Raw genomic sequence first — 281,010 nt, 5'->3', positions numbered from 1 at the left:
AGATGGGGCTTGGAGATTCTCCTTTTTCTCTTTTTGGAATAGCATTACGATAAGTAGGTTGACAGTATCTTTTTAAACATCTCTTCCAGTTCTGACATCCCACCATCTGAGGGGATGGGTCTTTGAGGCTTCCCTTCTGACATCTGCTATGTTGTTTACCCTAAGAAAATGCCCATAAAAAAGCTTTTCTGGAATTCTTTTTTCTGGCAAAGAGTCATCTTTTCCTCTTGAAAAAGCCTCTGCCCAGCCACAGTGCAGAGATTGAAGGGGGCTTTAGGTTCTGTCCTTGGAGAGCTCTCACTACAGGGGTAGAAAGAAGGGAAGGAGAGAAAATCCAGGTCCCGTCTTGAGGAGCTCACAGCCTGGGAAACAGAACTGGAAGAAACAGAACCTGGGCTCAGACTGGGGGAGGAGGGATCTAAGCACAGAACTCTTGCAGGATAAAAGAGAGCATAGGAGACCTCTGGCATGCTTTCGAGTCTGATTTATTCAACACACATTTATTACATATCTGCTAGGTGTGCTGGATGTACCATTAGTGAACCAGACAGATATAGTTCCTGCTCTCTTGGACTTTATAGTCTTTTTCTTTTTTTTTTTCAAGATTTTATTTTTTTTTAGGTAATCTACACCCAATGTGGGGCTTGAACCCCGATACCAAGAGTCCTATGCTCTACTGACTGAGCCAACCAGGTGCCCCTGCATTTATAGTCTTGTGGACATTTATAAATCTCTAAATTTGAAACTCACTAAGACTTGTCTCTCCTTTAATCTGTAATATGAATAAAAATGAAATATGTAACCATACTCTATTAGTGATTGGTTTTTTTTTTAATCATGTGCATATATTCTCATCAAAAGTTGATGTCTTTTTCAACTCTTATTAAAGCTTTACCTTTCAATTGATAAGCAGATTTTTTTTCCTGGCTGTCCTCTAGCCAGAATGTCTAACAATCTCAACAAATTTTTTGTTTCCCTTTGGCAGAAAATCCTAATCAGGATCTATGGTATATGAACTAGTACTATTCTCCCCCATAGCAGTGAGCACAGGCGTGGACATATGGATGGTAATAGCAAATATTAATTGGTTAATTTCCAAACTGGCATGTATAACTGGAACAAAAGTGTTACAGTATATTGTTTATCTTCACTGCACCAGATATTTTCTGTTGTGCTCTGATATTTTCTATTCTGGTTTTCGTTGATGCTGATCATGAGCCAGTCATTTGAACTATCAAAAGATCCATCCAAGTCCACCAAAGGGTCATGACTCTCATTTTAAAAGCACTATCCAAGATAGTTCTTGGTTTTTGGACTAGTCTATTCTTGCCTTGCTGTGACCTTGGGCACTCTTATGCCCCTTTTTGAACTTGAATATAGGAAACATTTGGAGATGACCTGGAAGATCTCACATTCCATAGCAATTTGTGGTCTATAGTTGTTAACTCCCATAGAGTAGACAAACCACCGTGATAATTGTATTTTGGGGTAGGCGCTCTTCTGTCATGTTCCTATACTACTTGAATATTGTCATGTTATATTGTGATACTGAGTTAAATATTTCATGTTATTGCGGTTTTATTCACTCTACCCCCAACTTTAAGATTCTAGACGACTGGGACTAGGTCTTGCTAATCCATGGCATATGAAGTTTGCTCAATAAAAGTTTGTTAAACGAGGTTGAATAAACAATTGTCTGTGTGTGAGGAAATAAAGACTGGCACAGAGAACACAGGATTTGAGGTAGATTACCCAAGTTGGAGAAGAAGGGGAAGCACAGGAAACAGAATGAACCAAAGCATGGAAGATAAAATACGGCTTGTTCAAGAAACAGTGAATGGTTCAGTGTGCCTGGAAGGTAGCGATGGGTGAGGGAAGATAATGTGTTTGGAAAGGTTGTTTAGGGCTGGGCTATGCCCGAGAATTACTGTGTCATGGAGGCAGCGGAAAGCCCTTGAAAGCTTTTAGAGAAGTAGCACGATCAGATTCATGATTTGGAAGAATCCTTAGAGCAACGTGGAGGACAGATGAGAGGCAGAACACAGACTGGAGCGGCTGGAAGTAAGAGTCCAGGGGAGAGATGACAAGGGCTGTAGTGAGAGCAGGCTGTACAGTAATGGGATACTGGCCGTTTGTGTGTGGCTTAATACAATAAGTGAGTAATTTGATCCTTTAATGTAGTTGTCTACTTTCTCCTGCTCTCCCCAAGCTTTATTTATGGATGCCTCATTATAACTACCTGAATTTCTTTGTAATTTTTATTTTAGTTGTGGGAATCCCCGGACCACCTTGGGTACTGGACAGTGTGTGAACTGCTCCATCTTGTAGGAGGCACTATCTTACCGTCCGAAACTTTCAGCCGGGATTGTACTAAAGCTGGGAAAATACTGCTTGGTAGTGAAAAAAAGCTGGCAAGTGAATCTCCCCTCTCTTCATGGATTTCAACTCTGCCACCTGATGCCACTTTAAACTGTTTGCTCTATAATTCTGCATACGAGGCCTCATTTCCACGGATGGAAGGAACATTATTTCTCCCTGTTGAAGGTAAGCAAATACTCCTTTGGGGGGCTTTATGGTCTCAGGTACATAGATTTCTTCAAGGCAAGCCCATGCTTTTCACTTCTTTAGAGTCTCCAACAGCCTGGGCACTCGATTAATGCTTGTAATTAAAAGGTGTCTGTGCAGAATCAGGTACCACAGGAAAGTGTCGAACACGGGCACAGTATAACTGCCAGCCCATCTACAAAAAGAACTAGTGAGTGATTTTTAAAGAATTTCCCAGCTGTTGAAAAGAAGGATAATACTGTTCAGGTGCCCAAGCAAAGGGGTGGTATGATTTCCTGCCTCATAGAAGAGACTGATAAATGGAAGACCATAGAGAAGCAATGAGTGATTAAGAGAAGAAATAACAATCAGCAGCCTCTGAAAATGGTGCTTGTTACCAGGGAGAGCCAACATGTTAGACTCTTCATAAGTTTACTATATGATCTGCTGTATAGTGAATCTCATTTCTGAATCCCATATCCACACAGGTGTCTACTCTGTAGAGATGTATACATAAAATCATGTTATATACATTGTGTGCAGTTTAAGGAAATTTAAGAGTGGTTTTGTTTAAGCAGTTTTATCATATATATTCTTTAGAATTTGATGTGGTATGCTGTATTTTACGGGTTTAAGCAGTGTTGTCTTTTTTGTAAGTCACGAGTATTGCCTGAATACTTATTTCTAAGGCATAATTATTGAGAAGTTCTGACCTTTAGTTAGACCCTTGTGATCCCGTTCATATGTAACTCTTCCTATAGAACGAAGTGCACTTGCTCTGCTAGCCCGTTGGCGGTGGGATGAGGGTTGAAGTGTGAATGACAATACTAGTATCACACTGACAGTCTCATTTTTTTCTTCTATTAAATCTGTTTTTAGTAACGATTACATTAGAATTTTAATATTCCTTATTTTTTTTTAAAGATTTTATTTATTTATTTAACAGTGATAGAGACAGCCAGCGAGAGAGGGAACACAAGCAGGGGGAGTGGGAGAGGAAGAAGCAGGCTCCTAGCAGAGGAGCCTGATGTGGGGCTCGATCCCATAACGCCGGGATCACGCCCTGAGCCGAAGGCAGACGCCTAATGACTGCGCCACCCAGGTGCCCCAATATTCCTTATTTCTAACAGGCAAAGAGGCTCCAGAAACATGGACGGTCACCCTAGAGCCCTTGGCCATGCATCAGAGACATTTTCAGAAACCAGTCAGAATTTTTCTAAAAGGCACAGCAAGCCAGTGGTCTCTCCCAGCAAGTAGCACTTTGGGCACTGAGAGCTGGATGCTGCAAAGTCCAGAGGAGAACACATCAGCTCAGCGGATGTTGTTTCAGCAGCTGGTAAGCAGGCTGACTGCCGAAGAGTTACACCTGGTAAGTACCGGCGCCTGCGAAATTATTCTTGTCTCAAAGCACACTGGTGAGGTGAAATGAGTGTGTTTATGAAGTGCCAAGGATTGTTCTCCATGATGTAGTTTCAGTGACACGTGTCGCATATGATAGTGCTCCTTAGTGAAGAAACAGTTTATAAAATTGCATGTACCTTGATCCCAATGAAGTTAAATTATATTCACATGGGGAAAAAAAAAAGCAGTGGGCCGAATGGAATGCAAGCATTAGTTTAGGGTGGTGAACAAATGCCTGGTTTCTCATTATTTTGTAGATGTTCTATTATATATTTATTAACTTTATATATTAAATATCATTTTTTAAAAGCCCTACACTGTAAAATTAGATGCAGTAGTGTTCAGTAGTTACACAAACTTAGAAATGTCTTCTGAAAAATACATATATACCCAGATTTGATTGAAAGGTCATGGTTATTTTTAAACAACCAGCAAATTTCTTATCTTACTTTGTCTTTTGCCTTTATTACCTCAGAAGGCTTCTATCTTTTGGATCCCATTGTGAGACACTTAGAGAAAAGCTGTATAATCCCTGAACCGTTATTATTCTAAGAGTTGCGTGTTCTAATAGAGCCCTGGGTCGGGAGTCAGGTGGTCTGGATTGGGTCTCAGCTCTGCTGCCCAACCCTGTGATCTGAGTAAATCCCTTAAGTAGTAGTGTTGCCTCATGGATAAGAGTATGGGTTTCAAATTCATATGTGCTTAGTTTCTGCATCTTACTAACTGGGTGACTTTAAACAGGTTATTTATTTCTCAGCCTTAATTCCTCCTCTGTAAAATGGGGGTAATAATCATTTTTACCTCAGAGTGAGGTTGTGAGATCCTCAGTTGTGAGGACTCAGTGAGTTATAATCACATAATAAGTGCTTAGTAAATATTCCTGGTAACCTTAGGTTTTTCTTATTTGTACATTGAGAGGTTAGGATTATATAGTCACTAAATTTAATTCTAGCACTAATACCCATCCAGCCTGTCTTTTCCACAGTTTTCTCTTTTATAATAATAATCATTGGGGGAAACTGTCACCTGTCTTTTACTAAGCTACATTCTTCTTTAGCCATAGGACGACAGTCTTCTCAACTAATTAGAACTTCTGATGTAGGTTGCCAGTGTGGACCCTGGTGAAGGCTGGCCCCCCATCACGGGAGTTATTTCTCCCCTCTCTACCAATGCTACAATTCTCACCGTGTTCCGCACTGAGGAGGCTGAATTTCAAAGACAACATTTTTTCCAAGCAGCTGTGGCAGAGAGCCCCCAGGATACAGCTTCCCTTCTTTCTGATGTCGTGGATATTGTATTGAATCAGATTCACAATTCACTCGGAGATCCTGCTACCTGCAGTAAGTTTCTGAACCAATAACTAACATACTCCAGGGCAGTGGCTTATAGTTTTTTCCACCATCAGAAATTTTTTTCACTGTGCTCTTAGTAGAACCCCAATATCTATTATAAAACAGATAAAAGCAAGCTACAATACTTCAGGCAATTTAAATCATCATTATTTATAGAAATTCTAAAGCACTTCTGAGGAGTCCAAAGGCTCTGTGAACCTGGTTTGAAATCAAAGGTATAAGATGAAACTTGTATTACTATATTTAATGAAGACTGCATATGAAACTATTGTGATTCTGTCTACCTCCAATTTGTTGCACTGTTACTAATACAACACAAACCTTATTTATGCTAGCTAGATAGAAATAACAATTGGATACTTATTCCATTCATTTATTCGACAGATTTATTGAGTGGCTGCTATGGCAGGCACTGTTTAATGGGAATGTATCAGAGAACAAAATAGACAAAAGTCTCTGTTCTTAGAGAGTGTACCATCTAGTCAGGGGAAACAAGACAATAAATAAGGAGATTGCATAGTATGTTTGAAAGAGATAAGTGCCATCGTAATAAAGCAGGAAAAAAGGAATGGGGAGTGTAAGTGGTGGGAGGGTTGCAGTTTTAAACAGGCTTTGTTGAAAAAGTAATATTTGAGCAAAGGCTTGAAGGCAGTGATACGGTGAGAACATTGCTGATAGAGGCAACCGCAAGCATGAAGACTCTGAGGAGGGCGTGTGTCTGGAATGTTAGAGGAACCGTGTGCAAGCCTGTGTTTGTACATTGTTGGGGTAGCATTTTTCATGGACCACATGGGCCCGTTGGAATTGGTGGTCTGGATGAAGGAATGTTGTTAGTGATGTGGCTTTGTGTGTCGTTTGTAAGAATGCCGCCTATCCAAGGGAGGAGCAAGTGCTTGAATTTTCCGCTTTGGTCCTAATGCCTCTTTTTCTCTCCTTCCTCTCCCGTCTTTGCTCCTGTCCCTGTAGCTGCTCCTGTTCCAGAGTGGGCCCAGCAGGAGCTTGGCCGCACCATTCCCTGGAGTGCAGCTGTTGTGGAAAAGTGGTTTCCTTGCTCTAACCTTAGTGGTGCCAGTTCAAGTTTGATGGAGTCGTTTTGGTAAAACTTTTTTATTTCTCTGGATATTGATGGATGAAATCAGCTCTCACTTATCTGCATATGGGTTTGTTTGTTTAGCATACCACATTTTCTTAGTATAGTCCAATAATATTAAAAACTAATTGAACATGGAGAATGTTGTTTAATGGTTATAGAGTTTCAGTTTTACAAGATGCAGAGAGTTCTGGAGACGCATGGAGGTGATGGTAGCACAACATTATGAATCTACTTAACACCCCTGAACTGTGTACTTAAAAGTGGTTAGGATGTTACATTCATGGTATGTATATTTTACCCCAATAAAAAAAAAATTGGAAAAATTTAATTACAAAAGTAAAATGCACTCATGGAAGTCAGAAAATACTTAGTATTAAATCTCAGTAAAAAAGAAAAATAACATTTGTGTAATGCAGCTGAGTTTATGCTTCAAGGAAGATTTATAGAACTTAAACTATCTTTTAAGGAAGAAAAGTTAAAAACCAATTAACTAAGTCTCCAGTACAGGAAATAACACAAAGGAGTAAACCCAAAAAATAAGACCGTAATCAAGATAAGAACAAACATGAATCACAGAAAGTAAACAATAGAAATCAAACGTAAAGTGATTCTTTGAGAAGCCAAATAAAATAGAATTATCGATAGCAAAATCAAGCAGTGTTTTTGTTTTTGCTTGGTTTTTTTGTTTTTGTTTTTTTAAGATTTTATTTATTTGACAGCACACAAAAGCAGGGGAAGTGGCAGGGAGAGGGAGAGGCAGAGAGCAGGAAGCCTGATGTGGGGCCCGATCCCAAAGGCAGACGCCTAACCGACTGAGCCACCTGGGCACAAACCATATTAGGAATGTAAAAGAGTGTTGCCCAGGGCTCAGTTAGTTTAGAGTCTGATTCTTGGTTTTGGCTCAGGTCATGATCTCAGGGTTGTGGGATCGAGCCCTGCATCAGGCTCTGTGCTCAGCAGGGAGTCTGCTTGAGAGTCTCTCTCTGCCCCTGCCAGCTCCACTCCCCACCCCCCGACAGTAAATAAATCTTAAAAAAAAAAGGAAAAGAAAAGAAAAAGAAATGTAAGAGATATAGAAGAAATTCAAAATAATATTAAGAGGTAAAGTTAAGGTTTGTTTTTGCCACAGAGATAACCAGTTGTTCCAACACCATTTGTTAAACGATAGTCTTTTAATCATTGAATTACTGTGGCACCTTTGTCGAAATCAGTTCACCACCATCATGTAGGTCTAGTTCTGAAAAGAATCTAGTCCAGACAGTGTGTTAATACCACATTGTCTTGAGTACTGAAGTCAGGTAGTCTTAGTCCTCTCAACTTTGTTTTATTTTCAGAATTGCTTTGACTATTGTAGATCCTTTGCATTTCCATGTAAATTATAAAATCAGTCTATTTCCACCAGAAAAGCCTCCTGGGATTTTTGACCAAGAGTGCACTGAGTCTGCAGGTCAATTTGGGAAGAATTGACTTAATAACGAGTCTTCTGATTCATGAACATATGTCAGCTTAAAAGGGCTAAGACAGAACAGGTGCACTTTCCCCTATAAGATAGCAATGTTTACCATAAAGCTCTAATGAGTAAGGCAGTGTGGTATTGGTGCAATCATCGACAGACCCATGCAACAGTATGGTGCCCCCAGAATGACCCACACCTGTATGGGAGCTCAGCATATGACCGAGGCAAAGTTATAAATCTGGGAAAGAATAGACTGTTCAATAAATGGTGGTGTGACAATTGGCTCTCTAGAAGAAAAAAGATAAAAATTAGATTTCTACTTCACAGCATACACAATGATAAATTCCATATAGATTTTTTAAAACAAATGTAAAAAGTAAAACTTGAAAATCGTAAGAAGGGAAAACACAGGAGTAGTTCAGGCTGGGAATGGATTTCTTACATAAAACCTCAAGCATTCAAACCATGAAGGAAAATAGATGACCGTAATTTAAAGTTTTTTGTATGATGAAAAGGACTCGTCATTGGCCTGGGTGGCTATAATCCATATAACAAAGGATTAGTATCTTAATTAGTACAGAGCTCCTAAAAATCAACAAGGAAAAGATAAGTGATTGGGCAAAGAATGTGAACAAGCAGTTCATAAATGAGATCCGACAGAGCAGTAATTTGAAAAGCTGAGATACTCCGTTTTGGGGCACCTGGCTGGCTCAGTCCGAAGGACATGTGGCTCTTGCTCTCAGGGTCCTGAGTTCAAGCTCCATATTGGGCATAGAGCTTACTTAAAAAAAAAAGTGATGCTCAGTTTAGGCAAATGGAAATGAAACCCACAATAAGAAAAACCCCGCGAGATTCTATTTTATACCCATTCAGTTGTCCCAGGTCAGCAAATCCGATCTAGCACACAGGGAAACGAGAACACCTTAGACGACGGAAGTGTAAATGGTCACAACCATTTCAGAGAGCAGGTTGTATTCCTAGTAAAGCAGAAACTTCATGTATAGCCAGCAACTCCACTTGTATGGGTCTGCATTAGAGAAGGTTTTGCACAAACTCGAGCAGAGCTACACTAGATTGTTCATTCCCAGTTGTTGAAAGTGAAAAAGTGGAAAGAACCAACTGTCTCTCGGTGGTGAAATGGATAAACAAAACTATGGTCTAGTTATATGATAGAGTATTATAGATAGATTAGTAAAACTGAACAAACTAGAGCTATTTATGTGCTCATGAAAAATATGCTGAATACAGAAAAGTGCAAAAGGATGATGTAGGATAGTTTTAAAAACTTAGAATGTATATAATAGCAGTTTATTTGGTTTTGGTACATATGTATGTCTCTATGAATAAACACAGGTCTAGGAATACCTCTGGAGAGAAGGGATGGGAAATGATGGAGTGGGGCTTTTTTGTGTCTATAATGTTTAATTTCATTAAAAATCTGAAGTACATAGGATAAACCATTAGTAAGTATTTAATCTTGCTGGGAGGTACATATCTAGTGATGCTTTCTCTACTCTATATTTGAAAGGTTCATAAGTTCTAAAAAATTAACAGAAAAACCGTCCCCTCAGAGAAAGGCGATCCCAGCACACTTAGGGAGAATCAAGTCGGCTTCAGACCTGCTGCATGTGTGAAGCTGAGAGTCCCAGCAGGTTCAACTCCTGTCGCCATAACTTTTCCTGCTTTAAATCAAATAATATCACATAATGGATGATAGTGAAATACAAGTAATAAATTTTGAAAGTCGTGCCATTCTCTTAGTTTGCTTAGTGACTGATATGTAGTCGTAGGCAGAAAAGGGTTTGGTAACTAATCACCCCCTCTGCCCCACTTCATCCCCTCCTCATCAATTCCAAATTAGTTACTACGATGTGAAAGAATTACTTAGAAGTCACTGTGACACTTAATATACTGTGTCATCTCATACTTCAATGTATTGACACTGAGTGAAAAATAACCATGGAATAGTTGCCTGCGTTAGGCATGTACCCAGGACATTAAGAATCTTATTAATAAAGAAATCAATACTATATGTCATGATTAATGGTTTTGTGAACAGGTAGCTTCCATTTCTGAGTGTTTAAATCATAAGCGAGAAGAAAGGGACATTTTTCCTTCTGAGAAAAAAATATTTTTGAAGGCTTCTTGTGCGGACATCTTTTGATTAGCTTTTAAAAGGGTAATGAATTTTGTTGTTAAAGCACTTTGGAAAAACCAGAATTTCAGCTTTATATTAGACCTCTTGCCTTGTTCACAGGTTACTACAGTCTGCCTCATCTAATAAGGAAGAGTCTTCCAAAACTGAAAGTGAATTAACATATTGCCTGTCTGAACTCTACCAGAGAAAGTCTCGGGAAGAATCCGCTGTGTCCCATCAGGAAGACAGCAGAAAGAAACGTATGCACATAGACTGTTTCTTGAGGCAGTCTTTTTTGAGTGTGTATGTTTTAAAAGATTGGCATTCCCTAAAATGAGGTTGAAATGGTAACTGAATAAGAAAAGGACTAGTTGTTATATTTCAAATTTGAAAATGATTACATTAGTACAAAAGTGATGCTAAAAAATCGCCCACCATCCTATTTAATAAACCATTTCCATTTTTAGTTACGACAGAAGTATAAATCCAACTTCGTGTACTGCTTAGACATATTCATCTGCTACTTTGCCTTTTTTGTTACTATTCCACCCTCATTGCTTCACCAAATTTACAAAATTCTTATGTTGTCGAGCAGATTTTCAGTTGTTATCATTATAAATAATACTAGAGTGTACATCATGTGTATGATTTATTCGTTGAGTGCCTGGCTTAGAATAAGTTGTCAGAAACAAGTTACTGTATCAAAAAGTGGGAGAAAGTAGCTTTGGATGCAGATTGCTCGGTTGCCTTTTCAGAAGAGTTCCGTCACAACTCCGACCATCGGGAAACACCAAAATAGGCCTGTTTGGCATTCGCCTTACCTGAAATCATCGGGTCCCGTTGTGACGTTTAGTTCCGCAATTTTGGTTTAAAGAAGAGCTCTCTTTCTACTCCGTGTTATAGGTACAAAGAGATGCAGGAACCACCCAACTGAGATCCTCCTGAAGGGATATACTTTATTTCAGTATTCTTTCACAGAATGTGTGATCTGAATTAAAATGGTTTCTAAACCAGCAGAAGCAAAAGCTGTTTTCCTTTTCTCTGCGCAATGTTGCTTTGGTAGGAGGGGTCCCTCGTACTCCGGTGCGGCAGAAGATGAAAACCATGTGCCGCTCCCTGAAGATGCTGAACGTTGCGAGGCTGAACGTGAAGGCTCAGAAGCTGTGTCCGGATGGCAGTCCCGATGCACCCGGGGACAAAGGGATCCAAAAGACAGCTGGTGGGAGAACAGCAGATAAATTGGAAAACCGAGGAAGGACACTAAGAAGCTCTAAACCGAAAGGTATTCCTCAAGTCCATAGCTTTTTGGTGTCTAAGGCCATGTTTCCTCTTTCATACCCTCAGATTTTTATAAGTTTTAATCCTGTTCCTCAATTAATGAACATTTATCAAACATCTGCATTCCTCAACGTGTGTTATGGGGAATACAAGAAAAATAAGATTGTGTCCTGTTTCAGATTTATGATCCAACCGCAGAGATGATAATAATTCATATATGCAGATACACACACACACACACACACACACATATATATATAAAATACATAATGAATTAATGCAACCTAATACATAAGAGAGCCAAGAATCTACAACAGGAAAGACTTGCTTGTTGGCAAAGTGAAGACACACCAGGAGTGGAGGATGGGAAGGGGAGTCCTGGGCCGGAACAGGCTGAGGAGGCTTCTAAGGAGCCAGGGGATGTTGAGGAGCAAGCAGAGTCGAGATGGCAGCAAGGTAAGAGAGAGCGTGCTAGATGGGGATTGGCATAAGCCACAGAGAAGCCGCTAAGTCACAAGGGCCGTGGCATGGCCATACGACAGGTGGTTAAAGAAGCTTTATAGATTGGGGAATAAAGGGAGAGGGGAAAGCTTTGGGAGTGATCTAGGATATTGAGGTCTTTCAGATTTGGGCAGAAGACTTTTGTCCAGTAACATTAATTTTACCATTCTTTGTTTCTTTTCTAAAAAAGGGATAGAATTGCAGTAGTTTCTCATTTCTCAGGGCACGTTCAGAGCCCATCCTGTGGGAGGAGCGTAAAGATAGCTTATGGACTTCGGGTAGTAACTGCATGATGTCACCTTTGATTTCTTTTGAGAATTCTGGAATAAATACATAAATTCTGCTCTTTGAAGGGTTTTGTTTGTTTGCCTCTGGAATGTTAGATTCATAGATGATCATCGGTCTGAATGAGCCAGAACGTCTTTAATGAGTCGGTAAAAGTATTCGAGAATGCGGTTCATTCAAGGGAGAGCAAAATTTACAGCATTCAAGACCGTGTGCTATTAACACAGTTTCTGGACTAGATTCTGAGCAGAAATAGACCTACTTGACAGTGGCACGTGGCTTTTTGACAAATGTGCCGCAGTAATTCAGTGGGCAAAGGATAATCTTTTCAACAAATGGTGCTGGAACAAATGGGTGTCTTTATGGAGAAAATGAACTTCAACCTTACCTCTTAATAGTATTTCAAATCTCTGCTCTATTTTTTCATTCTAATGTTGCTTATCTATGCTTTCTTGCATTTAAAATGGTTCAGTCTTACTATAGGTTTCTGTATTTGGGTTTTCAGAGAATCATTGTTTTGTTTCTGTTGACCTCTCGTTTCTTTTTTTGTTTGTTTCCCTATTCATTTTTGTTCCTGTCTTTATTATTGCCTTTATTTTGGGGGTTTACTCTCATGTCATTTCTTGTGTTGGACCCTTAGCTGATTGGTTTTTATTTTTTATTTTATTTTTTAAAATATTTTATTTGCGGGGGGAGGGGGAGAGAGAGAGAGAAAGAGAAAGCATAGCAGGGGGAGGGGCAGAGGGAGAAGCAGGCTCCCTGCTGAGCAGGGAGCCCGATGTGGGGCTTGATCCCAGGACTCCAGGATCATGACCTGAGCTGAAGGCAGACACTTAACCATCTGAGCCACCCAGGTGCCTCTATTTTTTTTTGTTATTTCTTTAAAAGATTAAGTCTATGAATTCTTTTTTAAGTATAAGTTTAACTGCATTATACAAGTTTGCCATATTCTGTTTTCATTGATACTTAATTCTAAATATTTTCCAACATCCATAATGTAAGGGAATTTTTTAATCCAATCTGATAGCTTCTTTTACCCAACAAGTGTATTTGTAAAATAAATGTTTATAATTACTGATAAGCTTGGATGTTTTTTAGTTTCTTATTTTGTGCTTTCTATAGTTTTTATTTTTTTCCTTTCTAGCAGACTATGGGATTAATCAAGTTTTGTTTATTCCTCTTTTTCCTTTCTGCTAGGTTTGGAGGTTATATAGTTTTGTTTTGCCTTTTTAAGATTTTATTTATTTATTTATTTTTAAAAGATTTTATTTGTTTGGTAGAGAGAGACACAGGGGGAGAGGGAACACAACGGGGGAGTGGCAGAGGGAGAAGCAGGCTTCTTGCTGAGCAAGGAGCGCAATGCGGGGCTCAATCCCAGGACCCTGGGATCATGACCTGAGTCAAAGGCAGATACTTAACGACAGAGCCACCCAGGTGCCCCTAAGATTTTATTTTCAAGTAGTCTCTGTACCCTACGTGGGGCTCAAACTCACAACCCTGAGATCAAGAGTTACGTGCTCCCCTGACTGAGCCAGCCAGGTACCCCTATAGCTTGTCTATCTACCATTAATTGTTATCCTTAAATAGATAACATGCACACTTGATTTGCAAAGCCTTAAAATTACCATCTCTGCAATTTCTCAGCCTCCACACTATTGACGTTTTGGGTGGGATAATCTGCTGTGGGGGCTCCTTGGTGCTATAGGCAGTTTAGCAGCATTCCTGGCCTTTGCCCACTAGGTGCCAGGAGCATCTTCCTCATCCCCACCAGTCTGGCAACCCAAACACAGTCAGATGTCCCCGGGGACGCAAAAATTCCCAGTGACAACCACTGGCTTAAACCACACAGTGACTTCAGCTGGATGTGATGATCAATTTGATTTTTTTTTTTTTTCACAGATTTTAAAACAGAAGAGGAGCTCCTATCTTACATACATGAAAATTACCAAAAGACTGTGGCCGCAGGTGAAACCATGTTGCATTCGTGTGCTCAGAATATGATCTCAACCATTAAAGCATTCCTAAAGTCCAAAGGCACCAAGGAATTAGAAGTAAGAGTATGGAGTGGTTAGTTGCTCGTTGGAGGGTTTGGTTCATATGTCTTGGGAAATGACTGTTATGTGGTATGTGATTCACAAGTAAGATAAGCAAGGTGGTGAATGTAATTCCAGACCTTGGAAGGTGGACATGGTGAACTGGTAAGGCAGAAATCCAGGAAATAGGCCAAATGAGGGTAGTGGTAATTACATGTACTTCTTTTCTAATGAAATCTCTGTCCTCACCCACATGTTAGCTGCATGAATTAAGCTGATGGTTCTTACCCAGAGTCACCTAGAACATTTTTTTTAAATGCTGATGCCTGGCTTCCTCAAGACCACTGAAGCAGATCTTTGGGGCTTCAGTCCTGGGCATATGTACTTATAAAAAGCTTGCTAGATGATTCTTATGCACAGGAAATGTTGCCAACCACTGGTTTAGACCATGCTCTCATTGTTTTTATTCATGGTTAGTGGTGAAAGCCAGGATTCTCTAAAGTGGACAGGAGTTGTTTACAGTCCTTATCTATCAAGTAGGCTTCACGCCCAATGCAGGGCTTGAACTCACAACCCTGAGATCAAGAGTCAGGCGCTTTACCAACTGAGCCACCCAGGCACCTCTACAGGCCTTAGATTTCTCAGTCACCACTTTATGGAATCTTTTTTTTTTTTTTTTTTTTTAAAGAAAGGTCAGATATGCAGGCTTGTTGTATCCATGGAGCCCTCTTGCTCTCACTTTACCATGTTCCTTTTGAAGATATGAAGGAAGAACATTCTTTTTTTTTTTTTTTAAAGAGAGTGCTTGAGTGGGGGGAGGGGCAGAGGGAGAGGGAGAGAGAATTTCAAGCAGACTGTGTCAGGCACAGAGCCCAATGGGGGGCTTGATCCCATGACCCCAAGATCATGACTTGAGCTGAAACCAAGAGTCTGACACTCAGCCGACTGAGCCACCCAGGCAGTCTGCACATTCCTTTCACTACTTTTCATTCAAATGAAATAAGGGGACAATTCGTAAGGGAATGTACTTCCCTTCTTAGGACATTAATCAGCTGTGAAATAAATTAGAAATAATAAGTAATTCCTTATTCTCCTATGTAATATTGTATTTTCAGATGAACTGCCTGAATCAAGTAAAAAATAGCCTCTTAAAAACTAGCAAAAGTCTTCGACAGAATCTAGGGGAAAAACTGGATGAAGATAAAGTCAGAGAGTGAGTAACTACCTCGATTTATTTACTTGTTTTTTACCATCACTCCAAAACAGGTCCAAGATTTGCATGGATCCATTTAAAATTGATTGATTGATAAATAAACACATACAAACTAGATTGCCGGTTGCTCATAGAGGCTTTTTGTGGCTGATTCTTTGTGCTGTTCTCACGTGCAGTTTGAGTTACCTATTTACCTGATAACCATATTGTAATTTGGAGAAAGCAATGGCTCTTCTCCTTTTTGGTTGTCGGTTCTTTTGTAAACAGATCTTTGCTGAAAATGAGGGGACTTTTAGTTAAATGGCACTCAAGATAGATATGACCCAACTGTGTTACTCTGTCAAGGTGCCAGCTTCAGGTATTTCTTCGTTTGGAGCTGTGTCTGCAGTGCCCTTCCGCCCACGACAGCACCGTTGAGATGGAGCAGGTGGTGAAGGAGGCAAGTACCTAGCTGCTGGAAATAAGGCTGAGCGGCTCTCGGCTTCCCTGCACGAGGCATGTGGTCATTTTTGAATATCTCCTTCAGGTGACAGACCTGCTGCGCACGGTGTGTCTAACTGAGGATTCGGCGTACCTAGCGAAGTTCCTGGAAGAAATTTTGGAATTGTGAGTTGGAGGACTACTAGCTTTTTTTTTTTTTAAGATTTTATTTATTTATTCGATAGAGATAGAGACAGCCAGCGAGAGAGGGAACACAAGCAGGGGGAGTGGGAGAGGAAGAAGCAGGCTCACAGTGGAGTAGCCCGATGTGGGGCTCGATCCCCTAACGCTGGGATCACGCCCTGAGCTGAAAGCAGACGCTTAACCGCTGTGCCACCCAGGCGCCCCAGGAGGACTACTAACTTTTGAACTATTTTACCTGGAACCACGTGTGGTGTTATGTGATTATGGAATTCTAAGGACTGTTTCTCCTGCTGGATGAGGGATGGAACAGAGAGGGCGGAATGGTGACTGTGGCATCTTTAACCGATCTATTCTGCAGGTATATTGACTCCATCCCGAAGACACTTGGAAATCTTTATGACAGCCTAGGGTTTATGATTCCTCAGAAGCTGGCTGGTGTCCTTCCTCTAGATTTTTTCAGCGATGACTCCATGACACAAGAGAACATATCACCCCTTCTTTCTGTGCCTCTTCCGTCAAGTGCTCATCGAGCAGTCTCGGGCGGCACTGAGTCTGACCAGCTGGAGGAGCTTCGCACCCGATCAGCTAAGAAGAGAAGGTAGGAGCTCAAGGAATTGAAGGAAATACTTGTTCTTTTGTCGTTCTGACAGAGGGCAGTTGTCTTGGTACAGTTTGTTGAATTACTAGTTGTCCTTCTGTCTGAATCCCAGAAGCCATGTGTTGGCACCTAGCATGCAGCATCTGGCAACCTTTTTATTATCCAGGGAGTATACAGGGTTGATAACGTAGTCCACAGTGCTCTTGCCTGTCCACGCGGGGTCTCCAGGAGCTAGAAGCCTTTTGTGAGATAAGTTTCGGGCTTCGGTGTACTTTGTTTTCTTTGGTGCTCTTCGTTGTTCATAACTAGTTGAACTGATAGTAGTTAACTTTTGGAAATTGTGAGGTTGGCATGTTTTGCTACAAATTCAGACCAATGCCAAGATAACTGACTTTTATTTAATTACTGTTTTATTTTCAACTCTGATTCTTTTCTAACTTACTTGTAACTTCTGTTGAATGTATAATGGCTGTTTGTTTCTATTTTTAAAAGGAAAAATGCATTAATAAGACATAAAAGCATTGCAGAGGTTTCGCAGACCCTTCGACAAATTGAGATCCCCAAAATGTCCAAGAGAGCTACAAAAAATGTAAGTTATTTCCAAGAGACAGGAATAGTACTACTGGATCTGTTCCTTCCAGCAAGAGTTGATGCAGTAAATAAGCTTGAAGGGCAGTGTCTCTACTTGGAGGAAGTGGACACTGGAGGATACAGAAATAAAATGAGATGTTTTTATAAATGAGTATTCAATTGGAATCCAACAACTAAAGAACTATAAATTTAAGATAAACCATCTTACCCAAAAGTATGACAGTTAGAGGTGATAACAAGAAAAACAAAAAAATGAGTAAGTTAATTAAAAATCTTTAGATAAGCAAACTCAAAATAATAACCTAAGCAAAGAGACCATTAAAAATGTGCATCATAATAGGACTTTGGTTGCAGACCAGAAGGTACTTTTCAGTACACTTTACTGCAGTAAGGTGGGGTGGGGGCAGCTGTCATGGAGCCAGGTGATTGCTGTTTTGTTTTGTTTTTTTTGTTTGGTGGCAGATGTGAGAACTTGAGGCTTTGTTGGTGGCAAAAAAAAAAAAAGAAAGAAACCCAGCTGGAGTCTATTTATTAAGTAGAATTGATATCTTGTTAGGGAAAGGAGGGAAACAAACAGGGCATTGAAACTTTTTGAACTGCATGAACTGAGAAGAGTTAAAATTCTGTAACAACTAGCTTTAACTAGCATTAATCATCGCAATAGTGGTTTTGTTTCTAGAGATATATAGCTGTCTTTTGGAATTGGAGGTGGGATTATTGTTTTAAGAGTTAGTGGTGTTCACTTCCTTAATATCCTTAATAATTATAATAAGGGAAAAAGATGCAATCTTGTGTATCTTGGAATCCTGAGTGGAGAGCGGGAAATCCAGAAGTGGAGGGCCACAAAGCAGCAAGAAGTGGATGGCCACAAAGGTGTCAGGCCTCCTTTCTCTCTAGATGTTGTAATGATTTGCAGTCCTTTCTAGCACTCCCTAAGTCAGCCTCCATGTGGTAGTTCATTCTTCAAGAAATATATTGGCATAATTGGAAAGAAACAAAAGCCTTAAAAACAATTCCATTTTTTAGAGGCTTCTAGATGTTTAGACTATTGAATAGTAAATAGATTAATGCAGAGAAGTCCTTAAGAGTATAGTCATCCTCTAATTTATATGGGTTTTCCCTTATTTTTTACTTATAAATGGTATACATGATCATCGTCAAAAAAATGGAAAATCCTATAAAGTTAAAATTTAAGAGTGTCTGTTCTCCATTCATTCTTTTTTTTTTAAAGATTTTATTTATTTATTTGAGAGAGAGGGAGAGGAGTGGGGGAGAGGGAGAGAATCTCAAGCAGACTCCCTGCTGAGCGTGGCGCCTGCCACAGGGGCCCGATCTCACAACCCTGAGAATCTCTCAACCCTGAGATTGTGACCTGAGCCCAAATCAAGAGTCTGATGCTCAACTGATTGAGCCACTCAGTTGCCCCTCGTTCATTCACTCTTCAGAAGTAATCCTTGGTGACTGTTTGTTGTGTCTGTTCCAGGCCCTCTTCTATATATACCAATAGCACACATCAAAGGTGTCTTCATATCTGTTATACACACACATACACATTACAAATGGTTGTACAAACCTGCTGTACCCCTGGGTTGTTTTTCCTTTTTCCCCCATCATGGACTAGTTTCTGTGTACGTACAGATAGGTCTTCCTTCCTTCAGTGTTTCTAGAGGTCTTCTTGGTGTTTTAATGTCTGTGTTGGATGGATGGATCAAAATTCGTCACTCTGGGTATCGAGGGTGTTTCTTATTTTGTATTACAGAGCAGGCTTCAGTTGTCCTTAGAACATATCTCTGTTTCTGTGCATTTTACAAGTATTCCTACAAGTGGAAGTGCAAGGGTCAGAGGATTTCATGTGGGATTTTTATTCTTTTAAATGAATGCCGATTTCCTCCTCTTCCAGGAGAGCTCTCGTCCTCCTCCTCCGCAGCTTCCACTTCCTGTGAAGGATTCAGTACAAGGTATACTGTGCTTTCGCATTGCACACATTTATTGACTAGTGTGACAAACTTAGTTTAATTGCGTGTATTTTAGCAGCCGCATACAGTTATAAATTAGAATTTTGCATAATCATTGGTTAATGAAATAGGCCCAGACACCATGTGCTAGGAGAATGAGGTATTCACATGGTCTCAAAATACTGCATTCTGCAAAATCACTGGCCAGAAATCTTTTTTAAAAACACCATTATTATGAAAGCCACGAAAAGGAAAAGAAGTGATAAACTGGTTTAGATGAAAGCACTTTAAGGGTGACCGCCGAACACACCACATGATCCTTGCTTGCGTCTTAACTTCTATGGAACGGGGCGGAGGGAGGGGAGCGGTAAGGGAGATCACTGACCAGGAGAGAAATGGGAAGATGGGAAGTATGCTGGGTGCCATGCCCCTGTCCTTGGGGGATGTGCACTGAAGTGCAGGGAACTGAGGCGTTCGGACGACCCCACCTTACCGTGCAGCATTTGGGGGTGGGAAAAACTGTGTAAACGTAGAGAGAGGTGCAGGGAGAAAACAATGCTGACGGCTGGTGAATTTTAGTGTTGATTCTACGTGTAATGTGTTATTCTTTGAAGCTTTCTGTCAATATTCAACTTTTAAAAACTTGGGAAAACAAAGGAAAAAATCAAATTTGGCTGTCAGGTCCTAAATCCCGTTTCAGGCATTTTTTTGGAACGTGGGTGTTATTGGTATCCTTAACAGTAATGTTGGTCATCAGTGGGTAAATATAAGGGCTTCTCCCAGCTTGTGGATCATGGTTAATTTGGTTTGTTTTTAAATGACCTGCTCTTAGAAGAGTTTATCCTTAGTGAGATTTTGCGTAGCCTCCACTCGGCCATCTTCTTTCAGGTTAAGGTGCCATCCTGCTAGCTTTGTCAAGTCGTTTTTGACTCTCAAGCTGTTTCTTCTAACTTTGAGTCTAACTGGTCATACAGTTCTCATGCTCTGGAGTCAGGAAGAGCATTTAAAGTAACCCAGCAAATTCGTAAAATAGAAGAAGAAGAAGAATGAGATTGTGGAATTGAAAGGAACAGTTCCTCTCCTTGGAGCTGAGCTGAATACAAAGCAGTCAAAAAGTCAAAAGTGAGGAAAATCATCACAACAGTGGCGTATAGTTAAAAGCCCCTGACCTACAGTAGCCAGCCTCTTAAGGATTGTGTCCATTTTACAATGAGGACAGCCTCTAATTTAAGTGATGTGGGCCTTCCTCGTGTTCCTGAAAAGTTGGGTTTAAACTGAATTTGTAAGAGTAAATAGTTTGAATGTATCATGTGAGTATAATATTTAAGGAAATACTGTTAGTAAATATGAATATTTGTAAATGTTGCTTTTTTTTTTTTTTTCACTTTCTTTTCAGAAGTGACCAAAGTTCGAAGAAATCTCTTCAACCACGAAATGATTTCTCCTTCAAAGAGATCGGCAAAGCGGGGGTTGCCTAGAAGCCACTCCGTGTCCGCAGTGGAAGGTCTGGAGTGTAAACCTGACAACTTCAAGAGGACCAAAGGTACAATCTTTTAGGGTAGCCAAGAGAAGGGGGCTCTTGGATCCAAAGCAGCCTCCAGACTCTGTTAGTTGCAGAAGCTCATTGATCCTCTGTTTTCCTCTCTTTGGTTACCATCAGTTTTCCCCTTGGGGTCTCTCTCCCTCCACGCCCCCACAGACAAGCATCTATTTTACAAAACCAATGAAAAAGAAAGGACAGTGACCAGTTGTCTTCAAGTCTTTTGGGGTTTTGTTTTTTTGTTGTTGTTTTCTTTTTTGTTCTTTTAGTAATTGAGTAAAGTATTATTCACCTGTCTCTGTTATATTTACAAAGTTATGCTGCCATCATCGTGAATTTTGGCTTTTTTTTTTTTTTAAGATTTTATTTATTTATTTGACAGAGCGAGAGAGGAAACATAAGCAGGGGCAGTGGGCGAGGGAGAAGCAGGCTCTCTGCTGAGCAGGGAGACTTACGTGGGGCTCAGTCCCAGGACCCCAGAATCATGACCTGAGCTGAAGGCAGATGCTTAACGACTGAGCCGCCCAGGCGCCCCTGTGGATCGTTTTTATCTCTCTGGAGAGAAACCATATTTCCGTTAGCAGTCACTCCATTCCCCTGACTTTCCCAGTTGGAGGCAACTCCTAGTCAACCTACTTGCTGTTTCTGTGGATTCGCCTCCTGTGGGTCTTATCTTGTCTTTTTTTTTAAGATTTTTTTATTTTGAGAGAGAGAGAGAGAGAGCATGAGCAGAGGGGAGAGGGAGAAGCAGACTCCCCGCTGAGCAGGTAGCCCAATGCTGTGCTCTATCCTAGGACCCTGGGATCATGACCTGAGCTGAAGGTGGGTGCTTAACCAACTGAGCCCCCCAAGCGCCTTCTTGTGGGTATTTCTTATAAGTGGAATCATACACTATACACCAGCTTTTATCACTTAGCATAATGTTTTCAAGCTTTATATATGTGCGGTAGCACGTCTCAGCACCTCACTTCTGTTTATTGCCCATGATATACCATTGTATGGCTAAACTGTCTTTCATTTACCCCTTCATCAGTTTGTGGGCGTTTGAGCTGTTTCCACTTCTTGGTTTTTACGAATAATGCTTCTGTAAACATTCATGTACAAGATTTTGGGTAGACATGTTTTTCATTCTCAGGCACATGCCTTGGAATGAAATTTCAGGGCCATGTGATGACTCTGTTTAACTGTTTGAGGAACACTGAATTGTTTTTCAAAGTGGCTATACCATTTTACATTCCCACTAGCAATGTATGAGGGTTCATTTCTCCACACCTACCTTCTCTTGTCCCTCTCTCTCTCTCTCTTTTTTTTTTTTTAAACTAGGCTGGGGATGCCTGGGTGGGTCAGTTGATTGCACATCTGACTCTTGGTTTCGGCTCAGGTCATGATCTCAGGCTCATGAGATCGAGCCCTGGGTTAGGCTCTGCGCTCAGCATGGAGCCGGCTTGAGTTTCTCTCACCCTCTCTCTTTGCCCTTTCCCCCTTCTCTTTCTCTCTCTCTCTCTCAAATAAATAAATCTTTAAAAATAAATAAATAAAATCTTAAAATAGGCTCTACACCCAGCATGGAGGCCAGCCGAGGCTTGAACTCACGACCCTGAGATCAAGACCTGAGCTGAGATCAAGAGTCAGTTGCTTAAGTGACTGAGCCACCCAGGGGCCCCTGTTGTCTCTCTTTTTGATTCTAAGTGTCCTCCTGGGTGTGTGTGTAGTGGGATCTCATTGTGGTTCTCAGTTGTACTTCACTGATGACTAATGTTGAGTGTCTTTTCACGTGCCTGCTGGCCATCTGTATGTCTACGTTAGAGAATGTCTATTCAAATTTTTGCCCATTTTTTAATTGAAATGTCAGTTAAAAATTGTAATTGTTGGGGCGCCTGGGTGGCACAGCAGTTAAAGCATCTGCCTTCAGCTCAGGGCGTGATCCCGGTGTTCTGGGATCGAGCCCCACATCAGGCTCCTCCACTATGGGCCTGCTTCTTCCTTTCCCACTCCTCCTGCTTGTGTTCCCTCTCTCGCTGGCTATCTCTGTCAAATAAATAAATAAACTCTTAAAAAAAAAAAAAAAAGAAAATCAAATTCTTAAAAAAAAAAAAAAAATTGTAATTGTTGAATTGCAAGAATTCTTTATATATTGTAGATATTAGTCCCTCATCAGATATATTATTTGTAGATATCCAATCTGTGGGTTGTCTTTTCACTTTGATAGTGCCCTACACTACACAAAAAGTGCATAATTTTGATGAAGTCCATTTTAAAGCAATTTATGAATTTTTATCATTGCTTATGCTTTTGGTGTCATAGCTAAAAAACCACTACTTAATCCAATTTTAGAGTTTAAGCTGTTCCGTTTCAGTCTTTGGTCCATTTTGAGTTAACTTTTGTGCATTATTTTGTGTGAGATAGGAGCCCAATGTCATTCTCTTGTATGTGGCTATCCTGTTGTCCCAGTCCCATTTGTTGAAAAGACTTCTTTCCTCATTCAGTTGTCGTGGCATCTTGGTCAAAAGTAAACTGACCATATATTTTAAGATGTTAATTCTTTTTAAAATGTTAGGTAGAATTCAACATTAAAGCCAGTCCTGAGTATTTCTTTGTGGGGAGTTTTTTTGATAACTAATTCCATCCTTTACTTCTTATAGGTTTCTTTAGATTATCTGTTTCTTTTTGAGTCTGTTTTCAGTGTTTGTGTCTTTCTAGGAATTTGTCTGTTTCTTCTTGGTCATCGACTTTGCTGTTAAACAGTTGCTCATAGCATTCCCTAATAGTCCTTTGAATTTCTGTGAGGTCAGTATCTATGATCCCTCTTTCATAGTAGTTTGGGTTTTCCCTCTTCTTGGTCAGTCTAGTTTAAGGTTTGTCAATTTAATGATCTTTTCGAAGAACCAACTTTTGGTTTCGTTGATTTTTTTTTTTTCCTGTTGTTTTTAATTCTTGATTTCATTGATTTCCTATGCACTCATTATCATTTCCTTCCTTCTACTTACTTTGGTGTTAGTTTGATCTTTTTGAGCTTTAATTTTAGGTTATTGATTTGAGATCTTTCTTTTTTAATACAGGCATTACAGGTACAAATTCCCTTCTAAGCACTGCTTTAACTGTATCCTGTAAGTCTGGGTATGGTGTGTTTTCATTATATCAAAATATTTTCTAACTTCCCTTGTGATTTCTTCTTTGACCCATTGGTTATTTAAGAGTGTGTTGGCCTCTGTGTATTTGTGAGTTTCCTGAATTTCCTGCTGTTGTTAATTTCTACTTTCATTCCATTGTGGTTGGAGAACAAACCTTGTATTTTAGTCTTATTTACTGAGACTTATTTTATGCTCTACCATTTGTCCTGTTAATGGAGAATGTTCTGTGTACGTGTGAGAATAATGTACATTCTGCTCTTGCTGGGTGGAGTGCATTACTGTTCATCTGTTTGACCTATTTATATTTGAAAATTAATTCCTTTATCTGTTTTACCCATCCCTCACCCACTTCCCCTCAGGCAACTCCCAGTTCTACGTATTTAAGAGTCTGGGGGTTTTTTTGTTTTGTTTTTTAGATTCCACATGTAAGTGAAACCATACTGTATTTGTCTTTCTCTGACTCACTTCCCTTAGCAAAATACCCTCTAGGACCATTCATGTTGTCACAGATACCAAGATCTCGTTCTTTTTTATGACTGAGTCCTTCTCCATTGTGTATGTACCACATCTTTATCCATCCATCAATCAGCGGCCACCTGGGTTGCTTCCAGATCTTGGCTATTGCAAAGCTGCCATAAACATAGGGGTGCTTATATCTTTTCTTTGAATTAGTGGTTTCATTTTCTTTGGGTAAATACCCAGTAGTGGAATTACTAAATCATATGGTAATTCTATTTCTAATTTTTTTTAAGGACCCTTCATACTGTTTTCCCCAGTGGTTGCATCAGCTTGTGCCCCACCAGCCAGTGCACGGGGATACCCTTTTTTCCACATCCTCGCCAACTTGTTTGTGTTGTTGATTTTAGCCATTCTGACAGGTGCGATGCAATATGTCATTGTAGTTTTGATTTGAATTTCCCTGATGATGAGTGATGTTAAACATCTTTTCATGTGTCTGTTGGCTATCTGGGTGTCTTTGGAGCAATGTCTGTTTTAGGTCTTCTGCGCATTTTTAAATTGAATTCTTTTTTGGTGTTGACTTGCCTGAGTTCGTATTTTGGACAGTAACCCCTGATTGGATATGTCATTTGCAAATATCTTCTCCCACTCAGTAGGTTGCCTTGTCGTTTTGTTGGTTTCCTCTGCTGTGCAGAAGCTTTTTATATTTCGGTGTAGTCCCAATAGTTTATGTTTGCTTTTGTTTCCCTTGCCTGAGGAGACATATTTAGAAAGAAGTTGCTAAGGCTGATGTCAAAGAAGTTACTGCCTGTGTTCTCTTCTAGGATTTTCATGGTTTCAGGTCTCAACTTAGGTCTTTAATCCATTTTATTTTTGGGTATGGTGTAAGAAAGTGGTCCAGTTTCGTTCTTTTGCATGTAGCTATCCAATTTTCCCAATACCATTTATTGAAGAGACTGTCTTTTTGCCATTGTATATGCTTACCTCCTTTGTTGTAGATTGACCATATAAGTGTGGCTTATTTCTGGGCTTTCTGTTCTGTTCTGTTGATCTGTGAGTCGGTTTTTGTGCCAGTACCATACTGTTTTGATGACTACAGCTTTGTAGTAGATCTTGAAATCTGGGATTGAGAAGATTGCTCTGGTTAATTGGGGTCTTTTGTGGTTTCATACAAATTTTAGTATTATTCTAGTTCTGTGAAAAATGCTGTTGGTATTTTGATAGAGATTGTATTGAATCTGTAGACTGCTTTGGGTGGCATGGACATTTTAACAATATTAAATCTTCCAATACATGAGCATGGTATATCTTTCCATTTATTTGTGCCATCTTCTATCTTTTTCATCAGTGTTTTATACTACTCATAATACAGGTCTTTCACCTCCTTGGTTAAGTTGATTCCTAGGTATTTTATTCTTTTTGGTGCAATTATAAATGGGATTGTCTTCTTTTTCTTTTTTTAATTTTTTAAAACTTTTTAAAAAAGATTTTCTGTATTTATTTGAGAGATAGAGTGAGCGAGAGAAAGAGCCCATGAGCAGAGGGAGAGGGAAAAGGAGGCTTCCCTCTGAGCAGAGAGCTCAGTGTGGGGCTTGATCCCAGGACCCTGGGATCATGACCTGAGCTGAAGGAAGATGCTTAACAAACTGAGTCACCCAGGCGCCCCTTTTTTCTTTTTCTTTCTGCTACTTCATTACTAGTGTGTAGAAATGTAACAGATATCTGTATATTAATTTCATATCCTGCAACTTTACTGAATTCACTTATCAGTCTAGTAGCTTTTTGATGGAATCTTTAGGGTTTTCTATATATAGTGTTGTGTCATCTGCAAATAGTGACAGTTTTACTTATTCCTTATCAATTTGGATGCCTTTTATTTCTTGTCTGATTGCTGCAGCTAGGACTTGTAGCACTGTGTTGAATAAAAGTGGTTGAGAGTAGACACTCTTGTCCTTGATCTTGAGGAAAAGCTCTGTTTTTCACCATTGAGTATGATGTTAGCTGTGGGGGTTTTTCATCTATGGCCTTATTATGTTGAGGGTATATTCGCTCTAAGCCTATTTTGTTGTGAGTTTTTATTGTGAGTGGATGTCGTATTTTGTTAAATGCTTTTTCTGTATCTATTGGGATGATCATATGGTTTGTATTTTCTCTTGTTCGTGTGAAGTATCCTGCTGATTTGCAAATATTGAATCACACTTCCATCTTTGGAATAAATCCTACGTGATTGTGGTGAATGATTTTTTTTTTTTTAAAGATTTTATTTATTTATTCGACAGCGATAGAGACTCCAGCGAGAGAGGGAACACAAGCAGGGGGAGTGGGAGAGGAAGAAACAGGCTCATAGTGGAAGAGCCTGATGTGGGGCTCAATCCCATAACGCCGGGATCACGCCCTGAGCCGAAGGCAGACGCTTAACCGCTGTGCCACCCAGGTGCCCCGTGGTGAATGATTTTTTAATGTATTTTTGGATTCAGTTTGCTAATATTTTGTTGTGGATTTTTGCATCTACGTTCATCAGAAATACTGGCCTATAGTTTTCTATAGTGTCTTTGGTTTTGGTATCAGGGTAATGCTGGCCTTGTTGAATGAATTTGGAAGTTTTCTGCCTCTTTTATTTTTTGGAATAGTTTGAGAATTTGGTTTCTTTTAACAATTTTTTAAAAAGATTTTGCCAGAGAGCAAGCGAGCATAAGCAGGGGGAGCAGCAGGCAGTGGGAGAAGCAGGCTCCTGCTGAGCAAGGAGCCCATTGTGGAACTTGATCCCAGGACCCTGGGATCATGACCTTAGCCACTCAGGCATCCCTCTTTTAATAATTTTTATCACTTTATTGATACCCTCATTTTGTTCATACATTGTTTTCCTGATTTTCTTTAGTTCTTCATGATTTTCTTGAACTCATTGAGCATATTTAGAAAACTTGATTTGGGGACACTTGGGTGGCTCAGTTCGTTAAGAGACTGCCTTCAGCTCAGGTCATGATCCCAGGACCCTGGGATCAAGTCCTGCATTGGGCTCCTTGCTCAGCAGGGAGTCTGCTTCTCCCTCTGCCTGCCATTCCCTCTGCTTGTGCATGCTCTCTGTGTCTCTTTCTCTGACAAATAAATAAATAAAATCTTAAAAAAAAAAAAACGATTTGATGTCCTTGACCAGTGACTTTGTGTGTGTGTGTATTGAAACATCTGCTCTGTTTTCCAGACTTTTTGTAAAGCATGTATTCTGTGTTGTGTGTGGTCACTGGAGTTTCTGTTCTGTTATTTCTGTGGTTAACTAGTGACCTGACAAAGATTTCCTTAAACATCTGACTCCAAAAAGGGAAAAACAAGAAGGTATTCTTGTCCCTTTAAATCTTCCCAGGGATGGAGCACCTGGGTGCCTCAGTTGGTTAAACGTCTGACTCTTGATTTCAGCTCAGGTCATGATCTTGGGGTTGTGAGATTGAGCCCCAAGTCGGGCTCTGAGTTGGGCTCTGTGCTCCATGTGAAGTCCACTTGAGTGTCTCTCCCTCTGTCCCTCCCCGTTTGCATGTGTGCTCTCTGTCTTACTCGCTCAAAATAAAAAAAAATCTTTAAAAAAAAAATAGTCTTCCCAGGGGTGCACTAAGGGAAAGCCAGTGCATCCCGAGAGGTCCAAAACCAAGGCAAGTGTGTGCACCAGCCCCTCAGGGGTCCACCACATTTACCAAAGCACACAGCCCCAGGTTTGGAGGACAGGGTCCTCACTGTCTGTCTGCTCTACCACCAGCCAGCTGCTCCCAGAATTTGGGCCTCTCCCCACAGCTGCAGCGGGGCTGAGGAAAGGAGATCATAGCTGTTCATGCATGGTGTTCCCTTATCAAAAATCAGCATCTCCTTTTCATATAAAGCATTTCCCTTATTGTTACAAGTGTCCAGTTGGGTCCCATAGTTCCAAAATACTTGATTCTGATCATGTTCCCCCCTAGCTTACTAGTTGTTTTTGGTGGAGAGACCAACCCCGAGAGCTGATTATGGCACTATTTTATGTGACATCACCCGCTCCGCCGGGATTTTGATTAATATAACAGCCTCATTCAGATTAATGCCAGTTTAATTTCAATAGTATTCTAAGACTTTGCTCCTATAAATTCAGTTCTGTTTCCTACTCCGTCCTTCGTGCTGTATTTTCATACACATTACGTCTTTGTACATTGTATGCCCATCAACACCAATTTATTTTTTATTATTTAATTATTTTTTAAAGTATGCTTCATGACCTAGTGTGGAACCCCAGCCCGGGGCTCAAACTCAGGACCCTGAGATTGAGAGCCAAGCTGGGATCAAGAGTCGGACACCTAACTGACCGAGCCACCCAAGCACCCCCATCAACAGCAATTTATAATTATCACTTTGTCTTTTAACTCCTAGGAGAAAAAGAGTTACAGACAAAAAGTGCTTTTGTGCCATACGTTATATTTACTTAGGCAGTTCCTTCACTGGTGCTCTTTAGTTCTTCCTGTGCATTCGTCTCACCCTTGAGTGCCCTTTCAGCCTGAGGGGCTCCCTCTAGTGGGGCAGGTCTGCTACTTGAAAATTCTGTTTTGTTTTTGGGGGGGAGTTTGTTTTTGATCTGGGAACATGCTAATTTCCTTCATTTTGAGCAATAATTTTGCTGGATATAGAATACTTGGTCGAGTCTTTTCTCTTTCAGCCCTTTGAGTACATCGTCGCAGTGTCTTTTGTCCTTCCTTCCTGATGAGAGATCAGCTGTTACACTTCTAGAGGATCCTTTGTACTTGACGATTCCCTGATCTCTGGCTCCTTTCGAGATTCTCTCTGACTTCTGACAGTTTGGTTATGGTTTGTGGAAGTGTGGGTCTCCGACTTTATCCTTCTCGGGTTATTGAGGTTCTTGGATGTGTAATGTCTTTCATCAAAGTTGGGAAGTTTTCAGCCCACATTTCTTCAGATGTTCTTCGGGCTTCTCTCTCCTCTCCTGGGGTTCCCGTATGTGAATGTTGTGCTTGACAGTGTCTGAGGCGGTCTCTCATCACCCTTTTTCTGTCCCTCAGGCCGGGTAATCTAAATGAGCCCATCTTCAAATTCGTTGACTCCTCTGCCAAAGCCGTTCTCATACATTTTTCATCTTTCAACTTTAGAATTTGTTTCGTTCTTTTTTTAGGATTTCTGTCTTTTTATTGATGTTCTCTTTGGGGCAAGTCCTCAGTCTCCTACTTCCCTTTGGTTCTTTGGATGTGGTGTTTTTAGGCCTTTGAACATATTTCAAATAGCTAATTAGAGTCTTGGTCTAACAAATCCAGTGTTTGGAATCCCTCGGGGACTGCTTCTGATGACTGGTTTGGTTTTTTTTTTCTCTTTCTCTGCACCTGGGCCAAACTCTCTTGCTTCTTTGCATGTCTCGTGTTTTATTGACGACATAACAAGGCAGTTCGGACAGACCTGTACCCTCCCAGCCAGGGTTGATTATCATTCGTGCCATTCTTTGCTTGGTGACTTTCCTGAACTAATTCTTCAAAGCCTGTGTTCTGTCATGTGTGGTCACTGATGTCGGCTCAGTTAGCTCGGTGATTCTGTTCGTGATCGGACAGATTTCCTTAAATGCCTGGAACCACTAAGCTTCTCAGCCTTTGCCGAGGGCCCGAGGTGTACTGGCTCATTTCCTCAGAAAGGTAAGCTGCCTGGCTGAGTACTGAAGACTCCGGGTTAGCCACGGTGACAGCTTAGGCCTTAGAGGCTTCTCCGAGGCAGGCACACACCCTTACATTGCATGGAGTTTTAGGTTCCCAGGAATATGTTGGAGGTTTACAGAGGCCCCCGTAGACGCCTCCTTCCCCAGTGTTCCCTTTTAAACTTTCGGTTAGTGTGGCGTTTGCCCCAGCTGTCCACTCCCTCTGGCAGCTGTGATGTTTACAATTGCTGCCGACCGGTTTCAGTACGTGCTCCCTGGAAAGAGGTTGTTTGCACTGGGTGAGTGCTGAGGTCAAACAGGGACCACCCTGGAGCGTGGGGTTTTGCAGGAAGCGGCCAGACGGGTCAGATAATGACAGCTGGGAGGGGCGCTTTGGAGGCTCCTCAGTCCTGTTTGGCCCATTCACAGGCCCCTGGGCTGTTGGTTTGCACAGTGGTTGGTTCTCACGGCTACAGGGCTGGGGAGAGGGGGTCAGGACACAGGCAAGATGAAGTTCTGTGAAGCTCGCTGTTACTAGGATTCACTGTCTTTCTTGGATAAATACTCCATGGATTGTTATAAACTGGTTAATTTCCAGAGTTCTAAAGAAGCTGATTTTGCCCATTTTTGCCCAGTGTTCTCATTCCTTTTATGGAGGAGAGTTATTTCAGAGGTCCTTATGCCACATTCCTGCTGATATCCCTTCTCTTCCTTGTCACTTTTTTTTTTTTTAAGATTTTATTTATTTGATGAGAGGGCTCAAGCGGGGGGAGCGGCAGGCAGAGGGAGGGAGAGAAGCAGGCTCCCCGCTGAGCAGGGAGCCTGATGCGGGGCTCGATCCCAGGACCCCAGGACCATGACCTGAGCCGAAGGCAGACAATCAACCAACTGAGCCACCCAGGCGCCCTCTTCCTAGTCACTTTTAAGTCCCTTTAAACTAGTTCTTCCATGAGTAGCTCAGTTATATAATCTGCAAAAATTCATGCCAGCTGGCTGGATCTTATTAAATACCTTGAAGCTGCGTGGCATATCAGCATTTTGCATACTTTATTTCATTTAATCATAAAAACCACTGATGAGTGAATGTATTCGTTCTAATAAGTATTTTTTTTTTCCAGGACTGCTTATTAGAGAATAATTTTACAGTATTTTACATTGGCTGATTACTCAGTCTCTAATGCTGATAAACTGTTGTTATCATGTTCAATTGAATCCTACGGTTAGACATTAGTGCAAAAACCATTAAGTGAAAACAAGCAAGAACCACTCTGGCATGAGTAGCAAGCCACACATAAGTTTAAACTGCCCCCTTTGGCTTGCTGCCACTTCTTGATAAGGTTAAATGAAATTTACGCTGTTTACATTTTAGGTTATCACAGACTGCTGACTAGGAGTGTGGCTGAGACTCCAGTACATAAGCAAGTGTCCAGAAGGCTTCTTCATAGACAAATCAAGGGCAGGTGAGTAACATCCTTGTCTAGCTGCTTCGTGCACCCACACAGCCTTGCTAATGGTCTTGTGGGCTGCTGTCCATCTCCGAAGCCTCTGGTGACTCACACCTCCATGGTCTCGTTTATAACCAAAGAGCGTTCTGCATTCTGTAAATTCTATGAAAGCTAGAGGACCATACAGAATGTACTTTTTTGTCTCCCTTGTTACACTTGGCATAATTATTTTGAGATTTATCCATGGCGTTGCATGTGTCCATAGTTCGTGTGTGTGTGTGTGTATGTATGTATGTGTGCTGAGAAGCATTCCATCAAATGGATATTCAGCATTTTTAAAAATCATTCATCATTGGATGGAGTCGTCGTGGCTGCTAGGCAAGGCTGGAAGTCTAGGATCTGAACTTGGCCTATGGGTGTGGTGGGGCCACAGTTTTCCATGGCAATTAGCATCTGAAAGTTTGTCATGCTAGGCAGCCCCTTTCCTGGTTCTTTAGAGAGAACGGGCTTTCCTTAGGGCAGTTTTTGTACCTGTTGATGTATTCGGGTTGTCCCTTCTCCCAGCACCCAGTCTGGGATCTGTGAAGCAAAAAGGTAACTCCGGGGGCTCACTGTCCTGTCTCTCCTGGGATCTTGGGGTCCCCAGCCAGTCTGCCTCTTCTTGCCACCTTTTAGTCTGTAGTTCATTTTACATATAACATCCAGGTTGTTTTTTTTTTGTTTTTTTTTTTAAGATTTTATTTATCTGACAGAGAGATAGACAGCCAGCGAGAGAGGGAACACAAGCAGGGGGAGCGGGAGAGGAAGAAGCAGGCTCCCAGTGGAGGAGCCCGATGTGGGGCTCGATCCCGTAATGCCGGGACCTCACCCTGAGCCGAAGGCAGATGCTTAACGACTGAGCCACGCAGGCGCCCCGACATCCAGGGTTTTTAGCTGCACTTCACGGGAGCAGTAGGGAGACTTGTCAAGGTTTCACCTAGACATTACTTGTGTACGGGTTTTACACCCTTGTGTAAGAATCTTCAGGACAAACGGCAAGAAGTGAAATTGGGGGATTAGAAGGCATACATATTTCTAAATTTTATGTTGTAAAACTGCTTTCCAAAAAAAAGCATTCTAACCGTTTTACTTTGGACAGTAAATTGGGTGAGCGTGCGTGCAAACGCTGGTGTCATCAAACCCTGTGCTCTCTATTGCTCCGTGAGGTGAGAGGCTGGATCTCTAATGTGCATGAAGTAGGGGTTAATAGTGAGTGACACTGAATAATCCTTATGCTTATTGTTCCTTAAGGTCCTCTGATCCTGGTCCTGATATCGATATTGTCGAAGAGTCCCCAGAAAAAGGAGCAGACGGTATTACCTACATTTGTTTTGCATTGCACACAGGGTTTGAATTCACGACTCTGAGATCAAGACCCAGGCTGAGATCAAGAGTCAGATGCCTAACCAACTGAGCCACCCAGGAGCCCCTCTTTTGTGTTGCATTGTAACTAGTTTCTGTGAAAACCTTTCTGTACTTGTGTTGTCGCTCAGCATATCCTAAGATTAAAATTTTAGAGATGTGATAGCTCTGGGCCCACAGTATAATTCAGTAGATATTAGAAAATGGCCTCTTACACAGAATTTGCCAAGGGGATTTCTGCAGAAAACTTTCTGCACAGTAGTATTGGAATTCAGGGCACAGGCTAACCACAGTGTAATACAGAGGTTTGTGGCTTATTGTAAAAGTCCACCTGGGGGCACCTGGCTGGCTCCATCCATAGAGTACGAGGCTCTGGATCTCAGGGTAGTGAGTGTGAGCCCCATGTTGGGTGTAGAGGTTACTTAGAAATAAAATCTTAAAAAAAAAAAAAAATTGTGATGCAGGAGTTTCCCCCAAAAAACCTTTTTTTAATGATTCAAGTAATTTTATTGTAGAAAAATCAGAAAATAAAAGCCAAATTTTTAATAGTCGCTTGGTAATCCCATAATTCTGAAATACTGTTAACATTTTAGTTTTAATATACTCTTACAGGTACTTATTTCTATACAGATGTGTGTAACATAAACAAGAAAACTGCAATCTTTAAAAATCTTTTATAGAAGTTACTTTATACAAACCTTTTTTTCACCCAACATCGTGGTTAAACGCTGACAGTTTGAGACTTCTGAGGGTGACAGTCTAGTGGGTCAGTGGTTTTTCTGGATTTGGTTTGGGGCCATAGATCATACCCTTCGTAGCTCTGTTACAACACTTCGGAAGTCTCAAAGTTAGTAATTTGTCCAATTTCCATCTTGTGTGTGGTATTAAGTTTTACCCGTTTCATACATGGGAAAATGTAAAAAGCTTACATTTCTTCATGGTTACTAACTGGGATTCTGGTTTTGCAGAAGTAAGCTTGAGACGAAGTCCTCGAATCAAGCAACTGTCACTCAGCAGGACAAATTCTGGTTCCTTCTATTCTGGGTCTCAGCCGAAGTCTCGAAGTGTGCAAAGAGTTCACTCATTCCAGCAAGACAAGTCAGGTAACGTGCTTGCCCACCTGCCTTCAGGAGTCTGGGCCTACTTGGTGGGATGTGTTTTTGGGAAAAGTACAAAATTTGACATTTCGTTTCTTGACACTGGAGCAGAACAGGTATGTCCGTTAGAGGTTCAGGGTAATGAACAATCCATGACCATCAGTAACAGTGTCCTCCCTCTGGATTCCTACAACCGGTCATCCACGCTGTCCTGAGAGGCAGTGTATCCACTCAACAGGAATCACCCGTTATTTTCAGCTTGTGTTCATGTTCTGCACCCAGGTGTCCGAGGTAGAAGGTAATACTGGTTTGTCCCTGGTGCTTGTATCCATCATCAGTCTGGATCCTCAGATACGTGTTTTTATATTTACAAATAGTTTTACTTGCCTGACATATAAGGGCTAAAGTTATATGCTGGCTTATTAAAATTCAAGATGGCAGCAATAATTGTAGTTGCTGGCATAATTAGGTAGGATCCCTCCCCACTCCCACTTGCTCTAAAAAATTGTCAAATTGTCATCTTGTATGGACTGGCTGTTCTATTAGTATTGGGAGGGCAGGAGCTGAGAAAGAATCACTGTTTTTTGACTTGCAGGCCAAAGAGAAAGTTCTTCAAACCAAAGTATTCGTTCTCCCAAGAGGCTGCTTTTTGGGGCATTGTCTGAGATGGTCAGTCCCTCAGAGAAGGGTTCAGCACGAATTCAAAGGCCTTTGAGAAACCCACTGGGCTCTGAGATACCCACAGCATATCAGGTATGACATTTCTATAATGTTTAAAATAGTGTGGTCTCGAGAGGAAAACAGAGTCGTGGCCAAGAAAACCCACTGAGTTACATGAGGGAAGAGAAAGCAGGCGATCTAATAGCTACTCGGTGGTGACTGGGTTGATCCAGATGAATGATTATCGGGTACGTGGGGACGTAAGGCAGCAGTCTGGGTGAGGCCTTTGGGGTGGGGAGAAAACAGAAATGATCTCCTCTAATCTGTTGGTTTCATCCACTATTTTTATCATACACTATGTACATATCGTTCTGAAATGTGTAGGGATCAGTCCTGTTTCCCTTACATTGCCCACCTGATCTAGTCACCCACGTTAGAAAGCTGCGAGTCACACGGGACCTCTCCCTCTTCCCGGACACAGCCAATCACTCAATCCTGCCACTTTCATTTACAGACCACATTTGATACCCACTCCCTCCTCCCCAGCCCCTGCAGTTCCTGCCTGCCTTCAATTCTGCCTGCAACATTTCAACTGCCTTTTCCCCTCTCACGTCCATCCTGCCCCCCAGAGGCCAGAGTGATCTTTCACACTGCATCACTTTGCTTAAAGCTCTACGACTCTTTCTTAAAGCAGGGTTTTCTAGGTTTTCCTAAAACGGAACCCTTGTGTTAAAAAATAATCATCTTTGTTTGGAAACCCGATATACGGCTTAGAGGCTGGGGGAAGACACAGAGCTCTGGGGATGGGTTTGAAGACCACCGATCTCCAAGACCAGGTTCAGTCCTACCCAGACAGGCATGGGCCTCTGTGGGCTGGCTGCCGGCCTTGCCCCTCAACCTTCCCCCCCCCTTCATAATCCCCTTTCCCGGCAACATCAGGCTGCACTCTGGCCTGCACACGGCTACTGTTCATTTTAGGCACAGAAAACCATAGAGCAAAGGCCCAAGAATTTCCTCTTCCCCACTTCCCCACCTTTGGCCTTTATCTGCTGACACCCATTCTTAAAGACCTGACTCACTGTTCCTGTCCCCCTTTCCTCTGAGCTGGGTTAGACAGCCGCCCGCTCTTGTGCTCCCACGTTGTCCCCTGCACTGGCGACACTGCTATCATCTGGCTGTGCCCCATTGAACGTGAAATGCCCACTAGACCAGGATTCCCTTGAGATAATCAAATAAGGTTGTAGAAACGGTGGGTGTCCAATCTCCTTTACCTGTTGGGAGTGCGTAACTGCGTTTTGCAGAAAGGGAGGGAGATTTTTGGCTGGGGAGTCTCCTTCCTGAGCGGTCGGCTGTGTTGCTGTACCTTACGTATCCGTATATTCCACACTGCACCTCCCCTCTCATCCGCACACACAGGGCCCGGCACATAGTGGGGGCATCGCAAGCACAGGTTGGATGCAGGTGAACAGCAGAGGACATGACACCTGGGGGCCGCGTTAGGCAGAGATGGGCAGGAGCTGTCTCCTTGAAGAGAACGGTGGCTGTGACTGGTGGAGTGATACATCGTTAGAGGCAAAGCCTGGTTTAGCTGCCGTATGCACATTATGAGAATTTTTTTGTCTTAGACCCAAGATTAGATTCAGCGTTTGGTGCTAGAAAAAGTAGACAAGTGAAATCTGGGTCATGGCTGGAAGTGGAAACGTGTCACTACTGTAAATCCAGCTTCTGGCCGTTCCATCGGCTGCCCAGGAATCTCCCATCTGCCTTTCTCATTGTCTTAGAGGGGCCAAAACTGCTCGGTAGAGAAGATGGGTTATGATATTTCGGTACTGAAAGAAGCATCTCTTTCCAGACTCCTAAGAAGAGTAACCGGAAATCTCCAAGCTCTTCTAAAGCTACACCAGGAAGGTTCCCTCGTACGCCACAAACGCCACTGCGCACCCCTGAAAGGCAGCAGAAACCCCCTACAGAAGTGACTCCTGCCAAACAGGTCATTTTCAAGGGCTCCTTAAAAGACGCCTCACAGAGCTGGGATTCACCATCTCAACCCAAAGTCACTCCTCGGAAAGGACACTCCCTGGCAAAAGGAGGAACCTCTCCTCTTGCAAAGAAGATTCCAAGAACTCCCAAAAGGCCGGGTGGTCAGCCACCTGGATTTCTGAATTCTACTTGGCCACCTTCAGTGACTTCCAGTCCCGAAAGCACCTCCTGCCCGGCAGCCCTGACCGGGAGTGACGGTCTGACTCCTGTGGGGTCCGCGCTGAGAACGCCTCCGAGAGCAGCAGCCTCCAGGGGGCGAGGAGAAACCCCTCCAGGTCAAACGCACCACCGTCACTGTGTCCCCAGGGCGGCTCAGGCAGAGGACCTCATGCGGAAACGGAAGGATAAAGCGGTCTCAGTCCCCAAGACAGTGGGGAGCACGACTCTGACTTCTCCCCATCTTTCTCCAGAAAAACCTTTGGCCTCTCCCTTAGGTGAGCTTTCCAAGAGTCCATTTCAGAAATTTTCAAGAGACTGTCCTCCTGCTGAAGAACTGGATTGGAAAGGGCCCCAGAAAGCACCCCTTGAAGCCTCGTCTCTCTCCCGTCCTGTTCCCTCCACTCCCCCCCGAATCTCGGAGATGGCCCGGTCTGACCCGGTGCCCCCTCGGACCCCTAAAATTGGAAAAAGGCAGAGAGAGACCTCGAACCCGGAAAGCAGCTCCCTCGAGTGCCAGCCGAGCACCTCTGCTGCTGCTAGCCCAGCCACCCTCACAGACGCTAGAAAGGACTGGAAGGAAGTGATCCTCTCTCCTCAGCCTTCTCCTGGAAGACACAGTTACCCTGGGCCTGGCTGCGGGCGTGACTGGCCTATGTCCTCTCCTCTGCTTCCTGGGAGCGGCACAGACTATCTCGCTCTCCTGGACGAAGCGGAGCACCACGACAGCGATGGCTCACGCACTCACGTCACACCCGCAGAGGAAGGTGCGGTGTCGAGGACGGCGGTGGCCCAGGAGAAGCCTTCTCCGTCCAACCCCGGGAGTCCTCCCTCCCCGCCTCCCCGCGAGCCTGGCTCTCCCCCCACGCCGTCCTACGCCCTGCGCCGCACCGCAGACAGAAGGCAGCGCCAGGCCGCCACGCAGCTGGGGCGCCCGCCGGCGTCGACGCGGCCTCCTAAAGGCTCTGGCAGCCCCCAGACCTACGAGGTGGAGCTGGAGATGCAAGCTTCCGGCCTTCCCAAGCTTCGGATTAAGAAGATCGACCCCAGCTGCCTGGCTGAAGCTGAGCCCCTGAGAAGGGAGGAAAGGTCCCTGGGAGAGGAGAGCTCCCTCCCCGGCCTCGGCATGCCCGGGGCCAGCAAGTCCTCGGGGAGACCTGAAGCCACCTACCTGTCGCCCCCCTGCCTCCGCGCCTCGCACAGCACCCCCGGCAAGAGCGGGGGCCAGACCTACATCTGCCAGTCCTGTACCCCCACCCACTGCCCCTCTAGCACCCCCTCTCCGTTTCAGACAGACGGTGTTCCCTGGACCCCGTCTCCCAAGCACAGCGGGAAGACCACCCCCGACACCATTAAAGACTGGCCGCGGAGGAAGAGGGCGGTGGGCGGCAGCTCCACCGGCAGGGGCGACATCGGCACTGACCTTCCTGCAGGTGGGTCGCTGCTCGAGCTGGAGCGAAGGGAGCGAGGCGGCCTTGAACTCAGCAGCAGGACTCCCCACTTGGGGGACTTTGAGCTTGAGGGGGTGTGCCAGCTGCCAGACCAGTCGCCTCCCAGGGACAGTGCGTCTCAGGCTGAGGAAGCCTCCTCCTGGGGACAGTTTGGGTTGGGTTCCAGGAAGAGGCTCCTTCCTGCTGAGGATGAAGCGGAGTGTCAAGCCAAGAGAGTGTGTGAGGAGCAGCGAGGAGACGCAGAGCTTGGCAGGAGCGAGGAGCCGTCTCCAGGTGCCGGTGGGCGGCACCTCCCCTCCATGGGGGACGACGACGTGTTCGTTCCAGGTGAGTCTGGCTGGCAGTGTGGGGCAAGGAGGCATCAGGAGGCTGCTTTGTCGGGGGCACCACGGGACCGTGCTCACCTTGTACCCTGGCCGTAGGTTCCACGCCCCCGCCTGGCTGTGCGCTGCGGAGCTGCCTCTCGGCCAGCGGCCTGCAGGCCCTCACCCAGTCCCCGCTGCTGTTCCCAGGGAGGACACCTTCCTCGCAGGATCCCGATGCCAGAGGTGACTTGTTCAGCAAAGGTCTTGGAGGCTTATGCGGACCAAACTTGGGTCCTTTGGGGGACTCCCGAGAGTGAGCTCAGGGTTGCCAGGCAGCAGGATTGTGGAGGAGTCGGAAGGAGTGCCCGAGTATGGGACAGAGAGCTTTGTCCCTGTGGTGTCCTGTGCTCTTCCCAGAGAAACTCCACACTAGCACTCCACTGTGTGGTTAAACAGCTTCTGGAAGCAGTGACGGGGACCTACCGCATACTGTGTGTCACTGGAACCCGAGGAGCATGTGTCGGGCAGCATGGGTGGCAGGTGGCACGCTGGCAGCCCGCTGCTCCCCCCTGGTGGGGGTGACACCCCTGCGCTTCTGTACACGTGCTCTGATTAAGGACTGGCTGTTGTGATCCACCTTCAGACTCCAGGATTCCCTTTCCTCGACTCCACCTGGGAAAGGACCGGCTTGAGGGTGCTCAGTGCACTGGGTTAGAAACATCTAGATCGGAAGGGGAATGCAGGAGGCCGAGGCCTCCGCGGATGCCCTTCCCCCAAGACCAGGATGTAAATCACGTAGAACAGCAGAACGTACGGTCCAGCTGAGGGAACTCAGACCGCAGTACTTTGCTTTCTCAAACTGCCACCAGCCCCGTGCTGACGGAGGGGTGGCGAGCCTGGTAGAAGGCGCAGGGGGCGCTTCTGCACACGAGAACGGGCAGGCAGTGCTGGGGTTAAGTCCACGCGCATGTGGACCTCTGTCCAGTTCAAGCCCATTTTCTTCTGTTCCGTCCTCACGTCCTGCGTGCCCTCTCTGCCTTTTCCTAGATGAGGATATGGGGGTGCTCCCCTCCACGGCCGAAGAATCTCCTTTCAGCCGAGCGTTCTCCAGGAGACGCCCCGTCAGCAGAACTTACACTCGGAAGAAGCTGATGAGCTAGTTGCGCCGGAAGTGCTGGAGGGGCTTAAACCTACGCGCACTACTGAGCCTGGCCAGAGCCGCTGCCTTCGGGGGCGGACAAAGCGCTCCGAGAGCCATTTTCTCTGGCTGTGTTGGGAATTCCAGGCTCCAAGCCTAGAGGAATTCTTACCCCAGAAAGTCCGTGCATCTGAGCCAGGGCCTGACTCATCTGGCCTGCGTCCCCCTGGGCTCGCTGCATAGAAACAGGAATAGGCAGGGCTCCCTGGAACGGAGGAAGCTCAAGACGAAGCCAGCCCGCTCCCCGTGGGCCTGCAGGTACTAGGGCCCGGGCCGCTCTTCTGTGTCAGCTCCGGTTCCCACAGGAGTCCCTTAGGGGTTTTAATCCCCCTCCTGGGCTGCATTCCTCCCAGCCCTGCCCCCGGTTAGGGAGGGGGTAAGGCGGGTGCTCTAACAGCCTGGGAGGCAGACGGAATTCTAAGAGCAGGCTCCCATTCCAGCCCCCGCCTCTGAGAGACCAAGGTCAGTCCAACAACCCCTCCCCTCACTTGTGAAGTGGGAGAAAGGGCTCCTCACGGGTCCCTCACAAAGCTGAAGCCTGTGTCCGACAGCAGAATAAATTTCTTACCTTCCCCACGTCATAATAAAATCTTCTCTGGCTACGCAGCATTCCGTGCCTTTCTGCTGAAACCTTGAGGCCTCAGGTTGACTCACCTTGGCCGAGCTCCCGCAATTCCTGGTTCCGCGTCTCCAAGTCAGCCCTGAAACCCCGCCCGGCCCCAGCCCCGTCCTCACCGTGCGCGGGGAGCCGCAGCAGGGAGGGGCCGGCGGAGCGGCTTGCTGGGAGCCTGGGCTAGGGGCCCGGAAAAGCTTTCCGGCCTGTCGTGTCCTCAGATCGGATTCTCGAGTCTTGTAGATAAAACCAAGTCAAAACTCCTATTTCTCCCTTCAGAGATTCTCATTTATTATAAAAATGGTTTTACAAAGTTCTAAAAATATGCCCAGCTTCCCCCTCCCACCATAAACATAAGACCATTTAAAACCCGACCCTGTTGCCACTGAGTGTTCTGGGTCCGGCACTGGCTGCGCCCCAGAACGACGGGCACGCACACACAGGCTCAAGACCAGAAGTGCCTTTTGCAAACTCTCAAGCCAAAAGGTGGCAATCTGGTACCGTAGCTCAAAGGAAATGAGGGCCAGGAGTTTGCATATTTAAAAAAGGATGAGTCCAATTCATTTGGGCTGTAGCCGAATTTGCTGACTCCAATTGGGTAAAGATCAGGACCCGACTGTGCGGTGGGAAGTAAAGACCGTCCTTCACAGAAGCGAAGGCAGGCAGCCGGACCTCGCAGCAGGCTCCGAGGGTCCCTCCAAGGAGGGCTCGGCCCGCGAGCCTACACAGGGTTTTTCCTGACGTCAATCATCCCCGGACTGGCTCTGCGCAGGTCCCTCCGGGGCTTGGCCGGGGGCCCGAAGTTCCAGGGCAGACCCGCCTCGCCCACAGGTAGCACCCGCCCTACCAGGGGCTCAGCGGCCTCCCGAGGCCGCGCCTCCTCGGCCGAGCTCTGCTCCTCACCGCACAGGCTTGAGCGTTTCCAGGTCAGCGGGAGCGGGGCCCGGACCAAGTCCCGCACCTCGTCCCGGGCGCGGGGGGCACCGTCGGGGAGGGGCTGCTGCCAGAGAAGCTCGGGCGCGGCGGGGAGCTCCTCTTCGTTTCCCGGGGGCGGTCTGTTCTCCAGACACAGGGTCCTCTTCTCCGCACCTGCCACTGGGAGTAAGGGACGCTCATTAGACGCAGGCCGGAGGGCCCCGCCGCCCAGTGTCCCTGCACAGTGAGCAACGTGTGAACCGCCCCGGAAAGAGCTGAAGTTAGCCTGGTTTCCAGGCTTCCCCCAACGGCCGAAGCCTGACTGCATGGTGGGGAAACGGGGGCCAGCTCGCTGGTTCGGGGAGAAGTACCCCTGCTCGGGCCGGCCGTGCTCCAACTACCGAGTTTCTGCTTCAGTTCCTGGTTCATCCACATGTGGCGGCCCAGCTCCTTCTCCAGAGCTTGAATCCTGCTCTCGTATTGCCTCTTGCTGTCTGCGAACCCCTCACCGAGGTGATCTGGGGGGCACAGAGCCAGGGGGTGAGGGGCCGGGGTGGGCAGGAGCGGGCGGGTGGACAGGAGCGGGCCGAGGCGGGCGGGTGGGCAGGAGCAGGCCGGGCCGGGGGCGGGTGGACAGGAGCAGGCCGGGCCGGGGGCGGGTGGACAGGAGCAGGCCGGGCCGGGGGGCAGGCGGGTGGACAGGAGCAGGGGCCGGGCCCGGGCGCTCACCTCGGCTCTGCTGCAGCAGCAGCTGCACGTTCTGCTCGTGCTCCTTCTGCTGCACGGTCAGCTGGCGGTCCATCTCCAGCCGCTGCCGCTCCAGCGCCACCTCCAGCCAGTAGACCAGCCTCTGCTGCTCCTCCAGCTGCATCTCCAGCTCGGAGAAGGCGATCTGCTGCTGGTGCTGCTCTTCTCGGAGCGTCACTACCTGTCCCGAAGCCAGACGCACTCAGCCCCCAGCGCTGGCTCCCTTCACCAGGTCGTCCCCGACCGGGGACAGCTGTCCAGCCGTCTTGCCACCACGGCCCCACCGCAGATATCACTAGAACATCACCGGGGGGTCCCGCTGAGCCAAGACGGCCTCAGACACCGCGACAGTGTTCGAGGCAGTGATTTCCCAATGACGAGAGTCCGCTCTCAAGATGAGGCTCGCGTTCTCTCCCCACCTCAGGCTCCTCCCTCGTCACAAGCTCCTCTGCTCCCAGGCGGAGCCTCGAGCTGCGGGGTCTCACTGCTGCCAGCACTTCTCAGCTTGGCACTACTGACACTGCAGGCAGAGAGCCTGCGGCTGTGGGGGCCTGTCCCGTGTGCTGTAGGGTTTAGCAGCGTCCCTGCCTCCACCCCCGCTCGGTGAGGACCAGAAGCATCTCCAGACATGGCCAGATGTCGCCTGGGGGCAAACCCTCCCTGTTCAGAACCCCTGATCCGGGTACACCGAAGGGGCCAATCGACCAGGGGCAAATACAGGGGGGAGGACTGGGTCTCACTCTAAGAAAGGTCTTAACAAGAGTCTGAGGCAGCCCTGGAGACTGGAGTTCGCCGTGACTCCGTCCCCGCAGCGGGGAGGAAACAGCGCCCTCTCCGCAGCTGCCATCAGACACCCCCACCCCCCACAAGCACCAGAAGGTGGCGGCCGGGAGCCAGTGACCCACCTTGTCAAAGTACTTGCAGAGTAGGGCTCTGGTCTCCGAGGACGAGAGGTAGCTGAGCTTGGCCATGAGGTTCATCTCGCACTGGGACAGCAAGGAGGCCGAGGCGCGCAGCACCCGCTGGCGGCACGTGATGGCCTCGTTCTTGTACTCGATGGCTGCGTCCAGGGCCTCGATGGCCTCGTCCAGCTGGAACAGCGTCCGCTCCTCCTGCGGGACACGGCCACGTGTGGAGGGGAGGCCCAGCTTCTCGCATCGCACACAGCCACTCCCGGAACGACAGCCCCGGGCAGACAATGCCAGCGCCTGGCCACGAGGCAGACATTGTGTTCCCCCATCCTGAGCAGGCCGTCAGCACGTCAGGAGCAGTGTCCCTGCCCAGTATGGCAGGGACAGGCAGTTTCCATTACAGCCCCGACCCCAGGGGGCGGCCAGGGCTCTGAGAGGCTCCTTTCTGCAGCACACCGCCTCTCCCATCATCTATAGCAGGGAGCCCAGAACACTCTATGCCCAAGGGACAGCCAGGCGGGACTGCCACGGAGGCACCAGAGGGTCTGTGGGGTGACATGACCACAGCAGGGCTCTCCCTGCTGCTCAGGGACTGGCCACGAGGTGCGGGGATGTGCTGCTGACACTCATTCCCACAGGCGGAGCCCAGGCATGGGACACGCAGGCTGACACCGCGCAGAACGTGGGGTGCACCCAGGGTCCCGCTGGGCAGAAACCTCAAGGACCCAGCCCGGGTGTCCCAGCCGAGGGGGCCAGAGTCGGCGGCGGGGCCAGGCCAGCATGCCCCGGGCCGCCACCCCCCTCTCTGGAACTCACCAGCGGGAAAAGCACATTCGGGAAGCAGCAGGGCCCAGCGCCGGGCCAGGCTGAGGAGAGCGAACAGAGGAGGGGACGGGGAAGCCCGGCGGCGGGTCTCACCTCTGGCGACAGCAGGCTGCCCCGCCTCAGCTTGCCGTCGATGTCCAGGCGCTGCTTCAGCAGTGCGTCCTTCTCCTGGCGCAGGGCGTCGATCTCCCCGCGGAGCCGCTGCTGGCTCTGGGCACTGCCCTGCCGCAGCTGCCCGCTCTTCTCCGACAGCTCCTTCTCCAGGTGCTCCAGCCGGCTGGACACGCGCACGATGTCCTCACTGAGCGCCTAGGGGCGGCACCGCCGGCTGTCACGGAGGGAGCAGGCCCCGTCCTCACAGGGGTGACACAAGCGGCCCCGCCCCTTCCCTCAAGAGGCCCGCGATCCAGGAGCGCTGCTCTGTGCGGAGGCCTGGCTCTCGGTCCTGCGGGAGCTCAGGGAGTGGGGCCCCCGGGAATGGCCCAGGACACGGACAAGCACGGGAAAAGGCACTGGCGAAAAGGGGAAGGCACGGACGAAAGCCGAGCAGACCCTTCCAGGGGCCCGATGTGGGAGGAAGAGGGGGTTCTGAGGGTGACAACCCGGCAGCGCCCTCCCTGCCCGCTCCTGGCCTCCAAAGTGCTCTGTGACAGCAACAGCGGGTCCGGACCCCGGTGGGGACCCAGCCGGAGCACCGGCTCCTGGCCCAGGCTCTGGTTTTGTGTTTGACACACCCCCTTCCCATCTGCACCGCAACACTGTGATTCCACTGGACTGAGGCGGAAACTGGCTCAGAAGCTCCTTATTCGGCAGGGTGGAGAGAGGCAGGCCGGCCATGCGCCCAGGTCTCTCCGCCTCCCGCGCCAGTGAGGGCTGGTCCTCCTCGGCCGGCCCCCGTTTCCACACCTGCGAGTCCTTGTGCTGCCCGCACAGCCCAGAGCAGCGTCATAAACATCGGAGCCTGATCATGAACACCCGGATGTCCTGGAGGCCGGAGGCGTCCACAGGCTACCGTCCTGTAGGACCGAGCTTCCCATGGCTGGACCTGACCTGGCAGGGACATCGCCCAGAAGAACCTCACCTGTCTAGACCTCACCTGGCAGGGTTACCGTCTGGAGGGACCTCAACTGGAAGGACCCCAGCTGGCAGGACCTCACCTGGCTGGACCGGAGGCGCTTGCTCTCCAGCCCCGTCTTCTCCTGCATCAGGGCCTCCTTCTTGGCCAGGATGGCCTCCCGCTTGTGGAGCTCCTCCCCCAGCTCCTCCAGTGCCCGCCGCTGCTGCAGAACCTTCTCCATCTCCTGATCCAGCCACTTCTTCTGCTCCTCGATCTTCTAGAGGAGGGTGGGGGAGGCAGGGAGGGAACTCAGCTCTTGCCCCGGGCCGGACAGGCCTCCACCCAGGGTGGGAGGGGAGAACGCGCCCCTGGCAACCCTGCGGGCCGCGGGCGCTCCCGGGGACCTGGCCCGGCGCCGGCTGCACCTGCTGCTGCTCCAGGCTGACCACGGAGCCGTTGCTGCCGCTGCGCCGCTTTCTCTGGAACGCCGCGATCTCTTCCGTCTTGATCTTCAGAATCTTCTGCTGCTGCTCGTGTCTCCGCTCCAGCTCCTGCGGACACGGCAGGTGAGCAGCTCAGCGGCGGGGCCGTGGGGGGTGCCGAGTCTCTCCAGGAGCTGCCTGTGCGCCCCAAAACCCCTCTGGAGCTGGGCTCGCCGCCCCGCATCTCGCGGGGACCAGCAGCAGCATGGGCGGCCCGGTGCCTGCGCACAGCTCACCTCCTGAGCCTCGCGGTGCCCTTGGCCCCCCTCCTTTTCAGGTCAACCACGCTCAGGGAGCCCAAGCAACCCGCGGAGGAGGTCACACTGCCAGAAGTGGGGGGCCCCGAGACGTGCCTGCTGGCCTCCCTGGCACCCGTGCCCCTCCCCCGCCGTCCGACCTTGACACGGTGCTGCCGCTTGTTCATCTCCGTCTCCAGGCGCCGCTTCTGCTCCGTCTCCTCGCGAAGCCGCCTCTGCAGCTGCCCCTGCTGCTGTCGCATGAGCTGCACGTGCCGCTCGAGCTCCTGCAGCCGCTTCTCGCTCTGGGCCGACAGCGACGCCAGCCGCTCGGTCGCCTGCTTCTTCTCCCGCAGCACCTGCACCGACACAGCGTCTGCTGGGCCCCACCACACCCAACCCGCAACCCGCGGGGCAGGACCAAAGGGCGAGCAATGGATAGAGGGGCGGACGGAGGGGGACACAGGCCAGCTGGTCATGGACGAATGACAGCAGAAGACTCATGACAGTGGCCACTCTGACATTTGCTGCGTACCAGGCACCCAGCAAGTGCTCTGTACCAAGTGATCCTGACCTTCCTAGGGCACAACGGGATTATCATTATCCCCCTACTTTACAGATGAGGAAACTGAGGCACCAGCAGGTCAGGAAACCTGAGCGAGGACACACAGCTAGTCAACGGCAGAGCTGGGATTCCAACCCAACCAGTCGGGTTCCAGAGCCCACGCTCTCGAACATTCTACTGAAGTGTCTCTCGGACACCTGAACTGAGAAAAGGAAGGAAGGAGGGATGGACAGCTGTAAGGATGGATGGATGGAAGGGTGGACAGACAGATGGATGGGATCATAGAAGGGCAGAAAAACAGGCTGAGCAGATAATGCACGGGTCAACAAAAGGCAGTAGAAGGACAAACGGACAGATGGATAAACGGACAGTGGGTCACATCAACTGTGACCAAATGTGTTGGGGAAGGTCGTCGGAAGATGTGCTCACTGGTTCACCTGTGAGCTGGACCCGGATGGTCAGGGACGCCTCACCCCGTCCCCCGTCCTTGGAGTGTGGGTTCTGCTTGCCTTTCCCGCTCCCAGAGGACATGGCCTTGAGACAGTGACGTGGAGCTGAGAACACTGCACGGTTCACATTACACTGAACCCGGTTAAGGCCCCTTGATAAACTTTTAAGATGTAGCAGGTGAGCCCAAGGCAAGTCTCATCAATAAATTCCCTTTGCTTATTAAACCAGCCACCTTCGAACCTGGAGCGGCTGCCTCTTTGGCCTCTCCCTACCCTCCACATGCGGGGACCGATTTCAGATTACATCCGGGAAGCTCCCAAGGAGACTGCCACTGAAGAAATGGGCCTCGGGAAACAAGCATCAGGGGAAATCCCGAGCTGGCCATCGACCTCTGAGTGTGGAGGGGCAGCCCCTATTGTCAGATGCTTATAGATGGCATGACTGGGGGACACCTTGAAAATGCGGGCTGATTTGGGGGATTGTGGGCTGGGGCAGAGAAGCAAACGGCAAGGCTGCGTAGTGGGCCAGCCTCGACTGTGGCCAGTACATGTGGCCGCCGAGGCCCAGCTAGAGGCTGAGCTTGAGTTAGATTTAGAAGAGCTGAGATTAGAGACACACGTGGGAATGCCCCCCAGTCTGCTGCCTTCCGGGCTGGCAGGCAAGGTGGGAAGGCAGAGTATTAAGCTGGAGACCTTGTAAAGCTACAGGGACGAGGGCACAAGGCACCTCCGATCGACATCTGGGCTTGTGACAAAGCCTGGTTCAGACACTACGAGATGGAATCTCTAGGAAGGCGATCAGAACAAAGAGGAGGATGTGGTGGTAACTGATGAGGAAGCAGCCAAAGTGGGCCACGGCTCTGACCCGACACAAAGGAAAATTCTTTTTTTTTTTAAAGATTTTATTTATTTGATGGTGGGGGGGGGAGAGAGAGAGAGCATGCACAAGCAGGGGGAGCTGCAGGGAGCCCGATGTGGGGCTTGATCCCAGGACCCTGAGATCATGACCTGAGCCAAAGGCAGACACTGAACCGATTGAGCCACCAGGCGCCCCCACGAAGGAAAACTTTAAAGAGCAATTACCCCAAAACTCCTAGAAGAAAACTTGCATGCTTTCTCTGTCCCTTAAGTGTATAAATCTCATCAAGTCTTCCAAATATAAACACCCCGGGAGATAACCAAAACACTGCCCACGGAGACTACAGAAAAAAGTGGGGGGGAGACCTTTTGCAAACTGCTCTAGCAGTTTCCTTGCCCCAAGTCCAGTCCACAGCCTCCGGAAGACGGAGAGTATCTATCAGTAAAAGCTTCAGCCACGTGAGCGGGCACTGATTCACAGCTAGAGCGTTGCAGTGAAAGCTGAATGGGTATGGGAAATTGCAGGAGGGATGGAGGAAGACGGGAAGTAGGAGGACCCGAGGCTCTCCTCATCCCAGGGCAAAACTAGATAACGCTCGCCTCGGTACAAACGATCCAGAAAACGACCCGAGAATGGCAGAACAGACTTCACAACTGAATGTAGAGAAGAGGCACATCGAAGACGGCGGGAAGGGTGGAGCCGTGGATGCTAACTGGACCACAGGACTGTCCGCAGGAGGGATGGGACGGATGCCAAGGAAGTGGAGAAGGGAGAGAAACAGACCTCACACCAGGGAGCCCGCATGGGAGCCAATCACCAGAGCATTTGGCTTTGAAAACCAGAGGGGCCAAATTTCCAGAGTTCTTACAACTAGCACGTAGCGGGATTTCAAGCCTGGAACTACAAACCTCAGCCGGCTCAGCTCAGGGAGGGCCCTGAGGCCACAGGAAGTGAGTCCCCGCTGTTAAAGAGACAGCACAACACAGGAGCCATGGAGATACAGCACAGAAGCAGGAGTCTGAAAAATGCCGGTGCACAGGGGAGGGAGAGTAATTCACTAACCTCAGGGATGTTCTGGAGGGACAGAGGACACTGGGAGACTCCCCCAGGAACAAAGGAGCTGGAATGAACCCTCACCCTCTTCTGCCCCCCCCCCACCCCAGCATCAATGCTCGGCCATTTGCAGGAATCCGGCAGCACCAATACCCGCTAATTAACTCACGTACACGGAGCCCCGTCCCGTCCCACCATGCTCCAGCGGATCTGCTCCCTGCAGCCCGGCCCGCCTGAGTCCCAGTGAGATAGGGGTGCTCTCCCAGAAGGAAGGAGCAAACCTTGCAAACTCTCTCTGCCCCATTCCTTACAGATCCGCCTCCTCCAATGCCACGGTCAGTCCTGGTCATGGCGGCAGGTTCCCTCGCACAAGAGCACCGGCCCTCGAACCTTGCTGAGGCTGATGCCCCGCCCCTGTGCACGTTGCAGCTCCGCCCCCACCAACACGCTCTTGGCGGGAGCCCATCCAAAGCCAGGCCACAAGCGCGGCGGTGTGCCAACGGCCCTGACAGAAGCCAGCACCACTCCAAAGCGACTCTTGCCCCAGGGAGAGGGACGTAGAACCACACACACCAGTCAGACTGCGGCCCCAGCAGTGGGCTGGGGGCAGACGTCTGGTCTGACCACAGGCTGTGCCCACCAATAAAAGCTGCTGGGAGGAAAACACAGGAAAAGGGCCCTGCAGTTCGGAGCTGCCACAGCTCTGGCCAATGCCTAGTCTGACTCAAGTCAAGCCCAGGGTGGTCCCAGAATGGCCCACTACCAGCACAAGCACCAAACCCTGGCCACGACAGGCAAAGAGAGCCACTGCAGACGACCAGACTGATGGCAAAAGTGCCTCAGCCACACGCTAGGGTGCCTACCACACACATACGAGACATTTCGGAAACGCCAGGTTCTGGGGAACAGGGGACACCGCACTGCAGGGCTCTATAGGACCTCTTCCTCATGAGGCCGCTACTTTCAAGAGCGGGAGCTGTAGCTGACTCTCTGAACACAGAGAAACAGACAGAGTTAGACAAAATGAGGAGACAGAGGAATATGTCCCAAATGTAAAAACAGAACAGAAATCACAGCAAAAGACCAAAGTGAAACAGAGATAAGGAATATGCCTGATAGAGAATTTAAAGTAACAGTCATAAAGACACTCACTGGACTTGAGAAAAGACTGAAGGACATCAGGGAGGCCCTTAACAAAGAGATTAAAAGAGAACCAGATAAGAACAGAATAAATGAAACTGAAAAGACACTACAGAGAATAAATAGACTAGAAGAAGAATGGATGAGGACAGAATAATGGAAAGTAATCAAGGTGAGCATGTGAGAGAAAAAAATATAAGCAAAATGAGAATGGACTTAGGGAACTCAGCGACTCTATCCAGTGTAATAACATTTGCATTATAAGGATCCCAGAAGGAGAAGATGGAGAAAAGAGCGCAGAAAGTCTATTTCAAGAAATAACAGCTGAAAACTTCCTTAATCTGGGGAAGGAAACATATCCAGATCCAGGAGGCACAGAAACTCCCCCAACAAAATCAACCCAAGAAAGCCCACAACAAAACATTTAGTAATTAAAATGGCAAAAAGTAGTGATAAAGAGAGAATTTTAATAGCAGTTAAGAGGGGTACCTGGTGGCTCAGTCAGTTAAGCATCTGCCTTCGGCTCAGGTCTTGGTCCCTGAGTCCCAGGATCGAGCCCCACATCTGGCTGCCTGCTCAGTAGAGAGCCTGCTTCTCCCTCTCCCTCTGCCTCTCCCCCGACTCATGTTCTCTCTCATTCTCACTTGCTTGCTCTCTCTCGCAAATAAATAAAATCTTTAAAACATAAATAAAATAAAATAAAAACAGTTAAGAGAAAACAGTTACATACAAGGAAAACCCCTAAGGCTATCAACGGATTTTTCAGCAGAAACTTTGCAGGTCAGAAGAAAGTGGCCTCCTAAAATAGAAGGAGAGATAAACAATTTCCCAGGCAAACAAAAGCTAAAGGAGTTCATGACCACTAAACCAGCCCTGCAAGAAATGTTTCAGGTGACTCTGAGTGGAAAGGAAAGACCATGAGTAAGAGTAAGAAAAGTAGCAAGTATAGGGGCGCCTGGGTGGCACAGCAGTTAAGCGTCTGCCTTCAGCTCAGCGCGTGATCCCGGCGTTGTGGGATCGAGCCCCACATCAGGCTCCTCCGCTATGAGCCTGCTTCTTCCTCTCCCTCTCCCCCTGCTTGTGTTCCCTCTCTCGCTGGCTGTCTCTATCTCTGTCGAATAAATAAAAATTAAAAAAACTTAAAAAAAAAAGAAAAGTAGCAAGTATGAAAGCAGTAAAAAATAAGTCGATCTGTAAAAATCAATGAAGGGACACCATATACCTAAAACATGGAAGGGAGAAGAGTAAAGAATGCGTTCAAACTCAACCCACCATCAACTGAAGATAGACTGCTCCATGCAGAAAATATTATACACAAATGTATTGGTAATGATGAATCAAAAACCCATGATATATATATATGTATATATCTGACATATAAAACATATATATATTTTTTTATATATAGATATATAAAAAAATGAAGAGAAAGAAATCTATCATTAAAGCCAGCAAACCAAGACAGAAGTGAGCAAGAGAATAAAGGAACCAAGAGGAACTACAAAAAATAACTCAAACAAGGAACAAAATGGCACTAAGTACACGCCTGTCAAGAATTACTTTGAACCTAAATGGACTAACTGCTCCAATCAAAAGACATACAGTGACAAGATGGATTAAAAAAACAAGACCCATCTATACGCTGCCTATAAGAGACTCATTTCAGACCAAAAGACACTTGCAGATTGAAAGTGAGGGGATGGAGAACATTTATCATGCAAATGGATGTGAAAAGACAGCCAGGGTAGCAATACTGATACAGGACAAAATAGACTTTAAAACAAAGACTGTAACAAGAACAAGGAAGGACACTATATAATAATGAGGGGGACAATTCAACAAGAAGATATAACAATTGTAAATATTTATGCAGCCAATATGGGAGCACCCAAATCTATAAAGCTGCTAATAACCAACAAAAGTAATCGATAGTAATACGATAATAGTAGGGGACTTTACCACCCCATTTACAGCAATGGACAGATCATCCAAACAGAAATCAACAAGGAAACAGTGGCTCTGAATGACACACTGGACCAGAAGAGCTTCAACTGACGTATTCGGAACATTCCATCCTAAAACAGCAGGACACATATTCAAGTGCACATGGAACATTCTCCAGGATAGACCACATATTAGGACACAAAATAAATCTCAACAAATTCAAAGAGATCGAAGTCATACACTGTGCACCCTGACCACAGCGCTATGAAACCAGAAATCAACCACAAGAAAAAAATCTGGAAAGAGCACAAATATGTGGAGGGTAAATATGCTACCAGACAACGGACAGGTCAGCCAAGAAACCAAAGAGGAATCAAAACATACACAGAGACAAATGAAAATGAAAAACAACGGTCCAAAATCTTTGGGAAGCAGCAAAAGCAGTTCTAAGAGGGAAGTTTGTAGCAATACAGGCCAACCTCAAGGAGCAAAAAAATCTCAAACAACTAACCTTACACCTAAAGGAGCTGGAAAAAGAACAAACAAAACCCAAATCCAGCAGAAGGAAGGAAACAATAAAGATTAGAGCAGAAATAAGTGATATAGAAACTAAGGAAACAGAACAGATCAATGAAACCAGGAGCTTGTTCCTTGAAAAGATCAACAAAATTGATAAACCTTTAGTCAAACCTATCCTAGCCAAAAAAAAAAAAAAAAAGAAAAGAAAGAAAAAGAGAGACAGAGAGGACTCAAAATCAGAAATTAAAGTGAAATAACCAACAGCACAGAAATACAAAGGACTGTAAGAGAATATTATGAAAAATGATATGCCAACAAATTGAACAACCTAGAAGAAATGGATAAATTCCTAGAAACATAACTTCCTGAAACTGAACCTGGAATAGAAAATTTGAACAGACCGATTATCAGCAATGAAATTGACTTGGTAATTAAAAAACTCCCAACTAACAGAAGTCCAGGACAGATGAATGCTACCAAATGTTTATTTATTTTTAAAGATTTTATTTTAGAGAGAGAGAGAGAGCACGAGCAGGGGGAGGGGCAGAGGGAGAGGAAGATAAGAAGATGACCTGCTGAGCAGGGAGCCTGACACAGGGCCTGATCCCAGGACCCCGAGATCATGACCTGAGCCAAAATCAAGAGTTGAACACTTAACCAACTGAGCCACCCAGGTGCTCTTCTACCAAACATTTAAAGAGAGTTAATAAAGAGAGTTCTCAAACAATTCAAAAAAATAGAAGTACGGAATCTTCTAAATCCATTCTATGAAGCCAGCACTACCATGATACTAAAACCAGATAAAGACACTACCAAAAAAGAGAATTACAGGCCAATATCTCTGATGAACATAGATGCAAAAATCCTCAACAAAGTACTAACAAACTGAATCCAACAACACATTAAAAAAATCATTTACCACGATCAAGTGGGATTTATTCCCAGGATGCAGGGGTGGTTCAATATCTGCAAATCAATGTGCTGCATCACATCAATAAGAGAAAGGATAAAAACCACATGATCATTTTAATAGATGCAGAAAACACATTTGACAAACTACGACATCCATCCATGATAAAAACCCTCAATAAAAGTAGGTTCAGAGGAAACAAACGTCCACATAAGAAAGGCCATATATGATAAACCCACAGCTAACATCATACTCAATGCTGAAAAACTGAGAACTTTTCGGGAACAAGACAAGGGTGTCCACTCTCATCACTTTTATTCAACACAGTACTAGAAGTTCTAGCCATAGCAATCAGACAAGAAATAAAAAGTATCCAAATTGGTAAGCAGGAAGTAAAACTGTCACTATACGCAGATGACATACTATATACAGAAAACCCTAAAGACTCCACCAAAAAAACTATTAGAACTGATAAATGAATTCAATAAACTTGCAGGATACAAAATCAATGTACAGAAATCTGTTGCATTTCTTCACATTAATAATGAAGCAGCAGAAAGAGAAATTAAGAAAACAATTCCATCTACAATTGCACCAAAAATAATAAAATATCTAGGAATAAACCTACCCAAAGAGGTGAAAGGTGTGTACTCTGAAAACTACAAAACACTGATGAAAAAAACTGAAGAGGACATAAATGGAAAGACAGTCCGTGCTCACGGACTAGATGAACAAATATCGTTAAAACGTCTACACCGCCCAAAGCAATCTATAGATTCAATGCAATCCCTATCAAAATACCAACTGCATTTTTCACAGAGTTAGAATAAACAATTCTAAAATGTGTATGGAACCCCAAAAGACCCCCAAATAGCCAAAGCAATTTTGAAAAAGAAAAAGCTGGAGGTATCACAATCCTGGATTTTGTGTTTTGTTACAAAGCTGTAGGAATCAAAACGGTATGGTACTGGCACAGAAACAGACACACAGGGGCGCCTGGGAGGCTCAGTGGGTTGAGCATCCTACTCTTGCTTTTGGCTCAAGTCATGATCTTAGGGTCCTGGGATCAAGCCCCATGAGGGGCTCCACACTCAGTGGGGAGTCTGCTTGAGGATTTCTCTCTCTCCCTCTGTCCCTCCCACTTGTGCATGCATGCACGCTCTCGCAAATAAATCTTAAAAAAAAAAAAAAGACACACAGATCAACAAAACAGAATAGAAAGCCCAGAAATAAACCATGCTTATGGGGTTAATTATTTTTGACAAAGGAGGCAAGAACATCCAATGGGAAAAAGCCTCTTCAACAACTGGTGCTGGGTAGACTGGACAGCCACGTGCAAAAGAATGAAACAGGACCACTTTCTTATATCACACACAAAAATAAACTCAAAATGGAGTAAGGACCTAAATGTGAGACCCAAAACCATAAAAATCCTAGAAGGAAGCACGGACAGTAACTTTTCTGACAACGGCTGTAGCAACTTTTTTCTAGATCTGTCTCCTGCGGCAAGGGAAATAGAAGCAAAAATTAACTGTTGGGACTACATCCAAATAAAGAGCTTCTGCACAGCAAATGAAACACCCAACAAAACTAAAAGGCGACCTGGGGAACGGGAGAAGATATTTGCACATGACACATCCAATAAGGGGTTAGTATCCAGAATATATGAAGAACTTATACAACTCAACACCAAAAAGACAAATAATCCAATTAAAAATGGGCAGAAGACATGAACAGACATTCCTCCAAAGAAGACATGCAGACGGCCAACACACACATGAAAAGATGCTCAGCGTCGCTCATCCTCGGGGAAATGCAGGTCAAAACCACAATGAGGTATCACCTCACAGCCGTCAGAATGGCTAGAATTAAAAAGACAAGAAATAAGTCTAAATAAGGAGGGGGGAGGAAGAACACTCGTGAATCCTTGCTGGGAATGCAAAGCAGTGCAGCCACTAAGGAAGACAGCACGAGGGTCCGCAAAAAATTAAAAACAGAAATACCATAGAATCCAGAAATCGGTATTTACTCAAAGAAAACGGAAACACTAATTTGAAAGAATATAAGCATCCCCATGTTTATTGCAGTGTTATTTTTTTAAAGATTGTATTTGAGAGAGAGTGAGCAAGAGAGCACAAGCAGAGGGGAGAGGCAGAGGGAGAGGGAGAAGCAGGCTCCCCGCTGAGCAGAGAGCCAGACATGGGGCTCAATCCCAGGACGCCAGGACCATGACCTGAGCCGAAGGCAGACGCTTCGCTGACTGGGCCCCCCGGGCGCCCCCTATTGCAGCATTACTTACAACAGCCAGATACGGAAGCAGCCCAAGTGTCCACTGATAAACGAATGGATAAAGACATGGTATAAACACACAACGACTATCACTCAGCCCTTAAAAACGAACGCGAGCTTGCCATCTGCAACGACATGGATGGACCCAGAGAGTATTATGCTCAGTGAAATAAGGGAAAGACAAACACTGTATGATTTTGCCTGTACGTGGAATCCAAAGAACAGATGAACAAACAGCACAAACAGACCCATAAATACAGGGAACAAACTCACGGCTGGGGGGGGATGGGAGGTCCAGGCTTCCAGCTATGGAATGAATAAATCATGGGGGTGAAAGGCACAGCACACGGAATATACTCAATGGTACTGAAGCAGCGTTGTGTGGGGACAATGGTAGCTGCACTGGTGCCGAGCCCAGCATAATGTATCAGCTTGTCGAATCACTATGTCCCACACCTGAAACGAATGTAACCCTGTGTGTCAACGAGACTTCAATTCAACAACAAAACCACCAGATTAAATTATTAACAGATGAATCCAGTCTGGCTGATTGGACTAAAGGATTGCCCCAGGCTTTAAGACATTTGAATGATCAACCAGCAGGGCCTGTTGCCCCGCATGCCAGACTGCGGACCCCCGGCAAGGCACCCAATTCCGTAAAGATACGGAAGTCGTGGGAAACAGCCATTGTCCCAGCTCTTACCGGGGAGCAATGGGCTATGCTGCTGGGAACACCAAGCCCCATCGTGTCTGGGAAAGGGATTATCTACCAGAACTTGCCACAGGACGTCCCATCAGGACGGGGAAGTTACGTCACACCCCCAGGTGCGAGGGAACTATCCAATCCCCACTGGGACTCTGTTGTCCTGCTACGAGCTGGAGCTGCCGAAGTGCACTATATGCAGAATGGAATGTGCACCACTGAGCGAGGGCAGAAGCTGGGGGCCGGGCATATCCCACCCCAGTCCATCTTTACACGCGTGACAGTGCCGCCTCCCCCAGCCAACATGGATGGTATGCACAACCATCAGTTTCCTAAAGGTGCCCACCTGCCTCTTCTCAAGGTGGATACCGTTTTCCAAAAATACACTGCGGCTGCCATCTGGGTTCCCTTCGCTGGCCTGGAGGTTACAGCACACGTGGAAGCCCTTACTGAATTCAACCAGCCAGGCTTAGATGATAACCAACAGAGCCTTTATCCAAACAGGATGCGGGGCGTTCACAGCTGATGAGCCTAATGTATGATCTTTATTAAACTACACAAGGACATAAGTGAACGCCCTGAGTGATCCAACCCCCAGTCTCGGGGACTTAGTAAACCAGTGGCTCGGCTCACGGGGCTCTTAGAAAAAGCTGTCACTGATTTGGGGATCAATGTTTCATTCTGCATTCTCTCTCACATGTGCCTATGTTGTTGCTGGGGCATCTGCCTCCCAGGTAGCCAGACGGCCGCCAGAGGAGCCACCTCCAAGTCAATCGGACCCCTTGCTGAGGGCTCAGAGCCCACTGCGGAAAGAGGGGCACCCAAGACAAGTTCCCTTGCTTGGTACACCCGCCACTGTCCCACTTGGAGTGGCCGGCTCTTTCTTCCATTTCTCCCTGCCCTCCGAGTATGGGGACCCATTGCAAGTTATACCTGGGAAGCTCCAGAGGGGGTTACAAACCAACAAAATGATAAACAGGTGTATGGATGAGACAGACATATGGACGGATGCGTAGAAAAACAGAGGGAAGGGGGAATGGAGAGGTTAAGAGACTAGGGAACTGGGGGGGAGGGGAGGACTGCATGAGGAAGGGGTACCTTGCTTTCAATGCCCACCCTTCCTCCTCTCACTGGTTTCCAGGCAGGACTGGCCTCCCTGCCTCTGCTGTGTTTAAAGCTGAGCCGACCCCCCAGAGCCACGGACTTCTGTGTTAACACCAGCCTCACCCCGGGAGGCCGGGAGTGTGTTCGCCAAACCAGTCAGCAGCTGGGGGCACGAGGGCCTGAACAGCCACAGGTTCCAGCGAACTGAGGCCCGCGTGTCTCGATCCCCGGACTCCAGCCGCCACCCCAGGGTCCCAGCACTGACCTGCACCTGGCTCTGGGCTGCAGCCACCCTCTTGCGGAACTCCTGGAGCTGGGACCGCTCGCCTGCGTCCCGAGGCTCCTTGCCCTCAAGCTCCCGCAGCTGTCTCTGGCTTTCGCTCAGCTCGGCCCGCACCTGCTCTGCCTCCTGCTCCAGCTCCCGGATGTGCTGGCTGTGCTGGCGGTTCAGGGCCTGGGCCGCCTTCCCTGGAAGAAGGGGGGGCTCATCAGCATAGGCCGGCCCCCAGGAGGGCCATCCCTTCCCTCCCCTGGGCGGGGTTCCAGACATCCATCAGCCATGGGCACCTGCATGGGTTTTGCCAGCCTTGGGACCACCGATACCCTGAGTTACTTACTCTCCTTTCGACTACTCGCTTTTTAAATGAGCCTTATTGACAGCAGCGATCCAGGGATATTAGGGGCTAGACCGGCTTTAGTTTTACCTAATACATGCTAACAAATATAGAGCTTGGGCCTACATATAATCAAGCCTCTAGAACTAACTTCCATTTGCAGGAAAGCTGAGGACAGAGGAACAAGTGAAATAACACCACACGGAAGCAAACAGGCAAACCCAGAACATGGGGTTGCGGGGAGGGGGTTGAGCCATTCTACAGGACTGTGAGAAAGAACTAGAAGGGAGACGTCAGAGGCCGAGCAAGCACACACAGCACGTGGGACACGTGTGGAGCTGGGTTCCAGCAAACCAGATGCCCACAGGCCCTGCCAAGGAATTGAGGGGACGGGCCTGTGCTCCGGGCATCCAGGTGACAGTATGTTTTGTTAGCTATGCTCACAGCATTTTGGTTAAAATGTCCAAAAAGAGGCATACCGAAAGGTGTGGGGGCCAAATGACAGCATGTTGGGGATCTGCTTCAAAACACTTCAGCAAAGAGAAAGGGAGCGATGACTGTGGGGGAAACCTCGTCACGCTAAATTTGGGTGATGGGGTAGGGGCCCCACCGGTCCAGTCTCTCCTCATGTGTTTGAAATTTTTCATCAGGCATTTTGTAACAAACATGTAACTCTGAAAATAAAAAGGCTCAGCTGGTCACTACGTCAAACCGTTCCCAGCCCCTCTACACGCGTCACCGGTGGTAAACAGGGCATGATTTGGGGACGTTGTTTACTCCCTAAGACCAAGAGAGTCTGCGTGCACCACGGTGCCTCACACAGCAGGCGACTGATAAATAACTACCACTACCGGGGAAAGCTCCCTGAGAACCAGTCTGACTACTTCAGCTGAATTAACTCACTTCCACAACCCATAAAACAGGCGCAATTACTGTCCCCACGTTAGAGATGAGAAAACTTGAGTCACAGAAGAGCGATCTCCCCTCCTCAAGGTCACACAGCTGGAAAAGGCCGAGCTCGTTACCAAACCTAAACCATCTGACCCCTGCTCCTGCCCAGCATCAGGTGGGAGGCCCACCCGAGCGCCCACCACCTCACCTGTGCGGACCAGCTCGCCAATGAGCTCCTCCTTCATGCGGATGTTGATGGCCAGTTCTCGGATCTTCTGTTGGGCTTGGGCCAGCCGCCACTCAGAGGCCATGGCAGCTGGGGTCTGACGGGCTCGAGCCGGGGCCTTGCTCCCACCGACGACTGTAACAAGCCCACTGTCAAGGCCAACTGGGGGAGGTGGGGGAGGGAAGAGGCACGCGGTGGGCAGGGGCAGCCAGGGATGAGGTGTGGACGGTCCAGGATGGCCAGTGCAGGACCACGGCGGGGAGGGGCAGAGTCCTCTCCGCACCGGACCCAGCTCACCTCTGGGCCCCGGGATGGCTGCACCCAGTTCCTCAAGGTGAAGCTCTGGGCCCTTCCTGTCGTGTGGACTCCCCGGCTGGGCCCCCACCCTCTGGCTCCACTTGTCAATCCCGTTTCTGGAAGACAGAGGCAGGAGTCCGTGCCCTTCCCCGCCAGAGGAAGGAAGAGAAGCCACTGGGCCTTCTAGCCCCTCAGGGTCAGTGGAACCCCAGGGTGTCAGCCTGGCAGAACTGAGGCCAGGGCGCTGAGCGTAGGGGGCCCTGGGCTGTTGGGGGCACTAAGGGCTGCTGTGAAGCCTGAGAACCGGGAAGCCTCGCCCCCCACCCCCAGCATATCCACCCCAGTGAGAACTCTGGGTTCCGAGCCCCCCGCCCCCATCTGTTCTTCCCAGCTGGACGGGGGTACAGAGGTGAGGGCACCCTGAGACCACAGCGGGATCTTTCTCCAGCCCAGCCTGGGCCCTGAGCTGGTTTCCGTCAGGCAGGCGGCCGGTCCCACCCACCTGCGCAGGTGCAGGGACCGCTGGGATGGCCGCTCCTCCTGCTCCTCCTCCCGCTCCTCCTCTTCCTCGGACGCCCCTGAAGAGCCGCTTCCGGGCCCGTCTACCCCCGCTGGTAGCTTCGCTCCAGCCTCTCTGCCATTTGTCACCTGCTAGGGGAGGGCCAGGGGCTTCAGGACAGGGAGCCTCCAGGGCGCCTTCCATCCGTCATGCCCATCACCAGTCTTGGCAACCCCCCCATGCCCCCCTGCCCAGCCTAAGTTGGAGCCGGAGCTTCCTCCCTCCCCCCACTCTGGCACCCACAACACCTGGGACTCCTCAAGTGACAGCCTGCCCTGTTGTATACAGGCCATCTGCACCCAAGTCGTATCTCACCACCAACAACACTCAGTCCGAGTGATGGGTGTACAACAGACGCCTGCCAAACTCACGCCCTCCCTCTCCTCTGTGCCTCGGGCTTTTACAGCTGAGACGACCCAGAGCTTTCTGGAAGATGCAGGAGCAGTCTTTGTCCAAAAGGTCCCAAACAGGAGGCCAAGCTCAGTGAGATTAGGGCATGGAAAAGTAAACTTGCAAACGCAGAAGGGGCGACCTCAGAGGTGAAGAGCTCCCCATCTCGGGAGGTATGCAAGCTTCCCATCCAGTGCCGGAAGCCAGAACCCCCTCTGTAACCTCACTCCACCATGTGCAACCAGTCCAGGGATGCCCAATGGCAGCAGAGCCTTCTGAGCAGCCCTACAAAATCACCCAGATTTTGGCCCTTCCTCTAGGGGCACTGGAAAGGGGCATCTCACAGCTGGTCCCAGGAAAGCCTGGGGTGAAGGGCACATTCCCCGGCACCGCCCTCCCCCTGCCCCGGCCCGTCCCGTTCAGCAGACACCCAGCCTCGCCACCTCCTCACCTCTCCCCAGTCCTCGGGGCCAACTGCATCTCCAGGAAGGCAGGCAGGGGGCACCATGCCCAGCGCGTGGCTGTGGGCACCCCCCAGGGGGGCTGTGTGAGGCCGGGGCACAAAGGCGCCGGGAGGCAGGCCCTGCAGCCCCGGGGCCCCCCAGCCGGGACGCACCAGCTCCAGCCGCAGCCGCAGCTCCGCCATTTCCTGCTGCTGCTCCCGCAGCCGGTCGCTCTGGAAGAAAAGTGCCAGGTGCTGATGGGGGATGCGGCTGCGGAGGGTGCAGGGATGAAGAGCGGGTCTGCGGCCACCCCGCCCTCTCTAGGCTAAAACTGAGAACCGGCGCACACACGGCCCTAGTTCAGGGTTAAGGTCTCACCCCATCCTGTTAGGTCCTATCCCTCCCTTCCTGTCCGTCCTCCAAGTTCTTGCCAACTACTGCCGCCAGAGGGCGCCAGGAGCAACGCGGACCCAGTTAGCTTGGGACAAAAGGGCCTGACTCCAGGGACCCGACCCACTGCCCCTCAGGTCCCACCGCTCATCCCCGCACCATTCAGCTCCTCACCTCCACACGATTGCTCACTTGTGCCTCCCCCATCTCTTCCCACCCGTCAGGAGCCCGCCCTGGCTAACTCCCTCTTCTCCCGGGAAACTTCGCTCAATTCCACCTCAAGCCTGCCGCGCACCTGCAGTTTGTACTGCTCCATGGCGTCCTCCAGCGCAGCCAGAAAGTCGCGGTTCTCCTCCTCCAGCCGGGCCACCTGGCTCTGCAGGGCAAGCAGCTGCACTGCCCCTTCCTCGTCCTGCCGGGCAAGGAGAGAGGCTTCAGGGGCAGGAGCTGGCAGGACCAGCCTGCCTGTCTCGGGGACACCCCAGTCCTCCCTCTGCCCTGCCAGGGGTTCCCCTAGCCCAGCCTGCAATCGGGGGGCTCAGAGCCCACCCTGCCAGCGGTCCTCTCTGCAAGCTATTTGGGCCATCTCTTGTCATTATTAATCATACTTTTGTTAACAATAATAACATCACCGCTATTACTAGGAACAACCTACATAGGCTCCATAGCATGCTGGGCTAGGCAGCATAGCATGCTGGGCTGGGCTGGCAGCCCCTACAACATCTCCAGGAGGTAGATACCAATGTTATCCCCATTTCACAGCTAAAGACCATGAGGCTTGGGGAGGGTAAGGAATGTGATCGAGGTCGTCAGCATAAGTGCCTCTGAATTGGGAATGTGCTCTGATGATGGACAAGGGGCAGGAGCACGGCGGACTGTAGGAAGACCTCTTCCTTCCCCGTTCCCTCCCTCCCCGGGGCCACACCTGGCCCTTGGCCACCTTTGGCCCGCTGGATCCCTGCGTGGCCTGCTCCTCGGCGGAAGCGCTCTCGATGCCGCTGTCGGGCCCGGAAGCGGAGCTCAGAGCGCTGCGCTCGCCCTCGACGGCGCACAGCCAGTCGCGCACCTTGCGGGCCGCGGCACCGGGCAGCCCGGGCTCGGCCTGCAGCTCGCGCAGGAGGCTGTAGGCGGCGTCGGTGCGGGCCCGGTAGCGCGCGCACTCGGCGCCCAGGCGGGCGGCTGCAGCTGCAGCCGCGGGGGCGTTGGCCGGGCCGGGGGCGCGCCGGCCACGGTGGATGATGCGCGTCTCCGAGCGATGGCGCGGGGGTCCGCGCGCGCCGGCCGCTCCCTCCTCGGGCGCGCGCTCCGTTTCGGGCCGCCAGTTGACGGTGGCGCGGTTGCGGATGTTCTGGGCGCGGCTGGCGTAGTTGAGGGTGTTGAGGGTCTCGTCGAAGTCGGAGGAGGACGGGCTGACGCAGGCGATCATCACCGTCTTGGCGTTCCCGCCCAGCGAGTCTTTGAGGATCCTGAGGACGCCAGGTGGGGCGCGTCAGGGGCCCCCTCGAGCCCGGACCTCGAATCGTACCCCGCGGGCAGGCACCTCGGACTGGTGGGCGGCGTGCCCCCCAGAAGCCAGACGGGTCCCAGCCCCCCTCCCTCACCAGCGGCCCAAGGGGGGGCCCCTGATCCCGTGGGCCGCCGGCTGCAGGGCCCTCACCGGGTGATCTTGGAGTCCCGGTAGGGGATGTGGCTGCCGCGGCGCTGGGGGTCGCCCAGGGCGCTGATGACGTTGCCCAGCGCCAGGAGGCTGCTGTTGATCTGGATGCTCTCCTTGAGCCGCTCGCCCGTGCTGCCCGTCTTGAGCACCCTCTCCGAGCCCGCCAGGTCCACGAAATGGAACTTGGAGACCAGCAGCTGGCCCGCGGCGGGTCGGGGCAGACGGCTGGGGGCGCGCCCGCGCTGTTCCAGGGTCACGGTGAAGACGGTGTGCGAGCGGCTGGACAGGCGATTGAAGTGTGTGGCCCCCGTGTGCCGCGCCGCGTTGCCCATCTCCAGGAGGCTCAGCACCTCGTCCAGGCCCTCCACGTCCACTTCCTTCACGCCACACAGCACTGCGGGCACAGAAGGCGGTGAGCCGGGGGCAGGAACTGCCGGGGACTGACCCGCCAGGAGGACTGGCCCAGAGAGCAGGGCTGGCCCTCTACGGCTCTTCCTGACCCAGGCGCCCCTTCCCCATGCCCCGGACACCGGAGGGATAGGGAGTGGGGTGTCCTGCTTATCCTGGCTCCGGCGGAGGGGCTCCAGCTAGTCGCCTGCCCACCTCAATGCCTTGCACTCTGGATACAGAAGTATATACAGAACTCAGTGGCGACAGGAGACGGGAAGGCACAACCTTCCAGAGCTTGGGTTCCCCAGTTAGGAGGTACCCCTCCCAGATAGGTGATCCACCCCTCAGCAGGTGAAGCCCCACTCCCAGCCAGTAGAGGCCCGAGTTCCTCACCAACATTTCCCCGATCATCCTCCCGAAGCTGGATGTCACGGCTGGCAGTGCCCACCTCCAGCAGGTCTCGGAACTCCTCCTTATACACTTCCAGGTAGGACACGTGCACCAGACAGTCCAGCAGGTCATTCTCATCGATAAGCTTGAAGGCTTCAGCCATGGCCCGTGGGATGATGCCCTGCTCGTCCTCGTGAAGGGAAGCTGGGGACACACCACAGAGCCTCCTGCCACCATGTCTTCAGCCGGACAGGGCTCAAGGCCCCGAGGCCCCTGCCAGCCACTGGAGGCCGGGGCTCTAGCATGAAAGTAGCAGCTGGGGCCAGGATAGCTGGGTAGCCTGACACAGCCCATGCTCCAGGGTGGTCAGGCAGAATTATAGAATTTCAGAGTTGGAAGCAACCTCTCAAGGTCCCACCAACCCCTTTCATGATGTAAGCATCCCCTCTACTACATCCCTGCTAGATCATCAGATACCCCTGGCTTGATTACTCCCCGGGACAGGGAGCTCATTACTATAGTCTATGCTCTAAATCTAAAGGACCTCCTAAATTTATCCCAAGGAAGTAATAAAAGGATGTTCAGAGCGGCACTCTTCATAACTTCAAAAAAATGCAAACATCCTAAGATCCAATAGGGGATCTGGTTAAGTAAATTATCTTATATACACAATGGAATGCCAAGCCACCATTAAAAAATTGGCTTGAAGAGTACTTAATGATATAGAGAAATGTTTATGATACACTGTTAAGAAAAGAAAAGCAGGATATAAAGGAATGGTGGGTATAATCGAATCTTATTTTTTAAAGGTAAAATAATTTCCTCAGAGAAAGAAACTAGAATGCTAACAGGGTGGGTGATTGCTGAAAAGCAATTATCAGGTAAGTTTTCTTTTGTGCTTGTGTTTTTCTGTATTTTCCTAATTTTCCGTGACAAACACGGATACTTTTACAACCTAAGAGAAAGCTGTCTGAGCTACTTAATATGGGGGCAGTTCCTTCAACTGGCCCAAAGCATCTCTGCTCTCCCAAGAGTCCACTCCCAAGCCCCACTGCACTGCCGGCCCCCTCACCAGGCGGCAGCCAAAGCGCGGCTCTCCCAGGACCGTCCCCATTCCAACTACTCTGACTCTAACACGGATTCCCGACCCTTGGCCGGCATCCCGACAACCTCTAGAGACAAGCCAACCTCTCTTGCCTTTCCTCCCACTGAGATCAGCAGGACCACACAGTGTGACCTCATTTCTGTGGAGTTGAAAAAGCCCCCCCCACCTGTAAGGACTTTTCCTTCCTACCCTGGTCAGCCTACGGTCCTGGCTGGTCCCACCCCGGGCTGCAGATCTGAGGAGGAGACCTGCTCTCTTTCCCCCAGTGCTCCCACCTCCGACAGGGAATGGCAGGGGCAGAAGTTCAGGAGACACCAAGGGCCCTCTGCACGGGCCCGGGCCCTCAAGCAGGGTCACTCACCCACACTGGCCTCCCCCATGGTGTACGTCTTCCCGGAGCCCGTCTGACCGTAGGCAAAGACGGTGGCATTGAAGCCCTCAAAGAAAGCCTCGAGGAGGGGCTGCACACAGGCCTGGTACACGGTCTCCTGCCCAGTGTCCTCATCCAGCACCACGTGGAAGCCAAAGTGGCGGTCTCGGCCAAGGGTGACACGGCTGTGCTCGGGCTCCACCGTCAGGCAGCCCTGGTGCCCGTGGAGCAGCTCCTTGGGCAGCAGCGGGCGGACTCTCAGGGCCACCCTCACGGGGGCCTCCTCAGCGCCTGGCAGCCTCTGGGTCTCCAGCCCCATTTTGACGGAGGGTTCCTGCGGGCCCTGGAGAGAGAGGAAGAGGCCCCTACCATCAGCATCTGTACTCCAAGGGCTGGACTCACCCCGCAGGTGACCCAGAGCGAGATCCTGGGGCCCCTGACCTTGGAGACATGGAAGAGAGGGTGATTAAAGTGCAGAACGTCCTCTGCGCCAGCCTGGTGCCCCAATACTGCAAGGGCCCACACAGTCCTACACGGTAACACTTCACGGCCCCCATCACTGGCAAAATGAGGCCCTGACTCCTTCACCTGACTCCCAAGGGCTTCTGTGTTCCAGCTGTACCCTTCCCCTGGGACCCCATCTCCTAGAACACACACACACACACGCACGCCACTACCACCACCACCACCACCACATCAGGGAACTCCTTTCCCTAATACCCACTGGGGTCTTCGTAATCTCTGTCTTTGTCACCTCACACCCCCTGCCCCACCTTCTTCAAAAAAGATCTTTCAAGACCAAGTTCCCACCACCAGATCTGCCAATTCCATCTTCTAAATATCTCTCAAGTTCACCTGCTTCTCCCCATCCTATTGCCAAAGCCCAGGTCCTGGCCACTGACCTCTGGACCAGCTTCCTCACCGCTCTCAGTCTGCCTGTGCCCTCCGCCAGGACAACCAGGGGCATCTTTAAAAATTGCAAATGCAATCCTGTTACTCTCCTTAAATTCTTTAAAGAGGCTCCCCCACTGCCCTTGGTATTCAAAACTTTAACAGCCCTGCCTACCTTGTCTGCTCACCTTCTCTCTGCTTCCAACACACTCTCATCTTTCTCCGGGCTTAGGCTGGCCCCGGCTTCCTTGGGGGGCCAGGAAAGCGCCTCTGCTCTGTGTCCCCAGCACCACACACACACACACACACACACACAGCGCCCCATGGTGCTCCCACCAGCCACTGGCCGCTCTGTTGCAGAAGGAGCTGGGAGGCAGGGACCCTGCGGTCCCGCTTCGTGCTGTATCTCCAGCGCCCAGCACAAGGTCAGACGCTTAGTCGCTGCCCCGCAGTGATGATGAAACTGCATCCAGAAAACTCCCCGTCCCCATTCTCTTCTTAACGCAGTTCACACCGCCCCCTACCCACCGGGCCCACAGCCCTCGATTTGTCACTAACTTCTCTCAGCGAGTGTAACGGTTCGTTCGTTCCCTCACGCAATCATCCAGTCCCTGCTGGGTGCCGGGCCCTGGGACACAGCGCTAACTATCACGCAGTACAGCAGGAGCCTCCCCGCGCCCCACGCCCTGAGCTTTTCCAGCGCCGCGCGGTCCCGGCTTTCGGCTGCGCACCGAGGGCGCCCGGGCAACTCCACCGGTGCGCTGGAGGAGGCGGGCACGGGACAGGAGCTCCCGGAGTTTGGAAAAGTGATTACAAACGTGGACCCGACCCTCGCAGCGTCGGCGCTCGCCCCTCCCGGCCAGGCCCGGGATGCTGGCCTCAGGCCCCTACTCAGGGAAGGAGGTGCTCCTGCCAGCCCAGAAAGGGGCCTCCAGGAGGCTGGTACGCAAGGATGGGGGCTCCTCGTGCTTGGTCAGAGCTCCCCAGGTGGCTCTCCCACCGCCACCCGGCCCACGCCTGCGCGGGGAGGGGGCGAGCGCGCGCTTCCCCCCTCACCTCGTCCTCGACCTCCACCCCTCCCGGGCCCACACCCACCTGCTTGGGTGGGAGCACAGTGCCCCGCGGTGCAGTCAGGCTTCGAGCCTCCACGCGGCGCGCTCCGATGCCGTCATCGGGACCCCCGCCCCCCCAAACATCCCGCCCCTCACCCGCAACTCCGCCCGCCTGGGCGCTCGGGGGCGGAGGCGCGAGCCGGGCGGCGCCGCGGAGTCTGTCCGCAGACAGGGCGGGGCCGGACCTGGAGGGGCGGGGATTGGGCGGGGCCTCACCCGAGGGGCGGGGCCGCACGTCCCAACCGCCCCCTCCTCCCCCCGCCCCGTGCCATCCAGGGCTGCAGGCGCTGCGCTGTGATTCCAGCGCAGACTTGCGGAATTCTGGGGACACGACCACCAAGGTCGAAGCCCCGAGCTGGAGAAGCCCACCTGCTCGTGGAGCGGGGTACCTAAATCTTACAATGCAAGTTGCAACAGGTGAGAAGACGAAAACTAACCAGGAGACTTTTCTCTCCGCGAGGGGAGTTTGGATTTTCCAACCCTAGACTCTGAGTAACAGCGGAGGAAAGATCTACTGCTTGTTCATGAACTCATTCGTTCAGGTCAGGTGCAGACCTATCGCATCGCAGCACTCCTTATGCCCCCTCAAAGCTCAGCAAAGCTCTCCCTTCCCCATCCTCTGGAAGCCTCCATCCCGCTTTTCTCTCCGATTTCACTACCCCTTCTAAAGCGGAGAAGGATCCATCCCCCAGGAGGTTTTCGAGATTGGGCTGGGGGCCCACTCCACCCTGTATGAACAGGCCCTGGCTGCACCCTCTGCACTCACACCAGAAAGAGTCGTCTCTGTGCCCCTTCTCCATCAAGACCCAGCGTGACCCAGGGGGTGGATGGATGAAGCCACCAGGGACCTGGCATGCCAGAAAGAGAGCAGGACAGAGTCTGCCCCTGGGGGAGCCTCACCAGGGTGGGCCCTGACAAGGCCTGGCCCCACACCTCTGGCTTGGAAGACCCCAGTTTAGAATGAGCAAGGGAACCTCTGGTCTATTGGTAGATTGCACGGCCACCCAGCCTCAGGTTCCTGGAGGGACAAGTGCCCCAGAAAGGGGCCACTGGGAGGTGAGGCTGTAGAGTTCTCAGCCAACCACTCCAGTTAGGGAGGTTAGTCCGGGTGAACAGCTAGTGGGAACCTTGCCCAGGTATTCATCCTGCATCTACCTGGGCAGGTGCAGCCCAAGGGACTGCCCCCACATCGCCTCCAGTGTGCCCCCCACCGTCCACCCCAGCACTCCAGCCATCCTTGTCTCCTCCTCTCAGCCTGTCCGCCACTGAACCCTGACTCCCCCTCCTCTGTAGCTTCCAGTCCAGGCAAAGCACTTTGTCCTCTGCCCCCTGGCCACCCAAGTCACCATCTGGGCCACTGCAGAGCCTCTTCACTGGTTACCTCCGTCCCTGTAACACATGCCAATTAGAAGAATAATACTAGTAAAGAGCACAATGTATGAAGAAGGCAGGTAAGAACAGTCAATGTCTTGGGGGGGTGCCCTTCCAACTCTTATTCTCTAGGTGTCTTAGTCCACTCAGGCTGATATAACAAAATGTCAGATGCACAGACTGGACAGCTTATAAACAGCAAACATTTCTCAAGTTTTGGCGCCTGGGAAGTCCAAGATCATGGCCCTGGAAGATCCAATGTCCAATAAGGGTCCACTTCCTTGATGTCCCAGAGGCCCCACGTCACAGTGTGCTCCTGTGGCAGAAGAGATAAGCTAGCTCTCTGAGGTCTCTTCTGTATGGACATCAACCCCATGCACGAGGGCTCCACTCTCATGACCTAATCACCTCCCAAAGGTCCTACCTTGAGGGTTAGGATTTCAACAAATGAACTTGCAGGGGGACACAAACATTCAGACTGCAGCCCCACGATATACAAGCACCTACGTATATATTATACACACGTATAATACACATATTATCACTTGTCCATTGTGCCTACTAAACTGAGAGGTCCTTGAAAGGAGTGTGCCGTATTTACCTGTGTGTGTCTTTCCCTTGGCCCTCGGCCTGGCACTGTCGCTCCATAGAGGTTTTTAGTAGAAGTTATTGAAGAAAGGAAGGAAAACCTTTTTGCGTTAGCGGAAATATGGATATGGATCGCTCTGGCTCAGGTTTTCATATTGTAGGCACAATGCAACAGAAGGGCACTTAGGACGTATCTGGAGAATAAAGCAGCATCCCCTTGATGGCATCTTATGCTTTAGAGGTCAAGGCCCCCATCTGGATACCAGGCCATCCTGTCCTCAGCTCAGAGTCCCGTCTTCAGTCACCTCTGTTTTGTACTCTCAGTCCCACCCCCCCCCCAAAAAAAACAGTAGAAATGTCGATCTCCCCACATCAAAAAAATGCTTCCTCAGTTCTAAGATTCACATTTTGTCACACTGTAACGTTTGTGAGATGGAGCTGTGTCTTGCAGTCATTGCCAGGGGAAACTTGGCACCAGGAGAGGTGAGAGGGGATGTCCACCTGCCACCTCAAGGACATGGTGTCTTCACCTCCGTGACCTCTGACAGACTGGTTGCACTGGGAGCACCACACATGGTTGAATTTTAATTAAAATCTGGAAACATATTTGTTATGTTAAATGTCCTTAGAAAAATTGAACTCCGATGTAGTAACAAAATTTATTATGTATACACAAGACTGCCTGTCATAATGCAATTAAGGCTGTAGAAACTGCCCAGCGTCTTTGGATAGATCTATATTAGGAGGCCCTCAGCTTCAAGGAACACAAACCACAACTCGAAGTACACAAACCACAACTCGAAGTGGCTTGAACAATAAGGCTGTTCGTTATCTCAGCTGAAAGACAACAGGGAGGAGGCTCTGGGGCAGGTTGAGTCAGTGGCAGTGTGACAGAGGACCTGGCTTGTCCATTTCTCTGGCCATCACCTTCAACCATAAAACATCCAGAGGAGGAAGAGAGCACCGTATCATGGGGCCCTCTTTGGATCAAAGGAACTTTTCCCGGGAGCCCAAAGAGTGGCCTTCCCTCACATCTCTTGTACCACATGGCTTAGGGCTGCTGTCTGGGAAGTAACCACTGGCGAAAGGGTGGGAAGACTAGGACGGCTTAGAAAATGCACATGAGATGGGTCTGCATGGTGTTGGCAAATGTGACGGTCCATTTTATGTATCCACTTGACTGGACCATGGGGTGCCCAGATATGTGGTCAAACATTACCTTAGACGTCTCTGTGAGGGTGTTTTTGGTGAGAGTAACATATAAATTGGTGAACTTTGAGTAAAGTAGATCGCCCTCCCTAGTGTGGGTGGGCCTCATCCAATCAGGTGAAGATCTGAACAGAACCAAAAGGCTGACCCTGCCCCAAATAAGAGTTTTCCTGCCTGACTTTCCTTGAACTGAGACTTTGGCTTTTATCCCGCCTTCAGACTCAGAGTATCGGCTCTTCCTGGGTCTTGAGGCTGCCAGACTTTGGGCCTTCAGGCTTGCGCTCGAACCAAACCACGGGCTCTCCTGGGTCTCCACCTTGCTGCCTCAACCTGTAGCTCCGAGGACTTGCCAGCCTCCTTAACTGTGTGAGTTCATTCCTTCTAATGAATCTCTCTGTATATATACCTCTTATTGATACATATTTATGTACTTCCTGCTGGGTCTATTTCTCTGGAGAACCCTAAGACAGGAAGTCATCCGCAACCACATCCTAGAATTTTCAGAGATAAGAGAGGCTGTTCAACTATTCACATATCACGAAGGATCCTCATTCAGCTACCAGGCATCTATCTGTCAGAAGCTGCTAGAAACTGCAACACTTCCTGTGATATAGAACTCAATTAAGGAAAAAAAAATAATTAAGGAAAGACTAAAAATTCACCCATTTGTGAAAAGTCAATGCAACCCCAGTGTTGTCTGACATGCTGTACAATGACATTGTTGGTCCCGAATATTCTAAAGGAGCTGGGGTCCTGAGCTGGAATGATAATGGAGAAGGCCTATTACCATAATGGTCAAAACAATTCATTTAGACTCGTAATGTGAAAAAGCAGGGAACGAAACTTGGATCTTCATACATGTAAATGTAACAAAAGTTGGTAATAATTTGTGAAACCTCATATTTAGGAGAAGGAGGTACAATTAGAATTAGAATTATAGTTATTAAGCTTAAAGAAAATAAAATTAAAACTTTTTTGTTGTAATACAATTTTGAGAGAATTTTGTGATGTTAGTTCACTGATGTGAATTCATGACTTTGGAAAGAAATACCTTTTTTCTCGCTCTTACTAGTGGTTGTGCAATGCCTTTTTGTCTATCACCGATACACACATGGTATGTAATCAGGTATGCAATCAGGTATGCACCCCTTAGCGTTCAAACTCTAGGTTCTATCACCATCCCCTATTAAAAGTAGCTGATTCCAGGGGCATCTGGGTAGCTCAGTCAGTTGAGCAACCAACTTTTGATTTTTTTTTTTTTTTTAAGATTTTAGTTATCTATTTGAGAGAGAAAGAAGAGAGTGCCTGAGAGAGCTAGTGGAGGGGGCGGGGAGTGAAGGGCAGAGGGAGAGGGAGAAGCACACTTCCAATGAGCAGGGAGCCCGATGCGGGGCTCAATTCCAGGACCCTGGGATCATGACCCGAGCCAAAGGCAGATGCTTAACCAACTGAGCCACCCAGGCGCGACCTCCCCCCCCATTTTAGCTCAGCTCATGATCTGAGTCATGGGATGGAGCCCCACGGTGAGAATGTAAATCAGAACAACCATGCTGGAGGATAATTTGGCAATATCTAGTGAACAATACACACACTGTGTGACTTAGGAATCCCATTCGGTCATAGTCCCCAAGAATCTCATAAGATTGTTCACTGCCAAAATTATGGAATAATAGAAATATGGAGGGGTGCCTGGCTGGCTCAGTCATTAGAGCATGTGACTCTTGACCTCAGAGTCATGAGTTCAAGCCCCACATTGGACATAGAGCCTACTTTTAAAAAATATGGAAACAATCCAAATGTCTGTTGACAGGAGAGTGGTGTGGCAGAGATTGCAAGTTGCCCCCTACCCCCAGGATCCACTTCCCATCCTTTTAAGACCTCCGATTTTAGTTAAATGCATAGCCACTCTGAATAAAGACCGTATTTCTCAGCCTCCTCTTTAGCTACATGTGGCCATGTGACTAAATTTTGTCCAGTTAGTTATAAGCAAAGTAATGTGTATAATTTTTCCTTCCCCCATGTCTCTTCTCTGTGGCTGGAAAATGGAGTTGAAGGCCAGGGCTGGAGCAGCCATCTTGGCCTGTGAGGCGACCTGAGGAAAGAAAATCTCTCCAAAATAATTCAATTCTAATGCAAATGACTAAATTAATACACTTGTTATTAATATACTAATTTTACATGCTTATTAAATATAAAACTTATTTGTCTTCATCCATTTGGTCCGCTATCACCAAATACCACAGACTGGGTAGCTTATAAGCAATGGAATTTATTTCTTACAGTTCTGAAGGCTGCGAAGTCCAAGGTCATAGCGCCAGCATGCTCACATTCCAGTGATGGCCCTCTTCTTGGTTCATAGCTGGTGCCTCTTGCCGGGTCCTCACATGGTGGAAGAGGCAAGGGAGCTCTCTATGGCCTCTTTTATAAAGACTCTAATCCCGTGGAGCCCTCATGACCTCATCACCTCCCCAAAGCCCCACCTCCTCATCCTATCATCTTTGGGGGTAGGATTTCAACATATGAATCTGGGGTGGGGATACAATCAGATCACAGCAAAATTTGTATAATAAAAAAATCTCTAGTGAAAATGAGTGACTCTCAGAAACTTCCTTTTGAGTAAAAAAAAAAAAAAAGCAAGTCTCAGAAGAATACACATAATTCCACTTAAAGTTCAAAGCCTGCAAAACAAAATAGTATCGGAATGAGGTATATGCATAGGAAAGGAATTTATAAAGAAAAGCAAAGGTACGGTAAACACAAAATTCTGGATTATGGATCCTGGGGGCAAGGCCAGGGTGGGAAAGGAGAAGCCAGACAGGACGTTCTAATGGTGCCGCTCACGTTCTGTCTCTTACGTTGAGCAGTAGGTAGGAGAAGGGTCCACCAGTAGGACATGCGAGCTTAGTCCCCTCTCTGCAGACAGAGGAACCGCTGGATGCCTGCTAACTGTAGCGAGATGCCGATGAGACATGCAGAAGTTTCCACTGACTCAGGTTTATAGAAATGTGTAAGAGAATTTGCCTTTTTCGTTTGTAACCCACATTTCAAGATTTAAAATAATTTGATTTATGCATCTTATAAGTTTTGATGAAGTATGAAGTGTTTAAATGTTTAGGAAAATTCTGCTTCAAACAATGAGCATGATAGCCCAAGTCTATCTGTCTCCAGACACAGAAGTCCTTTGGATAGTAAGATCCTAAATAGTTATGGAAGAAAAAAGTGGTAAATGCGTGGATAAATGTATTTTGTGGTCGGTAATGGCTCTTTTTCCATCTTCAAAAGCTGCGATTGAGTAGGAGGTGTGTTTCGTGAGCTGGACTAGAAGAGAGGGGATAAGGTGTTTCTCTGAAGGGGGCCCTGGCACCCCAGTGCGAAGCGGAGGGCTCCCCGAGGTCGTGAGCGCCCAAAGATGAGCGTGGATGAGCCTTCAGATCCACATGAGCAAGGAGACTTGCCCAAGTGAGGTCTCTCAGAACAGTGAAAAGTCCCACACCAGCCAATGAAGCACATTTCTGTCATTTAGAGGAGATATTTTGCCCTCATTTCTCTCCAAAAAGTGTTCAGAAGCCCCAAGGGCCAGGCTCAGAGCACTTTGCTACCTAATCAAGAGGTTTTTAATGATAAAAAGAATCTTTTGCAACTTAAACTGTTTGTTTCCTGGGCTGTGCTATTCCATACGCTGGCCCCCAGCACTCTGAGGGGTGAGGGGTACGGGCCAGGGCCTGGCCGGCAGGTGTGTTGACTGCTACAGCCCTGTTAAGGCCCCAGCTCTTCTGGGTTGCTGAGAGGGCAGTTTTTGTGCCAACTGGGGTATGGCCTAGAAGGAAGAGCCACAGGACTATGGAGGAGTGGATGGTCAGGAAAGCAGCGTGGGCAGGTGAGTCCAGAACAGCTGGGTGTTTCTTTCTGCATACCCAGGCTTGCGGTCACTGCACCAGCACCTGCCCACGGGAGCCCTGCCAGGGCTAGGCTGACCCTATCTTTGTAGCCCCTGTCATATCAGATCACACTCGCTCCCCAGGAAACTGCTGGGAGTGGTGTGGATTGTAGAGCTGGGGTAGGGTGCCCAAGGCTAGCTCTGAGTCCTGGCCATGTCCACACGGGCATGTCCATCCTCAGATTCCAAACCCGAGCATCAAGGCCAAGGACTCATTACACCAAAGATCGGCCAGGACCTAAAGTCAGTTTCAGAAAGCTGGGCTTTTGGGTATGGAACAGAGTGGGGGGCCTAGAGGGTGCTCACAGGTCAAAGGGGGGGCCTATGGGGAATGTATATATGGACCTCTAAAAGGACTGACAGAGAGGTGGTAATTATCTGTGCAGCTGATGACAATAACAAGAAAAACTGAGTTTGGGTTGGAAGGCTACTTGGCGTTATCTAACAATATTTAAAATACACATCCTCTTTCACCCAGCATGTCATGGTTCCAAGTTATCAGTTTCTCCTGTAGATGTACCTACACGTCTGCACAAAATATTTCGTATACAGATGTTTATTGTAGCTCTGTTTGCAGGAGCAAAAAAAAAAAAAAAGGAAACAACCTGAAAGTCCATCATTAGGGAACCAGGTAAATCAAAGATAGCACATCTACATTATGAAGTGCTTACTACATGGCCGTTAAAAAGAGCAAGGAAGATTTATGGCTCTGATACAGAAAGATCTCTAAGATGTATTGTTAAGTGAGGAAAGCAGGATCACATCCCACAGCTGTGTGAACAAAGTGGGCTTGCACATGCACAGCCTGTACCTGGAAGGATATCCGAGAGACTGCCAGCACCCAGCACGGTGGTTTCTGTGAAGGGCAACTGGGGAACTCAGTGAGGAAGACACACACCCTTTTGCAATATTTGAATTTTTAAATTATAGGTATGCGTTCCCTAGATTTCCAAATATTGACGTTTTCAGAAATAGGACCTGGAATGAATTGTGGCTACTACAGAGTCCGTACATATAGTCTGTGTAGTTTGGACTTTATAAGGTGAACGGTCACCGTTGTCGTCCCCCGGCACTGGGGGCGCCAGCATTCGAAAGGCGGTAGAAGAGGGAACATACAATTGGAAAGCAGGAAGGATGCACATGGCAGTGCGGCTGTGAGCCAGGAGGTGGCGCTACAGAGCGCAGGCCGGGACTCACCCTGCGAAGAGTATGCGTACTCGGAAAGGGAGGCTAATATTTACAGAAACATACAACAGCTTTTGCACCTAATTGTCGCTCCCTTCAAGGTAGTCTGCTGAGAGCCTGGATACTCGGAGGAATCTCTGAGCTCAGGCCTTAAACATATGTCAGAGACTTCTGCATAATCTTTGTCTACAGAGGATGGATCTAACTTTTGGAAACCGTCAAATGTCATTTGGCCACAAGTTTGGTTAAAGAAGTGAGAGATCAAGTCAAACAATTAATCTTTTGGTTAAAAAACAAAACAAAACAAAAACAAGGCATAGAATCAAGGCAAGCTGCTGCTCTGACGCTTCTTAAAAATAGGTTCTGACAGCTAAGCCCAAAACGGTGATGAAAAGATAACGCGTGCCTCGGCAGCGCCGCGGAATGAAGCTCGGTTCCCAGGGGGCTACTTGGAAGAGGTCACCGCGCACTCGGAAGTGCAGGTTCTGTTTCTGGGCGGACAGCCCGCCCGGGCCTCGCCCTCGGGGCGGCGGAGGGGCGGCCAGGCGGAGGCGCGGGGCTCAGCTCTTCTTGCGCAACTGGCTGTACTGCGCGCGGCCCAGGATGGGCTCCATGACGCTGGGCCGGAAGAAGCTGTCGCTGACCCTGCGCCTCGGCTTCTCGCGGGCCACGGTCGGGAAGGACGAGCGCGGCGCGGCGGGCGCGTCCGCCCTGTCCTCCGGCCCCTGGCCGGGGGGCGCCCCGGGGCTGCGCGCGGGCCGAAGGCTGCCGCGGGGCTGCGGGGGACGCGGCGCGGGCTCTGGGCCCGCGGGCGGCGCCCCAGACGCCCTGCGCTCGGCCTCCCGGCGCTCGGCCTCCTCGATGTCCCGGAATTCGCTCTCGGGCTCCATCAGCGACAGCCTGGGGAGCTGAGGGCCCCGGCAGCCCTGTTAGGGCGCCGGCCTGGCCCTCGTCCCTGAGCCTCCCCCCTCGCATGCACCCCTCCCAGGAGGCCTTCCAGAGGGCACAGCCTGGGGTGTGGGACCGGGTGTGGGACCGGGGCGGGGGAGCAGGGGAGACCACTGACGTCTTGCTCTCTCCAATGGTCTCCTCGGTCCAGACCCCCCAGGCAAGGCAGGCAGCCCCCTCCCAAAGTGCCTGGACCCCTGGGGTCTCCCTCAGAGGTGGCTCCGTGGAAAGTCAGCGGCTTTCCCACCGTTCCTTGGGCCTGAGTTGTGCGCGAAGCACAGCCCCCTCGCTGTCCCTGCCAGGGTCAAGGGACGCATGCCTGGCCCTGTTTGGAGCCCAAGGTGAACAGGCTGGCAGCCAAGACCCTGCATGCCTCTCGGAAGTGGGTGACTGAGTGACCCCTGCCCCCAACCCTTGCTCACTCTAAAGGGTGGACGACCTGACTGGGCCTTCTGGGGCCCGCACAGCCTGTCACTTGCTCTAAGAAGAGGCCCAGGGACTGCCAAAGAGGCAGTGCTGGCGTCTCTCCGGTTTCTCCTGTTAATAGGTGATAGGATTGGGATGGGGCAGCGGCTGTGCCCTGGAATAGAGCCCACCCCCCAGGGTGCCCTGGAAGCCTCCCTCTGGCCCCTTCCCAGGGAACAGCATGCAAACCCCCTGAGGTGAGGGCTGGGCCAACCGGGGACCCCCAGACTGATGGTCGGAAGTGGGGCTGTGGGAAAGGTCTCAGGCCAGGGCCACCGTCTCTATACTCTTGGGGCTGGCAAGGGCTCCCCATCAAGGCCATAGTTTGTCAAAATGTTTCTGGGGTGCTGAGGATCAGGAGGATTGACAAGAAGGATGGGGAAAGGGGGGGCACTGGTCACATCTGCTTTACCTGTCCTTCACAGGCCCCTGGGGTGGGACTCACCGGCACGTAGTGGACCACCGTGTCTACCACGTTGTCAGTGACGCCCTTCAGGGCGTCTGACAGGGACATGGCCCTCCCCTTGCTGGAGGAGACCGCGCGGGCCGGGGTGAGGCGCAGCATCCTGGCTGCCGAGCCCAGCACAGCCGCGGGCGCCCACGTCACGGCGGAGACGGTGCTCTGCACGGCCTTCTGCAGCGTGCGGGCCACACCGCCCAGGAGGCCTTGCGGGCTGGGCAGGGCTGCCACCTGCGGGCCAGAGCTAGGTCAGCACCTCCTGGGTGTGTCCCTTGGCCCCTCTCCTCCCCACTGCCCCCAGAGCTGGAGGGAAAGTACATGGACACCGAATGGGAAAAACTGTCCGCCGGTGTCTTCTAGCTCTGCGGCCTTGGGCAGGTCCCTTCCCCTCTCTGGACCTGCTTCTTCATCTGCACTGTGGGGATGACAGTCTCCCCCCTGCCTACTTTCTGGGGCTGTCATGAGAATCAGCTGAGAGAAGGGCATGGAAGTACTTTGTTAGCCAGCTCTCTGGGGGTGCAGTGAACAGCAGAGCGTGCACGTGCTGTCTCTGGGTCTGGGGGCCGAGACCCTCGTTTCATCCCATGACTCTGCTTCATGTCCCCTTGGTGGGCTGTGGGACTCTGAGGTCCCCACTCAGCTTCTGCTCGCCCCCTTACCTCTTTGAGCTTGCTCTCCTCAGTGTCCGATTCCTCCTCCTCCTCCGTCTCCTCTCCCTCCGTGTCTGTCTGGTCGTCGTGGTCCTCGTCCTGGGCGGCCGCGAGGTTGTGCAGCCAGGGCACCCGCACCTCACTCCGCCGCCGGGACACCACCTGCATGGCGGCCGATGCACCCCACTGGGCCAGACTGCTCTGAGTTGGGGGGAGGGGAGCCGTGAGCTGCTGGCCTCACATACCTGCAGAGGCCCGGGCAGCCCCAGCGGGCAAAACCCCTCACTGCCAGGGCCAGGTCCCCAGACTTGTCACTGAGTGGTCACTCACACACCTGGAGCGCGCGCATCGGTAGTGTGCAGCTCTGTGAAGTTTTATAAGCACACACGGGTGTAACTACCACAGATCAAGATAGAGGCCATTTTCAACCCCCCAGAAGTCTCCTGTGGGGGTGCCCCCCGCCCTGTCAGTAACCCCCCCCAGGGGACATGTTCACCTCTGCCAACAGAGGGTTGGTTTTGCCCATTTTTGAACTTTGTATAAATGGACTCATGCAATGTGTCTTCTTTCATGAATAGCCGCTCCTGTTCATCGTGCGACTCGTCCGTGCTACTGCACGTCAGGAGAGCTCCTTCTCTGTCCCTTCTGTGTCATATTCCATGTATATCTAGCACAGTTCACCCACTCTGCTGGGGGTGGACGTCTGTGTTGTCTCCAGTTCTTGGCTAAGGATAAAGCCTGGTAGGAACATTTGGACGTGTCTTTGGGGGACATAAGCTCTCATTTCTGTTCGGTTGAATTGCCGGGTCTTTGTGGGGAGGTGTGTTTAGCTTTAGTAGACACTCCTTGGAGATCTTTAAAGAGTAAGAAATCAAGAGGACCACAGTGTCCCATGGACGGCAAGAGACCCGGGCAGGTGGGCTGGTGTCCCTTTGAGGCACAGCCTGGCTCATTCCTAGCCCTAGGGAGCTCCCCAGACAGGGCCTCCTTACCATACGGCTCATTCCTAGCCCTAGGGAGCTCCCCAGACAGGGCCTCCTTACCATACGGCTTCAGGGGACAGCATTATGTTCCGTGTGAGCAGGGTGCCCGAGTAGGCCCTCCCTACTACACATAAGGCTGGGACACGGGTCAGTCGCAGCCCCCACGGGTAAATGATCCCCCAGTGCAGGGAAAGAAGGGAACCACTACTCCCATATCCCTACTCGAGCCACAGAACCTGGTGCATAGTAGGTTCTTGGCAAACATTTGTTTGGAATGAGTCAGGCCTGATGATGCTTTTAAAATTGTTATCCAAATGATGGCTGAGAAGGGGTTGTTTTGTTTGCTGACCTTTAGGCTTTAATTTTTATTTCCTTTATTTTCCTTTATTTGGCCTTAGTTTCTTACTAAAGGTCCTTATGAAAAAAATCAGTCTATATCTGTTAAAATACACAGTGCGGGGGGGTGGGGTATGGTGGGGATTTAGCCCCGCCTGGGCCTAGAAAAGGCAGCTTTACCTTAGGTGCAAGTAGGGTGCAAATTAGAAGCCTCTAGAAGGGAGATTTTAAAACCTGGGGGCAGTCAGGGTCAGGGATGCAGCCCGGCCAGCGCTCTCTCCCCAACAGAAGGGGTTTGGCGCCTTGCTTACTTACAGGTGACACTCCCTGGTTCCTGGATAGCAGCTAGGGGTCTCTGCTTCCTCATGGGTGGAAGGGCCCACCACGAGAAGCCCCCTTGTGAGGATGAATGCTGGGAGGTGGGACTCAGAGGGAGAGGGAGAGAGACAGAGGTGCCCTCGGCTCACATTCTGTCCTTTCTCTTTCTTTGAAGCCCAGAGGACTGGCCCTCTGCCCCCTTAAGGTCTCTTGTCCTTAGACCAAAAGTTCCAGCCCAAGCTGGAGGAGAGAATGTTCCTAGTACCAGAGGTGGAGTGGGGTGGGGACGGGAGGGACCCAGGCTGGGGGTCAGCCAGAGCTCAGGGCAGACACTCACCAGGGGAGCCACACCTGGGATCCACATGGCCAGGGCGTGGCCCTGCTTCAGCGCCCGGGCTGTGGTCTGGAAGGTGTGTCGAGAGAGGGTGTTGGCCAGGGCCCCAACCCTGTGCACAAGGCTCGGCTTGGCTTTGGGGGGCTCCTGGTCATGCTGCTGTCCTGGAGCAGGGGCTGGGTAGGATTTGGGGGGAAAGAAAGGAAAGCTGATCAGAGAGAGAGGGGGTCTGGAGAAGCTGGGGCTGTGTCTAGGGTTGGAAAGTGGTTACCCAAGCTTCACCACAAGTTTGCTGGTGACTCGGGCCACTCACTTTCCCCACTTACAAATGGGGAAAGGAGGCTAAATTACGATGGATCCCTCTGGAAATCTTGCTGGGCCTTCCCTGTTCCAGAACTGTGGCTGGCTGAACTCTGGCTGCCTCTTGCTAATTCCCAGGCAGCATGGGTAGCCAACCTACTTCCCAGGGAGGGTCTGCCAGCCCCCCTAATGGTAGATACCTGACTCTTCCTTGGCCGAAGGGAGTAGGAACTCTACCATCTTCTCAACACCACCCAGGGCCAAGTCGGCCCCTCCAGAGGCCAGCCGGCCGGCTCGCGTGTTGGCGGCATACTCAGCAGTATCTTTGGCTACCCCCCAGGCGAGCTCACAGCTGGCCAGAGCGGCCCCCAGGACCTTGTCCGAAGTGCTGGCGATGGGCACGCTGATGCTATTCCTGGCACTGCGAAGGCGGGTAGAGATGGTGTCCTTCAGCTCAGACGCAATCTGGGGGAGAAGTGGAGGGGTGGGATAAGTGACTTTTTCAGTCTCATGATCCATAAAGGGCTGGATCTTGAGGACGTGGGACTGCCATCTTGAGATCTGATGAGTGTGGCCCATGATCGTAGGTGACTGTAGTTACCAAGTGGCCTGGTGCAGGTCCACCAGGTATCCTGGGATGGGGAAAGGGGAACGGGGGGAGCAGAAGCAGTGGGACCCAGCCCAAGGCCCTGGGCTGTGCCTGCTTTCCAGAAAGCCTGTCTTCATTTGGCACCCCATGGAGAGGAGCAAGCCCACTGTGTGGCCTTAGGGGCAGGTGGTTACCCCCAAGCTTGAAGGGCATTTGCCACAGAAATGAAAAGTTGACCGTCATGGCATCGTCAGCCTGTGCCCTCTCCTCCTGAGAGGCGAGACAACAGAGTACGGGGCACATTAGAGAAGAGGAAGGGGGCTCACCTTTTCAGGAGGGTACTGGAGGGCTGGGATCTTTTCCTCCAGGTGGTCCAGGCCGCGGCAGGCCAGCTCGTTGGCAGCTATGACTAGACGTGAAGGCCACAGAGGGGTGAGCCACGAGGACCTAGCAGTGGCCTCTGTGCAAGGAAGGCGCCTCAGAGCCCTCCAAACCCCCCAGCCCTGCTGCAGCTGAAGCATTTTGGAACCCGAGTCCCCCCACTCCCCGGCCCCTTTCACTCCCCATCCTCTGTGACTCCTTGAGGCCAGGCCGGAGTCTTCCCTCTGTGTAGGAACTCTGGGGTCAGGCAGATCTGCACTCAGACCCCAGTGCGTGCGTCTGCAGTGCGTGGCTTCCGGTGAGTCCCGGCGTGCCTGAGCCTCAGGTTCCCCGTCAGTAAAATGTGGACTGATGGTGTCTACCTTGCAGGGTTGTGGTGAGGAGGAAGTGACAACACCACCACAAACACCACCAACAAATGCTGGTCTCTCCCTCCCTGGCCTCCCTCCCCTCTCTGGATGAGGTCTGGGTGCGCATGAAGGACAGGGAGAGTGAGGGTGAGAGGAGGAGCAGCGGGGCCCTCGGCTGGGCCTGTGTGGGTAGGGCTGACACTGCTTTCATCCTAGAGGTGACCAAGTCCGAGCTGCAGCTGGTCCAGGCCCCGGACTGTCCATGTCCTTCCCTCTACCCTCTAGGAGTAAGAGGATCAATGGTGGGAAGAGGGTGGCAGGGAAGAGAAAGGAGTTGCCCCCAGAGAGGGGGTTAAGTGGCAGAGGACGCAGATGCTTCTAGGAGGTAGGGGCTGCTGAAGACAGAACTCTGCAGTCATGATCACGGAGATCGGTTCTCTGTGCTTTCATGTATTCTCTCTCCAGATATCTTACAACTCTTCACAAAATTCTCAAGCAGCAGAGAGCCCAGATGACTTGGGCCATCTTCTGACTGGGCAAAATGAGACCAGGGAAATTACTGAAGGAGTTTGCGGGCAGGGAGGCCGGCCCAGGGTGGAATCCTCAGACACCCATAATTCTCTAATCAGGATGGTGGAAGATCCTAGACTTCTTGGTGCTGCTGGAATTTCCCTCAGCCCTGTCAAGAGCCTTGCCTCGGATGCCCTTGTCGTGATGAGCACTGGGTGATGTGTGGAAATGCTGAGTCACTATATTGTATGCCTGAAACTAACATAACACTGTGTGTTAACTATACTGGAATTAGAAAAAATAAAAAGAGAGAGAGAGCAAGCCTTTCCTTGGAGACCATATTTTCAAATGGGGCAGAACAATTCGAACAGGGCTGGGTTAGGTAGTAGGCCCACATGGACGGTTTCTCTCCACCTCCAGGACCCGGGTTGCTAGCTCTCTGCTGCTGGGCCCAGAAGCCTTCCCATCCCCTGCTGCCCCCCCCCCCCCCCCCCCGCTGGGACAGACCTAGTGTCTGCTGCTCCCGCTTCTGTGTCAGCCTCTGCCAGTCCCTACTGCTGCTGCTGGATTTGGGGCCCAAGTGGGTGTCTGGTCTACCACGAGCCCCACTCCCACCACTGCTCAAACAGCTCTGCCCATCTCTTCCCCTGCCAATTCTTCGGCCCATCATTGCAATCCCAGGAAAACGCCAACTGGGCTGTAGATGGGACATCTACAGATGAGGAGAGCTGTATGTCCATATCTGTACCTGTATCTAGAGCGTCTATCACTGTATCATCTATGTCTGTAGAGAAGAAAGTCATAAAACAGGATGTGGATGGTTAGAAAGGCCACCAGACAGCCAAAAAGGCGCACAGACGTATAGGCAGACAGACAAGCAAGCTATCAGACAGACAGATAGACAGACATGGCACCTGCCAGTGCCCTGAGGACTCACACTGGGTGGACAGCCTGCGGACCACCGGCTCCATGCTCCAGGCAGCCAGGCTGCTGGCACCCTGCACGCCCTTCTCATAGGCATTGCATACAGAGGCCACCAGCGGGTGGGCTTCCTTGGTGCTGGTGTAGGTCTTCTGGAAGCACTCGCAGGTGCCGCTCACCACTGGCAGCTGCAGGACCCGCTGCAACACGTTCTCCTGCTCCTGGCGTGGAAGGAAGGCAGGCAATCAAAGCGTTCCCCTGCAAACTCCTGCCTCCCGGAAATCAACCCGGGGTCACAGAGCCTGCTGGTGAGGCTAGCCTGCTTCCCAGTGACCTAGGAGGAACCCAGGCCACAGAAGTCTCTGGATGGCCCCCAGGAAAAGCCAGAGCCTGCCTGCTATGCTCTCCTGGCTCAATCCAGGCTCTGGGGAGCTACTGGGACGCGGCCTCCCTGCCTGCGTAGGGTGGTCCCCTGCCTGTGCATACTCCCCCTTCCCTCCCAGACCCCCTTCTAGCTGGCAGAATGCCACTCCCTCAAGACACGAGCATCACTGCTTCTGGGAAGCTTCCTGACCCTCCTCCCGGACATCAGCAGACACCACTCCTTCCCCGGCTCGCCTCCCCATTCATCACACGGTGCTGTGCGTCCCGACTGTGTGTCGTCGCTGTGTCTCCAGTGCCTAGCCCAGAGCCTGTGCAGCAATGCTGGCTGAATAAATCAATGGGTCAGGGCTGCGCCTAGGAGGGGTAAGTTGAGATCTGCCCAACTGCCCAGAATCACAGCAGTTTAGGCCTCCAGGAGCCTCTGCAGCAATAGAGCTTCCCATAGTCTCTCTGGCCAGCTTGTATTTTTTTCTTTAAATTTTTTTAATTTTAAATTGTTTTCAAGTTTGTCATTTTTTAAATTTAAATTCAATTAATTAACATACAATTTATTATTAGTTTCAGAGGTAGGGGTCAGTGATTCATTAGTCTTATGTAATACCCAGGGCTCATATCACGTGTCCTCCTTAATGTCCATCACCCAGTGACCCCATCCCCCTCAATCCCCCGCCCATTCCTCCCCTCCATGGCAGGCTTGTATTGAGACACCTCCTTGGATGGACCTTGCCCCTCATAGAGTGGCCTGTGGCCCTCGTTGGACAGCTCTGCCGAGCTGCAATGTGGCTTCACCCGCTGCTCCACCCTCTGCCCCCTGGAACAACACTGAGCAAATCGATTTCATCATTCATGGGCTGGCCCTTCGCATATTTGAAGGCAATATGTCTGCCTTTAGTGGTCCTTCCTCTGTTCGAAATAGCTCGAGACCCTAACTTAGCTACCGCCCTGGTCTGGTGGTCCCTTCTAGATAGGCTACAGTTTAGTATTGTCTTTCTTAAACATATAGCACTCCAACTTGAAGACAGCATTCCAGGTGTGGTCTGAGCATGTGGGGTATAGTGAAACTGTCGCTTCCTGTTATTGGGGTGCTGTGCTCTTATTAATACAGTCATATAATTAAATTTTAGGACACCCAGGAATTCCAGTGAACAAACACTGGTCTTTGAGTAAAGAATGTGGATTCTAGTCCTGCACAAGGAATATTGACTCAGTGCCATTATGCTCCAGGCAATGATTGGGGTGCTTGGGTGACAAGACCTCACTGAATTCTAACAGTGACCCTCTGAGGTCAGGTCAGCACTTTGCCAGTGAGGACACAAAGACCCAGAGATGTGAAGTGACTTATCCAATATCACACAGCTAGTAAATGGCAGTCAGGATTCCAACTCAGGCCTGAAATGACATATCTGCAAGATTGGCTTCAAAATACCATGAGGTGGGGGAATAAATGAACACAGAGGAGGTGGGATTGGCCACAGGATTAATTGCTTTGCAGCTAGTGAAGGGTCTTCTGTCCATTCTGAGGAATGCTGAGAATTCTCCATGTGAACATTAAAAAGAGAAAGCTCCCCAGGTCCTGACTCAGATGCTGGAGCTCTCTCTGCGGTTTGAATATGTCCCTGTTACATGGTTCTGCTCTGGAGGCAAGCACCAGCCTCTTCTATTTGTAGGCTGTTAGGAGACCCATCAAGGAGACTTGTAAGGAGATTGAAATTTGAACTCGAAAAAGATTATGACTGTAAACAGAGAATATTTTCTTTAACATTTGGACAGAGCCTTCGGGGGTTTTTGTAGGCAAAGTCAAAGATGGAGAGAGAGGTCCTGGGAAGGGAATAAACCACCACCAGTTACGTTGGCTTAACTATGCACTGGTTCATTTTATGCCTCTGTGTTCTATGATTTAATATAAAACTTGGTGGTGATTCCAAGTGCAAAAGTTAGCTAAAGCCTAAACTGGGACAAGACGGGCATTATATGGGCTCACATCTGAACTGTGCCTAAATCAGAGAGGCCTTGCCTAGGGGGGGTGTCAGGTACCCCTTAAGGTGTCACACTGCTCCAAGTCAGAGTGAAAACCAGCCTAGACACAAAAGCCAGGAAACAATGTCCATCTAACCCTTTCCCATATATGGCACAGGCTGTGCGCCCTGTAACCCCAAGAGGTGCTGTTCACATGTTCTAGAACACGCACGACACCCCAGTTACAGAATGCAGTGGCTCGGCTTTCCAATCTACATCCCGCCTGGGTGTACAAAGCCTGGGCTCAACACAGTAGTTCCCTTCCTCTCCTTACCCACTCAGCCAATATTTCTGTTCTTTTCCTCCGAGGTGCTCAGTTTTCGGTAGGCACTCCCCGCCCCCACCCCCCCCGCCCCGTCCTCTAAGAGCCCCCTGCAAAAGGTACTGAGGGCAAGAATAATGGAGACATAATGGCCAATCAAAGAGGAATACAATCTAGACATAACTTGTTCTGAGTTTCCTGAACCTCTCCTCCCTGCTCCTTCCTCCCCTGCTCAGTGGTTCCCCCCAAATCTCACATAGGTCCAAGGTACTTACAGGGAGGTCTCCATCCAGCAAAGTTGGGCCCTTGTTGACCGCCATCACAGCTCTTCAAGCTGCAAAGCAGAGTCCCAGGTCCATCAGAAAGTCCTCAGCTTGAGGCCCGCAGGGTCAGTCCCCTACGTCTCATGGCCCCACAAGGCCCAGGCTGCCGGAGAGCGCCAGCTCCCTCAACAGAAGGCATCAGGTTGGAGCATGAATGTCACAGACCAGCGGCCACTCCCTCGAGCCCCATTGGGAGGAGCTGCCCACAAGCCTACTTGTCAAGACTGACGTTTCTTACAAGGGTTCAGGGTAAGAAATGACAATACGGGTAGCTTTAAGAGATAAGAGGTTTTCGATGAAGTTAAGGGGCCTCCAGATGAGGATCCAAAAGAGACTAAAAGAATAAATTTCAGGTTTAGTTTTTTTTTTTGACGAAAAAGTTCAATTCCTCTCTTGTTGAGCACGCGTCCCTGCCAGTCCTTCCCTGAATGCTCAACTAGGAAGAAAGTCATCACTTCAAACCAGCTATTTCAGCTGTGTTCTGGAACAGCTAGCGCCCCAGAACATCTACCCTACACTCTTGGTCATTCTCCTTGAATAATCTCTCCCTCAGTGGTTTCCCTGCAGGCCTCTTCATCTTCCATGAAATTCTCAGGAGACCCTTACCCTCACTTTCTTTCCTGTAACTCTCGAAAACAAACCAGGTAAGGCAGATGTTCCCGGGGCCCCCCGTACTCACGCCAGCTGATGCTGCCTCAGTCCCACAGAGCCCAGGCTGCTGAGTGGCTCCCCCAGCAGCAACAACTCAGCCGCTCCAGGGAAGCCTTGGGCAATACTACTAACACCTCCCAGTGGGAGGAGGGCAGAGGGGAAGAGAACGTTGGGTCGGTCAGTTGTCATGGTTATTTGAGCCAGGGTCCCCTGAACATATCCTAACTTCTGGAGGGCGATTTGAGCAACTAGGAGGAGGACTGCAGAGCTGACACGAGATCCAGCACCAGAAGAGTTAGTATTCCAGAGCCATGAAATATCAGTTCTGTAACATGTTTCTGGCCCTCAGTTCTCAAAAACTGTCTTCCAGAAAGAAGGTGTTGGAATATAGGTCATAAAACTCATAAATTCTAAAGTTCTGTAAACTTTGGCTCCTTTTTTAGAGTGTCCTGTGGACCGTTTTTAACCCATTTCTCTCATCCCTTATTTACTGTTAAGAGCAAATTTTGAACAGTAAGATTTAAACCCACACAGGAACAGAGTTCACCTGAATGTGCTACCCTTTGATTAAGATAAATTGCTCTTGGGGTGCCTGGGTGGCTCAGGCGGTTAAGCGTCTGCCTCTGGCTCGGGTCATGATCTCAGGGTCCTGGGATGGAGTCCTGCGCTGGGCTCCCTGCTCAGTGGGGAGACTGCTTCTCCCTCACCCTCTGCCCCCTGCCCCACTTGTGCGCACTCGCTCTCTCTCGCAAATAAATAAAATCTTAAAAAAAAAAAAAAAAAAGAGAGAGATTGCTTTCAATGAAGAAGAGGACCAGAGCTAGGGGTTGACTCCTGGACAATCTAGCCTTTGAGGAAGCAATTTCAACTGTCAATTCCTAGATTTCAAGGAAGTTTAGAGTTCTGCCTGGTCTAAGGTGCCACCAGAAAATGCCGTGGGGGAGCCAACTGGATTTTGCCGAGTCTGGAAAAGTGTGTTGACCAGGATCCTCTTACTGATCAACAGCATCCAGACAACTAAGAACTATCACCTCTCACCCCTTCCTTAGCAACAAATCCGGCAGGAACCCAAGTTCTAGTTCTTGGCTTCAAGGATGATGGAGGACTGTGGTGTAAGCCACAGTATTCAGATTATCTAAGAAGGGCCTTTTAGAATGGATCATGGGTATGAGACGCACCAGGCTGGCTCAGTCGGTAGAGCACGCAACTCCTGATCTAAGAGTTGCGAGTTCAAGCCCCATGTTGGGGCTTTATTAATAATAAAATGGATAATGAGGGGACAAAACTTATTTTTCTTCTTGTTGGTAGAATTACCTCTATTGTTGACTCTTTGCTAAGTTGTATGCTGTGAGCAATAGGAGAAAGAGGCAGAGATGGGGAGATTTCTCATGGATCCTTGGTAATCCTGTATCCGTGGTATAATAAGGAAGGAAATGAAGGGTCAGACAAGGAGAGTCAAGCAGGGAGCCTCCAAAAGGAGTTGTAAGTATGAGATATATTTAATACTTACTGATCCGACTCAGATTTTAAAATATAAGACAGTAATGGAGGGGAAAGGAAGCATCTAAAAAAGGAGCCTCTCTCCTCGCTTCAGGTTCAGGACAAATTATCCAAGAGGCTGTGTCTGGAGAGCAAACTGGGCCAAAGGGCGGTTCCAAGCCTTTGGAGTAATGGCTCTGGGCCAGAGAGTGTATAGGGCTCTGTGCCGGAAAGCTCTGCTGACAAAGCTGGTCCTTTGACAGCTTCAGCTGGGAATCCGGAATGTGGGTGAGAGGTGAGAAGCGGTGAAAGGGCCTAGGGCAGTCCCCTGGGAGCAGTCTGTCTTCCAGCCACAGCTTGAAGAACACTGTTATCTTCTTTCCTCCCCTCCCCCCCCACCTTCCCACAGGAGCACAGGGACCTTGGTCCCCCTGTGCACAAGTGGACCCCACCGCTGAGCATGGCGTTCAAATATTTGTTGCTGAGTAAACTCTCAGGGAACAATGTTCAGTTGTGAATGTGCTGACCCGTACATCTATTAGGAACGTCTCTGGTTTTTAAAATCCTTCATGAATGTGGAGGCTTGGAGGTGGGGAGGGTCTGTTAGAAATGAGAAAGATGCACAGGGAGGGAGGGACCAGGGTACCATTAAGGTTTTCACAAATTCTACAAGAGGTGGTATTCCCCAAACTCCCCATCACCCACCCGAAATTGCAGAGGACAAAAGTACCAAGATGGACGCCACCATAACACGCCACACAGATCCGAGGCCAACTTCTCCAGGCAGAAGCCAAAGCGCCACCTGACAGAGCTGACACAGAAGCCCCTGTCCTGGATGAAATCCTCTTGGAGGTCTCTTTCAACCCAGACGTTCCAATGTAAATCTTTCTTCATCCTCCTCCTCAGCTTGGGTCTTCCAGGCGAGAGCTCGTTTTACCAGAGCGTTCTCTACCAACTGTGCATACTCTGATCATCTCTGCATCGCCCTTCTTTTAGCTCTTCCTCGTTCCCAGAACACATTGCCAGACACTGGAGTCTCTTTTGTCTAGAAATTTATTAGACATAATTAATCTACGACAGTAGAGGATCTGGACAAATTAAGATTAGTTGCTTAAACTTTTTACTTGCCCTGACCTAGCAGCTTTCATTTCATGTAAAATTCCCGAGGTATTTTCTCAAATCCCGTTATCATGATTACTTTAAAAATAAGAGAGCCAAGCACCTGAGTCTGCTTTTTAAGAATCGCAATCACATTTACGGGAAATATATTTAGTGCACATTTCTTTTCTCATTTCCATTCAGGCAAGTGAAACGGCTTTACTGATAGGGCTGACATTGGCCTCCTGGCTGACGGCATCCTATTTTTCTGCTTCCTTTCCCTCAAATCAGAGGATCTGCAATCACAAATAACTCAACACCCAAGATGAGAAGCAGGACCATGAATAGATGGCCTTTTCACTGGCCCCTTATTGCTCTTTTACGCTCCCCCGACCACCCCACACGTACGAAGTCTGATTTGTCATAGAAAATGGACACTCCTCCATTCAGAGTGGTCATGAAATTTCTTAACTGCATGACTTTCGACGAAAATTAATGTAGTGGTGCCCAAAGTGTTGTATGGCTTTAAATAAAACATCTAGCTGATGAATCTAGACACAGTTTAATTTTTATATAAACCACTAAGTTCTAAAAAGGGCTTTTTTGCACAGGATTCTGGAGTCTCACACCTCCACTCAATCAGGAAGCCAACGAACTATACTCGAAAGAACACTGGATTGGGAGTCAGAGGAATGAGGAGCTGGCCTGTTTTTTTAACCTGTTTCCTCATCTGCCGCAGGCTACCCACAGGCACCTGCTGAGACCTCCCATACCCTGTACCTCAGTCCTTCCCACGTGCTTCGGATTTCTGCTTCTCACTGCGCTACCTAAAGTCACCACGTCTACCATGAAGGTGCCCAATGCGTTTCTGATTCTACTTCTGGACAGAGGAAGGACAGGACCGCCATGATGAAAGGCTGTAAGCCCAGCCCCCCTGCACCTTGGCATGGCCCTCCAGGGAGAAGCGGGGTGGGCGGGTGGTATCTGGTCGGAGGAATAAGAGGTCTCTACTAGGTCTGAGACAGGGCTGGGGATCAGACCTACAGTAGTTGTGCAAAAGCAGTGGGGCGTTCAACCCAAAGGGCGCTGTATATTAATGTTCAACTGTTTGGGCCTTTTTAAATTTTTATAACTGCAGCAACCAGTAAGCTCCCACGATGAGTGGAAGAGATGCTCAACAAATGTTAGATGAAAGGAAGATACTCAGAAATTCAGAAGTCACTCCAGCCCTCTAAAAACCACATAGAAATTTTCACGTGCCCCCACTCTCCATTCTCGGCCCCACCTCCGCTCGCACCGCTGGTCGCTAAATGCTCACGCCAACAAGTCTTTAAGCGCGGATGACGTGGTCTGTGCCTCACGCAAACGTCCATCCGAAGACACCGTCTCTAAAGTAGGCACCAGTCTCCCGCTGGAACGCACTCAGTGTATCTTCAGCTTCATCCGAGGACATGCCACAATGACGATGCCTGCCAGGGAGGACACAAGGCCTCCAAGTCCAATGATGCCAGGGTTGAACTTATAGATCCCCAACTGGTCCAAGGGGTTCAAGATATCGCAGACGTTCTTCACTGTGTCCAGGAGCAAGGGAGGATGCTTCTTCAGAGACCGGAATAAGAGAAGGAAAAAGGACTGGAGCCATTCTGTTTCCTCGTCAGCCACACTGTACCCAAGAGGCTCCTGAGACGCTGACTTCTCCCCCTTTGCCTGTTCCATCTGCAGGGAGATTTCGTACAGGTCCCTTGCCAGGCTCAGCAGGAGAGAATAGTAGTAATGGCGGGCAGCCCACACTAGCCATTTCTCTTTGTTAATGCCAGAGGCCAGCCCTACGCTCCTCACCCAGAGGACGGTATCGCAGATGAAACAAATCACACGGTTCATGTTGGCTAACGTCAGGCATAAGCGCAGCACCAGGTCAGTGGCATGAACGCTCTGCTGAGTCGCCTGCACAGCATGTACCACGTTGCCTAATCTGAACCCTGCAAGAAGAACCCAGCACAGTTAACAAATCTTTAGCTACTGTGTTATATGAAGGCAGAATCCCTGTATCAGGGTGAGAGGCCGGCACTGGTGTTTTGACAACTGATTGTCATTTGAGGCTCAGTCTTTGCTCAGGAATAAGGAACGACTTTACAGTAATATTAAGGACATTCAAAATGATCCTGGAAGGCGCAAAAGACAGTGACTCTTTAAATTCATCACCTCCATTCCAGTGAATACCTTAACACTGGCTTACAACATCCTTCAGGCAAGGTTGATCTTGAGTGTGGACTGTGACATTTGAATATTACCAGCTATACATCTTTAGAAGAAAAGTACTATAGCATGAAATCTAGGTGCAACTTTATTTATTTACTTATTTAGTTATTTTTGCACATAGGAAGCTTTGATTCACTGTGGCCATTTCTCTGACCCAGATGCCAGCGTTCTTTGGAGAGTCCGATGCCTTAGATTTTATTTACTTTCCAGACAAAAGATGGCTTTTCTTATAAAACACCATTATCTTTTTGCCATCTCTGTGGTCCAAACCCCCTTTGGCTCCCTACTGTCAGGAAGATGATAAAGTATGGATGGCAGGATTTAGTGGCTAGGAAAACTATTAATATTGTCATATGTGACTCCCAGTTGAATTAAATCAACTACTATAAGGCGTATCCTCATCTGAGCATGTAATTCAATTAACCAGGGACGTATCAATCAACAAATATTTATTGAGCACCTACTCAGAATGTGTTATAGTCCTAAACATTATGGAGAATACAAAAGAAGTACTTTCCTTAAAGGACTATATCTTAGACTCAGCAAATGCTCAAAAGTAGCTACCCTCAAGAGAATTATAATCTCAGGAGAATGTCTGGTATTATTTTATCAAAAACAACACAAAACAGGGGCGCCTGCGTGGCTCAGTCGTTAAGCGTCTGCCTTCGGCTCAGGTCATGATCCCAGGGTCCTGTTATTGAGCCCTAAATCGGGCTCCCTGCTCAGCGGGAAGCCTGCTTCTCCTTCTCCCACTCCTCCTGCTGGTGTTCCCTCCCTCGCTGTGTCTCTCTCTGTCCAATAAATAAATAAAATCTTATTAAAAAACCCCCCAAAACAAAAAACACACAAAACAGAATACGCAATGAACTATCCTAGGTTCCAGTTCTGGCTCTTGCATTGGCTGGCTGAATGACCCTGGGTAAGTCCCTCCCAGACTTCAGAGACTAGTGACCTCTAAAGGACCTGTGAGTTCTGACATACTAAAGAATATGAGAACTTCTAATCCTATCCTTCAAAGCCATCCAAAAGAGTTCACCCTATCCTCCAACATTCCTCCACTTGACAACTTAAGTCTTCTGTCAAGCTAGATTCCTCCCTGACCTTCCAATACAATGGTTTGCTCATAACAGTTCTGAGCCTTCGTGGAGGAAATCGATCTTCCAGAAGGCTCTCCTTCCCTTTCTTTCTAGCCACACTTCAAGTTCCACCTCCCCCCAAACCTTTTTGACCCCTCTATCCTAGCTCAAATATTTAGCACTAAATCTCTTATCATTAGTTATCCCATCTAATCTTACTTCTGTCATAAAGCTCAGCTCTGCATCTGAAGTGGGTGCTCGCAAACAATCGTTACGTCAGTCCCTCCGTTCCACTCTAACACCTCTGCCTACCTACCGTAACATCTGACTCGTATCCGAGAACTACGATTCAGGCACGCAACTGGTACTAGAAGTATGGGGTTTCCCAGTACCCTTATTAGCAAAGTGAACTAAATGAGTGTGAGACCCTGACTTCGCTTTTGCCTGTAACATGAAACCACCCACAAACAGGCCAAGAACCACTTCCTCAAATTCCTCTCGCAATCCCTCAAGAGAGGAAGGGGAAAAGACAAGCTATTCTGTTCTTCTAGAGAATACAAAGGCCTTCCATGAGCCAGAAGTTCATGGTAAGGATTGCCAAAACAGTGTAATTCTAAGAACTAAAGGTGAGCTAAAAACACTGTAGGTCCACTGGCTGTGATTCAGCAGAAAGATATGGTATAGCACCAAATACGCACGTAGGAGGGTGTTTGTGAACGGTCTGTAGCAAAACGTTCACTCTTCTTGGCCTGTCATTTCATGAGGGCAGGCTTACTGGTCAACTTCATCAAAAAAACTTGATGGATTAGAAATTAATGATCTAGAAAATATTTTGCGAATTACAGGGTCTGACGATTTGAAACCAGGAGCCACTGTCCCGCAAGAGACAGGGTACTTACATTTACGGCCAGTGCTCACACTGGCCTCCAGATTCTTGAGCTTCAGTGCCACCTTCTCCTTGCCGGCTTTAGGCTCTAACAAATATCTAAGCAACATGCATGTGTACTGAGTGGCTCTGAAATGGAAAAAAAAATGAGGAGAATGATTTACAAACCAAATGAACGTTGATTCATGAAGTAAGGAAAGGAGAAACACGTGCTGCTAAAAGCAAAGTTTCCAAGACAGTTTCTTATGTAACTGGCTCTTCTGACAGCGTAATTCTGCAACAGTCACTCCACAGGGCCAAAGGGTAGAACATGTGATGGAAATGTGACACAAAGTAATAGTGAACAGTCCTTCAAAAGGCCTGTTGCTGGCACAGAGACATGGGTAGAGTCCAAGTGGAAACTGCACAAAAATCTCCCTCACGTTAAGTCTGCAGCGATCCATATTCTTTATCTTCTGTATAGAACGGTTTTTCAGATTTCTAAAATGAACTTCTGACCTATCACCAACTACTTATGTGATCGGATATACACTCAAACCAGAACCAAATGAAAAGTTCAGTTGGCACATTGCCGAATCTTTTGTAAAACAATCAAATACACATCAATATATGAATATGTAGAGATAGGTTTTTATATTTGTCTTTCAAAACTAGCTAGGATTTTATAAAATACAGATTCCTGCTTAATACTAAATAGTCAAGTGATTCTTGCTGTGACTACAAATAACAAAGCCTTACTAACAGCAACGTAACCCATGAGAAGTTTTATACCACATGATCAAACATCTAAACGCACGGGGTCTATGGAACAAAGCGGGTGCCTGTTTCCCACAGGCCTGTAACCGCACCGGAATCCCTGCAGGCTACAGATATGATTCTCAATCAAAATGTGGCACATTTTCCAAAATGGTGAACCTGTTATTGGGGATGAAGTAAAAAGAATCTCTGTCTTTTAAAGCAGTTTCCTGGCTACAGGGCTCAAGCTGGTCATGCCAATAAGTCCCTCTTTTTCAGATTAGGTCTAATAACAGGAATGTGTCCAAAACCCAGGTATTATTTTTTATTTTTTTATTTTTAAAGATTTTATTTATTTATTTGACAGAGATAGAGACAGCCAGCGAGAGAGGGAACACAAGCAGGGGAAGTGGGAGAGGAAGAAGCAGGCTCCTAGCGGAGGAGCCTGATGTGGGGCTCGATCCCAGAACGCCGGGATCACGCCCTGAGCCGAAGGCAGATGCTTAACGACTGAGCCCCCCAGGCGCCCCCCCAGGTATTATTTTATGAACGCCAGTTAGTTTACAGGAGCTATAGATCACTATGGGGATTGGGAAATGAATACTAGAGATCTCAGATCTTGCTGAAAAGTATATCCCAAACAATTATTTTATTAACCAGCCTCACTGATAAACCTTGCAGGGCACATTCCGAGTGCACTGCATTGGAAGGCTTCTTTTTAATGTATATAATGCGACCATTTAAAAAATCTATCAAATTCATTACAACAGTGGTATGCGTTGGTCATTAAAATGGTGGGCACTGGAGTCAACTGCGTGGACTTAAATCTCAGCTCTGCCACTGTGTTCCTATTAACCTTCTGCTTCAGTTGCCCCACCTGTGAAATGGGAACCGTTTATAGTATCTACGTCTCAGGGTTGTGACAAAGGGTTAAATGAATTAACAGTGGTAACACACTGAGAACAAAATCTGGCATAAAGTTGGCTTCTGGAAGTCTCATGATTGAGGCTACGCGTACTGGACTGTGTATTAGCACTGGCACGTGAGAAGAGAAGGGAAAGCTGTTAAATGAAATCACAACCCTAACTATTCCTTCTTTATTATTGAGCAAGAATCAACCAAATTTCTAAAAGAAACATCGTGAACTAATTAGTATGAGAGTACAACCTCTGTTTAGTACTTTCAGTAGCACAGCGCGTACCTTGGAGGTACAGTTAGTTCTGTCTGGCGCTCTCCATATGGTACGTGGTTTTACGGTTCACAAAACTATTTCACACGCAGAATCTTGCAGGGGCCAAGAGCAGGCTGCCCCCAAATATGCCCACTGATCATTTTAATAAAAGTTAAATAAGAAACAGCGGTGCACGGACACTCAGACCTTCCTCTGTCCCCCAGAAAGTAGGAAACACGTCTCCCATATGAAAAATACCCTCCCTGTACTAAGAAGTAAAAAGACATCCTTATCACCAGAGATAGGGGCTTTAAAACAGAGAACGTTGTAGAAACAAACCTCGTTACTTTTTTTCTAATCCTACTACTCTCAGACCCTGCAGGCTCAAGGCAATTTCTGCCCCTCCCTTAACTACATAGAATCTAAATTGAGGGTCTTTCCCAAAATAAGGGTTATTAGCAGAGATAAATTTTATCTGAATGACCCATCTGTATGGTAGGGCAAGCATGTAATTACCAAACATTTGCTCTTCTTATCACTCTGTGAAGTGCTTTCCTTTCCTCTGAAATCCCAGACCTCTACTCCCTTCTCCTTAGCTCAGGATGAGGACCCCCCCCCCCCCGCCCCCGCTCCGGCCAACACACACCTCATTCTGCCAGTCTTTGGAATTTTCATGTCTATGTGGATACCCTGTGCACACCTGTTAAATTTGATTTTCTCCTTTTTTTTTTTTTTTAAGATTTTATTTATTTATTTGACAGAGATAGAGACAGCCAGCGAGAGAGGGAACACAAGCAGGGGGAGTGGGAGAGGAAGAAGCAGGCTCATAGCAGAGGAGCCTGATGTGGGGCTCGATCCCATAACGCCGGGATCACGCCCTGAGCCGAAGGCAGACACTTAACCGCTGTGCCACCCAGGCGCCCCTTGATTTTCTCCTTTTAATCTGTCTTAGGTCAATTTGATTCTTTTTTTTTTTTTTAAAGATTTTATTTATTTATTTGACAGAGAGACAGAGAGAGGGGGGAATGGGAGAGGGAGAGAGAGAAGCAGGCTTTCCACTGAGGAGGGAGCCCGATGCAAGGCTCGATCCCAGGGTCCTGGGATCACGACCTGAGCCGAAGGCAGACACTTAACGACTGAGCCACCGGTCAATTTGATTCTTAGTCTAGCTAGAAGGATCTTTGAGGGAACAGGAATTCTTGCTCCCTGACAAACTTTAATCAGATCTTTAACCATGGCCATTTTTAACTTTTTCATCGTTCTAAAACAGTTAGTACTTTACTCAGATCCTTTTACAAAAACTTCCTGCAAATGTGTTTCATCTTGAGACATTCATAAAAAGGAACTTTGACAAATACAGGTTTCTGAAAACCTTAAGATCATAAAACTGAACTGGGAAAGAATTTCTGGAACTAATGGAAGAACAGAATTTAAGCAGATCAAGAATAAGTAACATGGGATTAAATGAACTGAGGAGAATAATTATAATTGTGACACTTTTGCTTGAAACATTGATAATTTTTAATGTTTAGTTTTTCCAGATTTAAGAAAAGTTCTTCTCTTAAGCAATGATTTACAACAATTTCTTTTTCTCCCTATCTGATCCCTCCAGAATTCAAAAACTTCCATTGAATTCTTCTATATTTTTTGACAACATATTTATTTGGGTAAGTTCAGTGAGAGTTTGTTCTCCTTGTAACAGGACACAATTGGAAACATGGGTTATATTACCAAGGCTTTGACTGGAATGTCACATTTGGGAGACAGGCATTAACTCAGATATGACTAGACAGTTTTAAGGCTCTAAGGGTGAATCTATGGAGCCAGTAAAGCCCTTTGGAAAAAGAGCCTGACAGCTTGCTTACAGGGCTCCCAGCAGTCTTACCAGGTGAGTAAAGGAGGTCACTACCTGACAGGTTTAAGAACCTCAGGATATTTGGGGGCTCTCAAGAAGAGAGGAATTAACCTTAATCTCTAAGTATTACAGGTAAAGTCTAATGGCAAGTATGTGGCTTGGCTTCTGGCCTCAAGAGGCAGTTTAAAGTTCAATATGGAGATTCCTTATAAAAAGTTCCAGCAAAGCAGATTTTAAAAAGCCTATATGATTAATGACTATTTTTTTCTCCACTTATGTAATTATCAGGCCAAGTTTTTCCAAACTAGATTTATTTTGCAAAGAAATTAGTCTTAATTTGGCTATCTTTGGTAAAATGAGAGTGATTATGCAAAAAAAAATTATGTTTCAATAACACACCTTTGTGGATATTAGATTCAAATACAATTCATTATAAACTGGACTACACCCTGATTTCCTCTAGTTCCTTCCAATGCTTGGTTACAATTCTCCAAACTAATATTTTTGATATTTTTGACTTAAAATCATTTGGTAACTAAGACTGCCCTTTTTCCTAAAGCCCTGCAAACTGCATATGGATAACCTGATGTCAACTTCAGAAAAATCACAGCAGCTCACACACGAACAATCTTCATGCCTGGTGCTCTATGAGCCACTCAAAATGATCACCAGAGACACTCAAACTACAAACCAAGCCACTCTGTCAGACTGCCACCGCCTGCCCTCACTTTATGTAAAGATGCTTTAAACCTGACAGCTAGAAATCCTCGACTGGCTACATTCAGAACTCAGAAACTGGTTTATAATTTGATCTAATCATGAATCATTGTTTTTTTGTTTATTTGTTTCCACAGAAATGCCTTATTTATTACCTGATTATTTGAACCATAGGCCTAACTTTGAGAACACACTTGCATCGCCACCTCCTGAAATGAGTTTAACTAAAATGACCTATTGTCAGAACTAAGACACTGGTTCGAGAAGATGGAACACTCTGTCAGCTCAACTTTTAATGTAAGAAACTTCCAGGGAAGTTTCAGAAAAGGGAATTGTAGGGGCCAAGGGCAGGCCGCCCTAAAATGTGCCATTTGGGCATATTGAGTATTCAAAATAACAGTTACTTAAGAAACAGCGGTGCACGGACACTCAGACCCTCCTCTGTCCCCCAGAAAGTAGGAAATACATCTCCCATGTGAAAAATACCCTCCCTGTACTAAGGAAGTAAAAAGACATCCTTATCACCAGAGATATGGGCTTTAAAACAGAGAAAGTTGTAGAAACAAACCTTGTTATTTTTTTCTAATCCTGCTACCTCACCCTAAATCCTGTTTAGGATTCCCTCCTAAATAAATCTCCCAAACACCTGTTTCCTTTATCCTGTCAATTCCTCACAAATGTATTGTCTGTTTGTCTAAAATGTAGAAAAACTGCCTGCCTGGGTCATTTCTCTAGGTCTTAATTTCAGCACTGGACCTCTGTGCACGCACCTTCCCCCCCCCCCCACCTGTTCTGTGTAAATTTAATTAGTAGTCTAGTTGAAAGACCTTGAGGGTAGAGGGAGAATTTTTCCTTCCCTACAATCTCAATGAGGTAGACAGGGCAATAATAGAAAAATACAACTTCTGTCTCTCCATAAGCATTTCATGGAGTATTTGAAGCCACAACCAAGTAGCTGGCTTCCCTGGCCACAAATGCCAACCCAAAGTTCATCACAAAAAAAAAAAAAAAAAATCCCCAGGGACGCCTGGCTGGCTCAGTCGGTGGAGTAGTGGACTCCTGTTCTCGGGGTTGTCAGTTCGAGCCCCATCTTGGGTGTAGAAATTACTTAAAAAAAAACACAAAATCCTTTAAAAAAAAAAAAAAAAAAAAAAGCCAAAACACAAAAACCTCCCGGGAAGAACGCCGAGTGGAGAGAACCCGGTCTTCCCCAGGTCAGGAGGGCGCTGGTGGACTGGTCCATCACGGTCAGGGCCTGGGGGGCTGCAGGGCCCGGTCCGGCAGAGTGCCGGCGAGAAGGGCTCCGGAACCGAACCCTGTCCTGCCGCGGTCCACTGGGCGAGTCCCTCCTCCGGAAGCCGAAGGACCCGGGACCCAGCTCGAGTCGCAGCACAGGGAAGGGGTGGAGGCCGCGGGCACCTGACTCACCTGAGGAGACGGTCCCGACCCTGGGTCTGGTTGGTGAAGCGGATGAAGGCGTCCATGGCTCCTAGCCCGAGGCCACGTGTCGCTCCGACTTCAGTCGCGAGTCCTCAAGGGTGTCGCCAGGTCCCCGCGGGAGAAGCAGAATCTCCCCACCCCGCTGGGGGCGGCCGCGCCTTCGGAAGAACTACTTCGCGGGCTTCCGGTGGGCGCCGGAAGTGGCGGTTACTAAGGCGACGCCACGCTCCCGGACCAGGTGAGCGAAAACTCCGCTTCCGGGCTCGGGTTCAGCGGTTCCACGCGTGTCCCCGGACGCCCCTCGACATCTAGGGTCTCCTAGAGGGGAGCTCTGGGGAGGGGGGCTATCTCCCCAGCCTCCGGCCTTCCCGGAGATCCTGGGAACTCAGGAATCCCGTGTGGCGTCCTGAATGGAGATTCCCCTGAGGTTTGGGGGACTTTGGGGCCTAATCAGTTCCCACCTCTGTACCTCTGTTTCCCTTGAGCAACACCAGCTCCAGATTTGGGGAAGGAAATGGTTAGAGCAGAGATAAGCCAATGCGTGGCATGTATTTCCAGCATGGAGAGCTGGGCAAAGTGAGAGAATTTCTGCTCGGATCTTTGAGTACTAGATTGCTACCTGAGGAAATCCTGGAAGGGCTAATGTGGACAAAGTGGAGGCCGACATCGATTACGACGAAATTGCACCACAAAACGTTGGTTCTTTGAGGCTTGAAGACGTGGAATCCCACCCGTTCCGTAGCAGTAATATTACGAAATATACCCCCTACAATCAAAAAGTGAGGTCACCTATTTTTGTAAACTTTATTCCCTTGGTCAGCCCTGCCCTTAACATTTGCAGGTCCTGGGGTAGAACTACAAATAGGGACCCACATACCATGTGTTTATTTTTTATTATTTTTTAAAATATTTATTTTTAAAGATTTATTTTTATTTATTTGAGAGAGAGAGAGAGTGCTCAAGGGCGGGGAGGGGCGGGCAAGGGAGAGGATCCCGAGCACACTTGCACTGATTGGGGCTACCTCTCAGGACCCTAAGATCATGATCTGAGCAGAAACCAAGAGTCAGAGACTTAAGGACTGAGCCACGCAGGTGCCCGCAAAAGATTTATTTTTAAATAAACTCTACACCCAGCCTGGGGCTTGAACTCACAACCCCAAGATCAAGCATTGCATGCTCTACTGATTGAGCCAGCCAGGCGCCCCCAGAGGTCATTTTCTTTTTCATGTGTATATTGAATTTCTCCAGCATTACTTATTTTCCACTGAATTATCTTTGCACCTTTGTCAAAAATAAGCTGTGCATACATATGTGAATCTAATTCTGGACTCTTTATTCCGTTTCACTGATCTATTTGTGTATTTTGATGCCAGTACCACCCTGTCTTGATTACTGTGACTTTATAATAAGTCTTGAAATAGGTAGTATTAACCTTCCAATTCTGTCCTTTTTCTAATTTATTTTGGCTATTTTAGGTACTTTGCATTTCCATGTGAGTCATAAAATCAACTTCTTAATTTCCTTAAAAAATAAAAAAGTCCAGCTGGGACTATCATAGGGAGTGTGTTGAATTTAGAGATCAATTTGGGGAGAATTGACATCTTAACAAAATTGAGCCTTCCAACCACGAGGCAAGGTATCTCTGTCCACTTATTTAGGTCTTCTTTAATTTCTCTCAGCAATAATTTGCAGCTTCCAGTGTACAGGTCTTAACACATCCTTTGTCAGATTTATCCCTATTTCATATTTTTGACATTATTATAAAGAGTATTTTTTTATTTCAATTTTTGGTTTTTGTTGCCAGTATATAGCAATACAGTAGGTTTTTTTAATATTGAACTTGTATCCTGTATCCCTGCTAATCTCATTTATTACTGTTAGATTTTTTTGATAGATTTCATCAGATGTGGGAATAAAGACAGCCTTACATTTTCCTTTCCAATCTGGATAAAACAGCTTCATCACCCCCCCAAAACTCCCTCATGCTATCCTTTTTAGATAACATCCTCCCTCCACCCGTACTCCTGGCAATTACTGATGGGTTCCCCATTACTCGTTTTGTATTTTCTAGAACGCCATATAAAGGGAATCACTGCGCACCAATTCTGAGACTGGTTTCTTTCACTGTGCATCATGCCTTTGAGATTCACCCATGTTTTGGAGTGTATCAGTAATTTTTTACTTTTTATTACCATGTAGTATTCCATTACGTGGCTGTACCACAACTGGTTTATCCATTTAGCTGGTGAGGAATATTTGGATTGTTTTTGATTTGGGGCAATTGTAAGTAGAGCTGCTACAGACATTAGTGTACAGACTTGTGTGAATATAAGTTTTCCTAGTCCTAGAGTAGATATCTAGGCGCACAATTGCTGGGTCATATAGTAAATATATGTTTAACTTCGTAAGAAACTGGCAAATCCTTTTCCAGAGTGGTGGTATCATTTTGTATTCCCAGCAGCAATGTGTGAGTGTCTGAATCTTCATTAGTACCGTCAGTGTCCTCAGTATTTTTGTATTGTATTGTCAGTATTTTTTTTATTTCATTCTCATAGATATGTAGTAGTGATCCATAAGTTATTAAGAAGTGTGTTATTTTTGAGGTTTTGTGTATTTTTAAATATCTTTCTGATTTTGATTTCTAAAATAATTCTGTGTGGCCAGAAAACATACTTTGTATGACTTGGGTACTTTTAAATTTATTAAGACTTGGCTGATGGCTCAGAATATGATTTGTCTTGATAAATGTTTCATGTGCACTTAAAAAAGCATCTGTCTGTCCACTGCTGTTGTTGGGGGGGGGGTGTTCTAGAGCACTGCTCCACTGTTCTTCACTGGGGTTTCCTTAGGAAATCTGCTGGCCTCCTTTATTTTGTTTCTTTATTCATGTCTTTTTTTCCTCTGGCTGCTTTTCACATTTTGTCTTTATCACTAGGTCTGCTCACAATGTGCCGTGGTATAGATTTCTTCATGTTTCCTTTGCTTAGGACTTGTTTTCTTCTTGGATCTGTGAGTTTACAGTTTTCATCAAATTTATGAATATTTTGTCTATTTCTACAGATTTTTTTGGCCTCTTCTGTCCTTTGGGGATTTCGATCACACTTACATTAGGCTGCTTCAAGTTCTCCCACACCTCACTTTCTTCATTTTTTCTCTCTCTTCGTTTCAATGTTTCTATTGCTGTACCTTCCAATTCACTAATCTTCTGTCCATCTAATTTGTTTTGCTCTGAAAGCTTGTGATGAATCTAATTGAATGTATTCTTCATCTCAGACATTGTAGTTTTCATCTCTGAAAGTTCAGTTTGGGTTTCTTTGTCTCTTCCACATCTCTAGCTAACACTTCCTCTTGGTTTTTGAACATGTGATATACATTTATAACTATTTTGTCTGCTAATTCTAATAACTGTGTTGACGATGAGTCAGCTTCAGTTGACTGACTTTTCTCTTTATCATGGCCGTGTGTTCTTGCCTCTGCCTGCCAGGTCATTTTTTTTTTTATTGGATCCCAGACATTTATTCCATTGGATGCTGGATATTTCTGTAGTCCTACAAATATTCCTGAGCTTTGTTCTGGTATGTAGTGAAGTTACTTAGCAATTTTTTGATCTTGTCACTTCTAAGATTTGACTGGCAGTATGAGAGCAACATTTATTCTAGGGCTAATTTTTCCCACTACTTGGCAAGATCCTTCTGAGCACTTCACCCAGGGTTTGTGAATTATGAGGCTTTCCATTCTCCCGGGTGGAAACCGGCATTATTCCTGGCCCTGTGTGAGCTCAGCTTACTGTTCCTACCTGTAATTTCAGGTGGTTCTTTTCTCTCATCTTGAGACTCAGCTAGCTCCCCTAGTCACGCACCGGAAACATCACAGATGTCCTCTAACAGGGCAGGAAAGAGGATGGCGGCAGGTTTTTACAAGCGTGCCATGGCCCCCCGGTGCTCGGACAGTGCAAGACCTCACTCTGCTACATGTGAAGTGTCTTCAAATGGACCTCATGTGCGACATTAAATGCCTTTATTTAACTGTAATTTTGAAAGCCTTTTTATAGTTTGTATAGTTTTGAGTGTTATGAAGTTCAGATTACTTGTTCTTTTCTATGGACTGAAACATTAGGCACACACACAGCCTGGAGCAGATAAGTTGTAATATTTTTGTGAATGTTTAATTATTTTGATTTTGTGGGGATTTTGTTTTGTTTTAGTCCTTTTTTTCCCCCCTAGTCTCAAACTTTTCTGTAGGCCCTGGAAAAATCTCATAGGTCCTGGGCACTTGGTCTATGGAACTCCTGGTTGGTAGCAGTGGGCCTAGAGAGAAAGGACGAAATGAGACCGCAAGGATTAGAAGTGCTTGAACGGCATCTGGTCGGAGGCGAGGGAAAGGAAGGAGTCACTACCCTACCCAGCTGGCCTGGGTGCAGTCATTTGCAGAGATGGAAGAAGGAGGAGAAGACCCAAGTTGTAGGAGAGAGGGTGAATTCCAGTTGGGACCGAGGACAGACACTCTCTGAGCAGGAGCAGGAGCAGGAGAAAGGCAACAAGATGGCCACACAGCGTCTTGAGCTAGCCTGGAGGATGCGCTTCGTTAATACCCATTTCTGCTGGTATCTTATGTAAGAAGAGCGTACTCTAGTGATGTGGTAACAATCCTGTGATGAAGAAGGAGAGTGTCAGTTTCTAGAATAAACAGTTCCCATGGGTTTTTGTGGTAGAAAGGATGATGTGCTGTCTTCTGGTAACTTCTTTTTCTTCTCAAAGTACCTTCGCTTGCTTCCTTTATCAGCTTTTCCGAGTGTCCTAGACGTTCCCAGTGCCAGCTTCTGTGATGTCAGTCCCCAGAGGAAGTCAAGTCCAGAAGAGGCTCTCCAGTTTTATGAGAAAGAGGCTGCTGGAGGTGCCGTCCCCCACAGAGAAGGACTGGCCGAAGGATGATGAAGATGATTATGTCTTCGTAGATTTGGGTCAAGAGCCGGATTCCTTGCCTCAACCTTATCGCATGATCAACAAGATGGTGGACCTTCTGTTTGACAGGTGTTGGGAAGTTATCCAGGAGAGGCATGCACTGAAGGAAGTTGAACTCAGCCAGACCCAGCCCACCACTTACCTTCCACTTGTAGAAAGCAAGGTATGGAGCAGCTGACCAGGAGTCCCTGTTTCCCAGTTGAGTGTTAATAAATGAATATACCTGATCCAGAGAAGGAACTCCTACAGGGAACCTTCACTCATTAAGACAGGTGCATTTTTGAAAGATTATTAGGTGTGCTGTTGTTGATTAAAATGGATCTAATAATTGCCCGAGAGAAATGGGTGTTCTGATTAGTTGAAGATTATACAGAAAGTCTTTTATATTCTGTTGTTATTTAAAAATATTTCTGAATGTATTAATCACTCTCTTGCTTGGTGGTTGAGAATCTGCCAGTGTCTCAGCTATAGCTCTTTCCACAGCATTCTAGATGAAAAAGGTACAGGGAATGGGACCGCTTGTCCACTCATCACAGGGCCTGTGGTCATGGTTAGCATTGTAAATGTGTACTTATTCTCAACTTACGTGTTTTCTCTGGCTCCTTTCTCCTAGAAGTAAAATGCTATGACTTTCTTGATGTTTGGGGGATATGTAGATGAGCACTGTTTGCGAGTGATATTAAATCTAGGAAGGGCCCACATGCCTCTTTGAAAAATCAGCTCATATTCTTGTAGCTGGTGGCAGCTGAAAATCATTCCTTTTTTCTTTGTTTTTGTTTTCCCAGCTCAACAAAATGCCAAATTGTATGGCGATTTCCCAAGACTACGTCTTTATTGGAGGAGCCAAAGGATTCTCCATCTATAATCTGTACAGTGCTAAACGAATATATATTTGGGAGAAACTTAAGGTTGATGTCACTTCCATCTGGGCCACAGATTTGGGGAATGAAATACTTATTGCTCCTGTGGATGAAATGGGTACATGTTTTCCTCTTTTTTTTAGCTGAATTTATAGTTATCTGTAGACTGTTCAATTTAATCTCCTTTCCAGGTATGGGTAGGGCCAGACCTGGAGACTTCTCCCTGGTCATGTAGTATTAACTAACATCCACAGAACAGGAGGGTGTGCCAAGCACTAGTCTACATTGCACATAGGTTGGCCCATTTAAGCCTCACAGCAGCCCTAGGAGGTAAGTATGATTTCTTATTCCTATTTTTCAGAAGAAGCAACTGAGACATTGAGGTTAAAGAACTTACTTGAGGTAATATAGACGGTGAGTGGCACAGGCAGGATGCCAACCTGCCAACGTGGACCCAGAGTTCACATCCTTTGGGCACTCAGAAATCCTACTGCTCATATAAACCAGGGATTGTTTCTTTCCCTCAGCCTGAGAATGAACCAGGCCTTCGTGGGGACGATGGTACACAGAATTGTAGACCGTGTCGTGGAGGACAGTGTTTCTGCAGGAGTGTGACCTGACCAGATTGGCATTTTAGGAAGGACACCATGGTAGGAGGAAGTCAAAATGAGAGGCAGAGATGTGGTTGTGTAGTAGTTTGCTTGTCCAGGGATGCAATTCTGTACTATCCCCAAAGAAACCTGTCTTCTGGTGGGAAAGGAAGGAAGGAAGGAAGGAAGGAAGGTAGGAAGAAAAGAAAAGAAAAGAAAAGAAAAGAAAAGAAAAGAAAAGAAAAGAAAAGAAAAGAAAAGAAAAAGAAAGAAAAGAAAGAAAGAGAAAGAAAGAAAGAAAGAAAGAAAGAAAGAAAGAAAGAAAGAAAAGGAAAGAAAAGAAAGAGAGGAAGGAAGGAAGGAAAGAAGGAAGGAAGGAAAAAAGGAAGGAGGGAGTCAGACTAAGAAGAACTGTTGCTTTCATCAAAGAGAGAAATTATGAAGGTCTGAACCAAGGCACGGGTCGTTAAAGTGAAAGGAAAAATCATACTATGGTTATGTAAGATGCTATCATTGGGGAAGTGAGGTGAGGGATATATGGGAACTCTTGGTATTATTTTCGAAAGTTTTCTATGAGTTTGAGCATGCGCAGCCTTGAGGCAGCTAGAGGGGCCATGCTGATACTCAAGAGGAGTCTGGTCTGAAGACAGGACTGCATTTAGCACGCTGCGTTACATCTACTTGGTTTCACGTCTGTGACCCTCAGCGTAATGCACGTAAAGGCAGAGCCTGCCTTGGTTGTCCCTGGCACATTTGTGGTCATGGAGCAGATATCCCATGGATGTTTATTGGGTTGAGTTAGACCTTCACCCACAGTGGGCCCTTTGCCTTTCTGGATTATGGGTGTCGGGGCAAGTTAGGAGTGTCTTACAGAGGCTTCCAGGACAAGAGGATGGGCCACAGTAGGCAGAGAGGACCCACGAGGGAGAACAGCCTGAACATGTCAAGTCAGGGATGGAGGAAGCCAGGGAGACTGAGTCAGCAGGGGCCGTGGAGAGGCCAGGAGGAGACTTAAGAATCCAAGAATCCCTGAGCGCAAGATGATAATTCAGAAAGTCAGATATAAAATTCCAGGTCTTCTTTGACTCATTTGTCTGTCTTATGTTCTCTGTTTCAGGTATTGCTAGACTGTTTTATTTTTATAAGGATGGTCTTTTCCTAATCAAAGCCATCAATGAAGTGGTAAGTTCCTGTTCTTCCACCTAGAGCTGGGCCAAAAGCTGTAGCAAGTGAGTTTCCTTTTACTATGGAGGTGACGACAGCTGTCCTAGCATAGAAAGATAGAGACTCTCTGGACAGAGAGCCACCTCTAAAATAGCCAAGTTAAAGACCCCCCACCAGCTGAGGGTACATGTTGAATGCCTCGGATTTATTTACCCTGTCGTCGGGAGAAGAAAGTTACCGGAACCCCAGTCCAGACTGAGCACCAGACCAATATATTCAGCAACTATTTACAAGTCCCTGGATTTTCCAGGCTGCTTCACAGCCTGTTCCCTTGCCTGTGCTGTTCCCTCTGCTCAGAGTGCTCCCCTTGCCTCCCTACCTCCCATGTATGCCTCTTAAAGTTCCCTCATTCCCTTACATTTCCTTTAAGACCAGCTCAGATATCTCCTTCCCTGAGATAGTTTCCCTGGTATGCCCCGAAGGAGCCAATCTCCCTCCTCTGTCCACCCCCATACAGAACAGAATCTCTATCACAGTGTTTTCTCCACCCTCCATACTTATTTGTTTGTATGACTTCTTCTCTTGGACGTAACTGTCCTGAGGGCAGGGGCACGTCTTACTCACCCATGTATCCCTTGTTCCGAGCACACTGCCTGTACACCCTGGGGTCTCAGAAAGTGTTTTGTGAATTGATGAGTCAAAAAAAAAAAAAAAAGAGAGAGAGAGAGAGAGAGTGAGAGGGGATTGTTCAGAGTAGATTTTTAATTGCAGTTTGACTTGTAAAAAATACCATTGATGGGCATCAAAGCAAGTCAGTGGGGAAAAGAAAGTATTTTCAACAAATGATGCTGGAATGCTAGATTAACAAGTAAGGGGGAAATGAACCTCCACCCCACTTTGCACCATATATAAGAAATAATTTGAGATGGATTGTAGGTCTAAATGTAAAGGCTAAAAACATTATCCTTTTTGAAGAAAACATGGGAAAATATTTTAGCCACCTTGGGGAAGACAAAGATTTCTTAGGACATGGAAAGCACTAAATATAAAAGGAAAAATTCATATTGGGCTTCATCAAAGTTAAAAACTTCTTATTCTCACACCATACACAAAAATTACCTTGAAATGGGTCCTATGTCTATCTGTAAAATCGAACATCGTAAAACCTCTAGAAGAAAACACAGGAGGAAGTCTCATGACCTTGGGATTGGCAAAGAGTTTCTAGCTGCAACATCAAAAGCACAATCCATACAAGAAAAAATTGATAAGTTGGACTTCATCAAAATTAAACATTTCTTCTGTAGATGACACTGGTAAAAGAATAAAAAGACAAGCAGTGGCCTGGGAGAAAATAATTGTAAATCACCGATCTCATGAATGGCTTGTATCCAGAACATGTGATGAACTCTCAAAACGCAAACTCAAAAACAAGGCAATAAACAACCCAGTTTTCAAAATGGGTAAGGGTTTGAAAAGAAAACACCACTCACCAGGGAAGATAAATGGAAAGTAAGATGCTCAAGCCTCCTTCGTCCTCAGGGAAACGCAAGTCACAACCACAGTGAGCTACCACTACATGCATCAGAATGCCTGAAGTTGAAAAGAATAACCATACCAAGTGTTGGCAGAGACTCAGAACAGCTGGAACTCCTACTGCTGGTGGTAAAGTACAATGGTACAACCATTTTGGCAGCTTTTTTTTTTTTTAAGTTTTTTATTTATTTAAGTAATGTCTACACCCAAACTCACAACCCTGAGATTAAGAATTGCACACTCATCCAACTAAGCCAGCCAGGTACCCCTTTGGCAGTTTTTTTGAAAAGTTAAACATACAGCTACCGTACAATCCAGGCGTTCCACTCCTTGATATTTACACAGGAGAACTGAGAGCATATCTCCATACAAACACGTGTACGTGAATGTTTATAAGCAGCTCTATGTGTCATAGCCCAAAACCAGAAGCCACCCAAATGTCCATCAGCAGGTGAGTGGATAAGCAAATTGTGGTATACCCACCCAATGGAATGAACGGTTAATGCACGTAACAACCCGGATGCATCCTAAAATAATTACGCTGAGTGGAACAAGTCAGACCCAAAAAGAGTACACACTGTATGGTTCCATTTATCTAAAATTCTAAAAAATACAAACTAACATAGTGACAGACAGCATCAGTTTTTGCCTGGGGTGCGGTGGGAGAAAGGTGAAGGGGATGATTACCAAGGGCAGGAGGAAACTTTCGGGGGTGATGGATATGCTCATGGTCTTGTGGAGATGGTTTTAAGGGATACACATATGTTGAAACATCAAATCGTAGACTTGAAACGTGTAGTTGGTAGATGTTATTATATCTCTAATAAAGCTGTTTAAAAAAATTAAAACTTTTCATCAAAAGATGTTATTAGAGTTCACCCTGTAGCAGGAACTGACTGGAGCCCTGAGAGCCTTGAGCAGCCCCACTGGGTGCTGGCCAGTGACGCTCACACCCCAGGAGGAGCCACAGGTGTCGTAGCTGGCCCCGGTCAGAGTGACCACAATCCTGAGCAGTGGGGCAGAGTCCCAGCAGGGGCCTCCACGATGCCCCTGCCCACACCGCAATGCACCTGCCCACACCACCTGCTGGGGTGCAGGGAGCAGTGGCACCTGCTGGTGGGGACAAGAAGGTCATGGCAACAGAGGTTTAGGGACCAGTCAGATGGTCCTTGTGCAGAACAGACATGGTTTTATCAGCAGCAAGAACACCAAGAAAGATGTATTTGGATAGCAGACTGCCATAAAAGGTAACCCCAAGAAGGGACTTTTCGGTATAGGAGATGGAGAGATGGAAGAGTTTGACGTTGTTGGAGGAGAAAGTGTGCAGAGGCAGTAGGCGTTATAGGCCCTGGAGGAGTTCAGTGCAAGGCAGTTTTACTAACTGCAGCAGAACAGAACCACTGTGAATGCTGCCACGTCTAGGGCTAGGCCTCCATGCAGTTACCAGGGGAATTCCAGACTAGTGAGAGGAGGGAAAGGAATGAGGGGTCAGAGAGTGCCCCTGAAGGTCAGGCCCCACAACACTGGGCCTGGCGCAGCCGACAGTCCTCCACCTGGGTGGAGACCCTGCGGGAGCCCGTCACACCATGCCCACCCTCCTGTGCAGAAGGGATGGAGGGGGTTGGCAAGCAGGACACAGAAGCAGGTAGACCAGTGAGAGAATCTGTATCAGGGGATGGGTCCTCCTCACCAAAGACAGCCTGGAGAGGACAGCAGTGAAGAGAAGAAGGAAAATCAAGGAGGTGAGACCCAAGGTCAGCAGCCACTTCAACCCTGCAACTTCTATTATTGATGCGAATGCCTGGAAAACCTAAGCCATGATGGCAAAGGGACAAAAGCAGCTGAGAATTCAGGGGAGACTTCATGGCCGAGCAGGGCGGGGCTGAGCAAACACAGGCTAACCACCTGTACCATCATGCACTTCAGTCAGCGCACAAGGAGTGATCTCAAAAAAACTATCCAGACTATCCCAAAATAAAAGGTTTTTGCACAGCAAAGGAAACCAGCAACAAAATGACAAGGCAACCTACAGAATGGGGGAAGATATTTGCAAATGACATATCTGATAGTATCCAAAATATATAAAGAACTTATTCAACTCAACACCCAAAAAACAAATAATCCAATTAAAAAATGGGCAGGAGAATAAAATATGAACAGACATTTCTCGAAAGAAGACATGCAGATGGCCGACAGACACATGAAAAGATGCTCAACATCGCTCATCATCAGGGAAATACAAATTGAAACCACAATGAGATATTACCTCACACCTGTCCGAATGGCTAGAATCAAAGACAAGAAATAACAAGAATTGGCAAGGATGTGGAGAAAAGGAACCCTTGTGCACTGTTGGTGGGAATGTAAATGGGTGCAGTCACTGTGGAAAACTATGGAAATTCCTCAAAAAATTAAAAATAGAAATACCACAAGATCCAGTAATTACACTACTGGGAATTTACCCAAAGAAAATAAAACACTAATTTGAAAACACCTCTGTGTTTACTGCAGCACTGCTTACAATAGCCAAATTATGGAAGGACCCAAGTGTCTATTGATGGATGAATGGATACAGAAGATGTGGTATATACAGACACAATGGAATATTACTCGGCCATAAAAAAGAATGAGATCTTGCCATTTGCAACATGGATGGACCTAGAGGGTATAATTCTAAGTGAAATAAGTCAGAAAGAGGAAGACAAATACCATGATTTCACTCTTATGTGGAATCTAAGAAACAAAACAAACAGAGAAAAAACAGAAACAGACTCTTAAATACAGAGAACAAATTGGTGGTTGCCAGAAGGGCGGGGGGGGTGGGGGGGGTAGAGGTGGGGGGATGGGTGAAATTATGACATTCCAGCAGTAAGAGGCGAACGAAAGATTGGAGTTGAAGACCTTAAGTGCTTGTTTTTCTACTGTTGACCAGATAGCTAGAACTAGTGGCATTATCTATGCAGCATCTGGTTTTTATTTTTACTTGAAGATGTCTCTTTTTGGTAATACCAAGTGGGTTTTTCAAGAAGTCTGGTTTTTCTCTATATACCTTTAAAGGTTTTAAAATTGTTTCATATCTAGCCAAGTTGAAATTTTTGTTTTTATTTTTATTTTGGGAGAGAAAGAGATAGAGAGCAAGTCTGGGGTGGTGGGGGAGAGGCAAAGGGAGAGGGAGAGAGAGAATCCCAAGCAGGCTCCGTGCCCAGTACGGAGCCAGAAACGGGGCTTGATCTCACCACCTGAGCCAAAATCAAGAGTTGGATGCTTAACCAACTGAGCCACCCCGGTGCCCCTAGCCAAGTTGAGGTTTTTAAGCACCTCATTTTTAATTTGTAATAAAACATTACAACTTGATTTTTTTTTCAAAAAAAGTCAACAAAATGCAAGCACCTATGAATAAACGTCTTAATAATAACAATGATCTTTGTTATAAAGATTCAATTAAAATGAAAAAGCAAGCCACAGACAACCATAAACATTGAGTCTCTCACCTGGCCTGAAATTTGAGCAGATTTCATACTAGGGTTATAGTCAGTCTCTTCTTGCTATGGACTGAATGTTTGTGTCCCCACAGAATTCAGGTTGAAATCCTAATCCCCATTGTGATGGTATTAGGAGGTGGGGCCTTTGGGAAGTGTTTAGGTCATGAAGACAGAGCCTTCATAAGTGGGATTAGTGCCCTTAAATGAGGCCCAAGAGAGCTCCCTCAACCCTTCCACCATGGGAGGGCACCCCGAGGACGTGGCAGGCAGGAAGTCTATGAACCAGCACATGGGCTCTCACCAGACGTTGAATCTGCCAGATTCTTGAAATCTGGAAATCTTGGCGTTCCAGCCTCCAGGACTGTGAGAGATAAAGGTTAATTGTTTACGAGCCCTCCAGTCTGTGGTATCTTGTTATAGCAGCCTGAACAGATGAAGGCACCTGACCAGAGTTTTCGTGTCATATAGAACTTTAGTTCGACTCATTTTGAATAACTGAGTGCTGACGTAGGTCTCTAGAGTTTGCAGAGATGACCCGGAGAACAGATAGTATGCAATCACCACAAGCTTCAGGAGTATTTAAGAAACCAGGAAATATGTCCAAAACCTTTAGGCATGAAATCGAAATTCCACTTCTTTACATACGATCTTGTCCAACGGCTATAAATAAATGGGAAGTATGAGGCAGTTTGAGGCAGCTTTTCATGTCTCAAGCACCAAGAGGATTTGTGTTCCCTGGTGTGACCCACAAAACACCCCAAAACACATTCCTCTCCATCATCAGGCTGAGCTTTACTCCATCAGCCCCTCTCTTCTTTTCAGGATGATGCCAGTAAGCAGACCACCTGTATAAAGATGGAGATCTCTCACATTCCTCTCCATCATCAGGCTGAGCTTTACTCCATCAGCCCCTCTCTTCTTTTCAGGATGATGCCAGTAAGCAGACCACCTGTATAAAGATGGAGATCTCTCACATTCCTCTCCATCATCAGGCTGAGCTTTACTCCATCAGCCCCTCTCTTCTTTTCAGGATGATGCCAGTAAGCAGACCACCTGTATAAAGATGGAGATCTCTCAGGGAGGGGACTTCGCAGCCTTCCTCCTACAAGGCAAGAGTAACCGAAGGCCGATAAGAAGGTTCCGATTTGTAGTCTCTTCCAGATAACCACCCTTTTTCAAACTTTTATTTAGAAATTATTTACAGGAGAGTTGTAAAGATAGGTACAGGCTTCCCCTGGACCCTTCGCCCAGCTTTTCCAATACCGACATGTAATATGACCACAGTACATTTGTCAGAGTTAAGCAATGACATTGGTATAATACTGTTAACTAAGGGTGGTGGGTTTTTTTTTTCCAGATTTTGCCTGTTTTTCCACTAATATTTTTGTTCCAAGGCTCAATCCTATTAGTCATCATGTCTTCTTAGTCTACTCCGATCTGTGACAATTTCTCGGTCTTTCTTTGTTTTTCATGGCCTTGACACTTTTGAAGAATACCAGTTAGATATTTTGTACAATGTCCCCCAATTTGAATTTGCCTGCTGTGTTTCTCATGATTCAACCAGGGTTAAGGATTTGGGGGAGATGCCACAGAGGTGACGTGCTCTTGTCATTGTATATCAGGGGGTCTGTGCTAGCAACAACCCCTAGTTAACTGTCGTCTGCCAGGTTCCTCTACTGTTAAGATATTGCTTTTCCCTTCCCACGCTGTGTTAGAAGCGAATCACTATGTCCAGGCCACACTCAAGGGCAGAGGACTTAAGCATCTCTTCTTGGAGGTAGGAGGATCAAAGAATTTGGGGGCATATGTTGAAAGCACCATAGTAATTGATAAATATTTGGGGATAGATACTTTGAGACTATGCATATATCCCACTTCCCCTAAAAGTATAGCCCACCAATTCTATCATTCATCCTTGGATTTTACCTGCTGTAATTATTACTGTGGTGATGGAACATCTTTTATTCAAGTGGCTGTTAGCTTGATTTTTAACTTTTAAATATTTAGACAAATGGTATATAGGCCTCTATATTCTTGCCACAGGCCCCTCGAATGTTAAGTGCTTGAGGAAAGCATATACGTTACAATGCTTTATGCATTGTATTTATGCTTCAAAGGAAGCTTTTATACTCTGTCATGTTTCCTAGGCCCCAACAAAGTACCACAAGCCGGGTGGCTTAAAACAAAAGATATTTATTCTCTCCCAGGACTGGAGGCCAGAGGCCTGAGGTCCAGGTGTCCAGATGATTACTTGTTAAAGAAAACACTTAGCCAGAGCCCCACACCAAGGGGAAGCAACCCTTCCTAGGTTGACAGGTATTGAGTATAGAAGCTGAGCGTGTTTCTGTGACAAGTTAAAGCCCCACAACCACTTCTGTGGGTTGTCATTTCCAGAAACACCAGTCAGAAGAATGCTCTTGAGGGATCTCTCCCAGTTCCAGCCCTCAGCCATCCCCCTCTCAGTTATGGAGTCAGTGTAACCCCGCCTTCTTCCCCTGGAAAAGCTGTACGACAAAACGTCGGTAGAATTTACCACTTGGAACCTAGAAAACATGGGGACCGGGCAGAGCAGACAGCTTGGTTAAAAACTGTAATATCAGTGCTGTGAGGGTGAGGAGCCCGGTTTCCTTCACAGGGCGGTGGCCTGAGTGGGGGGCCCGCCAGCTCTGCGGGGGTGAGGACTGGCAGCGACCCGCTTCAGGACCACGTCTCCTTGGGGTTGCCCAAGTCTCTGTTCCGAGGGTGCCTGCTGGTCCCTGTGCTGGGAGTTCTGAGAAGACAGGCCGTTCCTCACGGGAACCTTGTCGCCTGCTCACAGTTGCTCAATGGCTCCTTGGTTTCCCAATGCAGGAGCCGGAGACATTTGGCTGGATGTGTATAAATTGCCCAAGGAGTCTTGGCTCAAGGAAGTGGAGCACCCCCAACCAGCTGTAAATCCGAAGAAAAAAGTCAGACAGCCACAAGTGGTAGGAAACATCCCTGTTTCCCATGGATATGTTTCTCCCTACCCTTGACCCACATCTAGCCTGAATCCGCCTTGGAATTCAGGACAAATGGCGCCTTATGGAGGCTGAAAGAGAGGACAGGAGGCACACTGGCCCATGACTCCAAAATCGATTTGTTTTGGTTAAAAATAAGATATTAAAAAGTAGAGGGGTCCTCAATAGTGGGAGCCTCACTCTCTGTCTCGTCTGAGTTGCCCCTTCACCAAGACCACTCCCAGGCATTTCTCTGGGAGAACGAATGCTCTTTTATCCTGATTCCTGTCTCAGTGGTAATTTTTTTCCCCATCTGGGCTGAAATAATCCTTCCATGCCTCACTGAATTTCCCAGATTATGGTATAAACAGGCTGTTCTCAATATACAGGAATACATATATTCTTCATATTATTCTTAGACAGTAGGAGCTCTACCATTTCAGTTTATTTTCTTATTCTTACATTTTTTAAAAAGTAGTCTCTGTGCCCAACACAGGGCTTGAACCACCACCCGGAGATCAAGAGTCACGCACTCCACCCACTGAGCCAGCCAGGCGCCCCCATTTCAGTTTAGTTGCATGGGATCCCTGCGCCTTGTGCTGTGTCTTTAAAATATAGCTCCTCAGTAAATTGTCTTTTGAAACTCAATTTGCTTATCTATCCACTTACTATTTTTTAGCCAACAACAATTATTAATTGGGTGTGCCTTTAAAATGCACCGTATCAGGTGCTAAGCGACTGGGAAATTATTAATGCAGGAGAGGGAGGCGGACTCCCGTTCACTGCTGAGATCACTGAGTGGCTTCGAACAAGGGCCATTTCTCCCCAGTGAGTGTCTTCGAAGCGGGGTATAGTCCTGATCACTGGAAGAGTCACCAGCCCAGAGATCTTCCTCCTCGAAACTCTTACAGAATTTATTTCTTATACCTCTTTTTTGGCACCTCCCATACACTACCTTGATTTTTAGTTATTCCTGTGTGCATGAAAGGTTTTTTTAAATTAACTAGATGATAAATTTCTGGATTGGTAAGAACATTCCTCCTGCTTCTTATGAACCAACACCACAGCATCATACTTAGTACCTAACGGATTATTTGAGGGCTTCCTGTATTATCCAGCTGGGAAAACCACCTTGGAATGGGGGTGTTTCTCACCGTAATTCACTCAGTTTCCATACACTGAGAAGCAACCAACTTACACCAGTCACAGGGGTCGTCCTGGTGACTATGAGTTACATGTAGAGTTGCCTAAATAAAATTGTCAATGTCGCCAGTATATTTTGCTGATCAGAAATATTTGCTTCGACTTAGATTTTTGGAATGAGCTCCTAACTGATCTCCTTACCTCTTTTCATTCATATTTCTTCCTATTGCTATTTCCATTTTCCTCTCCTACATTCTAAGATCCTGGACGGTAGGGATCCTGTGTTAAAATCCTGCAGGCCGGGCAATCACGCAAATGTCAGTCCTCTGACACGATGAGTTCACTACTGACGACAGTGACGGGGAGAAAGAGATTAAAGGGAGGGGGCACATACATCGAGCCTATTGCGAATTAATTTCTCACTTTTCTCCTCAGAATACTCTCGAACCCGTGACTTCAGAGAATTTAGAAATGGTAAGGAACTTTAAAGGTAAAGAACTTTAAAGAAAATCTCCAGGGAGATTTAGGTTGTGTGCCACGGGTTTCTATTTTGACTTGAAATGTACTTTAAATACCAAGTATACTAGTAAAATATTCCACTAGGGCGCAATTTTCAGATTCTCTGTGCCTTAATCTCGTGCCTCATATCCACTAAAGATGGCCCCCTATCCTTGAGGATAATTGACCCAGGTCGTTTGTCCAGACAGGGGTTTCCATGAAGATAAGGGAGATGAAATTTCAGGGCCCCTCGCTTGTATGGCCCGTTCTGAGGCCTTGCAAGGGGCCCTAACAATGTGTTCCCATGTCCATAGTTTTGTAAATTGGCAAAAGTAACATTTTAACCACAGCCACTTAATACCATTGTCTTCTTTTCACTCACACTTCCCCTGTCACCATTCACTCCATTTTGAGTGGTATTGGGATGGCCATGGGCATTTTGTGTTCAGAATTTTGTGTTCTCCTTTTTGCAGAGGCCCCTACATTATATATACTCAGGCTCCATGAGACCCAATTTGCCCCTGCCAAAGTAACAGCCCAATGCACCAAGCCGAGTGTCCTGAGGGGTTTCATCTTCGTGTTGGGATAACTTAGTGGCTTCCCTGGAGCTTCCTGGCTCTCCCTTCGAGGCATGCTTTCCAGAGCCTCCGCTCTTGGGAGGACTCAGGCTTGCCAGTAGAGTAGAGGTCGCCTCCACGTGGAAGTCTCTCAAGAGCCCTCTCTTTCTCCCCCTTTTGAATTACGTTATGTTACGGGGCACCTGAGTGGCTCAGTCAGTTAAACATCTGCCTTTGGCTCAGGTCATGATCCCAAGGTCCTAGGATCCTTCCCTGCATTGGGCTCCTTGCTCAGCAGGGAGCCTGCTTCTCCCTCTCTGTCTGCCCCTGTTTGCGTGCGCTGTCTCTCTCATGCTCATTCTATCTTTCAAATAAACAAAATCTTAAAAAAAAAAAAAAAACCAGCTAAGATCTAAAAAAGGAATAAATAAATTACGTTATGTTTCAAATTATACAAACAATATGTGAACATATTGCTCTGGGAAAAGCCAGGTAGTTCAGCGAGAGCAGCTGTCTCCACAGGCCCTCACCATGATTAGCTTGATGTGTTTTCTCGATCTTCAGTATGTATTTAGATTCTCACGTCAATTTATCTTAAAAAGTACAGTTTTGTTTTATGGGAATGTCTTTTCTATGGGATTTTTTTCTATTTTTGTTTTGTTTTATGAGAATTTCCTTTACTATTTATATTTTCTTACAACCTTGCTTTTTTTTTTTAAGATTTTATTTATTTGACAGAGATAGAGACAGCCAGCGAGAGAGGGAACACAAGCAGGGGGAGTGGGAGAGGGAGAAGCAGGCTCATAGCAGAGGAGCCTGATGTGGGGCTCGATCCCATAACGCCGGGATCATGCCCTGAGCCGAAGGCAGACGCCCAACCGCTGTGCCACCCAGGCGCCCCTGCTTTTTTTTTTTTTAACTCATCAACTTTTTGGCAAAATTTTTCAGTGTCAAATAAACCCACCTTGTTCTTTCGACCTCTTGTATTCGGTTCCGTATTATGACTATACCACAGTTTATTTGGGGTATGAGTCTATTGCTGATACTGAGGATATCCCCGATTTGTGGCTTTAACATAACACAGTGAAAATCTTTGTAAATTCGTTGTCTACCTGGGTGCTTCTGAGCATTCAGGGACGTGTGTTTTTAGTGTTAACATAGGTACTGCTAAGTTGCCCCCCGCAAAGTGGCATGACGATTTAATCAATTTCTCCACAGCCTCTCTGACCTTGATATTATCTTTTTTTTTTTTTTTTTTGCAAACTGATGGAACAAAATGGCATCTCGTGTAATTTTCATTGATCTCCATATTTTTTATTGGCCACTGATGTTTTCTTTGAATTGCCTGCCTGTATCATTTGCTTGTTATATATTTGCTCCAATTTGTTGTTTCCCTTTTTCCTTTGTTTATGTGCTTTTCTGTTCTAAAGAAGTTTTAGGTTTGGGGCACCTGGGTAGCTCAGTCAGTCGGGCGTCCAATTCGATTTTGGCTCAGGTCATGATCTCAGGGTTGTGAGATCGAGCCCCACTTAGGGCTCTTTCTCCCCCCTCCCCCACTGTGTATGTATGCACGCACTCTCTCTCTAAAAGAAAGGGGGGGAGACTTTTTTTTTTAAAGATTTTATTTATTTAACAGAGAGATAGAGAGCATAAGCACGGGGAGCAGCAGAGGGAGAAGGAGAAGCAGGCCCCCCCCATTGAACAGGGAGTCCCCAGGACCCTGGGATCATGACCCAAGCCAAAGGTACATGCTTAACCAACTGAGCCACCCAGGCACCACCCCAAAAAGACATTTTAAGTTTGAATATAGTCAGAATTTTCTATCCTTTTTTTTTTAAATACTCATTTCACTAAAGAAGGCTTTCCCTACCTCAAGGTTATAAATAAGTTCTCCTGTGGTTTCTTCTAATAATTTCAAAGTTTTGTTTTGACATTTCACTCTAATTCATAGGGGAGCATCTTTTGTGAATGGACTGAGGAAAGGGTCAACTTTTATCTGTTTTTTTCAAATAGCCAATCATCACACAAATATCTTTGAGTAATTCATCTTTTCCCATTTGTTTTGAAATGTGACCTTTTATTATTCCTATATATACTTCTATGCTCTTTATCCTGTCCCATTACAATATTCCTCTGCCTACACCAGGACCTTAATGAACTTTGGAGCAAAATTGCCAGGGTTCTAATCTCATCAGTGCCACCTGTATATGCTCTGCTCTGTTTTCCATACTTTTGCTGTTGTTTACCTTTGGGGAGAGTTCATTGGCTCAGTCTCTTCACTCTCTCACTGAGTTTTTCATTTTTGCATATTTTCATTTACAAGAGCCTCCCTTTGTTCTCTGATTGTTTGTTTATTTGGTAAATACTATGCCTTCCCTAAGAACATTTATGATCATTGTTGGTGTTTCTTCTCCATGTATGGTCTGTTTTCCCCAAGTTGCTTTTTTCTGTCTATTTGTTTTGGTCTCTGTCTTTTTGAAGAGATGCTCTCCTCCCATGTCTGGTGGTACTTGGCTCTCTACTCATAAGAGTAGGAGTCACGGGGAAACTGACAGGAAGCCAGCCTTTGGGCATGGTTGGGGCTTGGTGACTGTGGTTTTGCTAAAGAGTGCCCCAGCTGGGCTTCAGTGTTGGGAAACACTCATGTTAGTGTCTTGGAGAGTACAGGTTTCTCCTGCTATCTGAAGGGAGAACATTCCTATGAAACCCTTCCTTTGCCAAAATGGTGTAAAGTGAAGAAGAAATTCCCATTAATTTATATGGAAAAATTTTTGAGTGTTCCCAGACTCCCAAAATAACCTCTCTTAGGCTTTTCTGATAACTTAGGACATATCTTGCTAATGTATGTATAAAATAAATTGACATGAAGTACAGATGCTCAGAGACACAGCCAAAAGCGATGGTGCATGGTGCCTACACTCTGGGTGTAGCTCCCAGGGAAGGATGTGGGCAGGGCCCCTGCTCTAAGGGGGTGCTGGGTGCCTCTCTGACTGCAGCTCTCACCTGAGTTGCAGAGGCTTGTGGGGAAGACACCTTGGGGTCGGGGGTGGGGGTGGGGAACTTCAACATTCAGTATGTCAACTTTAACTTCATTCTGTTGGCTGTGTGGAGTTAGGGAGTCTAAGAGTTTATATGCTTCTTAAAGAGATTTTCAACCAATCCTGTTGCTGGTCCCACTGGCACTTCCACTCGAGACACCTGGAGCTGCCAGTTTCTTGAGTCTTAGGGTGTTCGTGGTATAAAGCAGATGACTCCCAGGCTTTCTCCCCTACTGGTTCAGATCTGACTTTCTTGCGTCTGCTAAATCATTTAGCTACCTGCTTTCCAACTTCAAAATTTTCTTGCTTTTGTCTCCTTTTATTCTCTTATTTCTTATGAGTTTATTCCTTTTTGAAAAAGCACCTTTCTGTCATTTTAATGGGATTTCAGGAAGGAGAGGTGTTAAATGTTAAATGTTCACACTACCATCTGTATTTTCCAGCTAGTTATTGCTAGTCCATGACTGTAGCAGTATTCATCAGGTCCTTAGCTGCAGCGAAGAAATTGGAAGGATATCAGGTTTCAGAAAATTGGAAGGAACCAAGGGAGGGTAGGCCGTGAAAACACTGTAGCCAGGACTGCACTCCCACCGCTTCTGAACATCACCACCCCCGAGAGACACAACCACCAAAACTGATGCTGGGCTTTCCATGATGGCTCTGTCACTAGGCTCTCGACATGGCCACCTCCACTGTGAATAATTTCTCTACTGTTTCTAGATCTCTGTGTCACTTCCTTAAGAGTCACAGTCCTAGGCAGGGACACACAGCTGGTTGAGCATAGGTCATGTGTCAACAGCCTGACCTCCAAGGGAGAGGAAGAAGAATCTAGCTCCTTCAGTTCCTTAGAGGGAGACAGATTCTTCCAGACTCACACAGTAGGGGAGCCCTCTCAAAGAAGAAAGGGTATTTAGGGCTGGATAACCAAAAAGATGACCAATGTCCACTACACTAGTGCATAGGGAAGCTATTGATTTTTGTGTCGATCTGTATTTGGGTGAGGTCAGCAAAAAGTAGATACTGTCAGGGTCATGCAAGCATAGGGTGGGCACCGAAGAGTGAGTACCTCCTTAAATTCCGTACTTCCTTTACCTGAGTCTCGGGACTCTTGGCCTCTTTATTGAAGTTCTAATGGTTTGTCAGCTGATACTGTTGGATTTTCTAGCTAGACAATCGTAGGCAATCATAATGGTAAGCAATGACAACTTCTCCTTTTTCAAGTATTTATTCTTCCTATTTATTTATTGTTCTCACCTTGTTCTATTTTCTAGGATCTCTAGTAAAATGTTGACTAGTCGTGGTGATAGTACACTATCCAGGACCTAACTGGGACACTCCAAGTGTTTCACCGTTGTGCGTGAAGCTTACTGTAGGTGTTTGACATAAATATCCTTTATTAAGTTAAGCATGTGCCCCTCTAGCCTTTGTTTGTTAAGAGTTTGTTGTTGTTGTTTTTAGGAATAGATACTGACCTTCATCAAATACTTTCTCCTCATCTTTTGAGAGGAGTTTTCTCCTTTAATCTCCTTTAATGTAGTAGATTGCATTGATAGATTTTCTAATGTTGAAACATTCTTCCTTTCATTCCTGGGTAATCCATACTTGGTAATAATTCATTTAATTGCACTGTCCTAAATAAGATATTAGCAAAGCAAACTAGTAGGTGTGTGTTCATGAATAGTACCTATGTTCCAAACATGAGATTGGCTTGTAGAGGTTTTTTCCTCTTGTGGTTTTCTTATCAGCATTTGGTATTAGTGTCAGGCTAGCCTTGTAAAGAAAGCTGGATATTTCTTTTTTTACCCTCTAGGTCTAACTAAGTCCTATATTATCTTTTCAATTTCAAAATTTAAAAAAATTGAGCCTATTTCAATCACAATTCATTTATTAGTGTAGATATATAGCTATAGATATGTGTAAATACCTTTCCCCTACAGTATCAAAATAAAAACCTGTCTCTTAAATTAGTCCCTTTTCTTGTTCTTAATGTTACTTATATGTGCCTTCTTTTTATTTTTTAAAGAAACTGTTCATAGATGCAACTCACCAATTTTAACTTGCCAATATTTTCTTAATAAATCTTACATCTATGTTCATGAAGGATATGTTTAGTTTTCTTTTCTTTTTAAGATTTTATTTTTAAGTAATCTCTAAACCCAATGTGGGGCTTGAACTCAAACCCGAGATCAAGAGTCACACATTCCACTGACTGATCCAGCCAGGCGCCCCAGTTTTATTTTCTTATAACATCTTTGGTTGTGGTTTCAGGGTGATGCTGGCCTCGTATAATAAGTCGGAGTATTCCTATTCTATTTCCTGGAAGAGTTTGTGTAGAATTGGTATTATTTCTTCCTAAAATGTTTGATAGAATTAACCAGTAAAGCCATCTAACTGTGGAGTTTTCTTTGTGGAACTACAAATTCAATGTCTTGAGTGACAAAGGGTTATCCCTTTCTTCTTAAGCAAACTTTTGTATTTTGTGTCTTTTAAGGAATTTGTCCATATTATATGTTATCAAATGTATTGGCTTAAAGTGTTTCGTAATCCCTTGTTATCCTTTCGTTATCTGTAAAATCTGTTTTTTTTAAAAGATTGACTTCCTTCCTTCCTTCCTTATTTATTTTAGAGGGGGAACGAGCAAGGGGAGGGACAGAGGGAAAGAAACTCAAGCCAACTCCATGCTGAACCCAGACACTGAGGTGGGGCTTGATCCCATGACTCCAAGATCGTGACCTGAGCCGAATCCAGACTGAGCCACGCAAGCACCCCTGTAAAATCTGTTTTGATGTCATCTTCATTTCGGATATTGGTTTGTTGGATTGATTGATTGATTAGACAGAGAGAGCTGGGGGAAGGGACAGAGAGAGAGGGAGAGACAATCCCAAGCAGACTCATTGATTGCAGAGTCCCATGGGGTTTCTACCTCACAACCCTGAGATCATGGCCTGAGCCAAAATCAAGAGTCGGACACTCAACTGACTTAGCCACCCAGGTGCCCCCATTTCTGATATCGGTAATTTGTGTTTTCTCTTTTTTCTTAATCAGCTTGCCTAGAGGTCTGTCAATTTTATTAATGTCGTCAAAGAGCCAGCTTTTGGTTTCATTTCTTTGTCTCTTTTTTTTTATGTTTTCTATCTCATCAGTTTCCAATTTGATTTTTAATATTTTCGTTCATCTGCTTACTTCAAGTTTAAGTTTTTCTGTGTCTTCTAGTTTGCTAAGGTAGAAAGCTAGGTCATTGATTTGAGATCTTCTTTTCTGATATAGGCATTTAGTGCTATAAACTTATAGCTAAGCACTGTTTTAGCTGCTTCCTTTAAATTTTGATGTTATTTTTAAAAATACTTCAGATTACTTCCTAACTTGCTTTTTGATTTATTTTTTTGACCAGTGAATTATTTAGAAGCATATTATTTAGGGTCTAAATACTGGAGATGTTCCAGATATCTTTATTTTTGTGATTTCTAATTTAATTCCGTTGTGATCAGAGAACATGCTTCATAGAATTTGAAACCTTTAAAATTTATTAAGATTTGTTTTGTGCCCAAAATATGGTTCATCTTGGTAAGTGTTCTACATGCATTTGAAAAGAATGTGTATTCAGCTATTGTTGGTCAAGTTATTTAAGTCTCCTATATCTTTACTGATTTCCTTCTGTATCTTTACTATATTCTTACTGATTTTCTGTTTATTCTATCAGTTCTTGGGAGAAGTGTGTTCAAATCTCTAAGATTACAGATGTATCTATTTCTGCTTTCACTTTTATGAGTCTTTGCTTCGTGTATTTTGAAGCTCTGTTATTAGGTGCATACACATTTGGAATGTTATTTCTCCTTGATGAATTGACATTTTATCATTATTCAGTGACTCTTTGATCCCTGGTAATATTCTTTGCTCTGAAATCTATTATGTCAGATATTAATATAGTCACCCCAGCTTTCTTTTGATTAGTTTTACAAGATGTCTCTTTTCCTATACTTTTAATGTATTGGGGGTCTTTGTATTTAAAATGAATTTCTTTTTGACAGCATGTGGCTTTGTCCTACCTTCTTATACAATTTTTATACAATTACCTCTTAATTGGGGTAGTTAGGCCATTTATATTTAACGTGATTGTTTGGATTCAAAACTATCACTCTGCTACTTACTTTCTATTTGCCCAACCTGCTTTTCTTTCTTTCCCCTCTTTTTCTGTCTTCTTTTGGATGTGTTTTTAATGATTCTGTTATATCTCCTTTGTTGGCGTATTAGCTGTGCCTTTTCCTTACCGTAGGATATGAACGTGTGTTTTAGAGTTGACATTAAGCTGAGTCTTCCGGTTCACGTAATGAAGATCAAACCACCCAAACCAGTTACAGGTTAGTATCGTTCAAATATGCCATCTTTCCTCCTGCCATTACTGTTTTTTCTTGCTTTGCCTTTCTCCACATTTCCCATCTTTTCTATTTATTAGCAGTATCTAAATTATAAATATAGTTCCTAAAGGAAAAAAAATTTTAAGTCATAAGCTCTGGGATCTAAAGACAAAAAATATAGATATTATAAGGATACAACTGACTAACAGAATTGGGACATCAGGAAAGACAGACATCTAGCTGGAGTTTATTCATTTCTATATTCCTTTGCTAGTTCATTCATTAGTATTTGCTGAGTGCCAAGAATGCACCAAGCATACAGATTAGTAAGACGCATCTTCTTGTGCTCTAAAAGCTGCAATTCTACCAAGGAAGAGGAAGAGGAAGCCAGCATTGTAGGATATGATAAGTGCAGCAATGGGGAACATCTAGGACCATGAAAACATAGAGGAAAGAGTGACTAACTCTGCCCACAGAGCAGGCAAAGGCTTTATCAAAGGACGGGACATTTGGGAAGGTTTTGAAGGATAAGCGGGAGTAGGTCATGAGGAGCGGAAAAGTCCATTATAGGCAGAGGATAGAGTATATACTTTCAATACCTGCACATGACATCGAAGATATAAGAATGTTCACTGCAGCAGTATTTATAGAGGCAAAAGACTAGTTAAATAAAATCTGGTACACCCATCCAAAACAATACTTTGCAACCACTAAAAACAAAGCAGGAAATTCGAAAGGCCGAGAATATCCAATTCACTCTCATAAAAGAACATGGTGATATGATTTGCTCCATCAAGATTTATTATAAAGCTACAGTGATTAAGAGAAGATAGAAAAATAGATGAATGAAATATCACAGAGGCCAGAACAGACCCAGGCATTAGTGGCACTTGATACCTGAAGCAGAACAGTGGAGAAAGGATGGTCATTCCAATCAATTGTGCTGCTTGTCCATATGGAAACAAAAGTGAGACTTGGCTCCTGCCTCACGCCATACACAAAAATAAATTCCAGATGAACCATAGAAGTAAATAGGAAGAGAAAACAATAAAGCTTTTAAAATTTTTTAAAATTTTTTATTTGAGAGAGAGAGAGTGAGCGAGCAAGCATGAGTGGAGGGAGGGGCGGAGGGAGAGGGAGAAGCAGATTCCCCACCGATCAGGGAGCCCGATGTGGGGCTTGATCCCAGGACCCCGAGATCATGACCTGAGCCAAAGGCAGACGCTTCACCGACTGAGCCCTTAGCTGCCCCAACAATAAAGCTTTTAAAAATTAATATAAGACAGTAATCTGTATGACTTCTGGGTAGGGAAAGACTTTTTAAACAAAACACACAAAATAAACACAAAAAGCACTTAAAATGAAAGAAAAATTTGATAAATGTGGCTCCTGAAGTTAAGGACTTCTAGTCACCCTAAGACCTCATTAAAAGCATGAAAGGGCAAGCCACATAGTGGGAGAAGATATTTGCAAAACACATAAGACTTGTGAATGGTCCATATCAAGAGTATATAAAGAATTCCTACAACTTATTAAAGGAAAGAGATAATCTAGTATAAAACAGGCAAGAGATTATTCAAATGGCCAATAAACATATGAACATATGTACTCAACAACGTTACTTATCAGGGAAATGCAAATTAAAACCACAATGGGGTACCACTCCATATCCACCGGGATGGCAACAATGGAAAGAGGCTGACGGTACCAGGTTGGTAAGGATGCAGAATAACCATACACTCTCACATACTGTACAAGTGAAAATCGGTGCAATCACTTTGGAAAACAGTGTGGTATGATCGAGTGATGTCGATGATAATTTACACCCTGGGACCCAGCGCTTACACTCTTAGGCAATGTGACCGACCATTCCAGCTTGCCTGGGACTGAGGGGTTTCCTGGGATGTGGGGCTTTCAGTGCTAACTAGGGAACTCCTGAGCAAACTGGGGCAAAGTGGTCTCCCTTCTTCTAGGTATACACCTGATAGGTTTACAAGTAAATGTGCTCCAGGCATTTACGAACGTGTACAAGAATGGTAACAGTGACATGATTTTCAACAGCCCCCAACACGGAACAACCAGAATGTCCATCAACGATAGAACAGATAAAGAAACTCTCATATATTCACTCGACGGAATACTGTCGATAAAAAGGAACAAACTACAGCTCTCCACAACAAAATGGCCAGATCTCACCAACAGTATTAAGCCAGAGAGCAGACACAGAGTTAACACTGTATATAATTCCATTTGTGTGTAGAGTTCAAAATCAGGCCAAACAAAGCTACCGGGTTTAGACGCACATTTAGACAGAAGTAAAATAAACGCGACTCGGTACTTACGTAGAAGCCAAGAGAGTGGCTGCCGCTCTTCCCAGGAGGTTGTGACTGGAGACGGGCCTTTGCGGAGCTTCTAGGGAGCGGATGATGTCCTGTCTCCGGACCTGAGTAGAGACAGATGTTTGCCTTGTAACAATTTATTAAGATATATATTTTTTTATACTTTGTTGAATGTGTGATATTTCACAATAAGAAGTTTCAGTGAATGAAAACAAGCAACGATGAGGAAGGTCTATAGTCCTATGAAGAGATCTCCAAGCTACTGTGACTGAAAAATGCAAGAGTGCTAGTGTCTGAGAGCAATTCTCAAACGTTAGCTGGCTCAGACTCACCTGGAGAACTTGGTAGAACCCAAACTGCTGCCCTCCCCCGCCAGCAGTTTCTAGTAAGAATCTGCATTTCTAGTAAGATCTGGTTGAGCCTGCCAGATCCCTGCTGATCTGGGACCACACTTCGGGGACTAAATGTATCACATATTATCATTTGTTTATACCAAAGGGTCTCTTTGTGGCAACGAATGCAAGAAACCAGGGACAATGGTTACCTCTGGGGAAGGGGACCTGGGGCACTGTGGGGCCTCCTGGGCACCCTCCGAAGACAGCAGAGTTCCAAAAGCTGGGGTGGGCACCCAGAAAATCAATCACCCAGTTTTACTGTGGATTTAGGAACAGCTGAAAAAGGAGGAAATGAAAGGGTTCAGGGAAAGCGGAGTGGTAAGAAGTGATTGGCAGAAAGGAGATTTTTGAAAGAAGGTAAGTGGATAGATGTAAACACAGGTAGGGGACAGGACTGTCTGCTTATGTGGGCCTGCAGCAGCGGCTCAGTAGTGACCATAACTGGCAGGTTTGGGGCCTTGCTGAGCTAGGGAGACAGCGGTGGTCTGAGGCCTCTAGTGACCTCGTGAGCATTTCCTTGGCCTCCTCTCTGGATCCGGTAATCCAGAAACAGGAAGTGATGGTGGCATGGGGCTGTAGGAGCAGGAGGAGGGAGGGCAGCTGCCCTTCGCCTGTTCTCCCTGAGCAGCCAGGGTAGGAAAGATGCAGGGAGAAGGCCGAACCCTGGGCTCCCAGATGGATTTCTGAGGATGAGGAATTCCATAGGAAACTGGGAAGCTCGGAGGAAGGAGGGAAAATCAGGAAGGGGGAAGTACCATGGTTTGACCAATTCTGGAATCTTTTCAACCTAGGTACCACATTTAAAAGCCCCTTGGAAGTCTTTGCAAAAGTAGAGGACTACTACGGGCTGGGCTCGGGGCAGAACCACTTCATCAAGGACAGTCAGTGGGAGCAGCAGGCGGCCATCTTCCACGCCTTGTACAAGAAGTACCTGGACGGGGAATGGGAGGAGGAGCCACTCAGGTGAGCAGGACGGAGGTCGCAGGAGCACCCTGCTCCCCGGGAGCCATGGGGGCACACGCAGGACTCAACCCAAGCCCTTGAATTCATCCGAGGTCTAAGAGCTCCTCCTGGTTTGGGGCATTTTTCTGAAAATTTCAGCAGATCTTTTGAAAAGATGTGTGGAGATTGTTCAAATACAGTTAGAACAGAGGCTGATCGCATGGATTTCAAAGAGGGGATAGACATGTATGCAGATAAGTAGAGTTCATTTTACAATTTTATGCACAGTATCTCTTAAAAATTTTTTTTCCTGATTATGTCGACAACACAGAAGATCCTGAAGACAGAAATAAAAGTCACACTGTTCAGGTTTCCTCCATTTCCGTCCAGTCTTTCTAACTGTCATATGTTAATGTATAATTACTGAAATACCTTCCTTTGTAACCACGGGCAGCAGGGAGGGCTCATGAACCCCCTGCTGTGATGGTAAAAACTGAGCCCAAGTCTTTGAACTTGGTGGAACTGGTTTTAGGAGCTAGCTGTCCTCACAGCTATGCTGGACCTCAGGAATGTTCTTGCTTCATGCAGGAAGCCTCTCATCTTGCTGTCAAGAGCATCTCGAATTTTCTCACTTCAGGACAGACTCCCAGGCTTGTGCCCTCATAGCAACTACTGGAGACCTGAACCGGGACCCAGTGAGGTTTGGGGGCACGCTGCCTAACAGGGTAGTCAGGAGCCTTGCAGGCTCGTTGTTAAACTGCCGGCAATGTCTGTAGTGGGAGTGTTTATACCACAAGAAGTCTTGTAAAAGCAAACTCTATAAAGCAGGAAATTAGTTTGCTTTTTTTTTTTTCTAAGAAGAGCAAATTTATCAGCACCCCCTGGTTGGATTGCCCCCAGCATAAGAGAGCCAAGTCTGGTCACTAAGGGATCATCCCCCTGAGGACAGAGAAAGTTCTGCTCAGAGCTGGGTGCTGTTCCCAGCCTGGGAGTGACTCCCACAGCTCAGCCTGCCCTGCCCTCCCCAACTTCCAAGGTCTGCAGCCACCGGGACCAGCACATAGAACGTGATTGACTTCCCGGCCCAGTACCCCTGGGGAAGGTCCATCCTAACCACCCATGCCTGGTTTTAGTACCAGCGCTCTGCCAGCATCTCTCCTGGCCAAGGGGTCTGCCAGGGCTCTGACTGGTGTCTCTTTATTCCCCAGCACGGCCACCTTCCATTTCCTCCTTCCTAGCAGCATAATTGCCATGCCAGCGGAAGTCAAGAGTCCCTCAGGTAAACGAACACGAAGCAGGGAGCCACTAGAGGGAATGCCCAGCAAACCCGGCCTGGTGGGAGGCAGTGAAGCGGAAGGTGGGTCGCCAGCTGCACAGCTGGAGCTTAACGGTTTCTGGTTGGACGGTGGCACCCAGATCCCCTGATGACGGAGGCGGGCACTGTCTTCAGGGAGTGACCTGCCACAGACGAGGGTGTGAGCACACAGCCCGCCGGGCTGCTTGTGGACATGAATTCATTTTGTAGAAAAGGTTATTTAAAACACCGACAGCCAAGAGGACATGAATGATTTAGAAGATGTGAAAGCAGCTGAGGGGCAGTGTGACCGTCCTCCCCACTGGGGAAGACGACCTGGCCCTAGGAACAGCCCTCCCGGGGGTGCCCCCCTCCTCCCGGGAGACGCATCCTTCTGTTGAATGCTGCCCGTTAGAACAGACCACTGTTGATTGCAAACCGACTTCCTCTTGGGCAAACAGCTTCCATACAAACCACAGGGTACCCACATTCCTGATGTGATGCCCCTCTCTCTTCTTTCCCAGGGGTAGCCTGTGTCCTTGGCATACACTGGACTGGAAGTCACAACTTCTTCCTCTATTCGCTTCACCGAACTCTGAAGGATAAAGTCGGTACTTTGAGATGGGAGTTGCCTAAGCTTGGGGCTCTCAGAACATGGCCTTCTCCAGCTTAGTTGACGGCATGTGACTGACACGTCACTTTAGGGGAGCAGAGTGTGCAGGCAGAAGCAGGTGGCTCAGTGGCTGGGGGTGTCAGTGACCGCAAGGCGCTGTCTCTGAAGGGTCACGTTTCTTAAAGAGAACAGGTCAATAGGGACAAAGCCCAGTCAGGCCCACAGGGCTCCTTTGGCAGCTCAGGTAAACAGAGGCCTGGTGCCAGAGGCCGGATCAGCCCCAGCCCAACGGTCTACAAGCCGTGTGCTGTCAGGCCAGTCACCGAGCGCCCCAGTCCCGTTTTCTCATCTGAAACACAGAGCTAATTCACGACACCATCCCTGCCCACTGCTCGTGCTTGTCGTGCATAGCAAAATCCAGAGGGTCTCTGGACGTGACCGCTCTTTGAAATTGAAGGCGCTCTGGAAATCTGGTGGTTGTTTGGTTTATACAGACTCATGGAAGCAGTTACGTAAGCAAGTTCACGTTGTGGTAATTCTTCCAGCTGTATGCTTACGTTGTAATTCAGAATTATACTTTACAAGTATAGTCGTAAAATGTAAAAATGGACAAAGGAAGACTCTCTCTCCTTCCAGCCCTCCCTCTCCCAGGCAGCGTGGCTTCCAATCTCAACCTCTGTACTGACTGGCTGGGACCTTGGGCAGGTCGCTCACATCTCTGCCTCAGTTTCCTCATCTGTGAAATAGGGATACTAACAGGACTTGCCTCATGGGACCCTTGTGAGAATTAATGGAAGGAGGCATGTCAAGTGCTTTGCACAGTGCTCGGCACCTCGTAAGCACTCATCCGGTGTTAGCTGCTGTGAAATAGTGCTATGACCCCTTCTTTTATCCTGCGGGAGGAGACAGTGTTGCTGAGAGGCGAGAGAATGAGCCCAGACAGCGGTTCCTGCCCTTGTTCTAGACAGGCGCGCTAGTCTGGGTCTCGGGCTGTGCAGGTGGAGGTGACGGGTGGGTGGGGGGCTAAGAAGCAGCCTAGCTCCTGGTGTCCTCCCCACTAGACCCGGAGGCCGTGTGGCCCTGCGCCGCTCCCATTGCGGTCTCCCAGCTCAGCTGCACCTGTGCCTACCTCGTGCTGGCCTGCGAGGATGGCGTGCTCACACTGTGGGACCTGGCCGAAGGTAAGCCCCCACCTTTGCCTAACACCTGGGGGGGGGGGGGTCTGGGGATCGAGACTCCGGGAGCTCTGGAATTCCTGTAGGCTCTGGGCCTTCTGTTTCATTACTCTGTGTTCTTAAGCCAAGTTGGGGAGCTGGTCCTGCTGTCCCCTCAGTCATTCATTCACAGGACATTTATCGAACTTCATATGTGCTGACAATTCCCATTCCCTGTGTATTTATGGAGCTCTTGCTCCATACCCGACACCAGACCAGGGCCAGGAAATCTGTCCATTACCTCGTTATCACACTCCGGTGAGGAAGTGTCTTCCAGCCCAGGATGTGGGATCATGGCAGCTTCAGCCCGCCTCCTCCTATCTCCCAAGCTCTCAAAATAAGCTAGTCTTCCTTCCTGCTATTGTACCCCCACCCTGGTCAGCAGGAACCTCACTGGTGTGGAAGCTAAGAGACCTCTAAGGTGGCCAGGGCAAGACCAGCAGCTATTCTGGGTGGGTGGCACCTTGCTAGAGTCCCGGGGTCCCAGGGACCTTCGCCTGGCTCTGCAGGTGCAGAAAATCAGTGGTGTCTAGTTGCTCTAAATTGATCAGGATCTAAGGAAATGTGTCCCTTTATTTATTCATTTATTTGAGAGAGAGAGTGGGGGGGGGAGGGGCAGAGGGAGATGGAGAGCGAGAGCCTCAAACAGACTCCTCACCGAGCACAGAGGCCAACACACAGCTCTATCCCACCACCCAAGAGATCATGACTTGAGCCCAAACCAAGAGTCGAACGCCTAACCAACTGAGCCACCCAGGCACCCCGGGAGTGTCTCCCTCTTACTAAACGTTTTTAGAAGTGATGACTGAATCACTGGTTTGTCATTTTATAATTGGATACGTGTTTCATGTGAGAGTAGAGGTGGGCCGTCTTCCTGGCAGCCCTCCCGGCCAGCGCATCAGGGAGAGCCAGGGACAGTGCCTTCCTCACTTGGCCTACTTCCATCTGCAGAATTCCATGGTGGTTTCCCATAGCGGGCACTCCGCCCACATGGTGGGAAGATAAACATGGCTACAGGCCCTCTTGAACTTGAGTTACTGCACCCACAGCGTTCTTACAATGGCTAAAGATACATCAACGGCAGAAGAATGATCCTAATTTCACATTCGCTTGCCCAATAGCTTGCTTTCATTTTTTGGGATATTGATACATTCTGGATATTGCTTGGCCACACACACACACACACACACACCCCTCGCCCCCCTGATGCACCTTGACCTGCCATGGTCAGCTGTGGTTCAGGACCTGGCTGGGTGTACCTTCCTTCCTTCCGTGCCCCCTCCACAGGCCTGGTCTTCCCCGTCCCCCACGCCTCTCCATACTCAGAAGGGGGGCTCTTCTCTCCCACTGGACATTGGGGTTTCTGGTTCCACCCTCAGAGGGCTCTCATTGCTGGGTCTTGCCTTCACGTCCCACATACACCTGCTGGTCACAGCCCCTGCGCCCAGGGCTGCTGTATCCTCCACCTACTTTTCTGACCTGCTTGTGCGATTATTTCTCCAGGTTTCCCCTTTGGGGTCGTCACTCTTCCCAAGGGATGTTCCTGCCAGAGCGTTCACTTCCTGAAGTACTTCTTAGTCCACGAAGGACAGAACATGTATCCTGAGAGTCCCTTGAAATCCCACATGAAATGCGTGGTGCTGTGCACAGATTCTTCTCTCCACCTGGTGACTGCTGAAGGGACGCAAGGACCCGCCATCAGTGTGCTTGCGGAGAGGTGGGTGGCTTGAGTTAGGGCGGGGTAAACGATCTACCAGACAGGACGCGTATTCACTGACAGGAAACTGACTGCCTCCCCGCGGGAGTCCGCCAGCTCTGGAGCCGCCGCCCGCCCTGAGCTTCTCAAGGTCCCCACTGTCTTATATGTGCGTAGCCGTGTAAAACTTGTCTTGCAAAAGTGTATGACGGCACAAATGACACCTCTCATGTCCCACATGACCAAGAAGAGCATCATTTCTTCATTCCTGCCAAAATAGCCTTTTATCCATTTCCTCAAGTGTCTCTTTCTTTTTTAAATTGTGAAATACTTTATGCGTACAAATGACCTATATAATATGTATGTGTATTTAGGGTCTATCTGTATACCATCTATGTATACACATAGATCTACACACCTTATGTATACGCTATATATGGTGTGTGTGTGTGTGTGTGTGTGTGTGTGTGTGTATCGAGAGAGAGAGAGAGAGAGACAGAGAAAGAGGGAAACTCCCCTGTACCCATCATCAAGCTTAAGAAATAGATCATCTCCAGGGCACCTGGGTGGCTCAGTTGGTTAAGTGTCTGCCTTTGGCTCAGGTCATGATCCAGGGGTCCTGGGATCGAGCCCCATGTCAGGCTCCCTGCTCAACGGTGTGTCTGCTTCTCTCTCTACCTCTGCTTGTGCTTTCTCTCTCTCTCTCTCTAATAAATAAATGAAATCTCTTAAAAAAATAAATCATCTCCAGTTCAGCTAAGGCTCTCTGTGGGCTTGTCCCTGGTCACACTCTTCTCTCTCCTCCCCAAAGGTGACCGCCTTAGTAATTATCTATTGCTGTATATAACAAACCACTCCACGACTTAATGGCTAAAGAAAACAGTCACGTTTAGCCCAGGACCCCCTGATCCTGTAGGTCAGCAATTTGCACTAGGCTCAGCTGGGTGGCTCCTCCACTGGTCTTGCTTAGGCTCTCATGTGTGCCTTAGGCAGCTGGCAGCTCGGCCAGGGGCTGGATGGTCTTAGGTGGCCTCACTCACATAGGTGGCTGTTGGCCAGGACACTTGTTTCTCCTCCTGTGGCCACTCCTGCAGGCTGTCTCAGACTCCATCACCTGGCAGCCTAAGGAGTCCCCCAGGGCCGCTGCAATGCACAAACGCTTTCCAGGCCTCTGCTCATGCCATGCTGGACAGAGAACGTCACATGGCCACACCCGCGGGCAAGCAGTGGGAAAATTGACTCCACCTTTTTTCTTTAAAGACATTTTTTTAAAAAAGATTTATTTATATTGAGAGAGAGAGAGAGTTCATGCACAAGCAGGGGATGGGGTGGAGGGACTCTTTCAAGTAGACTCCCTGCTGAGCAAGGAGCCCGAAGCAGGGCTCGATCCCACAACCCGTGAGTCCATGACCTGAGCTGAAATCAAGAGTCAGACGCTCAACTGACTGGGCCACCCAGGCGCCCCTTGACTCCACCTTCTGATGGGAGCTGCTGCCAAGTATTATGGCCAGTTTCTTTTTCAATCTATAATATCATTTTCCAAAATTCATTCCTTCGCTTTCCTATAAGAATTAACCACCTGTATCTCCAAGTAACCTATCATTTAACTGTGCATATTTGGGGGGAATTTATAAACGGAATCGTGTCCTATGTATTCTCTAGCTTGTTTCTCAGCACTGTTTCTTCTATAACTTGCCTTGTGACCTTGTTCATGGGAGTCGCACATGTTGGGGAACGAGGCTTGGGTATTTTCCCACCTGCACTGCAGCCCGTTGTATAATAGAGCACAATGAGTCATGCTCCTACCAGTGGACAATCAGATTGTCCCTGATGTTTGCTACTCCGAACAGTCTCTGACACATCTCCTGAGGCTTACATACAAGACTGTGTCTGGGACGTATGTCCAGCAGAGGATACACAGCCTGAACTCTTCCAGGATGAATGTCTGTGTGTCTGATTTCCTGCAGGCCTATAAAGCCCCTGGATGGGGCCATCTGTGCAGTGGCCCCGGTCCACGCCTTACCCGGCATGGTAGGTTCCTCAAGCCCCTCTCTTCTCTTCAGTAAATGTGTTCATGTGTCTTTCAAAAACTACGTGTTGAAGGCCTGTCAAGTGCTAGGTACTAGACTAGCTCTGGGTTACGTAGGGATGAAGGGGCAAGTCGCTGCCCTGCTGGGGTGCGCAGTTCAGCTGGGAAGACAGACGAGTCAGGGAGCAGCTGCCCTGGGAGCCCAGAGAGGCCCTGATGCATCACGCGCTGGATGCCTGAGCGAGGAGAGGGTCGCTGGCAGCCTGCAGAAGTCGGTGGGGGTGGGCGGCTGCTTTTGGGAGGCGGTGACAGGAGGGGGTGGAGAGGACAAGGACAGATGCCAGCGGTTTGAGTGTGGGGGAGGGGAAATGGTGTGGCAGCTGGAAGAGGATGACACTGGGGTACTTTTAGCATGCTCGTCTACAGGGAGGAAGGAGCCCAGGTCTGTCTTGGATCTCAGGCCAGGGGGGGGGTCCGTTGGATTGAGCGGGGGTCCCCGAGGACGGGAGGAAGGAGTTTGTACGCAGAGGCAGCCCTGAGGCCATGTGGAGGGCCAGCTCCACAGTGAGGGGTTGCTGGCAAACTTGAAGAGAAGCCAGGGCACAAGGGGGAAGCACCAGCCAGCATCAGACCCCTGCGGGAGGGCCTGTTGCTGCTGCGGCCGCCAGAGAAGTAAACACACACACTTCTCTGCTCCCCGAGCAGCTCTGCGTGTCAGAGCAAATCAGTTCTCTCTATTGCCAGTTGTTACGTCCAGCTGCTTCTCTTATTCCAAACGGAGGTGACAGAGAAGTCCCTGCCACCATCTCTTTGCTTCCCAGCTGCTGATCTTTTACAAGAATGGCTCCATACAGCTCATGGATGTGGCCAAGCCTCAGATCATCTGCGCCTTTGCTCTACCCAGAACCTACCATCTGGCGGTCGCCTGGAAGCCCTTGTTTGTCATGTCCGTTCAACACCCGTGTTTCCTTCTCCGAGGTACCAGAGGGGGACCCTGTGGGCTGCTGAGTATTTCTGTGACACTCTCCGTCCCTTCCCAAAGCATAGGGTGATGCCAGCCCGATCTCTTCCCCACTCTTCAGCCCCACGTCACAGACCAAAAGGACACAGCTGTTCAGCCCACACTAGGCACTTAGCTAAAACTCGAGGCCAGGTCTTCTCTGGAATCCTGCTGCTCCCGGTCAAGTGACCCCTCACAGCTCAGTCCCAGTGACCCAGCCTCTACAGAGAGCAGCCCCCTGTGCCCGCCCAGCCCACAGCACGCGGTGTTCTCGTTTCCTCTCAGGAGACCATCCAGACGAAATTGAATCCGACGACTCCAAGGACATCCAGAATTCTGTTTTCTATTTTAATCTTGAGGCCTACCCACTGCTGCAAAACATGTCCAGAAATCACACCATTCCTGATACTGACATCACAGGGAACACGGCCTTTGCCCAGGTGCTGCCCTTGGAGAAAAGATGCGAGAGTTTCCTCCAGAAGAGGTAGAGTCCTGGGTCTGCTTCCCATCCCTGCACCTGGGGTTGTCTCTGGATGGAGGACTAGTGGCGTCTGTTTGATGGTAAGATCCGTGCAGCATTTAGAGTCCCCCTTCAGCGGGGGACCCACCCTCTCCGAGCCCGGGAGCCGCGCTGCCATCCCCGTTCAGCTTGGTGGAAGAGGAACAGTGGATTCAGGCTGCTAAGGAAGGGCTGCTAGTTGTGGTTTTCTCCTCGTCAAGACTGTCTTTGCTTTCTGCTTTCTCAATTCTTTGATTTCTTAAAATCATGTTTGGATTATCAGACTCAGTCATCCAAGGCAGAGAGAGGCTGTGGGCCAGGTTCAGCCCATGCCTGTTTCTATGAATAAAGTGTCACTGGAAAAGTCAGGCCTGTTGGTTAGGTCTTACCGATGGCTGCTCGTGGCTACAGCAGCGGACCTGAACCTTGCCAACAGACTCCATGTGACCCGTAAAGCCCGCCTCGTTGACCGTCTGGCCGTTTATAGAAACTGCTTGCCAGCCCCTGGTTCAAGGCCCCCTGCTTTATCTGTCATCTGGACAAAAGGTTAGGTCCTGTGTCTGTGCCATTTCCGCTGGCTCGGCCCCGCCCGGACTCTGTCCGCAGTGCTTTCAGCCATGGAAGCATCGTGAGCTGTGCTCTGTATGCTCTGGAGAAGCAGGGGCCTCGTCTAACCTATCCACCACCAATTCCTGGTGGCTTGCAAATTCTTATTGACGATTTGTGTCATGATTGGACCATACCCTTTAGGTGGGACGGGGTCACCCAGGGAGCCCTGGATTCTCACCATGAAAGAGCAGGGGACTCCGGTGGCCCCTTCCCTTCCAGGGCCTTCTGTAGTGCCCGCTCTGGGACTCTGTGATCTCTCCAGGCTGCATAATATCCCTTTACGACCACCTTCCCCTTTTGCTATTTACTCTTGCCTCCAGAGGAGTGAAGTGGAGCGGCCAGGATACTCAGGTCTGAAATCCGACACCACCGCTCACTAGTCCTGAGACCTTGTTGAGGCCCTTAACCTCCGAGAGCCTCAGTATCCCCATTAATTCAAAAAAGATTTGTTGAACACCCACAGCGCACCAGGCTGTGCTGTGGACTCGTCGATGATGCCTGGCCCTTAGGTTCTGTAGGTATTCGAGAGATGGTACATGTCAAGTGCTGGACACAGGGTGGTCCCTCAGTAAATGGTAGGGCCAAGAATGATGCTGGGTTAATCCCAGTTTGTGCCCTGGAAACTCTAAACACCACCGCTAGGTGGCGCCACGGCCCCCCATGGCATTGACCGCGCACTTCATTCCTTACCTGGGCGTGATGGGCTGCCTGGTGTGTGGCTGTCAGCATCTCCGGGAGGGAAGCAGGCCCATTCTTTAGGAGAGGGGGATGGTCTGTGGGTCTTGGGGGAGGACAGCGAATAAGGGGTCAGTGGACATTTCCCCTGATTGAAGATTTACCAAGATTTACTAAGAGTGTCCGGTTGTTCCTCCCACAGACGGTTCTTATTTTAACCCTTGATGGCTTGACTTGTTCTGAGGACACGCAGCTGAAGAATTTAGGGGTGAAGCAGCATGATGCCTATAGCATACTTTCAAGCAGACCAGGAAGACATTTAGAGAGAGAAAGAGAAAATGTGAACAACCAGTGAAACCCAGGAAAATATTCGTAGAAAGACAGACACACAAAATGTTCACAGGTGGCGAATATAGGCGCAGATCCATTGTACTACTTGCAACTTTTCTGTAGGTTTGAAATTTTTCTAAATAAAAGATGGGGAGACGTTGTAAAATATTATTTACAGTATAATCCTGATTTTGAGTAAAAGAAGACTAGAAATGTGTATACCCATATTAATGGTAGTTCTATTTGGGTGATGATATATGTGTGATTTTTTTTCTTTGTATTTTCCCTATTGGCAGCTTTTCTACAAAAAAAAATACGTTATTTTGGAAAATTTAAAATAATGGTTAAAAAAAAAAAGTCAAGAGTATGAGCTTAGGTCATGACTGTAGTGAGACTGTTCTCCTCAGGAGAGGTCCTGGTGTGGAGTTTCTGGAGCCCGCCCTCCCTCCCTTCCGCTTCCTTCCTTTCTTCCTCTTCCTTCCCTCTTTCTTTCTCTCTTTTCCTCCCTCCCTTCCTCTTTTTCCCTTTCTTTCTTTCTTTCTTTCTTTCTTTCTTTCTTTCTTTCTTTCTTTCTTTCTTTTTCTTTCTTTCTCTTAGTTTCATAGGTAGAAATTAGTGATTCATCAGTTGCATATAATACCCAGTGCTCATTATATGAAGTGCCCTCCTTAATGCCCATCACCCAATTATCCCTTCCTCCCACCCCCTTCCCCTCCAGCAACCCTCAGTTTGTTTCCTAGAGTTTGTCTCTTATGGTTTGCCTCCCTCTCAATTTTCATCTTATTTTATTTTTCCTTCCCTTCCCCTATGGCCATCTGTTTTGTTTCTTAAATTCCACATACGAGTGAAATCCTATGGTATTTGTCTTTCTCTGACTTATTTCTCTTAGCATAATACCCTCTAGTTCCATCCACGTCATTGCAAATGGCAAGATTTTATTCTTTTTGACGGCTGAGTAGTATCTGGAGCTCTTTCTTGATGAGACCCAGAGAACTCCTTGTTTTAAGGAGCTTGTTTCCATTTCCATTTCTGCCTTTCAGTCTGACCCCCTCTTTTACTGGCCTAGAAAGGGTGCTCCTTCCCACTTGACCTAGAAGCTGGCTGGCTGTCCCACCTGGGGGAATGGACCCTGGCCCCACATCTCCAGCACTGGGAGGCTTACCTCCTGCCTGGCAGCAGAGGGCCTGGCCGACTCAGGCTGCCTCAGTCCCTCATCGACAAGTCCCACCCTCAACCAAGGTATAAGTGGAGGTTAGTGCTCAGACACCCACGGAAGGAACCCTACTTAGCCCCTGAAATTTGCTTCAAGTGGAACTACTACTCTAACAGTACTTCCCCGTTGTAAAAAAGTTATTCATTATTTCCAATAGAAGTTATTATATACGCACTTGTAGAAATTTGGAAAACAGGACAATGTAAAAAAAATCTTAAATAACCCACGATCCATCACAAAAACCCTAGCTTCTGTTAATACTTCAGTGCGTTTCCTTCAGGCTTTTCCTTTGGTGTTGTTACTAAGTTGATATCCTGTTTCATGTTCAGTTTTTAAATCTGGCTTTATGTCATTCCAGAATATAAATTAAATATTTTTAAAGAAATAAGAATTTCTTATACCCAGAATATAAGTTACTTATTTTCAGAGAAAAACTTCCTTGGCAAATATGTTTTTAATGCCTATGTAATTTCCATGGAAAGGATGTGTCTACAATGTATTTCTCCACTCCACTGTGGTTGGGCCTGCTCTCATAAGGACGAGGCCCTTCTGCCCTGACCTCCTCCAATCTGTGTTCCTGCGGGAATGGGACTCTTCTATATTCCCCTTTTCCAAATATCTTTCCTCCCTGTCAACACAGCTTAGCTCTTAGGTCCCACACCCCAACCTTTCCCTAGGAAGTCCCCACAGCCACTGGGAGGGGTGGAGAAGACTGCCTTCCAGGGAACCCTTTGCAGAGCAGAAGGCTGGAGGGGCTGACCAGGTGGGACATCGGGGATGAGGGGCAGGGCTTGGGAGCTGGGGAACAGAAAAGCTCAGGAAGTGCTTACTAGGTCCCGGAACCCAGCAGGAGCTGGGTGGGGTCATACTGTGTGGTTGTGGGCAGCCCAGATTGAAGGAACATTTACTTGGGCCTGATCACAGTGTTCAAATTATATCCCTTGTGGCAACCCGTTTTCCAAATTGGGTCCCAGCAATAAATTGGGAAATATTGATTTAAAGAAAGCTTTTCCTGATCTACTTGCTCTGAGGTCTGATACCTGGGGTTTTCCCAAAGAGTAGTCCCTGCTCCAACATTTTAGTTTGAAAAATTCCTCCCTTCCTTCCTCCCTCCCTCCCTTTTCTTCCTTCCTTCCTTTCTCCCTTCTTCCTTTTCTTTCGAGAGAAAGTGCACATGGAGGGAGGGGGAGGAGACAGAGAGGGAATGAGAATCTTCAGCAGGCTCCACGCGGCTCAATCTCATGACCCGGAGACCATGACCTGAGCCAAAATCAAGAGTTGGACTCAAGCGACTGAGCCACCCAGACGCCCCTTATTCTGAAAATTTTCAAACATACAGCAGCTTTGAGAAAAAAAAAAAGTCACTAAACATTCACATACTCGCAACTTAGACTCTGTCATTTAATATCTTTCTATGGCTGTTTCTCACACATACCCATGTGTGTCCCCCAAATTTTCATCTCTTCTTTTCCTCCCTTTTTATTCCTCATGTCTCAAACAGCTTCCACTGGCCCTAAAAACTAGGTGAAATTTCAAGGGAATGGGTTTATGAGGCAATCGATTCAAAGTTTCAGACATGGAATAATCTGTCCAAATTGTTTTCACAAAACCTGCACTTGGGACTTTTGTAAACAGCCAGTGTGAAAACGAGCCCGCCTTTGGGGCTTTAAAAGGAGGCCAGTCAGCACCAAATATGTGACCCCACGCCCCCACCGTGCCACCCCTTCCCCCAAGGCCTGGCTTCTGCTCTCCTCCAGCCCGAGGCTCCAGGCCCCATTTCCTGGCTCCCTGCCCTGCTGTAGAGTCTGCCGTCTCTGGCTGGGCCAAACTTGATCACAAGACAGAAATTTCTGGACACCAGGAAGCAGACAGAAACAGAGTGCCCCTTCCCCTCGATGTCTCTCTCCTGTCTCTCTCTCTCTATTCCCTGTGGAATACAAAGCCCAGCGAGATTCGGGTTCTCCAAAGCCAGCTCTCTGCCAGAAGGTGGGCTTCTGGGGTGACCCAGCAGTCTAGGTCCACAGCCAAGGGAGCCCGGCACTGGGCAGGCAGGAACCGATAGCTCATTACTATTTGCATCAGGACATGAAGGAGACTGAGCAGCTTTTTGTTACATATATTGTACGTTTCTGTCTCCCCTCCCGTGACTGGCCTTGGACCTTCTTCCCGAGCATGAGTTCATTTTCTTTGGATTTTAGGAGTTCTGTGTCCGTGTGTCAGGAGTCTTTTTTTCCTGGTGTGTCTTTGGACAGGAGCAGATGTGTTACTCATCCAGGCAAATGGAAGTTTCGAGGGTCAGGTAGCTGCAGTTTTCCATCTTCTCCCTTAGGCTTCGCTGAGGGGAGGGTGTAAAGAGCCTCAAATTCAGGGTGCAAGCCGTGCAGTAGGACTGGGGCACAGACTGGGGGGCCTCTGGCTGTGTGACGGGACAGGCCTCGGTGTCTTCGTGCATAAAATGAGTGACAGCCGTATCTCCGCATAGGACCTTATGGCACATGCAGTAAAGGCCAGTCATCACTTATCATTAGATCATAGAGAAGGGCCTTCTCCACACCAACAGTGTATTTTGAAAATCATCCACGTCGTCTTGACCACATGAACGGCTTTATTTTCGAGCTTCCTTTTAAAACTTGCCCTGGTTCCATTTATTCACAAGCCTCTTGGAGAGTCACTTTTTCTTTTCTTTTCAAGATTTAATTTTTAAGAACTCTCTATACCTAACATGGAGGCTCGAACTTACAACCCTGAGATCGAGTTGTGCACTCCATCAGCTGAGCCAGCCCGGCGCCCGGGAGGGTCGTTAATTGAATCCATGTTGTGTTGACCCCCCGACCCAGAAATTTCACTTCCACTAACTTAGCAGCAGCAGAAGGATTATAATTAACCTGCACCTACCATGTGCCAGGTACTACGCTAAGTGCTTTGCAGGCATAATCTTCTTTTTTACTGTTACTACTAACCCCACTGCACAGAGAGGAGGCACAGGCTGACAGAGGTCAAATCACCCACCCAGGGTCACCAGCTTGTCATCAAGGCCCAAGCAGTGTGGGTTCAAAACCTGAGTGTGTAACCTGCACACACTCGGCCTCCTCCCTGCCCTTGGCTCCCACACGGAGGCACGCTCACGGCAGCCTGGATGACATTCACAAAAGATTGCCAGTGCCGAGTGGCCTCGATAGGGAAAGAGAAGGTGGTGGACCTGTGAGTGCCCCCTGGAAGCAGTTTCTAGGATACATTTCCAGTGCAAACAGCAGGATATACAACAGTGTGTGGCAAAAAGCAAGATTCTATGCACGTCTATGCTTGTACGTGTGTAAACAGCTTCTAAGGATTTACGAGGAGCTGTTAATTACCGTTGCTCTGAAAACCAGGATCAGAGGTGAGAGGGAGAGAGCTTGTAATTGTATACCCACTCGGAGTCTTTGATGTTTTGAAAGCAAAGTATACATTACTTTTTCAAGTTAAAGACTGTTTTAGTGCGTCGATACCAGATACATCTCCGGGTGGCTGTCCCTTGGCAGGCGGAGCCTCAGAACAAATCCAGAGCTGCAATAGCCACCTTTCTCCCCACAAGGCGCCCTCCTCCCGCTCGCCCTGAGCGCTTTGACCCCCTCGGCGCCTGGCAGAAACCTGGCCAGCAGCCCGCACCCCTTCCCCAGAACGAAGGCGTCCTCCGCGTGCTCCCAGCGGCCACCTCCACACGCAGAATGAGGGGTGAATCCCAGGCTTCTCGGACTCTCCTGTACTGAACGTGCATTTACTTGTTAGTTTTTTAAAAATTAACCTCTTATTTTGTAAAAGACCAACTCAAATGCCTTGTCTTCCAGGAGCACTCCCGGGCAGGGTGGACCCCTTCCTCCTCCCTGCATTTGACCTCTGTGGCACTGACATGCCTCGTGTTACAAACGGTCTTTCATTCCTCTCACCCTTAGGACCTGGGGGGAATCGGGGCTGTTCTAGTAACTCTGGTCTTTGCCACACTTGCATCCATGCCTGTCACTAGTGTAGCCAAACCAACGAGTCCACTCAGACACAACCCCAGGCGAGCTGTCGCACGAAGGAAACTTGATTTGCAGCCAAGGAGAAGACCATGGGGAATAACTTCCAAAGCCGTGACTCCCCGAGCAAGGGTGAATGGGGCCCTTTACTGAGGGGTCGGATGAATATTTAGCTAGGGAAGCCCCGTCATCATACGTAGGGTCACGCGTGCGCCTTAAGGAAACATGCCTGTACAGACGTTGTATGTTATGTAAATGAGGTGAAGGTCACGGTCACTCCCTCCATGGGTCACTCCACGGTCCATGTGCGCCTGTGAGTTGAGGGTTAAGTTCAAACCGGTCTGGGTGGTCTGGGCCTCCGGGAGTCTCTGGGAAGTTGTTGTTGCTTGAGGGGTAGTTTCGGGTTCAGTCAGGGGATTGCTGTGCCCCTTGGGTCTTTTGCCTGAATTAAGATACAGGCTGGAAAGGGATTGAGCCCCACGTGGGACTCCCTGCTCAACAGGGAGCCTGCTTCTCCCTCTCCTCCCTGCTTGTGCTCTCTCTCGCTATCTCCCTCTCTCAGATAAATAAGATCTTAAAAATAAAGAAATAAAACTACTTGTTTGGAAGGAGGAGCTTAAGGAAAAATGTGGGTACAAATGGAGGCAGTCAAGGTCAGGTCTTGGGGTCCAGCTGGGGACACTAGTAGATGTTCAAGGAGTGTTTATTCACTGGACGTGTTGGGACTCTGATGTGGCTAACGGTGGTCCACGCATGGGCCGTGAGCCCCCCAGTGCACCGGCCTTCTATCAGGGCGCGCCCCCTGTTTTAGACGCCAGCCCTGTCATCAGGCAATGAAGGTGTTTCAAGGTGGGCTGTGCACCGGGCTGAGTCCTGAGGACACAGACAGGTGTCAGATGTGCCATTTGGAGAGTTTCTTAGTTTAGCACAGGGCTGGCAGGGGCTGCCCAGGGACTAGGAGCGGGAGGGGTGGGGGGCACACAGCATAAAGCGGTCTCCTCTCATCTCCACCTATGTGGCCCACAGGTTCCAGAAGCTGGAGAAGAAGGTGAACGAGCAGGAGCACTGGACCCGGCTTCGCAGGTATTCCTTGCTTCTCCAAAGAGAGAACTACAGGAAGTGACTGGGCTGCTGCCCTGGGTGCTCTGAAAAGGTTGGCTCCGGGCAGGCCTCACCCTAAGATGCCCTGAGGTCAAGAGACGGGGTGACAAAGGGCTGCAACTCAGTAGGCCCACGGGCCCAGACTGGCAGTCTGGGGCCTCAGCAAGGGAGAGGTATGATTTGGGGAGCCTTCAACCCTAAGCCGCTTGTCAGAGCCCTCAGGTGGCCAGATGTGTCACCCCAATAAACAGCGATACTGTTCCCAGACTCCGAAGTTGCTGTGGTGTCCAGACCCTAGCAGGGCCCAAGCAGTGGTTTCAGACAGAGTCCAGGGCCTTGTGAGGAACACTCGCCTTTCTAGGCCCAGGAGAGTCATTTTGCTCAAATGAGCAAGACCCCAGGCTACCCCGGCTACTATGAGGCCCCCTTTCTCCCCACCCACTTCCTTTCCCTCTCTGTGCTGGCTCATGACCTTTCTGGAATCACTTCCGAGAGGCTGAGGCTCAGAGTGGCTGGACACTGCCTGAGGTCTCAGGGGCCTGAGAGGTGAGGTGGCAGGCAGGGACTGTGCCACTACTGCCCCTTGCCGGCTAGGCTGGAACCCTAGAGGAGGGCAGGGGGCTGGAGGACAGGAGGGGGGCTGAGAGGTGCCTTTCTCTTCTGTGGAAACTGCCCTTCCCAGGAAGACAGGACTCCGCGGTGCCCCAGCTCAAGGCCCGCGCCTGCCTCTCCGAGGACACCGTGTGGCGCCTCTGAGAACTGCAGGTGGTTGGCGCGTCCCGGCCTCCCAGTGCTCCGGGCAGGCGGGCAGCGTCTGTGACAGGCAGCTCCCTTTCTGTCCCCATCTCTCTCCTCCCTTGGGTCACACACGCTCCTCCTTCACGGCGCTGGTACTGACCACAGAATGTCCCTGGACGAAGAGGTTACCGCCTGAGGGACTCCGCCCCCCGCCCCCCCACCATGGGAGCAGAGACAGCCGCCACAGCGACTTTCACAACAACCCTCTTCGGACACACAGCAGGCCACTCTCTTTTGAGATGAGGGAGGAAAACGTGGGATGATGGCCGTGGCCTTACACACCACCCGAATGCGACAGGGAGCGAATGTTTATGGGGCACCTACTGTGAGTGTGTGCCTGACCTGTGCGCCTCAAGGAACCTCGTGAAATGGAGATCTTATCATTATCCACATCTCAGAAGGGAAATTGAGGCCCAGGTTACACGGCCTGGAACAGCCTGTATCGAGTCCTAAAGGACTTTTTCAACAGCAAGTGTCAGAGACTCAACTCAAATGAACTTTCGGGTTGGTTCATGTACCATAAAAATCCAGCCATGATGCTTTCCACGTAGCCAGGTCCAGGTGTTGGAGAACATCAGGACTCTTTCCATCTCTGTTTTGATTCCCTTTTCAGGGACATGAAACTGCCAACAGCACCCACAGCGAGTATCCCTTTCTTGACAGTTTCAGCAAAGTCCAAAGCCTGTTTCTCACTGGTCTGAATGTAGTCACATTCCCGAACCACTCACGGGCCAATCGTGCAGGTCTGTGGCACGGGCCCATCCCTGGAGGGACGTGGAGGTCACGCCCACCCAAACTAAGGAGGGGAGAGCTGTGTGGAGACAGGAAAATGCCAGGTCACAGGGAAGAAGGCAGGAGGGGTGCTGAGCTGGCCCTGTCCACGCTCTCCAGGGTCATGTGCTGCCCACACCAGGCCACCTCCTCCTTGCCGTGTGTGTGTGTGTGTGTGTGTGTGTGTGTGTGTGGTGGGGGAGGTTGGGGCATTCACAAGGAGCCTCATATGCCAGGTACACAGGACGGGGAGAGGGGAGGGCGGAAGACCCAGGGCCTGGCGAAGTGCCAGGAAATGGGCAGAGGAGTCCTGAGCCGCGCTGAGCTGGGGCCTCATGGCTCCAGCCCCACTCAAGGCTGGTGTATCCCCGGGGCTGAGCGAGCGGTGCCAGAGGTCCTTGCCCACTGGGGTGACAGAACCCTTCAGAAGCACCAAGAACCTTGGGTCGCCTGGGGGCTCAGTCAGTTAAATGTCCAACTCTTGATTTCAGTTCAGGTCCCATCTCAGACTTGTGAGATGGAGTCCTGACTGTCCCCGTGCCCAGCGGGGAGTCTGCTTGAGATTCTCCCCTCTCCCACCTTGCTGGTGCACAAATGTGCTCACTCTCTCTGTCTCAAAATAAAAAGAGAACCTTGGGTCTTCTCAGGGGACTGTTGGAACTAGTGTGAGTCAAAGGAGTGCCCACAGTGCCGTATTTAGGCTCACGGTTGTGCAAACGCAGAGATGACATCTGGGGAGTGGGGTGGAAAGTGGCTCCTGGCCTCGCGCTGGGGTAAGCAGGGGCTTTGCTGTTAGGGCTCACTTCCTTCCCAGCCCTGTGCCAGCCCGGTTCCCCAGATGCAGGCTGTTTCCGAATCCTGGCGCGTCCGTGTGCCCTGGGATGGCGGCGCCGATGTAGCAACACGTAGCCAGAGGGACATCTGGGCTCAGCCTCCCCCAGGCTCACCACCCACACACACACGAGGCCCGGCCCAGCCTCAGCCCAATCCCCTCCGATCCGCCGACAGACAAACCATGACCACCACCCCTTCTTCCCCCGCCCTGGGGGTTCATAGGGTGACCCATGTAGTACGTCCTAGAATAAATGTCTCGACATAAAACCATCAGCTTAGCTGCCCCTCCTTGGGACGCAGCCCATCCAGCATCAGCACCCACACAGCGCAGCTTCTCAGCGGGAGCAACATCCCTTCTCAGCAAGAACAGCTTCCCACGAGCAGTAGTGCTGGCGGCCAAGGTGCACGAGGGGCCTCATTCCGCACCTCCCAACACACACACACACACACACACACACACACACACACACACACACACACACACACACACACACACACACCTGCCAGGACCATACTGAAGACCTGATGTGTCAACTACCCACTGTTGTCCCCGCCCCGACAGCCAGGTGCGAGCTCTGCGAACAGTTCCCAGTTCTCTGGGCCTCACGGTCCTGACCCGTAAAATAGGTCTAAGCCCACACACCTGCCCGCCTCACCTGTGACTCCCGGGCCCAAACGACAAGAGGTTAGGTGTCGACTGTAAAGCCCTTACCGCCGAGCCTGGCTGACGGGAACCGCTCCGTGCCCCTGCTCAGGGGGTTCTGCCCCGGCCCGCTGTGAAAGCAGCTCCTCAGGAAGGAGGGGCACCCGCCAACGGCCCGCGGGGCACCCCGTGCTGATGCCAGTCTCTGGCTGCTGCCTTCCCGCAGGCACGTGTCCCCTTGCCAGGGCCCCAGGTGAGGTGGGGCGCCACCCTACCAGTACCCTCAGTCCTTGTCCTCGAGACAGGCTGGTGTTCAGCTGTGGCGAAAGCCAGGGAAGCACCCAGGGGCTGCACTGCCATCGGGGCCCATCCGAGGCGGCCACGGACCATCGGCTCCGGTTAGCCTCTCCTTACTCAACTTCCGCATGCTTGACGCGGCCCCAGCAGCTGGCCGCTGTCACGGGTTGCTTAGCCGAGAACTGAGAGCTGTCGCCTACCTGGACGCTGCTGACTGTCCCAGGGCCTCGGAAAGGGTACACAGGCTGTCCTTCCGGTGCGGGGGGAGGGGGGGTTGGCCCAGCAAGCGGGCGCAGGCGCAGGAGCGGTGCGCGGAGACCCCCCCCCCCCATCCCCAATCCTCTGTCTTATTAGCAGAGACGCGTTAATGAAAATTCACACCCAGGTGCTAATAAACACTGGGCCGCTCTGGCTCCGAGAGAGAGGCAAGGCTCTCCCCAGGGGAGGGCGCAGGCAATGAGCCCCACTTATCTGTGAAAAGACTTGCTAATAACTTTAATTCCCCATCCTAAACCACAGGGCCTTTGCCATGCAAACAGATTTTCTAAATTGGCTAGGCCCCTGGAAAGGGCTTCCCACTCTGCTCTGGTTAGGGTCCTGGGAGGGGAAGGCAAGATGGGAGGGGAGGTGTGGGAAAGAGGGTGGTCAGCGGAGGTGTGAGGTCTGCCCCCCTGCAGGGCCCCTGCTTTTGGATCTCACTCTCTGCTGCCAAATGCTGGCCAGGGTGCGCCTGGCCGCCTGAAGGACAGCAGTGCCGCCCGCCTGCTCTGAATTACCGCCCCTCCCAGCCCGGCCGAGCGCTGGAAATGATCTCTGAGGCAGTTTCAAAACAAACCTATCAGTATCCATGGCTAAACAGATAAGCTCCCGGGGTATGTCCATGCAGTGGAATATCACCAGGCAGTAAGAAGTACTGATGCATGCGACCACATGGATAAACCCTGAAAATGTTACGACCCGTGAAAGAAACCGGACACCAAAGGCCTCATGTTGTGTGATTCCAATTCATTCAAAATGTCCAGAACAGGCAGATCTATGGAGACAGAAAGGAGATGAGTGTGCTGGGTGGGGGAATGGGATAATGGGGGAGTGCCTGCTAATGGGCACAGGGTTTCTTTTGGGGATGATGAAAATGTTCTCAATTTAGGGGCACCTGGGTGGCTCAGTCGCTGAAGCATCTGCCTTCGGCTCAGGTGATCCTGGGATCCTGGGATCCCGCCCTGCGTCGGGCTTCCTGCTCAATGGGGAGCCTGCTTCTCCCTCTTTCTCTGCAGCTCCCCCTGCTTGTGCTGTCAAATAAAACCTTTAAAGAAAAAATGTTCTCAATTTAGACAGCGGTGCTGGGTACATAACTCTATAAATATACTAAAACCACTGAATTATAAAGATTAATTTTTATGGTACATAAACTATATCTCAATAAAGCTCTTATAGAAAATAAATACCAAGGCCTGTATTTCAAAGATATTTGAGGGAGAGGGGAGAACTTGGTATGCATCCACAGACGGCCTTTGTGCAGAGGCTACATGCCCTAACCCCACCTCGCCTTCCCCTCAAGGCCTGACTGCTTCCCAGACAACCTTAAGCAGGCCAGACTCCTTCAGGGTCAAGGCTTTCTTCTTCCCCATACAGCACATCCCTGATCAGAACCCAGCCATGTAGACGGGTGTGTGGTTCCAGGATGCAACTCCCATGAATCTCTCCACCCTAGCTAGACCGCTGGGAGGTTACAGTTATATGAACCCGGGACTGACTCTCTGGTGTTAGTTTATGTCCCTAAACCACCTGGGTGAGAAACCAGAGTGACGGGAGATGACACGATCCCAAGGTCCAGGCCATGATGCCCTAGCAGAAGAGAAGAAGGGGCTTGAGATGCATGAAAATGAGCCCTTGGTAGCTGGCGTCCCCTCAGACCCTACCCTAGAGCTGGCAAAATCCCACTGGGGATGAGAACTCAGATTCTGAATTCAGAGCTGGGCTTGAGTGCTGATCCTTGGTTTATTCTTCTGTAAAATGGATATAAAATGTGTATAATGTACTGATGCACAATAAGTACTAATGGAAGTGTATTTTCTACAGAGATACTTAGGTTTTACCCAGCTCCCACCAGGTTCAAAGAAAAGATGGACAGACTCTACCTGCTACCACTTCCCCATATGCAGCACCTCCCCCTTCCAGGCTGACCTTCCTGGAACAGGAGATGCTAAGTCAGGGCTGGAGGAAAGGGTATGAGCCTGTGTGCTTTGAGGGCTGAAGACTGCAAGAGACCCTCTTGATTCTCCCAGGTTCTTCTTTGGAGAGGGGGAGGGCGCTTTGTGTCCACGCAGAGGAAGAAGAAACAGTCAACTGACACCAGCACAGTTTATTCACAAATAAATAAATACATACGAGGCAGGCACTCCCTGCCGGCCTCCGAGGGTCAACCTATAGGTCCCTCCGTTGCGGGAGGGGCTTGGGAGGACCGTCCAGGGTGGCGACAGGCTCTCGCTCTCAGGAGTGTGTATGCCAGTATCACAGGTGCCCCCTCCCTGGAAAGGGAGTCTCGAGAGGGGCCGTTTTGAAGGTGCCGAGGCCAGAAAGGCCTCGATGCTCACAGACAGGGCGCCAGTAGTACGTCGTCACTTCAACTATTCAGGCCGGCGGCCACTCCAGGGGCGAAAGGGGCATCCAGGTCTCCAGCAGGGTCAGCACGTCGCCAGGCAAGAGCTGCGGAGGGAGAGGGAACAGAGTTACCGCCCGCGTTGGCTGCCGAATGTTGGTGTCCGCGCTCATGGGTTCCACTCTCAGGGGACCTTTGGAGGGGAACAGGACCCTGTGCCCTGCGTGTCCTCACTCCCCTCCCTGCTTGAGCGCTCCGGGCACACCAGTTACGCAGCTCCGAACAGCATGTAGACCAGGCCAGGCTGCCGGTGGGGGTGCCGCAGGGGGAGTGGCCCCCGCAGTGGGAGTTGCGCGCTGGGGACGCGGACAACAGGTAGCAAACAGGTAGCACCACCCACGACGGCGCCGGGAGGGAGTCCCGCGCGGGAGGGGGTACTAACCGGAGACGAGGGACCCAGCTCCATTGCCTGCGATTCCGGACACGCCGTCTCGTCGTAAAGCACCGGCGGGTCTTGAGGCTCCGGCGCCGCTACGGCTGCGGGACAGGCTGGCGGGGACCCCCACGACGCAGCGGCGCCGGCGGCGGAGCCCAGGGCGCACGCCTGCACCTGCACTTGAGTCTGCGTCTGCGCGGGGCCGCCGTCGGGGCAGAGCGGGCAGCCCCGAGGCGTCGCCGCGTCGCTGCGCCGCCGTCGCCTCGGCTGCAGGCTCTCCTCGCTGAGGCCCAGCACGGCCGACAGGTGGCCGATGTAGCGGATGGCCAGGCGCAGCGTCTCGATCTTGGTGAGGCTCTGGCCGGCGGGCGCCACCGACGGCGGCAGAAAGCGGCGCAGCTCGTGCAGGGCGCGGGCGAGCGTGCGCATGCGAAGCTTCTCGCGCTCGCTGGCGCTCTGCCGCTGCCCGGAGCCCAGGCGGCTGCCGCGGGCGCCGCGCCTCCCAGCGCTCCGGGCTCGGGAGGCCGCGTGGGCGCCGGGCCGCCCGGGGCTCGGCTCGGGGCTGCCGGCCGGGACGCTGCCCCACGAGTCCGGGGACGAGGCGGGGCAGCAGCCGCAGTCCCTGTCGGAGGGCGGCGGAGGCGGAGCCGGGCCCCATCCCGAGAAGAGCCAGGACTCGGAGAGCGGCGGGCACAGGGACTGGGCCATGGCGGCAGTGGCACGTCTGGGGACCGGCGGCCGGCGACCGCTTTATCCGGAGCCCGAGGTGTGAAGTGGCCCCTTCCAGGCCGCATCAGCACTTCAAAGCGGGTTCGGGGCCTGGAGGGGGCGGGGCCTGACCCTTTGAACCAACGGGGGTGCTGAAGGTGTGGGTCGTTGACTGCCCCAGGTTGGCCCCACCTGGGCCCTCGCATGGGCACCTGACCTAGCCGCTCAGGCCTCTGGAAGTATAGGACCTGTTTGGGGCAGTCTTCACCTGTTGGGACTTTATGCACATTCTTAACGTTTTCTTGCAAGTTCGTTCCCAGTTTGTACAATGGGAGCCTTGGGGCATGCTGCAGCTAGGTCTGTAGAATCAGTAGGACAGGGACCCTAAGTGGGGCCCTGATTCCCGCTAGAGGAGAGAGGAACAGTAATCCATTTCTCCTCCTGGACGTGGCCTTACGTGGTGGTGGTGGTCCTGGGACGGAGGGGGCACTATGAGGAAGCTATCCCTGGCAAGGCCAAGCAGCTGGCCAAATCTGGTCAAGTTGCCAGACCATCTGAGCTGAAGGAGGGAAAGCCTGATGCCCTCCAGGACACCCTCAGCCTGGCAGGATCAAGGGCTTGGCCTGCTGCCACAAGCTGCCACCACTGGCCTCTAGCTGGTATTCTGCCACTTTGGGGCAGGTATAGAGGGCTTTGCCATTGAAATGTGTCGGGACATGACACAGAAAAAGCATTTAACAAAATTCATACCCCTTCATGATAAAAATCCTCAGCCAGATAGCAATAGAGGGGAACTTTCTCAACCTGACAAAAGGCATCTATCTACAAAGAACCCAGGGCTGATAGCATACTCAACAGGGAAAGACTGAATGCTTCCCCTAATACTGAGAACAGGCAAGAATGTCTGCTCCTACCCATGCCTACTCAACATTGCCTTGGAGGGCCTAGCTTGTGCAATAACAAAAGAGAAATAAAAGGCGTACGGATTGGAAAGGAAGAAATAAAACTGTCTCCATTTATAGACAATGTGATTGTCTACGTAGGAAATCTCAGAGGCCCTCTGCTGCCTGCCTGACCTCTCAGGAGTCTGAGTTCGCACTTGTCACAATAGCTACTTTGTGCACTGATGTCTGTTCTCTGCCTAGATTCTGAAGTACCTGGTGTCTAGCATCATGTCTTCAAGACAAGTGGTTTATAGAGTCTCTTTCAGTGTGAGGGGTCTAATGTTTCCCATCCCCCATGGCTTCCAGCCTGGTGAGCCTGATGGGTGAGCTGGTCTGTAGCAAAGGCGGCGAAAAGGCTTAATACCTTCTCCCTGGGTATCTCTGCCCACCACCGCCCCCTCCCCTCATCTCTTTTATCTTCTACTGCCCGTGGCTTCTTCTAGCACCTTCTGTACTCCCTTCCTCTGCAGGCTGTCCCAGCAGCCCCAGAATTCTTATGCCCATGGTCAACCCAGGAGAGGTAGTGCCAACCTGCCCTTGGGGAGAAGGAGAAGAGCCCATTCCCTGGGACCCTGCCATAGACCCATCTATTCCCAAAGAGAGCCTGATCCAGGAGGGCCCTCCTCAGCCGGAAGCTGTCAGTGAGGTCTACCCCTTTTGGACCCTCGTCAAGGGATGCCTTCCTGGGGCTCCAGATCCAAGCCAAGAACCTGGCATTGCAGCCCAGCAGCTGGGTCCCTTGGACCCCACTGGACCCGAGGGGACTAACAGTTGGCAACTGGTAGAGCGTATCATGCACTCGAGTGGGAGGGGGTGCAGAGTAAAGACTGGTCAGGCAGGAGGGGTGGGGTCTGTGAGGGCTCTGGGGTCTCTGCTGCCAACCTTCTCCATGTCAAAAAATCCCTCCAATTCTCACATGATTCGGATTTCCACTTGGCAGCTAATCATTGAGAAAACTGAGACCGCCCAAAAACGCCCAATCAGCCACCTCTTGTTTCACCGTCATCTCTTTGAAAATCCAGTAGGTGCACGTGGCTAGAAAGTCCACAGCTCAACAAGCACTGAGGGTCTAACAAAGTTCATTGCCATCCTGCCTCAGAGGCCTGCCGTTCCCTGTCCAGGGGAAACCACCAGTACTGGTTTGTCGTTGAAATGACTCCTCATTTTATTAAGTACAAAATCAACTAGATGTGTTTTGGACAACAGGCCATATGTGTGGGAGGCAGACTGTTTATCCTAAAAACACAGCTCTGGCTCCTGAGGATTGGCCCATCTGGGACCTAAGATCTGACATCCCTCGGGCCCTTGCGCAGGAGCAGCCGTGAGGCCTGGGGCAGGAGAGACACCGTGCTCAGGACAGGAGGATCTCTGGTGTCAGGCTGAGGGAGGGCGAGTGTGGAGGCAAAGAGCCCACGGAAAGGGCAGGAGAGAGGCAGGGCAGATGGCAGGTTTCCACCTCCACCCCAACCTTGGGGGCCTCAGCCCTGAGGGCTGCCGCCTGGGAGTCCCTCCCTCTCCCGCTGCCCCCCGGAGTGTCCGGCCCAGTGTGTGCAAGGGCCAATGCCAGTGGGCCTGATGGAGCCAAGCCTGGACAGAGGAGGGACCCCCCCAACCTGGAGCGCGGGCTCTACAACCTCCTGCCAGTCGCCTTTCCCTCCCCCCCCAACCCGGCCCCTCTCACCTTTGATCTCCTTATCGCCAGGCTCTCCTGTGGGCTCATTTGGGAGCTGCCCCAGTTAATGAGTTCTCCGGGCAGCAGGGCCCACATGCCCTCCCGCTGGGGTGAGGCCTTCACACCTCGGGGGCCTGTGTTTTGACAAGTGCCGGAGCCAGTGCTCCCGCTCCCCTGGCCCGAGCCCACCTTCGCCTGCCAACGTGTAAGGCTGGGAAATAAGGCCTGGGGGCGGCCCCACTGAGCAGAGGTGAGAGTTCAGTGGGGGCCTTGGCCGGGTTTGGGGGCAGGCAGGACCAGGCAGCCTCCTCTTGGGCCGAGGCCTGGGTCCCAGTCTTCCGGCTAGGAGCCAGCCAGCTCCTCGGGCCAGGCCTGGGTCCTGGATACCACCCCCCTCCCACCTCCCAGCCTCGGTGCTCTCATTTCCCGGCCAGCCCTCCTGACACGGGAGCGCTAATCAAAGGTGCTATGTCAATACTCCCCTTGTAGCCCCTAATCCCTGTCCCCGCCGGAGCCAGAGGCCCCAGGAGAAGGAAGCAGCTCTTCTGCTGCCAGCCCACTTAGCATAGCAGGCCCAGCTCCTGGGAGGCTTGTCATTCGGGTGTCCCCTGCGGCGGGATCTTCCTACCATGTCCTGGCACCAGCCCAAGACGCAGACCATTCCAGGGGAGGGATTGTTATGAACAAGGGGTCACCTCATGTGGCCAGTGTGGGTTGGAATCGAATTCCTGTCCTGCTGTGGACCACCGGTGTCACATGGGGACTCCCTCCCCATCTCTGGGCCCCAGCTTCTGCTCCTGTGCCACAGGGTAATACTGACTGTGCTGACATTATAAGAATCAGATCATCCTGTGTGGCCTGGGCTATGTGACCCGCAGCCGTGGTCACGTGTGCTACTGTCACTTGGGGCTGGCACTGTGTTGGGGTGTGGCTGGGTCACAGCTTGCTGCCCTGCCATGATATGGGTGTCACGGCCTCCCTCTGCAGATGAGGGAATGGAGGTGTCGAGAGGTTGTCCTGTGTCGCATGGCAAACAGGGGCAGAGTTGGGGCCTGTTTGCCTCTGTCTGGGTCAAAGCCTGTGTTCTGTCCTCCCCACCACCTGTCCAGTCTCCGCTGGAAGATGGGAGGGGCTCCTTTCCTCCTGAAGGCTGCCCCAAGAGTGAGGGTGCTGGTGTGGGGGAACTCCCCCAGAGTCCTCAAGCACCCACAACATCTTGTCACAAGTCACAGGGACGCGTGGAGACAGAAAAAGGTTTCCACACCCACCCTGAACCTGGTGCACCAGAGTCCCTGGGGGACGGAGCTGGAGAATTTGGGTGTGAAGAGTACAGTTGCCCCAGAATTATGAAGCTCAGCCACTTTTGAGAAGCAGTGCCTACAGAGGCCACCCCCCAATCCGGAGAGTGTAAAAAGCACTTGGAGTGCCCAGCCCCCCAGCATGGATCCTAAGCCCCCGTGGGTCACCGATGGATGAGGCAGCGGCCGCCTAGAGCCCCAGGGCAGTCAGGGGGCTCAGCGGGAAGGCCCCCCGACTTCTCCACCTCCCTCCTTCCACAGCAGCTTCCCAGCTGAGGCCCCCGAGGCTCCCAGGGAGCCCCTTCCAACTAAGATCACCCCCTTTCCTCACACCTTCAGCTCCCGGAGCCTCCGAGTTGGCAAGCCATATGGAATAGATTATTCTGGACCCAAGGTAATCTGATTAACTTAGTCCTGGATCAGCTGGAGGCGCAGCCAGTGGAAGTCACAGGAGCCGAGGGGTGATGAGCAGGGAGGGGGTGGGAAGAAAGGAGAGAGATTTGGCGGATTCCAGGAAAGGCTCCAGGGGAAATGCAGACTCTCTGCAGTTCTGGGAGCGGGGCTGAGAAGGCAGAGAGCGCCTCTCTCTTACGGGAGTCGCATTTACGCTCCTTTGCTTCATCTGGGTAAGCAGAGGAAGATCTAAGCTTTATAGTGTCATGTGCGGAAACCAAGGCATAAAGGGGTTAAGGAGCTGAACCAGCCCAAAGCTGAGATGCAGACATGTGAATGAGGGGGAACCTGTCACATGGCACCTTGGTTTCTCCGACTGTAAAATGGAGCCCAGAACTCCTGGCTGTCTGCTGAGATGTTTTGGGAGACTGCATGCCTTGGTTGGAAGGTTCCCATCTCAGGCCAGAGGGCTGACCCCTGGGTCAGCCAGTGTGGACCAATGTCCTCGAATTCCCAGCCACCACCAGCAGAGGGCACTGCCCAGCCACCTGGGGTTCGGCGATCTGAGCAGAGCACACCTACCTCCAACAGGTCCCAGGCCTTTGTTCTGGGGCCAGGGCCAGGGCGGGGTGGGGTGGTAGGTACCAGGAACCGGAGGTGCAGGGGCCAGCTTAAGAAGTGGCTGAAGCCACACAACGTCAACCCTTGCTCCCACTGACCCCATCCTCGCCTGCTGGAGGGCTATGGGAAGTCTCCTTCTGGACTCTCCCTGTTGCACGCTGCCAGGTGCGGGCTGTGGCACAGAGGCTTATGTTCAGGGAGGGGGTAAAGCCTGCCCGACCTGCCTCCCCGTGTTTTCTCATAGCTTGGGGAGTGTGGCCACCTCTTTCAGTTTACCTTTCATGCATGTAGACTGCTGCCTCTCCCTGCGCAGGCACGATTCCTGACTCACCGAGGGTTGGCCCTGTCTGGCTGCTGTGCCTGTGTAAACTCGGGGACCGCAGAGGGGGCACAGACTCACTTTTCCACATTCCCACGCTAGCCGGGCCTGCCACCCAGTAGCAAACCATGCCAAGCTCACCACCTGTTCTGAGCCCCAGGGCTGTCAGAGGGCAGGCGGGGCCTCCTCCTGGACTTGCCTTACCAGGGGCCGACCTTCGCCCCTGGGGCCCATTACCGGACTCCACTGACTCCTAAAACAACACAAAATGAGCCTCGTTTCTTTAAAAAAAAAAAAAAACAAGTGGGTGAAGCCAGTTCAGTGCCAGGGTGATGGGCTGTGACTCCCAGACGGGCTTACCCTCTCTGGAGCCCTGTGGGCTCGTCTGTCCACTGGGAAAAACACACATCTGTGTGCAGAGAGGCAGCGCAAGCTAGAGCCCAGGGAAATGAGGAGGAGGGGGCAGGAGGGCAGGGCCCAAGCAGGGCTGCCCGGTCCCCTGACCTTCCCTATACACTCCTGGGAGCCAAGGTTGAAAAAAGACCCCAAGTTGACAGAAACTTGACAGGGGATGCCTTGGGCTCTGTGCCCTTCCCAAGTCTGCGGTACGGAACTGCAGCGGCCGACTTAGGACACCAGCCCCTGCAGAAAGCACAAGATGGAGCTTCCTCCAGGCAGGATGCACGGCTTGCGAGCTCCCTGTAACACCACCCCTACCCTTGCTGACTGCTCACAACAGCACGGTGAGGTGCCAGGACAGTGACGAGGCACCTGCCAAGTCACTGGGTGGCTAGGGCCTTCAGTCAACTCCAAGGGCAGAGAAAGCAGGGGAGGGAGGGCACTCCCAGAGGTATCTGACTTCAGGCCCAATAAAAAGCAGAGTGGGGGCTCCTAGGACTGAGCTGGAATACCTGCCCCGGACGTGGGGGAGTGAGAAGCCTTTGGGAAGAGGATTCTTGGCCAGAGGCTGGGGGACAGGGATGTCCCCGGACACAATGGAGAACAGCTGGGGGAGGGGACAGAGCTTAAACTGAGCAGATACGAAATCACCCAGGGTCAGTACTGGTTATTTGTGAAAGGATGAACCCTCAGTTCTGGAGGCTCCCCCACCAAGAGAAATCCAAGATCCAGCCCCTGGCCTGAGCCGAGCGAGTTTCTTCACCCTTGGAGATCACGCCCAGCCCCCGGCCCTGGGAGTGCACACGCAGCGCCCAGCACAGTGGCAGAGGCGGCCAGGATAGCTGGGCACCCCAAACCAGGTGAGCCTCGACAGCCCACCTCCAGGGCTCCCCAAGGCCGGCCTGCAACTTCAGAACAGCCTCCGCCGCCCCCTGCCTGCAGTTCCCCTGATGGGAATTCATAATGGTTAGAAAAGATCAAAGGTCCATGTGAAGACGTACTGGGGAGTTGCAGAGCCGAGCTGCGGAAAAGCCCGTTCAACAGCACTCCACTGACAGACGCACACACGAAAGAGAACACAGATGGAAAACGCAACCCCCACACAGAAGGGCATCCAGTGGTACCACGCGTGTTAGGAGGGTCCACTGTACGAACGTGTACGTGTGCAGAAAGGGTCTCGGGGCACCCACCCCATCTCTAACAACGTCCCATGACTTACTTGGTGTGTACGTGTGGTGGGGGGGCAGGTCTGGGTTCTGGGAGGTGTCAAGGGAGACTTTTTTAAAAGATTTTATTCATTTATTTGAGAGAGAGCGAGAAAGAGAGAGAAAGCGAGAAAGACAGAGCGCACACACGAGTGAAGGGAGGGGCAGAGGGAGAGGGAGAAGCAGGCTCTCCCCTGAGTAGGGAGCCCGATGCGGGGCTCGATCCCAGGACCCCCGGATCATGACCTGAACTGAAGGCAGACGCTTAGCGACTAAGCCTCCCAGGCGCCCCCAAGGGAGACTATTAAAGTAAGCATCTCACCTGTAGTGCTTAAATTCTTCACGAGGAGTTTACATCATATATTACCTGTGCAGATTAAAAACAATTTTTAATATCTAGGTGTAAGGATGTCACTATGTGGAAAGCCAAAAGGCACCTGAGTGTGTACTAGAGAACGTGTTACCCAAACTGCCACCACATCACGGAGAACCAGACATGCCCTAAACATTGCATCGCACAAGTACAGCTACTGATGGGGCGGCCCGGGCGGCTCAGTCGGCTGAGTGTCTGACTCTTGATTTCAGCTCAGGTCGTGATCTCAGGGTTGAGAGACTGAGCCCCGCGTCAGGCTCCACGCTCAGTGGGGGTCTGCTGGAGATTCTCTCTCCCCCTCTGCTCCTCCCCCCACCTCACTCACACACACACGCTCTCTCTCAAATATATAAGTAAAATCTAAAAAAAAAAAAAAAAATACATCTACTGATATGGAGAATGTTAATACATTAGCGAGAAAAGTTGGTCACAAAACAACATGCTTTTTTCATACCCAAAGAACTTGAAAGCAGGGACGAGAACAGAGATTTGCACGCCAACTTGTGTAGGAGCATTAGGGACAACGGCCAAAAGGTGGAAACAACCCGCATGTCCGGCAACAGATGAATGGACAAGCGGAATGTGGTCTATATGTACACCGGAATATTTATCAGCCACAGAAAGGACTGAAGCCGGGACGCATGACACACCGTGGACGAACCTTGAGGACATTACGAAGTAAGCCATACACCAAGAGCGCGCACCGTATGATCCCACCGCCACGAGGCACCCAGAACAGCCAGATTCGTAGAGACAGGACACGGCTGAGAGGTTACCAGGGGCTGGGGGTAAAGGGAGTTATTGCTTAATGGATACAGCGCTTTTACTCAAGGTGATGGAAAGCTATGGAAAGAAGTGATAGCTGCAGAACACTGCGGATATAATTAACACCACTCAAAAACGGTTAAGATGGCAAATTTTGTTATATATATTTTACATTTTTTAAATGCAGTATACAAAACTAAGCCCCCTTGTGGCTTCTGGGGCCAGGAGGCTGGGTCTTCTCTCCCAGAGCCTGGGCTGCGGGAGTGCGCGCCACTCGCTCTCCCCCGCTGTCCTTCCCGAGAGCTGCAGGACCGCAGGTGGTCACTTCTCTCCAGCAGGCAGGCAGGCAGGCAGAACTTCTGGAGTCCCGCATGCCGAACCCATGACGCTCCAGCTAATCCTCCCAGCAAGGACACCCATTTCATAGATGAGGAGACTGAGGCTCACAGGATGGAGCCCAGGCATGGCTGGCCCTAGGCCTGAGCCCCCTCCACTGGGCCTTGTTGCCCTGGGAGCTGGACCAGGCAGTCCTGGGGCCTCTGCCCAGGCTCCCTGGCCCAGCCTTCTTGTTCGAGGAAGAGCAGCGGTCCGCCTCTGCAGCCCTGGCCTGCTGGGCAGCTCCCCAGATGCCTGTGCCTCTCCCAGCCCTCAGGGGCCATGGCCTTCCTGCTGTTGTCCACATTCTCAGCCATGGGCTCCTTGGCCCACGCCCAGCCCCTGCCCCGGTCAGCCCTCACCCGTGTGACTGCGGTCTTCCCGCCTCCAGCTCCTCACCTTCCCACCCTCTCCTTCCTCAGGATGTCTGTGGTTCTCATTGCCTCCCTCCCTGACAGTCCAAACTTCCCACTCAGTAGCCTTTCCAACCCCGCCTCCAACCGCTCGCTAGACCACAGCCTCTCCCACGGCTCCCGGCCCACCTGCACTGCCCAGACCGGTGCTGGGCTTCGGGCTCCCAGATGTGGGCTCCCACCTTGTCCCTCTGCCAGGACGGCCGCACCTCCGCTTGGAGAATACCCACAACTCCGGGTCCCCCCCAACCCCGGGACCAGCCCAGATCACTTGGCTGGGTAGTGCCTCTCTGTGGCCCTGGGCTCCCCGTACACCAGGTCACCGCAGACGCAGAAGCTGTCTTTCCCCTCCTCCAAGTTCTGAATTCCCAGAGGCTCGGCCCTCCCTGGAGCCTCCCCTCGGCCTGGGACAAGTTTCCCCATGGTGTGATGCCTGGCCTCCGTGGGTCTGAATCCTGACTCTGGGGAATGAAGGCCAAGGAACTGATTTCCCTGGGCCTGGCCCATCTAAGCACGGGGAGAACCACGGGCTTGAAGTCATGGGGTCTGAGCACTGACGAGGTTCCTGCAGGCACAGTGTCGGGCAACTGTGCCGTCTAGAAGTGCTCAGAAGACCGGGCGGTCGTGAGGCCCTGTCAGACTGACCTTGCCCTGTTGGCTTCAGTCTCTGGGCCTCCTGGTGACACTGATGGCACTCTGCTGGGCAGGGCCTTGTTATGCACCAGCCCCCAGAGCCAGGAGAGGGGCCTAACGGGCCGGTGGATTCGGAACTCCTGTCCTCCCTCACTCCCCCCTTCCCCACGCCAAACCCCCAGGACACAGGCCCTACCTCTTCCCTGGGCCTCCCAGGGTGGGGACCTGCAGCCTCCCACCCCCACCCCAGAGAATCTTTCTGGGGTTTCTGAGAGGACCTGCTGCTGGACTGTTTTGGAGGCCCCCGAACACCCTCGTTCCCAAGTCGACACCTTCTGCCCTGGGGGAGGTGGCCTTGTGTCAACAGGCAGAGAGGAGGTGTGAAGGCAGCCACAGTGGCCAAGGCGGAGGCTGGGCTGGCCCTTGCTGCTCCCTGGTAATGAGAATACCACACAGCTGCTGTAGCCCCCGTGTGCCCAGCCTCTCCTTCCCTCCCGTGTTCCCACAGCCTGACCACTCCCAGGGCCTGGAAGGCACCCAAGGGGGAGGGAGGCAAAGAAGACCTAGAGGGCAGAGGCCAGGCCTTCACCTGCCTCCAGGTCCTTGGGCCTGCTCCCAGGGGCCCTGCACTGCCTGCCCAGGGAGAAAGAGCGGGTGGAGGCTTCCAGGAGCGGGGCTGGGGCCTATGCTGAGTCACCAAGAGCAGGATGGGCCCCGTCACCGGCCTGCCACAGCCTCTCGCAGGGCCAGAGCTGACTGAGCACGCTCAGGGTCCAACCTGGGGCTCGGCCTTTCTCATCTGACTGCCGGCCTGGGACAAAGTCCGGGGCAGTCGCTAGGGGAGGATGAGTTTCCTCACCTGGATGAAAGGATCACCGTCAGCTGACTGGGGCCACACTGGCAAGCTGAGGCAAGGGTCGTGGTCACCTTATGGTTCCAGCCTACACACGAGGAGGCCAGTTGAGCCAGGGCTTCAGGTACAGAGAACAGGGGTGAGAGTGTCAGGGGTGCTGAGGCACCTGGGAGGCCTCGTTGTGCACCCCAGCCCAGCCCAAGACGGCCTGAAGGGGCCCCGTGGCTCCTCGCACTGACACTGCCCAGAGCCTGGAGGCGGCTGCCCCATCCTCTCCCTGATTCTTGGCCTGGCTCTGAAGGTACCTCAGGGGTCCTCACGTCCAACCCCCTCGTTTTATGGGGCCAGCTCCTGCCTGTGCCTAGTGTGTACTCGTTTGCCGCTTCTTGATCACCTCCACAAACAGACCATTCACTCCCTCATAAGACAGCCCTTCCAATATCAGGAAGTTCTTCAGTCTCCCTGGAGTATTCTCTTCTAGGCACCTGGAGACAACCATCAGATCCCGAAGTTTTTGTTTTGTGCACAAAACATCCCCGAGTCCTTTGACTATTTCTCTGGTGACCTGGCTTGAAGCCCTGTCACTTACCTTGCTCTCCTTGGCTAGGGCCTGTTTCCTTCCATCATGAATGGTGGCCCCCACATTTGACCACTTACTCTGGCAATGACCCATCCTGCAGAGGGAATAAGAGACTGTCACCTCCTTGGTGGAAGACCCCCTTTCCCCCCCATTTCTCACCAGTGGGATCACCTTTGTTTTCCACGCGTGCTGCTGGTTACCTGCCACCTGAGCCCAAACTAAAAGGGAGGACACGTGGAGCTCTGTTGATCCCACCTTATTAGATCTGGTAGGCTGTTCCAGCCCGTCAGCCTCTCTTTAGATCCTGGCTGTTACCCAATTCATTTGCTGCATTTGGACCCTACCCCAAATTGGATCAATTCATATCTCCATTCAAGATCGTAACGATGCCCCTGGTGAGGCTGGGAATAGAGCTGGAGGCACCACCATCGCAGGAGACCTTCCTGCAGGTGAACACCCATCTGGGCATCCGTGGGAACACTGATCTGTTACGAACTCACGTACCTGTCACCCAGCTCACATGGCCCTATTTGTTGACAAGGATACCCTGGCACTTCTTTATTATGTGGACAGGAATTACATGTGGCTGTTCATACACACCCAAATGTCAATGACTTAGACAAACTGGTGATTTGTTTTCTCTCACATTAAAGAAACTCAGGGACAGACAGTCCTGGGCCAGTATGGTGCTTCCTTGCTGTCGCCAATGCCACAGGCTTCTGTCTGCTCCATCATCCCTAGTGGATGACTTCTGTCCTTGGGATGGCTTCAGTGTCACCAAATGGTTGCTGAAGCTCCAGCCATCACATTTCCCGGGAAGAACATAAAAGGGGATAGAAACACGGGAGTGTACCTCTCTGCTTTAAAGAGCTTTCCTAGAAGCCCCAACCAATATTTCTGCTAACATCTCATTGGCCATTCCATGAGCAAAAGAGGCTGGGAAATGTTTTCTAGCTGGGCCTATTGCCACCCACAAAACACAGTCCTGTTATCAAAAAAGATGTAAGAATAAAGGCTGTCACAGATGCTGTGTGTGTGCGCAACTAGAAGGGTCTGCCAGACTCGTGAACATTCCACTGACCCTGTTTCCCTGACTGAACCACCACCTCCTCCCATCACAGGAAGCAGGGGGTGAACCCGGTGCCAGTGGCCTGCTGAGGCCGAGAAGTTAATCACCTTATCTAACAGCATACAGCTGTGGCTGTCCCTCCTTTTAACAGGAGAGTCAGATGAGGAAGAGAGGAGAGCCCAGCTTGTTCACCAAGCACCTGGGGCTCGTTCCCACATAGAGGGAGGAATGCTTGAGGGTCCCAGAGCAAGCTGGACAAGCACCTGGGCCAGGACCCAGCCTGCCAGGAGAAGCAGGTTCAGACCTTCCATTTCCTAGCCTTGGCTGGGCTGGTGGGCTCTGGCTCCGGCTCCAGGCATCTGGGCTCTCCTGTTCCCTCTGCGTTGTAGCTGTGGTGACCGCTGCCACAGGCCAGGGGCTGGAGCGCCCTGCTGAGGACGACCCCCATGCTGGGTCCACGGAGGAAAAGGTGGAGGAGGGGGATAGGGCGGGATGTGCCAGGCCTGCTGCTGGAGTCTCAGGAATGGAAGGAATCACCTTCTTCAAGGGCCAAGATGAAAAGATACCAGACCCTTTCCCCCCAACCTAGTCCTTTACCTACTTCATTCTGCTGCCCCTGAACTAAACAGGGGTTGCCCTGACCGACGTTGTTCAATGCCAATTATTCCTTCATCATCACGTTAGACTGGTGACTTGGGGCATATTTTCTCTGATATTTTAAAAAATAAGTACTGAGCAGAAAGTGATGTCATCTCCTCATTGAAGGTTTGTCTGCACCTCCTGCCACTTTTTTCCAGTTAACACGATCTGCTCTAATGTTTGTATAACGTTTAAACGTTCATCCATTTACATCACCTATGACCCTCTACGAGTCAGCTAAGTGTCTCCTGATGGGGCGTGCTCTAAGACACACTGCTGAATTAAAGAGACCTAGTGACAAGGCACCCAGGTGGCTCAGTCAGCTAAGCGTCCAACTCTTGACTTCGGCTCAGGTCATGATCTCAGGGTCGTGAGATCGAGCCTCTTGTCAGGCTTGGTGCTGGGCGTGGAGCCTGCTTGGGATTCTCCCTCTGCCTCCCCCCAACACCTCCATCAGGCTCCCTGCTTAGCGGGGAGTCTGCTTCTCCCTCTGCCTCTGCCCCCCTCCCGCACCGTGCGCTTTCGTGCTCTCTCACATAAATAAAACCTTAAGAAAAAAAAAGCAACTTACAAATAGGCTGCAGTGTTACCTCATTTACATACGTCCCTGTGGACGTGTGGCTAAGTCTGGAGGGGCACATGACAACCTGAGGGCTGCTACCTTTGCTGAGGGGTTTCAGGGACCCCAGGTTTACTTGAAATGCTCCCATTGCTGCCAAAGAGAATGTATTAGTTATGTAATTTGTGTAACTAAATGTTTATTTTTAGGAAGAGCCACAAGTACTACAAGGCCATTATTTATCACTTCAAGCTGATACAGGCCAATCTATCCCAGAAACATCATCATGTTGACCTTTCGTTACTGATTGCTCTTTTTTTTCCCCCCCACGTCACACTTCTGCTCCAAGGTCCATCTGGCAATCCAACTTCTTAGCCTGGCCCTTTTCAAGCTCTGCCCCAGCTTTCCACAACAGCACCCCCACACACTGTTCCGGAAGCCCCTTAGCATGTCCCACTGTCAGGCCTTTGCTTAAGCAGTTCCCACAGCCAGAATGCTCCCTACATGCCTCTCTCCTTAACCAAGTCCTACTCACGGTTCAAGGCCCAGCAGTGACCTCCCCAGCTCTGGGGCCAGAGCTCTACAGCCCGTGGCCCTCATGTGGCCCTTAGCTTCAGAGTTCAGCCCTTTCTTCGAAGATCACAAAGGACACCGATGCCTCCTTTAAACTGTAATCACTGCTGAGAAGAGCTTTACTATCTCCAAGTTTATACTATGAGACTATAATAACAGTCCCACGAATAGATATTATAATCATTATTCTTGTTTTATAGAGCACAAGCTCAGCCTCAGACAGGTTAAGGGCCCTGCCCAAGGGCACACAGCCAGTTAGTGGTGGAGCTACTAAATGTATAATGGCCTGTTTACTTGTCTCTCAGCACAAACCTGAAATGTCATGAGAGCCGAGACCACAACTAACTTGTTCTCGCTGGTGTGCCTGAACTTTACAGCCGCTAAATAAATACGAACTAAATGAGTAATGCCTACAGCATCTTGAAATGTCAGTACCTTCCTTATGAAATGATAGCAGCAACCATTTAGCTCACCTGCCAGGCCCAAACTGAATGGTTCCACGGATGGTTCCACTTAGTACCAGCAGCCATCCCAGGTGGTGGGTACTTTGGATTATTATTGCTATGAGATTGAAGGAAACTTGAGTCTCAGAGGAGTTAAGTGACTTGCCCCAGGTCACACAGCAAATAGACTCAGGCCTGCTTGGGGGCTCACCTTTCCCCATTTTCATCACCCACTGCTCCCTATCCCTCTTCTCCAGGCTGCTCTATTTTTCAGGGATGGAAACTATCTGTGGGTAGTGAGATGACTTTCCTCATGTCATTCAGCAAACCAGCAAGCATGGGTGCCAGGAGCAACCCAGGAAGGATGCACCTGTATGTCCCCCTACTTCCACCCCACCCCACAGCGCTGTGGGCAAATCCCTCAGGGCTTGTCTTGCCGACTTCTCCAGCACACCTGCAGACAGTGAGCGGAAGTTCTGGGCAAAGTTCCTCCCACCTCGGGGGGAGGGGTGCCGGTGATGAGAGAGGCGGCCACTCTTTGCATGGGTCCACTCTTCACATGAGGGAAGGCTATCCCTCAGGCGATGGCACTGCCCACCACTGTCGGGCTCCTGGGCACTCACCATGCCACGAGTCCGGGTGGGTGGGAACTCGGTGAGAAGCTTAGCAGCTCCATCCAGATGCGAATTGTCCCTCCCACACTTCCCGGGCTGCAGGGGCCTCCATTAGAGCCCCCGAGGAGTCAGAATCCACACCTCCGCAAATGGGCCCGCTTTCCCAAGGCCCCCCTGCCCAGGCCTTCCCTGGGCTCTGTGGGTTTTGACACCTCTCTGTAACCTGGCAGGGGGCCACCTCTCACCTTTGGTCCAGATAAAAGTTCAGGCCTGGAGGTGGCCAGCCCAGCCTCCCAGAGCCCGCAGCAGCCCCGGCGATGGCCCAGTCCCCTCCTCTGCACAGCCTCCTGGGCCACGACCACTGGATCTTGCCCCAGGGCTGGGGCTGGGCCAGCCACCCGGACTCCACGTCCCCGGCCTCCTCCTCATCGGACTCGTCGGGCTCTTGCCCCTGCGACGGCGCCCGCGGCCCCTCGCTGCCCGCGCTCCCGGCCCGCAGCGCCCGCGCCACAGAGGCCGTCCCGACGGCGCCGGGAAGAGGCCGCAGCGGCCCAGCCGGCGGACAGCGGCAGAGCGCCAGCGAGCGCGAGAAGTTGCGCATGCGCACGCTCGCCCGCGCCCTGCACGAGCTGCGCCGCTTTCTGCCGCCGTCCGTGGCGCCCGCCGGCCAGAGCCTCACCAAGATCGAGACGCTGCGCCTGGCCATCCGCTACATCGGCCACCTGTCGGCCGTGCTGGGCCTCAGCGAGGAGAGCCTGCAGCGGCGGCGACGGCGGCGCAGCGACGGGGCAGTGTCTCGGGGCTGCCCGCTCTGCCCCGACGGCGGGTCCGCGCAGGCGCAGACGCAGACGCAGGTGCAGGTGCGCGCCCCCGGCCTGGATTCCGCCGGGGGCGCTGCCGCGTCGTGGGGGTCTCCGCCGGCCTGTCCCGCAGCCCTAGCGGCGCCCGAGCGCCTGGGGAGCAGGGTCCCCGACATGAATCCCTGGGTTACACCCCCTTACTGCCCTGGGATGCCGTCGCCCCCGCAGCTCTCCCAAGGGAGAGCCCCCGAGACGGCCCTTTGGACACCGCCGCAGGCCTGTTCCGGAATGCGGACGTCCCCAGAACCTAGGAACCAGGCCATACCCTGGACGCCGCCCCCCGCGACCCCGGAGCTGGCTGTAGTATACCAGGTATGCACGCAGTCCTGTGCAATTCACTTCCCTCGGGGTGGTCCCCACGTTCATTCGGAAATGGAGCGAGTGGGTAGGGTCGAGTCTGCAGAGAATCTCATGCTTTTTAGATCACGGTTTATCTAATCCAACCCAGTTAGGGGTAGAGAGAAGCTGAAGGGAGTATGGAGAGGAGCCTAACCTCCTTGGGGAAAGAGGTTCGGTCCCAGGTCATTAAGGCCACCACCACCTCTACTTAGAAGTCTTCGAAGCCACGTTAAAGAGGGGGAATCCTCAGACTTGCTCCAGAGGCAAGATGAAAGGTACCAAGAGCCACTGGCAGGGAATTTGCTCCAAGTGCTCCATTAAGGTTTGGGGGGAGGGAGACTGGCCAGCCCCAAGGGTGGGGACTTCCAGAGTAGACGGGCTTGGAGCTGGTGACCTTCCTGTTTCCTTTAAACTTCATTTGTTCATGAGGCCCATGAGTGAATGAATCATGGTCCATAAGAGCATATCCGTAACCAAAATTTACTGCTTGCTCACTGTTGGCCCAACACCGTTCTTGGCACTGATCATGTATTAACTCAGCCAGTCCTCCAGCAACTCTATGGAGTAGGTACTGCTATCATCAGCCCCATTTTACAGATGAGAAAACCAAATAAAAGAGGTTGAGTTCTTAAAACTAGTTAGTAGCAGAGGTGGGATTTGAACCCCCGGAGTGTATCTCCAGAGCAAGTGTTCACCACTTAGCTTCACTGCATCCATGGCGCCCAGGACTGTCCAGAAGCTGCCAGTCATGCTCCAGGAAGCGTCCAGGTTCAAGGTCTCAGGGCATCAGGCAGTGGCCCACTAACCAGCTGCTTTTGTCTCTCTTGCAGGGAATCTCTGTGTCTCCAGAGTCCTGTCTGTTGCCAGAAACCCCACCCCTCCTGTCCCGCCCAGCATGCCAGAGACTCCAGCCTCAGACCCAGTGGGGATGCTGGAACCATAGTGCAGAGGTGCTCCCCAGCTCAGAGGACCAGGGACCAGGCCCTGCCTTCCAGCTCAGTGACGAAAGCCCCTCCCAGAGTTCAGGCCTGCAGCTTAGTGGCTGCCCTGAACTTTGGCAAGAAGATTTGGAGGCGGCCCACCTGGGCATCTTCTACTAATAGCCTTGCCTGTCCCCTTGTGAGCCAGGAATCAGGCCTCTGGTGTGGAGTGTCCTCCTCGTTTGCTACTTGCTGTGGTCTTCAAGCTATTTTTAAGCCAAGGATCTCTTTTCCAAGTGATGTCTTTCACGGAGAGGCAGTGTCGGAAACAGAGTGGGTGGCCTCCCTGGCTGGAGTCAGGGCTGGGGGAGTGGCCTCCACTCCGAGACACCCCCCAGAATGACCAGTGCTCTGCAGAGCACTGGCTGAGCTGCGGCAAGGTGATGGCTGCTTGACCACAGAGTTGGCCAGGCTGGGACTGCTGGGAGAGTGGGTTCTGGGTGGGGGGAAGGGGAGAGAAGCCTGTACGCTTCGATTTTTGTACTTCTTTAAAAAACAACAAAAACGTTGGTTTGGTCTGTTTTTCTTCTATCAACCTGGGTTTTTATTGCCTCTGGAGAAGGATGAATGTACCCTCCTGCAGGGAACCGTCCTGCTGCTCTTCCCGGCCCCGGGTCTAGGCCTCCTGAGGTTGGTGTGTGCCCTCCCGTGCCACTGTGACACGTCTTCATCTGCAGGGGCTCCACTTGGCCTGCCGTGCGAGGTGGCACAGGTGGGGGTTAACGTTTGGGCCTGCGCGCTCGCCTCCGACCCAGCACCACTACCTCGTCCTTTCCTCTGCCTGCAGTCCCGCTGACCCGCAGGGCTCTTTCACAATTACGGGAAAGTGTTCTTGAAGGATGCGTGGTGGTTCGCTTCCACAAGTGAGGCCCAGCGTTATTTGTTTCTAGGGCTACCGTAAGAAAAGAGCACACATCAGGCGGCTTGGAGAACAGAAATACAATTTTCTCACAGTTCGGGAGGCTAGAGTCCAAGATCAGTGTCAGCTGGTTTAGTTTCTGCAGCCTCTCCCCCTGGCTTGCGGAGGGCCGCCTTCTCTCTGTGTCCTCACTTCCTTACGCCGCGGTCTGTGCGCCTGGCTTACTCACTGCTGGTAAGACTCCCAGTCATACTGGATTACGGACCCCTCCCATGGGACCTTTTACGTTCATTACCTCTTTATAAGTGCCATCTCTGAACACGTTCACGTTCTGAGGTCCTGGGGGTTAGAAATTCACCATGGATGTTGGGGGAACAGAGTTCAGCCCATAATACCCATAATGCCAGAGAGAAAACCCTCCCCAGCTAGCAGGGAGAATTAGAGGAAAGTAAGTGGTTAAAGCCCGGGTAGAGGATGGGAGTTTATATAAGGTACTTAGGGACCAGAGGGGATGTGACAGCCTGGTGGGAGGTGGGGCTGACAACACTTTCTTGAGTTACCCGATCCACATTAATGCTGCTGCATTGATTTATGCTGCCTTGAGTAAGAGTAAGGTACCTCTAGAATCTGGAGGAAAGAACGCCACCCGCGATCCGTTAACAATGGCCACCATGGGCTTGGGAGCCGACGGTGGTGGTGACTTCATTCTGTATATACTGACCTGGTTAGGGGAGAACTGCAGGATGTCGGGGGTGGGTACTGAAGGATGTTTGCCAAGAGGGGCGAGTGGAGAGTGACCCAGGCAGAAGAAACAGCGTGTCCAGAGCTGACAGAGGTGATGAATAGAGTGGGAAAAGGAGCTCATAGACAAAGTTGTGGGGATCCTGTATGGCCTCTTTCTCGGGTGCTGCGGAGGCACTAAAGGCAGGGAACGCGGAATGAGTCGGTCAGAGGCACAGGTGGTCCCTTCGGCTGCTTGGCAGCAATGCCGCTGTCACAGGGCAGGAGAAGGAGGGGGAGGAAGGCCAGAGCACAAGCTGCCTGAGCACTCAGCCACACGCAGGGCCAGCCATCCGACCCGCTGCTGCGCCCGATGACATCAGGCAAGTCACTCCCTCTCTGTGCCTCAGTTTCCCCATCTCCCAAAAGAGGAACTGGCTTAGGTGCCCACTGAAGTGGCTTCTTCCCCAGCCTTCTAGGGTTTGGGATCTTACCCCAGGGCCTCCTGTCCCTAGGGGCTGCCAGCCACGCTGAAGGATGAGAAAACCTCACACAAGATTATATACAGCGAGGAGAGGGATATAGGGCATGACTGACCTGGGTGCACGTTCCACTCAGCTCTCGCTCACTGTATAGCTGGGCCAACTATGAAACCTCCTTGAACCTCAGTTTTCTTGGCTGTGAAATGGGGACAGTAACAGACCCTATCCTTCAGGGTTCTTAGGCTTGGCACTTAGTAATTGTTGAATGGGGCCACACCACCCCCCACTTCTTGCCCAACCCCAGGGCCTGCTTCCCCCCACCCCCTACCCCCGCTAGCCCCTGAGGGGTCAACCTGCCGCAGAGTGCTGGGCACGGAACGAGCAGCCCGAGTTCTAGTCCGCCCGGCTCTGTGTGCGACCTGGAGCGAGGCTCTGCCACCCGGTCTCTGGCTCTGGGTGCCCTCCCGGTATTCCCGGGGACCTGACACACAGGGCATTCCGTACGCCAGCCTTGTGAGCGTCCAGTGGTGTGAGCACGCAACGTGTGGAAGCCACACACCTTGCCCCAGCTCCAGATGGAGGAGGCCTTCCACTCTGGGGAGCCTGCATCTCGTTCTAGTCCTACTGACTTAGCCTCCCTGCGCCTCAGTTTCCTTATCTGCAAAACTGAGATAAAAACAATCCTTATCTCCTGGGACTGTTGAGACCCAATGAGATAATGCGCATCAACACTTCGCCCAGCGCCAGGCACAGAGACTAGGATCCCCGCAGACTCTTCTCCCGGGAGGCCAGCTCTCTCCCAGGGACCCTGGCGGGGCTGGCCCCTCCCCCCGCGGGACCTCCTGAGGGGGCCGGCCCTCTGATCCCCAGAAGGTTAAGTGCCAGCCAGGGCTGCTGGGCACTGGCGACAGGAAGGGCTGGCCCAGAGGGGCTGGGCTGAGGGAAGCCTCCTGATTGGTGGAGAGACCCCACCCCATCACCGGGGATGGTCTCACCCCTTGGCCCGCCCCACCTTTGATGTAGGGACTGCAGTGGCGGGCTGAGGAGCCTTCCGGCCCCACCCCCACTTCTCCCAAGGGGGAACAGAGGCTGTGAGGAGAGCAGGCAGGCCAGGAGACAGGACTAAGCTTAACAACACCCAAATCTCCTCCCGCGTGGGGGGGGGGCAGTGCACCAGATGCCCCCTACGTGAATCTCCTTAGGTCCACACCCCAACCCTGTGATCCATCACCTTGATCCTGCAGATGAGGAAGCCAAGCCCAGGGGTTTGTGTCACTTGCCAAGAAACTGGCCAAGCTGTGATCTGACACCAGCCCCCTCTGGTCTCCGGGACTCCAGACCCAGCGGCTCCCTTGGAGGAGAGCCCCAAGGAGCCCCGTGGTCTGTCACCTCCCATGTTCCCTCCACCAGCCTGGGGTGCTCAGCACGGCCTTGTGGGGGCTGAGGCTGAGGTGAGCTTCCAACAACCTGGTTCCATTTGCCAAGAAGTCTCATGTGGGCTATGGAGTCATGTGGGTCCCAGACCTTCTCAGAATAGCACTGACCCCCGGCTGCCCCAGGTGATCTGAGTGGCACCTGCCTTTTTCTGCATGCTACTCTTGAAAACAACCACTTTACAAATTGATATCCCACCTTCCACCATGGATCCTGGAGAGGAGATGGGACAGGGCCTTGGCCAGTGAGGGGTCAGACCAGGCCTGGATCCCAGGGCTTGCTGCCCTCACTCCGAGCCCCTCTCTCACTGTTCCAGGTGTGCTGAGACACAAGAAGAGGGGACCAATCAGCACCCTGTTCCCTTCCCTCGTGTTAGGGCAGGAGCTGACCCCAAGCATCTGGAACTATGGAAACTTCTGCTTTCTGCAAAAACACTCCCTCCACCATCAGGACTGCCCTGGGCCTGGCACCAAGCCCCGGCTCTCCCCACTCCACCATGAGCTGGGTCTGTGTTGCCTGGCCTCCTCGTAGCTCCCCAGCACCCGGGGTCTCCAACCGCCAGGGGAATATGGATGAAAGGGCGCTGCAGGCAGACCCCACAGGACACACAGGCATTCTGGATACTCCTCCTTTCCTGTGCTCGCTGGGGGTCCCAAACACCCCAGGTTCCCTCCCTCCCAGTCTTCCTGGCTGCTGTGCAAACCCACTCCTGCTCTAGTTTGGTAATGAATCTAGACATTGACCTAGAAATCCTTTATTTACATTTTCTCTTAGAAAAAAAAATATAGATCTTGTGCCCTGTTGATTCTTCAGGTTCAGGGTCTTTATGGGAAGGTGAGAGAGGGCACAGGGCTACCCCGCCAAGGCCATCCATCATCCATCGAGGGCTTCTGCTCATCTGGCCCTAGAGCTGGGCTTCCCTGAGATCAGCCCCAGGGCCCTGGGTGACAGGCACCATGCCAGGCCCGGGATGGGGGTGGCATGAGGGGCAGGGGCTGGGAGGTGCTTGGACAGTCTGGCCATCAGGAACCGGATTGGCCCCATGGGCACAGTGGAGAAAACGTAGGCCAGAGATTTCGTCCCTGAGGGGAGGACACCATTGCCTCAGGCTCCAGGAATGGGGTGCTGCCGTGGGCCACAGGGGCAGACACCCAGAGGCATCTCGCATGGGGGCCAGGTGACGATTAAGGCAAGGACTATGAGCTGTTTTCTGTGAACCACGTAAGCACCACCTCCTTGTTTTCATTCACCCACTTGATGTTCGCTTTGGTCTTCTCCAGGATTTGCTCCAGAGCCCGCGTGGCCGAGCCGAAGCCTACGTCCATGTTGTTGTTCTTGAATTGCTCCAGCTGCAGGGAAACGAAGATTCTCAGCCCCAGGCTGGGTCTCTAACACAGCCTCAAGCAGAGGGCTGCCCGGTCCTCTGTCCTCCCACCCACATTAGGGCTCTTGGGAACACAGCCACAGCCTATTCCCCAGGAGAGAAAGGGCCCGTCCTTCTCTCCCCCTGGGATAAAGTCTTTATCTAGGGCAGAGTCAAAAGTATGGCTCCTGTATAGATCTGAGCTTCACTGTATGGTTCTTTATTGAGTTGGCCCTCAGTTTTTCATTGAATTTTAATCTCAGCCCAATCAAGGGAGGGGGGAGGGACAAATTAAACAAAATACCACAAGGAAGCAATCAGGCAAATTCAAAATGTGGCCATTTCTATACTACAAATAACCTCGTTGTTTCAACAACTAAATGGCATTATTTAAAAAAAAAAAGATGTCACAGATTAAAAGATATATTACTAGAGGCTGTAGCCAGGGCAATTAGGCAAGAAAATGAAATAAAAGGCATCCAGAAAGGAAGAAGTAAAACTTATCACCGTTAGCAGATGACATGATTTTGGATACAGAAAATCTTAAGGAGTCTACCAAAAAAAACCTATTAGAACTAACGAATTCAGCAAGGTGGCAAGATGCCAGAGCGATATACCAAGATCATAGAGCACTTCTGCACACTAGCAATGAGAAATACAAAAATGAAATTAGAAAAATAGTTCCATTTACAATAGCATCAAAAAGAACAAAATACTGAGGAATAAATTTGACAAAAGACATGTAAGATGGGCATGTCGGAAACTATAAAACATTGTTGAAAGAAATTAAGACCTAAAGAAAAGGAAAAAAAGACCCAAATAGACCCAAATCTGTGTTAATGGACTGGAAGACTTAGCTTTATGCCATGGCAACCCTTCTCGAATTGATCTACAGACTTGATGCCATCCCTATCAAAATTCCAACTGCCTTTGGTTTTTTTCCCAGAGATGGACAAGCTGATCCTAAAATTCATAAAGCAATGCAAGGGACTCTGAATAGCCAAACAATCTTGAAAAAGAACAAAGTTGGAGGGCTTACGTTCCTAAACTCACTGCAGAGCTACAGTGACCAACAGAGTGTGGTACTGGCATAGGGACAAATAGATTAATGACAGACGACTGAGAGTTCAGAAATAAACCCTTACATTTACAGTCAACTGATTTTCAACAAGGGTGCCAAGACCGTTCAGTGGGGGAAAGAACAGTCTTTGCCACAAATGGTGGTGGCACAACTGGACAGCCACATGCAAAAGAATGAAGCTGGACCCCTGCCTTAGACCACATACAAAAATAAAGCCAAAATTGATCAAAGTCATAAATGTAAGAGCTAAAATGGTAAGATTCTTAGTAAAAAGCATGTATACATCTTTGTGACCTTGGGTTAGTCAACTGTTTCTTAGGTATGACACCTAAAGCACAAGCAATAAAAGAAAAATTTAGAAAGCTGGACTTCATCAAAATACAAAAAAGTTCAGTGCACCAAAAGACGCTATCGAGAAGAGAAAAAGACAATCTACAGACTGGAAGAAAACATTTGCAAATCAGGTACCCAGTAAGGGCCTAGTATCCAGAATATATAAAGAACTCTTACAACTCAGCAATAAAGAGACAAATATCCCAATTAAAAAATGGGCACAGGATTTGAATAGACAGTTCTCCAAAGAAGATATACGAATGGCCAGTAAGCACATGAAAAGATGCTCGACGTCATTAGTCATTAGGGAAATGCTATTCATATTACTTCATACCCACAGAGTGGCTATAATTAGAAAGAAAGAAAGAAAGAAAGAAAGAAAGAAAGAAAGAAAGAAAGAAAGAAAGAAAGAAAGAAAGAAAGAAAGAAAGAAAGAAAGAAAAGAAAAGAAAAGAAAAGAAAAGAAAAGAAAAGAAAAGAAAAGAAAAGAAAAGAAAAGAAAAGGAAGAAAGAAAGAAAGAAAGAAAGAAAGAAAGAAAGAAAGAAAGAAAGAAAGAAAGAAAGAAAGGAAGGAAGAAACAAGAGTCTACAAAGACAGAAAGACGTTGGAACCCTCCTACATGGCACTGGAATGTAAATTAGATGCAGTTACTTTGGAAAACATCTTGGCAATTTCTCAAAAAGTTAAACATAGAGTTACCAAACAACCCAGCAACTCCACTTCTAGGTGTATCCCCAAGAGAAACAAACACATATGTTCCCTCAAAAATATGTATATGAATATTCATGGCAGTGTTATTCATATAGTCAAAAAGTGGGCATGCCTGGGTGGCTTAGTCAGTAAAGCGTCTGCTTTCTGCTCAGGTCATGATCCCGGGGTCCTGGGATCGAGTCCCTCATCGGGCTCCCTGCTCAACAGAGAGTCTGCTTCTCCCTCTCCCTCTGCTCCTCCCCGGCCCTGCTCGTACTCTCTCCCACGCTCACTCTCTGTCTCTCAAATAAATAAATAAAATCTTTTTAAAAAAGTGGAAACCACCCAATGTCTATCGACTGATTGGTGGATAAACAGATGTGGTGTATCCACACAATGGAATATTATTCAGCCATAAAAAGGATGCTACACGCTACAACATGGGGGAAACTTGAAAGCTTGATGCTCAGTGAAAGCCAGACACAAAAGGCCTCATATTATATGATTCCATTTTATGAACTATCCAGATTAGCCATATCCATAGAGACAGAAAGTAGATTAGTGGTTGCCAGGGGCTGGCGACAGAGGAATGGAGAGTGACTGCCACAGTTTCTTTTTGGGGGTAATGACAATGTTCTGGAACTAGATGGTGTATCAATTACATCTCAATTAAAAAAAAAAGACACATCAACCTAATACAATGAGTTAACTTTGTTTGGCTTCTGATTTGAACATACATATCATTGCAAAAAGAATTTTAAAAGAAACCTAGGGGGTTTAAAATGGCCCCGGGTAGAATATGATAGTAAGAAATTGTTCATTTTCTTGGGTTTGCTAACGACATTGAGATTATCTTTTAAAAATTCCTTTATTTTAGATAGGACTAAACCACTTACACATGAAATTATGTAAGTGATCTCTGCTTGAAAATTATCCACCCCCAAAAAAGAATCGGCAAAATGTTGGTAATTGTTCAATCTGAGTAATGGGTACATGGAGGTTCATGTACACGATTCTCTTTACTTTTTGCCAATACAAAAATTCCAAGATGCATGTTTCTGATGGCACTGTCACTGTTTAGAAAGCCTGGATGCCCAGCCTCCCCTGGAAATGAGGAAGGCCCGACGGCATGGAGCCCAAGGTCCCTTGGGAGCACACTCAGGGGGCACTCGCTGAATGTCAGCTGCCCGTTTAGACGGGATGGGCCTCTGGGTGCCGCCCCAGGATCCAGGGCTGCTTACCTGCTGCAGCTCGAACTCCGTGGAGAACCGCTGGGTCGCTGCCCGGATGAGGTTGGAGAAGGAGAAGGAACCAGTGCCATAGCTGTGAGGAGGGGGACAGAAGAGCCGGGAGGGGCTGAGAACTAACGCTCAGTGACTGGCCGGCGACACTGTACCCTCACAGCCAGCCTGTGACTGTCCTCATCTTGTAGATGAGATGAAATGACGTGCTCCAGGACATGAACACAGGTCTGACTGCAGTGTCCCTGCTCCCATCTCTGCAGAGAACAGACTTTCTTTCCCCCAAGTGCAAAGAGAGCCGGCCCATACCCTGCCTTGTCTTTGCCCCGCACCTGACTGACCTCAAGCTGGGTTAGTTTTCCAGCATTCCTTGGCAGTGCCCACAGCCCCCCAACTTCCAGCCCGGCAGTGCCCCATGCACACAGACACACAAACCGTCCCCCCCCCAGGACACCCCAGCCTCGGTGGGCACTTCTCCTAACACGCTTCCGCAGACTCACTCCTCAAAGAGCTTCTTCCAGTTGCTCTGGACGAAGTCCCAGACCAGACTTTGCCCGACGACATTGCTGGCGATGCTGTTAAGCGTGGAGGCGACATCTTGTTTCCGGATGAGGTCAGGGTTCAGGGTGTAACTCAGGTACCTGTGAGGGCAGGATGCTGACTTAGTGACCACTTCCAAGGGCTCTAGTCAGAGGATTCGAGAGAGAACCCAGGATGGCGAAGGACCCCACCCTCCCCTCCCCCACACTTCCTCTGCAGCCTCTTAATTTCACTTCAGCCTACTGAGGGTTCAAGACCCCTTAGTCCTACCTCCCTCTGGTAGAAGGGATACTGAGTCTGCTAGGGAGGATCACTGGCTACGCCAAGTGTCCTGTGTCACATGGCCCCGGTGCCTGATAAATATCTGATGAGGGACCAGGAACAAATGAATAAAGGAAGGAATACCTGAGCCAAGAGCCGTGTACCAGGTAGGGTGGCTCCATTTGTCTTTTTTTTTTTTAAGATTTTATTTATTTATTTGACAGAGAGAGAGAGAGAGCCAGCGAGAGAGGGAACACAGGCAGGGGGAGTGGGAGAGGAAGAAGCAGGCTTCCAGCGGAGCAGGGAGCCTGATGCGGGGCTTGATCCCAGGACCCCGGGATCATGCCCTGAGCTGAAGGCAGATGCTTAATGACTGAGCCACCCAGGCGCCCCTACATCTGTCTTTGACATGGAGGGAGGCCCTTCTTTCCTGGGGTCCGGCAGTGGGAGCCAGGAGCCTTCATGCAAGGGCCTGAGGTGTGGCCAGCTGCACATCTAAAACGACTCAGGTGCAGCTGCCCCGAGTCCCTGACAGACAGGAGAACTGAACTGCAGTCAACTACAGGCTAAGAAGCCACAGCAGTTAAAAGCCTGGGACGGAGACCCAGACCTGGGTTCCGATTAAGCTTCTGGACTTTGGGCAAGCTGCTTTGCATCTCTGAGCCTCAGTGTTCTCCTCTGTGAAACAGGGAACATCCTGGCCCACCGCACGAGTTTGTGGGGATCCCGTGAACGAGAGTGTGGAGGCCTGGCTGGGTCGTTCTCTCCCAGGGGGGATCCTGGTCCCCAGTGCGGAGGGAGACTCCCTCACCTGTTCAGGATCCAGACCTGGTTGCTGCAGGCCAGGGCTGCCCGCAGTTTGTCGGCCTCGTTTACCAGCGTGGCATTTCGGAACTGCTCCCACACAAAGTTCCACTCCTCCTCACCGCCCTGGGCAACGGCGTTGCAGTAGATGGTGGAGCGCAGGTTGGGGTAGATCCTGGCGAGCGGTGGGGTGGGGGGTCAGGGGTGGAGCAGGAGCAGGAGCAGGGAGGCTGGGACGAGGGTCTGACGAGGCCATGGCTGTGGGCTTGAGGGACGGATGAAGGTTGGGGGAGGAGCGGGGGACACACTCACGGGTTATTTTGGGGGTCCTTCTTCCACTCCGCGAAGAGAGTTGAGACCAGCTGCTTACACCGAGGAACCCCATAGGTACAGGCGGTGCTGACGGCGTTAATCTCGCTGTACCTGTGCCAAGGATGACATTTGGTCAACGTGCTCATGGGTCACCTGAGCCACACTCCGGCCAAGATCCCCCTGCTAATGCACAGCTCTAGGGAGGACGGCAGGGCCCGGGCTCTGTCTCTGGCTGCGGCCCACCCGGTCCACCGGGTCCCCCTGTTTGTTTTGTGCCTTGGGCAGCCCAGGGACCTAGAGGGGTCAGCACAAGCTCCAGCCCCAATCTGAACATCTAGAATCTAAATGACCAAGGGGCGTGTGGGTGGCTCAGTCGGTTAAGCAGCCAACTCTTGGCTTCAGCTCAGGTCATGATCTCAGGGTCCTGGGTTTGAGCCCCATGTCAGGCTCTGTGCTCAATGGGGAGTCTGCGTGAGGATTCTCTCTCTCTCCCTTTCCCTCTTCCCCTCCCCAGCTCATGCACACTAGTCCTCTGTCTCTCTAAAATAAATAAACAAATCTTTAAAATAAAATGACCAAGCCAGTGAGGGACCTCAGTTTCAGCTTGGTCCCTTGTGCAAAGAGGTCAGATGGGCCCACAGGCCACAAAGAGCCTCAGGGCAGGCCTCCTCTCCTGGGAGGGGGGGGGCTGTTCCTCTTCCTGATGGTGGCCCTGGTCCAGCCAGGAGATGTCCTCCAGAGGGGTGGACACTGCAGGGCCCCGCCCTGGACTCCCCAGGTCAGGGTGGCAGGGCGCCCCTGACCCCCAGAAATGAGGAAACGAGCAGGGCTCTGAGCTTCCCAGCAGCACACTCACTGTTCCATCAGGGTCTGTGGGTGCTCAGTCCAGTTTTTGGTGATAGTCTCGAAATAATCAAAGAGAGGCGTGACCTGCTTCCTCAGGTAGTTCTGGGAAAAAGAAAACAGGAAGGGCTTCGAAGGTGAGACACACACTTGACCTTTCTGGAGCCCCTTGAAGCCTCTGAAGTGGGTGGGGCTCATGGCACAGAGGCGGAGAGGCTGGAGGCTCAGGCCTCGCCCGGGGCCGCAGGGCTCAAAGGGGTCGGCGAGGGCCCTGGTTTCAGCTCATGGGTCTGAGGTTCTCCCATCCAAAAGCCTCAGTCAGTCTAACACTCCAGGTCTCCGTGCCGCACTTTTGAATATGGTGTTGGGTCCTACCCCGTCCCACCACGCCCAATGCTAAGTTATCCCACGTGTGCTGTAAGGAGCTTAGAAAACACAGAGCAGCATCTGCAGAAATTAAAATGTACCCGGGAGCTTCCCCGAACTAGGATTTTCAAATTAGTGAGTTGTGCCCTTCTTTTTCCTTTTCTACCTAGCATCTCTGTTGTTCTGCACGCTGCTCTTTGTCTCCGGCACTGGGACGGAAGCCCTGCCTTGGGTCCAAGAACGAACTTCAAACTTCGGAGAACAAGGGAAACAGGAAGGGAAAGCAGAGTGGATGAGGGGCCCGTGCAGTCAAGGAGCTGGAAGGTGGGGACAGAGGGAGGGACGGGCAGAGTGGCTGAGCCTGCCGCACAGCACCTGACAAGGGGCGTGCGGAGCCAGAAGCAAGACTGGCTGCGACATGGCTCAGAGCCAGAGGGACAGGTCTACAGGGGACGGGGGTGAGGCGGGGGCTGGACACAGGGAGAAGGAGTCAGAGTCTATAGCAGGAGCAATTAAACCCCCGAGCTCCCGCCTCCCTCTTGGCAGCAGGCAACATCCCGCCCTCCCTCGTGGGTGAGGCTGAATGAGTGGGGGCTCAGAACTGGGGGTCGCCAGACACAGGGCAAGGACTGGTGGACTGCAGAGAGGGCCAGAGGTGGAAGTTTATATCCTGAATGGAGATATCGCCAGTTTCTCCCCCCATCCCCAATCCCAGAAAGTGAGCATCACCAGCTTCGTTCTACAAGATAGAGGATGACTCTCTGGTCTCAGGGGAGCACACTCATGGATACTATTCTTTTCTTTTTCTTTTTTTAGTAATCTCTAGACTCAGCGTGGGGCTTGAACTCAAGACCCCAAGATCAAGAGTCACATGGTCTTCTGTCTGAGCCAACCAGGAGCCCCATGGATACTAATATTTGAGGGTCCCCATGAGGAGTCACTTGGCCACCTAGTCACCCCTCAATGAGACCTGAGGGTGACAAATGTGACCTCCTCATGGAACTTCCAACTGCCTTTTATTGCCTCACTCTAATTCAAAGGGGGCGGCTCAGCCTCCCCCGTGGTCTCTCAAGAGGGGACCAAAACAAACAGAAGACCCAGGAAACCAGTCAATGGAAGAAAAAGAAAGCTTCGTAAAAGCCTGAGATGAATACCCTCTGAGCGTTCAGAGATTTGTAAAGGATGCAGGAACCAGGACCAGTACCTGGAAGTTTAAACACAGGACAGAAGAAAGGCCAACGCAAGAACAGTAGGTTGGATTTCAGGGGGCCCAGAAAGAGAATGGAACAGCAAGCGGGAAAGAACGTCATAAGGAGCAATGCCAAAATGCCCAGACGGAAAGGGCAGGAGGAGGAGAAAGACCCATACAAAGGCCAACCAAGGATTGAGAGAAGAGTCCACAGGCTTCCAGAAGGGAGAGAACAGCCACAGTCAAATAACCAGGAATGAGCAAGGCTCTGAGCTTCTCAACAGCAACACGGGAGGCTGGGCCTCAGGGGAGCGAGGCCTGAAATTCGCTGAGGAATCATTTGCAACCTAGAACCTTCTAAACCCAGGTAAATTCTGGGTCTTGTGTGGCAGTGGGACAAAGACATTGCAGACGGTATCCCTCCATGTCCTATGGACACTTTCTCAAAAACTCCTGTAGGGGGTGCTCCCCTGGGGGAGGGCCTCCGGCCCCAGAGCTGAGCAGCAGCTCACCAAATATCATGGCTTCACTGCGTCAGGAGGATGGGGTCACCCCAGGGTGGGCAGGTTACTGAGTGAAAAGCTCACTTACCCTAATACCCTAATGTGAGAATTCTGTAATTAAAAATGATCTCTTCAAGGGGCGCCTGGGTGGCTTGGTCGATTAAACGCCTGACTCTTGATTTCGGCTCAGGTCACGATCTCAGGGTTGTGAGATCGAGCCCCGCGTTGGGCTCCGTGCTGGGTGTGGAGTCTGCTTAAAATTCTCCCTCTGCCCCTTCCCACCCAATCTCATGCACGCAGTTGCTTTCTTTCTCTCAAAGAAAAAAAAAAACTCTTCGAGTATCATCTGTGGTATAATAGTCATCACAAGGATATTGTAGTTTACTTAACCAATCCCCGACTGTTCCACATGTCAGCGTTTTGGGTCCTTTTTTTTTTTTTTTTTTGGTCTGAAACTGCTGAGTTTCCCTCTGGTCTCCCTCATGGGAGCCTCAACATATCCCACCCACAAGCACCCCAACTTCAAAGCTGAAACACCTGCATCTCCCTCCCCGCCCTTGGGCTAGACAGGGATGGGCTGGCTCACTTCACAGCGGGGTTCGCTGGGGCCGAAGAGAGTGGGCCAAAGCCACACGGCTGAGAAAAGGCGGGCCTTCCCAACTCCCAGGGCAGGGTCTGCCACCGTCCAGAACAGCGCACTTCACTAGAAGTCTGTGTCCTTTCTTTGCCCTCCCAACCTGCTCACCTCGTCGGTACCTGCTCCCTTTACCCCATAGCCCTCTCGCCACCCCGCCTGCTCTGGCAAAGAACCGGTGTCGTGGCAGTCTGCAGGGTCCACCGCTCCAGCCAGTATTTCTGCGAACTCCCTAATGCTGCAAGTTCAGGCACCGGAGCAAACGGCCCTTGAACCCCACCGCGCCCCTCCGTACCGTCATGGGGCCGTAGACCTCAGAGCGGTCGAACATGAGTCTGAAGTAACTCAGGCTGCTCAGAGCGGCCTCCCAGGGCATGTACTCTCTCTCTCCGATCAGGAAGAGCGTGCTGTTCAGCGCCAGGGTGACGGGCACCTTTTGAGCACTGGGGACAAAGAGACAGGCTCAAGTAAGTCCAGCCCCTTGGACGGAACTTCAACCCCCTCATGGAACCTGAGGTCCCAGAGCCCCAGCTGAGCCGCTCAAGTGTTCACCGTGGATGGGGCGGGGGGACATGGATGCTGGATGCTGCCACAAACGAGGCCAGCTCAGGCCACGCCTCACCCACAGCCAGTCACGTACTGTGACACGCTTTACAAATAGGAAACTGAGGCTCAGAGAGGTCAAGTGACTTGCCTAAGGCCACAGAGCTGAGATTCATCAGGACGAAAAGCCTGTGCTCTTTATTCTGCCCACCTCTTCTCTGATTTGCTTGGCCCTCTGTGCCTTCCTCCCCCCTCCCTCTCAAACCCTGTGCACACGTTCGTTTCATAAATGTCCGTGTCTATGGGGGCATTACTTAAATCAGCTTAGCACCTGCAGGAAACACAGCAGGTGCTGTGTCTCTCCTGTCCTGGCCTCCCCAGATGTTTTGAGCACCTAGAGTGGCGGCCTGGCACACTGCTCATGCTCAGAGAAAGCTCGGTGCTGTGCAGTACGGTGTGGCTTTAGAGTGGACAGGCCTGTGTCTGGCTGTCAGGGGCTCCTCCCATGCGGCCTCAGGTAAAGTACTCACACTGAGTCTCGGATGCCCTATCTGGGGCCCAGGGAGGGGTGTACAGAAGCTCAGGGAGCCCGCAGCCCTGTGCCTGAGACGGTAAGGCTGAGAGGAAGAGCAGCGGCTCTCGACACGGACACGCACTTGCTAAAGTCACCAGGCCTGAGCCAGGTTGGGCCCGAGGAGGAAGAGGGCACTCACCTGGCCAGGTTGAAGGTGTCATGGATGACCTGAGCCCGGTTGATGACAGGGATGACCTAGAAAGGGCAACAGAGGCTATGACCTCAGGCTGGCGGTGGGGGTGGGCCTGGCAGTCTGGGGCACCATCTTGGGCCCGGGGCCTGGGCGGGGGGCGGGGGGCAGACACCCACCGACAGGTCCGTCTGCAGCTGAGTCTGGATCCTTCTCCAGTTGTCTTCATCATAGTTCACCAGGTAGTAGCCCGTCACATTGAGGTTCAACAGGAGCCACTCATTATTTGTGGTTTTGAACAGGTCATTCTGGACTGTGGAGAGAGACCAGAGCTGGGTGGGGCTGCTCAGAAGGCCACAGGCTGACCCTTGGCCTGCCTCTGTCCAGGCCTCAGCAGGAGCAGCCTCCCATGCAGCCTGGCACCGGCTGGCCCTCAGCCTCGGGTGATGGCAAGGAGAGAGGAGGAGAAGGGGCGCGGGACTGGGCTGCCAGGCCATACTCTGCCTTGGGCCGGCTGGTGACCTCAGAGGGACCTCGTGCCATCTCTGCCCCTCCGTGCCCACCCTGCCTTCCGCAGGCTCCGCGTGGCTGGGCCGTGACCGCGGCCTGGACATCTCCATCCGCACACCCCCAGGCCACTCAGACTCAACCCCCCAGGCTGCTGTCCTCCACCTCCCCCTCTCCGGGCCTGTAGCCAGCTCCAACAGGCCCCAGTCACCGAGCAGGGAGCCCAGGCCATGCCTCCCTGCTGGTCGACCCCCCAGTGTTGCCCCTCTCTGCCCTCCCTTCCAGCCTTTCTCCTGGCAGCCAGAGGACGTCCTTCCATAGAGGTGGTCCTTGCCCACTTCCCACCTGCCCCGGCTCCTCCGGGCCTGAGGACACAGCCGCGGTGTCCTGCAGCCTGTAGGGACCTCAGGAACCAGCCGCACCTTGGGGGCACACCTCTGGCCTAGCCACGGTCCCTACGTTCTCTCCTACCACTCCGCCTTGCACGCGCTCTTTCTTCTGCCGCCATGAGCCTGGCTAGGTCCTTCCCTTCCTCTAAGATGCCACTCACCTCCTCCAGCCTTCCCTCACCTCTCCACAAAGCTGAATCTTTCTTATTCCAGGCTCCCTGCCTTGTGCCCCAGCAGCCCAAAGGCTGTCCATGCCTGTGTTAAAAGCACTCGACAGAGCTCTGGAAAGTTCTAGCTGCTTAGCTTCCTTCTCTTCATCTGCAGTGCTGGCCGAGGCCGAGGATAAATTGCCTCAAGCTTGGTTTCCTCGGTACCTGGCAGAGCAGGGCTGTTCATACTTTCTGCCAGGTGCTGTTTAAACATTTCATATACATTCTCTTCCTTAGTCCCCACACAATTCAACGGGGTAGACATCATTCTCAGCCCCATTTTGTAGATGAGGAAAGGGAGACCAGAGAGGGATGCTAACTCGCCCAGGGTCACACAGCTGGGCAACAGCAGAGTAGAGCTTAGAACCAAAGCAGTCGGCTCCAAGGAAGCCATCACCGAGGCCTGCCGTAGCCCCGAGAGCGTGGGCCAGGAGCTGGGAGTAGGGGGTGTGCCTGCTGTCCACTAGGGCACGGCCGGGTTACCCTGTGCAGTGCCCGGAAGCCAGTAGTCTGTCTGCTGTATGCCGTTTTTCACAGAAGTGATGGGCACAATCCACAGGTAGCTGCAACAAGAAACCCCGAGACCGGCTGGTGAGAGACAGCAGCTCCTGGACACGGCCGGGGAGAGCCACCTGGCCCGGGCTCCCCGCGCCCGCCCAGCTCCGGCGCCAAACACGCCCATCCTCCCGGCCGGAGAGGGAGAGCCCGTCTCCAGCCACCAGGGCAGGGACCGTGGCAGGCCGGGACCCGCGATGGTCAAGGGGCACCACGGCCACTGCCCCTTGGAGCCCTCCCTAGGACGCCTGCCCCGGGGACCCCGTCTGCTCACTTGAACTCTGAGGGGCGGGTGACGTTGGACGTGGGATCGAGGAGGAAGTGCTGCTGGGAGAGGGTGCCTGTGGTGGTGTCCACGGTGATGACCGGGAAGCCCATCTGCAGGATCCAGCGGTCCATGATGGCACGCACGGAGTCAGGCAGACTGATGGCCCTTTGGTCGTCTACAGCCTGGGGCGCAGCAACCCGGGGCGGCCGTCAGCGCAGCGCCCCCGCCACTCTGCCCACCCGCCGCAGCCTGGGCAGACCCCCGGCCTCGCTCTGGAAGGGCCACCCTGTGGGGAGGCAGGAGCCGGGGTCCCAGCACCAGGGCTGGGCGAGCTGAGAACTTCCAGGCATTTGGTGCGCCGCACATCGGCCAAGCAAATCCATGTGGGCCCCCTGCTTCTGTGGCCCAACGTGAGGTGGATATGTGGGGGGGCGCCCAGCACAAACACCCCTGGAGGAGGAGAGGGCAGAGGAGCAGGCAGGGTGCAGAGCCAGGGAGAGGGTAAGAGTTTGGGTGGTCTGGGGAACGGGCTTCGGGTGCTCTCTATTGTTTTCCTAGGTCTTTTTTCATCTGTTTCCATGCACATGCATTGCTTTTGTAATAACGGCAAAAAACCAACAACATCTGTTAATAAGTGAGAAAATAAAGACAGGAAAGAGGAAGAAGAGCCTTAGAAGGGCAGAAGCTGAGCAGGGAGGGGGAGGTGGAGCTGCTGCAGAGAGAGGGGGCTTGGGGACAGAGGGAGTGGGAGGGAGGGAGGGAGGGGTGGAGCTGGAAGGGCACCTGGCATGGAGGAGGGCTCAGCTTTGCAGGAGAGGAAGGAGCGGGAGACTGAGGCAGGCTAGGAAGACAGTGGATGTGGAGGGCAGGGACCGAGGCAGTGAGGTGTCCCCTGTCAGCAGGTTGTGGGAGGTCCAGGGAGGGGGGATGCTGGGGAGGGGGGCCGACCAGGCTCCTGGCAGATAGAAGTTGGACTGGAGACCAGCCAGGAGGGCGCTGGAGCCCAGCTGTGACTCCCTGACAAGGCCGTGGGTCTCCCCACCCTGCTGGACTGGGCTCGGGAGTCTGGAAGGGTCAGTCAGGCTGCTGTGAGGGAGGGGAAATGATGGGGAGATGGGAGTGTGCAGTCTTCAGCCCTAGGAGAGGCAGGGGGGAGGGCGGGGTGGTCAGAGGGTCTGTCCCACAGACAGGGCTGCGTGGGGTCTGAGTGGACAGGAATGCGAGGCAGGGCTGGGCGAGAAGGTCAAAGGTGACGCTCAGGGTGCCGGAGTGTGCGGACTTATGGCCGGAGGGGCCCGTCGGGGCACAGGGCAGCCAGGAGTGCTGAGCAGGTGGAATGACCGGACCCAAAGTTCCAGGAAGAGGAGGGCTTAGGAACGTGCGGGCTGGCTGATGAGGCACCCCTCGGCTCCCATCATGGAGCTCCCTACAGCGGGGGCAGCCGCCTGCCCGGGGTCCTGACCCGTGGTCTCGTAATACCTCCTTCGAGGACCTATCGCTGCACCCATTTTACAGATGAGCAACCGAGGCTTCAAAGGACCTGCCTGGGCTGGTAAGCAGTGCAGCTGGACACATCCTCTCCCACACACGCTGCCCCCTACCCCCCCGGGGGCTTGCAGCGTCTCAGGACCCCAACAAAATGGCAGCAGACAGCTGGCCGTTACTGACCTTCTGCAGGTGGTCCCACAGGTCCAGGTAGATGGTGTTCTTGTAGGCAAAGGTGTGGAGGTAGGACTGTGGAAAGACAGGCCACAGTGAGGGCAAACCTGCTGCTCCCCAGCTTCTCCCACTGACCCCCTGCGGTAGGCAGGGGCTCGGGGACACACAGCAGGTGCTGGGGGAAGCCCACCCCCCATGGCCGGCCAAGGGTACTCACCGCCACGCCCTTCTTGAACAGGTCCTCCGTCAGGAAGCTGGAGAGCATCCTGAGGACCGAAGCTCCCTGGGGAAGGGGAGGGGTCTCAGAAAGCCGTGCCGAGCCAGCAGGACCCTGCACCCCGACTGGGCCAGGGCGGGTGCTCCGGGAGTCCTGGCTGCGGGTGGGTGGGGGCTCTGAGTCCCCACTCCCTCTGCCTGCCCCCCACTGCCTCAGTACCTTGCTGTAGGAGATGGAGTCGAACACCTCGCTGATCTGGGCCGGCGTGTTGACCTCGTCGGCAGGCGAGGACAGAGGGTGGGAGGAGACCAGCGCATCTATGGCCATCACGCTGTACACGTCGTTCAGTACTATGAGGTCTTTCTGCAAAGCCCAGTGGCCATCAGGAGACCAACCTGGCGGTGGGGCGGGGGGGCAGTGGCCACCGACCCCAGACCCGGGGGACCCCAGCCAGCTGGCTCACCAGATTCCAGGTGGGCTCTGCGTAGTCGGCGCCCAGGTATTCCACATAGGAGGCAAAGCCCTCATTCAGCCACAGGTCATTCCACCATTCCAAGGTCACCAGGTTCCCAAACCACTGTTGGGGAGGGAAGGTCAGCCTGGCTAGCCACTCCGGCCTTGTGGTCACTCACAGTACCCAGAATTCCCCTTCACCGTGTGTCTCCCACGTGCCAGGTGCTGGTCAGGACCTCAACGACATCACCGTGGCTCCCCTCCGCTATCCTGCCGGCTGGGACCCTCCCCCCTTCGCAGCTTCCTGGGGCGGAGCCAGGGCCTGTGCCCTCTCCTCCCAGAGCCCCCAGCTCACTTCTCAGCACTCCCTGGGATGTGGGGCTACCTGGTGGGCCAGCTCATGAGCAATCACAGTGACCACCCGCTCCTGGTTGCCGGTGGAGGAGGACTGCAGGTCGTACAGCAGGGCGTTCTCCCGGTAGGTCACCAGCCCCCAGTTCTCCATGGCGCCAGCGCTGAAGTCAGGTAAAGCGACCTGGTCTGGGGAGGCAAGGGCATTGGCAGGATGGGCCCTGGGTAGGGAGCCCCATCCTCTGGCCCCACCACAAGGCCCCTCACTCACCAGATTTGTTGAGTGGGTAGGGTGTGTCATAGTGTGCAGAAAAGAAGTCTAGGATGGGGCCTGTCACATTCAGGGCATAACTTCCATGGCCCTCGTCGATTGCACCAGGCCGAGCCCAGATCCGGATCTGAAAAGAGGATGGAGGTAGGTCAGAGGCCCCTGCTGGGTCTGGCAGATGGGCCGGGCCCCACAGGTCAGCAGGCTAGCGAGGGCCCCAACTAAGTTAAATTGAGAGGTGTGGGCAGCAGAGGAGAAGGCTGGGAGGTGAGGTCTCTGAAGGGCTTTGAGTCCTAAGGAGGAGCCCTTGGGAATAATAGTAGTCACGACCACCGTCTGCCTGGCACCCAGGCGTTGAGAACTCCCTTCCTAAGTAGAGACCCATTTTTCAGATGCAGAGACTGAGGGTCAGAACTTAAGACACTTGTCCAAGATCACTCAGAGCTGTGATTCGAACACTGGTTAGCAACTCAGGGGCAGAGATGGGAGGGAATTAAAACAAGAATATCCCTCGGACCAGGGCCAATCCTGGGGAAGGAGGGCGGGCCCAGCTTCTTACCAGGATGCCACTGGGCGCTCTCGTCTCCACATTCTTGAACTCGCTAACGATGTAGGCCAGCAGGTAGGTCGACATTATAGGCGTGGTTTCAAACTCGGTGATGCTCCAGTTGGGGTCTCCCGTAACAGGGACGGTGGGGCCTGGGCATGGAGAGAATTCGAACACGTGGTGACGCCTCCTCTCCCTGCTCTGCGCCCTAGCTCCGGGGTGCCTCCTTCCTAGGCTGTGCGGCCCCAGGACAGACCCACTCACCTCTGGGCAGCATGTTGGACAGGGCCACGAGGTTGGTGGGGTGGATGAGGGTGATGTTAAATGTGGCCTTCATGGCTGGCTCGTCGAAGCACGGGAAGGATTTCCGGGCACCGGTAGCCTGCATCTGTGTTGTGGCCAGCACCCTGCCCGAACCAGGATGTTAGAGGGTGTGCCGGTGGAATGCCTGCGCCCCGTGAGGGTGGGCGGGGTGGGGGGTTTCAGGGTGTTGCCAGGCATGCCGGAGAAGGGGCGCATGAAAGGCTGGTCCAGCCTCATCCCTGCCCTCCTCCACCTCCCCCAGGCAGCCTCTGGGCCCTGACAGGCCAGCTCCTTTGGGAGATCAGAGCTCCTTCAGGACTCAGGGTCAAAGTCCCGGCAGGCTCCATCCCTGTATTCACCAGGAGGCCTCAGGCAAGTGTCTCTCCCCTGAGCCCCAGTTTTCCTATCTGTCCAAGAGGCTCTTTTCCCACTCGCCCCTGAGTCCCTCATGGGGGGTACGAAAGCCCCCAGGAGAGGACTGCTTTCTAGGCAGCTGTTCCACTAGACCCGTGGTTGGAGCCATGGGCCAGCGAGAGGTTCCGGGAGGTTCAAAGGCTTGCAGTCCAAGCCCTTCCTTGGCCCCCAGGACCCAGCTCTGCCCCAGCATCTGGGACCTGCCCCCACCAAGCAGACAGACCCCCCTGCAACTTACTTTTTGACATCGTTCTCCACGTACTCGCTGCGGTAGAAGCCCACCAGGTCGTCGGCCAGCTCCCCCTGGAACTCGCTGTCCATCTCGTACTCGCTGTTGACCTGCAGCGGCTCCCGCAGGTGTACCACCAGGTACTCGGTGAGCTCCACCAGCTCGGTGCTGTCAATGGCAGGGGCCTGGGAGCCCCCCACGCCCCGCAGGGCCACCCTTTGCCCCTCGATGTTGGTGTAGTTGAGGCTCTTGCTGTGGATGATGATGACGTTGGTGGACTCATTGCACCGGAAGCGAACGGTGCTGTTGCCGCTGAAGATGTACAGGCCCTCACTGTTGGGGGTGAGGTTTGGCCTCAGCGTCACGTTGTAGGAGCTGGGAATCAGAGTCTTGGGGAGGCGGTAACGGTTCCATGGTTTGCTTTGGTCCAAGGTGGTGGCCGCGGTGGTGGTGGCAGTGGCCGTGGGGCTCTCAGTGGAGCTCCCGGTGTTCTTGTTCTTCTCCTGGGCGTACACCACGGACAGGGCGATGATGGTGCACACGGCCGCCACGCCCAGGATGATGACCAGGATGCCCAGGGGCTTGGAAATGTAGAAGCCCTTGGCCATGGTGAGGGCAGGGGGGAAGCTGGGGGAGGTTCAGGACGGCGAGGAGCAAGGCAGCCTCGGGCCAGACTTATATCCCCAGGGGGAGGGGGAGGATCCCCACAGCCCACAGCCTGGGCAAAAATTAACCAGGGCTCACACAGGCAAAGGTCAGTAGGCTGGGCAGGGCACCCTCTGCTCAGGCTCCGGAGAGGAGGAGATCCAGACGCAGTGTGCCAGCGTGCCTGCTGGGGAGCAAAAACGTCACGGGCTGCAGGGAGAGGGCTAAAGGGCGGGCAGCAGGTAGAGGGAGCAGTGGGGCTGGCTGGCACTGATCTGCCTGCGTGCTGGGACCGTGGGACAGAAGCAGGAGGATTGAGGTTAGAGTCAGGGAAGGACTTCCCAGGAGCAAGAGGTGGGAGACGCAGACGAGAGAGCTAGTTTCTGGCTTGGGTCAAGAGCGGCTTGGGTCACGCCTGTGGCTGGACCCCGGCAGGACACCCAGGGCAATTCAAGCCCTGGGGACAGGGTCCCAGCCTCCCTTGAGTTCTTCCCGAGCAGGAGTTCTTCCAGGTTCCCCTCTTATCCCTTCTTGCCAAAAATTTCTATCTCAACTATCAGCATACTGAGAGAAAGAAAGATGTTCCGCCTTTTTTTTTTTTAAGACAGGAGGCCAGTGGAGGCTTAACCTCTTCCCGTCTGTGACCTTGGGCAGATAACTACCTTGCTGAGAGTTCTCTCCTCATTGGTAGATGACAGTATTCACCTCTCAGCTTTGTTGCACAGATTGAATGAGAAAACATATTAAACACCACATAGCAGAACCAGACGTCATTCCCTTCTTCCTCACTCAGAGCTCAGCCATGGCCTCTTTTCCTATCCTTAGTAGAAACGAAGATATTATTTATCATACTTAATAAAATAATGTTCATTATCACTCTTCCCGTCGGCAGCCCAGTGGCTCAGACCTTGATACCTCCTGACCCTCACTTCCACGTCCAATACTGCCCCCACCCCCTGAGCTCACCATGTCCTTGGTCAAAGCCACTCTCCGTTTATGCAGACACCGTTATCCCCTCACAGACTCGCCACTTCCGTTCAGGCCCCCTCGAACCTGTTTGCCACAAGAACTGGATCGCTTTTCATCACGGTTTCAAACCTTCCTGGGGCACCTGTCTGGCTCAGTCAGCTGAACATGTCACTCTTGATCTCAGGGACGTGAGTTCAAGCCTCATATTGGGGGTAGAGATGACTTAAAAGTAAAATCTTAAAAACAGAACAAAACCCTTCCTTTTGCTCATAAAATCCAGACTAAATCTTCTAAAGGGACCTACAAGTTCAGATGCCATCAGCCTGCCCACTTCCCAGCCTCATTTTCACCACATTCCCTTCTGTCCCAGTGGTCCAGCCACTCTGGTCGTCAGCCAGGCCCCTCTGCCACAGGCCCTTTGCACACGCTCTTCCTGCTCACTGGATCATCTTCTCCCAATTCTTTCCCTAGTTATTTCCTTATTCCTCCTCCCAGTCTTTCTCAGAGAAGCCAAGTCAAGTCCCTATTAGTTCCATCAGTACAACAAACCTCTTCGTCGAAGCCCTATAACTCAGTGCAGTTTTCCGTTTGATCTGTGTGCTGAAGACTTGAGTCCTGTCTGTCTCTCCCAGCAACTGCAGTCCCCCTGAGAGCAGACCCTTGGCTGCTTCCTCTCATCAGCCCCTGGCATGGTGCCTGGCACACAGCAGGTGCTCAATACATACTCGTTGAGTGAACACACACATGCATGAATCACTGCTTATTGAAGTCTTTCTAGCCCCTTTCCATCTCTGTCCCTGCCCCCACTCTAGCCCTGGGAGAACCGCCTGCCCTCTTCTCGGAACCTTCCTCCAACCATGACAGACAAGCAGTGTTCTTGTTCAGGCCGAAAATATCTCAGGGCTCACCTAGGCCAGCTCCATCAGCTTGGAAGCTCCCTGAGAACCTCATTCATCTGCCACTCCCTGCCCCGGCTCGGGTCTGCCTTCCCAAGGCTGTGTGACCGCCTGGGAAGTGAATGCACACATGCCTTGAAGGGACATGTAGGTAAGTTCATTCACACATAACTGCAAGAATGACTGACTGCCACCTGTCGACGGGCCAGTGGAGGCGAGGGGCTGAGTGCAGGGTCTTCGGGGGAATCCGTAATGCCCATCCTTCAGACTGAGGGTGCTCTGAGCCCTTAGCATTTCTGTCCTTCTCTCTAGAGACCTGTCTACCGGGCCCTGGGCTGGCCAGTGTGGACTTCCCACCATGGTGGCCAGGACCCACCCTCCTCAGGCCTGGGCTGACAGAAGCCGAGTGCCCAAGAGAAGTTTCCAGCTTGGGCATGGTGACACAAGGGACAGTGGTTCCCAAGGGTGATGTGGCATGTGTTTCCAGTCTATCATCGGGCCAGGATTGGCCTAAGGAGGCCATCTTTATAGCAACCCTGTAGGCTGGTCCCCAGCGCCGAGTGTCCCCCTAAACCAAGTTTCAGTCTGTCCCTGACTGGGCCTACAGCCCCCCCACGTCTGAAGCAGAAAGACCCACAGGCCCACTTGGCCTAATCCCTGCCCCAAACAAAGAAAGAGGCCCTGCCTGCCCCACTGCGGTCTCTTCCTGTTTGTTTTGGACGCGGACCACAGGCCCAGCTGACTGGAATCTTCACTCTTTTGGAAAGAGCCTCTAGTTTTCAAAGTTGGCGCAGAGGGCGGCTTATTGCCCTGTAATAAGGGTCCCTGCTCTGGGCACCAGGCCAGCTCAGGCTGGGGGGCACGGAGAGGGGCGTGCTCTACAGCTTCCCCCCTGCCACGGCCCAAGCCTGGCCATCTTCACACCCCACTGGGTAGTGGTGGCAGTCCCCAAGCTCACCACACCTCAGCAGAAGGATCTTCCTTTCCTGCTCAAACTCCGTCTCTGGCTCCTTGTTGCCTAAGGAATGAAACCTCAGTCTTGAGTCTGAAGACTTTCTGTGAACTTGACTGTCTGGCCTCTCCTCTTTCCAATGCCTATTGTGGCTCCAGCCTCAGCCATTTCCCCAAACCCGCTGGGCCTTTTCATACCTCTGTGCCTTCACTCATCCTGTTTCTGCTACTAGGAATGCCTTTCCTCTCCCTCCTGTCAAACTCCTACTCATCCTTCAAAACCCAGCTCCAATGTCACGGCCTTCTTGTGCATGGTGACTCCTCTTCCCTCTGTGCTTCCCTGGCATCTGTTTCACATTTCTATCACAGCGCTTATGAACAGACCATCTATGTGTTCAAAAGACTGCCACTAGACCTGAGCACCTTAAAGGAAGACCCTAACTTTATAAGCCCCTCCATTACCAGCACAGGGCAGGAGCCCAGTAAATACTGGCTCAATGAATGATCATAAACACAATCCTTGCCATGGCTTTTAGGTCTGGCATGATCCAGCCCCCAAGATTCTCTGGTCTCATCTCAAGCTTTCTCCTCCTGTCACCCTCTGGGCTCTGCCCACCAGCCTCTTTCTGTTCCTCAAGCCCACCACATTCTCCCCCTTCTAGCTGCATACCACAACCCCCTCTCCACCAGCAACAAGCTGCTCCTTGGGTCTGGAAAGCTTCTGCGTTTCCCTCACCCATCGTCCTGGAGGCTCACTTCAGTGATGCTGTCCCAGGACAGCCCTCCCAGCACCCCCAAGACTCTGAGCACCATGGAGACAGTATCCCCCCCACCAGGAAAGCACCTAGTAGAGAACAGGCAGGTAACACATGCTTGGGGAATGGATGCATGAACAAGAAAATAAGCCAGTGGTTAAAGACAGAACTCACCCTAGTTCAGACACGTGATCCTGGGGACAGATATGCCCCCCCCCCCACCTCACACTCCTTCTTGGGCTCCTGGATCGTAGACCCAAATCCCCTTTGTGACTTTTGCCATATCTGTGATCCTCTTGTATATTATTCACTTAATATTTTTCTTTTTTTTTTAAGATTTTATTTATTTGAGACAGAGTACACACGAGTGCAGGGAGAAGCGGGGGCGGGGGGAGAAGGAGGGGGAAAGAATCTCAAGCAGACTCCTCACTGAGCGTGGAGCCTGACACGGGCTCAATCCCACGACCCTGAAATCATGACCTGAGTTGAAATCAAGAGTCGGATGCTTAACTGACTGAGCCATGCAGGCGCCCCAATATTTTTCTTTAAATCAATCCCCTATTTACCCTTCTTCAGAGCAGTAATTACCAAGAACTCATGGTTAGATGTGTTAAGTTAAAATTTTTCCCATATACATTTTAATTAATGATACTGATTTAAAATCTATTCATCTACGTAGCCTCTAAAATCATCTTGCATCACTGCACTCACTTTGGAAATCATCGTTCCACCCTGTCTGGGTGTGGGGCTGGGGTCCCCTGTGGGCTGTCTTTGGAGTGAGCAGAGTGTGTGTTCCTTCTACTGTTAATCTCTTGATGGGGGAGAAGCTGAGTACCTCCAGCCCCATCGCAACCAAAGCAGTCTTTCTATGGGTTTATATATTTCTGCCTGTCTATGTTTCAGCCTAGAGAACAAAAATCCTTCTAAATTAAAAAAAAAAATACTAAGGTTGACAAGTGGGAGAGTATTGAAGGCATAGATAGCCACACATGTAGAAGCCGTCAACGGAATGAGGAACAGCACCTTTGTCTCAGATATGGGGGGCACAAATTGCTTTCTATTCCAACACGGGAAAGCCAAGAGCTGGGAGGGGGTGTGGTGGGGATAGCCTAGGACCAGGAGTTGGCTGCGATCCAGGCTCCCTCATAGAACCCTGGGCTGTTACTTAAAGCTCACTCAGTTGTCCCCTGTCACCTGCAGGGCTGGGCAGGCTGGGTTCTAAGGGACAAGCTGAAGCCTGTCTGCCTGTCCTGAAGGAACAGTGAGGGGGAGGTGGGGACGAGGCTGGGGCCCCAGCATAGGACACACTCTGGCTCCTCAAGCCCCTGGCCTACTCCCAAGCTTCCGAGGCCTCCATGCACGGCTGCCCGAGGCTGGGTGTGGGCCAGCCCCCCAGGGTGCTTCCTCTGGAAGCATCAGGCATTGTCTGTCCTGTGAGAACCTCAGAAGGCCCTGATGGGAAGTTAGCTGCCGCTACGGATTTCTAACCCAGCGTAGCACACTCAGGAGGGAAGGAGCAAAGGCCCTGGCGGGGTGGGGTGGGCAGTACACGAGCCAAGGAGGGGCCATTCTGGGCTGTGGATCTTGCCTGGAAGCTCCCATCCGTGTAACTGAGTATCTACCATGGGCCCCACGAGGGTAATCACCACCAGGGAGCTGCTGAGGAAACCAAAGCCCAGAGAGATTAAGTGACTTGCCTGAGGTCACACAGTTAGTTAATGGCGGCTTTTAAAGGCTTAACGACACACGTGCAAGCTCCCAACCTCATAAACTGTTCTCCCACCCCACCCCACATTTCCTAAAACACTGTTTAGCGTAACAACACGTGATAGCAAGTTACAAAGGCAGATCTGGGCAGGATGAAAGGTCTGATCATCTTTTAGGAGGACCGTGTGTCCCTTCTGAATTTTTATTATTATTATTTTTTTTTTTGAGAGAGAGAGCATGCACATATAAGGGGAGGCGGGGGGTGGGGCAGAGGGAGAGAGAGAGAATCCCAAGCAGGCTCCATGCTCAACACAGAGCCGACGTGGGGCTCGATCTCATGACCCTGAGATCATAACTTGAACTGAAATCAAGAGTCAGATGCTTCACTGACTGAGCCACCCAGGCGCCCCACCCCTTCTGAATTTTATAGGCACATTACGGGTCCTGGAGCTGAAGCCACTGTTGCAGGAAGCAGCCAAGAGACTGAAAATCTGATGGAAGCCAGCTTGGGGGCTCTGCCAATGGGATCTGAGCTCCGTGCCTCCAGACCAGGACTGGAAAGCTGGGGGTGGTTCTAGGAAGTGGAACTTCTTGGCAGCAGGGCCGCACTGGGGACTGCTACCAGACACAGACCTGTGGAGGACCTTGGCCTTACTTCCGTGGGTGCAACTGGAGCCACCGTCGGGTCTTGGATGACAGATACTTGGGGTGGGGCCACGCAGGTGGGGATGGCTGTCGGTGTGGATGAAGGCACCCAGGGGCCTCAGCATGCGCAGCTGGCCCCCCGGCCCCGCCATCCCTCTCAGACTGTCCAACGGCACCCAGCCAGTGGTCCTGGACCTTCTACCGGAGCCACAAGCCTGGGACCTAGGCCCAGTTCCAATCCCCCAGCCCCTTCCAATGTGGGGACCCCCACTATCTCCTCAGAATGCTTAGCCATCAAACTTCAAGCAGAGGGGCTGGAGGTCCTGCCTTAGGGATGTGGCTGTGGTAAGGAGCTGGCCCCAGAGGCTGGGGCGGGGCGCTGGGAACCCAGGGTGGGGCCTGGGTGGCCTCACACAGGTGGGCCCGTTCCCCATCTGTGAAATGGAAGCAGCTTCACCTTCTTCCATGGATGGTCTAGCCTTCGACTCCAAGGCTCCATAGGGAAGGGGGCTAGTAGGCCACAAGATCACAGCGGGATGTCTGCCAGAACAATTCCTCACACTTCCGGTGGTGGGGCCTGGGGAAGGGGTCTGGGGAAGGGGCCGCAGGCACCTGTTCCTGCCACAAAGGAGCAGCCCAAGAACCTGGCCGAGGAGGTGGTCAAGATGAAGCCCTCGGCCAGGAACAGAGGGAGGAGCAGGAGAAACTCCAGGAGCTAAACACGAAGCCCCCGGGGACGGGCCCCCTGGCCACAGGTGCAATGAAGAAATCCCGCACCAGGAAGCCCTTCGTGTGCCTGGGGAGGGGGCGCTGCTTCGTTCCATTCCTGCGGAAACATGTGGGGTCCCCGCCACAACATTGGTGCTACCTAGATCTAGAACGAAGTGTTGCCTTGGAACCCGTTGTCCATTTAGGAATAAACTTTTGGAAAAAGAAGAGGAGGAGGGGCAGGAGAAAAGAACAGGAAAGAAAAAGTTTTCACTCTCCCTGGACCTCAGTGTACCCGTCTGAGAAGGGGGCGTCGGCAGCAGATGTGGGGTTCTCTGCTCGCGCTTGCGTCCGGGTCCCTCGCTCACTCCGACTGCCGCGCAGCAGCCCCTCTGCGCCCTCCGCCCGCAGCCCTGCACCCGCCCCGCAGCCCCTCCGCAGCCGCCCCGCAGCCCCTCTACCACGCTCCACTTGCCTGCGGCCGCAGGGGCGCTCGACCCAGGCCGGCTGGGAGCCTCCTCCCCGACGACGCCGCCGAGTCAGGCGGCCACCGACACTGCCCCACCAGCGCCTGACTCCTCCTTTCCCCGTCTTTTTAAAGGGAAGTAACCTGACCCGACCACTACTCCTCCCGGTTAACCCCTTTCAGGCCGCCCGCCCGCAGCTCCGCCCGGACCCGTCCCGCGCCCGTCCCCCGCGGCCTCCCCGCAGCCCCCCGCGGGTGGGGAGCCGCGCCGCCGCTGGCCGCGCCGCCTGGGAGCGCCGTCCGGTTCCCGGTCCCCTGCGCCCACCCTGCGCCTGTCCCCCGAGCGCGCCCCGCCGGGGCCCCTCCACATCTGGACCGCACGTGCCACTGAGGGAGGGGCGCAGAGCCTCGCCCTTGGAGTTGGGGGTGGGAGCTGAGCCCTACTCATCCAGAAAGACACCTAGCAACGCTTGGAGATGAGTGTTCCAGATAACTGAATCGTGCCGGGACAGAAATTAACTTTGGTAATACCTTCATCATCAAGAAGGCGGAGAAGCAGCAGGACTTAGCAAGAAAATTAAAAATTAAAAAAATAATAAAATGGAAAGACCAGAGCCAGGAGTATGCGTGCGCTTCTTGTCCGGATGCCAGGCGCTGGGCGGCCCAGCGCGGAGGCACTCTTCTTCTGCGGGGCGATACCGGAGGATAATCGTATTCCTTTCCTCTGGCCGCTGGAACAAATTAACACAAACTTAAAACAATGCACATTTATTACCCACAGTTTCATTGGTCAAATCCAAAATGGATCTGTCTAGGCTAAACTCAAGGGTGTCCACAGGGCCTCCTTCCAGAGGTTCTATGGAGTACCCACTTCTTCGCCCTTTCCAGCTCCCAGAGACCGCCCACATTCCTCGGTTTGTGGCTGCCACCATTTTTCAAAGCTGGCAGTGGCCCCATCTTTCTGACATTGTATCAATCCAACACTCACCCTTCTTCTGCCTCCTGCTTCTACTTTTAAAATCCTTGTGATTACATTGTCCACCGAGATAATCTTCCTATTTTAAGATCAGCTGATTAGCCATTTTAATTCCATCTGGGACTTTAATTCCTCTTTGCCACATAGTGTAACGTAGTCGCAGATTCTGGGGATTAGGAAGAGGACATCTTTGGGGCGCCTGGGTGGCTCAGTGGGTTAAGCGCCTGCATGATCCCAGGGTCCTGGGATGGAGCTCCCTGCTCAGCGGGGAGCCTGCTTCTCCCTCTCCAGCTCCCCCTACTTGTTCTCTCTTTCTCACTCTCTGTCAAATAAATAAATAAAATCTTTAAAAAAAGAAGAAAGAAAGAAAGAAAGAAAGAAAGAAAGAAAGAAAGAAAGAAAGAAAGAAAGAAAAAAAGAAAAGAAAAGAAAAGAAAAGAGAAAAGAAAAGAAAAGAAAAAAGAAAAGAAAAAAGAAAAGAAAAGAAGAAAAAGACGAGGATATCTTTGGGGAGGTGGGCATTATTCTGCCTACCACAATATTCAAGATGCCTGCCAGAATCTCAGGTTGGGAAGCACAGTTAGATCACCCAGTCTAATCCACTCTTCCTTACCCATTACCGGGATCTGTGGGACAGCTAAGGCTGCATGGTCCAGACTATTGCTTTCTGACTCCGTTTTATTATACTTTCACTTGCTCTTCCTTTGGAAACTGTATAGTGGACCCGAGGACCTCTAAGCAGCAGTCTTGCTTCCCTTTCTAATTTGTTGCTGTGCTCTTAAAAGCCAGGTCACAAGTTTATTGGAATATAGACGTATGTGTAAAGTAAGAGTAGGTAGGCTCTGAGTGAGACCCCAGCAGCTATTGTGGGTTTTCCTTTCTCTCTCTCTCTTCCCCCCCCCCCTGTCTCATCCTGCCTCGCCCCCTCCTCCAGCGTATTTCACACAATCCGCGCTGTGGCTGAGAAGCCAAGGGAAGGCTCGCTCAGGCCAGGAGAGCATCTGCCACCCTGGGTCCCTGCCGCTCTGCCTCGGGCTCTGAGGGCATTTTGAGAGGAGTAAACATGCCTCTGTGGCAGAAGTGTAGCCCAACTTTCTGGAGGGCAGTTTGGGGACAGGAATGAGGGTCACTTTCAGGAATCTGATGAATGAATGAAACAATATTTGAGGCGCCTAGGAGGCTCAGCCAGTTAAGCTTCTGACTTTGGCTCAGGTCATGATCTTGGGCTCAGGTCATGATCTCAGGGTCCTGGGATCGAGACCTGCGTTGGTCTCCCTGTTCAGCGGGGAGTCTGCTTGTCCCTTTCCCTCTGTGCCTCCCCCTGCTCATGCTCTCTCTGTCTCTCTCTCAAATAAATAAATAAAATATTTTTTTTTAAAAAGAATATTTATGGACAAGGCTCTTCACTGCAGTATGACTTATAATTCAGGAAAATCGGAAATAGCCTAAATGTTCAACTATAGGTGATTGGTTAAATAAATTACAGTCTTCCCATATGAAGTACTATCCCACCGTGGGAAACAAATCATGTTTTATAACTACTGAACGAACCCAGGGGAGAACTAAAAAAACAAAAAACAAAACAAAACAAAAAACCAAAAAACACAAATCCCAGAGTGGGGAAATCCTTTCTAAGTATTACACAAAACCTAAATCCTCAAAGGATTGATAAATTTGACTACATAAAAAAATAAAAATTCCTGCATCGCAAAAACTACCGCAAGCAAAGTCAAAAGAGGAACTTTAAATTGGGAGCGGGGCGCGCAGGGACAGGGTGGGGAGGGAGGGTTGTGCAACTTGTAACATAGGCAGAGAGATGATTTCTCTAATATATAAAGGGTTCCCACCAGAACCAATAATGACTCAAATAGGGAGAAATAGGCAAAGGATATGAAGAAACAGTTCATAGGAAGAGGGCAAATTCAAATGGGTTCTTAAACATGTGAAAAGATGCTCAAAACTCCCTTATAAGGATAAATGAAAACTTTACCTCCAAAGATACTATTGTTCACTTATCAGATCAGCAGAGACAGCAAGGCTTGGTAACACACTAGGTTTGCAAGGGTGGGAGAGAACAGACACCGTGCCCGCCCCCACCCCGGGCTGGCTGGGTGTGTAAACTGATTTAAACTTGATAGAAGGAATTTGGCAATATTTATCAAACATATAAACACATATCCCCTTTGACTCAGCACTTCCACTTCCAGAGATTTATCCCACAGACATCCTCACACAGAAGTGAAATGGTGAATACAGCGGGCCTTTCACGGAAGAATTGTCTGTAGTTGGAATGAACCTAAACGTCCACCAGCAGAGACAGGGTAACTGAACTCTCTGTATGTCCCTGCAATGAGGAAGGTAGGTAGCTATAAAAAAGAGCGAGGGTGCAACCTATAAAAATCTCTAAGACATGCTGTTAAGCAGTAAAAGTAATAAATAAATTTAGAAAAATAAACAGATCATTGTTCAAGTAGATTATCAATTGTATTTTAAGCAGGAAAAAGTACATAATTCACTTTGACATATGTAAATAGTGATTCTGAAGATACACAAGACACTGATAACACTGGTTGTTTTCCAGGAGGGGAATGGGACAGCTAGAGAACAGGATAGAAAGCAGATTTTTCCATGCATCCTTTTGGAATGCAGAGCCATGTGAATATGCTGCCTGTTCAAAAATATAAATAAAAGTAAAAGTGCAAGGCAAAAAGACCAGAGGATGAACAGATTTTATAATATAAAAATGGTTTAACTTTTCTATATTTGCGGATGAAACAACTTGATGTCTGGGGTTTGCTTGGAAATAATCCAGGCACAGGGGGAAGTCAGGGCTGGAGGCTCAATACAGCATGGTTTAAAATAGGGGGAAATAGATGTTTGGTAATTGGGGATTGGTTAAATAAATTATGGTCCTCCATGTGAAAAAAATACTGTCATCATTTAAAAAATAACAAACTGTATTTTAGAAGTAGTAGAAGAATCTGTTTTTGTTTTGTGAATAATCATGAACTGGAAAGACCTTTCTAAGAATTAGACAAAGCCCAAAAGGCACAAAAGGAAAGTAAGAAATTCAACTACATGAAAGTAAAAATCTCTGCATTGTTAAAACCACTACAAGCAACATCCCAAGGAGAACTTCATACTGGGGGGAGATCAGCCTAACGGGCTCAAAGGTGAGTACACCGGAAGGTCATAATACTGTTCTTACTACTTTTGAGTATGTTTTCAAATTGCTGTCATAAAAAGTTAAAAATGATTTAAGTATATGTGAATTTCCACATGGCCAAAGACAGCGAGTGCACTGGGCCATAATATTTGCAACACGTTTAACAAAGAATATCGGTAACATTCAAAAAGTTGCTACAAGGTGATTTCTAAAAATAAAGATGCCAACCAAAATTGGATGAAGCATCGGATTCAAAGCCTTGTGGAAGAGGAAATTAAAAAGACCAATTGCTACACGAGAAGATGTTCAACCTTAGTCCTAGTCAGGAAACACAATTTCAAAACGAGATGTCAGATTTTCCCCAGGATGCCAGCAAAGGTTTAGACAATTGACCACACCTAGAGTTGGCCAGGGTGTCGGGGCCGTGCTCCTGGAGCACTTGTGAATTGCTCTGACTGCTTGAGAAAGTACAACGGCAAGACCTGTTAAAAATGTAAAGATGGGGCACCTGCGTGGCTCAGTCGGTTAAGCATCAGACTCTTGGTTTCAACTCAGGTCATGATCTCAGGGTCATGGGATTGAGCCCCGCGTGGGGCTCCACGCTGAGTGGGGAGTCTGCTTGAGATTCTCTCCCTCTGCCCCTCCCCTCCTCTAAAAATAAATTAATAAATCTTTTTTTAAAAATGTAAGGATGTGTAGGAGGAGGTTTATTAAAGCATTCCTCGTCACAGGAAAAATAAAAAGCCCAAGTGTCCATAGTGTGCCGTTTAAACAAGTTACTGTAACATCTACAGGAAGCATTACACAGCAGTTAGAACGAGCTGATTCTGCCTATTTATCTTGGAGTGATGTCTGTGGATATTTTTAAGTAAAAAAAAGAAAAGGCATGTGCTAAAGGAACACATTTACGATTGTTCCATTTTCATAAGAACTTTCCTGTAGGTGGTGTCATGAGTGTTGGGATGAGTGGAAAGTCACGTGCCAAATGATTAACCTAAGTGTTTTCAGTGATCTCAACTTGACTGGGGGGAGCTGGGGGGAAGGCGGGGAGACTGCCCTTGTTTTCTTATAAACCCGTGTACTCTTGAACTTGCAGAACAGACATATGCTATTTTTGTAGCAATCACCACCCCAAACGGTAAAATACTATTTAAAAAAGTAAAGGATACAAAAACGCCAGGGGCAAGGGGGAGATGGGAGGAGCTAGGCCCTGCCCATCCCGTGTGGGGCTCCGGGGTGCTCCTGATCCCGCTGCAAGCTCTGGGGCTGCTGGGCAGAGCCCTGGCGGGGAGCACCGGATGTCATGATTGGCCAGGGACCAACTCAGGGCAGCTCAGTGAGGGCCCTCCCTCAAGTCCCCTTCTCCAAGCTGGAGTCCCCTGAGGACCAGGGCAGTCCCTTCAAGGTCTCCATCTCCCCTTGAGTTCAGAAAGAGTGTGGGAGTAGGCAGAAGAGGGGTGCAGACTCCCAGGGTCCCGGCCTCAAGGCCTCAAAGACCAGGAGCATTCAGTTTCCTCACCCCTCAGGGTCCCTTCCCTACACACTCCTCCCTCCCCCGGCAGAACAATGTGTCCTAGAACTGAACACCTATTGTGAGCAGGTAATTTAACTCAGGCCAACACAGTCCCTGCCCAGGAGCCAGAGAGTGAAGAGAGAAAGGGTTATGGTTATTCATTCACTCGTTTGGTTGGTCAGTCAATCAACAAACAAGTTTAAGGAACACACACTGCGTGTGGGCACCAAGCACAGCTCTGTGGATGCAGTGGGACCTGTTCTGGGGGACTCATGGTCTCAACGTAGTAGGGCTCATGAACTCCAAGGATGCAGGGGCTGGGTTGGTACTGTTTTCCACTGTGCCCCAGTGCCTAGCATGAGACTTGGCACTTAACAGGCGAACGAAGGAACCAAGTTCCACACCACTGTCATGACACTAGCAGGAGGTCCGCTCTGTGCCTGGGAAGGGCAGGGGAGATCCTGTGAATGGGGGGAGCTATTTGGGTTGAGTCTTGAGGATGGAGTTGAATTAGCCTAGTGGACAGGTGAAGGGAGGTGGTCCTGAGTGGAGGGACCAGGTGATGGGGCAAGTGCATGGTGGGGCATCAGGCTGGGGCAGGTGACGATGGGACAACAGGGCCTTGGATGCCATGCTGAGGATTGTAGGCGCTGCTCCGAGGGCATGCTGAGTCCCTGGTGAACTTCGAGAAACAGATGCTACTGGAAATAGATTTGCCTTTTAGAGCACGCTCCTGGGGACAGTTTGGGACCTGTTTGGAGGGGGGTCAGGTGGGAGGCAGGGAGAGCCGCTGGGAGGGGGCACGGGCTCTCCAGAGGTGGAGAAACTCAGTGCAGGAGGGGCGGTTTGGGGATACTGAGGAGGCCTGGTAACTGGGAACTGCAGGCTTGAGGAAGTTAGGTTTTCTGAGAGGGAGGGAGGGTGAACCGGAGTGGCTGCAGAGCTGGGATGCTTTTATGATTATTTGTCATTGCTGTTGTTTTCAGGAATTCAGTTTGGGTTTTATTATAAAATTGATTAAAAACATATTGTTTGGGAAAAAAAGGAGGACAAAGAGCAGCTTTGAGAGCAAACTGCCTTGGCCAAGCAGGAAGCGAGAAAGGGCTTTTGATGTGGAGCTGGGCCCAGCAGGGTCCTGGATCACAGAAAGGACAGAACAGACCCAGAGCACAGGGGGAGGGACAGAGGTCCCAAGCCCGGGTGAGAAGGGACAGGCAGGCAGGGCAGGGAAGGCAGAGTAAGCCCTGCACCCCTTGCTGGGCTCCCATTCTAGAGCTCCCTCTGCACCCCACTCCAGGGAGCCTCCCCAGGGCAGGCCAGGGTGCTCAGTAGGAGGCCAGCTTTGCCGTCAGACACATGGCTTCCTATCAGGGTCTGACACGCACAAGCGAGTTAACTGACTTTGGGTGGTTACTTCCCCTGGAGCCTTCACCTTCCTCATCTGTGAAATGAGCAAGTCCCTCATGGAGTTGTTGTGAGAACTACATGAGAAACACTGTGCACAGCGTTGACCACCGTTCGGCCCACAGGGACCCCTCAGTGATGACCCCGCCATCGAAGTGTGCATCTTTGACCAGTTTGGCAGGGTTTGTGCCCCCTCTGTTCCTGCCTCTTCCTGGGCCTCTTGCCCCCAGCGATCGTCAGCTCTGGCCCCCAGCAATCTGCCTTCTTGACCATCCCTCCCACATCCTTTCCCAGGCCCTGCCATCTCCTGAAAGTGCCCTTTCCTGAGTGCCCCTCCTGGAGCCTGGCTCTCCCATCCCTCTGGGAGCTCGGGGCCTCTGCCCACCTACCGCCCACCGTCCTGTCCATCCATCGCCCTTTGCAGGCCTTCCTGTGCCAGCCCCGCCTGAGCCCGCCTGAGGCCAGCCGGCAGCCCTACTCCTCAGCTCTCCCTCTGTTCGCCCCCCCTGCCAGTCTGTGAACCTCCTTTTCCTCCCAGGGGCGCCCTGTGCAGTGGAGGAATCTCTAACAGGCCGGGTCTCACCCCCACTGTTTCGGTTTCCTAGGGCTTTGGTAACAAATGACCACAAACTGGGTGACTTAAAACGACAGAAACGTGTTCTCTCACCGTCTGGAGGCCAGATGTCTGAAATGCATGTGTCAGCAGGGCCATGCTCCCTCCAAGTCTCCAGGCGAGGAGCCTTCCTTGTCTCTTCCAGCTTCTGGTGGCTCCGGGCGGTCCTTGGCTTGTGGCTGCGTCCCTCCCATCTCTGTGATCACATGGCCTTCTCCTCTGGGGTGTCTCTTATAAGGACACTTGTCACTGGAGTTGGGGTTTTCCTTAGTAATCCAAGATGACCTCATCTCCAGAATTTTCACTTAATTTTATCAAACATCCTTTTCCCAAATAAGGTCACATTCACATGTTCCTAATCACAGGGGATTAGGATGTGGACCTATCTTCTGGAGGGCCACCATTCAACCCAGGCCAGCCTCTGCCCACTCCCCCTGTGACTCACCTGGAACACCTCGACCCCTCATGCCACACCCCATGTCACAGCATCCCCTGCCTCCAGCATCAGAGGGAAAGTCATGACATGTCCTTCCCACCTGCCCTCAGGGCCCCAACCACCTCACCCCAGGGAGACCTCCTCCAACCCGCTCCCATCTCACCCCTGAGACCTCCTTCTCTTGCTCCGGCAGCCTGAGACCTTTCCTAGAATTCCCTTCTTTGAAACCTCAGATGTTGGACAGTCTGACCCCTTCTCAACTCAGGGACCTCTCCCCTTGCACCCTTCACTGACCTGCTGAGAGGCTCTGTCTGCGCCATTTCCGGAAGCTCTCCTCTCCAGAGCCCTCGGGGAGCCCTAGGGCCTCCACCCGCCCAGCTTCGCCCCTAGTGCTCCAGGGCTCCCAAGAATGGCCCCAAGCTGTTTTGGGAAAGATGCCTCCCCACTCTTGGCCTAGGTCTCTGGACAGGGGTCGGTCCTCTCCCTGGCACTTGGATCTCCACAGAATGTGGTCCCCAAGACTGGCTGTCCACAGGAGAGCTGAGGCCATGGGCCTGGTGATCACTGAAGCCCACTCCAGACCCCTGGGGGCTGGGGGGAGGTCTGGGGTCTGTACCTGGCTGAAGGTTTCAGGAAAGAGGCCAGACCTGTGTCCCACACTGGTACCTTTGGGGGGCAGAGTGTGGACAGTGACTGGTAAGGGTCAGGCTTCGAATCCTGGCTGTGACAGTTGAATAGAGTGACTGGGCAGGTAGCTTCTGCGTGCCTCAGTTTCCTCATCTGCCAAGAGAAACAGCACCCTGCTTCACAGGGTTGTGGGGAGGCATCAAGTGAGGGAATACAACGGGCAGCCCTGGGCCTCGGTGCTGGGCTGTACCTGCCCCTCCCGCCCTCATCCCTGCCGGTAGCCAGACCGCAGGGCTCCGTGATGGGGATAGGGAAATGTTTAACAACTGGCTGGTGGCCGGCATGAGACAGTCCCAATTTAGCGTTTTCTGATCTCCATGGGTAATTAACCGCCCCCCCCCCACATCCAAGTTCAAGCTCCCATAGGAGGTGAAGTTGGGAAAAGATGTGGGGGGGCGCACAGCATTGGAGAACCTCGAGGGCATAAATACCAGTCAGACGTGGTAACGTAATTAGGAAGCCATGAGTTTTGAGTAATACCTTTGTCTTTACTATACTTTATTGAATTGTAAGCCTGTATCACTTAATTTTTAATAATGGCTGTGCTTCACAATGGACTCACAAACGTTGTGTAATTCTAACTGTGGCCATGAGTTTTGAGTAATACCTTTGTCTTTACTATACTTTATTGAATTGTAAGCCTGTATCACTTAATTTTTAATAATGGCTGTGCTTCACAACGGACTCACAAACGTTGTATAATTCTAACTGTGGGCTCTCGCAAGCTAGGGCTCACGGGCTCCAGGCCCCAGCTGCCCCCCTGCCCACTTTTCCAGGAGATGGGGGGCTGCTCCGAAAACTGGGGCCTGGGGTCTACCCACCTCCCCTTCACCGCAGGGTGACTCTTGGGGAACCCCATGTTTAAGCAGGGGCTGGCTCTGGGGTTCCTGTATGTAGCCCACGTTCCTACCCTGTCAGCCATGCGGATTTCTGCAAGGCTGGAAGACCCGGGTTTGGGATTCAGGCACACCGGGCTCGCATTCCGTAGCTGTTCGACCTGTCAGCAAGTGCTCTAATCCCAAAGAGCCCCATCTTCCTCATCTGTGAGATAGGGACAAGAGTTTTATTAGAATTCTAGTCTAGCAGAGTTGCGTGTTTTTAAGAACAGTCTCGTTGAAATGCACTTGACATACGATAAACTGCTTACAGTCTGCAAGTCCTAACAGGTACATACTCGTGACACATTCTCCACAATGAAGATACCAAAGGTACCTGGTGACCCAAAAGTCTCCCTGTGCCCCGCCGTGACCCCTCCCTCCCACCCCATCACCAGGCAGCCACTGACTGGCTTTCTGTCATTACGGATTGATTTAGGTTTCTCAAATGTACATAAATACAACCACATGTCTGGCTGCTGTGCTCACCGAGTCGTGCGCGGATTCACCCCACAGTACCCGGGGCAGAGGAAGCGTCCCGAGCCCAGGAGCCGCTGACACAGTCAGCCGAGGTCCCGCTATGCCATAGTAACAAACAGCCCCAACTCCTCACGGCCTGTTTCTTGCTCGGGCTGCGCGTCCGTCTCCGTCGTGGGTTGGCGGTAGCTCTGTGCCAAGTCAGCCCCACACCGAGACCCAGGATGGAGGAGCTGCCCTCATCTGGGACACCCCGGTCTCCTGGCAGAGATGGAAGCCACCGTGGTAGCACCATAGCATAATTCCTGAAGTTTCTTCTTAGCAGTGGTGCACCTCACTTACGGCTGGGGCGCCAAGACTGATGGCAAACTTGTGGGAAGTGTCATGTTCCCCCAGAGCAGAGAGAGGCAATGGATCCTTTGAAGAGTAATACTGGCTACCACTGCCGCTTTCCCTAATTGTTACCATTGTTTCGGATTAACCCCTTCTACGAGAGGGAGAGCACTCAAATGCTCCTCACACGTGGTCCAGCCTGATGTCCCAGGCACCATCACCCCGCGGCTGGGCTCTCTTCTCCCATGGACAGGGTCCTCCCATTCACCAGTACCCAGTTCGCTGTTGGGGAAATGTAGAGATGAGCTAAGTCCGCCAGGCCCCACGTCTCTGTTATCCTTGGCCATAACCCACTCTGTGCACCCTCCCCACTGCGTCCCAGAAACCCTCCTTCTGTGGCCCCCACTCTTCTAATCATTCTCCAAGCACATGGCTTCCCTTCCCTTCCGTGATCCGGCCCTCTACAGACTTTGCCCACAGCATCTCATCTCTCTTCTTGCCCTGCTTCCCAAACTTACCTGCCACCCCCACTCCTGCTTCTCGCACGGTGCCTGACAAGACAGGGCCCCATTATCCACATGGCTACCCAGGGTCCTGGTCATCACCTCCTTCCATGCCACACGACGAGCTGCAAGCCCTGTCAGCTCTAACCCCACGATGTCCCGTGCATCCTCCGCATCTTTCTTCACAGTCCCACCTTGCCCTGGTCTAGGCCACCACTGAAGGCTTCCTGGGATACTTTCCCTCCCCTTCCCTCCATTCTCTGCACTAAAGCCAGGGGGCAAAACGGGACCCATAACCACCCTCCCTATGCACAACCAACACACAGTCACTCGCTGGCTTCCTGCTGTCCTGAGGAGAGCCTTGTAAGGCCCCAGCTCTGGTCCCCTCCCTGGCTTCGATGTCTCCACACTTGCTCTCGCTGCCTGAGAGCCCTTAATCTGCAAACTCTTACGCTCTCTGGCGCCCTGGCCTTTATGTGGGGCTAGCAAATCCTGTGATGAAGGAGCTGAGATGTACGATCCTGGAGGTTTTTCCCATCTCCCCGAAAATGAGCTCAGTCTCTGGATGGTGGCACCAGCTCTGTCTGCCGAGGGTCGTGGACATGTGGGTCTCTTGCAGTGAGAGAACAGGGAGGGGAGTGGTGGGGTGGGTGAGACCAACCAGTGACAAGCACAACAGTAACGACAGCAACCTAACATTTATTCAGCTCATACCATGGGCCAGACACTATCCCAAGGGCTTCCCATGGATTAATTCTTTTTTTTTCTTTCTCATATCCATGTTAATTTTTTTTGAAGTTTAACAAACCTAGAGAAAAATATGAAATCATAAGTGAAGAATAATGAAGATGCACGAAGGGGAACACACAAGCGAAACCAGCACCCAGATCAAAAGTGAGCATGCCCAGCACCTCAGGAGCCCCGCTCCTGTCCCCGTCTCTAGCCTTCCAGAAGGATACCCGATATCCCAGCTTCTAATACCATTCGTTCACACTGCCTGTGTTTGCAGAGCAAATTAATGAAATCACACAATCTACATTGTTTCGTGTCTGGCTTCTTATGCCTGGCGTTCTGTTTGCTAGATTTATCCATGATGTCGCATGTAGGTGTTGTCGGCTCTTTCTCACGGCTGAGCAGCGTTCCAGGGTACGTATGTATTCACGCTTTCCGCTTAGATGGGCATTCGGTTGTTCCTGATTCTTGGCGATTATGCACAGTGCTATTAACATTTTTGTCCACATCTTTTGGTTGGACACGTGCACTCATTTGGCACCACGGAGTCATAGAATAAGCATGTTAACTCCAGTGGATTCCACCAGTCTCCCACCAGCTGTAAAGGAGAGTTCTGCATTAAGTCTTCATCTGCACAACAGCCCGTGGCACGCGATGTGGTCGACAGCTGTCTCCACCTCGCTCGGCAAGCTCCCTGCTGTGTGATGCTGGGGCCAGCCTCCTCGACTTCCGGTCCCAGCCTCTGAGCTTCACCAATCAGAAGAACCTGCCTAGGAGTCTGTGTCTTCAAGGAAAGAGGCAGGGTCTGCAGCCCTGGGGTCCAGGGTTGGCAGTGTTGGTGATGTGTTCCGGAGGACTTTTTTTCCTTTGTGTCCTGGTCAGCTTGGTTTTGGGCTTTACACCTTTTTGAGCCTGTGAGAGCTTCCCCATAGCCCGTTAGGAAGCTTCTGGGTTGGTTCTATTGTTTGCAACCAAGAACCCCAACTGATTCAAGGGAGCTATTTAATTCCCATTTCACAGGTGAGGAAACAGAAGCACAGAGAGGTTAAGTATGTTGCCCAAGGTCACACAGCTGACCGGCTGGAGCCAGGACTCAAACCACGTTATTACTCCATTTAGGGCTTTCTGTACATATGTCTCATACACTGTTCCTTCAACTCGAAGCAGGCAGCTAAGTGACTCACTCAGGGTCACACGACGAATCACAGAGTCAGGCCCCGTGACTCCCACCCCACCGAGCTTCCTGCCCTGAAGCCTGGAGTGAGCTTCAGCCCACAGAGGGGAACGAGAACGTGCATTCGAGCAGCAAGCATCATTTACTGACTGACAGCTAACGGGGCCAGGCACTGCTGGGCCCAGCACAACAGCAGACGCACAGTGAGAAAAGTAGAGGCAACATTGCACATGCTATCATGTCAGGGGACGGGTGCCTTGAAGGACAGAGAAGCGCAAGGGAGAGGGAGTGACTGGAAGGGCAGGCAGGACAGGGAGGGCCTCTGAAGACATTTGATCAGAGGCTCTCCCGAAGTGAGGGAGACCAGAAGACCGGCCACAGGGAGGCGAGGGTGAAGGCCCGACGGCGGCAGTGAGCCCGGCCTGGTCATGGAACCATGAAGGCCAGTGTGGTTGGAGCAGAGAAGTCAGATGGGGTGGCAGGACAGGAGGACAGAAAGACAGGCAGGGGTCAGCCAGGCAGGGTCTTGTGTTTTGTTCCGAGGCTAGTGGGAAGCCTTTGGAAGGTTTTACACTTCGCAGGGCTGTGCTGCGGTCTGACGAAGGCTTCAGAAGGTTCAGTCTGGCTGCTGGGTGATCAAATGGGCCATGAGGAGGCAAAGGAGGGGCTAGGGCAACATTTGAGGGGCTGCGATGGTGTCTAGGCAGGGGATGAAGGTAGGGGGAAGTGGGGCTGACCAAGACAGTCTGTTGGGTCGTCAGACAGTAGCTGAGACTGGTGGGCAATGGGCTCCCAGGGAGGGGGCTTAACGCTGGGGGCTCTGAAGGGGAGAACATAGGGGCTGGCCGCCTGAGGCTTCAACCGGGGACAAGGCTGGGGACTGCAGGCTCAAAACACAGGCACCACCTCTGAGGACACATGGGAGCTAGAGGTCACTGGGAGGCCAGGGGAGCCCAGCCCAGCCTTGGGTCCGTGGCCATTCTGGGGCCACAGGAGCCCAGAGCAGCTCAGCAGAGCAGGGTTGGGGGCTGGGAGTGAGGCGGCTGATGGGAGTGAGGCGGCTGATGGGAGTTATGACCCCGAGCCCTGCAGCCCAGGTGGGCCTGACAGGGAGCCCCCCCCCTCACCAACTCCCCCGGGGCTGTCAACCTGAGCCAGGTGCTGCTCGAGGCCCAGCAGCATCACTGTAGCGCCTGCCTGTTTGCCATAGACTTTGCACCTTGGGATTTCCTTCCAACGTGTAACATCGTCATGCACTTGAAACAGCTGACAGGTTGGTTGGCACTTCCCAGGGCCCAGGAGGGCCTGGCTGCTGGAGAGGACTCAGAGGCTGGGAAATTCAGGAGGGGAACTTCAGCAGAAAACGCCCCGAAGCGCCCAGCCTAGCATCTGAGTGGGAGCGTCCTCCCAGGGGATGGGTGCCAGGGAAGCAGGTCTACCCGTACCTCCCAGGCACACAAAGGAAGTTCCAGGAAAGCTGGCTAAGCTCAAATCTTAGCTTGCCTCAGTTTCCCTAGCAAGGAAGGATTACTTCCCAGGCTGTACATGTCGCCATCTTTGGCTTGCAGCTACCTCATGCCAGGCTGCCAGAGCAAGGTCATGTGGCCTGAGGCCAGTTGGGGGCTACCTGGAGGCTTGGGGAGCAGTCAAAGGAAGGGCAACAGGGCCCAGTACTCGGAACCAAGAGGCTGGAGGAAAGCTTCATGCCCAGTCCGCCCAGGGCAAAAGTTGTGGTTTCTGGCCGTGGGGCATGCCCCGGGTTTGTGGCTGCCTCTTCACCTCCAGCTTCACTGCAGGCTTGCGAGGGTCCAGAGATGGGGTGTGGGAGGCCTCCTCCTGCGGCATTGCCCCATGTTGGAGGTGGCAGACTGACTCACCAAGCCACACAGGCAACACAGGGTCTTATCTTGGCTGCACCCAGGCTGATTAAGGAGTGGCTGCCTTCTGGGTTCTCTTCTGTTGCCTCCAGAGAGGCAAGGTCCTTCTTGGGGGCAGACCAACATGGACCACCAGGAACACACCCACTCCTGTCTGGTACCTCCACTCTGATTGGTCAGTGCCTGAGCCATGCTGGTGGGTAAATATTTTGAGGATCAGCTCAATCTGGAGGACCAGTGGACCCCGGTCTTCGAGAAATTGACCTGTTCTTCCTTTGTATCATTTCAGCTGTGCCTTTATGTCAGGAGTTTGCAAAGGGCACTCATTCTCAGCAATGCAGAAGACAACCTTCAACCTGCCCTCTTGGAGCTGTGGCCCAATCCTACGAGGCAGGGGAGGGCATCCCTGTCCCCCTCTCAGGTAGCTAGGCTGATGTCAGAGTTGAACAACAATGTAAGATTTGCTCTAGCGAAGGCCCAAAGATCCCAGTTCTCATGGGAAGCAGCCAGGCCTGCTTGGCCAGAGGCCTCATGCCAGCCTTGGCCAAACACAGACTCCTTCCACTGTGCCTGCGGCACCTCTCACCTTCCCTGCTGACCAGAAGGGAGGGAATTCCAGGCTGTGTCTCCCACACTTCACGTCCTACCAATCCGAGAAGTTTGCTCCTCATTGTAAGAAAAGCTTTGCTTTCCAGAGCCTCCGCCACTCTGCTACCGCTTTATCCAGTGGTGGCCTCTGGATATGAGCCTGGTCTCCCTGGTGGGGCCAGGGCAGCAGCCTGTCTTGGGAGGACCATCCTGGCTCCCCTCCTGCCTTCTGTAATCTTCCGTCCCAGCACGACCAAACCTCCTGACTTCCTGCATCTTCTGCCACTCCCCCTGCAAAACACCCCATGATGACAGCAGCCAGAGCTTAGGGGGCCCTCCATGGTCTACAGCCGTTCTCTCAGTTGACCCTCACAGGCCCCCGAGGCAGGAGTACCTGGTTCTTGCTTTTCTGGCTGAGGATGCTGACCTTTGGCAAGCTGTGTGTGTCCCAGAGCGGGGCTGTGACCCACGCTCCTACATGACCGCCTCGCCACTTGGCTAGAACCACCGTTCAAGTTCCCTAGTTGTGTTGCCTCACTTAGGGACTACTGCGAGCTTAGAGGCCGTGTCTTCTTAGCCCCTAGCCCCTTGACCTCTCCCACTGAAGGCCCCTCCCTTGTCGTGAAGTTGCTCCACTGTCTCCTCTCCCTTCCCCTGCCCACAGGCTGTGTCCTCACCCCTCCCACCATCTCTCAGCCACACTGCTTGCCCCCACAGCTTCAACTCGTTTCCTCTCCTGCCCACTCCCAGGCTCCCAGCTGGCTGGTGGACATCTGCCCCAGCTAGTCTCGGGCAACTCCAATCTAACGTGTCCACATCCAAACTCCTGGGTCTCTCTTCCTCCCAAAACACCTTCTCCTCTCTCAGGTAACACCCTCGCTGGTCCTCCCGTCACTTGGGTTCCTCGGTCATCAGCTTTGCCTTTCTCCTCTCCCTCAGTGTCCACAGGCCATCACCTGGCCCCTCCCTTCCTGCTGCTCCCAGGGCCATTGTCCTGGCTCTCCTCCCCAACGGACTGAGCACAGGGCCCCGGAGAGCACAAGCTACACGTTCTCCTAAGAAGGAACTGCTGTTTGCCTCAACCATCACTCACTCAACAGTTCCTGACTGAGCAGTATACACCAGGCCACGTCCACGCAGAACCAACCGAGGGACGAACCCTGCCCCCCCCCCCCCCGGGGAGGCATACATCCTAGCAAGGGAGACAGCAACTACAATCCAAACATACAGAACGCCAGAGTGCCATGGAAAAACAAGGTGCAGAGCAAGGACAGGGGTGCAGAAGCAGGGAGTGACTATGTGGGGTGGTCTGAAAGGCTCCTCCTCTGTCCAGAGGGTGGAATGGCTTCAACAGGCTGAGGCCAATCACCAAAGTCAAAAGGAACATAACTCTTTCAGAAAGAGAACACTCTCAGTTTTGGTAATAAAAATCCAGGGACTTTATTTCTTAATCCTTTAAACTGGAAAGACTTGTTGCTATCAGAGGTAGGGGGCTTCTCGGTTTGTGGGAACAGGGTGGGAATCTGCCTGAACAGCCTTCTGTTATCTTAAATTTGAACTACATGAATATATTTCCTTTTAAAAACACTAATTCACTGAACTAGGAAAGAATGTGCAGTCTTTTGGAAAAGATTAATCATTTCCATGGAACTATTTCCTTAAAGGGGACCTGTCTGTATACCTGCCGACCGCTGCCAGAACACAGCAGATGGGAGCCCTCCCGTGCTGCTCAGAGGGCAAAGTCTCGAGCAGGGGGACAGCCCCTTGGCAGCCTGTAAGCATGGGCCAGGTGGCACACGGGTGTGCGTGGGCACTCGACTAACCGTGCGCACAGTGAGACCGGCACCCCCAGGAGGCAGGGCAGAAGGCGTGGGAAGCTGGAGAGCAGGGCGCCCGCTGGGAACTGACAACTCCTCTGGGTCTGTCTCATACTTGAGGGGCTCTCCATCCTGGCTATCACGTTCACTCCAGTTTTTACTTTCAGGTACCACTGATGCATCCTATTTGGAAAGCCACAGACAGATGGCGACACCAAGGAAACCCCCTCTTAGAGACTGGTCCAGGGGTGCCTGGGTGGTTCAATCAGTTGAGGGTTTGACTCTTGGCTTCAGCTTGGGTTGTGATGTCGTGCCCTGTGTTGGGCTCCCTGCTGGGCGGGGAGTCTGCTTCTCTCTCCTGCTCTCTGTCCCTCCCCTAGCTTGTGCTCCCTCTCTCTATATACATCAATCTGGAAAAAAAAGATAAAAAAGGCTGGTCCAAAAGACAGGTTTAGCTAGCATGCTCCCCTGATTTTCCAGTGGAGCTGGGGCCAGAGAGCACTTCGCTAGGGTGGTTCCATGGAGGTGGGGGTGGAGGGGAAGGGGCTGGCTCTGTAAGGGGCAGAGGCCTGAATAACAGGGTCCTGAGAAGACTCAAGATATCCCAACTTAATCCTCAATGTCACAAGCACACAGCTGTGACCAGGCCAAGAGGAAAGGTAAGTAATTAGGTGCCCTGTATGGATGAACACCTGTGTCCCCCAGATTCCAATATTGAAGTCTAATCACCAATGTGACAGTATTTGGGGGGAGGCCTTTGGGAGGTCATTAGATTTGGATGAGGTCATGGGGGTGGAGCCCCATAATGGGACTGGCGTCCTTATAAGGGGATGAAGAACCCAGAGATCTCTCTCTTGGCCACGTGAGAACGTAGCAAGACGGCAGTCTACGAAACAGGAAGCAGGTGCTCGCTAGACATCAAATCTGCTGGCACCCTCATCTTGATCAGACTGCAGAACTGTGAGGAATGTTTGTTCAACCGCCCGGTCTAAGGTCTCGTTACAGCAGGTTGAACTAAGACAGGCTGTTTAGAGCATGGCCAGAAGAGCATGATGGGGGCTGCTGGTGGTGGGGAAATGGGTTCTTGTCCTTTAAATATTCCATATAACAGTCACCAATTCGAGTCACTACAAATTCAGACTGCCAGCCCCTCGGTGTGGGCACTCAGAGGTCCTCAGCAGAGACAAGATCAGGAAGCTGAGCCTGACACGTACCAGGCACTTAGAAACTGCATAACAGAAGAATTTCAGATTTTAATTAGGGACAGTGAGCACTGGAAACCCAGCATTGTCCCACTTCAGGAAACCCTTGGTGTAAACCGTCCAGGGCCAGCGGCTCCCAAATTTAGGCCCAGTCCCTATTTTCGTAACTCACGTCTCTCAAGCAGCAGAATCTGTATTCTTCTTCAAAAAAGGCATACAATTCCCTTTTAATTAAAAAAAAAAAAAAAGTTTATGGTTTTGCTGGTAGCAGGCAAGAGATCCAGCTGGATTTGCAGGCAACCTCAAGTAGTTAATGAATAATTATTGTGGTTTGTCCACATGGACGGAGTTTTCCAAACGAAACAGCAGGCTGAAGTTTTCAGCCACTTTTTGAGGCAGTTTGAGGGATGTGATTGGGATGCTGACTGGCTGGGAGTGTATGGGACCAGTCAGTGGTTTGCGGGAACAGAGCAGAAACCAATGGTCTCCGGCAACTAAGAACACTGGAAGGTTGCTCTGGGAAATGCAGGACATCCAGCTGTCCTGAGTAATACATGAAACCACAAAACAAAGAAACTCAAGAAAAACGACTAGGTTCTAGCTTTGTGACTCTCAATAACAACACTTAACACTCTGGGCTGCTGTTCCCTCATCAGTCCAACAGAGCACGTGGGGGGCCTCCAGCTCTTGCCATCTACGACATTATCACTGGCCCCGTGAGCAAACCAGGCTCAGGTTTATTAGGGTTTATGAGAAGCTACTAACCTCTCTGGGACTGGGTTTCCTCATCTATAACAAGGAGGATAAAATCAGAAGAAGCCACTGAGCAGTGAAAGAAAATGGACTTTGGACTTAGGCAAGCAGAGTCTCAATTCTTAGCCCTGTGTGACCAAAAGCAGGTTACTTGACCTGAGTCTTACTTTCTTCACCTGCAAAACGGAGACAATAATGTCTGTCATAAGAGCTGTGGAAGGATCTTGCTCACACCACCTTACAGTACGTACAAAATAAACGTCAGTCTTCTTCCTCCTTTCTTATTCCACATTCAGCAAATGTGAGAGAGGGATGTGAGTGGCTGAAATGTCTGTAAAAAAAAATTAACGCCTTCAAAGAATGCTATCAGCGGTGACATCAGAGTGGCCTCCAATCTCCCTCTTCCGACAGAAGAGGGCCTACCTTCTGATCACCACACCCATCTCTGAGGCTATCAGCGAGGGCCTGAAAGAGTGAGGACAGGAGACTGCAGCGAACAGTGGGCACCAAGCACAGAAGCACGGTGGTCCTGTGGGCGCCATCTCAGACGGGCTCTGCAGCAGCAGCAGCAGCAGGAGACTCGGGCGAACAGTCTGGGCCCCTGGCCAGCAGGCCCGAGAAACCCCCAGGCTGGGAGACTTTGCTGTGATGACGCAGTGAGCTCCTTAAGGTCCCAAGACCTGGCCCCTGAGGCAGTACAGGAAGAGGCACTACTCTAAGGTGCAGTCTGAGCTCTAAGTTAACCACAAAAAGAAAGATTCTCATCACACGTAAAAATCTACAGCTTTCCAAAGACAGCTGTGGGAGGATGTCACCTGGGGGAGGAAGAACGCGGGCCTATCAGCAGAGCTCAGGGAGGGACTCCTCCCACCCCAGGGAGAAGACGCTGCGCTGCCACTGGTCTTGGCCAGCACACTTCCGGTGTCCCCAACCTTCCCAGTGCCAGTTCTAGAACGAGTGATCCCAGCTCAGGCTCTCCTGTTCCACAAGTGGGTGCAGACGGCAGTGGCTTTCCTGTATGGAGAAAACTCATCATTCATAACACAGCAACTGACCCGTCTGCTCCTCGTGAGAAGAATGTATTTACACCTGGGAAGAGCCATAACTCTGAGATATTCCACATGTTGTCGGCGTTGCCTTCCACAGACACGGGGCCTCTGCCCTTTGCTGAGGGACCTTGTGGCTGTGCTGGAGAAATGGCTGTGGGGAAGGGGGTGCTCTCCCTACCAGCATGCACCAGGTTCATGATCTGGATCGTGTCCTGTGAGAACAGAGCTAGGACTGTGGCAGTGAGGGAAACGTACTCCATAGGCGGTGGGAACCAGAAAACTTGCCTGTACAAAAGGACTCTGGGCATGACAAGCCTAGTTGAGCCAGGGGGCAAGTCTGGTTCTCATCAAACCCTGTCCCTGTTTGCCACTCACCACATACCCTACTCTGAAGGGTCAGCCCTGTTCTAGCTATGGCACCTTGTCAGCAAGAGTGAATACTATGGGACCTCAGAAGCCTCGCGGTGCTAAGGATGAAGACTAGTCAGAGAATGTCCTAGTGGTGGGTTCTAGGAAGCAGGTGGGCCCCCAGACAGTGCCCGGTCCCTGGGAGTGGCTACATGCGGGAGGTAAAGGTACGAGTGGCTCGGGCACGTGGATCCCCACAGAGGAAGCCGGGGGGCCCCCCCACATCTGCAATGGCCACATGTATCAGAGGCCGGCAGGCGGCACATGTGAACCTGGGACGCCCCCCCACCTCCGACTCCACGGCAGCAGAGGGCAGGGCCCGGGGCCCGACCCTTCTAAGGCTCAGAGTGGGCTCTGTGGCAGCACTGGCTTGGCTTGCTTCAAGGACTGCAGTTCAGTAGCTGTGGCCCCTCAGACGAACTGGGACAGGTTGGGGACTTTGATGTTGAGATCACCAATGTTGATGTTCCGAGGAATCTCCGGCAGATTGATGTTTTTCACAGCAGACACGGCCCGGGCAGGAGCTGCCGAAAGGCCACCCTGAGGAGAAACGGGAAGGGGCATGAGACACATGCTCAGTGTCATCTGCCTAATGCTTAGAAACACAAGTGACGGAGACCTGGAAAGTGTCCCCACTGAGCACACACGACGCACGTTTTGGTTTTTCCTCCTTATTCCTCAAAGGTGGCCAACATATGACGATCTTGAGGTTGACGGGAGCCGTGGGGGAGGGACCTGCACTCTGTGCTCCCAAAGGGGCTGTGGCTTATGCAGTGTTGGGCCCCAGTACCTAAAGGTGCCCGGCACACCGCAGGTGCTTAATAAATGCTTGCTACAATAACCTGAGATGTTTCAACCAAGTCATAGTATTGGGGGCACTTTTCAGGCTCCAAGACAAAACCCTTTCCTAAAGAGACTGACTCTTAAGAGACAAGTACAATCACAGGGAAATTCTTACAAGGAAAAGGAAAGTCAAAGCTTAGGGCAACTGCTTGCCAACTAACACCAGGAGATGGGAAAGAGCTGGCTTTGGAAATGTCATGTGGCAGCAAGATGGGAGGAAGGACATGGGTCTGACGTACCCACAGTGACGGAAGGGCTGGTAACAAACACAGAGGAAGGCGTCCACAGGCGGCGCTCCCCTGTGGCTCACCCGCAGTGCGCAGAGAAGGGGAGAAGCCGACAAGACTCTCAGAACCATTTGCTCCTTACTGACTCCTTTCAGGAGACCAACTCAGTTCCACTCTCGCCCAGCACGTCTCCATTCGTCCGCTTTCCAACCCCCTTGCCTCTGACTCACTTACTATTCCTGGAAACTTCCCAGCCTGCCTCCCTAAAAAACTGTCGTGCCACTCTAGCTGCAGTCCAGAAAAGCTTCTTCAGCAGGACCGCCAGTCCTCATAGACAGAGGAATTCCTGGTTTTGCAAGATCAAGTTGTTACAAGAAGCAACGAAGCTCTTTAAGACGCTCAGCTCATTAAAGAGGTAACTTATTCTGCTATTTCTGCCACATGTGAAGGCTGATGGAGGCAATGGAGAGACCTCGGAGGGGTAGGGCAGATTTTACTGAGGGTCCTTTTTTTTTTTTTAAGTAATCTCTATGCCCAACGTGGGGCTTGAAATCACAACCCCAAGATCAAGAGTTGCACGCCCCACCGACTGAGCCAGCCAGGTGCCCCTACTGTGAGCACTATGTGGGGATGGGCTGGGGTTTGTTATTTGCAAACCCAGCCCAAACTCTACTGCAGCTGAGCAGAAGGCTAACTGGAAATAAGGCAGCTGACAACTCTGAGGTTCTGAAAGACACCATGAGAAATGGCCGCTGGGAGATGGGACCGCCGTAGTACCAGGACACCACGCTGGGACCAGAGAAGGGCATTCTGGCTCCCTCCAGGGAACGTGCAGCTTTGAAAAGAGGAATGACAACCCACAAACATGGGCCATAATCCTCCAAGCCCGGAGCTGTCTGTCTTCCTGTGCCATCTGACTTTCCCGTTCATACTCTTAGCCTTAATTTTTACATGTTTAATTTTCAGCGCTGGCCTTCAATCAATTGGTTTTGGTGGACTCAAGGAAGAAAGAGGAGCATAAACATCCTGAAGGTTCCACAGCAACATAAACCAACACATGTATCCATTTTCCTTCTGCCCCAGTCTCTTGGAACCTGCTGGTGCAAAGTACAGATGTGCACTCACCTCAGATTTCTCCAGCCTGTTTTGGGCTTCAATTTGAGCCACGATTTCATTCATGTTGGTTTCCAACACCATCCCACCCATCACCACCTCCTGAAGGATGTAGTGCACCTAAAAGGGAAGCAAAAGAAAGAAGGGTTAGAACACCCTGCGGTAGCTGGGGTGTGGCCTGGACGGAGACCTCACGGCCTTTTTGGCACCAGCCCGGCAGTCGGACCTGACACCAGCTCCTGATTCCCAGCAGATGCCTGAGCCCCTGTGTCACCCACCTCTCAAGTGAGCCCACACGGATGGCCCCCACGTCCTGGCATTCCCTAACACGAATGTCTTCCATGAGCAGTGATACCTGCCGAACTGCCTGGCCACACTCAAGGCAGGGAGGTGGTGGCTGAGGGCACAGACTCTGAAGTCAGACAGACCTTGTTTAAATTTCAGCTCTGCTCTCTGTTAGCAGGGTGATCTTGGGCAAATTATCCTTTCAGTTCTCCAGAATTGTGGTGAGGACTGAATGTCCTGTATCAAACACCTGGCTTGGGGTTGGTCCCACAACAGGTTCTAAATGAATTAGGATGGCTTTCATTACTAGTATCATCATCATCATTGTCATCATCATCACTGATGCATTCCGTCAGTCCAGCTGTGCCAGAACAATCCCTGCCCAGAGGGATGTCTCCAGGCTTCCTAAGATTAAGACCCAGTCTGGGCTCCGCTGGAGGCACAATGGGCCCGTTCCTTTGTATTTGTCCTCATCCCTTTCTTAGAGCTCAAATAAGAACCCAGGCTCAGCATGAATACTCGCCTGGGGACCAGGCTCACACCTGGGCTCGGGCTCCACCTAGCCAGTACTCCCAACAAAGGTGAATCTCGGTGTGCTTGACTGCTGTGCCAGTGGAGCCGTGGTGCTGACTCAACCACTGTGCCCCACGGTAGCGGGAAGGCTGCCATGGAAACCCCCAGAGGGTCAGGTAAGAGGTGCCCGCTGGGGTCCATAATGGGGGGGTGGGGCTTCCTCTTTCAAATCAAATCATATCAACATGGCCTTCAAGGTGCTTTCAGTCATGCTGGAAAGATCACAGATTATCACCTTACATTGTTGGGTTTTTTTTGTCTTTTTGGTTTTTTTAAAAGATTTTATTTATTTGATGGAGAGAGAGACAGCCAGTGAGAGAGAACACAGGCAGGGGGAGTAGGAGAGGAAGAAGCAGGGTCCCAGCAGGAGAGCCTGATGTGGGGCTCGATCCCAGGACTCTGGGATCACGCCCTGAGCCGAAGGCAGATGCTTAACGACTGAGCCACCCAGGCGCCCCTATCACCTTACATTGTTAATTAAGCGCCAAATTAGCAGTCTGAGAAGGAAGAGGGCAGTGGTTAGAGACCAGAGAGGTTCACTAAGATGGTGGGAGGACTGCGCTGGGCTCTGACATCGGAGAAGGATGTCAGGTGAAAGGCAGTGGAGGAAGCAATTCAACTGCTGTTGGGTATGAGGCGCACCTGGATCTGGCTGGAATGGCAGATTTATCAGGAGGCTAGAGACAATGCTGACAAGGCAGTTTGGGCCTAAAGTCTGGGCACAACTGCTATTTGGGGCTGGACAATTTTCTGTTGTGGGGGGACCGTCCTGTGCATTGTAGCATGTTTGGCAGCACTCCCGGGCTCTGCTCGCTACATTCCAGTAGCACCTCTCCAGCTGTGACAACCAAAATGCTTCCAGACATGGTCAAATGTCTCCTGGCAAAATCGTCCCCAGTTGAGACACACTGGTCTTGTGTCTAGACTGGACCGTGGAAGATCCGAGGGTCAACTGACTCTGTAGGCAACAAAGAGGCAAGACTAAAGCTGTGTCTGTGTGCTTGTGCATGTGTATTTTTGACACAACGTTCTCTGGCACATCAGTTCTCAGTATTTTGCCCACAGTTTACAAGTAGAGGGAATGCAGTAACAGATGTAACTAGAGTTATTTCTTCTGGTCTCAGAGAGGAAGTGTAATAAAAGCATATATTTTGGGGCACCTGCGTGGCTCAACTGCTTAACCATCTAATTCTCGACTTCAGCTCAGGTCATGATCTCAGGGTGGTGAGATCCAGCCCCGTCAGGCTCCACGCTCAGCAGGGAGTCTGCTTGAGATTCTCTCTCTCTCTCTCTCCCTCCCCACTGCATGCTCTCTCTCTAAATACATACATAAATAAATAAATAAATAAAATTTTTAAAAAGCCTATGTTTAAACACAAAGTATATATGCCTACACTGAGCTTTACAAATCACTTTTCTATCTACATAGACACACTCATGCAGCATTCTTAAATTTTATACAATAGGAGTTATTTTATTACTTAAATACAAATGGAGATCTAATGGCAAAATGCTCATACTCAGATAATTAACAAAATGTTGAGCAAGATCTTAAATTACTCATCGGGGAGCTACACCGTTTATGCTTCCCTATCAAGAAATCAGCCTCTGAACCCAGTATGGTGGTTCCTCAAAACATCAAAAAAAAAAAAAAAAAAAAGAATAGCCATATAATCAAACAATTCCACCACTGGGCATATACTCAGAAGAATTAAAACCAAGGACTCCGAAAGATACTTGTACACCTATCTTCATAGCAGCATTATCCACAGAATAACCAAAAGGCAGGAGCAACCCAAGTGCCTGATGGATAAAAGCATAAATGTGACGTATGCGTACAAGGAATATTATTCGGTCATAAAAAGGAAGAAAACTCAGACACCTGGTATCGGAACCCTGAAGACATTAAGCTAAGTGAAATAAGCCAGAGACAGAAGGACAGATACCGCGTGACTTCCTTATGTGAAGTACCTAGTAGCCAAAACCAGAGGCAGAGAGTAGAATGGTGGTTGTTAGGGCTGAGGGGAGGTGGGGATGGGGACTTGTTTAATGGAAACAGAGTTTCAGTTGTGCAAGATGAAGAATTCTGGAGAAGGGCTGCACAACCACGTGAATGGGCTTAACACTAATCAACCGTACACTTCAGAATGAAGACGGTAAACTTGCGTTCCATGAAATTTACCAGTACTCCTAGTATTTTATTCCTTTTGTTTAATGAGCCCCTTCTTCATGGGGGAAGTAGTACTATGATGAGCACTTCATACGTAACTTATTTTAATTTTCCAATACCGATGGTAGGTAATATAACCCCAGGGAGGTAATATAAACTTCACTTTGTATATGAGGAAAGTGAAATATGGAAAAGTCAATCAACTCTTCTGATGTCACATGTATCGGTAGCAGAACAGAGCACCGAGTGTAGGTCTGTCCGACTCCAGAGCTCATGTTCTACACCCTTCCCACCGTGACACCTCAAAATCCCAAACTGTGTCTTCCACCCTGTTCACCCCATACCCCTAGTCCATATGGAATCATTTTAAGACTTGCCTTTGGTGTGTCAGAGATCTCGTATGAATTCTTCCATGCTCTATCCCCAAGGCCTAGAACACTGGCCAGTGAGGAGGAGGCATGCTGACTAAATGAAAAGGCTTTTCTTAAGTCTGAGTAGCATTCCTGGGGCTTTAGGTGCTTAGAAGGTGGATGGCAGTGTGGTGGTGGAGGCTGGATGGATGGGAACCAGCCACTGGTTAATAGAAAAATGTCAGTTAAGATTTCTGATTTGAACACCACATCATGAAATCATCATTTTAAAATGCTAGTCAAGATGTGTTTTAAGTGCAAAAAGGAGAAATAAGTAAAAATGCAAACTCCATTTTCAACAAAACTGGAAGACAACCAAAATTCCAGGCTCTAAAACAGCTGGAAAAGCTGTCAAAAGCAGGGAGCTCAAACAAGGTTCCTTTCCTTTAGAGAAAGAAAAGAAGAAAGTATACTATGGAGAGGGGACACAGGAGCTGGAGAGAAAGACCTGCCGAAGTAGACTTCCTGTAAGTAAAGGACACGCTCTTTGGGACCAAACAGATTCCTTGTTTTGAGAGGCAGGAACTTCCGCCGACCTGGAGCTGGAACTACCTGGGAAACCACACAAACCAGCTATATTCGCCTCACAGCGTTCAACTCTGTGGCAGCGTCTGCATCGTGAAAAAGCTCACAGATGCCTATCTCTGCTGGCTGGAGATGCCTATCTCTAGGTAAGTGAACTCACCTAGAACCCTAAATCATGAGAACGGCTGCAGCCAGTGTGGAACGCAGACTTGGCACCTCTTCTACACAAGCATCCTGCAAATAGCTAGTCCCTGAAAAACTCACCTACTTACAGAGGCGTTATCAAAATGAAATCTGCACAGGATATATACAAAGATACAACAAGAAAAAAATAGGGAAGAGACTGGAAAACCAAAAGGCAGACTAAGACTATGCCCTGGGAAACGCTGCTACAGAGCAGATGAATGGCAATAAAATCTTTTGCAAAACGGAAAAAAGAAAACCGTGAAGCAAGAGCTCAGAGCAGAAGAGCAAGTGCTCATGGGAGAGGTAGGGAGACGACAGGGAGAAGAGAAGGCTTCGACTAGCACGGCTCAGGGAAGAAGTGGAAGGAAAAAACGAACCGAAATGAGGGTGAAACAAAAAAGGAACAAAACGGAGAAGAGCCGCTGCAGAAAGCATGGTAAGGAACAAAACGGAGGGACATGGAATAGCAGCACATAAAATGAAATGGGAAAGGGGTCAACGGAGTAGAGAGCGAACAGGGGTTACAGAGGACAGCCAAGGCCAGCAGCACATGCAGAAAGGAGAACTGTAACTGAGGCAAACGAACAGGCAGAGTTGCTCACAAACATTCCATGAAGATCTACTTCAAGATGTTTCTGAAACAAAACTATCCACATACTGAGAGGGCACACTGTATCCCAGGAAAAACTGGCCCAGAACAGTCGGTGCCAAGACAGACCCTGAGGGTAAGATTTCTGCATTTCTGCAACCAGGCAAGAAGATCAAATCACATAAAAGAGGGGGCAAACTCTTGAAAATTCCCACAGTAAAATTCAGGGCTAGCAGGAAAAGACGCAGTGCCTACACAATTCCCAAAGACAGGAAGTGCAAGCCAAGAGCGGTACCCAGGGGGCTGCTAACCCAGAGGGACAGCATGGGAAACACTGCTCCCATGAGTCTTTCTGCAGAAATCTACAAAAGGAAACACCTCTGCCAGCCAACAGGTGAGGGCAGTTAGACTGGACACGAGAGTCTGCTTACAGGCAGGGCCACCACTGGGGAACAGAACGACAACAGAGACCAATGCTATGTGCCTTACGATGTCGAAAAGCTACACAGCTAGCAAAAATTAGGAAGACTTGGGGCCAACAAGATCTTTCCTGCTGACCAGAGTTCTATGCCACTTTTCTTGCATCAAAGCCATATGCATTAGTTTCTCTAAGCACAGGGAGAATTCAGACCCCCGTGAAGCAGTAAATACGGACTCCTTCTAGATTTTTAGGAGCCTCCATCTCTAGTCTTCTACGGTTATCTTGCCCAAACCTGATTCAATTTCATTTCCTTTTTTACCTAACTAGCCTTTCCAAAGCATTCACCTTAGTTTTCATAGAACAATTCTCTTTGCTCATTACGGTTTATTTGTACATTATTAAGTTAGGTAATTACAATACCACTTTGACTGGCATCAACGGATCTACAAATATTACAGCTGACCTTTGGTCAGCGTAGTGACTCATGTGCTATAAATGAGCAAAGGATGAGGAACTAGGGGCCAGCTTCCCAACTGCCCAGGTTCATCTGACAAGTCAGTGAAGACCCCTTTCACCGAACGTGAAGTGCACCGTGCAAGAGGAATAACATTTCTTCGAGTGCAGACAGAGGGGACATAAGAAAGCTGGAGGCTGCTAAGCATGGGTGTGTACAGAAGGCAGCCAAAAATCAATACTCTACACACACACACAGAGGAATATTACTCAGCAATAAAATCGAATGAGATCTTGCCATTTGCAACACGGATGATAGACCTAGAGGATATTATGCTAAGTGAAAGAAGTCAAACAGAGAAAGACAAATACCATATGACTTCAATCATACGTGGAATTTAAGAAACTAAATAAACGAACAAGGAAAAAAGAGACAGACAAAAAAACCAGACTCTTGAAAACAGGGGACAGAGGGGTCACCAGTGAGGAGGTGGTGGGGGGAGGGGTGAAACAGATAAAGAGGATCAAGAGAACACTTACCATGGTGAGCACTGCGTAATGTGTAGAATTGTTGAACCACTTTATTGTACACACCTGAAACTAATGTAACACTGTATTGTTAATTATACTTGAATAAAAAAGTCAATACTCATGTACCTAAGAAACTAGATAGTCAGATCATGAGGAATGGTCCTGTTAAATGATCAGAGTTGACGGATGGCCTGACCTTGAGGACGCTGGCAGAAATGCAGGTGAGTACCTCAGAGAACACTGAGAGTTAAAAGTACCAAACTAACAAAGAGGAGGCAGGGAAAAAGAAAATCTAAAATCTGAGTCATGGAGGTGGCATTAAAAACCACAAGAACAGAAGAAAACGAAGTGCTAAAGGTCCTCAGGAGCCCTAAACCCAGCCTAACATCAAGTGCACCGAACAAACATGAATTATCAAGTAATAATAATTCACAGCTCTCTGCTATCTTGACAATCATCTAAAACAATGACAATAGTAGGGGCGCCTGGTGGCTCAGTCGTAAAGCGTCTGCCTTCGGCTCAGGGCGTGATCCCAGTGTTCTGGGATCGAGCCCCACATCAGGCTCCTCCGCTGGAAGCCTGCTTTTTCCTCTCCCACTCCCCCTGCTTGTGTTCCCTCTCTCGCTGGCTGTCTCTCTCTCTGTCAAATAAATAAAAAATCTTAAAAAAAAAATAAAATAAAATAAAACAATGACAATAGCAAAACTCATTCAGAAGTACCTGTTAAGAGAATTTAAACAAAAGCACTATTGATTTCTTAGTGCTTATTTCTCAGCAAATCCAATGGTAACCTGATCTAGGAATAATAACAGCCAGGAGGAGTTTCAGATGAACATAAGATTAAGATAACCCCAATAAACCAACAGGCCAACTTGATGTAAGAGGAAGGCAACAGAAAAGATACTTTGGGTGATGAATCCGAAATCTTAACACGTAAAATGCTGCGTGGAAACTCATATTTTACAAGATCAAAGAAATGTAAATTTATGGCCACACCTTAATAAGAAAAAAGTTAGGAGTTTATAATTTGGTCCTACTTAAATTTTTCTCTTAAAAATCCCTCAAAACTATCAAAAAGTAAAATACAGTTGATCCCTGAACAACACAGATTTGAACTTTGTGGGTCCACGTATACACAGTTTTTTTTATAAATACACTCCAGTACTGTCAATGTATTTTCTTTTCCTTACAATTTTCTTAATAACACTTTCTCTTCTCTTGTTTATTTTATGATAAGAATATTGTATAGAATACATGTAACAGGGGCGCCTGGGTGGCTCAGTCGCTAAGCGTCTGCCTTCAGCTCAGGGCGTGAGCTCAGGACAGGCTCCTCCGCTGGGAGCCTGCCTCTTCCTCTCCCACTCCCCCTGCTTGTGTTCCCTCTCTCGCTGGCTGTCTCTCTCTCTGTCAAATAAATAAATAAAATCTTAAAAAAATAAAAAAAAGAATACATGTAACATACAAAGTATGTTTTAATCAACTGTTTATGTTATTGGTAAGGCTTCCGGTCAACAGAAGGCTATTAGTAGTTAAGTTTTTGGGGACAGTCAAAAGTTATATGCAGATTTGAGCTGGGGGTAGGTGCTCCTGACCCTGCATTGTTCAAGGGTCAATTGTAACTACCAGAATCAAAATATCTATTCCTCTGGGGCGCCTGGGTGGCTTAGTTGGTTAAGCATCTGCCTTTGGCTCAGGTCATGATCCCAGGTTCCTGGGATCGAGTCCTATAGCTGGCTCCCTGCTCAGCAGGGAGTCTGCCTCTCCCTCTCCTTCTGCCCCTTTCCTTGCTCATGCTCTCTCTCTCTCTCAAATAAAATCTTTTTAAAAAATGTTTATTCCTCTAAAGGCAATCTAACCTGCTATCAAGCCTCTGTACTATCCTCCCAACATATCTGGATAATGGTCTTCGTTTTTCTGTTCTAGGAAGCTTTCACATTGTCTGCCCTCCCGTGAAGATACCTACTTCTAGAACTGGATCCTCTGGGCATCTAATTTGGCCTCACTGTTCTTTCCTATTAATATAAGTTAACTGAGACCTTCCCCATTTCATTCCCTAGAGGCAATAATGAGTGTCCTTCAGGATGGGGACCTATAAATTTGTGGCTTGTAGGGCTCCCCCAGAAGTTTTTCTGTGATCCAGTTCATGAATAGATGAAACAGGAAGAACAAATCTGGTGTGTGCTGAGGATGCGACAGTGCTTAGGTACGGTTCTGGGACTCCTAGGAAGTGTGACTCTACTGTTCTGAGGAGTCTGAGTGAGAGGTTCTCGGCCAACAAAGGCTTGGCCAGCAGTTTCACTGCAAAGGTGCACAGAAAGGGGAAAATGACACTGGGAGCCATCAGAGGAGAGTTTAGTGACTACTGAACCTGCTGGGACTCCCTGAAGCAAAGAAAGCCCTTCTCCAAATGAGAACAAGGAAGGGCTTGTACTGCCGCTGACTCTGCTGAGATTTCTAATCCTAACCTTTACTACCTTCATTCATACTACCTAACCTTTACTACCTTCATTACTACCTGATCCTGTCAAGCAGTTCTGTAAAATGGAGAGACATTCTTCCAGAATTTGAGGTGTGGAATGCCTCAGCTTGGGCCAAGTAAACTCAAGAAAGGCTAAGGGCTCTCTTGGCTGAGACAATCACCCTCTTCTCAGTGACAGATGGGGCCTGTGTGCATTTCTGAGGTACTTAATTTAGTGCAGGCATACTTTTTACTTGTCTGCCTCTTCCCCTCGACCATGATTTTCCTTGAGGGTAGATTCCTTTTTTTAAGATTTTATGTATTTATTTAATTTGAGAGAGAGAGAGCGAGCGCGCAAGCAGGGGGAGGAGCAGAGAGAGGCGGACAAGCTGACTCTGACTGAGCACGGAGCCCAATGCGGGGCTCATTCCCACAACCCTGAGATCATGTCCTCAGCCAAAACCAAGAGTCGGACACTCAACCGAATGCACTACCCAGGCACCCCCTGAGGATAGATTCTATGTCCCATTCATCCCTGGGTCTCCAGCGCTAAGCACTATGCTTGGTAACAGGGAGCCTTCGTAACTGCTGGCTGAATGGATGAAAGAAACACATCAAGTTCAGAAGTCCTGATTTTGAGGAGACACAGGCCCGGCTTCCCATTCTGGCACTGAGAAACAAGCTCTACCGCCCAGGACACAGAGTGAACTTCTACAGATAAAAGTGGGTTAAAATAAACTTGCTGGTTTCATGTCAGGATCAAGAGTCTAAGAGGGAACATAAAAGTGTTGCTTCAAGGACAGAGTTGCTCCTTAGGGACACAGCTCTGGAACTGCTGGGGAGGGAGACAAGTTGGTTTCAACAATCCTATCCAAGGACAGAGGATTCCAGGACCTGCCAGAGTTCTATCCTTGGTTATGTTTCTCACTGAAGTCAAAAAAGTTCTGAATCCAGTCCCAGGTCAACAGAGACCATCACTAAGAGCAAACTGATCTGGAGCCTAAAGACAACAAACAAGACAGTACTTTTTCCTCTAGTCAAAACAGTCTTCACACCTTAAACTGGCAATGTTCCATTAAGTTTAAGCATTAAACTTCCAGTGAATTTTTCTACAGACACAATAAGTAAGGTTCTCATGCTAGCAGCTCGCAAAGGCAGACTTAAATCCATAATGCTACCTAGAATGTAGTACCGCTGAGCAGCCCTGCATCTGTATCTAAATAGCACGAATAATACTGCTTCTTCAGCAAAATGCAGTTCTACACTGGGATGGCAGCAACCTATCTGGCAGAACTCCTCAGGCAGAGAGGGTCGGTAAGATCTTCTGAGACACCAGGGGCATATTAAGGCACACCACACTCCAAGCTTAATCACATCCACAGAAGCCTCTAGACTACATCAATCCCTCCCCAGATTCTTACATTGGAGGACAAAAGCCTGTAGTACCACAAAAGGCAAGGGCTCCATCCCCACCACCTATCCATACTTTCGTATCTTTCTAAAAACAACTGTGTTATCACACAGACGACAGTAAGACAGTAAAACACTGATCAAATACAAAAGAACATGATCACAGTGCTTGTACTGGAACAGGAGGATACCAATATTTTAATACTTTTTAAGAAAGAATCACTGATAAGATATATACTGTACTATATTAAAAGCTAAGTGCTGGGGTGCCTGGCTGGCTCAGAGAGAAGAGCATGTGGCTCTTGATCTCAGGGTTGTGAGTTCAAGCCCCACGCTGGGTGTAGAGATTACTTAAAAAAAAAAAAAAAAAAAAAAAAAAAAAAGCTAAGTGCTGATAAGTTTTTTGACCCCTTCTTGCTTGGCTGGTTTCATGAATTCCTAGAAAAGACCTCTGGAGAGTAAGGAGGGAAGACATTCTTGGTAGGATGGGGTCTACATCACCTCCGTGTCCATGCTGGAGGGTAGTGGCTCTCAACAGGCCAAAGCGTGGAAGGACACTGCAAGTGGGCTCAGTACTGACCAGGGGAAAAGAAAATCACTTGAGAGTCATCTTGGCCCGGAGTTAGCTTCTAGTTCCCATACTGTCAATTTTAGAGAGAAATGAAAAGCAGATAGGACATAAAAAGGCATTTCAGAAACCTGATACCTAAGCCTTCTTCTCTCTTCTCCCTACTTTCATTCCAAAGTCCAATGTTTTATCAGTGTTTTGAAACATGCTGAGGACTGCCCCTCCTCATCTCCATGGCCTGCCTTTCATCTCACTTGTCTACAAATGAACCATGGTAATTAGACTCAACAACCGTCGCGTGTCTATGTAGACGTAACTGCAATGAACAACACGGACCACACAGAGAAGCACCAGGCACACCTGGTTCCACTGGGAAGTTGATTCTCTAGTTAGAGACAAAACATTGCACAAAAGAGTCAAAGATTCAATCACCATATTAAACTATTTTACTGGAAACCTTCAAAAATGTAGAAGATATGAATAGATGTTTTTCCAAAGAAAACATACAGATCGCCAATACATACATGGAAAGATGCTCAGAATCCCTAATCCTCAGAGAAATGCAAATCAAAAGCACAAGGAGATCACCTCACATCAGTCAGAATGGCTAATATCAAAAAGACAAGAAATAACAAGTGTTGGCGAGGATGTGGAGAACAGGGAATCGTCATGCACTGTTGGTGAGAATGTAAACGGATGCAGCCACTATGGAGAACAGTACAGAGGTTCCTCAAAAAGTCAAAAATAGAGCTATCCTATGATCCAGTAATTCCACTTCTGGATATTTATTTGAAGAAAATGAAAACACGAACTTGAAAAGACACATGTACCGTCATGTTCACTGCAGCAGTACTTACAATAGCCAAGACATGGAAAAAATCTGTGTCCATCAGTGTATGAATGGATAAAGAAATTGTGGAATATAAATACACAATGGAATATTACTCATCCACAAAAAGGGAAATTTTGCTATTTGTGACAACATGGATGGACCTTGAGGGCCTCATACTAAATGAAGTAAGTCAGAAAGAGAAAGACAAATACTGTATGATCTCTGTTACATATGGAATCTTTTTTTTTTTTAAGATTTATTTGAGAGAGAGAGAGAGCACGCGTACACCTGTGAGAGGGAGAAAGAGGGGGAGAGGAAGGGAGAGGGAAAGAATCCCAAGCACACTCCATACTAAGTGTGGAGTCCCACGGAGGGCTCGATCTCACGACCCTGAGATCAGGACCTGAGCCAAAACCAGAGTCAGATGCTCAACCGACTGAGTCACCCAGGTGCCCCTCCTATATATATACAATCTTAAAAAAAACAAAAAAACAACCGAGCTCATAAATACAGAGAACAGATGGTGGTTGTCAGAGGCAGGGGGAAAGGGGATGATGATGAAGAGGGTGGGAGAAATGGGTCAAGGGGGTCAAAAAGTAAAAAAATTTAAAAAAAGAGAGCAATACAACATGTGCATAACTGGTATGCCACAGAAAGAAATAGAATAATAGGAGAGAGAAAATATATTCAAAGATTAATAGAAAAAATATATAACTTGGTTTTACATATTGAAAAGATCAGGTGATATCCCAGAAAAACTGATTCAGAATGATTAACACAAGACTAAGAGCTCCAGGTTTTATACTGGTTTGAGGGGTGAGAAAACTAACCTCCAGACCTGGAATTTGGAGACTGAGGTACCCAGCTAGAATAAAAAGATAAAAGGCAAGCAAGGCAAAAAAAAAAAAAAAAAAAAGAAGCAACAAGTGTTTCGCAATGCATGCTTGTGTGTATATATGTATGTTATGTATGACTGAGATAAATGACAGCAATGACACAAGGGACAGCAGTGAGGCATTGGACTATTTACTATTTTGTTACTCCAAGGTATCTGCACTGCCCCAAAAAATTATGCTGTAGAGAAATATTATGTAACAAAACTGTTGATGCTAAATTACTAGGTGGAAAATAAGCTGGGTATAGAATGGTAAGAAAAACACAAAAAAAATATACTTCACATTCCTATAACTTCTAAAACAGAATATAGTGAACACAATTTAGCTTCTTCTTCGGGGCTCGATGTTAATATCCGTCAGTGAATGCACTCTGACTCCAAGATGCCCCAGGAACACAGCCACAGAGCTGTCTGGTCCCAAGCAGCTGTTAAAGAAAGCAGGCAAAGAAACAACCTGCTTTGTAAAGTTCTATTTTTCTCTTTTCCTTGTTATGAGTGTCTCCTGAACTACACTTATGACCTCCCTTAACCTTCAGACGGAGATAAGACATTTGCACCGTTTTCTCCAGATGTCTTCTTGTTACGTAACTCCACAAACCTCAATCCCTTTCCCTTGATTTTCCTTCTTTTTTACATTCATATGATCACACGTTCTTTCAATGAAACAGGAACGAGTCCAATGGAATCTCACATCAGTTTAAGTTGTAAGGCACCAGAAGAGATGGAAACATGCATAGCCGCACATCCCTTACACCGTCTGTGGTCTTCCTCCACCGACGACAATGCTGAAGTGGCCGGCTTGGTTAGGGGACACAGCCTGAAAAGCTGTACTGCATCTTTAAGCATTAAAATCACTCCAAGCACCAGAAGATGCTTATGAGACACATGATAGGCATGAAAGAGCAGAGACAAAGGAGAGCCCATTTCACACTCACTCCAGGCACACACAAACTGAGTAAAATTGTAAGTGGAATCATTCTGTATTTGGAATTGTGATTCTCCATCTTTTTTCCAAATGGTGAAAGCTGAATCTGTATCAGCCAAATATGTACATGGGAGCCCACTGTACTCCCTACACACAACATGATGTGTTAGGTTCAAGGCATTCACTCATTTTCACCAAAAGGATGCGACCTGTAACAGTATCTGTTTTCAAATATGCTTAACATCACAGAATGGTAAGAGCTGGAAGGAGGAGGGGCACCTGGGTGGCACAGCGGTTAAGCGTCTGCCTTCAGCTCAGGGCATGAGGATCTGGCGTTATGGGATCGAGCCCCACATCAGGCTCCTCCGCTATGAGCCTGCTTCTTCCTCTCCCACTCCCCCTGCTTGTGTTCCCTCTCTCGCTGGCTGTCTCTATCTCTGTCAAATAAATAAATAAAATCTTAAAAAAAAAAAAAAAGAGCTGGAAGGAGGAAATGAAGATAAGATGTGAACCCTGTCCTCAAAGGGCTTAGAATCAAGTTAAGGAAGATAAAGCATGTACAAAATTAACTGTAATAAAAGGAAGGCTGTGATAGTACTATGACCCAAGTACAAAATGCTATGGGAGTTCCGAGGAAGGTGGGTCTCGAACTGGTAAATGGAGAAGGCATCTGGGCAGAGGGGACCGCACATCGCTCTGCAACTCATGAACTATTCTCCATGCTCTGCTAACAATTCTTTAATAAAAGGATTCCTCACTTGCTGGCTTCACGTCTGACACTGAATGTGCGCAGCTGACCGCAGCAAGGGTGCTCATTGCATATTATTCCTTACTTCTTAATTTTTTTTCTTTTTCCCAAACAATGCCTATTGTAAGTTGGAGTGTTCTGTGAAGTAAATTTTTAGAGGTCCCAGCAGGACTTTTTCTTATTCATCTATTGTTTCATCCTCCTTCATTTCCTGCCTATCTCCAGTATTTTGCAAATGCTAAGCACAGTACTGGGTAAAGAAAGTGACCCAGGCCTTGTCCTCTTGAGTTTTATCCTCTCTCTGATTGGTTATCTGCTAACAAAACATGACCCAGATATACGTCTTTCGGCACTGAGGATGCCAGAGCAGGAGTGGACACTAAGGGCAGCATGTGGAGAGCGTAGGCTCCGGAATCAGCAAGTTCACGGTCTGAATTCTGTCTCTGCTACTTATCAAAATTGTGTGGCCTTAGGGAAACTGAGGTTTCCTATCTCTAAGCTCAGTTTCTTCTGTAAAATGGGGAGAACTAGAGTTCTCTTCTGATAGGCCTAGTCTGAAGACACAATAAGATGATGCAGGAAATAAATGAGACATTGTATTTCAAGCACTTAGCTATCATGTGCCTGAAATGTAAATAAGTACTTGATGAATACTAGTTAATGGAGTAATTATAATCAAAGTCATCTTGTCCAACCTCCTTCCTGATGCAGGAATTTATTCTTTAGCTCTTGAGACAGAATAGATCTGTCACCTAAGTAGAGAGAGCTCACTGCACTCTGAAGCTGCCCAGTCTACTGTGATCAGCAGTAACTGTCAGAACGTTCTTCATTGTTCTGAGCTGCAATATGCTTGGAACCACCTCCATCCCCTGGCCTTACCTCTGCCCAGTGAAGCAGCAAAGCATAAGTCCCTGCCCTCCACTCTGGGATTCTCTCACTCTTCTTAATCTGACCAAATGGCGGGCAGTCAGGTAAGGGAATAACAATTTATTTGACCATCAAGAAAAAATTCCGAATGCCATGCTCTGATCCACAAACCTGTTTCTAACAAGATGAAATTCCCGTTCCTTCTAAAGCACTACTCCTGGGACGGCTGTGGGCCCTGCTCCACCCTCTTTATGAACTGGGTCAAAAACTTATGAAGCTATGATATCCCTAAAGACAATTTATATCAATAACTCAGTATTGCTGTAGCATAAAGTTCAAGGCAGGAAATGGTGAGAGATGAGCCTAGAGAGGCAGGCTGGGACAGATGTCAGAGGTCTTTGTAAACAATGTGAAGGGGACTCAGCGCCACTCCTTTGGCACTGGTCCCCAACTCTTTCTACACTCATGAAAATTCATTTGTATGACACACTTCCTCAACCACTCAGTTGTCATTTCATATTTGTAAGGGTTCTCAGGAGGCAGGGCAAGGAGCGAGGCATGTCCTCCTTCTCTCTAAGAATCGCTGCTGTGTAGGATACAGAGCCACTGAATAATTCAAACAAGGGAGAGAGACAGTGAAAACACATTTTTAATATCATTAGGCAAGTGTGTAAAGAATGGATTTAAGGGAGTAATATCAGAGCCAGAGAGAACAGTGGGAAAAAAAGTAAAAATAAAGACAAGATCACCATTTACTGAGCTTGGCAATTACTCCCTAACTCCAATCTGCAAAACAACCACGAGTGGTGGCTGTTACTGTACTTCACCAAAGCCAAGTTACTGCACTCCACTGATTATAAAACACCATTCATTTATGTACCACTAAAAGAGAAAAATGTTGTCAATTAAACTATGAAATGCCAGTGATGTAAGACAAATCTTGACTTGAGATGGTAAAATAAAAAATATTACCAAAAATGGGGGACTGAGAGTCAATGAAGTATGGTATCATCCCTGTTGTACAAGATGGGGCACATACCCATTTCTCTCACCCTCTAGGCAGGAAAAGGGGCAGCAGTCTTAAAGTCCAAGAGGTTGGGCCCAGTCAGGAGAGACCTTCCATTCCTCTCCTGAGGTTTCCATAACCAACATCATTAAACGTGATACATACAGGGTAAATTCAGGTATGCGGATTCTGAAAATCTAAAGGGCCGCACTTATGTAGTGACTGTGCAAAAAAGAGGGAAGTGCTCAGCTCCTGGCTTTGACAGGATGACTTTTCTTCAGCAGTCTCAGCAGGCAGACCAGCAGGGGTGGGCCCAGGCAGGCCTCTGCCACAGCTGCTGAAAATATCTTATGGTACCCATGGTACAGACCTGGCTAACGTCACAAATGGGTTCGATAATTTCTTCTCCACAGAATGTGAACCTTAATTCTTGAGGTCATAAGCAGATAAGGCCACGAAGATTTCACAACTGAGAATTAAATGTAGTATATTGTTTTCACGAAGCCTGCAGATCCATCTGCCTTCAGACTCATAAACATATCCTAAGGCACACTCTGGGCCATTACCCTTGCTCTGCACACATTCCGTTGGCCTTCCCCACTGGTGCTCTGGGCATAGTAAATGATAGTTCCTAGGCTGGGATGAAGGGCTAGTTTGCAGACCATCCATCAATTTATCTGGCTTCAAGCTCAGACTTTGCCTTAGAGCAGCAGAGAGCGATTTAACTGTTTACCGTGCTAGGCAATAAAGCTTGTAGAGAGAGAGAACTGCCTGTACTCTTCAGTGCAGTGGGCCTTAAGACCCCAAGTGATAAACAGGCATTACACGCACAGGGTACAACACTTCTCAAAAGTTAGTCCCTACACTTACATAGTTCCCCTCCCCAGAGGCAGTAACTCTTACTAATTTCTTCTGTAACAATTACCTGATCTTCTTCCCCACCACAACCTCAACTCCTATTACAGAGGACCCTTGAATGACTTGGGAGTTAGGGGCACTGACCTACCCCCCCCCACACACACACGTAGTCAAAAATCTGCATGGGACTTCTGACTTCCCCAAAACTCAACTCCTAATAGCCTACTGTTAACTGGAAGCCTTACCGATAGTACCGACAGTCAGGTAACACATATTTTGTGTGTTACATGTATTCTATAGTGTATTCTTACAGTAAAGCCAGAGAAAATAAAACATTAAGAAAATTATAAGGAAGAAAAAATACACGTATAGTACCAGACTGTATTTATTAAAAAAACAAAACTCGCATATAAGTGGGCCCACACAGTCAAAACTGTGTTGTTCAAGGGTCAACTGTACCTCCCACCTTTGTCACTTCCATCCAGCCATATTGGCCTCCAGGTCTTTGTACCTGCTATTCTATCTACCTAGAATGCTCCTGTCGAGAAAACCACATCTTGCTCACTTCTACTTCTTTCAATTATTTGCTCTCATGCCACCTTATCAGAGATGCCTTCCCAAGCCACCCGACATACCCAACCCTTACCTGCTCTATTTTCTCCCCGTACTTATCACTACCTGACGTACATTTTAGCTTACCCTACCAGATATACGGTTCATGAAGATAGGAATGTTTTATTAACTTTCCCAAGCACCTAGAATAGTGGATGGATAAATGAATTCAACAATAATTGAGTAACCAGAATGTACTAAGTATTGTGTTAACCAGATTCACAGCGGTGAATGCGACAGTCTGATCCCCACCTTAATGGTATGAGGTGGGCAAGGCGCAAACAAACAAGAGCTAGGTCGCTCATGATTCCCTGTCCACATGTAAGTTCCTAAGGCAAAAGTCATACAATTCCTATGTGGCAGAACCAGGATTCAAGCCCAGGCATGCAGGCTCTGGAGTCCATGCTCGTAATTAGGTAAATAAGCAAAAACACCACACTATGTTAAAGGCAATGGCAAACCTAGTTGAGGGGTGCTGGGGGGGAACAAGGTGAGTATACTTATTTCCATCTATGGGCAGGGAGAGGAATGTCAGGGAGGTTTTTTGAAGACTAACTTCCTTGAAGGGTGAGTCAGAATTGTCAGTCTGGAGATGCAGGGGGCTAGAGATTCAGTTTTGGACATAAGTCAGTTTGAACTGAAGTGAGTTCAGTTGGTAATTTAGAAGTCACCAGCAGACAGATGACTGTATGAGATTTCCTAAGAAGAGAGCACCTAAAAGAAAAGAGAAGAGGGACTAAACTACAAGATAAGAAGCCTAAAAGGCCAGATGGAATGGCCAGAAAGGTAGATAAAAGACCAGGTGAACGTGTGCGATGGAACTAGGAACAAAGATTGCTCTAAGGAGGAGGAAGTGTGGAAATGGCTTGGTGAGAAGGTCCCTGGAAATGTGCACTGGACTCAGCACCACAGAGGACGAGGCTCTCCACAGCACGCTCACCCTTCACTCTTTCACACTGTGCTCCCACCTCAGAGGGCATCTGCACATGGGTCAGGCAGGGGCCCTGTTGGCATTTAGTCAAGGGGGTCAGGGATGCTACATACCAGCAATTCAATGAAAAACTGTACTACCCAAAATGTTGATAACGCCTGCACTGGCTGACTCTTTGTAGCTGGAGCTGCGTTTACAGGAGGTTCCAAGTCTCCCCTAATGTTCACACATTCCCCCACACCCTCTGCCATACTTTCACTTCCTACAGCTTTGTCTCCTAGAATTCTGGTTTTGGAATTAAAAATGGAAACATTCTGTAAATGTCCACATATCTATCATAATATTCATGCTTTAAAACTCTCAAATTCTGAGATCTGAGCTTTAATGCAAAAAATGTGGGTTTTTAATGTTCCGGGCATTTCAGCGTCAGCTCGCTGATCTGTTATACAGGAATATAACCAACTCCTTTACAAAAGATGACTGGGCATAAAGTTCCTAGCGCAATGCCTGGCACCAGCAGCTGCCCAATCAATATTAATTTCTCTTTCCACGACTGCCCCTCCCCTTGATGAGTGCTCTGCTCAGGAATTTATACAGCCTTCATTGCTCCTCTCTGGCAGCACTGATCTACCGCGCACTGCTAGGGTTTTTCCCCAGTTACTTGACTTTGGGCCGCCACACCTGTGGTACTTGGCCAGCCTCACCGTGTTGTTATGACTCAGCAAGGGCCGCTGCGCTCAGTAGGCTGTCTAACATGCTCCCACGTCTAGGACCCCAGATGCCCAGCCAGAGCGCAGGTGGGCTGCCATCTACCCTGGCCACTTCCACTGCAGAGCCTCGCCTCAGAAACAGCCACCTCTTCAAAGTCCCACTTTTCTTTCTCCACCACTGATCACGTATCACTAAATCAAGGAACTCATGATTAGGTACTCTATTATTCTATAGAAATAATTCATACACACTTTGGTTTTACAAAATACAATATGCAGATATACTGTATTTATGTGACTAAATGCAGTGCTTGTGCTCACTTCTATAAACAGTAGTGCAAGACGAGAGCCCCCTCATATAACACCATGCCTACCAAGAAATCACACTCAACTTATGGCATCTTTTCCAAAAATGTTGCTTACTCCAAGGCCAAGGAACATCTCTAGGGGACCCACCCTTCTAGCTGGACTATCAGCTTCTTGAGGGCAGGGCATTTGTCTTTTCCATCTTTGTATCTCCACACCTAGCACAGGGTCCTTCTCACTAATAAATGTTTGTTACTCATCTGATAATCAGAGGGGGAAGAAGACAAAAAACATTCTCTGGGGCGCCTGGGTGGCTCAGTCGTTAAGCGTCTGCCTTCGGCTCAGGGAGTGATCCTGGCGTTATGGGATCGAGCCCCACATCAGGCTCCTCTGCTGGGAGCCTGCTTCTTCCTCTCCCACTCCCCTTGCTTGTGTTCCCTCTCTCGTTGGCTGTCTCTCTCTCTCTCTCAAATAAACAAATAAAATCTTAAAAAAAAAAAGATTATATAAAACAAACCAACATTCTCAACAGACATTAGTACTTAAGGTCAGAGAGCCAAGGTAAGGACAGATGACTTGAGGAAAGCCTCTATAAGGAAGGAGGTATCTGTCTCACAGATACGGAAGCCATTTATTCTGTTAAGGAATTTTAATTTCTTAAATCACCTTAAATTCACGTGAGAGGTACAGGATAGGAATGTCATAAATTCTGGTAGAGAAACTGAAAAGCTGCTACACAGATGCCTTTTTCTAAGAGTCAACCATGTTTCCCTCTTTAACAAGCATTCCTCTATCTCTGAATACCAAAACCTCTTGGTTCCTGCCTGTAAACTGATCCTGAAGCAAATGTCAGCTTTTCCTCTAAGAAAATAAATGAAAAAAGTATGGTAGTCATCAGTAACATTCAAAACTATTTCAGGTTCCCCCCAGTCCTCAGCACATGGCAGGAAGGCACTTCCCCAGCCACTTAGGTGTGGGCAGGTGACTTGCCCGGACCAATGAAATGTGAGTACAGTGAATACTGTGTGGCACTTCCAGAGCCAGGGCACAAGTGTCCAGCTGGAAGTACATGTCGAGGAGGACTTCATCAGCCTGAACACCGGAGTGACTATCGTGAACAGAGGCACCACGACGGCCACACAGCATGAGTGAGAAATAAACCCTGTCGCTATCTAAGCTACTAGAATTTTGGAGTTATGCATTACCTCGTCTTCCTAGATTGACATAAACATCAAGCCAGACAAAGGGTTCTCAACTAGGGATCAAGAAATTCTGGGTTTTGCCTCAGAATAGGCCAACCCTCTCTTGCATCATAAAGGATAGCAGCAAGAACAGTAGAACTGATCTCAATTCCAGCCTTGTAGGGCACCTACAAATCAACAAAGTAATATATAATGTGTTTTATCTGCAACATATCCAAGTAATATCATTAGTAATCAGCTTTACTACTGATTACAATCTTGACAAACACTGGGTTTTACTGAAAAGGCAGGGTAACAAACAGCTCTCAAGTTCAGATTTTGCTGTGTTGTATACGCTGTCATCCTAATGCCCTTAACCATTAATATGGAATGATTAAACAAAGTAAACAGGCTCTCTGCAATTTCAAGTCGCAGACAATGAGGCAGTGCAAAGTTCAAGTAAGGAACGTGAAGTAGTGTAGCAGACATTACGAGTGGTTTGGAGCAGTCTCAGCTTTTTTTTCTTTTTAAACAAAGATGTTAGAAATTTAAGAAATCATCATTGCCAGTCTCTGTCAGTCGTTCTGAAAGGATAAGACATTGGCCTCTGAAACATACTCTGCCACAAAATTCTTATCATCAAGCATCAGCAGAGACGGGCTCAGAATGCAATGGGACCAAAGGTTGGCCTAGGCTCCCCTCCTCTCTCTTAGGCATAGCCAGACAGACACAAGTAGCAAAGGGGTGGTCAGCCCCTTCCCAAGCACTAAAACTCAAACTGAATGTCTTATTCTTCTGTGCCAAAACAGCAACTTCTTCATCACTAAAAACATACAAAGTATGAGTCCCTCACTCTTTTTTCCATTCTTGGAGACCAGCAATCAGGATACCTGCTTCAACGTCACTAGGGTGTGGAGAGCCTTACGTCATCAGGGTGTGGAGAGCCTTAATGAGCTGTTATCACAAGCTCTGTTCCCAGAAGGGACATTAAATAAGCACCGTCCTTTATTAGTCCTTTATTACGTTTTATGATCCTTTCATCTTGGGCTCACCAGTTCACTCCAATTTTGAGCCCTCAGCATTTTCCCATTTCAGCAGTCTATACTTAGCAAGAGATTTTTAAATTCCACACTCTGAGGTTTCTTGGCCTCAGACTCGCCCAGAAGCATTATGTTCCAACTCTCCTGAGATAGCCCATTGCAAACTGAAGTCTATAAAAAGGCTGGATAAATTTCCTTGACACAGCCACTGAATTGTGACTCTGATGACCAAATCTTGAAAGCCCAACCCAGTGCCAAATCCAGCTTTGCTGATGAGCCGCTGGCAGATCAAAATGTTATGCTGCCCACATGGTTTTCTTTGAACAAAACTTAATTCATCATAATTAACATCAACACCCAACTTAGTCCTGACATTGAGCTATTTGGGGATTTCTGAAAGCAAAAGGGAACCAACTGCCCCAGGCAAGATAAGCTCCAAATGGCCCAGTCTGGATTGAAGACTACCCGAGAGACTGTAAAATCAGACTTTACACAGCCTGCAGCAGTTTAAATCATGGAACAACCTGATGAGTCTAATTACCTGGGAATCTTTGGAACTACTCGGGTGAAGACTACCTCACTCAGGGACCACGCTGGATTCAGTGAGGGAGACAGGGGAAACACAAAGATAAGGATGGTCTAATCAAGTATGGAAAACATACAAACTTATATAAACTAAAGTACATACTGCCAGAAACAGCACTATATATGGTCCACGGAGATCATCATAGGCCAGGGTGATGAGGGCAAGCTTTAGGGTGGTAGCATTCGAGCTGAACCTGAATGACAGGCTGGATTCAGTTATAAAAAGACGTGAAAGGCAATTCAGGCAGAGGCTCTGAGCAGGAACGACAACATGACTACGACTGGTCCAGTCTGGGTGTAGCAGAGGTATCTGGCAAGAAGTAATGGTAAGCAAGGCCAAGACAGAATAGTAACAATTGTAGACAGCCTTGAGTGCCTGGCCAGGGGGTCAAGGCTTGGTAACAGGGACCAAAACTGGGCTGTGCTCAAGGGAACCGTTAGTCTAATGGGTGATTTAGGGAAAAAGAAAAATAATTCCCACACGCAGGTCAGCAAGAAGGAAGAAATAAGGTCAGAAAACCTGACAGATACAACTGAAATTGAGAGGCACCATAGCTAAAGACAGTGCTTGACCCATAGCTGGAATCGGCATTAAAAATACAAAGGACATTACTGGGGCAAGGGAGGAAAATTTAAATATGAACTATATATTGAATAACAGTATTTTTTGGTGTTAGATTTCAAACATGTTAATTATGCTGTGGTTAATTTATTAGGTTAATTACAGAATTATGCACAACATATTATATAAGATAATGTCCTTGTTCTCAAGAGATGTCTGCTGAAGTATTTAGGGACGAGAGGTCATGACGTCTGCAACTAACCTGGATGGGTTGAGAAGAAAACTATATATGTATATGGAGAGATGTAAAAGCAAGTGTGCCAAATGTTAGCAATTGGTGAACGTAAGAACAGATATGAGGAGTCTACGCAGAGAAGCAACAGGTTTTAGCAACTGGCTATTGGTGGCAAAGAAGAGGGAGGCAAAGTTCTGAGGTGCTGAGTGTACCTGCCAGAGGATGGTGGCAGCGCCAGCGGAAAAGGGAGGCTGAAGGATGAAACGGTGTTCAGCAGACACAAGCCGAACCTGGCTCTGGATAAGAAGGGGCAGGAAGAAGTAAGATGCTGGAACGAAAGGAGGAAGAAATGCCATCCAGCAGTGGGAAACACAGAGATGGGACTCAGGCCATACTGGACTAGAAATTACAAGTTTGGGAATTACCGAAAAGGATAATTTAAGTAAGAGAAAAGGATGAGATCTAGGCTAGAAACAGGAGAGTGAGAAGAGCGAGGTGAGAGATGACTGACAACATAAGTTAGTGACAGAGGTGAGAAGAGAATAAGAGAAGACCAGGAGGGTTCTATGTAACAGAAGCAAAGGTGGAAAAAGAACTAAAACGGCAGTACTCCACGGAAGGATCGGTAGCATGGAATGCTGCAGAAACCTTCCGGAAGGTAACACTGGCAAATGGGATTAGGAAATTATCAGCGCCTTTAGGGTGAGAGTGAAAACCAGTAAACAGGGCACCTGAAAGGGAACAGATGAGGCAGAAATGCAAGACTGGATGCAAACCACTCACGCATTCAAGATGTTCACCTTAAAAATGCAAGAGTGGAGATGAGATGCCAGTTAAAAGAACGGGAGAAGCAAGGAACAGCTGGGTTCTGTGAGAGACTGCAGCCACAGCAGAAGGGACATATACAGACAGCTCCGAGACACTGTGGTATACGGCAGCGAGAGACAGGAAGTTGTTCCGGCTCTACACATGGGATGAAACACACTTTCATTTAAGCCAGGAAGAAAGGGGGAGCCAGGAGGCGAAGAGACAGGGTAGAGAGGTTTCTTCAATCCAGAAGGACCAAGTTCAAGGTGACATTCCTATTGTCTTCTGACAGGCCCTTTGCCTACTTATCAGTAGACGATAGGCCTGAATTAGCAACTGTTCTACGCTCTAAGCTCTACAAGAGGGCAAAGACAAGCCTGAGATGGAACTAAAAAAAGTCACCTGCTGAAAGACACCTTCGGACACTGTAAAGGTGAGCAGGGTGAGGTCCTGGCTCCTTGCGCCATCACTTTCCAAAGATCTCAGGAAATAGGGATGGTAATTTCCTGATGTCATATCAGCAACTAAAAATAGACAGTTTTATAAACCATAAAAGGAATCTGCAGCAGCAGCAAACTACTTTATGGAACTTATTTAAAGATAAGACACAGGAGAAAGAACAACATCTTGATGGTTTTTTATTTCCTTTTAAAGCCACACCCACTAGCTGAGAGGGACACTGGGTTTGACCTATGGCTCTCCTTAAAGGACATTACCAGACAGCGCCTTGAACAACTGACATGCTTAAAAGCAACTTTAGGGGCGCCTAGGTGGCGCAGTCGTTAAGCGTCTGCCTTCGGCTCAGGGCGTGATCCTGGCGTTTCGGGATCCAGCCCCACATCAGGCTCCTCCGCTAGTAGCCTGCTTCTTCCTCTCCCACTCCCCCTGCTTGTGTTCCCTCTCTCGCTGGCTGTCTCTATCAAATAGATAAATAAATAAATAAATATTTTAAAAAGGCAACTCTAAAGGCTTACAAAGAGGAGGTGAAGAGGTCTCTGAAGTTTCTAAGATTCTTTCATATGAAAAGGGAGAGTGACCACCTCAAAAACACCAGTGAGCTCTGGATGCCTCAAGCCTATCAGAGAGCCCCAAGGCAAGTCTCTCCGGCAAGAATGGGCTTCTGTGATTCTCTTGTACCAGGCTGCTCAGGGAGCCTCAGCGCCAAGCTAGGTGTTGAGAGAGAAAACTTCACTCATTCCAACATCCAACCTTAAGAATGCACTTACTGCATTCGCCTGGAGAGTGTCATCTGAGAATCTCAGGAGAGTTAACAGAGCTGAAGATCCTATTGGAAAATGACAAGAAGTCCTCTAGATGGCAATGCTAGCAATGATGGATCTAAAAACAACGACCTCGTTAGGATGAAAACACAGTAATGAAGGATCATGGCTTAGCAATGAGTCGTGTCCTAAACAATCACTCACTCTCTCCAAGGGCCATAGAGCATGGTGACAACAACCAGCTGAAGAAAACGAGGAGCAAGCACACCTAAGGTGAACAGCACTGGATACTGCATGAGCCCAGCTGGATAAAATTCATGCGGCAGCTCCTATCCCCTTGCTGGCTATCTCCCACCTTTAAGTTGGCACATGGGGACACAGGCCATGTCAAAGTGATGCTAGCAGCACAAATCTGAGAACATGTACTTTGTATCACTTCAATGCTGCCCAACGGTCTGCTTCCCTACAGAATATTACCTGACCTCAAACTATGTTGTAAATGTCTGAGTCACTCTGTTACTCTTTAGGAAAATTACAAACTTCACTAGCTAGGTCAAAGACCCTGTATCTGGATTCTTCCGAAGCTTCACTGACACTGGATTATGCCAAAGAAACTCATTTTACAAACATAAAATAATTTCTCTCGCCATTGGTGCGGCAGCCAGTCATTATAGTGACATCACTGCTCTCTAGCAAGGTCTGTCTGTAAAAAGATGAACCATGACATAGGCCCAGTAATCACATGTGTGTGTTAAAACTGGTAACAGACCTCAGCAAAACACTCCCAAAACTATCAAACTGAAGTTATTAAATGAAACCCATCTGGGACTACTCCAGAGTAAAAAGCCACAAGAAAGAACGTAAAGGTGTGGAGGCAGACAGAAATGTCCTAGGCTTTAGTGTTCTAGTAACCCTGGTCAGGGAGAGAAGGTACCTTACCTTATCCATATGGAAGATCAAATCCAATTCACAAACATTTTCAAAACACTTATCCAGGGTCTCCACAAAAACCTAGGAAACAAAGAAAAACAGATCAAGAAATAGGAACATAGTCACATCTTCATAAATGTCACATCTGAAAGTCAAGGGGGGCAGTCACGTTGCTACTTACCTTATGATAAATCTCAAAAGAAACCAAAAAACTACCAGCTTTAGGCAATCACCCTACCTATTCCAGTTTAGAGGACACAGTATAGGACAGGACAATCTTGTTTTTAGCATAGCAATACAACCAGCAGCAAACACATGGGGTTTTCTTTCTCCCTTTACAAGGTGCTAATTTACACAGAAAAATAACAAATTGAAATACCAACTACTAGCACTCCTTTCCGCAAGCCTCCGTGTATACACATACAAAAACTTTTTACTATTACAGCGTTTTCAGTTTTGTCCTGCTAAATTCCAGTTAACATTAACTTCAAAATACCTTTCCAGGAACCACCTAACATGCTCACAACTTTTGTTTTTAACTTAATATAACATTTAAACAGAAAAGTATACAAAAGATAAGAGTACAGTTTAATGAACTTTCAGAATGAACGTATCACGTACCCAACCACCATCCAGATACTGCAATGGAGTACTTCCAGCTCCAGATGCTCTCTTCATGCCCCTTCAGACAAAACCCCCTCTCCAAAGGGAGCCACCACCCTGAGCCTATCATCACAGTTTAGTTCTGCCTGTCTGTGAGTTTACACAGGGGCTATCATACAACATGTATTCCTTCTGACTTCTTTCATTCAACAGTGCTGGTGAACTCCTGTGTTGCTGCATGTCCTAAAGGCTTGCTCATATTCACTGCTGGACAGTATTTCATAGACATATTTATGCATTCTCCTATAGATGGGACATCTGAGTTGTTTTCAGCTTTTGACTGGCTATAAACTAATATAAATGGAAATCATATTTCTAGCTACTTTGGAAAACGCTTTGACATTATATTATTTACTTACTTATTATTGTTATTTATTTTATCAGTACAGAAATGCATACACATATATGCAAAAAACACATATCATAATTTCATAACAGCACTATCCATAACTCTTTACATTTTTATCAGTGGCTGAATATTCTTCTGTAAGGATAACATACTTGAATAGGGGCTTATGTTCAATCCCCGTGCGGGGCACTTGGTGAGCCCTTACAATGTAGTAACTCAAGTCCTTCAGTTTGGGAAAATTTTATCAAATAATTTAGTTGAGAATTTCCCCGTTTTCCTGTCCCTAATCTTTCTTTTTGGAGCTGCTTCTGCTGAGGTACCAGACCTCCTCATTTTCTTATCCTTCCCCTTCCAGTTTTCTCTCAGGTCTTTAATTTCTAAGAGAACACTTTGTTCCATCTTTCTTTTTTATTTAGCAGACCGTTTTCTTGTTTTACTTCCCTGGGGCTTAAAGACAGGGGCTTGTTTGTTTTACTGTTGTTCTTTCTTTTATGGTCTCTATTTCCTCTACATTGCTTTTTATGGTTTGTTCGTTTTGGTCTCCATCTTCCATGTTAGAGGCTTTCCTCAGATTACTGATCATCCTTGGTTTTTTATTCATAAGAATCAAAGGCCGACTGGAAGCTCTGCAATCCTAGCTATTTGCTGGGGATCCTCCCTTCATCCCTTTAGGCTTTTTTATTCCTTCCTCTTCGATTGTTCAGATTTCCCAGAGAAATTTCACAATCTCCCGCCAAAAGACGAAAAGACTAGCTACCTGAAATTTGGGAGCGGAGTGGTGGCAAAGGGCTAGGAAGTCAGGATACAACATTCACAAGGCACACGTTCATCTGATCCCCCTGCTGGGGCACCACCAACCATGTCTGCTGTCCCCCAGACCAGGGACCTGCAACTGGGGAAAGGACTTAGGGATGGAACTGGTGCTCAGGCAGCTTTCCCTGCCCGCCCCACGCCACACCCAGTGGCTGTGGGGCCAGCTCTGTGCCTCGTGAGGCTTCCATGTGGTGCAGCAGCCGGGCTGGCAGCCTTCTCTACTGCTGGCCCAGGACGAGGCTTCCTTGGACTTGCCAAGTCAATTACCATACTCTTTCCTCTTTTCAAAAAGTTCCTTGCTATTGTTTCCTCTCCTGTTCCATCCTTGTTCTTGTGTGTATGGCCTCTAGTTTTAAAGGAAAAAAAAAATAAACCTAGAAGTGTTGAAGTTTCCAATAGGACTTTTTTTAAAAAATGAAACTGACAAAGTCAAAGTTCTTAACAGAATATAAACAATGAAAATACTCTGCCAAGAATGTTTAGAAAAACAATGATAAGGAATGACTAGGCATCAAAATTCACTGCAAAGCCTTGGTCATTAAAATAAAAAAATACTAAGAAATAAAAGTATGTCAGTGGGACAGGATATAAAATCCTGAAACAGGGCGCCTGTGGCTCAGTCAGTTAAGCGTCTGTCTTCAGTTTGGGTCATGGTCCTGGGGTCCTGGGATCGAGTCCCGCATTGGGCTCCCTGCTCAGAGGGCAGGCTGCTTCTCCCTCTGCCCTTCCCCCTGCTTGTGCTATCTCAAATAAATGAGTAAAATCTTTATAAATAAACACATACATACTGAAACATACAAATGTGTATAAGAAAATACATTCCTCTCCCTCCTCCCAGATGTGGTAAATCATTTTAATTTTTGTCAAAGGCATAATCCAGTTTTGGAAATTTGTTGAAAGGTTAAAATTCATACAAAACCTGCCATAAATTAAGACAAAGGTAGATTAAAATTTATCGTATCTATCTCTTAAAGCAATACCCTCCATAAAGAGCAAAGGTAGGCTTTTGCCTTAATACAGAGCAATGCTGGCTCTAGACTTCTATGCAATTCTGAACAAAAATGAATTCTCTAAAATTATTTTCCACTTATCGTGAACCTCAACAGACCAAATTCAAAAGCAAATCATGGTAAAATCTACTATCGTCTTGAATTCTGTAGTCCAAGAATTTCAGACAAGCTATGCTGAAAAGCCACTGCTGAGGAATCCAGTGAGGCGCAGGGACACATCATGGGCACTCTGGGTTTTGAAGCCTGAGAAAATTAAAAAGTCGATTTTGTGTGTAATATTTTTAAATGTACTCTAGGAAGACCAAAACCATGAAAGCCAGTAAGAGTCTGCGAAAGAGTCACTGCAGCCTACTGTCGCCAGGCTGCCTCCATGCCCAGCACCACATTTATGCAGCCTCCAGTGGTAGGCACCACCAAATCCTCTTCCTCTCCCTCTACTGCACATCCTCTTCCCTGCCCTACAAGGTTTGGGGGCACTTCATTGTACATGGGTCCACTCATGCCAAGTAAATACAATTTTTGACACAGATAGTATTTTTTTTTTAAAGATTTTATTTATTTATTCGACAGAGACAGCCAGCGAGAGAGGAAACACAAGCAGGGGGAGTGGGAGAGGAAGAAGCAGGCTCATAGCGGAGGAGCCTGATGTGGGGCTCGATCCCATAACGCCGGGTTCACGTCCTGAGCCGAAGGCAGACGCTTAACCGCTGTGCCACCCAGGCACCCCGACACAGATAGTAATTTGAATTGGTAGGGAAAAGATAGTTGGCAGTGTTGGGACAAATGGCTATCCTTCAGGGAAAAAATTAAAGCCAGTTACCTGTCCCAATACAGACATAAAAAACCTTACAGGTACTATTGAGCTAAGCGTAAAAAACAAACTAAAAAAGCAATGGCAGATCCCCTTAGTGCCACTTACGTCTCTCATGGGAGTGGATTTAGTCAGTCTATGGGAAGCTTCTGGGTGGTTGGTATTGTTAAAAGCACTGCCCCAGCAGCCAGAACTCTGGAGTAAGATGCCTAGAGTATATGCGAGGAACAGGAGACCATATTTCTCAGCAGCACTGTGCCAAGGGGCTGTTTTTATTAAAAAGGGTTAATGAAATTAAGATTAGTTATTAGTCGTCTTGGGCTGCCATAACGAAATACCACAGGCTGTGTGAATTAAATAATAGAAATTTATTTTCCCAGTGTTAGAGGCTAGTGATCCCAGATCAAGGTCTGGTAGGATTGATTCCTGATAAGGGCTCTCCTCCTAGCTCACAGACAGCCCCCTTCTCACTGTGTCTTTGACGGGACTTTCTTTGGTTTGTGCACATGGAAAGAGAGAAATCCCTAATCTCTCTCTCTGTCTTACAAGAACACGAGTTGTATGGGATCAGAGCCCCACCCTTATGAGCTCATTTAACCATAACAACGTCCTTAAAAGCACCCATCTCTAAATATAGTCACACTGGGGGTTAGGGCCTCAACACATGAATTTGAGGGGACCCAATTTAGTCCATAACAATTGGGTTCTCAAACAGATTGGTAATACAGAATGAGATGGAATAGCTCCAGAAAAAATATCCCCACATAAAGATCAAAAAAGAGCAGTCAGATGTATCTGTTTCTCCTAGAGCCTCAAGATATCATCAAGATCATGATCAAGATCAAAAGAACATGAAAGTCTGATAATGTAGGAAGAAAATGTAGGAGTCAGAGCAGAAGCAGAGTATGCTAATGCATGAAGAAACTGAAGAAGCCACAGGCACAGACGGCAAAATAATAAGATATGAATCTAAAAATAAATCCTCTATGAAATACAAATTTCAGTAACATATTGACAAAGAACATTCTTCTTATAAAGTAAAGGAGAGACTAAATTCATCTGAAAACGGTGAGGACAGACACAAACGCAAAGAAACTAAGTCATCAAGAGGCAGAAGTCACTCAAGACCTAAGTCTCATTAAACGCATATCACAGTAGAAGCAGGGAGTGGAAATGTCTCGATCCATGAACAGATCCAGAAGATGTCATCATCTAGAAGCGAGAGAGGAAGAAACCATGATCCAGAAGCAGGGGAAGCACTGCGGATCAGATCTAGTTCCTGCTCGGCACCAACAGGCATAGGGTAGAAGCAGGAGCAGCACCAGAGGAGACGTCAAGAAAAACCAAGAAATATTAACAGAAGTTTAAGCCAGACTCCTAGTCTACCTGTCTTCAGAGGCAGAAATAGCAATGGGTGCACAAAAAGCTTTAGCTAGGGAGCTGGAAAGGGCAGAGGCTGGAAATGACAAGAACAGCGGAAGAGGAAATTACTGAAAACAAAAACAAGAACTAGCCACAGCTACGGGAGGCTCTCTTCTCACTGCTGCGGCTCTGTGGGCAGTGCAGCGAGTTCCCCTTGTCCATGGGGGTGCACCCCAAGGCCCCTGTGGGTACCAGAACCACGGTTAGTACCCAGCCCTGTACAGACTATGTCCTACATGCACACACTTACGATGGTTTAGTCTATGAGGCCCACTAAGAGATTAACAATAATAAAAATACAACAATTGTAACAATATACTGTAATAAAAGTTCTATAAATGTGGTCTCTCTCTCTCTCTCACTGTTCTGTACTCATCCTTCTTGTGATGACAAGAGATGATAACATGGCTGCGTGGTGAGATGAAGTGAGGTGGGTGACGAATGCACTGTGATGTAGCATTAGGCTACTACTGACCCTGTGATAAGTCAGAAGGAAGACATGCTTCTGGGTCGTGGCTGATTCGGGTAACTGAAGCCAGGGAAAGCAAAGCTGTGCATAAAGGGGGACTACTCTGAAGCCTCAGACAGCTACGGCTCAGATGTCAGCCCAAATTAATACTTTGGCAGAGATGAGAATAGTCTTATCTAGCTATTACAACCCAGCAGTTGTGAATCCTGTGAAACCTACTGAACAAGGGGAAAAAGGAAGGCGCTTCAGCAAGGCAAGTAAGAAGGGAGAAGGGGACAAATCCCAGTCTGCTTAAATATGGAATTAGGGGCGCCTGGGTGGCTCAGTCATTAAGCGTCTGCCTTTGGCTCAGGGCGTGGTCCCGATGTTCTGGGATCGAGCCCCAAGTCAGGCTCCTCCACTGGGAGCCTGCTTCTTCCTCTCCCACTCCCCCTGCTTGTGTTCTCTCTCTCGCTGGCTGTCTCTCTCTGTCAAATAAATAAATGAATAAATAAATAATCTTTAAAAAAAAATATGGAATTAAACTGAATTTTGAAAACAAGAACCAAAATGTCAAATTTAGAAAATTAAGTGATATTACAAAAGAAGATGAAGATGGATATAGCTCAGCTGATGAAGGAAGTTCCAAGACTAAACAACAGGAAGAAGTATGGCTGACTCTAAAACATGGGGGTTAGAGGTGCTGACCCTCCCCCACTTCCCACATAATCAAAAATCCATTTATAACTTGACTCCCCTGAAACTTAGCTACTAATAGCCTATTACTAATAGCTGGAAGCCTTACCAATAACATAGACAACCAATCAACATACATTTTGCATGTTATATGTTTTATATACTGTATTGTTACAATAAAGTAAGCTAAAGAAAAAAATGTTAAGATCATAAGGAAAATACACATACAGTACTGTAATTATTGAAAAAAATCCATGTATAAGTGGACCTAGTGCAGTTCAGGGGTCAACCGTGTTTGGAAATCTAGATGCTAGGTAGGGAAATGGCAAGATCATAAAGCCACACATAATGCAAGGAATGGATTCAGTTTGAAAAAGATCGCACTTCTAAGGTTTGGGACTTTAAAGACATCTTGTTCTGATGTCAGGTCCTCGTTCACCAGAGGGCTAGCATTCCACTTGTGTGGGTATCACACTGACTTTAATTCATTGAAAAATATGATTCTCACTACAAAAAAAAGAAATGGTAATTATGTGACGCAATAAGAGGTGTTGGCTAACACTCGGTGGTAATCATTTTGCAATATATAAGTGTATCAAATCAACAGACTGCACACTTTAAACTTACGTAATACTATATACATCAATTATATCTCAATAAAGCTTATATCTCAATAAAGCTGGGGAGAAAATAATTTTTTATAAAAATCAGATCAGTGACACTGGTGTTAGTGTTGTAATCAGGCTAAATCTTCTTCCATTAAACTTTACAGGACAAATTTTTTATTTCATGAATTCTACTTTTCAAATATATAAAAGCTGCAAGTGGGATAAAGTTTCATACGTGGATTATCTGTGTCATCCTACTTTTGTACTAACTTTTTGCAGATATTTTCATCTCCTGAAGCATGAAACAAACGTTACACAGATGTTCTTTAGATGCTCTGGCCATTTGCTACATAATCCAGCACAGATAAACTGGGTGGTGATGGTGATAAATGTGGTTTTCTCAGAACAAATACTGTTAAAATGGCCATACCACCCAAAGCAATCCACACATTTAATGCAATCCCCATCAAAACACCAACAGCATTTTCACAGAACTAGAACACAAACAATTCTAAAATTTTTATGGAACCATAAAAAACCCCGAATTGCCAAAGCAATCTTGAAAAAGAACAGAACAGGAAGTATCACAATCCCAGATTTCAAGACACAGTACAAAGCTATAGTAATCAAAACAGTATGGTACTGGCACAAAAACAGACACATAGATCAATGGAACAGAATAAAGAGCCCAGAAATAAGCCCACCCACGATTATATGGTCAATTAATCTCTGACAAAGGAGGCAAGAATATGCAAGGGGGACAGTCTCTTCAACAAATGCTGTTGGGAAAACTGGACAGCTCCATGCTAAAGAATGAAACTGGACCACTTTCTTATACCACACACAAAAATAAACTCAAAATGGATTAAGCACCTAAATGTGAGACTGGAAACCATAAAAATCCTAGAAGATAGCACAGGCAGTAATCTCTCTGACACTGACCATAGTATCATTTTTCTAGAAAGGTCCCCTGACTGAGGCAAGTCAAACAAAAGCAAAAATAAACTACTGGGACTACATTACAATAAAAAGCTTCTGCACGGCAAAAGAAACATGAACAAAGTAAAAAGCGACCTACAGAACGGGAGAAGTTATTTGAAAATGACATATCCAATAAGAAGTTAGTATCCAAAATACATAAAGAACTTATACAACTCAACACCAAAAAAAGAAATAATAATTCAACTTAAAAAATGGGCAGAAGACAGAATACACATTTCTCCAAGGAGAATATACAGATGGCCAACAGGCGCATGAAAAGATGCTCAACATCACCCACCATCAGGGAAATGCAAATCAAAACCACAAGGAGATATCACCTCATACCTGTCGGAATGGCTAGAGTCAAAAACACAAAAAACAAGTGTTGGCAAGGATGTGGAGAAAGGAACCCTTGTGCACTGTTGGTGGGAATGCAAACTGGTGCAGTCACTATAGAAAACAGTACGTTACTAAAAAAATTAAGAATAGAATTACCATATGATCCAGTAATTCCACTCCTGGGTATTTACCCGAAGAATATGAAAACACTAATTCAAAAAAGTGTATGCAGCCCTATGTTTATTGCAGAATTATTTACAATAGCCACAGTATGGAAGCACCCAAGGTGTCCATAGATGAGATGAATGGATAAAGATGTGGGGGGTGTGTATACACACACACACACGGAATATTACTCAGCCATAAAATGAATGAAATCTTACCATTTCCAACAACACGGATAGATCTAGAGAGTATTATGCTAAGTGAAACAAGTCAGCTGGAGAAGGACAAACACTATATGATTTCACTCACATATAATTTAAGAAACTGAACAAATGAACAAACAAAAAAAGCAGCAAACAAAAAAAAAAAAACCAGACTCTTAAATACAGAGAATAAACTGGTTGTTACCAGAGGAGAGGTGGGAGGGGGATGGTAAAATAGGTGACGGGGATCAAGGGTACACTTAGAGTGACAAACTGAGTAATGCACAGAACTGCCGAGTTGCTATATCGTACACCTGAAGCTAACGTTAACACTGTATGTGAATTATACTGGAAAACTTTTTAAATGTAAAAAGGAAGCTGAAGAATAAGGAAAACAAGTAAGGGTTATCTTTATGTGTCAGTCAATATCGTTTACTAAGTCTAATATATATGTATATATACATACGTATGAGGAAATTTTAAAAAATGGTTTTCTCAAAAGAAAAAGGAACTGCAATACTAGAAAACATTTTTATAGCTTGGAGCTATCAGGAAAAATATCAACAGATGTAACTACCTAAAGTTAAAAGACCAATGGACTAGGAGAAAATATTTGCAATAAAAACAACAGAAAAAGAATTGATACCCATAATGTTAAGAAAAAAATGCAACACTTACAAATGAATAAAACAAATGGCCGTGAGAAAAGTGGACAAATGCTATGGTCAGATACTTTCAAATATAAATGACCAGTAAACACTGAGAGCCGTGCAACTGCTGCACTACTCAAGAAAGCTAGGGACAACAATGGATTTCTGTTTTCACCCATCAGATTGGCAAACATTTGAAAATATTCTTAATATTGAAAGTCGGTGAAGTTATGGGGAAACAGGGCTTTTTGGGGAGACAATCTGGTAATACCTACCAATTTAAAAAGCACACATCTTTTAATCAAAGCAGCAATTCCAATGTCAGGAATCTATCCTAAAGAAACTACCACACGAGCATACGGACGTATGTGCAGGGGAGCACTGCAGTGCTGCTGGAAACTGCGAGAAGCTGAGTATTGAATAGAAGTTTACAGCATCATTTATATTATTATAAAATCATGCACCACTAAAAAGAATACTATGAAATGGAAAAAGCTCCAAGACTTAATATTAAGTGATAAAAAAGCAAGTTACACAACTATGTATTATAGTGCGACTACTTTTTATTTTTTTTTAAAGAGGCAGTGAAAGAGGGAACACAAGCAGGGGGAGTGGGAGAAGGAGAAGCAGGCTTCCCGCTGAGCAGGGAGCCTGATGTGGGGCTCGATCCCAGAACGCTGGGATCATGACCTGAGCTGAAGGCAGACGCTTAACGACTGAGCCACCCAGGCGCCCCGACGACTTTTTATTTTAAAAAGTAAATGCACATGACGTGTGCGCGCGCGTGTATACATGCATTAAGAGTTAACAGTGGCTACCTCTAGAAAGGAGAGTGGTGTATGACAGAGAAGGGAATGAATGCTAACGGAAGGACTTCTACATTTCACTTAATACACTTACTATTTGAATTTTTTATAAAAAGAATATATTCATGTACTATTTATATGACTTTTTAAAATACGTTTTCTACATGCATAATTCAAAAAACCCAAAACAATATCCTTAAAATTCCAGAAATAGGCCTAAATTTATACAGAAATTTAGGTTTAAACTAGGGGTAGCAAAACGATAGGAGGCTGAATAATTTGGAGAAACTGGGTAATGATACAGAGAAAAAGTAACTCAGTTCCATATCTCAACATATATTGAAATAAATCTTGTGTTAAACGGTTTAAATAAATCTTTGTGCTAAAGGTTTAATAATACACGTATTTTTTAATTGGAAACAACAGTGACAGGAAGACAAACATGATTAGTGAAGAAGAGGAGGATTAAATAGAGAGTTTCAGTGGAGAGTGAACTTACAAATTAAACTGAGAATTAAAGGGAAGGTTGTATAGTTATAAGAAATATTTGCAAATATAATGATGAATAAAAGCTTAATACTTAAAATTTCAGAATAAATCGTAAGATATTAAGAACGTCTTTGGAAAAAAAAAAAAACCCACAACTTTAACGTAAGATCTGCAAGAAGAAATGAATAAATAGAAGGAAATGTTTTTAATTCATTTCTAAGTGTAAGTCCATCAGAGACTTTTCGGACCATTACGAATTATTCAAGAATGTATACAGCTGAACAAATGGTTATAAAAATCAGAAAATACATTGAAAAAGAACTGCACCCAAGGGGAATAACTGGTCTTACAGAGTATATGAACCTATATTAACAACAATAAATCAAACAGTGTGAAATTCATGCAGGAAGAGAAACACAACTCAGTGGAACAGAATGATGAGTAAGAACTAAATCTCACTATGTATTATGTTTATTCAACCAATGTTCAGTGAGGGGTTACTACGTGCTAGGCACACACCATTCTACTCTGGGGCTGCCTCGGTCAACAAGTCATGCTCTTGGCAGGCTTATGTTCCGGGTGTGGGAAGAACGAGGCATATAAACAAGATCTTTTCTATTGTCATAAGTGCTCTGAAGGAAATCAGCAGGATGATGGGATGGGGGTTACTTCAGATAGGCCTTCATGAAAGTCTTGGAGGATCAACATTTGAGCTGAGTCATGAATGATAAAGAAGCCTAAAGAGGAAAAGAACTTGAGCAAAAGCATTCTAGTGCACTGAACAAGGGCAAAGGCCCTGAGGCAACAATGTACTTGTGTCTGAGGAACAGGAAGAAGGTGGAAATGGCTGGAGTATCCTGAAGGTGAGCGAGAATACGACCAGCTCAAAGGAGCCAGATCATGACAGGTCTTACAGACTGACAGGGAGTTTGGATTTTACCCTAAACCTTATACATTAAGGTTTCTTTAATAAGGGGAAGTAAAATGGATTATTTACATTTTAATATAATATTTTAGAAAAAAATAAGTTACTTTTAATAAACTCAAAAATATACAGAGAATTACTTTTTCATTGATTACAAGAGAAAACACTTTTTTTTTTTAAAAGATTTTATTTATTTATTCGACAGAGATAGAGACAGCCAGCGAGAGAGGGAACACAAGCAGGGGGAATGGGAGAGGAAGAAGCAGGCTCATAGCAGAGGAGCCTGATGTGGGGCTCAATCCCATAACGCCGGGATCACGCCCTGAGCCAAAGGCAGATGCTTAACCGCTGTGCCACCCAGGCGCCCCAATAAGAAAGCTTTTTAAATCATCTTAGAGATAATCTTTTTTAGATAATTTATACTGTTATGTATAATATGTGAATATAATGTATGAGTTTTTAAATTAATCATCTTAAATCATTTTCTAAATGTAAAATTTGTATTTTTGTAGCTAGAGAGTTTTCTATAACTGTTAATTAGGTTTTAATGTAAGCTCCTATTTCAGTGCTTTCTACTCAAGAAACTTATTCAAGTCCCTTAAAGGAAGCGTACCTAAAATTTCACATATAAAATGACAGAATTAGGGGCCCCTGGCTGGCTCACTCGGTAGAGGATGCAACTCTTGCTCTCGGGATTCTGAGTTTGAGCTCCAGGTTGGATGCAGAAATTACTTTAAAAAAAATTCTAAAATGATAGAATTATACTAAATTAATGGTTCCCAACGTAGGGTCCCTACACATCTCAGTTTCCATAAAGACAATGAAAAGAATCTATAAGAACCCGGGTGGCTCAGTCGGTTAAGCATCTGCCTTCAGAAGCTCAGGTCATGGGCCCAGAGTCTTGGAGTGGGGCCCCATGTCGGGGTCCAACTCAGTGGGGAGTCTGCTTCTCCCTCTGACTTCCCCCCACCATTGCTCCCAGCTTGTGTTCTCTCTCTCTCACTCTCTCTCAAATGGATAAATAAAATCCTTTAAAAAATAATAAATAAATAAATAAATAAGTAAATCTGTAAGCCACTTCTAATGTTCAAAAATCCTAAAAAAAATCATGTTTACCTATGTTAAGATTGCACAGACTAACTTAAACATCAAGTTTCTTTGTCTCAGGCTAGAATTATAAGTGAAAATAAAAAGTATGAATTCTTAAATGTCATTTGGTTTAACGGTTGAAAAAAATTTCAAGACATGATATGACACTGTAACTTATAATAAGGAAATATTTGGTAGTCATTCATCATTCATCATTCATTTCTGGCACAGAGCTTCTAAGTGATAAAGGAATTTTGGAATTTCCTAAGTGATAAAGGAGTCCTGTTTATGTTAATAAGGTGATTTTTAGAAGGCTCCTAAAGATGGGGGCTGGTTGAGAGGGGAACAAATTATGCAATTAGAGGACTGGAACTTTCAGTCCCACCCCTGATCTCCAGAAAAATCCCAAAAGGACAGTGTTTGGAGGAGAGCTTTCAGGATGGTGGACTTCGGAGAGTGGCCTGAGTGGAAAGGGCACGGAAGCCCTTTCCCCACTTCCCCATTCCTGGCCCTGTAAATGTCTTCCATCGGCTGTTCCTGAGTAACATCCTTTTGTAGTAAGCTGGTAATCAAGTAAGTACCATGTTCTTCTAGAGAGTTCTGTGAGCCACTCTAGCAAATTAAACCCAAGGAGGAAGTCCTGGAAACCTCTAATCCATAGCCTGTCAGCAAGAAGCACAGGTGACACCAACCTGGACTTGTGATTCGTATCTATCTTCAGGTAGACAGTGTCAGATCTGAGTTAAATTTGTGGGACACCTGGTCACTCCCCACAGAGAACTGAGTTAATTGCTAGGTGGTGGTGGAGGGGGAAGCACACCCATTGGAATTGGTATCAGAATTGTATATGAAAACCAAGGGCAGTGAGAGGGCTGGGTAGAAACCAATGAGTCCAAAAGCTCTTGGAGTTTTTACGTGTTGCTAGGAGCTTTCTTACAGCACCCTATGATAGACATCCGGCAACTCTTCCCCGTATCAATAAAGAGACTGACAAAAAGATCTACAGGATGGTTACTCAAAAATCCAGCGCAAATTCTCTTTAGTGGCTGCCATCATTAGCTGACTACACATACCTGGATGAGGTCCAAGATTCCAAGTTCACTCTCTGATGAATCCACACAAAACACAAAGTAGAGTGTAGCATAGTGCCGATAAATCAGTTTGTAGTCAGAGCCACCAATCAAACTGTGGAAGATGGGAAACATTTAAATGGCTGTATCTTAATGAAACACATCAAAGAGAAACCCTATGCCGAAGAATGAGAACAAGTGCAACAGAAGGGGGAGGACGGGCCACACAGCAGGCCATTTCTACCAGGGGAACAGCAACCAGGTTTGGCAGAGGTACCCCAAACCACTTTACCTCACCGTTTCTTCTACCATCCTCCCAGCAACCAGACATCCAAACGAGTAATAGCTGAAGCACAACCATTCAACAGCTTCCAAAACGGACTGGGTCTCTTCCTGGACAGCCAGGTACCCACCTGACACTTGAATTCTACCCGAAGAGGCAACAGCGATGAAGGGCACCTGATAGCAGACACACGGGTAGAAAACTGAAGCCCATCATTTACCTTCCACCTTCCAAGAAGTTACAGATGTTGTCATCTCGCTTGAGAACTAGATGGAAAGTCTCTCGAACAATCTGCTGTTGAATTTCTTCTGGCTACGGAATAAAAGAAGTAAAAGTGAATCGAGGGGTGGGAGGAAGGCAGTCTGAAAAACTACATTCCATGGATGGGGATGAAAAGGGAGAGAAGTGCTTCCGAGCAGGGAACGATCTGAACATTTGGTACCAGTTTCCAGAAGAAATAAAAGTGATGAGTAAAGGAAAAACAAAAGGGGAATCTATGGAAAATGGGTAAGACTCAGTTACAGGAACTAAGCTAGGTTAGTAACACCAAGTCACTAACCATTACTGTCTTGGTGGGTCAGCCCGTACTTCCTTATAGTTAATAACCAAGGAAAGGAGCAGGGCACCTGGGTGGCTCAGTTGCAGTCAGGACGCCTCTTGGTTACAGCTCAGGTCATGATTTCGGGGTCATGAGATCGAGCCCCACAACAGACTCTGTGCTCGATGCAGAGTCTGCTTGAGATTCTCTCTCTCAAATAAATAACATCTCTTTTTTTAAGATTTTATTTATTTATTTGAGAAAGAGAGAGAGAGAACAGGCTGGGGGGAGGGGCAGAGGGAGAAGTAGACTCACCACTGAGCGGGCAGCCTGATGTAGAACTCGATCCCAGGACCCCGAGATCATGACCCAAGCCGAAGGCAGACACTTAACCGACTGAGCCACCTAGGCACCCCTAAATCAAAAAAATCTTAAAAACTGATAAACTCTCATAAAAGGTCAAAGACTAACTAGAAGGCCCAGTCCAGGAATATTTTGCCTTCCCCTAGAAAATATCTACACCCAGGTAAATAACAACTGTCAATAGGTCTAACCTTCAAGGAGGTCAAGATTTAATTGTGTAATCATGTTTTTAAAAACTGAATTTTCCTTCTGTACTGGTAATATGGTATTACATATAAGATGGGTTGTTACTCACCAACAAAGCATTACTGACAGAAAAAGTTCTATTTACTGATTAGAATTCTAAACAGTTATACTTTTTCTCACTACCATACACAAGAAAGCTCAACCGTAACGATACCTCTTGATAACTCACACTGATTCCTGTTTATACAGAGGAGGTTCATAATAAGTATGGTTGAAAAAAAAAAAGGACGATGGGGGGCACCTGAGTGGCTCAGTCAGTTAAGCCTCTGACTCTGGCTTTCAGCTCAGGTTATGATCCTAAAGTCCTGGGATCCAGCCCCTTGTCAGGCTCCCTCATCAGGGAGCCTGCTTCTCCCTCTGTCTGCCCTTCCCCCTGCTCGTGCTCGTGCTCTCTCTGTCAAAATAAATAAAACCTTTAAAAAAAACCCAACTTAATAAAAAAATTTAAAAACCTGCTAATCACTAGTCACTGTAAGTTTGAGTCAATCAGTCACTATTTTCCTGGTTTCCATTTAAAGTCACAAAGCTCACTGACGCCAGGGCCAGGATGCCTTAGTAAAGGATTAACTCTGTGTACTTGGAAATACGAAACAGGCTAAGTATCAGCACTTTTTTAACCTGATAAAAACATCTTTCAAACTAAAGCCTTTTATCTGACCTTGGGGGAGGTGACAGCAGTCAGAGGGGAAGTAGTAATGAAACAGTGAAGCTAACTAATTTCTCTTTTAAGTTTTAAAACTTTTTAAAAAGATTTTATTTATTTGAGACGGAATGCACAACCTAGCGAGTTGAGGGGCAGGAGAAGCAGACTCCCCGCTGAGCAGGGAGCCTGAGCGGGGCTCCATCCAGGGACTTGGGGATCATGACCTGAGCCAAAGGCAGGCGCTTAACCGAGTGAGCCACCCAGGCAACCCCTAATTTCTAATTTCAACAGAAAGGTGAACTACCACTTGCTTACATACCTCAATGACTTGAACAATCCCTCATATCTTTTAGTTCTCTACAGTTTTCAAGGTAACTTTTACTCACGAGCTAATGTGGTTCTCATAAAAATCCTATGCTCTCCAAAGGTGGCTTACAAATGGCCAACAGGACATGCAGAGATGCTCAACATCCTTAGTCATTAGGGAAATGGAAATTAAAACCATAATGAGAATTCACTTTATACCCATTAAAATGTTTCTAATCAAAAAGATAGTAACAAATGTTGACAGGGAGGTGGAGAAATTGAAACTCCTATACGTTATGATGGGAACATAAAACAGTGCAGCCACTTTGGAAAACAGTTGGGCAATTCCTCAAAATGTTCACCAAAAAGTTACCATATGACCCAGCATGTCTACTCCTAGAGAAATGAAAACATATGTGCACATAAAAACTTGTACATGAACGTTCAGAACGTTCAGAGCAGCACTATCCACAAGAGCCATATGTCCAACTACGGGACAATCGAAATGTGGTGTACCCATACAACGCAATATAACTCGGCAATAAAGAGGAATGAAGAATTAATACACGCTACAAGCCGGATTAACCTTAAAAACATATTACGTGAAAGAAGCCAGTTATAAAAGACCACATACTGAATGCCATTTATATGAAATGTCCAGAATAGGCAAATTCAGAGAGACGGAAAGTAGACTAGTGGTTGCCTAGGGCTGAGGGAGTCAGGAGGAAATAGGGAATGATTCCTAATGGGTAGGGGCTTCTTTTTGAGGAAATGGAAATGTCCTCAAATTGACCATGGGGATGGTTCCACAACTTTGTGAATGTACTCAAAACCACTGAACTGTATACTTTAAATAGGTGAACTATATGTATGTGATTTCTCAGGAACACCTAAAAAAAAAAAAAAAAAAACCAGAAAAATTCACACACACAAATGCAAATACAAACTGAATGGTTGTATTGAATGTTAATAGTTTGATCTCAAAATAATTATTTAATAAAATGTAATCTGGCTTTAAAAATTCTATGAAAAAGGTAAAATTATTTTGTTCGTATCTATGTGACAAAAAAAAAAAAAAAGAGGAAAAACACAGGGTCAACAGACACAAGGTAAAAAAGGTGAGCAGAGGCCTGAACAGGGGTTTTCTGGTTCTTTACCCTCTTCATTTCACCAATTAGTGAACATTTTGAAACCCTGCCACGAAAAAATACACGCTGGAGGGCAGGAGGCAAATAATGATGTTTTGTGTTTTCCCAGAGGAGTTCTTTGGGAAAACTCGGAGTTACGTTATCATTTATTGGGCCCTCACGCGGCAGCATTTATAATTTCTCACCACTTCCCACTTTTAAACTGACTTCCTTCAACTCCACGGAGGAAGGGTATCCAGTCCCCGGGCAGTTCCAGCCAGCACTAAAGCAAAATAAGCCCAAGAAAGCACTTCTCCAGATCTTCTGGCCAAAGCAACAACTTTCCTAAGCTGGCACAGGTCTTCCTACTCGGACAGCCGCGCTTAAGGGCCGACAAGATTAAAGGGACTTCAATCAGTCGCGTGTTCAGTGGGGCACACCCCCATCGTCATTTAGCGAGCCCTGAGACCCAAGGGGAATTGTCACCAAATGGCAGACAGATGCACGGGTCCAAGAAGAGGTGAGGGAGCGCGGGGGTGGGACGGACGGCCAGACAGCGGCCCGGGTCCCGCAAGGAGGGTGAGGCGTGTGGGGTCACGCCCGGTGCAGGAGCCCGAGGGGGTCAGCCGGCCCGAGCGGCCGAAGGGAGGGAAGGGGGAGCGTGGGCGCTCTGAAGGGACGTGACGAAGCTGGGCCGCACTCACGAAACGCTGGTAGAAGCGGACCAGCCGCGGCTTCCCGTGGTTGTTGAAAACCAGAATCGCTTGGATCATCTTTGCCGGCCACGTTTCTTCCAGCGCCGGCAGCTCCCACAAAGCATCTCCTTCCGTCACAACACGGCCACTTCCGCTGGGTGCGCTGCAGAGCGAGGCCCCCGGAAACGTGCCTCCGCGCCCAAGGGCCCCCTCCGCGAAGAGTCCGGCTTCCCGGCGCCTGTACGAGAAAGCTCCAGGGAGGGCGGCGGGCTCGTAGGGGTCGGGCCGGTGCGGACCCCGGCGTCACCTCGGCTAGCATCGGGTTGCCACTCCGGGCCTGGCCAGGGCGCGAACCCGGGCCTCCGCCGCTCGTCCAGACCGACCGCCTGCCGCAGAGTCCCCGGGCGGAGCACGTCGGAAAAGCAGATCCCGAAGCAGAAGCTCCCGAAAGCAGCCGAAAGCAGCCGCGCTCTCAGGCGACGAGGCGGCGGGAACCTCCCTGTCCCGCCGTCCGCGCGAAAAGTCCAGTCCTACCTTCCCTGTCACACTTGCAGGATGGTTCGCAGTGTGGAGGTGTCGGCTAATTCAGCCACTGTCCGCTTAGGGAACGTTTGGCTCATTTTCCTTTTTCCGTGTTACATACAATGCTGCAGTGAATTACACAAACGCCTGCTCGTGCAAAAGGGCCGTTTCTCCGTGGTCGGTAGTGAATGGTGGAATTGAGGACTCTTCAGTGCAAATCCATGTGGCGATCCCAAATTGGTAGATTTTGTTTCTTCTAATGACTTAATGGGGGAAAGGGGGAGCCACGTCCCTTATTGCGGCTAGAGCTACACATTGGAATCACCTGTCCAGAAGATTGGCAGTGGGTATCAAAAGCCTTTAAAATATATAGGACATTAGGCCCAGCGTTTCCAGTTTTAGAATTTATAATAAAAAGATTGTGGACATGTGAAAAGCTTCCAGAATGTACATCTCAGGGACCCTGGGTGGCTCGGTTGGTTAAGCATCTGCCTTTGGCTCAGGTCATGATCCCAGGGGCGGGGGAACCAGTCCCATATCTGGCTCCTTGCTCCGTGGGGAGCCTGCTTCTCTCCCGCCCTCTGCCTGCTGCTCTCCCTGCTTGTGCAAGCTCTCTAACAAATAAATAAATAAAATCTTTTTTTTTTTTTAATGTACATCTCAGCAGTATTAACTGCAGGGAAAAATGGGAAACAAATTATTCTGAAACGAGTTATTTGTTAAATGCTTTGTTCCGCATGCACATGAGAAACATTAAATGGTCATTAAAAAATAATACTGTGAAAGGTTTATGGTATAGATAAGTGTTCATGGCATATCTGTAAGTGAAAAGATCCCACAAGGTATGTATATGGATATCCCACTTCGTAAAAGACAGTAAGTAGATACACCAGCATCACAAAGTGTTCAGCACAGGCCCTTGTAACAACACTGCCCCGGTTAAAACCCTGGCTCTGTTGACCACCTGGATACTTGGGGCAAGTGCCTTCATCTGTAAAACAGGCATAGTATCAGTTTCCTTTACTATAAAACTAGGTTTTTTTCTACTTGAAAAAAATTATTCTACTTAGATGGTTATAAACACAAAATTAGTTACTGTTTGTAAGCACTTGGAGCAATGCATGGCATGTAACTGAGTAGTACATAAGCGATTTAATAAACAGTGAAATTGTTTTTCATTTTTCGAATTTTCTAAAACAAATATGTATTACTCTTGTAGCCAGAATTTTTTTTTTTTAAACTTAAAAAAAAGCCCAAGGGCGCCTGAGTGGCTCAGTTAGCATCCAACTCTTGATCTCAGCTCAGGAACTGATCTCAGGATCATGAGTTCAAACCCTGAGTTGGGCTCCACCCTGGGCATGGAGCATACTTACAAAAAAAAAAAAAAATCCAAAGTCAATAAATATGCACTGGAACTTGACAAAATGTTTCAAATATTGAGGAGAAATTGCAAAGAAAGTTCTAAAACAAGAATAATGAGGGCGACCTAGCTCTACCAACGACTAAAACCCAGTGTGATGTTCAAGTTGTCACGACGGGGAGACATTGCGATAGAATAATAATTTAAGTATAAGATAACTTTAATATGTGATGTAGGAGACATCATAACTTGAGAATGGAAAGGAATCCAAAAAATATGTTGGGGTAACTGGTTAGCAATTTGAAAATAAACTATTTAGTTATCTCATTTCCTACCCTTTCACAATTATAGGCAGAGTGTATTAAGGACAAATGTAAAAACAAGGTAATAACTAAAATGGAAGAATTGAAACTGAGTATCTAACATCCGAAAGGAGAATATAAGCTTAGAAGCAATAAAAAATCACAGAAAGTCAACAATAGATCTATATTTGTAAAAAAAAAAAAAAAAAGAAAAAAGTAAACTTGTAAAAAAATCAGTTTTTAAAAAATAGAAAAGAAGTTGTTGAAATATGGTAGTTACATTTAAAATATAAATAACCAAAAGACCTCACCCCTCAGTATATAAACAGAAAAAGAAACTGAGTAAGCAAAGAGGAAATATATCTAGATAATGAACATGAAAAAAATGTTTAAGCTCACTATTAATCGGGGGGAAAGGCTAATTACAATTCAAGTATTAACTCTGGAGTATTGTTTTTACCTTATTAAATATCATTTTTAATGTTATTACACCCAATTCTGGCAAGGGTAGCATGAAAATGGTCCTCTCCTACAGTGCTGGTGAAATTATAATTTAGAACTCTTTTGGAAAGCAATTTGACAATCTAAAAAAACTTTTTTTAAAAAAACTCCTAGATTCCCAGTAATCTGACTCCTGGGAATCTGTCCCTAAAGAAATAGCCCCCAAATACAAAAATAAGGTGGCAGGGGTGGGGATGGGAGTGGGGAACTGGGGGGGGCAGGGCAGGGAGGCTGTATGGGTGAGATTTAGGGAACTATATAATCTAAAACAGTTACTGACATGTTAATTATATTAGCTCCAAGTGGGAATCAATTAATTACCCAAAAATTAGACAATGATAGAGCTATTAAATGGTAGTCAATCTTTTTTTTTTTTTTAAAGATTTTATTTATTTATTCGACAGAGATAGAGACAGCCAGCGAAAGAGGGAACACAAGCACGGGGAGTGGGAGAGGAAGAAGCAGGCTCATAGCGGAGGAGCCTGATGCGGGGCTCGATCCCATAACGCCGGGATCACGCCCTGAGCCGAAGGCAGACGCTTAACCGCTGTGCCACCCAGGCGCCCCAAATGGTAGTCAATCTTAAAAAACAATGGTTATGAAGACTGTGTAGCAATATGGAAAGTGATTATATAACATTAATTGAAAAAGGATTATCAAATTTTATGTGTAGGTATGGTATAAACAACCTTGTACACAATTTGCATATTCCAGGAACAGGCCCCTCCCTCACCTCCATGGCTTTTCAGGTGCTCTTGTCCTGCTGGGACTTTCCTTTCCTCTCCAGGCTACCTGGATTTCTTTCCATCTCCACTCCCGTTGCTATATACCAAACCACTCTAGCCTCTCACTGTGACAGTTAAAGCAGTCTCCCAGTTGGGCTCATTGCCTTCAGCTTCCCTGCAGTCAAATGATCTTTGACAGAGACAAATCAAATCATATCACTCTCCCCAGAATCACTGGCTTCCAGGAAGTTAAGGATAAAGTCCTAAAATACTTAATGTGCTAAAAATGCCTGACCTCCTGCGTCATCTCAAACAACCTCTACCTCCACCCATTCTCTGAGCTCCAGCCACAAATGCCCCTTCCTCCCTCCCTTCCTTCCTTCCTTCCTTCCTTCCTCCCTTCCATCCTTCCTTCCTCCCTCCCTTCCATCCTTCCTTCCTTCCTTCCTTCCTCCCTTCCATCCTTCCTTCCTCCCTGCCTTCCATCCTTCCTTCCTTCCTTCCTCCCCCTCCCTTCCTTCATCTCTCCCCTGCCCACCGAAGACACCAAGCCCATTTGTTGCCCAGGGCTTCCCCCAGACACACTGCACCTCCTTTTTTGGAATGGTGGCCTGCCTATATGACCTTGCCATAACCTTTGGCCACAGTGCTATGGGCAGCAGGATGCCCTCACTGGGTGTCTCTATTCCCAGTCAATATCCCCAGTCCTGCTGCTTAACGACTTCCCTGGCCACCCCCATGGTTGAGGTCCCAATGTGCTCAATACCCAGCCAGCCCCATTCAGACACTGGACACCAGAAAGGCAGCTTCTATAATAGTCAAGGTGAGAGGTCACAAGGGTCTGAACTAAGAAAAGGGCAACAAGAACAGAAGAAATCCGTGAGCAGACCAATGACCCATGACTTCAGGTGGCCTCACTGAAGTGTGAATCCCAAGCCTCACAGCCGTATTGTCAAGACCAGGCTCAAATATGCAAGAAGGCAAATGAAAATTGGAACCATGATAATAAATTCTGGAAGCATAATATTACCTGCCATTCTATAATACCAATATAATACCTGCCATTCTAATACCAATAGAACAGAGTTCCAGCTGGGCAGATCAGCAGTTAAGGGTTTAGGCAAGTTCCCTAAAGTCTAGGAATCACCATTAATTTATATGGAAAAATTTTTGAGCATTTTCTTAGGCTTTTCTGAAACCTTAGGACACATCTTGCTAACACACGCACAAAATAAATCGAGGTAAAGCACTGATGCTTCCAGATACAGTTCAAAGCTCTGGGGGCTTGATGCTTGAGTGTAGTTCCCAGGGAAGGAGACTGGTGGGGTCACTCTCACTACTTGGGGTGCACACAGCCTCTATAATGGCTCCCTGCAAAACAAATGCTGAATGCTTTTTTTTTTTTTTTTGCCTTATTTTCATAAAAATGAAAACCCCCTGCAGATTTCTTTTGGTTAGAAAAAACAGGTACTAAGGTAGGACTTCGCACCTAGTGTCATAATGTAACTTTTGAAAAGCGGGGGATACAGGCACTAGCGCCAAGAAGCACTCAATGGTCAGTGGCTATAATTACCATCATGGAAAGCATCCAGTGCCGCGTTCGACGCATTAGGGACTCAATACTTGTTCCTTCTCCACCACCCTCTCTTGTCCCTGAGGCCAGCAGGATCCAAATCCACTAAGTCTCTTCCCCATTCTTAGGACACGTGGACTTCAACTCTACATCCCACCATGGATCAGAGTGCAGGCACACTACCCAGCAAGGCGATGTTCATGATCAAAAAGAAATGGCTTCCTTCTTATAGGATCATTGCTCAGATGGAAAACTGTTTACACCTGACATAACCCAGTCAATGCAGAGGAATCCTCTTCTGAAGATTTACTCACTCATAAAAAGTTCTCAAAGTACATAACAACAGCGACAAAGGTGTTATGAAAATGTGGCCTGGTAGAGTGAGCCTGAAAGGTAGGGACCAGCCAGCCACACCTGTGAAAACTCTAGACCTCCCTGAGAACAGCAGAGAGGTCAGGACACAGGAACCCTCCAATGTGGCAGAGAACCAGAGGAGGAGTAAAGAATTGGCAGCTCTAGGGGAGGAAAAGAGCACAGAGCGGACAACGAGGTTTGAACAGGAACACAAAGGCTATAACTCAGAGCACTGGAGAGGGGGGCAGGTGTGGGAAGAAATGGCAGAAAATATGAGGACAGAGGGAGGAACCCCTGAGCCACTCTGCATGCAGATGAGGGACATTCCCCAAGTCTACACCAAGACCAAATTCGGTTCCACTGCCTGCCTCCAGAAACAAGACTGCCATTCAGGGCAAGGGCCATCGTGGACATGTCTAGGAGATCTAGACTCACATGGAGGCAGGGCCCCTCCGTGAGCCACGGCATGGGGCGCCACTGCTCAAGTCACCGTCTTGGATTTGATTTTAGCAGCACTTATTCCAAGGGCATTCCATGGCAGCTGTAGCAAGAAGCAGGGAAGGCTTGGTGGACCGTTCCCTCGAACTCCAGAGTAGATGTTGATGGAAGAGATTCTCAGCAGTGCTGGCGGGCCCCAGAGGCGCTTCACCCCCACTCACCTCAGTCGTCCTAGGGGTTAGGTAAAGAGGCGGGAACAGAGCACATTTCATAAAAGTCTTCTACAAGTCATCAAACAAGGGTTCCACTGAGTGGTACCAGTGGAGCCCTCAGCCACCTTTCTTGGCTTCACCTCATTAGAGCGGGCCCAGGGAGCTAGCCTGGTAGCTCCTATTATTTTTCCTTCTGAGACTCACTTCATTAAGACAAAGGGGAATCCAGACCCTCCACTCTTCCTGCCCTGCTTTCTCTGGCAAATGTCTTCATCTGCATCACCTAGATAAATAGCCCATTTTTCTGTGACTTCGTTTTAAATGTTCAGTTTGGGGCCTTTTGACATCAATTCAAATCTTCAGATGAAATACGCTTCAGAAACACACATCGACTACGGATAGACTAAAGATCAACTAGGGGGCTGATCCTGATCCTTGGTAAAAAAGAAAACCAAAAAAAACCCCAACCTAGTGAGGACCGAGCCAGCCATTTTCCAGCCACTTTGGGCAGGGAGCCCAGAATGAAGGAGGGGGGAAAATGGCATTCAGCTCACTGCCACATCGCGGCTAACGTATTCACTTGAAGTGAAAATGTTTCGAGATCCATGGCATCGGGCTTCACTGGTTCCCCTCCACGGTCCATTCTTTCCATCCCTTGCTTTTATCGATCTTGGGGACTTCCTTGTATTCTTGTAGATCGGCACAGTTCGGACCCACCAAAAAGAAAGGTCTCAAGCGGTCACCCTTCATTCCTTGAAACGAATTTTCCTGAGGCTAATACACTCTCGGGAATCCCGTGGAATTCCACCAAAGCAGGGGGCATAAAATGCATGCTGCTGTGTCCTTGTCCTACACCCAGACTCAGCCCACACAGACAAAACTCCTCTTGAGAGGTCAGCCGTACCAATGCTGGGCCCACAGTCATCTCTCTTGACCTACCCACTCCTCGTCCTCTGCCCCGTCCCCCTGCTCTCGGGTCTCCGCTGTGGCTCCCTCCGAAGACTTCTGGGCCATGATGTTGTCTGTCCAGGATGCCCCTGTCCTTCCATCACCAGCAAAATTACACTTGGTCACTGTTCCAGCCTCAAGTTTGGCTAATGACTCTGAAAGGAGGGAAAAAGTTGAATGGCCTGTCTCCCTATTTTGGAAACATAATGGGGGCTGGCCTGTTCTGCTGAGGTCCCCTAGGCCCAGATTAAACCACTGTTCTCTCAGACCTGGGTGTCCTTGGGGAGGCCCTGAGTGTGGTCCCCAAGGCACTAGATAGGAGACATCACCCCCAGGAACCCTAGGATTGGGCAGCACCCCAGGATCTATAGTGTCTAGGCCGTTGGCCCCAGGGCACTTGTCCAGAGACTTAGGAATAAATCTCAGGACTAAGCAGACCTGGCCTGCTCCCATGAGTTCTAAGCAGGAGGGGTAGAGGAACCTCGAACAGGAGGCCGGAGCCTCTACAGGCCACGGGGACATGAGGCCACGTGTGGCCTGTGCTGCTCACCCAGGAAGGGGCCGTCGCCTCGAGTTTTCAGCCGTATCCCGGCCCCCAGCTCCAGCTCCATTGCCTCCATCTCTGACTCAGGCATCCAGAACGCCACTGTCTGGTCAGGGGTAAGGCTCTCCGTCAGCGCCAGCAGCTCTGGCTTTTGTACCAGTGCCTTCAGCGCCTCGGGCGTGAGTCTGTCGGTGTCCCCCTTTGCTTCCATCTCTGCAGGCACATAGCACAAGGAGGTCGTTACTGCTGGACGAGCAAGCACGGGGAGGGTCTTCCACGAGCCAGGGGAGGCCTGAGGGTTCTACACGCTCATAACCACCTGCAGGAAGGGCTCTGCATCCCCACGGTGCCGGGACTCATCGAGGGACTCCTGGCCGAGGACTTACGGGCATGGGGCTCTGGGGCCAGGTTGCCTGGTGCTGATCTGTTTACAAGCCACGTGAGCTCGGGCAAGTGACTTACCCTCTCTGGGCCTGACAGACGGGGATAAAAACAGTACCTACCTGACGGGGCTGACATGAGGTGTAAGTGAAGTAACACACGTAAGGCACTCAGCACAGTGTCTGGCACGTGGGAAACCCTCAATGCGTGTCAATGTCTTAATTACTCCTTGTTGACACAGGAGAAAACGCAGGCTCAGAGAGGTTAGGTGAGTTGCCCAAGGTCACACAGCTAGTCAGTGGAGGAGACAGGATCCCAGCCCTCCACAGAATTCTGCCTTCCCACGGAATCCCCAGTGGCGAGCCAGGGTTCTCTCCAGGCTCTCAAGGTCTCCTGGCTGGGCTGGGGTCTGCTGGAATGAGCAGCAAACGGTGGCAATCCTTATACTCTCCCTTGGCCGGCTCGGGGACAATTCCAAAAGCCTCACCTGCCTGCCCAGTATGTCCCAAATCTGCAGATCCTGGGTTGGGGACCAGGGGCTGGGGGGGTGGGCGGCAGTGTCCCAGACTGAGAAGGGAGGACTTGCATGGCCAGAAGGACTCGCAAGGCCCCGAGACCTCATGAAGGTGTGCACAGTCACCCGTCAGCTCAGCACCCTGAAACTGTCCTGCAGGTGGCCCTTTCCATGCCAGCAGACGGGGCAGGGCTCTGCTGGAGAGCAGCCAGCCAGCCCATGGAGCCCACACCCCGTTCCGTGCTGGGTGTGAAACCTCCAAGCTCTGTCAGGGATGGTTTCTGGGGTTCCCCAGATATCTCACTCCCACCAAGGGCTTTCAAACTGCTCCCTACTCCTTAGCTCTCACCTGCTCAACGTCTCTCAGACGAACTGCCTCACCTCCACTTCCCAAGACAGCAGAAGCCAGAGGTGGGGCTCCTCACCCCTGCCCCCACCTACCTGTCAATTTACCAAGAAGCACAGAAACCTCTCCTCCTTCCCTTCTGTTCCTGTCTCAAAGGACCATGGTCCCCCTCCTGCCTCAAGCCAGTTCCTCCATCTGGGCTCCTGATCCCGCTGCCTCCCCTTCCTCAGGGACCTGGCTCTCCTTCTCCTCCTCCATACTGGATCTTTCCTTAATGCCCTCCCGAATTCTGGCTTTGACACCCACTACTCCAGACACCCCCCCACCCCCACCCAGACCGGAGTCACTAGTAGCTCCTCATTGTGAGGCTGCCGGAGGCCCCGCAGTCCCCACTTTCCTGGGCCTGAGACAGCACCTGACCCCATTGCTACCTCCTCCCTCATATCTCCTACCCCCCACCTTCGCTGGGCCTCAGAGACACACAAGCTCCCCCTCTCCCTCAGCCCTCTGCAGGGGTCCCTTCTCCTGCTCCTTACAGGCTCCTCCCCTGTTCTCCTGTGGTTGCTCTTCCCCAAGATGGCCTCCTGCACGACTCCATCCACTTTCATCGCTTCAGTACCAGCAGTGTGTCACGACCCCTAAACACGTGCCTCCAGCCCACTTCCTGGGTTCTTGAACTGTGGCCCCAAGGCCCCAGTGAACATCGACCTCTCCCCAGAAGTGGGACCACATGTCCGGGACAGAACTCTTCTCCCCACACCTGCAGCCAAGCCCAAGCCCCAGGGCTGTCCCTGCTCTTCCCTCACTCTCCACATCTCCAAACACTGAGGCCACTGTCCCTCCTCTGTCTCCAATCTGTCCAGTCTCTCCATCCTCATGGACAGGCCCTTAATCCGGCCATCACAGCCTCCCAACAGGCCTGCTGGGCTCCCCTCGGGGATTTTTAAACATCACTCTAATCACGTTACTCTCCTACATAAAACTACTCACGACAGGGTAACCTCCATGGAGTGTCCCTTCTAGGGCCCTTCTCGACCTGGCCCCTGCCTCCCTAGAGGCTTCTCCTCACCTGCATCAGGAGCCCCCAGCTCCCAGCATGCCTTGGCACACGGCCCCCTTCTGAAACACCCTTCCAAGCTCTGGCACCCTGCTGATCCCCGCTTTTCCTTCAGCTTCCACTGGAGTTCCCTCCTCCAGAGCAGCCCTTGACTGTGCCCGCCTGGGCCCGGAGGCCCTCCTCAGGCTCCAGTCCTGGGCCTGTCCATCTCCTCTCCCAAACTGAGGACATCTCGAGGGCAGGTCCGAGTCTTGCTCCTGGCTCGGGGCCTGCCCCAGCGTAGATGCTCCTTAGCCATTCAGAGAATGAACAGACAGCTGAAGGCATGAATGGATAAACTGACAGAGGGAGGGATGCTCATTCGACCTAGAAGCCTCCTTCCGCAGAGCAGACAGCAAAGAGGGCCTCGCAGAGCCGAAACTGAAAAGAGGAATGAAGTCACGAAGGGCCTGAGAATCACATGGGAATCTGGGCAGGAAAACGGAGGCCCTGCACAAAGGCAGTGAGAGCCCAGAGCCAGGTACGCAGACGACTCTGCCGGACTGCAGGAGTCAGCCGGAGGTGGAGGGCCCGCCAGGCCCTGGGGATCCTCTGAGGGCAATGGGGGCAGGAAGAAGTCCAGCCACGTGGCCCTCAGGCCAGACATGGGCTTCCAGGCCAACCACACTGAGAAGACACTCAGTAGGGACCAAGGGACAGAAAGGCCACAGGGTCAGGAGGCTCTTAGGGAGGAAGGATGGAAGATACCTACTGTAGGATGACATGAGGAAGCCCGTGTTCACCTTCCTGGTGGCGCTGAAGTTGGGCTCGATTTCATTCCCCTTGGGGTCGAACTTCCGCCGATGGATGCGACTGGGCCTGACGTACAGCACATAGTAGCGGTCCTGGGGCCGGAGACAGAGTGAGGGGGCTGCTTCCCCACCCCCACCCTCCAACACACACACTCCCCACAGGGCTCCGCGGCAAACTGTCCCCCAGCCTTTCCCGCCACCCCAAATCCCACCTCAGCACCAAAAGATATTCAGGCTGGGCAGATGCCCCCCCCGCAATATTCATTCATTCATCCAATCGTGTGCTTAGTACAGCACCTGCCACCAAAATGAACCACGTAGGCAGCCGTGAGACGGCCAGCCCGGGGCCTGACCCCAGGGTCTCCACCCAGCCAGAATCAGAAAACAGACACAAAACCGTAACCCAAGCACCACGGACCGAAAATACTGTGATGCAGGAGTGAAAGAAACCAAAGTGTCACAGAAAGGGCAGTGTAAGGGAGTTCTGAGTGAGGGCGGCCATTGTGCCTCTCCCAACACATGTGGGACCTGGGGCAAATTCCTCCTAGCCTCAGTTTCCCCTGTGCACGAGGACAACATGCTACTATCAGGAAAGTTGTAAACGTTCAGTGAGATGACAGAGGAGCAAGGACAATGTAGGACACAGAGTGTGCTGTCAGTGCTGTTTGCCAGCTACGCTAATCTAAGCACGTGCATGATACGCCCCCAGAGATTGAAGAAGAGAAAGCCACCTCCTAGGAGAAACAGAAAAGGCAAGGTCTCGAAGAGTGGAGAAACCTACAACTGCAGGAAAAAGGATGTGGGGAGACTACACAAAGCCTGGGACAAGTACGAAATCAAAGTCAAGGTCCCACGTGCATGTCTGAGCAACACAGGCCTTATGGGCGCCCAGGCTGAGAATGCAAGTGGGATCAGTCTGAGACGAGCTTTGAGTTGGTATTTGGAGTTTGGACTTGATCTGGTAGACAACGAGGAATCCTAAAAGGTTTTTGGGCGGCAGTGAGATCCTCAGAGATGTCTTTCGGGAAACAAGCTGGCAGCAGGGCGAGAGAGTGTTGGGAGCAGCCACAAGGCAGGAGGGGCAGATGCAAGGTTTGATGAGGACCGGCCAAGTTCCTGAGGCCCATCTGAGGCCAGGGAAAGAGGAAGGGAAGGGCAGGGGAAGGGTGATCATGGGAGAAGGCCAACAGGACCAGGCACAGCTCACCTGGGGAGAGGGGAGGAAGAGACAGTGGAGGTTCGCAGGCCTGTGGCCAGCGGCTGGGAGGTCTACTGCCTTATCATTAGTAAGGGGGAACAGAGGAGGCAAGCTGGGGCGGGGCTAAGAGAGCCCCACATGAGGCTGCAGTTACTAGTACTGGCTGTGCTGGGCTGGCTGGCTGGGGGCTCTGGATTAGTTGTCTACCCTGCTGACTTGTACACTAAGGAGGGGACAGGGGAGCAGAGGCTCTCCCCTGAGCTGCGGGACAGCAACCGGCTCTGAGGAGCACCAGGCCTCTGGCCCGCCTCAGCGGCACTGAGATGAGCTCGGCTTTAGAGACCAAGGAGCTAAGGTCATCAGCGCACTAGAGTGGGGCTATATGAAAGGGGGCGGAAATTCAGAACTAGTGTTCGGGAAAGCGACCCAGGCAAGAAGCTCAGTTGTGTCCGTGCACACCTGAGATGGCGTGGTGACAGAGGGCATGACCCCAGGGGCGCGACAGGGCAAAGGAAGAAGGGCACAGACACAGGAGCTGAAGTCCCCGGCAGGGTCAATGACACAGGCTGTAGGCTGGACAAAGGCCCTGCACACAGCAACCCGCCTCCCACTCCAACGTCCCCTGCCCATATGCATGAGGAGGTCCTAGAAACCCAACATGCCAAAGTGCACAGCCACACACAGTGGTGTTCAAAGGTGAGCGAGCCCATGCCAAGAGATTCAGCACTTTGCAAATGGAGAACTTCAAAGCTCTAACAGCAAACTCCACCAGTACATTTAAAATAATGCAATTCCAAAAAATTCCAAGGACATGAGACTTCCAGGAACAGACCTGGTACCCAGAAAGGGGAGGGTCACTGCTGACCCCCTTACACCCGCACAGGCAGCTAACCTGCTCTGACCTTGTCCATCAGGTCCTCGGGCAGTGGGAACCACCAGACCAGAAGCCAGGAATTTGGGCCCTCAGCCCTCCCAGAATAAAGAGCCACTCATCCTGCCCACCCGCAAGGCTCCCAGCACTCTGAACAGAAGGTGACAGGACCTCTTCGGAGCATCTTCCAGCCGCGCAGCACCCACGGCCTCAGCCCTCAGCCAGTCACCTCACCCCTTCCTGCTCTTACCCTCTCAATCCCAACCCCAAACACGCCACTGGGCTGGTCTGTCTTGTCAGCAAGAACCCAGGCCCTGCCCTCTGTCCTCTGCCCAGCACAGTCCTAGTTGACCCCTTCCCACCTTTTGGGCCGCTCTGTCCCCACCCACCCCCCACCTGCCCCACGAGCCCCTCCAGGAATGAGCTGCACCCCAAGTCTGGGCACTGGCAGAGCCCAGCACAGGGAGATGGCTTGGTGGCTGAGAACCAGGAAACCAGTCCCCCGCGGGTGTCCCCCAGGGAAGCATCCTCACCTTCCTGTCATGGGCATCCAAGATGCTGTGGCGAGACACGTCTACCAGTTCTCCCTCCAGCAGGATGCCGCTTCCCCTAGGGATTAGAGAGAGAAAGAAGGGATCTGCTGCTTCTGTCGTTCCTCCGGGAAGAGCCACAAGTCCAATGGCCCAGGCCAGAGTCTGCACTGGGACAGAAGCAGGGCCTGCAAGCGTCCCCTAGTCACCTGGCCCCCAAGCAGACCTACTACTTAACAAGGCTTTTCTTTGTGCTTCCCACATGGGGCCTCCATTCCTCCAAGGGCCCCAAAGGCTGGAGTGCTGCACAAAGGGTAGGGGGGACCGCCTCAGGCTGTAAGACCAAGCTGTGGCCCCTCCAGCAAGGGCTTACAGTAAGCAGAGCCTCAGTCTTCTTATCTACAAAATGGGAGAGTAACAGCCACCTCACTCTGCTTCTGTGATGATGACAGCATAAGATCGTGTACGTGAAGGTGTTTGTAAACTAGTAAGTGCTTACTAAATATAAAGGATTTTACTTTTTTATTTAGCCAAATTTGAGGGAGGGGTCTAAGCTGCTATAAAGTATTTTCCTTTTTCACCTTTTTTTTTTCACCCGTTTTAAAGCACTGCTATTCTTCTCCTCATTCATATCCACCTAGAGGTGGGAAAATCCAAACTTAGAAGTTTTATGACTTGCCCAAGATCACCGGGTCCCTCGCGTAGAGGAACTAGATATCCGCTTCCCGCTTCTAGTTTTCGTAAAAGCAGAACCAGAGGCTTCCCTTTTTAGAGCCACAGAAATGGGAGAGGGGTGGGGACACGAAAGGATGGGGATGAAAATGGAAACTCGCTCTACTTTACTTACCCTACCCACCGCCTCACCTCCAAATTCTTTAGTGTTTCTAACTGCACGTGGAATGGTCCATTTATTCTCATAACCTCCGTGCGGGTGACGACAGCCCCCCCCCCCCATCCCGAGCCCACAAGCGCCTCCAGGCAGGCGCTGCCCTCCCACGGCCACGCCAAGCCAACTGCCCCGTCCTGTTGGGGTCACTGCACGACGTCCTCCCTTCCGAGGCGGGAAGTGGGGCGGCCTGTGCCAAGGACTGCGGGCAGGGAGCCGAGGCAAGTGGCTAGAGTTCACAGTCGCGCCGGGAAAGGGTTGAGACAAAGGTCGGTGCTTCTGAGCTCCGTGTAGGCGCCGGGAGGGTACGGGGCGGGGGGGAAGGGGAGGGCAGTTTTAAGCCGATCTGTGTTTTTCGGGGTGCGCTCCGGCTGCAGGGGGGAGGGGAGCGCTGGGGTGCGGGAGAGCTTTGGCCAGGTCTGCCTTCCCTCCCACCCGCACGCGGACCGCGGTCCCTCCCCAGTCCCGGAGCCCGGGTTCCAAGCCGGGGCCGGAGGGCCGGCCCAGGGGGTCGGAGAGGCGGGAGCAGAGCGCGGCGGGCCTACCCCTGGTGGGCGGCGGGGTCCCAGGCCCCCGGCAGCCGCGCGCTCCACACCGCCTTGTTCCGGAGGGCGCTGTCGTGGTAGATGCGGCTCATGATGCGCACGGCCGCTGCGCCCGAAGGCCTGGCGCTCGCCGGAGGCGCGCGGGGTCTCGGGCTGGACGCTGGAGAGCGCGGGGGGCGCGCGCCGGGCAGCGATTCCCAGGCGCGGATCCTGGAAGGGCGCGGTCCGGCCCAGGCCTGCCCGGGCGGGATTTAAAGGGGCCGAGCCCCATTCCTGCCGCGGGACGGCGCGCGCGGGGAGGTGGGCTTCCGGGAAGGCCCGCAGTTGGGCACTCATTGTGGGCGGGGGGAGCTACGTCCTCCTCTTTCCCTCCCTTTCTTGTTACTAGAGGGAGACCCCCGTCCCAACGCACGCACAAAGGGGAAATTGAGGCCCGGAAATCCTACAGGATCAGCTCTGGAAGGAGCAGGAATGGAGAAAAGGAAACAGTCTTCAAGAATGGCGGGAGGGTCGGCACTGAAGCTGCTCTTTATGCTCTGCCCAAGGTCCCACAGTGGCTGAGGAAGGGGTTCCAGGAATCTGTGTCTAGGCTTCGGTGTCAGATCAAGGACATATTAAGGTTTGAATCCCAGCTGTGTGAGCGTGAGCAAGTGTCTCAACCTCTCTGAGCCCATGCTTCCTCCACTATGGGGTCGGTATCAGAGGGGTAGTAATGATTCATAAACTCACTCTAGAACATAGCATTTCCCCTCTCTGCATTCCCACACAGTTCTTGAACCCCTCCCCTACTGCCCTTTGCCCAAGTATGTAAGAGTGTAGAGAGGCATTTCCCAAGCCTGGGTGCAGGAGTCTATTCTGACCCTGGGCTTGTTGGAAAGCCTTGGTTCTCTTGGACCCATTCATGGAGTTCATCTGTGGCCTCTGAGGGAGCAGTCAAAAGGGGAGGCGGCCAGTTAGATACCTGGAAGTCCAAGATGAGCTGTCCCTGGTGGAAGAAGCGCCCTCGCCCCACACACACATTAAGACTTTGGTGGGTCCTACACACTTTTGTTTTCAAGGGCTCCTTCCTAGATTAAAAAAAATTTTTTTAATACATTTTATGGGTGGGGTCACATAAAGATGAATATATTAATATTATATATTAAAACATTTTCTTCAGCCTAAAAATTCTTTTCTTCTTCTAATTTTTTAAAGAAATTAAAACATTTTCATGGGTCTTAGGCATTGTGTCAAACGGATTAGTTAGCTCCCCTCCTCCCTCCTCAGCCTGGCCTACCTGGCTGTTCCAGAAAGTCTGAGAGAGAAGGGCCAGAGCCCTAGTGGGCTCTGAGCAGAACTATCTTTGGGCTTTCTCTCTGCAAAACCCCCCTGGCTGATATAAGGAACTCCTACAACTTAATAGCAAAAAACCAAATAACCCGATTAAAAAATGGGCAAAGGAACCATATAGATATTTCTCCAAAGAAGACATACACATGGCCAACAGGTACATGAAAAGCTGCTCAACATCACTAATCATCAGGGAAATGCAAACCAAAACCGCATGAGATATCATCTCAAACCTGTTAGGATGGCTAGTATCAAACAGACAAAAGATAAGTATTAGCAAGGATGTAGGGAAAGGGAACATTGATACACTGTTGGTAGGAATGTAAACTGGTGCAGCCACTGTGGAAAACAATATGGAACTTTCTCAAGAAATTAAAAATAGAACTACCATATTATCCAGCAATCACACTACTGGGTATACATCCAAAGGAACTGAAACCAGGATCTCAAAGGGATGCCTGCCCTCCCATGTTCCTTGCAGTGTTGTTCAGAGTAGCCAAGACATGGAAGCAATCTAAATGTTCATCAATGGATAGATGGGGGGGGGGATGTAGTATATACATACAATGGAATATTATTCAGCCTTTAAAAAAAAAGGAAGTCCTGCCATTTGCAACAACAAGAAGGATGAACCCGGAAGTGAAAGAAACCAGACACCGGAGGACAACTACTGCATGATCATTTACATGGGGCATCTAAAATAGTCAAACTCATAGAAGCAGAGAATAGAATGGTGGTTGTCAGGGACTGGGGGGAGGGGGAAATGGGGAGGTAGAAGTCAAAGGAGTACAAAATGTCAGGTCTACGAGGTAAATAAAGACCTAGAGACCTACTGTACAGTGTAGTGCCTATAGTTAATATTGATTTATAGACTTAAAAATTTACTAAGAGGGCAAATCTTTTTTTAAATTTTTTAAAGATTTTATTTATTTATTTATTTGAGAGAAAGAGAGCACACAAGCAAGGAGAAGGGCAGAGGGAGAGGGAGAAGCCGACTCCTCGCTGAGCAGGGAGCCCGATGTAGGGCTCCATCCCAGGACCCTGGGATCATGACCTGAGCTGAAGGCAGACGATTACCCGACTGAGCCACCCAGGCGCCCCTAAGAGGATAGATCTTATGTTAAGCATTCTTATAAAATAATAATAGTAATAAACTTTTGGGGGCAATAGGTATGTTTATGGCATAAATTGTGGTGATGGTGTTTTGGGTATGTACTTACCTCTAAATTCATCAAGTTGTATACATTAAATATGTACAGTGATATGTCAATTATGCCTCAATAAAATGGTTTGAAAAACAAACAAAAAACCCCAGGCTGGCTGCAGCCACGTGGCTGGCGTGCCCCCTACTTCCTCCCCTTCCTGACGTCCCGCTCCAATGGCTTCAAATCTCCACGGCCTTATGTGGCAGCCACTAGCTGCATGTGGCTGTTTTCACTTTATTTTTAATGAATTAAGCCTAAGTAAAATTCAAGCATTCAGTCTCACCAGCCACATTTCAAGGGCTTCATAGCTAGCAACGTGTGGCTAGTGGCTGCCATTTTGGACAGCACAGACAAAGGACACTTCCATCATTGCAGAAAGTTCTATGGGGCAGTGCTGCCGTAAATCCTTTCTTGGGAAGAGTAATCTCTTGCTTACTGGGTTCTATGACTTCACCCCATCAGCACAACTGGTAGACCAGGTACCGGCAAGACAGGAAGCTAAAAGAACAGGAAGCTAAAAGAACAAGAAAACATTTTTTTAAAGGTTTGGTATTTATTTCCTTAAGAGCACCAGTCATCATGGGGAAAAGACCAGA

The 281,010-nt window shown here is 49.2% G+C and overlaps 10 protein-coding genes and 2 long non-coding RNA genes across 23 annotated transcripts in view; 3 read left to right on the top strand and 9 right to left on the bottom strand.

The window, feature by feature from the left end:
• Positions 1-39,579, top strand: part of TICRR (TOPBP1 interacting checkpoint and replication regulator) — a 42,005-nt gene extending 2,426 nt beyond the window's left edge. Inside the window, exons 2-22 of the mRNA XM_045813041.2 lie at positions 2,268-2,544; positions 3,675-3,913; positions 5,048-5,285; positions 6,264-6,393; positions 10,104-10,243; positions 11,047-11,265; positions 13,947-14,098; positions 15,196-15,293; positions 15,639-15,732; positions 15,820-15,899; positions 16,276-16,515; positions 17,008-17,104; positions 19,007-19,064; positions 20,458-20,604; positions 31,208-31,298; positions 32,574-32,635; positions 33,653-33,787; positions 34,377-34,534; positions 36,294-38,415; positions 38,511-38,636; positions 39,441-39,579. Coding sequence (XP_045668997.2) covers positions 2,268-2,544; positions 3,675-3,913; positions 5,048-5,285; positions 6,264-6,393; positions 10,104-10,243; positions 11,047-11,265; positions 13,947-14,098; positions 15,196-15,293; positions 15,639-15,732; positions 15,820-15,899; positions 16,276-16,515; positions 17,008-17,104; positions 19,007-19,064; positions 20,458-20,604; positions 31,208-31,298; positions 32,574-32,635; positions 33,653-33,787; positions 34,377-34,534; positions 36,294-38,415; positions 38,511-38,636; positions 39,441-39,553 — 5,016 coding nt within the window. The 3' untranslated portion in view covers positions 39,554-39,579. The remainder of the gene's footprint in view (positions 1-2,267; positions 2,545-3,674; positions 3,914-5,047; positions 5,286-6,263; positions 6,394-10,103; positions 10,244-11,046; positions 11,266-13,946; positions 14,099-15,195; positions 15,294-15,638; positions 15,733-15,819; positions 15,900-16,275; positions 16,516-17,007; positions 17,105-19,006; positions 19,065-20,457; positions 20,605-31,207; positions 31,299-32,573; positions 32,636-33,652; positions 33,788-34,376; positions 34,535-36,293; positions 38,416-38,510; positions 38,637-39,440) is intronic.
• KIF7 (kinesin family member 7) lies at positions 10,620-66,875 on the bottom strand. 7 transcript variants are annotated; one of them, XR_015722094.1, is made up of 20 exons: positions 66,621-66,752; positions 64,626-64,977; positions 63,163-63,363; positions 62,380-62,773; positions 61,648-62,188; positions 61,018-61,134; positions 60,341-60,565; positions 59,443-59,591; positions 58,941-59,056; positions 58,626-58,778; positions 57,178-57,380; positions 45,539-45,736; positions 45,085-45,210; positions 44,760-44,936; positions 43,696-43,911; positions 42,772-42,978; positions 41,849-42,047; positions 41,491-41,637; positions 38,061-41,299; positions 10,620-11,199 (listed from the first exon to the last, which is right to left on the bottom strand). XR_015722094.1 is itself a non-coding variant. In XM_045813042.2 (19 exons), the coding sequence occupies exons 2-19, from the start codon at positions 64,951-64,953 to the stop codon at positions 40,926-40,928; spliced, it is 4,071 nt and encodes a 1,356-aa protein (XP_045668998.2). In that variant the 5' UTR covers positions 64,954-64,977; positions 66,621-66,875; the 3' UTR covers positions 40,297-40,925. The 7 variants fall into 7 exon arrangements, 6 of the variants coding, with proteins under 6 accessions (XP_045668998.2, XP_045669003.2, XP_045669005.2 ...); XM_045813042.2 differs by lacking the exon at positions 10,620-11,199 and having other exon boundaries at positions 40,297-41,299; positions 66,621-66,875; XM_045813047.2 differs by lacking the exon at positions 10,620-11,199 and having other exon boundaries at positions 40,297-41,299; positions 61,663-62,188; positions 66,621-66,875.
• Positions 66,876-74,323: 7,448 nt separating this feature from the next.
• On the bottom strand, positions 74,324-86,830 carry PLIN1 (perilipin 1). Its single transcript, XM_045813217.2, has 9 exons — positions 86,137-86,830; positions 85,410-85,468; positions 82,489-82,693; positions 80,637-80,719; positions 79,922-80,186; positions 79,425-79,597; positions 77,460-77,651; positions 76,786-77,031; positions 74,324-75,835 (listed from the first exon to the last, which is right to left on the bottom strand). The coding sequence occupies exons 2-9, from the start codon at positions 85,452-85,454 to the stop codon at positions 75,488-75,490; spliced, it is 1,557 nt and encodes a 518-aa protein (XP_045669173.1). The 5' UTR covers positions 85,455-85,468; positions 86,137-86,830; the 3' UTR covers positions 74,324-75,487.
• A 1,808-nt stretch (positions 86,831-88,638) lies between these two features.
• PEX11A (peroxisomal biogenesis factor 11 alpha) lies at positions 88,639-98,951 on the bottom strand. Its single transcript, XM_045813218.2, has 3 exons — positions 98,813-98,951; positions 92,920-93,035; positions 88,639-90,664 (listed from the first exon to the last, which is right to left on the bottom strand). Exons 1-3 carry the CDS (start codon positions 98,866-98,868, stop codon positions 90,108-90,110), a joined length of 729 nt encoding a protein of 242 aa, XP_045669174.1. The 5' UTR covers positions 98,869-98,951; the 3' UTR covers positions 88,639-90,107.
• A 4,674-nt stretch (positions 98,952-103,625) lies between these two features.
• Positions 103,626-144,274, top strand: WDR93 (WD repeat domain 93). The gene is made up of 16 exons (XM_087856645.1): positions 103,626-103,948; positions 104,571-104,763; positions 106,353-106,417; positions 112,445-112,523; positions 114,265-114,380; positions 115,971-116,009; positions 123,902-123,986; positions 127,509-127,680; positions 128,868-128,938; positions 129,478-129,564; positions 130,628-130,747; positions 132,284-132,497; positions 134,444-134,507; positions 135,327-135,483; positions 135,791-135,989; positions 143,856-144,274. Exons 1-16 carry the CDS (start codon positions 103,649-103,651, stop codon positions 143,950-143,952), a joined length of 2,058 nt encoding a protein of 685 aa, XP_087712771.1. The 5' UTR covers positions 103,626-103,648; the 3' UTR covers positions 143,953-144,274.
• On the bottom strand, positions 107,099-126,423 carry LOC148107550 (uncharacterized). Its single transcript, XR_015722098.1, has 2 exons — positions 126,326-126,423; positions 107,099-107,989 (listed from the first exon to the last, which is right to left on the bottom strand). It is a non-coding gene; the product is annotated as an uncharacterized LOC148107550 (long non-coding RNA).
• Positions 144,275-149,620: 5,346 nt separating the features above from the next.
• MESP1 (mesoderm posterior bHLH transcription factor 1) lies at positions 149,621-153,345 on the bottom strand. Its single transcript, XM_045813012.2, has 2 exons — positions 150,315-153,345; positions 149,621-149,979 (listed from the first exon to the last, which is right to left on the bottom strand). Exons 1-2 carry the CDS (start codon positions 151,014-151,016, stop codon positions 149,905-149,907), a joined length of 777 nt encoding a protein of 258 aa, XP_045668968.2. The 5' UTR covers positions 151,017-153,345; the 3' UTR covers positions 149,621-149,904.
• A 5,799-nt stretch (positions 153,346-159,144) lies between these two features.
• Positions 159,145-166,303, bottom strand: LOC123802369 (uncharacterized). The gene is made up of 2 exons (XR_015722093.1): positions 166,002-166,303; positions 159,145-161,953 (listed from the first exon to the last, which is right to left on the bottom strand). It is a non-coding gene; the product is annotated as an uncharacterized LOC123802369 (long non-coding RNA).
• Positions 166,074-168,361, top strand: MESP2 (mesoderm posterior bHLH transcription factor 2). The gene is made up of 2 exons (XM_045813011.2): positions 166,074-166,928; positions 167,786-168,361. The coding sequence occupies exons 1-2, from the start codon at positions 166,074-166,076 to the stop codon at positions 168,053-168,055; spliced, it is 1,125 nt and encodes a 374-aa protein (XP_045668967.1). The 3' UTR covers positions 168,056-168,361.
• Positions 168,362-172,168: 3,807 nt separating this feature from the next.
• Positions 172,169-197,040, bottom strand: ANPEP (alanyl aminopeptidase, membrane). The gene is made up of 21 exons (XM_045813010.2): positions 196,959-197,040; positions 189,217-190,036; positions 188,526-188,668; positions 188,274-188,413; positions 187,718-187,844; positions 187,481-187,635; positions 187,106-187,219; positions 186,862-187,005; positions 186,643-186,708; positions 186,435-186,500; positions 184,773-184,948; positions 184,427-184,506; positions 183,018-183,151; positions 182,848-182,903; positions 181,887-182,034; positions 178,913-179,004; positions 178,057-178,167; positions 177,752-177,919; positions 176,640-176,780; positions 176,140-176,221; positions 172,169-172,779 (listed from the first exon to the last, which is right to left on the bottom strand). Exons 2-21 carry the CDS (start codon positions 189,813-189,815, stop codon positions 172,627-172,629), a joined length of 2,895 nt encoding a protein of 964 aa, XP_045668966.2. The 5' UTR covers positions 189,816-190,036; positions 196,959-197,040; the 3' UTR covers positions 172,169-172,626.
• A 20,098-nt stretch (positions 197,041-217,138) lies between these two features.
• Positions 217,139-264,404, bottom strand: AP3S2 (adaptor related protein complex 3 subunit sigma 2). Of its 5 annotated transcripts, none has more exons than XM_087856639.1 (7): positions 263,292-264,147; positions 259,585-259,672; positions 259,085-259,196; positions 245,554-245,625; positions 225,868-225,927; positions 219,728-219,835; positions 217,139-218,072 (listed from the first exon to the last, which is right to left on the bottom strand). In XM_087856639.1, the coding sequence occupies exons 1-7, from the start codon at positions 263,599-263,601 to the stop codon at positions 217,944-217,946; spliced, it is 879 nt and encodes a 292-aa protein (XP_087712765.1). In that variant the 5' UTR covers positions 263,602-264,147; the 3' UTR covers positions 217,139-217,943. The 5 variants fall into 5 exon arrangements, with proteins under 5 accessions (XP_087712765.1, XP_087712767.1, XP_045668931.2 ...); XM_087856641.1 differs by having other exon boundaries at positions 259,585-259,676; positions 263,292-263,455; XM_045812975.2 differs by lacking the exon at positions 225,868-225,927 and having other exon boundaries at positions 263,292-264,127.
• Positions 264,405-265,653: 1,249 nt separating this feature from the next.
• ARPIN (actin related protein 2/3 complex inhibitor) lies at positions 265,654-278,131 on the bottom strand. 2 transcript variants are annotated; one of them, XM_045812979.2, is made up of 6 exons: positions 277,881-278,126; positions 276,453-276,528; positions 273,811-273,943; positions 270,768-270,974; positions 270,209-270,372; positions 265,654-269,288 (listed from the first exon to the last, which is right to left on the bottom strand). In XM_045812979.2, the coding sequence occupies exons 1-6, from the start codon at positions 277,970-277,972 to the stop codon at positions 269,280-269,282; spliced, it is 681 nt and encodes a 226-aa protein (XP_045668935.1). In that variant the 5' UTR covers positions 277,973-278,126; the 3' UTR covers positions 265,654-269,279. The 2 variants fall into 2 exon arrangements, with proteins under 2 accessions (XP_045668935.1, XP_087712769.1); XM_087856643.1 differs by lacking the exon at positions 270,209-270,372 and having other exon boundaries at positions 277,881-278,131.
• Positions 278,132-281,010: the final 2,879 nt, after the last annotated feature.

The sequence above is a fragment of the Ursus americanus genome, chromosome 28 (assembly GCF_024610735.1).
Source record: "Ursus americanus isolate L20-20 chromosome 28, mUrsAme1.1.p, whole genome shotgun sequence".
Taxonomy (NCBI): Eukaryota; Metazoa; Chordata; class Mammalia; order Carnivora; family Ursidae; genus Ursus; species Ursus americanus.
The sequence above is the reverse complement of the archived record's forward strand: the minus strand, read 5'-3'. Positions and strand labels throughout refer to the sequence as shown.

What these genes read in the sequence shown, in the direction of transcription:
- KIF7 (XM_045813042.2), bottom strand. Translation starts at nt 64,953, where the DNA reads ATGGGGCTGGAGACCCAGAGGCTGCCAGGCGCTGAGGAGGCCCCCGTG. An exon ending in CAAAGGTGGCCAAGGGCCAG is followed by an intron (nt 61,135 to 61,647) that starts GTGTGGCCCCGG and finishes CTTGCCCGGCAG; the next exon opens with GACGAGGAAGGGGCAGTGCA. An exon ending in GCTGCTGCAGCAGAGCCGAG is followed by an intron (nt 41,638 to 41,848) that starts GTGAGCGCCCGG and finishes TGTGCCCCCCAG; the next exon opens with ATCACCTCGGTGAGGGGTTC.
- PLIN1 (XM_045813217.2), bottom strand. Translation starts at nt 85,454, where the DNA reads ATGGCGGTCAACAAGGGCCCAACTTTGCTGGATGGAGACCTCCCT. An exon ending in CCGCAGGCTGTCCACCCAGT is followed by an intron (nt 80,720 to 82,488) that starts GTGAGTCCTCAG and finishes CTTCACGTCTAG; the next exon opens with TCATAGCTGCCAACGAGCTG. An exon ending in TTCGGCCAAGGAAGAGTCAG is followed by an intron (nt 79,598 to 79,921) that starts GTATCTACCATT and finishes AATCCTACCCAG; the next exon opens with CCCCTGCTCCAGGACAGCAG.
- PEX11A (XM_045813218.2), bottom strand. Translation starts at nt 98,868, where the DNA reads ATGGACGCCTTCATCCGCTTCACCAACCAGACCCAGGGTCGGGACCGT. An exon ending in GGTCGGGACCGTCTCCTCAG is followed by an intron (nt 93,036 to 98,812) that starts GTGAGTCAGGTG and finishes TTTCCATTTCAG; the next exon opens with AGCCACTCAGTACACATGCA. An exon ending in TGTGAGCACTGGCCGTAAAT is followed by an intron (nt 90,665 to 92,919) that starts GTAAGTACCCTG and finishes TTCTTCTTGCAG; the next exon opens with GGTTCAGATTAGGCAACGTG.
- WDR93 (XM_087856645.1), top strand. Translation starts at nt 103,649, where the DNA reads ATGTCAGTCCCCAGAGGAAGTCAAGTCCAGAAGAGGCTCTCCAGTTTT. An exon ending in AACTCTGAAGGATAAAGTCG is followed by an intron (nt 129,565 to 130,627) that starts GTACTTTGAGAT and finishes CCTCCCCACTAG; the next exon opens with ACCCGGAGGCCGTGTGGCCC. An exon ending in ACTGTGGGACCTGGCCGAAG is followed by an intron (nt 130,748 to 132,283) that starts GTAAGCCCCCAC and finishes TTATTTCTCCAG; the next exon opens with GTTTCCCCTTTGGGGTCGTC.
- MESP1 (XM_045813012.2), bottom strand. Translation starts at nt 151,016, where the DNA reads ATGGCCCAGTCCCTGTGCCCGCCGCTCTCCGAGTCCTGGCTCTTCTCG. An exon ending in AGCTGGGTCCCTCGTCTCCG is followed by an intron (nt 149,980 to 150,314) that starts GTTAGTACCCCC and finishes CTCCCTCCGCAG; the next exon opens with CTCTTGCCTGGCGACGTGCT.
- MESP2 (XM_045813011.2), top strand. Translation starts at nt 166,074, where the DNA reads ATGGCCCAGTCCCCTCCTCTGCACAGCCTCCTGGGCCACGACCACTGG. An exon ending in AGCTGGCTGTAGTATACCAG is followed by an intron (nt 166,929 to 167,785) that starts GTATGCACGCAG and finishes TCTCTCTTGCAG; the next exon opens with GGAATCTCTGTGTCTCCAGA.
- ANPEP (XM_045813010.2), bottom strand. Translation starts at nt 189,815, where the DNA reads ATGGCCAAGGGCTTCTACATTTCCAAGCCCCTGGGCATCCTGGTCATC. An exon ending in AGGTCTACGGCCCCATGACG is followed by an intron (nt 179,005 to 181,886) that starts GTACGGAGGGGC and finishes TCTTTTTCCCAG; the next exon opens with AACTACCTGAGGAAGCAGGT. An exon ending in AAGGACCCCCAAAATAACCC is followed by an intron (nt 177,920 to 178,056) that starts GTGAGTGTGTCC and finishes ACCGCTCGCCAG; the next exon opens with GATCTACCCCAACCTGCGCT.
- AP3S2 (XM_087856639.1), bottom strand. Translation starts at nt 263,601, where the DNA reads ATGCTAGCCGAGGTGACGCCGGGGTCCGCACCGGCCCGACCCCTACGA. An exon ending in TCCGCTTCTACCAGCGTTTC is followed by an intron (nt 259,673 to 263,291) that starts GTGAGTGCGGCC and finishes TTCCGTAGCCAG; the next exon opens with AAGAAATTCAACAGCAGATT. An exon ending in AACTTCTTGGAAGGTGGAAG is followed by an intron (nt 259,197 to 259,584) that starts GTAAATGATGGG and finishes CATCTTCCACAG; the next exon opens with TTTGATTGGTGGCTCTGACT.
- ARPIN (XM_045812979.2), bottom strand. Translation starts at nt 277,972, where the DNA reads ATGAGCCGCATCTACCACGACAGCGCCCTCCGGAACAAGGCGGTGTGG. An exon ending in CTTCCTCATGTCATCCTACA is followed by an intron (nt 270,975 to 273,810) that starts GTAGGTATCTTC and finishes ATGTGCCTGCAG; the next exon opens with AGATGGAAGCAAAGGGGGAC. An exon ending in AGGCGACGGCCCCTTCCTGG is followed by an intron (nt 270,373 to 270,767) that starts GTGAGCAGCACA and finishes CCCTCCTTTCAG; the next exon opens with AGTCATTAGCCAAACTTGAG.